Source organism: Protopterus annectens, chromosome 4.part0, assembly GCF_019279795.1.
Source record: "Protopterus annectens isolate FY-2018-M chromosome 4.part0, PAN1.0, whole genome shotgun sequence".
NCBI classification, from domain to species: domain Eukaryota; kingdom Metazoa; phylum Chordata; order Ceratodontiformes; family Protopteridae; genus Protopterus; species Protopterus annectens.
The window spans coordinates 1769492726-1769781083 of NC_056733.1; the positions used below are offsets into that span (position 1 = coordinate 1769492726).

Consider the following 288358-nt stretch of genomic DNA (forward strand, 5'->3'; position numbering starts at 1 on the left):
TATAACATAATCCATATAGAAATTCAAACTCTGTTGGCTTAGGTACTACATCCAGTAGCTTTGGTGCTTAATTTAACACATGATGTCATAACTGGTCAAGAGTTCCCTCGGTTCAATGTAATGTGGAAGTTATGGGGGAAGCACATTTACGTTTTCAGCGGTGTGAATATACCTTAAGCAAAAAAATTGGGGGGGGTTACAACAGCAGCAGGCTGACATACTTAAAAATACAGTCCTGATAAAGAGAAAGGAATGTGTGCAGAAACTTCAAAGGAACTGCAATCTTTTTTTTTGTATGTGTATATGAAAGAGGTAAAAGAACTTATGTGTTATCAGAAGGCTATCCTTCAGTCTTACCAGAAAACTCTTGTTATTAAAATAGTGAAAGAAGTCAGGCAGAAATTGAAAGGAAAGTCCATTTGATAGTCTCCTTTGATAGTCACAGTAGTCAGGAAGTCTTTCTACGTGGCACACCTCATCATAAAAGGATTCTCATCCTGGAAAAAAGAGGTTATTGTTCCCTTCTACTCGACACTCATTAGACCCATTATAGAGTACAACACCCCTTTTAATGTACCTCACAAGACATCTGCAGCAGCTGGAAAGGGCACAGAAGTACCCTACAAAGAAGATTACTGGCCTCAAACAAGTGCCCTACACTGACCGCCTCAAAAAACTCCAGCTTTACTCTGTAGCATATTGCCTACTCCAAGGTGATCTATGCCTAACATATAAAGCTATGTCAAACCCAGAACTGTTGGACATGCTACACCTAAAGAAATCCCACTCCCTCCAAGCTACACGCTCTAGGGACATAAACCTTGTCACCACAATAAACAGGACATGCTGGAGGGATAGATTCCTGTCCCAGAGACTTCCCATACTCTGCAACAGGCTACCCATCTATGTCAAGCAAAGTTCTTCATTAGCACTCAAGAAAAATCTTGATGAGTGGATGGGAAATAGGAAATACACCCTGGGTATCACTTCTGTGTCTCTGCTTGACAGTGGCACAGGAAAATAACTTTCTTGGGTGGCGTAAGCCAGGGAACCTTGTTGGCTAGGCTTACATAGGCCCTTGGGCCAATAGCCTAGTACCTATCTATGAACCTATCAACCTATTAGTGTATGATATGGAACCTTGTCAGAAAATTCCAGCATTAAAGTAATGAAGGATGTTTGTGAGGAGACTAACAGGGAAAGACCCCTACTGATAAACACACTAGGAGATGAGAGGGGAACCTGAACAGAGTCCCAGTGTTTCAGTCTGTAAAATCAAAAGAGAGGGCTAGTCAGAAAGAGCACTCACGCTGTGGAGCCAGTACTTAAAGAGACAAAAGTTACTGAGGTAAAAGCAAAGTAATTGTGAAAAAGCCAAAGACAGTCACAATATGTTACCTTTTTCAAAGGAAGAAATAGGAGAAAAAGAAACACCTATACTTCAATTCACAGGTGAAGAGACTGAACCCTCCATATGTGAATAGCGTTTATGTTTTTGGTGTTTGTACATGCTTTATAAAATAAAACTCATTGGAATATTGCTGCTTCCCGCTCTCTGTGGATTTTAACTTTTTTTGGGTTACTGGTTTTGACTGTGTTCCACCTGTTTTATCGTTTCTTGTTTTTTTTGGTGGCACGGAGAATGGAGAAGCAGACAGTTCCTGTTACAATGAGACAGGAGGACCCTGGACAGACCCGGAAGCTGATTGGTCAATTGACAGAGCTGATAAACTTACTAATGCCTATCAGCCTTTCGCTTGTGGAAATACACGGAAATTATCAAAAACTTTCCTCCTCCAGAACCGAAGGGTTACCCAAAAGGATTCTAGCCATTCTGGTACTAATATGGAGCTTATTGGTGGCAGAGGAGACACCGGCATCCATAAGGATTCCACAAGTGGTACTTTTAATCCAGCCAGCACGCCTATGGTTTTGAGAAGTCCCGCTGACAACAGCGACACTAACGCTCATGGTTTTACGGGTTCTGGACAGGCTAAACCTCAGAGAACCACTGAGGCTCAAGGTACTGTTAGGTCTCATAAAGAGACTAAAGACTGGTTGCATTACAAATATACTTTTAATTGTGGTAATAAGGACAATAATATTCAAGCCAACAATAACACATATCGAGAGAATTTACAGCTTCTCGCTAAACTTATGAGTAAATTTAGAACCCTGGATATAGAGAACACCTATTTAAAAGAATGTATTTCTAGGGAGATTGTACCCAAAGGTTTACGAGTATATAAATTCCCTAATAACATTACTATGGGGTCTGTATTTCATAAAGAACTAATTGAAGTATTCAACAAATGTAGCTTGGATGTGTTAAAACTTATTATATGGGAAAATACCCGCGTACAGGAAGAACTACATAAGGATATTGAACTATTAGACCAGTGTATTAAGAATGACTTAATTTTTTCCATTGAAGATGAAAGAGATAAATATTTTAATATTAGGAAGGACATAGACAAGGATAGTGATAATTTAGTACAAAGGAAAATGAAATTGGATAGGGATATCTATGAATATAGTAATAATTATAGTTATCCCAACCCCCACACAAACGTTACCCTCGGGATAACTTTGAATACCAAGATAGTAAGAAGGGGGCCAATGAGAATGGTGGTAATATTAACCCCACAGATGGGGGATATGAGTATGAGAAAGAATTTCCCCCACTAAGGAGATCTGAAAGACTCATGAACAAACAAGGGAATATAGAGCCAAATTTTCATTGGAGGGGGGGGGGAGGGGGAGATACTAGAAGTTCCCGGCCTCTCTGAAAATCACTCACAAGAAATTACTAACATAGGTAACAGGTGGTTATTTGAGAATTTCACCATATATAATTTTAGTCATTTAGATCTAGAAAAAGAACATTTTAAATTATTATCTAAAGGGTTAAAATTCATCCCTTATATTAAGGGTGACATACCTAAGTCCTTAATGGATATAAAAATATTCCTAAGGAACGTTAATTTAAAAATATTGTTTCCTAACACTAAAACAGAATATAATCATGAATTAAAATGCAAAACTATTTTCAATCCACCTCTACACCCCCAATTAAGGAATTTAGAAAAAATAATGGAAAGAGAAATTAGAAAGGAAGAAGAATGTATTAAGTACCATGCTAACTTAGATAAAAAAGAAAAGCAGCTGTTACATGATATGAAAAATGATCCTAACTTAAGAATTATGAAACCTGACAAGGGGGGAGGTATTGTTATTATGGATAAGATAGAATATGATAGTAGAATGTATGCTATCCTTTGGGATGTTTCTAAATATAACCAAGTCTCTAAAAATGAAATTAACATTGCTTATCGTAAAATAGATTCAAATTTAAGGGACATGGTGAACGATGGGCTCATTGATTATAACACTTTTTTATTTTTGCAAGTAGAAAAAACAAAAGTGCCCTCTATCTTTGGAATCCCAAAAACACATAAAAATGAGATAGATCCCCCGTTAAGACCCATAGTATCAGCGGAAGGTTCCAAAACTCACCCACTAGCAACATATGTGGATGTAAGGATTAAAAAAACTATGGGTAGAAAGGGAACATATATTAAAAGATTCTTGGGATCTTTTAAAAGTCATTTCTGGAATAGGGTATCATAAAGATCTATTATTCATAACTATAGATGTTATAGATTTGTTTTCCTCCATTCCCTATACACAGGGGACTAATATGTTTGAAGAAATAGTGTATGAAAGTGAAACATTATCTGGTAATGAAAAACTAGTAAATGTTTGGCTGATGGAGATGGTATTAAAAAATAATTTTTGATATTTTAATGGAGAATTTTTTAAACAAATTCAGGGGGTGGCCATGGGAGCGGCCTGTGCCCCCACTTATGCCAACCTAGTACTAGCCAAATGGGAGGAAAGATTTGTATTAAAATCCCCCTTTAATACCAATTGGATCCTGTACCGCAGGTTTCTGGATGATATAGTCCTATTTTGGACAGGAGGTCATGAGAAATTTAATGAATTTATGATTTATCTAAATGAAACCACTGATTTCCTGAAATTTACCTACAGAATATCTGATAACACATTACAATATTTAGACCTGGAAATCTATAAAAAGGGAGAAGTTTTAGAGTCTAAGATATACAGAAAACTTACTTATTGTAATACATTTTTACACTATGACAGTGCACATCCAATGCACTGTAAGAAAAACATTATAAAGGGACAATTTGTGAGAGGTAGTCGCATGACTAGTGCTGATGTAGATTTTACTAGAAAATGTGAACTACTGGAAAAAATGTTTTTGGATAGGGGGTACCCAATTAATTTGGTTCAGAAGATAAGGCAAGAAGTAGAGAGAGGTAGGGGGGATAGATATACCCCGATAGTGAGGTCAACAAATCCCAAGATGGAGCAAAGAAATGTAGAAGTAATGAATAAAGGGAATTTTCAATTAGCTCTAACTATGGAATATAATGCTCTCAATAATAATATAAGAAAAATATTTTTAAAGGAATGGGATAGGTTTATTAATATTACAGATATTGATAAATTGGAGGGAATCCCATCTAATATAATTTATAAAAATTCCCAAAGCATTAGGAATATACTGGAGAACAAGAATAAAAGACCCATCTATAGTGCAAACAAGGTGGGTACATATAAATGTGGCCATTGTTCGCAATGTCCCTATATTATGAATTTAGACAAATTTTATTTAGAATGTAGAGATAAATGGATTACCAGTAATAGTTATTACAACTGTGAATCCAAAGGTTTAGTATATATGGCCACCTGCACTGCCTGTAAATCTTTTTATATAGGGAAAACAGAAAGAAAATTAAAAAGAAGGATCTATGAGCACCTTAATGATATTAGGATATGTAAAGATACAAATGCTTTATTTAAACATACTAAGGAATGTATAGGTGCTAAATATAGATTCATGGTTATAGAACAAACCCAGAAAGATATTGGGGGGGACCCTGGGAAGAGAAAATTGAATACAGGGAACTTTGGTGGCAGATGACCCTGGAGGCATATAATCCACCAGGGTTGAATGAAAATATTAGTATTATACCCATACTGAAATTAAGGGCAGCCAAATTGTGAATCTATGAACTTAGCTTTGGGATATATTTATTTATTTATTATAAACAAGTTAGTAGAAAATACATATTCTTTTTTAACATAAATCGAATTTTAAATATTTATTAAGAAACACATATAAACATTTTGGATCTTTCTCTAGTACATACTTTTATATATATTTTAAATAGTTTTAGTAAAAATATATTTTCCTTTTTTGACACAACTGGGATTTTATCTGTTTATTAGAAACAGAATTATAAAATTCTCCTTTCCTTGTTAAAATTTTACAGTCATTATGTCCTATTTATGGAATGAGTTAAGTAGTTTTTAGTAGAGATATATATGCGTGTATTAGCCAACTTGTTTTAGTCTTTCAAATAAATTGTTTTCAATTAATTTTAATTAATGAGTTAATTGGTTAAAGTATAAAAGAATGTTACTAGTGTCACTGGTCATCTGAAGAAGTCTGGATGTTACACAGTCGAAAACGCGGATTTGAATAGCGTTTATGTTTTGGTGTTTGTACGTGCTTTATAAAATAAAACTCATTGGAATATTGCTGCTTCCCGCTCTCTGTGGATTTTAACTTTTTTTTTCAGTCACAATATGAGTTACCTTTTTCAAAGGAAGAAATAGGAGAAAAAGAAACACCTATACTTCAATTCATAGGTGAAGAGACTGAACCCTCCACTTCATGTCAGTGTACTGACAAAAGTGTTTCTGGCCTGGCAGATTTGCAAGTAAGTACTGAAAATTGTAAGGACAGTGAAAGGATGATACATTAAGCAGGGTCAGATAAATATAGTCAAAATATAAGGAGGAAGATTAACAACTTGTCCCCATTCCATATCTTGATGTGAAGAATAGCCTACTGTCCAGCGAAACAAAGGTAATGAAGAAATACTACACAAGATGTTCATTCCACAATATTTTAGAACACCTGTGTTGAAACTAACACATAGACATATGCTGAGAAGACACTTGAGGATGGACAAAAGCAAAGGTAGAATCTAGATAGATTTTAATGGCCTAGCATAATGAAAAACAATGACTGTGTAGCTTGCTGAAAATGCCAAAAGTGTTCATCACATATTGAGTACAGAAGTTTGCTGATATGTATGCCTGTTACTGAAATCCTGTTCAAGTGTGTGTGTGTATATATATATATATATATATCTATATATATATATATATATATATATATATAGATTAATTTAGAAATTTGAAAAGAACCTACAAGAAATAAATCAATGTAAGTGCTTGAGACACAGGTTAATAATAATAGCATTATTAAACTGCCTAGCTAAGTAACATACATGCCCTACCAACCATTCTTAAATGCCTCTTTTGATAAAATTGTGACAGCCCCTGTTTACCCCAGGCCAGTAATCAAGGAGCCCCAGTCCTCATCACTGACACCGGTGAAAGGTGGTCACTAAGAAACAGGAATGGATTTGCACAGTATTTACAAATGCAGCTCTCTGCATCAAACACAATTTCCCCCAACAGCACACAGGGAACATGCTCCACGGGGATTGAACTATTTGCCTCTCCGTATCCCAAACAAGACCCACCTTGGAGCACTGTGTCCCATTTCCAAGTATCTGGCACATGCACTTGAATGTCTTATTTTTCAAACACACGCATACACACCTGGGAAAGTGTGACACATATTCAGCTGTACCCCCTCTCTACAGATTACAGGTTAGTTGCCACCAGCCAAATAATCTAAGGTTCTTACAAGGGGTAACCAATTATACAGCATCAAATTAATACTGATATGAATGGTAGAGTGTAACCAAAGCAGTAAGGCTTTTTGGACTAGCCAGAGTGACACAGGAATAAGCACAAATACTCTCAAGATAGTAAAAGTATTCACTAAAAGACCAGCCACAATGAAAAGGTATACAAATATTTAATAATGGATAATAAAAATAGAAAACAGGAAAATTCATCAGGAGTTTTCAGTCACAAAAAATGTAAAATAACTCAGCTGGATAGAATCTCACATGCAGCAAAAGAAATAATACTAAACTAATCTCACAGTGCTTTTCATAACTAAACCTTAGTTAACTCACTTACTATTGCAAGGCAAGATGTACTGCTGAGATGCTCACTTCCACAAGGCAAGATAAGATACGCCACACACTGAACTGTACAACTAACAGCTACTGAACAACTGTTACTGAACTGTGATAACTGGCATAGATCTTTTATATCAGATTCCAAAGAAAAACAAAAACAAACTGCTGCTACCAGAGTTCCATCCTTCACCTGGTTATAAAATTACATCACATCTAGTCACCTGACTCTGGCACAGTTCACATTCAGAACTCTGTTAACATTCTGTTGCAGCATTTTTTAAATATAAGCAACATTTACAAATACATTTTTAGTACAAGCATCCATACAAATCAATGTAACAGCCAAATGACACAAGACCACCAGAAAACTTCAGCCAGCCATGCTGGCACATGCCACATATGTACTGTCTCACATCTCCTGACACAGCTAGAAACAACCCACAATGTCGCAAGCATAACACTCTTTAGCTAACTAACTTAATGTAAGTAGTGTAGGATATTTCCTACCTACTTACTAAACGATTACCTTGTATATGTGTTTTTACAAAAGAGAAACCTTGAAAAGGTATGATTTGCAATTCTATGCCACTATTAACAAATTGCTAAGAACTCTTTTTCTTTTTTCTTTTACTTCTTTACTTTTTTCTTAATAAGTTATGCAGGTCATTATGAGAAACAAATATGTTGTGTACCAAGAACTACTGCAGGCTTCTCTTATATACTCTGTGATATGGAATGTTATTGCATCACAGAAACAAGCAAGTAATGGATGCTTTTTTAAAATCATTGATAAAATGGTCTATTATTTTTGATATTGTTTTTGACACCATACCTGTTGACCATTGAGCTTTCCTTAAATTAGACACTAACCTATTGGTGGGGGGATATCATCCAGGCAGCCATGAGGCTGCTTTGTGCTCTCACTGGCCTGCATGGAAGTAATGAAAACTTTTCTTTATTTTGGCATAAACCCACCTCTGTGGTGATGTTAGCACCTGCATTAAAGAAAGGGCTACCCATACCCCTTTGATCATATATACATGCTCCCTAACATGTGGTAACAGAACATATCATTACTGGCTCACGAGGCCAAGCCCATGTTTCCCAATACCAGCTCCTCACATCATGACAAGTCTTCAATCTCCAGTCAAGGCCCTGTCATTAGAACAGTGATGTGAGCTGGGTTAGAACCACCATTTAAGTAATATACAAAAATGTATGTTCAAGCTTGCTGATGATCACTTCGAAAAATAACATCAGGTGTCAGTCCTCTTAAAATCTGACTGACTACCTCAGATAGCATGACTACAAGAAAATTTAATTCATTATATAGATGTGATTTTAGATAACAGCATACATAAGAATACCGGTGTAACTTCTGAAGGCAGCGTGCTTAAACATCATTTAATCTGCATCTCTTTCTCTCTCTCTCACTTCACCAAGATAAAGGGTGGTTTACAAATGTTTTCATACACACTTGTGTAAGAGATCAGGTTTAATTTAAATAGACAAAAATATAGTATTTTCTTTGCTTCAATTGGCTAAGTTTCTGGTGTCATTCAAAGGGGATCCACTGTCTGTCCATCTGGGATGACATGCTTGACAACCCACGCTGCTTCGCTAGAGATGGCTTTAACCTGTCACCCTTAGGCTTTTGAATACTGGCCAAGGCTCTTGCCACCCCCATAGTGCCTTTTGTAGGCAAGGCTCAAAAGACAAACCCGCTGCCATGAATAGCACAAGTAACAAAAACAGAGGGTAAAGCTACTCATTGCCAGAAGTCTAAACATCAAAATGCATGCACTCGAGGCACTCCTCAGTATGGAGAAAATTGATATATGTGCAGTAACAGAAACCTGGTTTAAGGCTCCAGAGAGCACCCCAGCACTACCAGGCTACAACTCATAACATACATTTCGGCCACAGAACCCGGATTGAAATACAAAAGGCAGGGGTGTATCCATATCCATCTAGGATACCCACACCTCCAGGTTAGTGCACAATACAATGCTTCAGAGATCATCCACGTGCAACTAACAATGGGCAAAACTGCAATTCAAATTGTAGCTTGCTACAGATCACCCACCATGTCACAGGACCCCCATTCCATGTTTCTGGAAACACTGGGAAACATAAAGGTCCTACCAAACACCCTAATATTGGGTGATTTCAATTACCCAAATATTAAATGGGAGAACTACTCAACTGCTTACTCCCTTGCCCAACATTTCCTAGAATTTATAAACTCTCAAACGCCCTGGATCAACTGGCCAACACTCCCACCAGATGTGACAACATTTTAGACCTGTTCATCACCATCATGGGCGACCGGTGTTCCACACCAGAGGTCATCCCCTTGCTGGTTAGATCTGACCATAAACAAATCACTCTGGATATCCACATTCCGCCCCCAGCCCCGGACAAGGAAACCACCATGAAAAACTTTTCAAAGGCAAACTTCACGTTACTTAAGACCGAGGTGGAAAGTTTCAAAGCCCCCATGCTAAAGGATAACGCTGTCCAAGCTGCAAAATCCTTTACTAATGCATTCTATGGGCACCTGCAAGAATGCAAGGATCATGCTATCCCAAGCAAAACCAAGACTCACTCCTCCAAGAAAAGGAAACCAGTCTGGTAGACCCCTGCCATAAACAAGCTATACAATAGAAAGAGGAAACTAGTACAGAAAAGAGTAAAATCTCAAGAAGGGAAGATATCCCTGATCAGTATCAACAAGAAACTACGATCCCTCATAAAATCATCCAAGGCAAGCTTCGAAAGAAAAATTGCCAAGGACTCCGAAGATAACCACAAGGCATTCTTTACCTATGGCAAGAATCTAAGTGGCGATGCTCAGATCTGCACGGAGTTAGTGCAGAATGGCACAAAATACACTGAACTGACCGATATTGCCAACATCCTGGCAGACAGGTTCAGTGCAAACATCACCCCCCTCCCACCCCCAAAAGGGCCCATAACCATACCAGAAGAATGTAGAGCTCCTGAAATCACAGACAGACACTCAGGTTAAACAGCCCTCTTCAAAGCCAAAAACACAGCATCAATGGGACTGGACGGTGTCCCAGGCTGCATCCTACACGAGCTCAAAGGTGAACTAACCTCTCACCTAAACACACTGTTCAAACTCAGCCTCTCCACAGGGTATGCACCCATAGAGTAGCACAAAGCAATGGTTATGCCACTCCACAAAGGTAGAGCCACAACAGACCCTGGGAACTATTGCCTTATAAGCCTGACTAGCCTGGTCTGCAACGCTATGGAGTGCATCATCATGGAACTCATTAACAGAGACATTGGGAACCTCCAAACACTGGACCCTACCCTGTTCAGCTTTGTTAAGGGCAGATTATGCCTCCTAAACCTGGTGGACTTCTTTGAGACAGTTACCAAGGCTATAGATGAGGGAAAGGTAGTACACATAGCCTACTGAGACCTTGCAAAGGCCTTCAACACCATTCCCCATTCTGGTATTATAGACAAGCTCACCAGTCTGAACATAAACCCCTGTGTCACAAGATGGGTTGCCAACTGGTTCACAGACAGAACCCACATGGTGAGAGTTGCGGGAGCTAGGTCCATCTCTAAACCGGTTACAAGTGGTGTTCCCCAGGGCTCAGTTCTAGGATCCCTCCTGTTTGGCATATACTTCTCAGAGGCACAGGCAAGCACAGGAAGACTATGGCTGACAAAGTTTGCAGATGACTGCAAACTGGGGGCTATAACTGACTCTCCAGCTGACACAGATATCCTCCAAAAAGGTCTCACTGAGATGGATACCTGGTGTCAAAATAATGGCCTTAAGCTAAATGCCAAAAAGTGCATAGTCATCCCCTTTGGAAAAAACAAAGTACCCACAAACTACCACATAGGTGGTATCCCCCTAAATACAGAAGATATAATAAGGGATCTGAGGACCCAAGTAGATAGTAATGTCTCCTTTGATAATCACATTGCCAAAGTGGTTAGAAAATCCTTCAATGTGGCCCACCTAATCACAAAAGGGTTCGCATCCAGATCAAAAGAGGTCATTGTGCTCCTCTACTCATCACTCATCAGACCCATCATAGAGTACAATACCCCATTTGGGATGTACCTTACAAGACACCTGCAACAGCTGGAAAGACCACAGAAGTACCTCACCAAGAGGATCACTGGCCTCAAACAGATGCCCTATGCAGCTCGACTGAAGAAACTCCAGCTGTACTTGGTTGCATGCTGCCTACTCAGAGGTGATCTCTGCCTGACATACAAGGCCATGTCCAACCCAGAACTGATGGACATGCTCCATCTAAAGAAAACCATATCCCCTCGAGCAACTCGCTCTAGGGATCTAAACCTCACCACAACAATAAATATGACATGCTGGAGGGATAGATTCCTGTCCCAGAGACTTCCCATGCTTTGGAACAAGATTCCAATCTACATTAGGCAGAGCTCCTCTCTAACACTCTTCAAGAGAAACCTTGATGAGTGGATGGGAAACAGAAAGTTTATCCCGAGGATCACTTCAGTGGCTCTGCTGGACAGAGGCACAGGGAACTAATCTAAGGGGGTGGCAAAAGCCAACACATTCTGGCTAGACTTATAAATGCCTTTGGGCAGATAGCCTAGTACCTACCTATGAACCTATAAGTCTAGAAATGCAGCCATATTAAAGCAGGACTTCACAGTTTCCATATGTTTTCAGTGAATCCACTTTCAATCATTTACAATAACCTTCGGTCAAGAATACTGATAAAAACAGAATGTGGAGTACATTGGGTACAAACACATTTTGTATGCTACAAGGCTTGGGAGTCATAAAAGGAATGTAGAGATTTGCAGTGTTTTGGTATTATTAGGAGATACTTCATACACAGTTAGTTTGTTAGCTAGTTTGGACTGATATGTAGAAAGCCATTGCAGTACAGACACTCTATTATGAGTGCAGAAGTCAGGCCAAATATCCAACATTACAGAATATTAATTATAATATTCAGGAAGAAAGGCATATGAAGAATATGAGTGCAGAAGCTACAGATTATTTCAGTTTATTATGGGAGACAGTATTTGGATATTGTTGACATTTATCTCCACTGTATATAATAAAGCACTTTTAAATGAATTAAAGTGTTTGCAGACTTTATTCTGAAATGTACAAAGGTATGACACATAAAGGAGACTAGCTCCTGTTCATCACAGTTCTGGGTAATTAACAGATAAAGGCAGTCATTCCAGCCTCATTCCAGTTCCTTCCAGTTATTTCCAGCTCATTCCATTATTCTGCAGTCTTATCAGTTCGTACATTTACAAAGGTCTGTATGCACATTTGTGTTTTTTTCAGGACCTTTCTGTCTGTACCCAATATGCACCTGCTGTCAGACAATTGCTTCTTATGCTAAAAAAACGAAGATGTTAAATTAAGAACAGCCTCAGCATTATTATTGCCATGACAATTACACAGAAGTACTGTGCTGACAAAAAGGCTGTACTATGCCCTGGATAATTTAAGGGCACAATCTCTCCTCACAAGTTACAATTCCTCAACCTCTAAGAGCTTCTGTATCCAGAGTTAAAAAGCCAAATAAAGATATATAAGTATATTTATCCACCAAACTGTCTATAAACCACATTGTCTCTGCCTGTCTTGGTTAATTTTGCATGCAATGAATAAGGTGATTCTACACTTGGTTAAGTTGTGTCTTTGTGGCTGTCTTTTAATCACCCCTAAGATTTAATAAAATCCGTGTACATTCCATGTAGAGCCTACATGGAATGTATCCATGTTTGCAGCCATGGTTCCCCCTCAGCAGCACACCATGCATATTAATGATGGTGTGTTGCCGAGGGAGAGCCAAGGAACATGGTTATTGAATCAGTGAAGGGAGAGGTGTAGTGCTAACCTTGGCTGCAGATGAGTTTGAGACTCCCTGCAATGGTCCCAGCTGCTATAGCAATGTTGTGCAGTGTGTCAAATGTTGAATGTGTAAATATTATGCTGTTCTATCATTTCCTGTGTTTGTTTTTATTTTTTTTTTAAATGCATATTAAATCGGTGCAGTATGGAGTGCAGCAATACCAAGCTTTCCTCACATATAGACAGCTGACACCTGCCAGACATCTAAATATAGAAACTGGATGTAATTAATAAGCATAATGACATGTGTGTGTGTGTGTGTGTATATATATATATATATATATATATATATATATATATATATATATTTTTTTTTTTTAAACATGATGTTTTCACAGCGTTGTGCAGCGTGGAGCTCTGCTGACCCAAGTGGAGCTCATGTATACATAGCCAACACCTACCAAACATCTAAAAATAGAAACTGGATGTAATTATTTAATTAGAGATGTGTTTAAGCATGTTTGCATGGTGCAGCCCAGTGTTCAGCACTGCTAACAGGTAGCTTAGTGGTATATATGAAGGTATACCAGATTTCTTAATATCCACATAGCTAAATGGGTAGAGTTACAGGTTTGTGTGTAGTAGGTCTAGGGTTCAAATACATGGAAGGAAAAACATGTACTTATTTTTGATATACACATTATGCACACAATTTTCAAATATGGCTCTGCTGCACTCTGCTCAGCTGTGCTTAAACTGGCTAAGCACCACATAAACATTTTAATGGCTGCCAATGTTTCCGCACTGCTCAGCTCTGCTTGGCTGGTTTACATGGTGCTAAAATTTGCTAAAACTATGGTTCTGTGAGTTTTCATGCTGCTCAGCTCTGCTGAGCTGGTTTACATGCTAAGTGACACAGTGCTTTTTTGAATGTTGCCCAGTGACGTGTAAGCATGGGAAAACAGTCTGTATTAAGCCAAATAGGCAGGAATTCAGCAGAATCCATTGGAGTTTGATCAACTGAAGGTATGTCTGGTAGTATTGGTGAAGGTGTGAACTTTCAGGCACAGCTTTGGGGCATTCTGGAGTCCAGGGTCATGGTTGGGCTCCTCATGAAAAAACATGACAATAGGCTGCTACAGGGTGGTTTCCAGGCCTTGAAGTGTAGGGCGGAGGCCTGGGACCAGTTGGCCAGAGAACTCACCAGTGTTACTGGTGTTCCCCACACAGGTAAGCATTGTCATCACCACCATGACAACCTGAAAAGAAGAAAGAGGGGGATCTTGGACACCTGGGTCCAAGAAGCAAGGGCAAGGAATGGCCCACATGTATGTAAGTATGTTTTCTGCTGTTTTAACAAAATACAAATTGAATGTCTGCAAAACTGGTATGCATAATGGTGTGCAGCTTTCCCAACAGCTGTAGCTGACAGGGCTCGCAATGCTGAGTCCCACGTCAGGTGCTTGGTCAGGTTGTGCTGTGAGGGTGGTGAGTATGGATGTATTATGCTAACTGTGGTGCAATAATCAAGAAAGAGTAAAGCATTAACTGCAATAAAGTATATTCAATAAAGTCTGTAGTGCAATAAATGGTGGAATTAGAGCTGTACTGCAATAAATGACAATTGTAGTTCAATAAAAACAAGAAACATTACCAATAACAACAAGGAAAATAGTGTACATCAGGATTGTCATGTCATAAATATTGCACTAGAGCTGTATGCATTGAATCTGTAAGGTAAGGTTGCTGAAGTCAAGTATAATACTGTAATAGCTGTAGAATGCAAATCTAAATGCTGCAAACTGTATTGCTGAACGCAGTGTACTGTTCAAGGCGCTCTCTAGATCAACATCAGTCACATAATCTTCTGTCATTCACAGACTTCAGGTAATAAAGGTATATGGTTGAGGTAGCTCACTCCATGAGATGATATTGTTTGCTGACTTCACAGATATTTAAAACCACTAACAATAAAATGTGTACACCAGCACTGTTATACTGCAATAAAGCTTACTTACTGTGTTATACTTGTATTCCATGCATGTGCATTCTACTGTCACTACAATGTAGTATATCACTGTAGTAGTAATACTGAGTTACAGTATGGTTCCCAGTGAGCTCTAGGCAAATATCAGTCATTCAGTAGTCAGCAGTGACTCAGTAGCTCAGTCTGCTAAATGCTCTGTAAATAGTACTTTTTACCACACACAGACCAGGGTTTGAATCCAGTGGTATGTAGCAGTCACGTAATGCTCACAGTTTTCTCTCCACAGGAACTACAGGTAAATGGGTGAGGTAGCCCATAGTATGAGTAGATAATTGTGTGTTTACATGTCACAGACTTAAAATCAATAGCAAGAATGGTACATCAGCAATGTTGGGTCAGAAATAAAGCTGTGTAATCCTGTTATGGCTGTATTCTTAGAATGCCTGTTCAAAGTTGCTGCAGTCAGTTATTACATTCTATGCAGATGTCCACTGCAGTCACAGCTATTGGGCTCTAGTCTCATGCCTGCCAACCAAGGCATGACAGCTGGTTAGTATATGTACTGTACACATACATGTTTCTCGAGTGTCATGATTTCCTGTACTATAATTAATATCGCATAATCCATCTGTCACAGCATGACCACAGAAATGATTACCTGCATTGCAAAACATTGCCAACGCAGCCCACAGAACACCTTGATGGCTATCTAGGTCCACCTGATGTGTAAGTGTTCTGTGTACTTGTGTACCTGCCATTGTTATTGTTTGGCCCATACTATCCCAAGCATATAGCTTGAGAGGTATGTACATGCTACATCAGCTATAGAAAACTGGTAGTCACTGTACACATAAAGGGATATACTGACCTGTAGAGTAGATACTAGTACTGTTGTCAGAGATATAACCTGCAGTGTCACTAATGGACTGTTTTTCCTCTCTCTCCCCACCCCTTATCTTCATTTATTTATTATTGTTATTCATTGCTATGGTTGGTTTACTATCACATGTTCAACAGTATGGTGTTCGAGTGTACAGATGTCCGAACAAAATATTGGGAAATCAGAACACCGAACACTGTAAATGCCAAACTGAGAATTTCAGTGAAGTCGAATGTCAAACATGTCGACTACAATGAAATGCTCAAATCTGCTCAAAATTCTACAACAGTTTTTGCAGGAGGACAGGTCCCCCTGTACCCCCACACCCCCCTACTTATATATACAAACTCTGAGGTTGCACTATACTGAGGAAAGGGTACATTTCCAGATCCCCACTATACTGCGATCTGCACTACATTGTTGAACCTTGTTATAGTGAATGTTCGCTATTGTAAGGTTTGACACTGCTGTAATCGCACTTCCGGTTCTGCTACCTGAGTTTCGCACATTGGTTGATCGCACATAGTATGATCAACAATGTGATAGTAAACCATTATGGTTTACTGTTGACATATTTTGTTACACTACCTGTATTTTGGGAAATGTGTTTTATTATTGGTATATATTATTATGGTTACATATTAACATATACTGCTAAATTACCTGTTTTGTTTGCCTTATGCTGTAACTGTTACTGGCATGCTGTTAACATACTGACTATTCTGTTATTTAATGTTCAGTTACACATAATATGCATCACTATGTAAATTGGTTATTTTTACTGTTTTGACATGCTGTTATTACTAACAATGATTTGTTCATAACTAACCTCTACTTACTGCTACACCTCGATTACCACAGTACATCGAGGTAGGCTGCTTCTGGCTGATCCACCTACCTTGCTTCAGTCAGCCATGGCACAGGGTCCTGGCATGTCTAGGACCCAGACCGGTGGTGACCCCTCTGCTGCCCCTGCACTACCAGTGGTGTTGGGTAGTACCACCTCAGGGGACAGGGCATGGCCCCCCCCTCTGGTTGTGGTGGTGGAGGAGATGTTGTCACCCAGGCTCAGTTGTGGGTCATGGTGCACAGGATTGTTCATCGCAGCTATGAGCAACTCCTGCACTGGATTGAGGACATGCTCACCAACCTGGTGGGACAGCCTTGTCCTGGTGCCCAGCCTCCAGCACAGTCACCCTCAAGGCAGTGAAGGAGCAGAGCTGACAGTCCCATGGGTGGGGACTTGAGTCATGCTGCTGCCATCTGGGGGCACGTGGGATTCCACAACACCCTCCCCATCCAAGGTGTTCACCCCCTCATGTGTCACACATTGTCCCTGTCTGCTGTTTTTTCTGTGTTGTCTGTTTGAGAATGCATCCTCTCCTACCCAACTTACCTATGTCCCTTTCCTAACATTCCACTCTCACTTTAAAAAAATGAGCACCTGTCCCAAAAAAAAAAAAATATATATATATATATATATATATATCCAAATTCATCTACAAATTCTGTCAAAGTGCACAGCTGTTGCTGTACAAGAAATGGGTATGGTTCTTTCCTAAACCTTTCCTGCACATCCCTACCTCCCTTTCACTATGTTTTTCCCCTGCTTGCCTCCATTTCACCACTTTCCTATCACCCCCTTTTTATTTTCTTTATATTTTTTTAGCGTGGAATTGCTCGGAGCTGTGTGGTGCAGTGTGCCATGCTGCTTTGCTTAGTTCAGCTTAAATAGAGCTTTAATGGATAAATGTGTTTATAACACTGTCAGACACATGAAGAAATAAACACATCTGCCATGTTTCAAACCCGAGACCATCATATCTACAGCACACTGCATTAACCTGCCATGCTGATCTTAATTAAAACAGGTGTTTTCATCAAAACATAGTGATTGCCACTTACATTCATTAGGCATGTCTCAGCAGAGCTGCGCACTGTGCAGCACCTCGCAAACTGGAATAAAAACTAATGGGAAAAATGGGAGTGTACCTTGGACTCTGGTGCAATAATACACCACTAGACAGTCAAAGACCTAATAATGGATGTAAATGAGGCCTGTGATAGCTGATAAATGTACCCTTTTATCAGCAACATGTAGAAAGACACCTGTTAAGGCATCAATGGCAAAATATATGTTCAACTGTGACCCTGGTACAGAAATACAGCCATAGAAAACCATGCACATACTGATGGATGCAGACAATGTGCATCACAGCCTGTATGTCTGCACATATACCTTGCAAATGCACCTGTTGTATCAGTGACTCAGTAGCTCAGTCTGTTAAATGCTTTGCATGCAGTACATTTTGCCACACACAGTCCTGGGTTCAAATCCAGTCTTGTGTTGCAGTTCAATTACATTACTCTGAAGACAACAGTTAATGACTGAGTCATGCAATCTTTAACCACACAGGTTACTGCTAATTAATGAACTGCTATCCAGTATTGCAAGTCAAAGGCCTGCAGGTAGGGATACACTGCACATATCCATATAGCCTAACTATATGTCGCCTACTACTCTGTTATTGGCACTGTTGCATAACAGACGTACCTTAATCACATGCCTCAGTTAGACTGTAAAGGGTACCCTTACCCTGGCTCTGCCATAATGACAGGGATGACACAACTGACACAGTTACAAGTACAGCTTGTTGTCCTCCAAAGTGTTCACACTCCCCCCTCTGTGTTCTAGGCTGCAGCAGCAGCTTGAGCCTGTAGCACACACAGCTGTATGTAAAGGTAAATGCTAAAGATCTACCATACCTCCCACCCCCTAGAACAAGGAATCTTGACACAGCCATACTTAATGGGTTGGACAAAGGCCCAGAGATACGGACATGTTTTACAGTTTGCTCTTACAAAGATAGTAAGTTAATAGAATGACAGCTATTGCATTAGCATGCATATCCTGATGGGTATGAAGTCTGACACTCAAATGTGTGTCTTTCATTACTAACCTCAACCCACAATGTTTGGCAGTGAACTGCCAGATGACCCACAATGTCATTAGCCACTGACCACACATATGAGGCGAAACTGTGGACATACTGCATAAATCTGCACAGCTGACAGATATGGCACCTCCCTTCTGCTACGCTGTAGTCTCCATACATCATTAATATCCATCTTAACAACTAAGAAAGAGGCCTAGGTCTACATGAAGGCCTTATATATTGCACCGTGTTGACATGTCATTGGCTAATATGGAATTTAGCTGTTTTGGCTGCAATTAGCATATCAGAGCCACAGACTGGTGCAGAGGTAATTACCTGCTAATGAGCAGTACCTTAAAAAGGCAAACAGCTGGTTATGGGGAACAAGTCTGTATGAGACTTAACTCACACAGAGAGCATATTTTCAAAAGATTACTGGAAGCAAAGTTCAACAAAGGAGTACTACACTTGGCCAAGTATGTAACTGATTTCTCCATATAACGGGATGCAGATAGGAGGATGGAGCTATGGGGAATAGCGATTACAGCAGTAAGCCTGTCTTCAGTCTATGGTGATGACATGTCATTGATACTCTGCTGTCCTATACCTACAGGCATGCCTCTCAACTATCCCTGATTTTCACTCACATCTTAGCTCTGTCCCTCTTAATCCCTCCTACAATGGTTGGCTATTGTAGGAAAGCTAGTGAGTTATACATAATACATAGTAACAATAAGTAAGGGTGTACACTCCTGTACCATCAAACAATGTACAGTAATTCACCTCCTCTTATTCTGTCAATGCTTCACATAAATAGTTCTAACATTTTAAAAGTATCCCTGAATGGCCCTAGTGTACTCTAGCTAAGTCCCTGATTCTGTTGATATTTGTCCCTGTTTGTTTGAGAGCTACACCTAACATACCTGCCAACCTTTTACAGCACGAAATCTGAACAAAGCCATAATTATTGGAGGGACAAAGGTCCAAAATTAGGGACACTGTTTAAATATTGCTCTAACAAAGTAAGAAATTGAATAGAATAACAGTTATTACAGTAGCAGAACTGTGTTCTGAAGGGTATGATGTCTGAAACTCAGTTGTCTGTCTTTATTTTCTGACATCAACCATCAATGATTGACCAACCATTTGTCAGAAATCCACAACTGTGTGTGAAAATGACCAAAACTATGAGGCAAACATTTTGACATTTTGCAAAAATCTATAGAGTTGAGATGTATGATGCCTACAGGGAACATATACTACAGCAGTTTTGCATTCTTTTCTGTCATTGTGGCACATTAGTGTTGCTGGACTGTCCCCATATAGTGGTTGTAATAGCACTCTATTTGTATGGCAGTAGCCATATGACATGTTAATGGAAGGTTGCCCATAGGGAACACACCACAGTAGACTGCAGTGCTGGGTATAGAAACATACAGCAGATTCTGTCATGGCACACAGACATACCCCAGTATTGCTACTGTCTTGGTGGGATCCACACATGTAGTGTGTTGCCAGACTGTGGGGTATGATGTGTGAGGGAGCAGTGAGTAGTGCAGGCCATTATGGGGGTGCTGAATCTGTACATAGTGGCTGTCCATGTATCTGGTCCTGTAATTTGTTCCCCTTTTGTTGTCTTTCAGGAACCATGTATCACAGATGACATGCCCCCTTCTCAGATGCAGAGAATAAAGTAATAGTGGATGCACTAAGGCAACATAATCTGATCTTGTTGTCCAGGGGTTGGCATAATCCTGAACAATGGGCAGCACTGTTGGCAAACATTGTGCAGGATGTCAATCAGATTGGCCAGCAGGACAGGACCTATGAGCAGGTCCGACACAAAGCCACAGATATGGTGAATGCTGCACAATGAATGGCAGCTGATGTTGCCAGGGATCATGCCACTGCTGGTGGAGGGCCTGCAGTGGAACAACCACTCTCAGCCACAGAGAAATTCCTGGCAAACCTAGGAACACAGGACAGCTCCCAGGTATCCATCACACCATACATCATGGAGGTGGGTGCCACAGTGTCCACAGCAGAGGAGCGTATAGGTAAGTTTATTGTGTTCACCAGTTTAATGCTGTACCAGTCATTGTGGCAGGCTGTACATACCTGTACATGGGTGTCAGGTCTATCTGCATGGGGGGGGGGGGTTGGGGTTTAAGCTCAGTTGTGCACACATACTTTAAATTTCAGCAATGCACCCAGTAACAGTGGCTACTGTACAAGTGGATATATGCACTTATTACCTTGTAGTGCTGCAACATATGGTGGTACTGACAATACCTCTCCCTCACCCTTTCTTAGGTCCAGCAGATGCTGCCCAAGCCCATGTTCCTCTATCTGGAAAAAATTATACTGTTGTTTTATGGATCATATATATCATGTGAAAGTTAAGGGCTGCCATATTGGCCTATGGACAAATGTGTTTAGCCAGAGTAGAATATTTGTATGTACCATTCTTGAACAGTTAACTACAGTTCATAGAATGGGTATTCCAATGAATATTAAATACGTTTGCAGTTAGTTATGAGCGACAATGCAGCCTGGTATACATTAGGCAATTAATCTAAGATGTCTGTTCAAACACAAACGGTAGATGTTATATATCTGAGGCAGTGACACTAGTACTGACATATCATTCTCAAGATAGGCGCACTGGGTTTTATGTGTAGTTCTATCATGTAGTGTCTTATTGCATACCTTACAGGTATATTGTACTGGCAACTTTTACTGGATGTAGCTGACGTGCATGTTATAAAGGCTTTGACTTGTAAGTGTATGTTGTTGTGAGGTTGTCTGCTGTGCATGGTAGCAGAGATGAGAAGATGTGAGACTGGTAATGCAGTTGTGAATCCTCATCTGTATGAGTCTGTGTGGATTATCATACATAATAGTGCAGGTAGTAATGTACTGCTTTTGTCTTGGTTTTCACAGGTGATTGGGAGGGTTGGAGTCCGTCCCCCTCACAACCTGATGACAGTGTCTCATCGGACTCTGATGATGATTGTGGCCATAGTGAGGCAAAGGTTGGGTTGTTGGGGGCTGAATCTGTCCCAGAGGTTGACATCCCTCTTCTGCCCCCATTGTCTCTAAACACAGTCAGTATACCCACACATACGCAGTGCCCACAGGCCACAGATATTGGATAGTCAGAGGGTGAAGACATTGAACAGGGAAGTGTGGCAACTATGGCTCCAGTGAGTGTAGACACTGGCCATAGCCAGAGAGCTAGCTTCACACAGGTGGACTGACAGGGGTGTTTGGAGGAGGCCTGCTGTCCATCCACCACCTGTTTCTGTGTCACATTTGAATCACTCGATGTCTGTTTCAGGATGTCATGGGGGCACAGGCATGTTCTGAATGGAACACCAGATGTATGTTTAGGATTATGGATGCAGCACAGTCTGACATCCGTAACTGCCTCCACCACATTAGAGACACCCTGGATCAATTCACTGATGCAGTGGACAGATGGTGGGCTGAGACAGTGTCTGTCTTGAACCGCACATTGTCTATGCTGGAACATCTGGTCAGAGATGGGCAGTGGACCCGTGGACGTAAGTCAGCTACACCAACTGCTGAGAGCCCACATGGCCATGCACAGTCACACTCCCATAATGGCAGTACCTGCAGTGCTACAGAGGGAAGTGTGCTGTCCACATCATGACATGGCAGGCCATGGGCATGTGGTCCTGGGGCAGTCCTGCAGGCAACACATTCCCAGTGGACAGCAGTCATCATCAGGTACTAGCACCACATCTCACCTTGGGCATGGTGGTGCCAGTGCTACACCTGGCAGAGCCAGTTCCCTTGTTCATGGCTGGAGACGGTGAACTGTCCACTCTACAATGTATGGTCCACAGCTGTCCAACATACACATGTGTAGGGCTAGCACTGGGCTGTACATGCACACACTCAGACAACACTGTCACATGTAGGTCACCTACAGACACACATATGCATATGTGTATAACAGTCTAACAAGAACAATGGGGGCAGTCAGCGTAATCATGTATTTATACTTAGTGATAAGGTCTGCTACCCTTGATACATGTCACCCGGGGTTTCTGAACTTACATATCTACAAGGTGGGGTGATGGAGTTGACACATCTACAAATATACTGTGTCTAGTTCAGACAGGTGGTGGACATCAGTTATGATTGTCATGTTCTGCATCCCATTGTGTAAGCTGCACATGATGTGTATGACAGCAGATGTGTGCTTTACATGTGTGGGGGCCTGCATCATGCAGGGTGTACTGTCTGTGTCACATAGCAGTCTCCCCAGTATGTACTGTGTCTACCACGTTGATGTTGTAGGTGTCATGCCTATGCAGGGGGTATACAGTAGGATCTGACATCTTCCTGTATGGGGACATAGGCATCCCCATTAGAGCAGTTATTGGATGGACTACAGTTGTATGGTCATGACACATACACCATAGGACATGTTATCTACTCTGTGTATTGCTGTACCATGGCACCTGTGTGGCTGCTACAGTTGTACATTATGCCTGTGTGATGACATGGCAAGGGTGCCAATGCATACAATGATGGAGTGCTGGCCACCACATTCAGTATAGCAGTAACAGTCTGACATTTACATTCATCCAGAACCTGTCAGTATTGGTGGCACAACAGTGAATACATCCCTACAGCCCCATGAACAGTGACTATCAAAGGGTACAGCACTGTGTGTCCATACCTTCATGTGTAATGGATCCAGTGTGTGCAGTGTGCAGACACTACATTATTGTCCTGGTGTGGATGATATCCCACAAGATAGTAATAGGTTCGTAGGTGTGTACTAGGCTAATGGCCCTGGAGCCTTTACAAGCCTAGCCCATAGGAGTACCCTGGCATCGTGCCACCTAACCTTAGTTCCCAGTGCCTCTGTCGAGTAGAGCCACTGGAGTGATACACAAGGTGAATTTCCCATCCACTTATCAAGATTTCCCTTGAAGAGGGCTAGAGAGGTACTCTGCTTCACATGTATAAGAAGTCTATTCCATAGCATGGGCAGTCTCTGGGTTATGAACCTGTCCCTCCAGCATGTTCCGTTGATTGTGGTAATGAGGTTGAGGTCTCTGGAGCATGTGGTGTGGAGGGATTTCTTTAGATGTAGCATTTCTAACAGAGCTGGGTCAGACATGGCTTTGTAAGTGAAGCAGAGATCGCCTTTAAGTAGGCGATGTGAGACAGAGAATAGTTGGAGTTTTTTGAGTCTGTCCATATAGGACAAGTGTTTAAGGCCTAGGATCCTCTTTGTGAAGTACTTTTGTGACCTCTCATGTTGTTGCAGGTGTCTATTGAGGTACATGACAAATGGGGCATTGTACTCGATGATTGGCCTAATGAGGAAAGTGTAGAGGGAGACAATGACCTCTTTCTTCCTAGATGCAAAACCCTTAGTAAGGAGATGTGCCACTTTCTGACCACAATGGCAATGTGGTGGTCAAAAGAGAGGTTGCTGTCAACCTGTGTTCCCACATCTCTTATCACACCTTCTGTGTTCAGTGGACTACCATCAATGGAGTAATTCAAAGGAACTGGGTTTTTTCCCAAGGGGGATGATGACACATTTTTTGGCATTGAGCTTAAGGCCATGGTTCTGACACCAGTCATTGGTCTCAATGAAGCCTTTCTGTAGGATGTCAACATCACTTGGGGAGTTAATAATAGCTCTCAACTTGCAATCATCTGCGAACTTTGCTCAACTAGAGTTCCTTCGTGTTGGCCTGGACTTCAGAGAAGTAAATACCAAACAGGAGAGGACCCAGGACCGAACCCTGTAGGACTCCACTAGTGACTGGTCTGCAGTCTGACTTGGAGTCAGCTACTTTCACACTCTGGGTTCTATCTGTGAACCAGTTTGCAACCCACCTAGTGATATAGGGGTTGATGCCTAGCTTAGTGAGTTTTTCTTTGATTCCTGAGTGGGGAATGGTATCAAAGGCCTTGGCCAGATGAAGATAAGCTGCATGAACCACCTTGCCTTCATCCACAGCTCTGGTGACTGACTCAAAAAAGTCAACCAAGTTGAGCAGGCATGATCTACCCTTCAGAAAACCAAACTGTGTAGGATCCAGAGTTTAGAGATTACTTATATCCTTGTTTATTAGGTCCATGATGATGCATTCCATAGCTTTGCATATCAGAGTCGTCAGGCTAATGGGGCGATAGTTCCCAGGGTCTGTAGTCACTCCTCCTTTGTGTAGAGGGATGACTGTAGCAGTGCTCCATTTGGTAGGGACAAAGCCTGAGGTGAGGCTGTGATTGAACAGGGCACACAGTTGAGGTGCCAGTTCACTCTATAGTTCATGTAGAACACAGCCAGGGATATTGTCATGTCCCATAGAAGCTGTATTCTTGGCCTTGGACAGTGCTGTTTTAACCTGTGCAGCAGTAATACTGGGTGCCTGGCAATCTACTGGTATTGTGATTGGTCCTTGGGGGGGGGTGAGGGGTAAAGTTGGTACTGAATCTGTTGGCCAGTATATTAGCAATATCTGTTGGCTTGGTAGAGGATGTACCATTGTGCAGTTGCATTGTGGAGATTCTATACATAACTATAGAAGGCATTGTGGTTGTCTTTACCATCTGCTATTTTGTTTTCATAGCTAGCTTTAGAGGATTTGATGAGGGATCTCAACTTTTGGTTGAGGCTGATAAGGGAGTTTTTCCAGTCTTGGGACTTTACCTTATTCCGCATCAGTTTTCTCCTATTGTTGTAGAGTTTGTTTATGGCAGGGGACCACCAGATTGGCTTCCTTTTTTGCAGGAGAGCATCTTGGTTCTATTGGGTATGGTGAGATCCATGCATTTGTGTACGTGTTCGTATAGTGCATTGGTGTATGTTTTGGTGATCATGCAACTAGTCTCCATTTGCATGGGTGCCATGAAGTTAGCCACCTCTATTTTTAGGAGCCCAAAGTTAGCTTTGGAGAAGTTTTTCATGGTGGTTACCTTTGTGAGGTGTGGGGGGGGTGGGAGGGATGTGGATTTCCAAGGTGATTCATTTGTGGTCGGATCTAACCAGGGAGAAGTTAACTATTGGTGTAGGGCAACGGTTGCCCATGTTAGTAATGACCAGGTCAAGGATGTTGCTACCTCTAGTGGGGGTATGAATGAGCTGGTCTAGGGCATTGGAATTAATGAATTCCAGGAAATGTTGGGCAAGTGTATTGGTACATAAGTAGTTTTCCCGGTTAATGGATGGGTAGTTGAAGTCGCCCAGTATGAGAGTGTTAGGTTGGACACTAATGTTCTCCAGGGTGATTAGGAACATTGAGTGTGAGTCTTGGGACATGGTTGGGGACCTATAGCAGGCTACAGCCTAAATTGCTGTCTTACCCATTGTTACCTGCACCTGAAGTATCTCAGATGCGTTATGTTGGGCTACTAGTCTAGAGGTGCGCGCATCCTTTATGAATATGGAAACACCACCGCCTTTGGAGCTTCAGTCCAAGTTCTGGGGCCAAAAGGTCTGGATTGAGTTATAGCCTGGTAGTGCAGGGGTGCTTTCTGCTGCCTTGAACCAGGTCTCTGTTACAGCACAAATGTAGATGTTCTCCATTTTAAGGAGTGCTTCTAGCTAGTGCATTTTGAGATTTAGACGTCTAGCATTGAGCAACATGACTCTCATATTGCATTTGTTTGTAGCTGCTATGGTGGTAATTTGGTCTTTGGAACACCACCTAAAAAAGGCACTATAGGGGTGGCAAGACCCTTGGCCAGTATCCGGAAGCTCAGGGGTGACATGTGCAGGCCATCTCTGGCATAGCATTGAGGTCTGTCAATCATGTCATCCCAGGCAGACAGATACTGGATCCCTTTAGAATGACACCAGAAACTTAGCCATTTGTTGAAATCAATAATTTTCTGCTTGTACTGTGGTATCATTCTGGGTGAAGGTAGGATGCTGCTCAGGGATAGGGTCATACCCACCTGGGCTACATAATCTGAGAACTCCTTCATGTCTCTTTTCATGTAGTCCAGGGAGGTACATCTCAGATCATTCACACCCACATGTACAATGACATAGTCATATTTGTACCTGTTGTTGAAGGACCTGAGTGCATGCATTATGTGTCATATCCTGGCATCTGACAGGCAGCTGACTGTTACTTTCTTCTTATTCAATCTAGTGAGTGGGACATCAGTGTGCCTCACTATCGAGTCACCTATAACTAGTGTATTGGGCATGCTGTTTTGCCTTAGGGGCTTTGGTTGAGTGCCACACAGTTTAGGAGAGTTATGTGTCTTGTGATTAGTGTTGTGTTGTGGTGGTCAAGTGTGTTTCTGCCTTGAAGGTCTCTGCTGTTTGGGTAGATTTTTAAGAGCCTCCACGAAGGTGGGTGTGTGGTTTGTGTTTTTATGTGAAGACAGTGCTGGTGTGTGTTCTGGAGGGCTATGACTTCCATGTGGTGTGGTGCAAGTGCTGATCTTGTCCTCTTGACCAACTATTCTGTTCTTGGCTGGAGAGTGTGTGGCTTCCTATTGGGATATATAAGTGCATCTCTTGCAAGTCTGAGTGTTGTGAGGTAAGAGGAGAGGGTTGTCAGTGTACATGAGGCAGTTGCTACATTGCCTCAGGATGCCCAAGTTCACCAGGTTAATTGGAGAAAGCACAGGGAACTGACCTTTAGACATGCCTGGAGGGGTGGAAATTAATAATAGGTACTGGAGCTGTTTCCTTGTAGAACATTTAGTGCTGGTAGCACTTTTGTGTGCTACAATAATTGCTACAAGATGTCTGGTAAAGTGCTAAACTAATAAGCTAGTAAAAGTGTAGGAGAGGAGAGACCTAGCAGATCTAAGGGAAAAATTGAAGAGTAGACTTTGACACCACTCAGAAGCTTATAAACAGTCCTGGATACAGCAAATCTTTATCTGGACTAGACTAGTTACAGGAAAGGTGGGAAAAGCACAAAGCAAGATTTTAAACCAGAAAGTTGAAAGAGATGGAAAAGCACCCCATCGGCCAATAAACTACAATTTCTGGGCCAGCAACCACCCCTCTTCTGGTAGATAGGTTACCTGGTGCTTACCACTCCCACTGATAAGCTAGAAGGCTTCCTTCCAACACAGAAAGGCTTGGGGCCTCAGAAGCTTACAAATAGTCTTGATACAGCAAATCTGTATCTGGACTAGACTAGTTACAGGAAAGGCGGGAAAAGCACAAATGCAAGCTTTTAAACCAGAAAGTTGAAAGAGATGGAAAAACTGCCTAAACGGCCAATAAACTACAGTTTCTGGGCCAGAAACCACTCCTTTTGTGGTAGATAGGCAACCTAGTGCTTATCACTCCCACTGACAAGCTAAAAGGCTTCCTCCAACACAGAAAGGCTTGGGGGGGCTCAGAAGCTTACAAACAGTCCTGGATACAGCAAATCAGTATCTGGACTAGACTAGTTACAGGAAAGGTGGGAAAGAAGCGCAGATGCACGTTTTTAAAACAGAAAGTTGAAAGATATGGAAAAAATACCCAAACAGCCAATAAGCTACAGTTTCTGGGCCAGGAAACCACTCATCTTGGTGTGCTGATGTGCAGTGGTTGGCATGTTGTCTGTGTCAGTGGCACAGACAACAACTGACTGTGGTTTAGGCCACCCTGGATAACTGTTGGGTCTGTGTCGGTGTCAGTGACATGTAGTAATATGCAACCACCTGATAATGTACCAGTTAGAGGTCACTGACAGTGGCTATGACTGCAGACAGGGAATACCTAGAAGGGGTATGCCATTAATGGTGGATGGCAAACCCCACTGGTGAGTGGCGTCAGTGCAGCATAGGTCTCCTGATGCTATTTTCCCAGGGTATGACTCTCAGACACTTGCATACACAACAGCTGACATACCAGTCTGTATATGGCATAAACATTTATCAGCATGCCCTGCTGCCCTTCTATTGCCATAAACCTCATCATGGCAGTCAGCAGGGACATGGCTGGGTGTACATCAGGGTGGACAACACCCAGGCTGAGGCAATCCATCTCAATGTACCACCCATTCAGACAACATGTACAAAGCACCCACTTAGGCATCCATGATACTGTCAATGTGGGGGTCACTACGTGGCCCACTGATGGCAGACATATACAACATAGGGATATCTGACTCCAATAGCTGTTCTGTAAGCAGCAGTGCTCAAGTCTTTTACTGCTTGGACTGCATGTCTCCACAGTACACACGGGTACTGACAGATTATAGCTAATAATGTTGGCTGCTGCCTGCTACTTGTGGCACTCATACAGTCACTGTGTTATGTCAGTATGTTGCATAAAGGTATTATGAATACTTGCCTGGTGACATAGTAATGGCCATAACCCCCAATATAATATATATATGTACAATCCTTTCCACTGGGGAGCCCTATGTCCACAGTTAGTAGCAGAGCAGTCCCTACATGTGATATACATATGTAGGGTTGACAGGTAACCACCCAGACCCAGACACACAGGTGTACAGCTCATGTGCCACACATCAACTTGTTTGTACAGTGGTATAGCAGGATTTATATGGCATAGCTGTAGTCACAGTCACCAGTAGATGACATACCCATACCCTCCATATACTCCTCACTCAGCATGCCACTATCTGAGTATAACGGCCATGTGTTAATGTACTTTCCAAACTGTTTTGGCACTTACAGACAACAGTATGGCCCCTCACAGGGTCCTATGACATCATCAGTATATGCTCACCACTGTTCATCTGCAATGCATGTCAGTGCTGCCTGTGCCATTTAGCATACTCATAGGTGATCTGTGAAATGCACATAGGACAATGTGTGACCCCACTTGATTGTATTTGCTGCCAATCTCTAGGAAGCATAGTATACATGGATTTGTCACCCTAAGGACATTAGGCCACTATGTGATGTTAGTAGTACATGCTTGTTGGAGACATTTGTGTAGCAGATGTAAGGCACCCTTAACACAGACCCTCCACACTGGTACACTACAGAAAGCACCTCGGTGCACCTCCACACATGCCATCTGTATGATTGGCTGGGCATATGTCATCTCAACACTTGTGGTGTGGCTGCATCTCCCATGGATGTGGGCAATATGTGCTGCTTCTGTGATGAGGGGTAGCAATGTCTCCAATTGTGATGGCTGTATGGGCATCATGCTAGTGATGTGCACATCTCCTATTGCTCCATGATATGATGTACAATGCTGTCACAACCTGACATGTACACATGGGCACATTCAGGCTAGCAGCACTTCCACTCACTGCATACAGGACATGCCATGGTGCACGCATAGTGCACGTTGGCTGCATGTACAGTGGAAAAATTACCTATGTAGTGGTACACAGTACAGAGGATAATACTGGCTGCACACATCATGCTGGACACATAATGCTTGTTGATATCAGCTGGCCATGTTGTGATCATTCATCTAGGAGGCCACATCACCTGCAACCAGTAAAATAATGCAATACCCTACCAATGTGTATGTTACAAAGGTTATCATATGTATGCGGTATAGATATACACACAAACCAAGTTGGCGGCTGTGAGATTAGAAGCCCTACCTATATAATATTACACACTAACAGACTGTCAGCCAGTTTTCTTAAGGTGGAGGACATCAGCAGGCAATTTAGAAGGCAGCAACTAGTTACAGGGCCAAACAGTGCATAACCATTGCACGGGGGTAGCCCATAAGGGCAGGTCTGTTGTGCTGCAAGGGAATATATTTACACACACACACACACACACACACACACACACACACACACACAGAGTTGGCCAATGTGCACACTATAGCTCACAGTACTTATCACATGTGCCACAGATTACACCTGTTGAATATGTGATTGCAGGCACTGTACTTGTGGAGTGCACAAAGTAGCCTTGTGCTGGACAGCATGTCTGGCCTGCAGAGTGATATTGCTTGGTACTGTTATTGTATCTATTGTCCTTGAAGTGGGGTAACTGTTAATATCCCTGCTATGTGTTTACAGTCACCAGTATGGCCATATGTGGCTGGTCGAAGTTATATAGGAAAACATGTGGCCAGGGACACTTTTCCCTGTCGAAGGCATGCATTGAAACCATTATACATTACACCACCTGCTCACCTGTGTCAGTATACATGGGTGACATTCCACAGGCACAGGGGTCTGAGGATGAGTGGAATATGTACTGTTGCAGCTTTGGTTTGGTTCCTCAGAGAAACTGCATTGAAGTGTAAGTGCAGATAACCTCAGCATTCGTAGGGTATGTGGGGAATTCATACATCCCCAAATATATTTATTTGAAGGTGTATAACGGGGATGTCTCTATACACGTTGCTGTGTGTGTACGTTATGTATAAGACTGAATTTTCAAAAGACTGAAAAGTCATTTGACTGAAACCCATAACCTTGAATTTCACCATACTAAATTGTAAACTGGACCATATAAAACCAGTCCAGGTGGGGTGACTCTGCTCCCTACACCTCCTAACTATATATACTAACTCCAGAATTGCACTACAGTGGGGAAAAGGGCATATACCTTTCACTTACCTTACAGTAGTCTACATGCTGCCACTACTATGCCCTTTTCCCCATTATAGTACAATCCTGGAGTTAGTATATATGGTTAGGGGGGCACAGTCCTCTACATTGGAGGTGTGGGGGATGTAGCCCCTCACCTAGTCTGGTTTTATATGGTCCAGTTTTAAACTTTAGTATGTTGAAATTAAGTATTATGGCTTTCAGTCTTATAGGTTTCAGTCAAGTGACTTTTCAGTCTTTTGAAATTTCAGTCTTATGGTCTCAGTCAAATGAGTTTCAGTCAAATGAGGTTTCTATCATGTGATAGGGATCCATATATATATATATATATATATATATATATATATATATATATATATATATATATATATACATATATACACACACACACACACACACACACACACATATATATATATATATATATATATATATATATATATATATATATATATATATGAGTCTACTTCAGAATGTTGGCTGTTCAGAATGCCGACTTTCATATGGCCGACACCATATGATCAACATTCCGAAAGACCGACATCCTGAAATGGCACCATTTACCTACCTGTAAACACAGTAAAACTGTATTATGCAGGGTGGCAAGCCCCCCTGCACCTCCCACCCCACTACTTAAATATTCTCACTCTGAGATCGCACTACAGTGCAGGAAAGGGAAATCTCCCAGTCTCACACTGTAGCAGGATCTCCGCTGTCATTTGTCAGCCTTTCAAACGTTCACTCATATGGTGTCGGCCGTATGAGTTTCGAACATTTGAATGTTCAAACAATATATATATATATATATATATATATCTATGTATATATATATATATATATATATATATATATATATATATATATATATATATATATATATATATATATATATATATATATATAGTATTTGGGGTACATACTAATAGATACACTACTCATGTGAGTGGGGGATAGAGACAGGCAGAATGTATACATAGCTGTCTGTATGTAAGATATATTTCCACATAGCAGGTCTTTGTGATGGAGAGGCAACATAATTGAGCTCAAGTTAGCTAAGTGTAAGAGCATGCCCAGTGGTACTGTTAGTACTTACAAGGTTACTCCAGGTCAGAGCTACCTGTACTTCAGTCTGGGATTTTGTGTGCTAAAGACATTAGCAGCTGCACCTGTTTCCACAGTACAGCACTACCCTGAACCTGTTCATGGCATTCCTCAGCTGTGTGTCCTACTTAATATGCAACTGGGATACATAAAGTAACACCACACACAGGGTGACAGTTTGCATAGCTCTCACTGTACATGTTTTTGCAGAATGTACACCATTTAGCTCCATATGTCTGGTCTGTTCCTCATACATTTGTGGTGTTCTGGTAAATTATTGTATAATGCAGTCACTGAATGCTACTAACTACAGACACATTTGAGTGAAGGACTTTACATCCTGTAGATAGTATGTTGTGATGCAACACACTGTTATACTAGCCACCTTCTAGGTTAATCTGAGCATGTGGAATGTCTGTCTGTAGTTATGGCCCTTTGTCCCCCCCATTCTTTCTGACTTTCCACAGCTGATTCACAGTAACAAATTGAGGGGTATGACAGTCTGTGGTAATACTTTCATATGACTACCTTACATGCAAAAGATGTGGATGCTGCCAGATTCAAACCATCAACACCATCACCCATGGTAACTTCCCTAGCCCGCTGAGACACACAGGCCCCCAGGCAGAGACATATATTATCATCTATGTGTGCCCAGGTTCTATGTCACAGCCCTGGGGTTGGCTGGTCTGCTGATATATCATTGCTAAAATTCTATCTAACTATAATATTACAAAATATAATACTTAATCAATAAATCAGTATTTAAAATACCATACTAAAATATCTTATAGTTATATTGCATGTAATTATAGTGCATGTTATAATGAATATATAAATACACATATAGACATATATAAAACCTTGCAACCACCATCATATACATACATACATATAAATACAACTAATATCTATCTAATTTTCTAATAGTTTTGCCCACGTAGAAGGATGGCCCACGTGAAGATGTGAAGATAGTTAGATATTTAACAGCTTATAATTTAAATACACATGGAGTGAGCACTATAATAGAGAAGAACTGGCCCATTTTATTAGCTATGTCTGAAGTTAGATCTATTGTGGGGGACAAACCTAGTTTTGGATTTAGAAGTGCCGAAACATTAAAACGAAAATTGTGTTACAAAGATTTCCGAGAGAAAACTAAGACCAAAGACAGGATAATGGGCACAAGGAAATGTTACAACTGTTCTTGTTGTAATGACCTATATGAAGGAGAGTTATTAAGTATTATATTTTGTAATATTATAGTTAGATAGAATTTTAGTATGATTTTAAATGATGTGTTGTCTTTTTAAGATATATCATTGCTGACATTCTGTTACAGCAGTTGTATGGGAACACTGATGTGTTGGGTGTGGGGGGTGAGCAGCCCATGATCTGCTGGCATAGACAATTGTGTGACTGTCCTGTGATCCCACTGTTTACCATTTCCCTTGACTAATGTAGTGGATATTCCAGCAATCTGGTCTAGTGAATATTAGGGAGCACATACTATTGGACGGGGTACATGTTGTCCTATGTGGCTGTTAGATCTCTCCAAGTAGCCCAGAGGCCCACTATATTTCCTTGCATACATGCAGGAGGTCCGTACATATGCTATCGTTTTCTAGTACTCCTTACAAGTGGTGTACAAGTGAGTGACTTATCTTGTGAATGCAGTCATTAACAGACCTGTAGTTCAGGGCTGAATTTGATGCATGCAGTACACAGCCAATACATAGTTAGATACAAGTTGTGTTGGCTGGCTGGCATCATTTTTACTATATGTATGTGAGTTGGAGTAAGGTGTCAGTCACCAGGGCCCTAGGTTGTCAGTGCATGTGCTATGTGTTCTCTCTTGGCCAAGGCCAGGGTATACTGGGCACACCTACATCTGCCTACAGGAACATCCTCAGGGGGGTCCTCCAGTGAGTCCTCCTGTGGGTGTGGCTGTGGGGACTGGTGGAGGGCAGAGTGTCCCTTCCTTTTGCTGATCCTGCTCCAGCTGTTTCCGCATGATTATATTGTGTACCATGGCACATACTGTGAACATCTATGCACACGTGGCTGGAGAGTACTCCAGGGCTCCACCAGATTCATCGATGCACTGGAACTGTGACTTCAACAGCCCAAACACATGCTCTATGATGTACCTAGTTTGTACGTGTGCCTCATTATAGCATTCTTTCATGGATGTGTGTGCATTTCTGATGGGTGTCATCATTCATGGTTCCAGTGCATAGGCAGCATCCCCCAGTAAATGGCCATGTGGGATATCACCCCCTAGCAAACATCTGGTACAGCTGCAATGCCTGCCAGATGTGGGAGTTGTGATAACTGCCAGGGCTGCCAGCACACACGTTCATGATAATGCTCTGGGCATTGCACATGACCTGTCAGTTGATGGAGTGATACCCCTTGCAGTTGACCTAGGTTCTACCCTCCTCACCGGGTGGTGCCTTGATACATACATGAGTGCAGTCTATGGTATCCAGTACCTCAGGGTAGTGTGCTACACAGTAGAAGTGTTGCATATTGGTGGTCCTTGCCTCAGGGGCGAGGTGAAAATAAATGTGCTCACTCACTCACTTGGCATGTGGTAGCATGGCATCCAGGAACTGGTGGAGTACCCTGGATGCTGATGCCTGTAAGACCCCCATCATGTCTCCAGATGGTCTTTGGAAAGTACCTGTGGCTAGTATCCTCAGAGTTACACATACCTTTGTTTCCACTGGGATGGGATCCCCTCTGCTGCCTCTGGGTCTGAGTTGAGGGCGGTAGTGCTCAGTGAGTTGCTGTAGTATGTCCATGTCCACCCTTCAGCGCTCCACAATCTCCAGCTCATGCAGCTCCTTGAAGGTAACTCTGGGCCTGAACACTCTTCTCATTCTCAGTCTAGGCCTATTGGCAGCAGGAGCAGCATCATTGACCTCAGCATCTAGCACATACAGATGTAGCAGACCTGCAGCAGCTCCTAGTATTCCTTAGGTTAAAAATCACAAGTCTGTACTCCACTGGTGCAGCGTTTGGGGGAGAAATCAGATTGTAGGGTGTATGCAAGCTTTATTTGGGTCTGCTGTGTAATTGGCTACCTATGATGTATTCCACCTGCCAATTACATCATTAAGAACATTTAATGGCCCCAGTCTAAGTGAAACAGGGATCATTAGTAATGAATGTATCATTGTTTTTTGGATACACTCAGCACTGTGGCATGCCACTCAAACACATGGAAACAAAGGGCCCGAACATAAACAGAGCTCAGGAGTCATTGTACACCCCTCAGAAAGGGCATGCTCAGCATGGTGCCATGCTGCACAAACATCCAGAAACATGTGCCCCAAAAGTAAACAAAGTTTACCAGACATGGACACACACCTTCTGCTCAGTACAGCACTGCGCCACTCAAACAGGTGCAGCTGAGCTCCAGTGAGCTTACAAGTCCTCAGACACCACCCCCTTGTTGTCAGCTACCTGTTCTGTGGACACCAACAAGGTTGTCTGCCTATACTGAAGGGATATGCGGACATGGATACCCATATGTGCTATTCAGTAACCCCACCTCATTTGCATAGAGATCTATGGACACAACCTGGAAACTACATGGTTCCAGGCCCTACCTCATAAGCAACAGCACCACTCCACCATTGTGGATACTCCATGCAGGGTCCTATAATGCATTTTTGTCACATACTATGAAATTTGGTGTTTGCACTATTTTTTAAATTGTTTTTTCATAACTGCATGTTTGTGCACTGTAGCGTGCTGTGCAAACATATCCACATCATTAAAAAAAAATATTTTAAACTATTTCCCTAATGTTTTTGGACACACAGTGAATAGTATTTCTCATATCGGTGTCTGCTATGCTAGTTCTGCCCATCTAACTACACTTTTACAGCCCCTGTTACCTGTTTAAAATCTTGTACACAGAATTTTTCCATGTATACTATGGACACTGACACAGGGTAAGGGGATTGCTCTACTTCCCTCATTTGCATGAAAATCACCTGCTTATGAGATGATTTGCATGCCACAGATACTTTCGTGTTGGCTCATGCATGCGCACTGCCCAGCCCTGTTTACTGGATTGCAAACCTGCTTACTTTTGTGTAAGCAGCATGCCACAATGCCTACATGGAAAAAAAGTCCATGTAGTCTTTATTAAATCACCCCCCCATCTTCTTTTATCAAAACCTGAGAAGGTTTCATTACTCACAGTAGTCTCACCATTTGTTAGTTAGACTTTTCACTGTTGTATGACTATGGAGTTAGTATATTTAAGCAAGGGGTTGCTGGGATGAAAAGTCCATCCAAATAAGGGATGAGTGATGCAATGGGCTTTACACCCATACAGCTGAAAAACTGCTACTCCGTTTTTTAGCTATTTTTCCTGTTTTAAATTGATGTTTTGTGTGATTAATAAAAAATCAACAGATGTGACTTGTTGAACATTCATTCATCTCAGTACAGGAAAGTAAACTAAACAAATCCCTTTATCCCTCTATCAGACAGCTTCATAACATCCTAAGGATTTATAAATAACATGATGATGAAACATGGACCACTACTGTTTCGAAGGAATTCACTCAATGTCTGCTCAACTCTACTCCCTGAAATTAAATAATGCATTCAGAATGGCAATGCATTAGCACTAGAACTCATTCAGGTGGTTCACATGTGACATATCATTTTTTGTCTCTCACCCCCAGCGATGACATAGGTTCATAGGTTTTTACTAGGCTACTGACTACTAGGGTCCTTACAAGCCCAGCCTCTCAGCCCCACCTGTTTGGGTTCCAAGTATCATAGGTGTCTGTATGAGGGGGCATGTTAGCAGGGAGATGACTAAGGGCTTGTGGGGGTGGTGTTAGAATAATGCTTTTCTTATTGATGGCCTCTGTCCGTAAAGGACATGGGGGGGGGGGGGGCAGACCATGAGTAAATTTGTGATTTCCCATTTAATTTTCAAGGTTTCATTTCTACAGAGTCAGAGGTGAACTCTGTCCTACATGGATGGGGAGCCTTTTCTATAGTGCAGAGATCCTTTGGGATTCATATCCTTCTCTCCAACATGTTCTGTTCATGTCACAAGCAAAGTTCAGATCAGGGGTTGTAGTGTGTTTGGTGCTGTTTATTTTGCACATGTGCAACAGATCCATCAGGGCTAGGTCTGAGGAAGCCCTTTAAGCCAGTCAAAGATTCCCTATCTGCAACCTGTAGGAGACTGAATACAGAGATAGAGCCTTTAGGCGATCAGTATTGCATAGGATATTCATATCCTGAATTCTCCTGGTGAGAAACCTTTGTGGTTTTCAACTGTTGCAAGTGTCTGGTTAGATACATGCCAAAGGGGGCATTGTACTCAATGATAGGTTTGATAAGGGCCAAATAGAGTGGTACTATAACTTCCTTGGTCCTAGATGCCATACCTTTGTCTATAAGTTTGGCGATATAGAATGATTTTCTTATTATCGTAGCTATGTCTTGGTCAAAGGCCAGATTGCTGTCTACATATATTCCCAGATCTCTTACTACGAGGTTGAGTCTTAGGGGTATATTATCAATGGTGTAATTAACTTGGGTTAACAGTTTTTCAAAGGGCATTATAATGTGAATTTTAGCACTGAGTTTCAAGCCATGGCTTTGAAAACAGCCATTTGTCTGTGTTAAACCCACCTGCAAGAAGTTTGTGTCTTGCAGGAGTCTATGATAGCTCACAATTTACAGTCATCTGTGAATTTGGTGAGCCAGAGGTCTTGAATGTTAGCCTTGACTTCTGAGAAGTAGATGCCAGACAGGAGTGGGCCCAGCACAGAGCCCCGGAGTACTCTTCTGGTGGCCAGTCTCTTGGTGGAGGTGGTCTCACTGCTCCTAACTTCTTATGTCCTGTGACTCCTGTCTATGAGCCAGTCAGCAACTTAGCAAGTTAGTTAATGATTTACTCCTAGCTCAGACAGCTTGTCAACAATGCCTGAGCAGGGTATTGTATCGAATGCCTTAGCCAGGTCAAGATATTCTGTATGCACTGTTTTACCCTCATCCATTGCCTTGGTGACCCGCTCAAAGAAGTCTGCTAGGTTAAACAGGCATGACCTTCCCTTAACAAAGCCAAATCATTAAAGGTCCAGTGTCTTTAGGTTGCCAGTGTCCTTGTTTATCATTTCCATGATAATTCGTTCCATGGCTTTGCATATTAGAATTGTTAGGCTTGTTCCCTGGGGTGGTTGATGGTCTGCCCTTGTGGAGGGGAATGACTATTGCAGTCCTCCTTTCACTTGGAATGTATCCTGTTTCAAGGCTGTAGATGAAGAATGCCTCAAGTGGTCCTGATAGGTCATGCTTTAGACTGTTCAGGAGGCAATTGGGGATGTTGTTAGAACCCATGGAGACTGTGTTCTTGGATTTAGCAAGTGCTGCCATCATCTCGTCCCTGCTGATAGCTGGGAGAAATATGTTGAAGGAGATTTCACATGGTGAAACTGGGAGCAGTAGGGGTGAAATTTGATCCGAATTTATCAACAAGTAGATTTGCTATGTCACCCTGATCAGTGAAGGTGGTACCATTCACCACCAGTTCAGCACACTGCTGTGCATTACCTCTAAGGTTTTGAACATAGCTGAAGAAGCCCTTGTGGTTGTCTGTAGCCTGCAAAGCTATCCTGACCTCCCAGTTGGCCTTGTTGGATTGAATTATACCTCTATGTTTTTGTTTTGGTTGTATAAGAGCACTTGCCTTTAAGGGAGGTGCTCGTCCTGATTTTGGCCATAAGTTTTTTCTTTTATTATATAGCCTTGTTTACATGAGGATTCCACCAGTGGGGTTTAGCTTTAATGTTTGTTTTGGATCTATTTCTGGTAGGTGAGGCAGCATCTATGCAGCCAATCACGTGTTTATATAGGGACTCTGTGAATAATTCTTCATAGGTGGTCTCAGGGATAGAGGAAGCCCTTAGATTTTGACAAATTGTCACTTAATAGGATGTAGTTTGCCATTGAATTGTTCCTGTTAACTGGTTTAGGTGGATTTTCCAGGTTGATTTTTACTTCAAATGAGACAGCTTTGTGATCCAACCTCACTAGTGAGGATGTGACATAGGGAGGGGTAACGCTCTCCCATGTTAGTGATTACCAGATCCAGTATGTTTGATCCTCTGGTTGGAGTATGCACTATCCGTTCCAGGGTGCATGCGTTAATAAAGTTCGGGAAGCATTATGCCCGTGAGTTTGAGTCAGTGAACATTTCTCAATCTATAGAGGGGAAGTTAAAGTCACCCATGAATATGGTGCTTAGTTGGTTGGATGGAAGCACCTCCAGTACATTTAGGTAAGAGTAGGAGCATAGATGGTGATTGGTGGCTAGCATGATATGACAAAGGACCTTATGTATGGTGACTTGCACATGGATGAGCTCCATGGTATCATCCTGTTTAACCAACATGGAGATATGTTTGTTGTTAATGTAGATCAAAGCACCTTCACCATTGGCCCCAGTCTGTGCTGTTGTTGGTCTAAGTACTTTCTATGGCTTTAAACCAAGTCTTGGTCATGGCACATATGTCTACATTTTCCAGAGTGAGGAGGGCTTGAAGGATGTGGAGTTTTTTATTTAGGCTCATAGCACTTAGCAGTAACACCTTAAAGATGCTTGTAGACTTTTTCACTGCGTTAGTAGTTTTGTCTTTTTGGCAGTGACTAAAAAGGCTCTAAGGGGACTGATAAAGTTTTAGCCAATATCAGAAAGTCTATGGGGGACAGGTGCAGCCCATTCTTGGCAAAGCAGTATGACCTTTTGACCACATCCTCTCATGTTGACAGATATTGCATCCTCATGGAGTCTCGCCAGAAATGAACCCAATTATTGAAATCAATAACTTTATGTTCATACTATGGCATTATCCTTCTTGAAGGTAGAATACTGCTCATTACAAGGCTCATACCTATCTCTGCTGTATATTCTGAGAGATCCATTATATCTCTTTTAATATAGTCCATTGAAGTATGAATCAGGTAATTTACACCCACATGGACTATGACAGAATCATATTGGTACCTGGTGTGAAGTAACTTGAGTGCATGCGTGATATTGCAGATACTGGTTCTAGACAGGCAACTAACTTACCTTCTCTTTGTTTAACCTGGTGAGTGGAGCATCTGTGTGTCACACAATGGAGTCCCCAGTATTAGTTAAAGTATATCCTTGACTTATGAGATTTTCTTTTGGGGATCATTGTGTATAGGTTTGTGTGAGATGTTTGATGTTGCTTTTGGTGAGTGCGTTAGTGAGTGCTGAGGAGCGGTGCTGCCATAAGGTAACTCTGGAGGTTTTTGAGATTTGGGAATCTTTCTTTTAAGTGCCTCAGCATAAGACAATCTGTGTGCGTGTGGTGAGTGGTGTGTTTGAGGAATGTAGTGTAAGTATTCTTGACAACCTCATTTTTATGTGAGATGTTTGCCTCCATTGAAGCTGTGTATTTACATCTTTCACATACTGTGTTATTTTCTTTAATGATTAAGTGGTTGTCTTAGAACATGAGACAATTTCTACATTGCCTTAGGATGGCCAAATCTACCAAGCTGGCCACAGAAACATTTGCAAATTGCAAATCCATGTTGCCTGGTCCTGAAATAGGGAGAGATGTTTAGGATTAAGGACTGTGCTTTAACAGGGATTTCATAGGATAGTTTCTGGAGTTAAAGGCAAGATGTTATATAATGTTAGGATATGGTAATGCTGTACAATGTGCAAGCTAGCTGCTCTAAGCTTATTTCTGCACAGTGCCTAATCCTAACTTTAACGGGAAATTTTACTGTCTATACATTTGCTATTATAGAAGGCACTAACTGCCACTGACTGGTGGGCAGCTCTGTGCAGATTTGCCTATATCTAAAGTTACTTCACAGACTGTATGGAATTGTAGCTTAAGCCATTTCACGAAATATTTCCCCACCCAACAAGCATAGTTCCTCATTGCATTAGTACTTTGTTATGACCTTATTGGAATAAGACAAGATACTTGACTATTTACTAAACTATACTATATCCACCATTTAAATACTCGCTATAACATTACCCTAAATAAATAACTCATTCAATTATATTCTTAAAATGGCTAACTATAGCCAAATTGCATTCAGTACTACTGTTTTACAATATAACGAGTTGAATTCAGAAAGGTTACCGCAAGGTATACACAAGAAAAAACATTTTTGATTCAGAGACAGCCCTACCATGGTGTTGCAACATGACAACATATAGCACCATGGCGGGCTGTCTCTGCAGCTGTGCTACATGCTAATGAGGCAGTCCAGGGGTGAGGCATATGCTAGTCAGCCATGGACTCTCCCCTCTAAACTGCCTGAAGTAAAGCATTTTCACAGCCAAGTAATTCAGAATATTGATAAGCTGTTTAGATTAGCATGGATACTCCTGGTACTGTATCATGGCAGAGGTAAGTGATGGTGAGTTTAGTGGTCAGGTAATGTTAGGGTTGTGTGTGTGTTTCTGTGTGTGAGTGCATATGATGGGCTGCATGTATGTGTGTGTGTGTGCCTGTCTGGAAGGTAGCAATAGGGGGGATTATTGAGGGGGGTAAGTTAGGTAGGGATATGTTTATGGGTGAATGGATGTGTGTGCCTTTGAGTGCAATTGGTTGAGGAGGGGGCTGTTTGTGTGTGTGTGAGTTTGTGGGGAATGACTGTGTGAATGTGTGTGCAGGTGGTGGTGGGTGGGTTGAAGTGGCTGTCATACCTGCACACACACCCAAACTACCAAGCAAAGCCTTCAACATTGCATCAGGGGAACAATAGCCACCAGGGAATACTTTACCTATGTGGGTCAGGGAGAACACTAGCTACCAGGGAACACTTTACCTACTTGGGTCGGGGAGAACACTAGCCACCAGGGAATATTTGAAGTGCATTAATCGGGGGAAACTAGGCACCAGGAATAACCTCTCCAGCAGTAACAGCACTTACATATAATGGGGATGGGGGAAACACTAGACAGCAGGGATGGTGTATATAGTGTGCCATAATGACACTTAATTAAAAGAAAAAATAAATAAAACATGGTGTGGGGATCCACTAAACACCAGGAATACTACTGAGTAGTCAAAAAAAAGAAAGTCAGACCCTGCATCCTTGCCACAGTAAACCTCTGCAACAACACACTGTGCTCGGACATGTTTGTGCAACATTATCTTTTTGCATATATATATGAAGGCTCTTGGGTATTAATCTATGCCTGTAAATGTTTGTGATATATGAGGGGGGAGGGACAGGGAACAGCAGGAATACCTCCCAACCTCATAGTGAAAAACAGACAAAATCAGGGATGCCTGCTGCATTTGTCTATTAAGAACTCAAAAAGCTGCTAGTCTAACAGCTATTGCCCCACCATGGATTATCTGAAACATATGAAGTGTGAAACTAATGTCTGGCATTAGTGGCTGACTAAATTCATCCATGATTTATGAGGGCAGAAAAAGGGTGACATCAGGACCTTCTGATAACACAGACAGGTATGGGACATGTGATGTGTTTATGTGCGTGTTTGAATGTGTGTATTGTGTGTGGAAGGGTGAATGAGGGGTTTGTGCTTGTGCCAACACAATGCAGCTGCTGCCATTGTTAACTGATGCAACAAGTGATGATCTGCACCAGTGGTATTTAATGGAAATTCAGATACATGCAAATTAGCTGATGCTGAAATCTTTCGACATTGTGGTTGTGCTTTCTCTTAATTGTAAATTTCTGTATTGCAGATATAGGGCCTTTTTACCCATTAACATGGACATAATGGTTCTTTATGATTTATGATTTTCCAAGAATGTGTTCGACCCAAACTGTAATAGTGTTACTTCTTGCACAGTTACAATACTGCGACTTTTCCTTCATCTACACTATATTCTATTGCTTTCTTTGTACATAACATACCATTTATTTATCCATTAAATGTGCTGGATTGCTGACTCCAGTCAAGAAATATACTGTCTCTAGTAAAACCTTTTAAGGCATGGCTGTAGTACCTTAAAGTTCTTTTCCATGATTGTTGTCTTTTCAGTAATCCTCAACTTGTCATCTGCAAAGTTTTCTACATCTTATTTTGGTATAATTTCTCCAAATCTATTGGGTTTCTACTACCATGATGGGAATGGACCCTATTCCTAAGTCAAAGTATGATTAAAGTTCATGAAATTGCTATTGTTTCAATCTTTGATGTTAGCCAAAAATGCTCTTCGCAGCACCTGCAATGTGCCTAGAACGGACTCCTCCTGCAATTCATATAGAGTTACATGTACCAGCTGCATATCTATATATGACTGCAAATTGTTTTTTATGAGGCCTATTGCTTCTACTTCTATTGGAACTGTCCAGGTGTACTTATTCCACATTGCCCTCATTTCTGCCTGCAAATCCTGGTATTTTATGGCTTTGTGTCTCTCTGTATGTAAGACACTGTAATCACAGAGTGTAGCAATTTTAATGACCGGTGCTACTTTTGTTTTCTTTTCATGGACTATGGTATCTGTTTTTATTGCATCTATTTTTTGAACTGTTGGTAATAGGTGATCCCATGTGATATAAACTTCATCATTCTCTATAATGCTTAGTGGCTCATGTTTCCAATGCTTCTCAACTACTTCAATATTATACTGTTTACATAATCCTCACTGCAACAGTCTTAGGATCACAGAATCATAAGATCATAGGAAGTTACTAGGCTATTGGCCCTGAGGCCCTTATGAGCCTAGCCAAGAGTTTAGCCCATGTTTAAACAAGTTAGGACCTGAAGCCCCTGTCCAGCAGGGACACAGGATGAATCTCAGGGGTGTATTTTCTGTTCCCCATCCAGTTATCCAGGTTGCGCTTAAAAAGGGATAATGAGGTACTCTGCTTGACATGGAGAGGGAGTCTATTCCATAGATGGAGGAGTCCCTGGGACACAAATCTGTCCTGCAATCAAGTCCTATTGATGTCACAGACCAGGTTGAGGTCGCACGTGCATGTTACTCGAGTGGAGATTTACTTGCAGATATGCAGCAGTCCCATCAAGGCAGGGTCTGAGATTGCTTTGTATGCCAGAAAGATATCACCTCTGAGGAGTCTGCATGAAACTAAATAGAGGGACAGGGCTTTTAGCCTATCTGTGTAGGGTAGATGTTTGAGGCTCTGGATTCTCCTGGTGAGGAACCTCTGTGGTCTCTCCAGCTGCTGCATGTGCTTTGTGAGGTACATCCCAAAGGGGGAGTTGTACTCAATAATTGGCCTTATAAGGGAAGAATACAGGGATGTTATGACCTCCTTATCCCTGGATGCGATACCCTTACATATGAGGTGGGCCATATCGAAAGCTTTCTATACAACGGAAGCAACATGGTGGTCAAAAATCAGGTTGCTATCAACCTGGGTGCCCAAATCTCTCACGACTGATTGTGTGCCAAGGACATTGTTATTAATGTGATAATTTGTGGGGACGTCACTCTCCCCAAAGGGGATAATGATGCATTTTTTGGCATTCAGCTTGAGGCCATATTTCTGGCACCAGTAATTTGTTTGGGTGAAACTCTCTTGGAGGACGTCCACATCACTTGGGGAATTGATGACCACGCCCAGCTTGCAGTCATCTGCAAACCTGGTCAGCCATAGCCCACTGGTTTTGGCCTGCACCTCAGAGAAGTATATCCGAATAATAGAGGCCCCAAGACCGATCTCTGGGGTAACCCACTCATTATGAGTCTACTGCTTGAGGTAGCTTCCCCTATTTTGATCAGGTGGGTTCTATCAGTGAGACATTTGCCACATTATTATGCCTTTCAGTAAACAGGCCGTCTGCTATTAGTGAATCACATGCAGCAACAAGATGTGCGACTGTTTCCAGTTCTGTTTTACAAAACATGCATTCATTGGTTTCTCCCACATGTTCAATGAACTTTGTAACCCAACATGTACTTAGTCCAATATCCTGGGCTAACAATATTAACCTAACATCTTTTGGTTTAAATTCACCTGTCCTTAACCGTTCCCATTTCAGATCCTGATTGACAGGTTTTTCCAGGAGTTTTCTGTTCTTGCAACTATATTTATGCCTTTTCCACATTTCTTGCCTTCTCATCTGATCCATCCCCTTATATTCTTTCTTTTCTTTTGTTTTTTTGGCACATTCAGTTGCTGCCTGATTTATGTCTACTTTTTAGTTTGATTTCCATGATATATTTCTGCTAAACTAAGCAGGGAAGTTATCATCGATTCGTTCTCCACGTTTTATAACTTTCAGTATGTTTGGATCTTGTGAGGTCAGCAAATATGTATGCAATCCTACAATTGCAGATCTATACATTTAATCAATTTTGAGGAGGTCCATACCTCCTTCAGAATGGGCAATATATAAGCTCAGTATACACTGATTTTTATAAATCATTTGATGAGCATGAAGCATTTTTCTTGTTTTCCCATCCAACTGATCCAATACCTTTTGGGGACAGTCACTCACCCCAAAAGTCTAAGTTAAGAAAGGAAGAGCGAAGTGGGATTGGACTTTGTTCCTAGATGTCAGGGTTCTTTCCAGTATTAATTTTAGTTTTTGTTGACATTTATTGATGTTTTACTTTCGATCATACATCAATCCCCACTCTCTCCTACTCAAGTTCCTTTATGTCATATTTCAGTCCCAGGCGGATATTTTCTTGGTGCTGCAGCGTTCCTGCTTTAAAGGTTGCTTTTGCACATTTATGAAAACCAAATGATATTCTTATATCATTTGAGAAAGTTTTGATGACTTGCATTTGTGCTTTCAGTTCCTCATCTGATGAGCTATACAGTTTTAAATCATCCACAAAAGAAGATGAGAAGTTTTTCCAATTTGTTGTTTTCTGGGAGCTAAATTGTAATAATGACTGTATCTGTTAAAGTAGACAGTTTAATGGTTTGAGAGAAAGACTAAAGAGCAACTGTGAAAAAGAGTCATCCTAGAATATCCACCTTTGAATTTTTATCCCTGGAATAATAATTTGTCCTTTATCATGGCTTAGCTGCCAAGTAGTTTTCCACTGCTTCACAGTCATACAATATAATTGATCAATGAAGTGTATGTCTTATACATTTGTAAGCACTCCTTTATTCACAAATGTGTGATGCTGTCAAATGCTTTTTTGTAGTCTAACAATGCCATATATAGATTCTTCCTGTTTTTACAGTTCTCCATTATGACATTATTTAACAACAAATGATCCTTTTTTCATATGACTTTCTTTTATTACCCTTTTGTTCTATTGCCATGATGCAGTTTTCTTCTAAATGATTATAAACTCTGCTGGCATCAATTCCAATATACAGTGTATACATAATTGGAATGCAAGTTACTAGTCTATAGTTTTTAGATAGCTTGCAACTTCACTCTTCAGGATGAGTATCGTTTTTCCTGTTACTAACCAGGTTGGTGTCTGTTTAGAATGGACATATAAATAATTCTTACTCAGGGCTAAATCTTAGTATAAAAATGTTGATATTTTTAGCCAGAAATTAGGTACTGCATCTGCACCTAGGATTTTCCATTTAGGAGCTTTTCTTAATGTTGTTTCAGTTTATCTGCCCATTATTTCATCCCATTGCATATCCTGTACATTTAAACTTACTGTTTCTTTTACTTCTTCTATCCATTCAGCATAGGTTCATAGGTGGGTACTAGGCTATCGGCCCTAGGGCCTATACAAGCCTAGCCATAACAATTCCCTGGCTATTTCTTCCCAGAATATTTACTTCCCTGGTCCCCTGTCTAGCAGTGTGACTGACATGATCCCCAGGATGAATTTCCTATCTCCCATCCAGTTGTCAAGGTTTCTTTTGAAGAGGGCCAAAGAGGCGCTCAGCTTGACATATATGGGCAGTCTAGTCCAGAGTATGGGGTTTCTCTGGGTCAGGAACCTATCTCTCCAGCATGTTTTGTTCATTGTGCTGACCTGGTTTAGATCCCTGGAGCATGTGTCTCTGAGGGATTGGGATTTCTTTAAGTGTAGCATGTCCAACAGCACTGGGTTTGACATGGGCTTGTATGTTAAGCAGTGATCACCTCTGAGTAGGTGATATGCAACAGAGTATAGCTGGAGTTTTTTTTTGACGGTCAGCATAGGGCATCTGCTTTAGGCCTGTGATTCTTTTAGTGAGGTATTTCTGTGGCCTTTCCAGTTGTTGCAGATGTCTTGTGAGGTACATACCAAACGGGGTGTTGTAGTCTATAATGGGTCTAATGAGGGATGAGTACAGTGGGACAATGACCTCCTTTTTTCTAGATGAAAAGCCCTTAGTGATGAGGTGTGCCACATAGAAGGATTTCCTGACTGTTGTGGCTATGTGGTTATCGAAGGTGAGACCACTGTCCACCTGTGTCCCTAAGTCCCTTATCACACTTTTGGTGTTTAGTGTACTGCCACTTATGTGGTAATTCATGTGTACATGGTTTTTACCAAAGGGGATAACTATACATTTCTTGGCATAGAGCTTGAGCCCATGGCTCTGGTAGCAAGCATCTGTTTCTGTAAGGCCCTTTTGTAGAATATCCACATAATTTGGGGATTCAATAATGGCTCCCAGTTTGCAGTCATCTGTGAACTTTGTTAGCCAGAGTCCCTTAGTGCTGGCCTGTACCTCAGAGAGGTAGATGCCAAAAAAGAGCGGTCCCAGAACTGAACCCTGAGGTACTCCACTTGTCTGGAGCTGGATTCTGACTCGGCTACATTTACAGTGTGAGTTCTGTCAGTATGTCAGTTGGCAACCCATCAAGTGACATAGGGATTAATGCCCAGTTTAGTAAGTTTATCTATGATTCCAGAGTGGGGGGTGGTGTCGAAGGCCTTGGCGGGGTCCAGATAGGCTGTGTGGACCACCTTACCCTTGTCCACGGCTCTGGAGACTGATTCGAAGAAGTCAATTAGGTTGAGGAGACAAGATCGTCCCTTTACAAACCAAACTAGGTGGGGTCAAGTGATTGAAGGTTGCCAATGTCTTTGTTTATAAGGTCCATGATAATGCATTCAATGGCTTTGCAGATCAGGCTCATCAGACTGATGTGATGATAGTTCCTGGGATCCAAGGTGGATCCCCCCTTGTGGAGTGGGATAACTGTAGTTGTGAGCCACTCATTGGGCCTGAAGCCTGAGGTGAGGTTATGATTAAACATGACACTTAGGTGAGGTGCCAGTTTATTTTGTAGTTCATGTAGTTCACAGCCCAGGATGTGGTCTGGTCCCATGGATGCTGTATTCTTAGCTTTGGAAAGTGCGTTTTTTACCTGTGTGGCTGTGATTACCGAAATTTGACAATCTTTTGGTTTTGAGATGGGCTCTTTAGGGGGTGAGAGGGGTGTGAATTTGGCACTGAATCGATCTGCCAGGATAGTGGCAATATCCTTGGAATCACTATGTTTAATGCCATTCTGTTGTAGCTCAGAGCAGATCTGAGCATTGCCATTTAGATTCTTGACATAACTATAGAATGCCTTGTGGTTGTCCTTGGAATCATTGGCAATTTTATTTTCGTAACTAGCTTTGGAGGATTTTATGAGGGATCTCAGCTTTTTACTGAGGCTGGTAAGGGGGTTTTTTGCATCCTGGCATTTTTTCTTTTCTGCAGCAGTTTCTTCCTTCTGTTGTATAGTTTGTTTATGGCAGGGGACCACCAGATTGGGTTCCTTTTTTTGGAGGAGACCATCTTGGTTCTATTTGTGATGGCACGATTCATGCATGAGTGGATGTGCTCGTACAGTGACTTAGTGTAGGATTCAGCAGTCAAACTTTTTTTCCGTCTGCATGGGTGTCATGAAGTTTGTAACTTCTGACTCAAGTATCATGAAGTTGGCTTTGGAATCTCTTTGTTATGTTCCACAGGGTCTTTATAGATATGTGTCCAAAATGTGTCTATTTCTTCTTTTTTGGTGGTATTTCTATTTCTTTTGCCTTGTTTCCCAATTCCCATTGCTTATTTTGTACTTTTCCTTTATATTTATCTGCATATTTTCTAAGTTTATCTGCCTGCATTGATGTCTTTAGTTTATCATTTACAATAGTGTACGATAGATCCTGGTCTGTTCTGATACTTAGAAAGATAGATGTCATAAAAGAAATGCACAGTATTTTTGTTGATCTGTTCCCTCTTCTGTAATCTTCTAACAGTGACACATCTTATCTTAATTGCTTTATAGTTTTCTCTGTTCGATACTTCCATTGTGGCATTTGATTTCTTCCCTTTATTGCCCTGAGTTTTTCTGTTAAGTCATTATCTGCTGCACAGGACACAGGGAAGATATACAGAGTGTGCAGAGAAGGCATCCCAGCCAAGAGCTGCACTGGGGAACCAAGCGCCGTGACAAAGCAATGCTAACTGCTGTACTATGTTCCGTTTGCAAGCCTGTCTTTGTGACCCCATCCAGCTCCTTCATTGTAATGAGGAACTATACAGCTGCATGGCCACTTTAAGAAAAAATATTTATTTAAAAATTGCAATTTATATGGAAAAATTAAGAACCTGACGCACACACACACACACGCACACACGCACGCACACACACACACACACACACACACACACACACACACACACACACGCACACGCACACGCACACGCACACATGCACACTCACACACTCACACACACACACACACACACACACACACACACACACACACACACACACACACACACACACACAAGCATTAATGAAATAAAGTCATAGATTCATAGATTAGCACTAGGTTAACTGCCCTTATGGGCAATTTTAAGTCTAGCCAATTACTCAATGTGAGACTTAAACCTTGCACCTTGTGTCTGTAAGGTAAACACCTTAACCATTATACATATTTATTGATTGTGTGGATCATATGTGGACTTCAATAAATTTGTCATTATCCATTTAAAAATGCTCACAGGAAGTGCAGAGTTTGAAGGAAAATATAAATTTAATTGAATAACTAAAAAGATGTGTACGCATCTGTATTTGTTCAGCAACCCTAAAATAAAATTAGGGTAGTGAGAATAAAACACTAGCAATATCTTTCGGCTTTTCCTTGTTAGGGGTCACCGCAGCTGATCACTAGTCCGCAGATTGATTGGCAGTGGTGTTTTTACAGTGTCAAGTTGCCAGCCCAGCACCTAACCTTTTCACAAGGCACACACATACACATACACGCATGCATCTACCTGCATGTCTTTAAAACTCACTTGACCGTAGGGAAGGTGCTCCAGCCAAGAGTTGAACTGGAGAACCTCTTGCTTTGAGGCAAGAATACTAACCACTGCACCACCGCAGCCAGTTAAAATTAAACACTAAACATCATTATTATTTTCACTTTTATGTAACATTATTTAAGCTTTAGATGTTAAAAGAAAAATAAAAACAAGCAGCTTAAACCTTTTAGACCTGACAACTTTGCATGTTTTTCTTTCAGTAATACAGTGACATCATCAGCTCACATTCGTGTAAGAGAAAGCTGTGTAAGGTTCAACCAAAATACATCAGTCAATAGCTGTCATTTTTTTGCTGGGAGTGGCCGAACATGAACAGAGTGAAAATCAGCATGAAGTGCTGCTCACTCGAATTAACAAAACTGCTGTGTTACTTTGAGGTAAGTCACATCTATTAGTTCGTACACCTTTATTCATGCTTCGAGGATGTTTTAGCATAATCTGTTGCGTGCATTATGGACTTAAGTGCAGTGTATTACAGAACAAGTGTCTAGAAGTTAATCATATGATAAGATTTGGCACTGAATGTCATGGAGGGAGCTCTACAGCTCAGAATGTGGTATTAAAGCAGTAGTATCTTTTAAACTATTTCTTCTTTAATGATGTGAAATAATAATAATTTAAAACTTTATGTTTTCTACTGTATGATGCTTTCAGAGAAATCATAAAATATATTTTTTTCATGTATATATTCGGTCAAAGTAAATGCATTGCTAAGAATGCTTTCTTAAAACTGAAAGTAAAAGCAGCTAAACTGTTGTCCTGCTGCAGTGGGGAAGGAAGGAGAAAGAATGTTAGAGTCGTATGTGGTAGTTAACGCAAGCTAAAGTTTTGTGATAGGACTGATGCAACAGTAGTAAATAATAAGTCCTGGACATCCGAGTGAGAATGAGCAGCTGTTAGCATATAAATAGCGTCTCTACAAGTGAATAAAGAACTGTGCTATTCAGTTCATCTACTTCAAATTGCTGTCATCATGTATGATGCAGACTGAACCTATACAGTATATGCGTGGGTGTTTCTTAAAATAACAAAAGTGGTTTAAATAACCTGAACCTCCATTACATGCCACTTACTGAAACAGATACTAATGTCATATGTATGTAATTATGTATCATAAAGCTTCGTAAGTAAAGCAGCAATCAGTAACAGTGAAATAACTAAAACGCAGTCATGTAAAATGTTAGTGAAAATTAGACTGCTGTTTTAGCAGTTTGACACATTTCATTTTTTTCACCTTGAGCCATAATGAGTTGTTAGGATCCTTACACTTTTATACACTGATAACTGATTTTCTCTTCCTTGTCACTGGCTTCCAATTGATCTTTTCTCATAGCACTGTTAAGGATTTTTACTTGGTCCCATTGTTAATAGACCAGTATCATAATCAAATAGGTTCTGCACAGTTATTTTACTCTGAATAAATAATTTATTGTGAATTTTAAGAGGCTGCATGTCGAACTCAGACCCAGTTAAACTTGCTAATCTTAACTTGCGCAAAGTACTGCAGACAATGTGTATTGCTTTTAGTGAGCCTCATACATGGACTCACAAAGTAAGTGCATCATCCATGCCTTAATCTCCTATTCAATGCTGCAGTGGATTTCTGTGCATTGCTTATGCCCTGACTTTTATGTGTGCAGTGGTCTCTCCACTACTGATGGAAAAAGGGATATTAAGATGCATTAAGAAGGAAGGGAGGAATGGAAATTAGTGACTGAAAGAAGGATAATCTTGGAAGAATGGAAAAAAACAGATGTTGTTACAGTACTTTGCTTTGGTGTCCTTGAAAGAACACAAAAGAAGGGTGCTGTGCCAGGGTGAAGTAGACCAGAGTTGGGAGAGAACTGTTCAGACATGACAATAGAGACAGAAGAAGCCAAGGGAACTGTCTGTCTTAAGGAAGGATTACATAGGGATAAATGGGCTATCTCTAGTGTTCCCCAGGACTTAGCTAGGTAACTTTGACAAGAGATGTTCAGCAGACCACTAGCCAGTGTAGAAGTGCCTGAGGACTAGAAGGCAGCAGTGAAGTGAAGTACTGTTGCATGATGGGGATTCAGAAAACTCCAATCAACTACAGGCCTGTTAACCTAAAGGCATTGGTAGGGAAAGTCATGGAGAGACTCCTGAGGGAAGGACTGCTTGCTTTTGTGCAGGACAACAATCTCTAGTCAACTACTTACATAGGTTTATGGCCAGAAGAAGTTATCTGTCATACGTGATTCAGTTTTATGACTGAGTTACACAAGAATTTGTCAGAGCTGTACCAGTAGACCAGACCTGTTCTACCTGGCTTTCATCAAAGGATTTGACTTGGTGACACATTTACATAGTACGGTGGCAAGTCACACATTTTGCAGTACTTCAGACATGTTTCATGTGTAAACATATTCTTTTCTGTCATTAATTCTTTTTCATTGTGTGATTTACACCCTGGCTTAAAATAGTGGGTGTTTTAATTTATTAAGCACTCTGATAAAGTTCCAGAAAGAAAAATGAACAAAGATGCTTCCTGGTTACCACTGTTATGTGTTTTAACTATACTTTATTTTTTTACTTCCAGTAGTTTTACCGCTAATCCTTGGGATAAAGTCATATTTTTAAATTATTTCAGATGGTGACAAGAAGATGAATACCATGTTAATGAAATTATATGTAATCAGGCCATGCTTTATTAGTTAATTCTTGTGAGTTAACATCTCCTGTCCCTCCTTACACAAGTCAGGCCCTAAATGGACAGCTGTGTCCTGCAAAAAAAAACACAGAAAAATGTCAAATAACTTCACATTTTAGGAGATACATTTATTTCTAAGTTTCCTTTAATAGCTGCATTAAACAATTATTTTGTATCTGAAACACCTTAAAATAAGAAGAAGCAACAGAAACATCTCAAATTCTATAAAAGTGAACTGTTATTTTTGTAAAAAAATGAAGTCCAGTCCTTTGCATTGGTTGAGGGTAGATTTTATCCTGCAAAATTATATGCGTGCATAATAATATTGTATTTTGGGCATCTGAAAAGGTGGTAACACTATAATTGTCCCTTGGGCTCTGCCCTACACCCAGGTAACTTTATAAACTTATGGGCAGCCTGCTGGCTTATGTATTAAGGTTTGTGGCTCACAGCTTTCCAGTCCATCATTTAGCAAATTTAAACTACTGCAACATTTAAACTGAAACTGCATTTTTCATAAAGAATGGCTTGTTTAGCCATGTGTTGGATCCATCTTGGAAAATGCAGTAGTTATTCTTGTAAGAGAAGGTTAATGACTGCTGCATTGAGTGTATCTAAATACCACTGGCTCTCCCATAGCTGTCTATTGGTTATTCGTTTCTTTTTGTTTTGCTTAATTGCTGTTAATTGCACAGCCATGCACAGCATTTCCACATTTGTAGCTGAGTAATGGATAGTGAAACATAACAACTTTTATTAATGTTCCCAATAGGTGTGCTTTCTTGTTTGGAACCAGGATTTAATTGTATATCCCCACTCAGTAATACTACACAAGTGAATAGGATTATCACATGCCAGTAGGCTTTGCGGTGTTAGTGGTTTGATAAAAGGAGCCAGTAGCTTTTTGGTAAAGAGTGATCACTGTATTTTGGGAATTATTGTGGTATGCAAGGAATAAAATGGGGGCTGATCATGGGTTAAGAAATAGTTTGCATGCAGGAAGGTAGTACCCTTTCATGTATTATAAGAACATTAACATTTCAGAAATTAAGAATAAAAAGCATTAAAGGTTCAGTTTAATAACAGCAGTCTTACATCACTGAATCATATCTTGAGTTGTTAACATTGTCTAAACAACCTCACAGTAAAACTTATGACTAAATCATATGGTCAAGCTCCACTTTATTAGATTAATGGAAACAGTCTGTCCAACTGGTAATAAACTTTAAGGATATTTCACTCTCCTATACTGCTGTGTACTAGAAGGTTCAGGGTCACTCTATCATGGAGGTTAATGATGTTAGAGGTGGCAATGTTTCACAAGAAGGGGGGCTTGCTGGGTGATGACAAAGTATTCACTACAAGCAGAGTTAGCAATTAGTCATAGTGCTTAAAACAACATGACAGCATTGCAGAACTGCAAGAAACTGCTGTCAGCTAATTCAATAATCTCTTCTTATTCGTTTTTTTTTTTTTTTGCCTTTCAGATGCCTTTATCTTATGAATTTCAGACTGGACATACTACTGATATTATACCAAAAACACGTGGGAATTGGTCTGTTTTAGAGAAAGTTATAATAGTTATTGTAGTTTTGCTGCTTTCCTGTATTAAAACGAATGGGCTACAGGAACTTGGAGATTCTGTCGCACTGTACTTTTTAGCAGAATGTATAAAAGCAACTGTAAATGGAATTTGTGACTTTACTGAAGAATGTCGCCATCTGCAAGCTAGGTAAGAAAGCTGTATGTTTACAAAGTTTCTAGAATGTTTGCAATGTTTATATTTCATTAACTTAGAAGAACAGGACCAACACAAAAGTCTGGTTTTGTACTAGCTTCACTTTATATGTTGGGTTTTCACTCCAAGAATTTTATAGCAGTTTCTTCAAGATGTAAGTGATGATATGCATGCAATGAATGCAACATTAAGAACCAGTATTCTGGCATTCATGGGAACATGCAATCAACTTGGTAACGTACTGATTAATTATGGCAAGAATAGTTGGTTGTGCAGGGACAGACCCCATAAAACTTGTTATGCTTGCAATCATACATTTTTCCACCATGGAGTAGATCATACACCCCTATCAGCTAAGCTGCTCTGAGCTACATTATTGCAGGAATAAACTGCAAGAGAAACCATCTGTGTCTGTCTTAGAGAGCTGTTTATATTCAAGAGGACCATCTCTCTTGCAGGTGGTACTCTGTAAGACAAGTACATTAGTTTCACATTTCCAAGTATCCCTGAATTTCACCATGGACTTTTAATGCCTTTCTTAACCCAGCCTTACATAAAATCCTAATTTTCTCTTTGTGGTTTAACCTGTGTGTGATGGTACTGTAGTTCTGTACACAGTCCAATTACTGAGGATACTAGTTATCTCCTAGAACTTAAACTAATCAGAATAAATATACTATGGATGTTTCAGTGTCACTTTGAGCAGAAGTTCTTTTCAGCAACATATTTTTTTCTTCTTACCCATAAGTGACTAACGGTGGATATCCTGTAAACTTTAATTTGGCTGTCTAATGGCTCTTGGATGCCTACACAGAAAGCTGAACAATAATAATAATAGTAGTACCCATTTGTTAACTAGGTAGGCAGACCGGACAAAAAATCTTTTTCAGGGGTGACCCAGAAACAAGGTATGCTTAAGTGTCTTGCTCAAGGTTTCACAGCAGACAAATAAGAGCTAAGGGAATCAAACCTTGTACCACAGGAACTATAGCTTACAGCCTTAACCTTCCATGCCACCTGCCAATACTGGTTCCAATGCTGGTTAGCTGATATTGTTCCTTCACCAGCCTAAACAGTCATAGCATAACAATAATCAATGTGCAAAGATGTTCTTGGAAGTTGCCAAACAATGGAGGAAGATAAGAAGTGGGATTCAAATGGGAATGTAAAAGTAGTAGAAACTTTTTTTCAGGATTCACAGAGGTACAGACCCACTGGGAAAGTATATAATGACACGTAAAAAGTGTAGTGAATCCACACCACTGTTCATGCAGATATGGAATACAGAAAGAAAAGGCAGCACTCTTCCAATGATCATTGAAGTCATAAGTTAATCCAATGTGAGTGAGGAATTTTGAGTTGAAAATTATACAAGTTCCCAGAAAAGGGACATGCATCTGGAGCGTTTCTCCCCAGGACTCCGCTGAAAACTGGCTTCATTCCAAGTCAGACTTTCCTAGTTAATAAATAATAAATAAATAAAATAAATAAAGGGTACTGCCAGACTTTTGGAAATTGAGACACTGGCAGGAAATGTTTTATTTTTATAGACTTGTTATATGAAAAATTTTCAGACTACAGGACTGAGGTATCATTTTATGATACAGATATTTTGTGGGTCTATTAGTAACAATTGCTCAAACTGACTTTTACTGGAAATATGTATGGACAGAGCTGGATGCTTGGTTGGACCTTTGGAGTAACCTGAATTAATGCAGACATCTAAAAATAGGCATTTTAAAGAGAGTGTGGTCAACTTCCCTGTGCCTTGAGCAATGTAAAATATTTTTCTTTCTGATAAGACTTGCTGCAGTTGTTAGTGAGAAAAGGGAATGGGTTCTGAGTAGTTACATTGGGTTTTTGAGGTAACTATAGATGAGACAAACCCCTTATATTAAGGTGCTCAAAGCAGCCATTAGTCAATGAGATATCCAAGACAAAACACTTACCTCAGAAGAAATCTAATTATGTGTTTGCATAGATTAATTGTTTGATGTCAATGAATATTTTAAGTAGTTTCATTACTTTTTTCTCTTTTATTGTTACCTTTGTGCCTGGACAATGTTTTTAGAGGTGTACTCACCTGTTTTCTCTTCATGACATGGCTTTTTTAAAGAAAAAATATGAATAGCGTGAACTTGTTAGACTACATATATGGATTGGTTGAGTGTATAATTATACAAATAGTGAGACCTTTTTGATGTGGAAGACATATGTGATTTTTAGTGTATTAATACAATTGGGATGCCTTGTTGGGATAGTTGTTGCTGACATGGGAAAAGTGGTTCTGAGAGGGAAAGGGACAATTTCTGCAGGTAAGAAGATTGTTTTAAGGGGACTAGATTTCAAGGTATACGAGAGGAATCTGAGACAGGCACTAAATAAAGACACAGTATGGAGAAGCCCAGAATAATACTAAGTTGGAATGTAAATAGAATAGGAAGCCCAGTTAAGAGGTTAAAGTGAAGAGCTATATCAGGAAATTTTCCCCACATTTGGTCCTATTCCTAGAGACCTCTATTATCAACATGGGAACATAATAATGCAGAGGACAGGAAGAAATGGAAACAGGTGATCCGCTGTGGCGACGCCTAATCAGGAAAAGCCGAAAGAAGACGAAGAAGGTATAAGGAAGAGAAGTGTGACAACCTTAGTAGCCAAAGGCCTATCTTCAAGGTGCAGGATGTTTTGGCTGATGTATCGGGGAAGTAAATTGTGAGGGGAAAACTGCAGGTTAGAATTATAACAATTACTTTTTTGTACATGTCCTCTTTGTTGATTTTGTAGCATTTTAATTAATTGTTTCATTGTCAATGAGGTTTCAGGAAGGTTTATTTCTGAATGCAGGAAATTTTAACATAGTAACATCAGCTAGAGATGTCTGCAGTTTTCCATGTTGCTTGGAAATTCAGAGAATGGATCTTTTTCTTAGTAAAGTTTCTAAAGTAAAGTTTGTTTTTTTTTTTTTTTGTTTGTTTTTTTTCATGTCTTATTTTGTAATGTGAAACTAGTCTTTTTTTAGAATATTTTGAATGTATTAATTTACTCATGTTGGAGCTTTTCTCCTCGGGCCTCTACTGAAAAGGGATATGTATCCAGCTAGACTAGCCCGGTCAACAAATGTAAATAAATAAAATAAAATAAAGTAGTGAAAATGATGGAACTTCAGGATGAAGCAGAAACCTTTTAGCAACATGTAAACTGTATCCTTGACATTCTTTGAGTTTCCACTTCAAACTGAAGCCAGATAATTTTCATTACTTTACTTAGATTCAATGATGAAATTCAGAAGGGCCGAGTAAAAACAGATAATTACTACAAAGAGAATAGGATTTTAAAAAGAATATCTTCCAGAATGTTTTAGGGACTTCCCCCATGCCATGAGTTTGCCTGGTTCCAGCAAGTAAAGTTACATAAATGGTTACCCAATTTAAGTTCCCATGGGGGGGCAAGTATAGGAAAATCCAGAAGAAATACTTTGTATTTAAGACTATTATGTTCAGCTTTACAAGTACAAAGAAGGACCAAAAGAAACTGTATTGCAATATGAAGACTTTGTGGAGGATATTAAGTGACCCTGTTTGCCAGAACAGCATTTGGAAACTTTAATGGTCTAAAATGGTTTGAAAGAACTTGAGCAAGTGATTAGACAGCTTTCCAAAAGGAAGCCCCCTGGCATGGACAGGTTGATGTTAGAACTGTATCAGTCTCAGGAGGGTTAAATCAGGTGGTCTTGGTGTCAGTGTAGGAGAAAGGTTATGATCCACATATGTGGGCTGGGTGGGTATTTACTTATCAGAAGATTTATAAGGAAATAACTGAAGTGTATTGTGGGGGGGGGTAATTGAGCAATTACTGACAGTTATCAATGATAGTGATTATACTTAGTGACTGTCTGCCTCATGAAAGAGGCATTATGATATTGGTGGGGTGGGGTGGGAAGGGAAGGGACAATTAATAATTGCCTTGCTGTTATCAACCAACTAATATAAATTTTGAGTTGAGATTACAAAATTATGATGGCTGTGTTGGCGAACACACTAACACAGGTGATGGCCAGAGTAGTGAATATAGATCACTTTGTTATTTCCTCTGATAGACAGATACTTGACAATGTGTTAAAAACAACAGCACTTATCTGAGAAGCACAATTAACATGACAGCCATTGCTGGTTACCAAGAAAGCCTTTGGCAGGGTGTTCTGGTCTTATTTTTTAATTATTATCTATTTATGTGTTCCTTAATCTGTAATCACCCTGTTAAAGAATATTTATGATGATGCTAATGCCTAGTACACAAAATAAGCCAGCAACAAGTGAGCCGTGTACCAGTAGTTTATTAAACTACTATGACCACATTAAATGCAAAACAGACCGGTTTCGGCCAACAAAAATACTGGCCTTCATCAGTGTATTACAAACAGCACAACAGTGATCAAATCTTTATATAGTAGATGAAAACATATCATTGGTTGAAAATTACATATTAATCAGTGAACTCATGAATATTTATATTTTCCAGTAACAACAATATAAACTTGAAAATATGTAAAGGTACAATCATAAATATTCATTTAGTCCCGGATTAAATAAAGCTTCAAGTTTAGTAATCCATTTTTTCTCCCTAGCATCTAATTTCTTATGCCAACCAGATTTATAGGTACGATCACCAATGAGTTTGTCTATAATAATAAAATGGAATTGAGCAGTTGGATGTGTAAGGGTATGTTTATATAATGCATTGGTGCTTCTTTGACATTTAATATCGCTAAGATGTTCAGACATACGCAATCTAAAAGGTCTTGAAGTCTGACCTATGTAGAATGCATGGCAACTGCAACTAGCCATATAGATTACCCAATCAGTGTTACAGTTGGCAAAAAAGCGAATGTCAAAAACTGTATTGCTATTTCTACTTGTAAATTCCTTGGACTTTAACAGGTGTTTGCAATTAACACAATGTCCACAGGGAAAACATCCAATCAATCTATCGCCCAAAATAGTAGTTTGATACAACCCAGGTAGTCTGGATTCAGAATGATGTTTATAGTGATTAAAATAACCAGCTAGATTTTTTTCCTTTGCGAAAGGAAAAAGAACATGTATTGGGAATAAATGGCTGAATCTTGTTATCAGCTTTAAGTATATTCCAATTGTCTTTGATGATATTTATAAATTTATTGGTATTTCTGCCAAAAGTAGTAGTAAACCTTAGTATATTAGATGATGCACATTTATTTTTATTTTTATAAATCAATAAATTATCTCTGTGCAGACCCATAGCATGATTCTGTGCCATAGTGACATATCCTGAGCTATAACCTCTGTTCATAAATCTATTGTGTAGATCACGAGCATGATGTTTAAAAGTAACATCGTCTGAGCAATTCCGTCTAATTCTTAAAAATTGTGATTTTGGAATGTTTTTGGCTATATGTTTTGGATGAAAGCTGGAGGCATGGAGTAGAGTATTGTATTGTGGGAATTTACGATACACTTCAGTTTTAAGGGTATCATCCTCATTTTTAGTGACCAAAACATCAAGAAACGTAATGGACTTTTGGTCATAAGTGATAGTGAACTGAATTCCCCATTTGTTGTCATTTAGATACTCCAAAAATTCTTTGAGATATCCAATATCTGATCTCCATACCGGTCTGTTTTGCATCTAATGTGGTCATAGTAGTTTAATAAACTACTGGTACACGGCTCACTTGTTGCTGGCTTATTTTGTGTACTTGGTTCTTCTTCTTGCCGTACAACTTCCCGCGTGCAGGGGGACTTGTTTTAGGATACGCATTGTTGAACTTCCTGCTGGGGACCTCATGGTGTGCTGTGTTGGCGTGTCTGCCGTTATCTACATGGTTGATATTGTTTAACATATTTATTTCGCCAAGTATTCCACGATTCCCTCTCATTCTAATGGACGTTTATGTGTTTTGAACAGGTACTGATCACTTTTTACAACATCATTGATTTAATGTTGGTGTTTGTCATCATGGAATTGCGCATACGACGCCAGTATATATGTGTATCGTATTTAAAAGGATGGTAACAGTATTATCTGGGGCGTATTATTATGGAGAGATGCTTTTTCGATCCTGTTTATGATACAAATTGCCATCTATAACTGTTTTTGCTACGGACAGTTCTATCTTCTAATTTTGGACAGTAAAGCATGCCTATACACTTTCAAGGCGTTTATTGTTTGCCTCATTATTATCTGCATTCAGGTGAACTTCATTTGGACATACGCTGTTGAATTTCCTGTGGAGGACTTCATGGCATGTTGCATTAGTGTGTCGGCAGCTTATATACATAGCTGATGGTGTATGTAATTTGCTACGGACTGGTCAAAAAAATTTTCTATTTTTTGGGCGGCGAAGTATGTTTACACAATTTTAAGGCGTTTATTCATCTTTTATTCATCTTTTCGCCTTATATATCTTTTCGTAAGCAGGATAACTCTATTTGGATATATATTGCTGAACTTCCTGTTGGGGACTTTATGGCGTTCTATGCTGGCGTTTCGGCAGCTTATATATAGCTGACATCCAATGACTATACCCATTCCAGTGGATTTGTTTCATCTAAAATATGGTTTGTGTGTCATGGGCAGGTACTGTACAAACTTTTGAGCAATATTTGTGACTAAACATCATCGTTTTTGGACATATGTCGCCAATATACATGCATGTTGGAGCTAAAGGATAGGCAACAACATCACTTTTAGCGAATTGTTATAGCTATACACCATCAAAATTGGGTGTATGTCTGGGACAATCACAATTGCTCTTTGTTGAGGACAGTTGACCTTTCTATTATTTGGCCATTTATGCGTGTTTATATACCTCTTAGGCCTACAATTTAAATGAATACGCTGTACTGGAAAACATGTAGACATGTAGAATTATTTATATGTGATTACCATTTTAATATCACACTTTTTTAAATCTTAAGCAATATCTATTGCTATAGTTGATACTTAGCAAAATAATTTTTCATCTCTTATGTGTTTCTTTTTAGATTCAGTATGGACTGTTTAGACTTGATGTCATTTCTGGAGGGCATATCATATATATGAAACTAGGAGTGTTATTCTGACATATTTCTTATGGTGAATTATTTGGTTGCTGGGTACATTGCTTGTTATAACAGTGTTTACTTTGTATTTATCATTGTTTCTCATGTTTATTACATATCCTAGCTAACATTTTGAGGAAATAACAGGTGTATTTTATTTGTATACCTAATACAATATTAAGTCACTATTTGAAATACTATCTATTTACATTTGTGAATGTTACTTTGTCTATATTCTGTGCATTACATTTAAACAAATATTCAAGTTTATTAGACCAAGTATTGTAGTCCCACTTTTAGTATTTAGTTTTTGTATCTACCCTTTAGATCAGGGGTTAGCTCATTCACTTTACATCATATAACATGAGGATATGAATACTTTAAACAATTTTGAATATTACAAATAACATTGACATTATTGTCCATTGTGATAATAGGTATACATTATTTTTTCCATTTTTTACATTCAGTATTGGATATTATCTGTGACCTGACCACAATTGTCTTTGATTTTTTGTCCTCTGACCCTTCTGAAAAAATCAGTTTTTAGCTTTTTGCTTGTAGTTTGGGTTGCCTTACTTTAGACCTATGTCAGATATACAAGGAGCATATAATTTCATCCATAATATACCATTATTGTCCTGTGTCTAACGTGGCTTTAGAGAGCAAAGGGTTTCTATAAACTGCATTTCAGCCATTATAGTTTGAATATCACCAACTGTTTGTTTTTTGACACAGGGCGTGGTTGCCTTTTACTGTTTTATTACAATATATTTCTGACCATATTCTATGATGGATCTAAGCAAAATATTTTTGGATCTATCTTCAGATAAGGATGATTTGGCACCATTTGGTATTGGTGTGGGTATTGATGGCTCTGCTATTTCTAATCCTTTGAATCCAGAACAGTTATGTCAAAAATCATTTGAGGATCTCAATAAAAATATGAGATCATTGAGATCTGATGTATGGCACCTAAAACTACTGAAAGCCTATTTGGCTAAGGACATTTGTCCCAGAGGTCTGAGGGTTAAGATTCAGCCATTGGTGGCAGATCCAGATGAGATTCTTAATACTGAATGGCTATCCATTCAACAAGAATGTTCTATGAAGTTTGTACATTCATTGTCTAATTATTACACTAGGATTATTGATAAACAAAATTCAAAGGTATTACAACTTATTGAAGATTGCAACCAATACCAACAGGATAGCTTTTTTCCTTCATTATTATCCAAACTCAGTTATGATTTGTTGACTTTTGATACTACACTTAAAGAAAAGAAACTTAAAAAATTTGTACGGGATTTGTCTGATTATCAGAAAGGACAACCATTTAAACATGTTAGACATGTCAGATTTCAAAATGCAGAGAATACTAACACACCTAGTTCCAAAAGGAAACGTCCACATTCGATTCTAAAAGGACTTGGTAATACTATAGATTCGACTGATCATGACAACTCATCAGGAGCTGATACTGATACACAGCACACCATGGGGTCCCCTATGCCCAAACGTAGTAATTATACTATCCCTTTAGGGCAAACAGGGGGGGCAGGAGGAGGGGGGGCAGGAAACATAAAAAGGGTTACAAGTCTCCAGACTTTGATGGAAGTACTAACCAACAAGTAAACAATGTTTGTAATATCTCTAACGCTGTATTAACACCTGAACAAATATCTTTATTAAATAAAGGATTATCTTTTATCCCTGTTTTTTTTGTTCCTGAAGATAATTTTGCACAAGATTTATTTTCTTTTTGCAGACTCATTAACCTTAAATTGTCTTTTCAGGACAAAGGGGAAGAAGGACAACAATACACGCAGGCATTCAGATATCATGCCTCATCATTCACACCTCTTATGCACCCCACTGTTGGTCTTTTTCTACGCAATGTGCTCAGTGATTTACATTTTCAACATAATTCTGTACAACCTATGCCCAATAATATGACTGAAAGTGATATATCCAGCTTAGATGAACTGGTTAGAAACAAGGAATTGGTAATTCTTCATGCTGATAAAGGTGGGGCAGTGGTGGTTATGGATTGGAGTTATTATGACATCGAGGCGCACCGACAATTGGGTGATGCCCGTTATTATAATAAAATGCCTTTTGATCCCACACCAGTATTTTCTCAACAAATTCTAGATTTCTTACATTCTGCGGTTGATAATGGGATCATTACTGATAAAACACTAAAACACCTAACCATCACTGACCCTGCCAGACAATTTATTTACTTTCTGCCTAAGATTCATAAAGATTCTCTACATCCACCAGGCAGATCTATATTGTCAGGCATAGGATCACTTACTGAGCCACTCTCAGAATTTTTGACTGAATATTTAAAACCACTTCTACCTTGGGTTAGATCTAGAATACAGGACACGGCACAATTTTTGAGCATAGCTAATGATATGCAATTAGAACAGAATTGGTGGCTATGTACGTTGGATGTCAGTTGAGTACTGGACATATATGGTCATGTCAAACCCAGATTTGATGAATATGCTTCACCTCAAAAAAATCTAGATCCCAAAGAACCACAAGGGCAGGAGACTTAAACCTTGAATACATAGATATAAATAACGGATTGGAGGGGACACAGATCAGATTCAGAGAGACTCCCTATGGAACAAAAAACATGTAGTACAGAGGAGGAGCAGCACCTCTCCTCCCTGTTCAAGAGGAATCTTGACCAATGGATGGGAGATTGCAGATATATATACCCAGGATTACTTCAGTGTCACTTTTTGACAGAGGCACAGCAAAATGATAGGCATAGTTTTTATTCAAAAGAAAAGGTGGCGAAAGCCACATAACTATGGGCTAGGCTTATAAATGCCCTTGGGCAGATAGCCTAGTATGAACCTATGAACCTATGAACCTATGTTAACTCATTATACACTAACATCCCACATTGGGCCGGTCTTGATGCCATTGAGTATTGGCTTTACAAATCTAACGTGTATCCACCTGGTTTCAATACATTTCTCATAAATCTAACTGAGCATGTATTAACTAAAAACGTCTTCTTCTATGATCAGGAATGTTATTTACAGATCAAGGGTACAGCAATGGGGGCTTCTTTTGCCCCCATATATGCTGATCTGTTTATGGCTTATATCGAGGAAATCATGATTTATGATGATACTCATAATCTGTTTCTGCCTGATATTGACATCTGGCGGAGATATTTGGATGACTGCTGGATGGTATGGAGATCAGATATTGGATATCTCAAAGAATTTTTGGAGTATCTAAATGACAACAAATGGGGAATTCAGTTCACTATCACTTATGACCAAAAATCCATTACGTTTCTTGATGTTTTGGTCACTAAAAATGAGGATGATACCCTTAAAACTGAAGTGTATCGTAAATTCCCACAATACAATACTCTACTCCATGCCTCCAGCTTTCATCCAAAACATATAGCCAAAAACATTCCAAAATCACAATTTTTAAGAATTAGACGGAATTGCTCAGACGATGTTACTTTTAAACATCATGCTCGTGATCTACACAGTAGATTTATGAACAGAGGTTATAGCTCAGGATATGTCACTATGGCACAGAATCATGCTATGGGTCTGCACAGAGATAATGTATTGATTTATAAAAATAAAAATAAATGTGCATCATCTAATATACTAAGGTTTACTACTACTTTTGGCAGAAATACCAATAAATTTATAAATATCATCAAAGACAATTGGAATATACTTAAAGCTGATAACAAGATTCAGCCATTTATTCCCAATACATGTTCTTTTTCCTTTCGCAAAGGAAAAAATCTAGCTGGTTATTTTAATCACTATAAACATCATTCTGAATCCAGACTACCTGGGTTGTATCAAACTACTATTTTGGGCGATAGATTGATTGGATGTTTTCCCTGTGGACATTGTGTTAATTGCAAACACCTGTTAAAGTCCAAGGAATTTACAAGTAGAAATAGCAATACAGTTTTTGACATTCGCTTTTTTGCCAACTGTAACACTGATTGGGTAATCTATATGGCTAGTTGCAGTTGCCATGCATTCTACATAGGTCAGACTTCAAGACCTTTTAGATTGCGTATGTCTGAACATCTTAGCGATATTAAATGTCAAAGAAGCACCAATGCATTATATAAACATACCCTTACACATCCAACTGCTCAATTCCATTTTATTATTATAGACAAACTCATTGGTGATCGTACCTATAAATCTGGTTGGCATAAGAAATTAGATGCTAGGGAGAAAAAATGGATTACTAAACTTGGAGCTTTATTTAATCCGGGACTAAATGAATATTTATGATTGTACCTTTACATATTTTCAAGTTTATATTGTTGTTACTGGAAAATATAAATATTCATGAGTTCACTGATTAATATGTAATTTTCAACCAATGATATGTTTTCATCTACTATATAAAGATTTGATCACTGTTGTGCTGTTTGTAATACACTGATGAAGGCCAGTATTTTTGTTGGCTGAAACCGGTCTGTTTTGCATCTAATGTGGTCATAGTAGTTTAATAAACTACTGGTACACGGCTCACTTGTTGCTGGCTTATTTTTTGTACTTGGTTCTTCTTCTTGCCGTGCAACTTCCCGCGTGCAGGGGGACTTGTTTTAGGATGCTAATGCCTGACAAAAGTTACTGCAAAACATTCATCTCTGTTTTATATGTACTGGGGTGCTCACCAGTGGTATTTGCCGTCCATCCTGCTGTTTGTTCTTTATTTAGAGGCCTTGGCAATAACCCTCAGTCATAGAGTAACAGCTAGATTTAATTTGAATGGGAAAAAGTAAAGCTGGCATTGTAAATGGCTGGTTTGTTAGTCTGTCTCTGAGATCTAGAATTTCATTCAAATAGATTGAGAGGATGAAAAATAAATGTGGAAAAAAGCAGGCAATTTCTATAAAATTTGAGCTCGCCATGATAAAATGCAGTTATCCATTTTCATCAGTAAAGTATCTAGAAGTATAGTTGCCCCCTAGTTGCAGGAAATAATTCAGATAACATATGGGAAACTAGATTAGAATTGTAAAGAGCAGTTAGGAAAATGGAAGTTGTTGGTTTTGAGGGACCAGCCAAACAGGTGTTTATTTTAACATTTGTCCTATGTACATTTGCAGCAATTCATTTGGATCCTTGATTTTGTGGGTTATCTGAAGAATGTGGTTACCATTTTCACAGAGGGAAGGAAAAAGCAAGAATACGAGAGATCAGCTTTTGTTTCCTACAGTTGGGATGAGCTCAGTGTCTCAGACTTATATTCTTATTGGAGGGCTACTCAGACAGTGGAAGAAGGCAGCCTTAGTGTCAATGTGGGAGAAAGACTATGAGACACACAGCTCTTTCCAAGGATTTATAAGGCAATAACTGAAGCCCATACTTCAAGAAACTAAGTGAGGAGCAAAGGAAGTGCTGGCACGTGCCAATAAAGTTAGGATTATCTCTGCAAGAGGGGCAGAGACAAATGAAAATAGGGTTGGATAAACATCTTGTGTTATTTTACTGGTCACAATTAGTTCAGACTTCAGCCTTTATCACTTAACCCTAATTTCAGTAACAAGATTGAGTGAAAGCTATACATTATTTAATTTATAAGGCTTTAACGAAAAGATACACCAGGACATTGAAAATATTTCAAAAGTACACTGATGAGGTACATTTTTATGATAAATATAGCTGCAAAGTAGAGGTCAGTTAAATTGGTAGGTGAACTGTATACGTTATTAAGATACATGCTGGAGCATTTTAAAGTCAAATTTGAGGAAAGCTGGAACAGAGCAGTAAATAGTGGCCTATGCCTTAGACACTGGCATTTGATATATCAGATGCCTAGATACACTATATGTGCCCAAAAGTTCCAGATCTTTGGTTGGAAATGTTTGCATAAGTATTTTTACACACTTATTAAATAAATTCATATGTATATGGGGCTTTTGGGTCATTGTTGAAGGTATTCAAAGGGTGTTCAGTGAACGTGGCTGCATGTATTTTGGGGTTACTTGAAAATGAGTTTTTTAAAGTTCAGTTATGGGAGCTAGTTAATGAGCAATGGTCAGACAGAATTCTCTTAACAGCTTCATTATTTTATTTGGTGCTCCCATTGATGGCGAAAGGGAGAAATATGGGTCAGCATCGTTTGGGATTATAATGTTTCTGGCTTGAAGTCAATAATAACAAGAAAATGGAAGAAAATGGACCCATCAATGGTACAGAAATTATAGGAATCATTAAACAGTCTTTCTGAAGAAGAAGAAAGAAGAAGAATAAAAAATACTGTGGAGAAAGGAAATAACTAGCAATATATTGTATATATATATATATATATATATATATATATATATATATATACATATATACATATATGGGTACATATCACTTCACCTAAAACTCATTTCACCTAAACTCATTTCACCAAGACCAAATCACCTAAAGTTCATTTCACCTAAAATTCATTTCACCTAAAACTCATTTCACTAACAAGTAGTATTCTAAGGCAAGTCAATGGTATAAGTCCTTTTCCCCACTGTAGTGCAATCCTGGTGTTAGTATATATATTAAGGGGGGCGTTTTACAAAATAATGTAAAACAAAACCAGACACCATAAAACCAAAGTAAGTGGGGGGGCTTTGTCCCCCACACACCCCAATGTGGGGGGCTGTGCCCCCCACACACCCTAATTATATATACTAACACCAGGATTGCACTATAGTGGGGAAAAGGACATATACCATTGACTTGCCTTAGAGTACTTCTTGTCAGTGAAATGAGTTTTAGGTGAAATGAATTTTAGGTGAAATGAACTTTAGGTGATTTGGTCTTGGTGAAATGAGTTTAGGTGAAATGAGTTTTAGGTGAAGTGATACGTACCCACAAATATATATATATATATATATATATATATATATATATATATATATATATATATATATATATACATATATATATACACACACACACACACACACACACACACACATATATGTATGTATGCCCTGACTTCAGAGAGTAGATAGACTGGGGAGCTGTGTTTGATGTTGTTGCAGGGGTTTCATATCAGTGGGGATTTGTTGCCATTCCACTTCTATGCTGACACAGTAGAACTATTTAGAAGTATGTGGAACTATAGTAGAGTAGCAGAGGAAACACACCACCTTGTAAAGTTGATATGTTTATGATTCAAAATTTTTTCTTAACTTGTTTGCAATTGAATATTCATTTTGTAGCCTGTAGTTTCATAAAAGAGAACTTGTTTTGCTGTTAAAAGTTGTGCCAGTTGATATGTTTTGTAGTTGATACGTAACTGTGTTATGAATAAATGTTATTTGGGGTAAAAGTTCACTCCCACTACAAACTGACTGACCCTATCATTTTCCTTTCCCACCTTCTTTATGTAGCTGTAGTGGTAAGGGGGTCTGAGAGAAAGACAGCAGTGCAACGTAGGTGACTAGGGGGGTTTATTTACTACACCTCTGGCCTTGGCTGCTATAGGTACTATGTAAGAGCAAGGCCTACAGTCCTGGATCAATAAAACGCACACACACACACACACACACACACACACACACACACACACACACACACACACACACACACACACACACACATCTGAGCCCTGCTATAACAATACCATGCTACCTAACAGGCTGAAGCATCCATCACTCCTTGCTCTCTACTGCTATGCCACCTAGTCTCCTCCAGATGGCAGCTGCCACTGGCGAGTTCCCTCTCTTTGGGATGGGTAACCTGATTTTCGCCTCTTACTCCTATATCCCTCAACCCACGGTGGTGGTGCTGCAGTAGCATTGTCACCTCACAGTAAGACGCTGTCCAGTTCGATTCTCAGCTAGTGCGTCTTCTGCGTGGAGACATGCGTGAATGGGCATACGTTCGTTGAAGGTTGTGCGTCAGGGCTGGTAACCCGGCACGTAAAAATCAACTACCAATCATTAGCGGACCAGAGTTCCGCTGTGGCGACCCCTAACCGGGAAAAGCCGAAAGACACAACAACAACAACAACTCCTATATCTCTCAAATCCCACCCCACCCCCACACACACTTTTCTTTGATGCCTGGATCTGATTGTTAAATTTAGGTTATAGAGGGTGCACTCAGCCCTCCATTCCTCTGTGTCACACAGTCAGCTAATTACTCCAATTTCCTTTTTTTTCAGTAAGGTCTTGCAAGTAAACAATTATTACAAGATTCCTGAACTCAGGGCTGCTATTACCCAAATGATTCACTTTTTTGTACACCTTGCTTCTTGAAGCACTTAATTTATGATAGAAATGCTATGCCTGTAAATTCACAGCATTGACATATTTCCTGAATACTTTCACTTGCATTACTATTAATGACCATGGCTATAACTTTTATATCATTTACATATAATGCCAGATACATCTATATTTACTGAAAATTCTGTAAGGTGCCACTGAAATAAAATAATGTCAACCGATGATGCTGCTCTAACCTACCCTGATTTTAATCTGCTTTCTTCTTACTCATCTCCTTTTGTTTCTTATCACAGGGTCCTCTGCCATTATATTTATAGGTTACATTATAAAGCCTGCAGCCTATTTACCTTCAGGTATATCTATATGTGTCTACTAATACATGCTTCTCATTCCCATAGCTAGCATTTCTGTTTCATTTTTTTATCCTCGGTAACTTATTGATGTCCTTACATTTGCTGCTATATTCTTAACATATGGGATTCCCTGCCATGGAAGCTCAATGTCTGGCCAGTCTACCATAGACTACTGCTGCTTTAAGGTAAGCCGAATGTCACCCAAATGCTCCTTGTGTAGCATAATGCATAAAGATTATGTTCAGGCCTACCATAATCAGAACTTCTTTGCTGCCAATCTGAACGTATCTTTTCACCATCGGTCTGTTTAACTGTGTCCATTTTCCACCAGTTGTGTTCTCCAGTGACTACTGTTTGTTGACTTCTAGCAGTTGCAGACAGGTACCCCATTGCAGTGTTTGTTTTTTCCTGCTTTTTTGTGCTTCTTGGGGTTAATGTCATCAAAGAAGGGTAAATGCCAATGTGGGAGGCAGATTCCCCAAAAAGACTACCATGATAAGCGTTTTTTTGCCTAGGAGCTTCTCATGACCATACATCTTGTTCAATTTGTCAGACATTTGTCCAAAACACCCTTCACAGTAGACTTTCTTCTTTTTTCCTTGTATCTTAAGAACCAGCATCTTAAGATTCTCACTAAAGATACAGTGGAAGGAATCTCCCACCTGGACTGTCAGCCATTAGGGAAGAGGAAGGTAAAAAAGGTATGATCGGAATCTTCCACTGTCCAACCTCTGCCAGGTGTTTCTCCCACAGTCATTACAATCCTGGAGGCTCACCTGGCTGTGTTGTCAGATTTCTCTGCCGTGACTGTGTTGGAGACCAGTGAGGATCCGGATGGCAGCATGCAGCATGTACAAAGAGGCTTTGCAGGCAACTGTCTCAGACATCCATGGAGATCCACGTTTGATTTTTTCCAAGGAGTCTAGGGGAGTTCTTCAGATTTTAGTTGGGAAGAAGTTTCTACTACAGTTCTCGACTGCCGTCCTGGGTCTGAACCTTCCCAGTTTTTTGGAGGGAATGTTTCCTTAAAAAAAAAAAAAAAAAAAAAAAAAAAAAAATTAAACAAGTTTCTTCTGCTCCTAGTGATCCACAAAGCGAGTGGCAGGCCTTCACTCACAGACTCTTTACTACTTTAATGTCCTTAAAGCCTCCTCAAGGGGTTTCAGTTCCTGCTTCTCCTCCTTGGTCCTCTACTCCCCTTAAAAGGATTAGAGACCAGGATTCTTCTGGGGATGAGTCGGAGTCTGCTGATGAATCCCTAACTTATTCTACTCATGTTCCTTCTCCTGTGGACTCTGGGTGAGAAGGAGGAGGAATCTATTAGTCCTGATATTCCTTTTTAGGAAATTTCTTTTGGGGACACACACTCTCTAGGTTGATGTAATTTTTAAGTGGGGTTTTGCTCTGATATCCATAAGAGGTATTATGGGTTGCTGCAGTTGGAATCTCCTAAACCTGCGTCTATTTCTCCAGTTTTGGCTGCTTTGCTGGATGCTTTTTCCAGTGCCTCTCATGTGCCCGATTCTCTGTCCCTGCTCCCAAGAAGCCTGACTGATTTTATAGGCTGCCTGGGGATTGTTATTTTCTATATAAATGTCCTACTGTTGCCCCTCTGTAGTGTTTGTAGCCTCTGATAAAATGTCTCAATTGCTTTCTTCACCCAAGTTATTGCCTTCTGACAAGGATAGCAGAGCTATGGAAAGGCTGGTTAAGAAGGTTTACACTTTGGCTACCCTAGCTTTAGGGCTATTAATTATCAGACCCATATGTCTAGGTATGTGTTGGCACTTCTTTCCCAGGCCTGTCAACTTATTTCTGATTTTCCAGACTCTGAGGATAAAACTTCTGTCCTTTCCTTACTTGAGATTTCCTCTCAAGTTGTTCATCTTTCTATTAAATGTATTTATGATGTGGCACATGCCTATTCTAGGGCTGCTGTTTTTTGTTCAGTAATGATGAGGTATTCTTGGCTTAGGCTTCAACCTCTACCTGATGATATTAAAGCTAAGTTGATGGTTTCTCCTCTGGATTCTAAATTTTTGTTTAGGAAAGCAGCTGATGGTTTGTCTAAGCCTATTCAATATAAGGGTAAGGCCTTACAGGAGCTTAAACATGTGTTTATTTCTCCTGTGTCTAAATTTCAGAGAAACTACCCCACTAAGCCTGCCTTTGTTTGAAGGCAATCTACTTCTTCTGTTAAAGGCAAGAAGGACGACAAATAGGCTCCTCCTGCTAAGACTACTCAGTTTTCAGGGATTCTGAAGCCTTCCATTCCAGACAAACTAGCTGCTGTATGACTATCCATCTCTTCCCAGCCACATTCCTCTTTCTTTTCACCTTCCTCTTTCTGTTCCTGTTTGGCTTCAGATCACTTAGGATTCTTGGGTTCTGTCGATCATTCGTCAGGGGTACTACGTGGTGTGGAAATCCTGTCCTCCTTTTATGGGCATTCCTCAGCCTTCTCAAAAACAACTTTCATTTTTTCCAAAGGTTCTTCAAAATCTCTTGACTCAGGTTACTATTCCAGAAGTGCCTATGTCACAAAGGGGGAAAAGCTTCTACTCAAGACTGTTACTAGTGCCCAGAAAAGAGGGCTCTTGAAGACCTATTCTAGACCACTCTCATCTAAATACCTTTCTAAAAGTGCCTTCCTTTCAGATGTTGTCCCTTCAGATTCTGTTTCCTCTCTTTCTCCCTCAGGCCTATATGGTTTCTCTGGATCTCAAGGATGCTTATCTCATATTCCGATCCATCCTCTTTTAGGAAGTTTTTGCATTTCTCTTTTGCTTCCTGACATTTTCAGCTCTCTGCTTTGCCCTTTGGTCTTTCTACTGCCCCAAGGGTGTTCACCAAATGCCTTGCTTCTGCGATTGTTTTTTGCAGGCTTCAAGGGATCCAAATTTTTCCTTACTTAGATGACCTGCTGATTCAGGCCTCCTCTCCAGAAACCCTTTAGCAAAATCTTCATTTTGCCATTTCCCTTCTTTAGAGCCTGGGGTTCACTGCAAATTTCAAAAAAGTCTTCTCTGCCTCCTTCTAAGGATCATGTTTTTTTGGCGTTGCAGGATTCATACGGTACCTATGCTGCATCCCTGTCCCATCCAAAGGCCTTAACTCTCATTTCTTTCTTTCATACTCTTCTTCCTCTGGCTTCCATTACTGCCAGGGAATTTCTGAGAGCTCTGGGTTTCATGGCATCCACCATTCTGATGGTTCCTCTGTCCAAACTTCACATGAATCCTACAAGCTCCTTGTGGTTCTGCAGAGTGGTCCTAGCAGCAGGGAACTCAGAAAAGCGACTACTTTCTGGATTTAAGTATCTTTGCTTTTTTTTCACTTGGAATAGCTTCTGTAGCTTACCCTGAACTAGCTTGAACTATTTTTTAACTGTTTGCTGCATTATTTTAAATAACAATTTTAAAGTTACATTTTAGTCGAATTTGATCGAAAGTTTGTTTGTTTGTTTGTTTAATTTAACTGTGGAGGCTGCCCACTAAAGTGTGCTAGCATGTGTAACTAATTTATCACTGTTTCTGCATTTTCTGTGTGTTTCTACCAAAAAAACAAAAAAACAAAAAAATAATCCTTGTTTTCCCGCCTCTCCTCAACTAGTTTAGACCAGTTTACAGGCATTGCTGTATTCTGGGCTGTGATGTAGTTCCTGTGTTGTCCATTACCTTACTTGGATAGAAGGAAGTTTCTTTGCTCACCAGTGGGAGTGGGGAGCCTTGAGCAGCCTACCTGTCCCTGTAGGAAGTGACCTCAGCACATGAAGCTGTAGTAATTGGTTGTTTTGGACCATTTCTAGCTCTTTTGTAGTTCACTGTTTAAAATCCGTGTTTGCACAGCTTTGCGCGGTTGTGCGCATAGCACAGCGCCGGTTAAACTTTTTCTGGCTCCGCCAAGTCTGCTCTTCAAATTTTCCCATAAGGAAGCTCTACTCTTAGTATAACCAGACTACTCACTATATTATAAGCCTAGCACTTGTTCTCAATACTTCTCTACTAAGTAAGCACTCTCGTACTAAGTAAAGCACTACATCTACTTACCACCCCTGTGAATATCCACTTCCCTTAAAGGTACAGCACTCCCTTATACTGTTCTAGCATGTCAAGTGGTAGATTACTGGCGTCGTCTCCAATTCAGCTGGTCAATCTGGGTATCTTGAGACAATGCTACAATTGTCTCATGTACACAGACAACCCTCTCCTCCTCCCAACAAACACAAATACATGTGAGAGATGCAACTATATAGCCAAACTGGAGGCTGAACTCTCTCAACTCAGGGCTGGCATGACCAGACAGGAGGAGATGGCAACCACACACACAACAATCACAGTCCCACAAAGACCTACCACAACTGCAAACCAAACACATAAAAACACAAAGACATACTCGGAGGCTTTAATAAAAAACTTACCAAAACAACAGAGGTTCCCAAAGCAGACATCCAAAAATCCACCACCTCAAAACAAAACACATGTAACACATACTTCAATAAATCAGTGCGTCAACCAATCACAGCCCTTAAGGCCAAACACCTTCCCTGATACACTAGTAATAGGTGACTCTATAGTCAGACACACTGATGTCCCACTGACCAGGCTGAACAAGAAGAAGGTGACTGTGAGCTGTCTATCAGGAGCTAGGATCCGCCACATAACACACGCACTCAAGTCACTCCAAAGCAAGTACAAATATGACTCCGTCATTGTCCATGCTGGTGTGAATGACCTGAGACGTACCTCCCTGGACTACATGAAAAGAGACATAGAGGAGCTCTCCGATTATGTAGCCCAGGCTGGTATGACCCTGACCCTGAGCAGCATCTTGCCCTCACCAAGAATGATACCACAATACAAAGACAAGATGATCAGCTTTAACAATTGACTCAAGTACTGGTGTCATTCCAAGGGGATCCAATGTCTGTCTGCCTGGGATGACATGTTGGACAAGCCACACTGCTTCGCAAGGAATGGCTTACACCTGTCACCACTGGGCTTCCGGATATTGGCTAAGGCTCTTGCCACCCCCATAGTGCCTTTTTTAGGCAAGGCTCAAAAGACAAACCCACCTCCTTAGAAAACAAAAATGGAAAAAAACTAAGGGTAATGCTGCTCAACGCCAGAAGTCTAAATCTCAAGATGCAGGCACTTGATGCACTCCTCAGCATGGAGAACATCAACGTCTGTGCAGTAACTGAAACCTGGTTCAAGGCTCCTGAGAGCACCCCAGCACTACCAGGCTATACCTTGTATCATGCTTTTCGGCCCCAAAACCCAGGCCGAACCACAAAGGGAGGGGGAGTGTCCATATTCATCAAGGACATCCACACCTCCAGGTTAGTAGCAACACATGAAGCATCAGAGACCATACAGGTGCAACTAACCATAGGCAAAACTGCTATACAACTGGTAGCATGTTACAGACCACCCTCCCAATCTCAAGAACCCCACTCAGCCTTCCTGAAGACATTGGAGGATATGAATGTATCACAAAATACCATCATACTGGGAGACTTCAACTACCCAAACATAGATTGGGTACATTATTCTAGCCCTAATACCCTAGCCCAAAGGTTCCTGGAATTCATAAATTCAAATGCACTGGAACAACTAGTCACCCCTCCCACTAGGGGAGATAATATACTAGACCTGATCATCACAAACATGGGGACAAAATGCTCCACACCGGAAGTATACCCCTCACTAGTGAGATTTGACCACAAACTAATCACCCTGGATATACATATCCCACCTCCACCCCCAGCACAAAAGACCACAGTGAAAAACTTCTCAAAAGCAGACTTCACTCTTCTTAAGACTGAGATGGTATCCTTTAAGCCCACTGTGCCAGTGGATACCACATCCCACAATGCCGAATCCTTCACAAATGCTTTCTATGGACATCTCCAAGAATGCATGGATCATGCAATCCCAAACAAATCCAAGTCCCTCTCCACCAAAGGTAAGCGTCCTGTCTGGTGGAGCTCAGCCATAAACAAATTGTGTAACAAAAGAAGGAAGCTACTGCACGTCAGAGCAAAATCCCATGAAGGGAAGACATCTCTGATCATCATTAGCAGAAAACTACATTCTCTCATAAAAACATCCAAGGCCAACTTTGAGAGAAAAATCGCTAAGGATACTAAAGATAACCACAAAGCCTTCTTCAGCTATGTTAGAAACCTGGGTGGAAACCCTCAGATATGCTCAGAGTTGGTTCACAACAACAAAAAATACACTGAACCCACAGATATTGCCAACATTCTGGCTGACAGGTTCAGTGCAAATTTCTCCCCTCCTTCACCCCCAAAAGAAGAAATACTTATCCCAGCTGAATGAAATCTCCCTGTCATCTCAGATGTCCAAGTGAGAACCGCCCTAAACAAAGCAAAAAACACAGCATCAATGGGACCTGACGGTATCACGGGTTGCGTGTTACGTGAACTCCAAGAGGAGCTAAACCCACACATAAAAATGCTATTTAACCTTAGCCTTACTTCGGGATATGTACCTGAACACTGGCGACAGCAACAGTGGTCCCACTCCACAAGGGGTGCCTCTACAGACCCTGGAAACTACCGCCCATAAGCTTAACCAGCCTGGTCTGCAAAGCTATGGAAAGAATCATTATGGAACTCATAAACAGAGACATAGGGGACCTACAGACACTTGACCCCACCCAGTTCGGCTTTGTAAAGGGCAGATCCTGCCTTTTAAACCTGGTTGACTTTTTCGAAACAGTCACTAGAGCCATTGATGAGGGCAAAGCAGTCCATACAGCATACCTGGACTTGGCTAAGGCCTTCGACACAATACCCCACTCAGGCTTCATAGATAAGCTCAACAGCTTAAAAGTAAACCCTTATGTCACTAGATGGGTTGCAAACTGGCTAAAGAACAGAACCCATAAAATTAAAATTGCTGGAGCAATGTCAGACTCAAAGCCAGTCACAAGTGGTGTCCCACAGGGATCTGTCCTGGGACCCCTCTTGTTCGGCATTTATTTCTCAGATGTTAAAGCAAACATGGGAGGGCTGTGGCTGACAAAGTTCGCAGATGACTGCAAACTAGGCGCCATAGGCGATACACCAGCAGACACACACATCCTACAAAAAGGCCTCACAGAAACGGACAACTGGTGCCGGAGTCACGACCTTAAACTAAATGCCAAAAAATGTATAGTCATCCCCTTTGGGAAAAACAAAGTACCCACAAATTATCATATAGACAGCAACCCACTGAGTACAGAAAAAGTAATCAGAGACCTAGGGACCCAAGTCGACAGCGACCTCTCATTTGACACCCACGTTGCCAAAGTGGTTAGAAAAACATTCTACCTTGCACACCTCATCATGAAGGGATTCACATCCAGATCCAAGGATGTCATTGTACCCCTATATTCCTCCCTCATCAGACCCATGATTGAGTACAATGCCCCATTTGGTATGTACCTCACCTGGCATTTGCAACAGCTGGAGAGACCACAAAGTACCTCACCAAGAGGATCAAGGGTCTCCAACATATGTCTTATTCTGCCAGACTAAAGAAACTTCAGCTCTATTCAGTAGCATACCGCCTGCTCAGAGGTGATCTCTGCCTGACGTACAAGGCCATGTCCAATCAGGATCTGATGGACATGCTCCACCTCAAAAAATCCAAATCCATCAGGACCACGAGAGCTAAAGACTTAAACCTTGGCACAAGTATGAATAGGACATGCTGGAGGGATAGATTCATAACCCAGAGGCTTCCCATGCTTTGGAACAAGATCCCAGTTTGTATGAGGCAGAGCCCCTCACTGCCTCTCTTCAAGAGAAATCTTGATGAATGGATGGGAGATCATAAGTTTACCCCAGGGGTCACATCTGTGTCACTGCTAGACAGGTGCACAGTAAACTAATTCTATTATATAAGGGGACATTCATTGTGTCACTACTAGACAGAGGCACAGTATTCTAAATTTATTCTGTACATTTTTTGTACCATTTCATGGGGTGGCAAAAGCCACATCACTATGGCTAGGCTTACAAATGCCCCAGGGCAGATAGCCTAGTACTATACTATGAAACTATGAAACTATGAAACTATGAGACAGTTTCAGTGATTTCTGAAGTCAGTGTGGCTTCAACATGCACAGCCTCTAGATTTTGTAGTTCCTCGTCTTCCTTGCCTCAGACAGGAACTTCACTGCTGGATTCAGCAGTTGTCTCTGAATACAGGGATCCCTTTTCAACCCCCTTTTCCCTCTCAAGAATTGTTCACAGACACTTCAAACATGGGATGGGGGCAATATTTGGCTCCCTAAAGGTACAGGTCCCCTCATCAGCAGGAGGAGGCTAACAGTGTCAAAGAGATGAAAGCTCTTCTACTGGCTCTTCAGGTCTTTCATCCTCTTTTCTCTCCAGGGCAACTCAAGGTGTTCGCAGACAACACCACAATTATGTGGTATCTCAACAAACAGGAATGAATGAGATCTTGTCTTCTTTGCCAGTTGGCACTTCTGATATGGGATCCTCCAATCCAAGTATGAAGTCACTCTTCAGGCAGTTTATATCCCTTCCAATCAGACCATTGTGGAAGACACTCTGAGCAGGTCCTAAACTCAGTCTCATGAATGGATGCTTCACAGGGATATGTTTCTGGACATTATCTACCAGTGGGGTACTCCTCAAGTGGATCTTTTTGCCTCCCCTCTGCACAGACAACTTCCTCTATTTTGTGCCAGAGACCCAGGTCCTCTGGTGAGGAAGGTGGACACCCTCTCATTTTCTTGAAAGGGGATGCTTCTTTATGCATTCCCTCCTCTTCCTCTCATTCTGAAAGTCCTGTTCAAAATTCAACTGGAAGCTCCCAGAATCTTGTTGGTGACTCTCTTTTGGCTGTGACAGCACTGGTTTCTTATACTTCCGCATCAAGCCAGTTCAATCATCACAAGTTATCTCACAGGGTGGATCTAATCACACAAGCCAATGGATCTCTCGTCCATTCCCACCTGTCCACATTTCAAATGACATTATGGTTGATAGGATTTTAATTCTTCAGACACCTTTTTTTCTGAGGACATGCTGCAAGTCCTGCAGGAGGCCAGGAAACCTACTACTAGAAAATCCTAGTTATTCAAATGGAAGAGGTTTTCTATTTGGTGTCTCTCTTGTAACCTGGACCCACTTACTGTGAATGTTCCTTTGGTTCTCCCTTATTTGTGTGAGTTACTCGATGCTGGTTTGGCCTATTCTTCTGTTAAGGCCCACTTATCAGCTACCTCAACTTGTCTGCCTTTTTCTGCTCCTTTAGCTTCCAGATTTGAGGTGAAACAATTTCTTAAAGCTGTACTTAATATTAGACTTCCCAGGAAGCCTGTTCCTCCTCCTGGATCTTAATTTTATTTTGGAAAAGTTGACTCTGGATCCTTTTGAGCCTGCTGCTTCAGCTCTCTTGCAACATTCTTCCTGGAAGACTGCTTTTTCGTTAGCCGTAACTTCTGCCAGACAGGTGTCTGAGTTGCAGACCCTTATGGCTTGTCTTCCTTTGTTGATCTTTCATGAGGATAGGGTGTCCTTGCGCAGTAATCTTTCTTTTATGCCTAAGATGGTTAATGAGGTATCACTTAATCAGTCTATTTATCTGCCTACTGCCTGCTTTTTTCCCTCTTCGCAATCTGACAGTGAGAAGGTACTGCATACTTTGGATGTGCATAGACAACTCTGGGTTTATTTGGATAAGACTAAGGCTATCAGAAAATCCGATCATTATTTGTTTCTTTTCATCCTAGATCTTTGGGACTTGCTGTATCCAAGCAAACTGTTTCTTCTTGGATTTCTAAGGTTATTTCCTTTTGTTACTCACTTTTTATGGCAAGATTCTTCCTTCTTCGGTTAAGGCTCATACTACTAGAGCTGTAAGCTTGTTCTGGTGTTTTCTTTCAAGGGCTTAAATACTAATCCTAGTCTTGAAGCAGCTACCTGGACTTCTGTGCATACCTTTACCAAGCACTACAAGTTGAATGGCATCTCTAGAGCTAGGGCTAGTTTTGCTAGTGCCATTCTTGATGGCTTTTTAGGGGTCTCTTCTGCTCCATTCCCTTCCCAATTTCCTCCTGAGCTTTGGCACTCTCCCATATGTTAAGAATACTGCAGCAGTAAACATAAGGACATAGTACAGTTGTGTAAAATATTACCACAATGGTAGATGTCCTTGACTTTACTGCTGCAGTATTTGCTCCCTCTCTCCACCCCCTAGTTCTTTGCCTTCCTGGATTGACAGATTACCTCTTGGGTTCCTTGGACTGGTGCAATCAGTTCTGATTATGGTAGGCCTGAACATCACCTTTATGCCCCACACTATGCAAGGAGCATTTGGGTGACATTCAGCATACCTTAAAGCAACAGCAGTCTTTGGTAGACTGGCTGACATTCAGGCATCCATGACAGAGAATCCCATCTGTTAAGAATACTGCAGCAGTGAAGGCAAGGATATGTACCATTACAGTAAGATTTTAAACAAGTCTACTTTTTTCCCTCTTTTTTAATATAGATACCATGGAAGTTATCTTAAGGCATTAGAAGCATGCTTTGGATCAGTTCAGAAAACTGCAGTACTGATGATTATGTCAGTTTTCTTCTATCTGCTCCGCAAAAGAGAAAATGTACCATTCCTCCAGGTCATCAGATTATGTTTTTGCAGTATGCTGTATTCAGTTCTTGGACTTCATGTAAGTATCATCTTTTCAGCTTCCTGTCTTGTGTGCCTATTTATATGACTATCTGTCTGTCTACCTGTGTGTGTGTGTGTGTGTGTGTGTGTGTGTGTGTGTGTGTGTGTGTGTGTGTGTGTGTGTGTGTGTGTGTGTGTGTGTGTGTGCTGTGTGTGTGTGTGTGTGTGTGTGTGTGTGTGTGTGTGTGTGTGTGTGTGTGTGTGTGTGTGTGTGTGTGTGTGTGTGTGTGTGTGTGTGTGTGTGTGTGTGTGTGTGTGTGTGTGTGTGTGTGTGTGTGTGTGTGTGTGTGTGTGTTGATCAAGACAACAGCTCATTAAAAATCTTGAGGTATCTCCCAATAGCTGAAGGCACAAGTTATGGGCATGTTTTATTTGCCGTGATTTGTGAAGCACGTCCTATTGAAATTTGCCTTTGCTTTATAATGAGAGATCACAGTACAGTGGGCATTTGGGATACGTCCATTCCTTGCTGTTGTACAGTGTCACAGTTGGTGTATATATAGTTGTGGGGGTTGCTGGGGTTGCTCCCCTATGAAAAAGATATATTTAGTGTTAGTGCATTTGTTGTTGTCTGTGGTGTAGGGTATTATTTTGTGTGTCTATGTGATGCGTGAGCATGTACTTTGTGTGACTTAGTGATGGAGTCAGTGTGCAATTATTCTTGTTTCAATAGCTTGTGATGCAATCATTGTTCCAGTATGTGATTCAACATATACTCACAAACACATGCACACACACGCATATTTTTCAATTCACCCTCACAAAATTGCTGAAAGCTCAAATCACTGAAAACTCATTTCACTAAATGTAAATACTGTTGGCCACTTAAAATGTAAATGCCCTCTTCCTTCACTGTAGTGTGATCCTGGAGTTAGTATACACACACATATATATATATATATATATATATATATATATATATATAGAGTTAAGGGGCTGGGGAGGCACAGTCCCCCACATTGGGGGTGGAGGGGGCATAGCCGCCCACTTATTTAGCTTTTATATTTATGAATCTCATTTCACTGAAAGCTAATAATATATTAAATCAAAACTATGTGTGAGGCTATGCCCCCCCCACACCCCCCTAACTATATATACTAACACCAGGATCGTACAGTGGGGAAAAGGGCATATACATTTTATTTGCCCAACAGTACTTACATTCAGTGAAATGAGTTTTCAGCGATTTGGTGCGAGTGTTTTGAAGTTCAGTGAAATGAGTTTTCGGTGAATCAAAGTAGACCCATATATATGTCTGTATGCATCAACTCACACCCACACACACCTAAATTCACACACACACACAGGTACCAACAACTATTCTGTGCCGAGTATTCCTTTCAAGGCTTTGGGCATTGTACTGTACTTGTCAAAATCCACAGAACTGCACATTTTGACAATATGAGGTAAAAATAAATGTGTTGCATTAACTTTCTTTTCAGATGCACATGGTTATTTTACAGTACTGAGACAGGCAGACAGAGAGAGACATAATTCCTTTGTTCATTTTTCACTAAGAAAGTTATCTCTGTAATGGAGATCACTGTGAAAACAAACTATCAAAGGAGTATTAGAAACCTAATGACAGGAAGTATTCCTTGAAAGAAAATTCTACCATTTTTTCATCTAATATGTGGATAGCTAAGATGTCATTGACCATTATATCAACAAAGTGCTCTGAAAGCACTTCTGACATGTTCTACACAGGCACCCACTTATGGTTAGATATACTACTGTACCCCTACCTCAACAGCTGTAGCAGTGGGACGCCAGAAAAATCAAAATAAGCTTCTTACCTCCTGTTAACTGTGAAATGGTCATGTACTTATAATAAAAACAGAAATCTATGTGAAGGTGGCGTAACTTACCTGAAGAAAAATATAACCTTGTTAGGAAGACACAGAGAAAGAAAGCAGATGTTAAGGAAAACCGGAATTGAAGGATTACACCAAGGGTGAAGAATAAAATATGAATTTTTACAGCCCCCACAGTTTCTTCTATTATATACTAACTGTGTCATCCAAAATCCAGCCCACTTCATCATGTGCCTGTATTATCTCCTGCTGCCACTAAATCCCCATCTAAGCCCTGCCATTACAATTCTATACTAGCTTCTCCCCCATACTATATGTCTCATCCTCCTACATTATCTATAAACGTTCGCCCCCTATCAAAACTGTCCTAAATTTCATATAATACTCCAAACATGCACCCCAACATGTTCTTTTGCACTCACTTCTTTCCACTGCTTCGTCACCTTATCCTTCATCCATATACTTAGTCACTAGAATACTCCTCAAAATAACATATCAGCTGTGAACTGTCTACCTCCTTTACATATACCTCTGCACTTACTCTTGACAACTTTGATCTGAAACCTCTGATTTCACTATAATATCAGCACTTAGGTTCATAGGTACTTACTAGGCTATTGATCTGTGAGAATCTTTAACAGCCTACCCATGCACTCTCTCTGAGTTTATACCCTTAGTAGTTTAGCTCTAAGGCCCATGTATTTTGCAGAAGTTTTGTATAACCTTCGGTGAGATAATCCTTTAGTTTTGTGCAAGAACCCTTTGTATAATAAGTATAAATAACCATAACCCTGGAGCAGGTATTTACATGCCCCCCAATCCATTAGGACACAATGGTGCCAAACCAGGGGTGAACATACGATTTCCCATCTATGGATCTGGGTTGCACTTGAATAAAGTAAGAGGTGTACTTAACTTCACATGGAGAAGAAGATGGCTCCAGAGAAGTGGTATTCTCTGTGAGACATATCTATCTCTCCAGCATGTTTTGTTTAAGTTACAGTAGAGATTAAGGTCTCAGGAGTGGGTGTTTCTGCCACCATTGGACCTACTGATTTGTAGAAGATCTGTAAGGATGGGTCAGTAAAAGATCTGTATGTGAGGCAGAGATCACCCTTCAGCAGCTGATAGGACATTGAGAAGAAAGACAGGGTTTGAGCTGGCTAGGGTAGCTTTTGTGATTTAGTCCCTTGATTTTCTTGGCGAGAAAGCTTTGTGGTCATTCAGGTTGTGTCAGGTGCTTGGACAGGCACATGCTAAATAGGTCATTACATTCAATGATTGGCCTAATGAATGCAGTGTAGAGTAGAATGATCACTTCTCTAGATATGGATGCCATACCCTTGCTAATAAATTGTGCTGAAAAGAAGGACTTCCTAACAATAGTCGGCACATGTTGGTGGAATGAGAGCTCATTATCTACATATGTTCCAAGGTCCCTCACTACTGGGTAGTTTTAAGCTGTGTTTTTGAGACCAGCTATTTGTTTGTAAAAGGCCTTCCTGAAGTAACTTGGTGTCTTTTGGAGAGTTTATGATGGTGCCAAGTTTACAGTCATCAGTAAACTTTGTCAGCCATAAGCCCTCAACATTTGCCTTAACTTTTAAGAAGTAGATGCCAAAAAGGACTGGCCTGATGACCAGTTCCTGGGATACTCCACTAGTCATAGGTCTCCTAGTAGAGGTAGATCCATCTTCTCTAATTTCTTGGGTTCTATTGTTACCCCAGTTTGCTATCCAATGAGTTACACAAAAAATTTACATTTAGCTGGATGAGTTTATTAACTATGCATAAATAGGGAATGGTGTTGAATGCCTTTGTGAGGTCCAAATATGCTGAGTGAACATCATCCATTACTTAGGTAACCTTCTCCAAAGACATCAACCAGAATGATTCGGCAGGATCTGCCTTTGATAAAACTGAACTAGCTCAGGTCAATGTTTTGCAAGTTGCCTATGTCTTTGTTTATTAATTCCATACAGATTTTTCCATAGCCTTACAGATGAAGCTGGTTGGGCTTATAGGTCTATAGTTGCTCAGATTGGTTGATGCCCCACCTTTGTGAAGGGGCTGACTTTTGTAGCCCTCTATTCATTTGTTACAAACCCTGTTTGGAGACTAATATTGAAAAGCCACTGTAAGGGGGGTTGGCGTGTCATGCTACAGGCTAACGAACAGCTATTCTCATATGTTTTCTGGCCCCACTGAAGAAGCATTCTTGAACTTGGATAGTGCATTTAGAACTTGTTCCTGGAAGATTTGAGGGGGAGGTATGGATGCTGATAAGAGGTCTAGACGAAGGGGGTGGATGAAATTTGAGCTAAATTTATCTGACAGTTAGAAAGGTTTTCTAACTGTCTTGCCTGGGTTGCTACTTTTACTCCATATCTAACTGTGGTTGATTTAATCAGGATCTGAAGTTCTCCGCTAGCCTTAACAAGAACATTTTTGACATTCACAGAATTAGATTTGTTTTTCTTTGCACTGAGCTTTTTCTTTTTACTGTAGAGACTGTTTATATTTAGATCCCATCATAAGGATTTTTTTTAATTTGGCATTGTTTTTATTTCAGAGGGGTCAGATGCTTCGATGAAGTTATTTGACACTGAAGGAGTCTGCATTTGTAGCAGGGTCCTCAGGGCGGAAAGGAGAGTTCAATTTTACCAAGTCATCACTCAGCATTAATAAATTTTCTTTGGCAAAATCTCAGAATAATAAGGTATTTGAGAATGCTTTCTGCTTCTGTCTTATTGTGAATATGACTGATTTATAATCTAATTTGACATGCAGTGTGTTACAACTGGAGGGGAACAGAGCTATCCCATATAAGTAAGAACCAAGTCCAAGATTTTTTCACCCCTGGATGTGGAACAGACTAACTGGCCAAGTGAATTTATATTTATGAAGTCCAGAAATCTCTGGATATACATATTTGAGGATATATAAGTTTCCCAGTTAATTGAAGGGTCATGCCACACTTAATAACCACAAGCTCTGGACAGCTCACACAGCAGGCCAAAACTGGCTGTTTGTTCTGAGTTTGAAATTTAAGTAAAAGCACATCAATTAAACAGAATTACATTGATTAATGCAAACTGTAAAACCAATTCAATGTATAGCTGTAGTTTTGTATTCAAAGAAGAAATAGTAAAAATGCTAAAAAATTAGAGGACCCACTTAAAATTGGTTCAAACCCTTCTGCCTGTGACTCCAACACTCACACATTTTATGCCTTTTTACCTTTAAGAACTTCATGAAAGTTATACAACAGTTGCATGTACTAATCTTTAGCTGGGTGCACATTCATGAATGTTTGACATACTTACCCTACCCCCACATCATATATATATATATATATATATATATATATATATATATATATATATAATTGTATACGAGGTGTTTTACTTAGTGTGCCATGGAACAGGTATTATAACCAATGGGTATAATGTATCTAATGTATCATGTGACCTTCCCACTCGGTCAGTTCAGTCATAACTGTTGATGAAGGCACATCATGAGTTAGACCACTTTATCAGCTATCTTCGTTATGAATATACTTAGTTGTGTACATTTAGAACATGGTGTCAGAAATAAGGGAATGTAACAATAATTTGTACTAGCTGCTACATTTTTGTTTTGTCCTAAAAACAGGGTCAAGTGACGATCTCTGACCGTTCTTCTATTTTCCTCTTATAGCTAGCTTTGCTGTATCATAGCCACACATAATTAGTAGCCATCTTAGTTTTATTTTTCTTTTCTTTTTTATTTTTTTGCTCTATTTTTTTTATTTTTGATAATAAGATAATAAACAATGCATGGCAATTCGATGAAGGAGATCCACACTCATTTATCACTGTTGACAAAAGAAAGTCTGGTCTCATTGTTTGTTTGTTTTTTTGTTTTCATTTTTCAAAAAACAAGTGGATTGTTTTCATATTTTTGAAGTAAATCTTAATTCCAATTTAGTCATCTTGTCTCCTGATTAAATTACTAGATTTCCAAATGTAATTATGAATCTAGCTTGTAAACTTCTACCTATTTTGCTGGATTTTTAATAAATTGTTTTATTTCTGAGCTTGGATTGTTGCTTTGGCTATAGCAGTTGTATGTGTTTTAAGATAAGTTTCAGTTGAATCCAGAGATAAACTTAAGCAGGAGATGAAGCACATGGAAACAACAAGAATCCCTTTGAAGCAAACATATTCAAATAAATGAATAACATGAGATGCACGATATGGTAATATGTATAGATACACAAAATTTAAATGAATGAAAAGCGAACATTATCGACCTCAAGCACTTTAAATTGCTACTATGCCTAGTCCTAGGTTCTTTAGAAGTACTTCATGATAACCAAAGGTTCTGGCATCATACATGAAACTTGCTTCGAACAATATAACATTAGTACTCCTTTTTGGCAGATATAGATTTCTAAGATTTAGATTTTAAATCTTGTCAGCCTAAAAAGAATTTTATCAAAGAACAGTAACTCTGGCGAATGAAAGTCTGAAAGGTGTCAGAAATTTAGCTCATGGTCTTTTGGTACTGGACACTACCAAAAAAAGACCATGATCATAAAGAACTCCTGCCTACTAAATGTCTTACCCCTTATTATCTCCTATTTCTTCAAGCTCTATACTCTTAGTTATTGGTCCAAAGTTTCCAACTTGTCCCCCACCTCTCCCTCTTCATCCTTCTACCCATCTAAAACATTCTCTCTCACCTCTTAATACTGCCTCCATTTCCTCCTTTTCTCTCCTTCTACCAAATTAATTTTCAAACATGGTCCATAGCTCTGTAGATGATGTTACTGCTATTAGTTAAAGATATTCTGTTTAAATTTTGTATATTTGTTGATTACTTGTATACCTTTGTTTGCTATGTTCTTCATCTAATGTAATCCAGAGAAATATGAAAGGTGCCACTGCAGATTAACTTCACCAACACAACAAAATATAACAGTCCAAAAACAAATATGTGTTGAAGAAGCCAGGCAGGATGCTTCATCAGACCATGAAACCTACAAAACATCACTTCCTTTATACAAACTTAAATCAAATAAGTATACAATTAGTACATCAATTAAATACATCAATTAAATAAAATAAGTCTTAAGAATTCACCCACTTATACACATATACAATAAATACTATCTAATAAACAATAAATTAATACACACTATCTTAAAAATGCTTAAACAAATTCATTTCAAGGGGCGAGCTTTTAAGTAAGGTTTAATAGTAGCTCTATCATTCAGCCCAGGTGGCCGATTGGCTTGTAGCTCTATTATCCATCTTAACTCTCTTTGCTCTGTAAAATTCTTAGTATCCCCTAACCTTGAACCTAAATCAACACATTCGATTACTCTAAAGCTAAATGTATGGGTTTCATCATATTGTGTTGTATGTCTAGCTAAAGCACTCCTTTCTATGTCTTTATTTTTTATTGCTAGTAGACATGTGAACTAAGGGTTTAGAGATTAGGACTACCACAGAGATGAAGGAAGGGTGAAGTAGAGCAACCTTTGAGCAACCATCAGTTGGAAATTTTAGGTCTTTATATGTTCTTCTCTTTTTTTTCCTCTGAAGTGAAATGTTGGCATTACACTGTGAATGGCACTATTATCTGAATAAGGGTACTGTTAGCAGTGTAGGATGGTAGAACTGTCTGACTGTGGGAAATACAATGACCATAATTTACCACTCCTGTGACATCTCCAGATCAGTTTGAGATTATCCAAAAAAGACAGTTTTCTTCTTACATAATTTCCTTTGCTGCCTTCATGGAGATCCTAAAGCCCCCTTCATAGATAGATAATTGTTGTAGTACCTCAGATGTAGAGTTTCTTTGAACTACTACCATGCGATTCTCTGTCCTTGATTTGTGCCCTAGTCTCAGAGGAGATCTAGGAACATTTGTTCCCTCTGACTCTCCTTCTACATGGGAAAGTTTATCCAGCACCTGAGTATCTAGGCTGTAATTAGTATGAATAAGATTCTTAGGGGTCAGGTTCCCTGTAGTCAGTGTTCCAGGATATTCTCCAGATATGTATTGGATAAACACCCTGCACTTTACTGGATGAAATACTGACCTCTGTGCTACTTTGCCAGCTATTTACCTTATTCACAAAATCATCATTATCACAACTGTTTGTGCCTAATTCTATCTCCAGCAGTTTTGAACATAAAATAAAGTAAAGTATTCTGAAACCCACATTCATTAAAGCTATATATTTTCCAGAACTATGGCATCAAGAAACATTTGGTCTAATACATTAGGGAATTATTATGAGACCCTAACAATTACAAGCCTATCAGTCTTTCTTAAATTAGCTACCAACTTATGACATGGCAGCACTGTAGTAACAGAGTAAGGCCAATATGGCTTTGCTAAAGAAATCATCTGCCCTTGTTAATGTGGTAGCATTTTTGCAAGTGGTAACATGGGATTGGATGAAAGACTTACCATATATGCAGTAAACCAAGACCATGCAAAGATATTTGACACAATTCTCATAAAGGCACACAACACTGGGGGAAAAAGCAAATTCACTGTTTACTGAAAGTTGTTTTCTGTGTAACCATTTTACAGCATGTATCTCCTTGTTAACAGTTATGTGGTTTAGTAGGTATATAAGTGGTTCAAAATGAGAATGAAAAATATAATAATACCATGTTATCTGTCTATAACTATAGTTATATACTAAAGTATTTGGAGTCTCCCAAAGATCAGTGTTAGGACCAATCCTACTTGGTTTTATCTTTCCCCAAAAAGTACGGTGAGAAACTCTATTTAGCAAAATATGCTGACTGTTGCAAACTGAGGGGTATGATTCCCCTCATTAAGGAAGCGCATGATGTATTATAACTAAATATGGTGCATTTGCAGTAGTTTGTATGCCACCTTTTAAGATTTCATATGGGCCATTCACAGTGTAATGCCAACCTTTCACTTCAGAGAAAAAAATCATTTCTAGAAGTACAGAAATGCACCAAGATGGTGATCATTTCTAGAAGTACAGGAATGCACCATGATAGTGATAATTTCAAGAAGTACAGAAATGCACCATGATGGTGATCATTTCTAGAAGTACAGAAATGCACCAAGATGGTGATCATTTCTAGAAGTACAGAAATGCACCAAGATGGTGATCATTTCTAGAAGTACAGAAATGCACCATGATGGTGATCATTTCTAGAAGTACAAAAATGCACCAAGATGGTGATCATTTCTACAAGTACAGAAATGCACCATGATGGTGATTTTTTCTAGAAGTACAGAAATGCACCATGATGCTGATCATTTCTAGAAGTACAGAAATGCACCAAAATGGTGATCATTTCTAGAAGTACAGAAATGCACCATGATGGTGATCATTTCTAGAAGTACAGAAATGCACCATGATGGTGATCATTTCCAGAAGTACAGAGGGTAGAATGAGCAATCATATTGTTGGCAGATATCAGGCTGAAATGTTTTTTTAAAAGATGCTTACTTAGATTACGGAATCAATAGAGGTAGTAACCAAAAGTGCAGAATAAAAAAAGCTCTACAAATCATTACAGACAATATAATAAGCTGTAAGTAAATGCATCAAAAGTCAGAAAGCCATACTCTGTTGCACACATCATACTCAAAGATATAACCAGACAATTTTGTCATATACCTCATTTACCTGGCCAAGCTATTAAGTATTTTTATAACATTATGCTCCTTTAACAGATGGATATGCATTCCATGAATTCTGTTAGTTTGTGTGCAACCACAAAAAATTGGGACGTTTTATCAGAGCCACATTGACTACAAATGCCATTAGCTTACTACTGATACAATGAAGTGGTTATTTTGAAAATCACTCTCAGTGAACTGAAAACAAAGTGTTTTTCACAGGGGCAAGCCCGCAGCACCCACCACATATGGGGAACCCCTTAAACTGTACATACGAAGTCCATGGTTACACAACAGTGGTGAAAAAAGCAAATTCACTGTTTACCGAAAGTTGTTTTTTTTGTAACCATTTTACAGCATTTAAATGAATTCCCATTTTAGCATTCATTATAATCTAATAAGAATAACGTCTGACAATGGATCTTGTTTTTATTTTTTCACCAGTGTGGAATATGCAGACTTTACAAAGAGAAATGGAATTGCATTACCCTCCATTACATTTCTCTGAAGGTAGAAGGAGACAATAAGCCTGTCTAGTTTGATCTGGAAGTGCACCACTTAAAACTCTATGCCCTCTCCATCCCTGTTTTCCCTCTTCCCTTATCTTCAGCTATCCCTCTCCATCAGTCTAATCTTGCAGATTATTCTATAGGTCCACAGCGCTCTCCAAAGTTGTTTTGGAGATCTAGGGAGTAGTTAGTGCCTACAATCTGCTATCAGAGTCCCGTTCACCCTGTCAGTCCTTCTTCAATATCACACCTTCTGCTCTCCCTGGCATGATTTTGTTCATCACTGTCATGTTCCCTTTTTCTTATACTACAGAGTGAGAAAAGTACTAGCTTATCACATCTCTGCTCATATCCCCTTCCATCTGTTCTATGCACCTTTCTGCTGCCTTTCTTCTAATCTCTATCCAGCAGTCTGATGTGTGGTCTTGTATGCCTTGTGGAACTGCAAACAGCACTCTTGGTGTGGCGTGATCTGGCTCTAGTATAGTGAAACATGGCTCTATATCATTTCATTGAAAACTCATTTCATCGAAGCTTAATTCATTGACACATACTCACTGAAAGCTGACTTCGCTGAAAACCCATTTCACTGAAACTCATTTCGTTAAAAGGTATATATGGCCTTTTCCCCACTGTTGTGCGATCCTGGAGTTAGTATATAAAGTAAGGGGGGTGTAAATATTTTAAAGCATATAGATGGATACTTACAAGTGTAATGAATAAATTCTTCCAGAAGACAACATATAACCAATTTATGTGGGGGGCTTCACCCCCACACCCCCCTTACTTTATATACTAAATCCAGGATTGCACAACAGTGGGGAATAGACCATATATACCTTTCAAAGAAATGAGTTTCAGTGAAATGGGTTTTCAGTGAAGTGAGCTTTCAGTGAATTGGGTTTTCAGTGAAATGAGCTTTCAGTGAATATGTGTCAATGAATTAAGCTTCGATGAAATGAGTTTTCAATGAAATGATATAGACCCATAAAACATTACTTTTTTTGATTCTGGAGACTATCCTCCCACAGGGTACACCCCAGCATTTGCTGGTTTTACTGTCCCTTCAATCTGGTCTTTTTTTCCAGCCCAGGAGTAACCAACACCCCCAGATCCTTTTCCTGCTCTGTTGCTATCACTTCAGCTTTTCCTAAGTAATACTTCACACCAGGATAATCATGGACAAAGTACGGTACTATGCATTTGTCTGCAATACACTTTAGCTGACACATTTCTACCCAGTTAGTCAACTTTTCCAAATCCTGCCTTAGATTTTCTCCTCATCCTCTACTGCTGTATTTATCTTTGTCATATCAGTAAAGAGTCAGAGTGCTCACTCAGGTACCTGTAAAATGAAGATACTGAAGAGTACTGAAGCCAGACATCACTAAAGCACAATCGCTTTCCTTATTACTGACATTGTCACTCTCACATAACCCTGTTCCCTACCCTTCAGCTATCCACAAATCTAGTTCCTCAGACTTGGGCCTACCCCTAACCTCCCCAGTTTTCTTAGCAGTTGCCTGTGAAGACCCAACTCTATTCCCACACCCCCATAAAGTTATTTTATTATCTAGTCATAAAATTGAATCAAATTTGAATGAAAGCTCCTTCCAGTTGTGAAGTCATATTTGTTATTGTCCCGGCCATTTTTTAGGAAAGTAGCTAGACTTTTTTCTATTACTTTCTCTGACACAGACAGCTCTTACACACCTGAAGTCTACTGGATTTTTTTTATTTTTCCTGCTCCTTCCCACATACAAGGGTAAAACACTTGTAGGCCTCCATTTCTCAGATAATTTGAGCCTAGCCAATGATCTGATCTGTAGAAGACCTGTCAGCACAGGAGCCAGATTCCTGGGAACTCGAGGTGACAGCCCATCAAATCCTTGTGCTTCAGCTTTCCTTAAGGTAGCCATTTCCCAAGGATAAGTCAGAGGATTGACTACACTTTAACCAAGTGCCTATCCACCAGAAAAAATAGCAGAAACAATTTTCACCAACAGTGGAATTTTTTCTGCACTGTTGTGCAGCCATGGAGCAGGTATTTTTAAGTTGGGGAAGTGTAGAGGTGCCCCTTCATATGGGGGTGCAGAGGGCCTTGTCCCCCTGCAAAAATAAATTGGTTTTCAGGTTCACTGAAAGTTGTTTTTACCAATTTTATTTTGGTGGATTGACACTCTGTTACAGTGTTGCTGATCTGTCAATATGAATCCCCATTTCCCACTCACCCCTTTCTATCCAGTATACTAGTTTGGCTAACAGATTAAAGTGTTAGATAACCAAGCTACAGTTCTCTGAGAAACCACAGTTTTTGGTCCTAAACAGGTTCCAACAGTCACTGATAAATGCTCAGGACATGTGTCTTGTACTATGGTCATTGGTGGCTGTTCATCTGTGAGCATTCAAGTTGTACAAATCAAAGCTAGATTCACATAAACTCTTCCAGTCACTTCACATGAAAAAAGAGCATATTTGCTTTTAGGAACACATGAAATACCTATGGAAATTATTGCTGAGAAAACTCTACCTGTATATTTCATGACTAAAGACAATGAAGAACGGTAACCTGTGCCTCTCAGGGCAGATGACAGATATTCTTTAAAATCTTTTGATTTGCATTTTGGCATCCCACATGGTTATCCAATGACCACATTAAATGGTGATGAAATGTTTCTTTCTAGAAAAAGAATGTTAACACTGAAATTGTTATTTCTATAATAAAGAATAGTAGATAGTGGTGAAATCCCTGTTTCTAAAAATTGGATGGATTCCAGTTTCACTGCAGGCTTGCTAGTCTGCCAAAAATATCTTATTTAGAAAGTTGTATGGAAAATATTGTAATGGTAATTGCTGTCTGACTGCTTATAAATGTTGCATCGAGACAGTATATAATGTTTTACACTTTCAGAATCTATGTTATAGAAAGTTATTATTAGAAATGGGAGTAATACCTTAGGTGTTCACTGGTTAAGTTTAAGTGCTGTACAGTGTTATGACTAAATGTTCCACAACAAAGGAAATGTAATCAGTATGTAGCCCAGGCTATTTCTAGCCTCTGACATAATTTCCTGTTTGTGCTATACTGCTCACCTTGACATTTCTAAGCTATTGAACTCCAAAGTGAGTTTGTGTCTACTGCCATTTTTGTGGTGTTTGGATTATTTTCCAAGATTTTGAATATCTTTGCAATATCATGTCCCAAATTGGATTACACAACTATTTTCTTGTGCTCTCTCAACTTGTCTACATAACCCAGTAATCTGCAAATGTTTGCTAACAAAGGTCTAAATAAGACAAAACATTGCACTAAATCTAATTGGTAAGTTAATGATGTTTGTATGTTTATTAATATATCTAAATATGGTGGTTTCCTGTGTCTAGCTAATTTTTGTCCAAGTCAGGTAATGTAGCATTAGTCCCATCCCTAGTGGGAAAGGACCTTTTGGTCTTTAGACCTGCAGATGTTGGAATGTTAGTGTGGGGTAGTTTCAGATATTGCAGGGTTTACTGGAGGAATGGGCCCTTGACTTTAAAGACTAAGAGTAACAACAGTACAGACTGTCAAACTCTTTTATACCAAAGAACATGCAGCGATGTATGAACAGCAGAGCGGTAACATTTAAACAAGATGGCTTCCTGTTTATAGTGTGATAACAGATGTTTTGTGACAACACCTTTATTTACTATTCGTCTTTCAATGGATGTAAAGCCTTTCTTTTCAAATGCACTGGAAAAATATGAAACTGTTTTGTTAGTAATGTGAATACTTTGCAATCTACAGAGATTAACACCTGCAGAAATGTCAGTAATCTGTGAAAAGGAGAAGCTAAATGTAGCACATGGACTGGCCTGGAGTTACTATATAGGATATTTAAAGATTATACTTCCAGGTAAGTAAGAAATGTTAAATAAGTAGCAAGTAAATGCCATATTCTCATATCTGACATGAATTACAGTTCATTCAGTTTGTGCTGCTATCAAGATTTTGTACAGTAGGATCCGTATGTGAGTGTACGAAACACAACTATCAGCCTATGTTGCATCTATGACATCCACTGGTAGTTGTGCAGTGCTATGACATCCACTCTTAGTTGTGCAGTGCTATGCCATCCATTGGTAGTTGTGCAATGTTGTGACATCCACTGATATCTGTGCAGTGCTATGACATCCACTGGTAGTTGTGCAGTGCTGTAACATCCATCGATATTTGTGCAGTGCTATGCCATTCATTGACACCTGTGCACTTCTGTGACATCCATCGGTAGTTGTGCAGTGTTATGATATCCATTGGCACCTGTGAAGTGCTATGACATCCATCGGTAGTTGTGAATTACTATGACATCCATTGGCACCTGTGAAGTGCTGTGACATCTATCAGTTGTTGTGCAGTGTTATGACATCCACTGACACCTGTGCAGTGCTGTGACATCCATTGGTAGTTGTGCAGTGCTGTGACATGCATCGGTAGCTGTGCAGTGCTATGCCATCCATTGGTAGCTGTGCAGTGCTATGACATCCATTGGCAGCTGTGAAGTGCTGTGGCATCCATTGGTATTTGTACAGTGCTATGACATCCATTGGCACCTGTGAAGTGCTGTGACATCCATCAGTTGTTGTGCAGTGCTATGACATCCACTGGTAGTTGTGCAGTGCTATGCCGATGAATCATGAACGTTGTGGTACAGAAATCATAAAGGAAGCTATTGCTGTGCAGTGGGATGCAAACAAAATTATTTCTCCCTGGTAGTGCATCCTCTTCTCAAGGCAGGCACAACTGAAGTGGCCTATGATACAGACAACAGAAAGGTTCTTACACTGTCATAGCCTGTACCAGAATTCTTCTAGTCTTGTCATCACCTTGTGAGCTACTCAGCAAAATGCAAAGAGAAATCAATAAGCTTATATTTCTCAGTTGCATGGAGCTTAGTATATACAATGTATAACATCAAGTGTTCTTGATGTGCATATAAATGGCTTATGTCTGATGCACTCTTCTTTTTGATGTTTTTCTGGGCTAATCCTGCAATTGGTCCAGATGGATCAGTACCCTATACCGGTAAACAAGCAAGTAAACAAATAAATAAATAAATAATCAAGCCTACCCTACATCTAAGCCATACAAATGCCTCTACAAATTGCTTAGCTTTTACAATGCAACCTGTATCAACTAATCATATAAAAGAAATCTGAAAAAACAAAACCTTGCTCTACGTCAGCAGATAATCTTCCCTCAAAATATCTTAAGCTTGCTGCAGAAGCCATATAATATCCAATTAGTATACTAATCAACAGCTGTATCACAGAAGCATACATACCAATACTTTGGAAAAAGCAATTTATCATTCCTCTTCATAAAGAAGGAAGTTCCAGTGAATTATATAACTGCTACTAACTTTCAATCCTCTAACCCATTTCCAGAATATTAGAAAAATGTGTCCATAGGCAAGTCCTCATATATCTACTTCAAAATCAATATCTAACACCAACTCAGCATGGCTTTTGGCCAGCCCATGGTACAACAGCCTTGCTTTCCATCATGGAACAGCAAATAATGCAAGAGTCTCTGGTAAACATGTCTCGACATTAGTTTTTGACCTACCAGAGGTACTTGATAGAGTTTCCCACTCAAAAATACTAAGCCAACTTTCTAACATAGGCCTCACCTCCTCCTCCTCTGTTCAATGTGATTTACTAGCTGCTTATCCACCAGATAGCAAGCAGTAAAATAGCAAGGATGTCTCTCTCCTTTCCTACCCAATATCACAGGTGTTCCCCAAGGCTCTATTCTTGGCTCCCTACTATTTAACATTTTCATTAACAATCTGCATACCTCATCTTGCCAAGGCTCACTAATTTGGTATGCAGTCAGCTGTACTATAATCTGCTCTGCAAATAGTCTCTGATATCGTCAACATTTAACACAAGAATCTTTCACCTCTGCTGAATCTTGGCTTAACAATTCCTAACTTTTACTCAACCCAAAGAAAACAAAACTCCTCCTATTTACCCCTAAATCGCTTTCAAAACAAAAAACAACTTCACAGTCCTTCACAGAATAATAGCAAAATTGTAGTAGCTTCCCATATAAAACTGGTAGGTGTAACAACAGATGACAAAATTTTACTTCCATAAACAGAACATTAAAAAAATCTGAAACTAGGAATGCTCCACAGGCATAAAACTTTCTTGCAAACATCTACCAAAAATACCCAAGCCACCACCTAGCTGTTACCCACACTTTATATGGGGCTCCTATTCTTACAAATCTCAATGACTCACTTAAATCAAAACGTGAATCATGTTTTAATAAAATTTCTAAGTTTGCAAACAATGCAACTTACAAATCCAATCATTGCACTGTCCTTCAACCATTCAACTGTCTTGGACTTCCACACCATCTCAGTTATTAATAACTCATAACAGCACACAAAATTATACATATACCTATGGCCTGCCAAGCCCTCAGTCCTCAAAGCTATATACCTACAAGGTCATTAAAGTCAGATGACCAAGAATTACTTGTAGTCCACAAACCTAACAAGACAGCAGGACAAAGCCTCTACTCCAACTCAGTAGCCAGATTATCGAACAAGTTACCTATTAACATCAGAGCCAACCCCAAATATTTCAGCTTTCAAACATTAAATTATGTTTCACCAAACTATATCTGTGTTCAAAATCTGACTAATAGATTAATGACTATTCCATACTCCCCTTTCCCTAACCCATAAATTCAGATCAAACTCTTATAAACTCACTTCTACTAATTGCTATCTCCTATATTTTTCACTTGTTCCCTTTCCTCATTTAATTTTTTAAAATGTTTCGCCTTCTACTCTAATTTTTTTCTAAATCTCTCCCATCTCTCCTTTTTCCTTATTTATTCCGTACTATTACTTTATCTCATACTTTTTACTGCTCAGTTTGTACTTCTGTAGAATAAAATAAATAATAAAATGTAGCTATGTGCTGGAACCAGTGCCATTACATCTATTATCACATATAGGGACATAGGTTCATAGATTCATAGGTAGGTACTAGGCTATCGGCCCTGGGGCCTATATAAGCCTAGCCAAAAAGGTTCCCTGGCTTTTGCCACCCAAAAAAAAATATTTTCCTGTGCCCCTGTCAAACAGTGCTGCAGAAGTGATCCCCAGGGTGAATTTTTTATTTCCCATCTAGTCGTCAAGGTTTTTCTTAAAGAGGGCCAATGAGGAGCTTTGCTTGACATGAATGGGTAGTTTATTCCAGAGTATGGGAAGTCTCTGGGACAGGAATCTATCCCTCCAGCATGCTCTGTTTATTGTGGTGACAAGGTTTAGGTCCCTGGAGCATGTGGTTTGGAGAGATTGGGATTTATTTAAGTGTAGCATGTCCAACAGATCTGGGTTTGACATGGCTTTGTATGTTAGGCAGAGATCGCCTCTGAGTAGGCGATATGCAACAGAGTAGAGCTGGAGTTGAGACTGTCTGCATATGGCATCTGTTTGAGGCCAGTAATCCTCTTAGTGTCTTGGGTGTCTTGTGAGATATATGCCGAATGGGGCATTGTGCTCTATAATGGGTCTGAGGTATGAGTAGAGAGGAACAATGACCTCCTTTTTTCAAGGAGAACCCTTTTGTGATGAGGTATGTTATGTAGAAGGATTTCCTGACTACTGTAGTGGCCCTAGGGCCTTTACAAGCCTAGCCATGTTAGGCCAGTAATCCCTAACTGAATTATGATCAGCACCAGCTGTCCCTGTCCATGAGGGACATAGGTGCCACTCTTTCAGGGTGAATACAGTCTCCCATCCATTTGTCTAGATTGTGCATGCACTGCTTCATATAAATTGGAAGCTTATTCCAGAGTGGCGATCATATCCATCTCTCCAGCATGTCACAGGCTAGGTTTGAGATCCCTGGAGCAAGCAAATTGTCCCACTGGCTTTGCAGATGTGTAGCATTTCCATTAGGGCAGGGCCAGAGAATTCTGTGTAGGTCAGGCACAAGGATACATAGTACAGTGACAGGGCTTTCAGTCTTTCCATGTAGGAAATATTTTGGAGTTCCTGAATTTTTAATGAGAAAATTTTGTGGCCTCCAGCTTTTGCAGGTGTCTGGTGAGGGAGTGTACTCCAACAGTAGAGGATCAGGCACAGATCCTCGCGGTACACCACTGGTAGCTATTCTATTGGTAGAGGTGAAATCCCCATCTTTGACAGTATGCATTCTGTCAGTGAGCCAGCTGCTACCCATCTAATGTACGGTTTAATCCCCAGATGGGAGAGTTTCAGTGATACCTCAGGAGGGTTGTGTCAAACACCTTGGCCAAGTCCAGATAGGCAGGATGTCTTCTCCATCCAGGTCTTTGGTGACATTCTTGAAGTCCACCAGGTTCAAGCATGATCTACCCTTGAAGCCAAACTGAGCCAGGTCAAAAGATTGACACTTATGTCCTTAAGTGACACTATCCTCTCCAAGGACTTTCAGATAAGGCTAAGTAGGTTTATGGGTCAATAGTTCCCAATTTCAATTGATGCACCCTGTTCATGCAAGGGGATTACTGCTGCTGTTCTGAGAGAAGCCAGTGCTCGGGCCATAGTTAAAGTGCCAAGTGGTTTCCAAGATTCATTTTCAAATTTCATTTTAAATGCTGTAAAACTGGATGCACTAGACAATTACAGTACTAAACTGGTTTCAGCCTAAAAGACTGATTAAAACCAGAGTGCTTTGCACTTTGAGAAAGTTTTAATCATCCCAATCAGGACCAACTTACCAGGTTACTGGCACATTTCATGAAAGCTACTTCTACAAATAGCCTGTCATAATTGTCTGGGACAGAATATAGTGTCAAGTGTTTCCCCATGTCTGTCAAGCATATGGCCTGTGTAAGAACTGGAGAAAGCTTTGGCTGCATGATTAAGCAGAGGGTTCAGGAAGCCAGTGCTCACTAGAATGAAAGTTAGTAACACACCTATCACAAGTAAAGGTATTCATCTTCCAAACATGCAATTTTTGGAGTCCTTGCACACCTTTACTCTGAGGGCAAGAGTAATGCAAGCTATGCACTTGCCTCAAAGGGACACAGTTGAAGCAACAAACTCTAAAGTGAAACTATGCACTTTAGACTTAAGTTTCAAGGACAGCATTGATACTAACCATTTAATAAATATTCATACAATGTAATCTTAAGTTCATTGTTCATTGTTTAGTACTAAGCTAACTGCCCTTGCGAGCCATTTTTTAAGCCTAGCCAATTATCCCTTGTGAGACTCAAACCCTGCACCTTGTGTGTGTAAGGCAAACACCTTAGCCATTAAGCCACCCTCCCAACCTTCATTCCATACTTCACTCCCTAAGTAAATGGTTAGCTCAAAGTTCTGGAATGTTGCACAGAAGTGATGCAAAATGCAGGAAGTGCATTACTCAAAAGTTAAGTAAATACCAGGATTGCAAACAGACTATTCTAGAGTTAATGGCCAGTCAATGTTAACCAAATTGTATCCAAGAGTGAACCAGTTTCACATTTGACAGGACACAAGTCTAAATTCTGAAAAGCCCAATTCTATATTTGGTACAATGGAAGCCCCAAAGTGGTCCAGCTTCCATATGGGTTAACTAAATGCAGTAAGGAACAGTAAGAGCTGCCTTCACATCTGTGAAAACTGCAGTCATACCCCATCAAAAATAGAGACCAATGGAGAATGGCTTCACAATGGAATTAAAACAAAGGCAATTAAACTGCTACAAGGTTTGGTTTGGCAGTATCCAGTATCATTACTTCAAGTAGCCCCTAGGACAGTTAGCAGGCTGAACACATGCATTCTATAGTTGACACTGACATTGAAGCCAATTAGTGCGCCACACTTTTCAAACTTCATTCAGATTTAACCATGCAGAAAACCTGCATTCCTAATATAGCTACATCCTCTACAACCCACTGTGCTGCACAGGGTAACAGAGATTGTTAGGTCATTGGAAACAACTGTCTTTAATTGCCAAGTATGCCCAACTCTGCAGTAAATCAGGAGGGAAGCAGAAAGGTTGACAAAACCCACTTGACAAATTGTAGAGTAGAGTTCACCCATCCACTCCTCATTTTCCCTATACAGTAGCAGCTGCTCCCAAGCAAACCTGGAATACATTCTATAATGCAGTAGTCACATGACTGAACCTCAGCCTGCTTAAACTTTGGTATTATACCTCAACCCAATCACACATACTGTGCAGGTCAACTACAGCCCAGGCAAAAAGAGTCTTGTGCACCAGAAATGAAGTTATGGGCATTGCACAAAGGTTATTCCTCGTTGGAATACTCCTATGATGTAGGATTGTCTGCATAGATGCAAAGACCCATCCAGAATGTTACTTGTGGCACTGTGCACTACTACACAGCCTCATCCTGCTTTCAGGCTCTTAACAGTTGCACAAACTACCAGTTTGTTCTCCAAGTTTCTACACATCACCCACACTTACAGAATTAGTAGTCATCAATAGTTCAGCCTTCCAAGAACAAGGCAGAAATCCCATAATAGAAGAGCCTGCCATTTGCAGCTTAACCCACAACCAAGCCCTTGCTCAGTTCACCCATTTTCACCAGTACCACACTTACCTTGTCTTCTGCAGCTCCCTCCTCAGTGCCCTCTTCATCTTCATTGTCATCTAGAAGGCATGTTAGACAGTAACGCTTGCTGCTATAATATTTATATTGAAAGCTTTCATTTCTTAACAGAGAGATTGGGGAGACGAGAAGAGAGAAGAGAATAAAGGATGAACATCAGGGAAGAACATGAAAGAGGCCAAAAGCACTGAGCAGCTCAGAAGGATGCAGAATAATGCAATGTAAGGAATTTAAATGCATCCTTCTCCCTGCTAGAGGTAGTGAATGCAACCTAGGGCTGATTATCGATCACTGCCTATAACAGCCTAACATTTTATTTATTTATGTATTTACTTATTTATTTCACATTTGTTAACCGGGTTAGTCCAACTGAGTTTGCAAACAAACCCATTTTCAGTGGAGACCCGAGGGGGAAAGCCTCAGCAAACATAAGTAAAGATAAAGTGACAATATACAAATATTAAATAATCACAATACAAAATAATTGTAAAAAAGTAAAGGTTATTAACTATTTGCATTGCATTGGTAGTAAGCAACCCATTTTCAGTGGAGACCCAAGGGGAAACAGCCCCAGCAAACATAAGTAAAGATAAACATACATGCCAAAAACTATTAAAAATAACAATGCAAATATGAAATTAATTATAAAGAGAAAAACAAAAGAAAAAATTATGAACATTAAGGGTTGCACTGATAGCAGTGGTCTAAATTTACTACATATAGGAGTAAAAACAAAAAGATAATCGTTATTCAAAAGAAGGAAAATGTACATACATTGATAGGAAGTGGAGGGGTAAATAGTGTGGAGAATGGGAGGGAAGAAAAAGGAAGGGGCTATAGTAGAGCTGAGGGTTTAGGATGTTAGTTTAAGCAGACGTTACTAACAGAGAAAGAAAGTTAGCAGATGCAACAGCTTATACAGTAGGACAGACTAAGACTAAGTGTGATCAAGGCAATGGCATAATTTCAAGTTTGGGTCTATATTAGATAATCGAACTTTCAAAAGTTCAACTGTCATATGATCAAACGTTTAAAAGTTCAAAAATCTAATAAGAAAAAATAAACTACACAAACAACCTACCTGAACATTTTAAGCAGGGGGCAAGCCCCCCCTGCACCCCCCATGTGGGGCGTGCACCCCCCCCACACCCCCGCTCTCCAACTCCAAGATCACAGTACAGTGCAGAAAAGGGAAATCTTCCCATTCCACGCTGTACGGAGATCTCCATTAAAATGTTCAAACTTTCAAAAATTAGATCATATAGTTTCAACCATATGACAGTCGAACTTTTGAAAGTTCGATCATCCAGTATAGACCTTTCAAGTTTAGTAGGTGGGATTTAAGCTGCTTTTTAAAACAGGGAAAGGAAAGGTTGGATCCAATATGGAGAGGGGGTTTGTTCCAATTTAGTGAGACAGAGTGTTCGTAACGTAGTTTGCCAATATTCCTTTTGGGTTTATAACATATTCCTCCCGTTATCCTTACTACCTGCAAGGAGACAAATAATCTGCATGCCTGGCTTCTAATTCACTATCCTGACTTGTTGACAGTCACTGATACATGACTGATGCCAGCCTCACCCTTTCTTATGCATTTTCTGCTTAGATATTATTGAACTAGCAGTATTATCATAGTTTATATTCAGAGAGGATGTTCCCATGTTGCTTTACATAAGCCATATAAACTAATAATGACTGCTTTCTCTTCCAAGAATAATAAATATGATCCCAAGTACTTCATCTTGCAATTCATCATTAAGAAAACCACTCCTCTAACATCACATATGCCACAGTATTTCTCTATTCTACCTGCATTGCAACCTTATTAACACATAGTTAACCTACTCTCTTTTCAATATTTTCTGCTACCTACATCTCTCTCAACTACTTAACTTAAACAAACAGCAACACTAACATATTATCTTTATTGTACCATGAAGCATATTACATTCCTCCTCCTACATGTCTTGCATATCATTGCTCTCTTCCAAAGTTCATTCTTTATCCACACTTCCATTACATACCAGTCTAACATAGGGTCTATATTACCACATCGAATGGTGATAAGTTAGAATGCCCTTTGTTCGAACCTAAAAGTCCGAAAACCCTAAACAGCGAACTCACGTAATAGCAATTTTTTTCCCAAGGAAAAAATCACTGCTACGTGGAAAAAAAAATCACAACTTTAAAACAAACTGAAGTGGGGGGGCTTTGCCCCCCACACCCCCCTACTTAAATATACCAACTCTGAGATCGCACTACAGTGGAGGAAATTGCAAAGCCCAGAAGACGGCCCACCGATTTTTTTCTCTGGGAAAAAAATCGATGTTCCGTAACCTCACAGTTTAGGGCTTTTGGACTTTTCAGTTCGAACAAAGGGTGTTCGAACTTATCACCATTCGATGTGGTGATACAGACCCGCCTAACATATCATTATCCTTTCACCAAAGACTTACTCTTTTCTGGAACTTTACTCACTGCTGTCAAGCTGCCTCAGTTTTCCGTAATCCACATAACATCCTCCTGCACAGCATTGCTTTTTACAGAATGCTTCCCTATGGATCTCCATGTATCTCTATGCATCCTACATGTATCCTGAGCTGCAGCTTAAAACTACTAAAATTCATCTTTAAGTCCAATCCATTTTTATTTATTTTGCTAGTAAGAGCTAACATTAAACTAAGTCCAGGTCCTCCACCATATTCCAATGCCCATGTTTTCAGTGATAAGAACAACTTAATGTGCACATTACTTATGGTAGTCCTATACAAAATAAACATCACCAGATTAGAATCTTCATCAACAATAACTTCTGACTTTGTAGCAATTACAACACTTCCTCCAAAACTAGAATTACATAATTGATGCCAGACCAGTTAACAAGTAAGGTGGATGTAACACCTGGCTTTCTAAAAGTCATCTAAACATACAAATAATCTCATAAACTTCCTTAAATACTGGCCCTAACTGTCTGTGTGTAAAAATCCCTTCTACCAATTGCCATCCTGTCCATGCAGCCATTGTTTTCCTACCACCACAATCATGTGTAAAAAAATTCCATTTCCTCATTCACAAGATTATATCTGCAAAATCTAAGTCAGTATATAAACAAACATCTAATCATTTCCAGTAGCTTTAAACCTACTGGACCCCTGTGCAAGTACCATAACAAAATTCCCAATTGATATTGATCTATATCAAACCGTTCAAAAGCCAACATGCCCTAACTTTAAATTAGGTCTCCACTTTTGGCTCAACTAATGATTAATAATCCTGATAACAGTTCCTCTATTTTAATTCACCACTAACTCACACATTTACTGATCTGTGTCCTACCTCCTTTGAATTATATAGCACAGTAATAAAACTTCCAGAAAATCTCATTTCTGTTAGACCCAAACTCTCCAGAAACAGTTTGGCTTTCACATCCTACCTCTCCATAATAGATCGGTCTCATGTAATAATCTTAGCCCCATCCTGGCAGCTAAAAACCTAACCAGCACCTTCTTACATTTCAAAACAATTTATTCCTAATAATTTCAGTACAACAGACAAATCAAAAAGCAATGGCTAACCTAAACGTTAAAGATAAGTCTCGTTGTCAGGGATTAAGCTTAGTACAAATGAAAGCAAAATCCAGTCCCTGAATCATGAAAACATTTCACGCAACTCTAGAACTCAGCCAAACAAGCAATTAGAATGTGTAAAGTTAACTTTCTAAAATCTAAACAAAACATCTAAATCATACACTTATACAACTCTGGAATGAAGTAAACTGTTGAACTAGTTGTAAACTCACATCCACTATCACAAATGCCAACTTCATTCAGTGTGCTCTAAAAATCAACTTGCACATTTAGATTTTCTAAAAGAATTCAGCACATATTACATCCACCAATTCCCATTCCCCAGCCCTGCCTGGCTCTCCATTGTCTTAGAATGATCTAATCAACTTCAAAATTGTCAAAGCTACAGACATTATAACACTGTCAAATATGAAACTGTACTAATTGCAAGCATTCCTTGCCCAAAAAGATGCTGACATTTGGGCAGTCACTAAAACCTGGTTCAAAGCTGCGTAGAATTACCCCAGTCTTACCAGGTTACTTGTCCTACCATACTTTCAGACCAAAAACAGAGGACTACAAAGTCAAAGGTGGTGAAGTTTCAATATTTATCAAAGACATACACACCTCCAGGCTGGTCAAACAGTATGACGCACAAGAGACACCTATTCAAATCATAGACCCCAAACCATGACTCTGGAGGCCCACTCCACCAATCTGGATTTACTTGAATCCATCAAGATTCAACCCTCTACCCTGATCCTGGGCCACTTTAACTGCCCGACCATAGAGTGGAAGACCTATTCTAGCTCAAACATGAACCCCCAGAGATTCCTCGTCAATGCCAATGCATTGAATCAGCTGGTCGACACCCCCACAAGAGGTGAAAATATCCTGGACCTGGTATTATCCAATATGAGTAGCTACTATACCACCCCTACAGTGTCATCCCCCTTGGTAAAATCTGACAATAAAGCAATCACTTTCGAAGTCACCATCTCCCCTGACCCCTCCCCCTTGCCACGGTCGAACAAAAAAATTTCCAAACCTGACTACAACCTCCTGAAAGCAGATATAAGCAGCTTCACAGCCACCATCCCTTCAGCTGAATCAAGCACTAATGTCCAATCCTACACCAAAAAACTATATGAGCACCTATATAGCTGCATGGACTCAGCAATACCTGACAGGACCAAATCATATTCCTCAAGAAAGTGTAAACCTGTCTGGTAGACAGCAGCAATAAACAAACTCTATAATAAAAGGAAAAAAATTGCTGTCCAGGGCCAAGAAGGAGCAGGTGCCAAGTTGGAAGCAATCTCTCCTTTCTCTGAACAAGCAAATAAGGTCAGTGGTGAAATCCTCTAAGGCTAACTTTGAGTCCAAATTGGCCACATCCACTAAGGACAATCACAAGGCCTTCTTTGCATACGCCCGCAATCTCAAAGGTAACTCCCAAATCTACTTTAAATTGATGGTCAAGAATGCCATATACACAAACGCCATAGATATAGCCAACCTGCTGGCAGACAAGTTCAGTGAAAACTTCACCCCCTGCCTCCCCCATCATTAAACCAGGACATCCCCAGCACCTGTCTCCCCTTCCCTCATCACCATGGAGCAGGTTATTAATGCCTTCTCAAGGGCAAAAAATACAACCTCCATGGGACCCGACAACATTCTTGACTGTGTTCTACATGAACTCAGGCAAGAGCTCTCAGCACCACTTGGTGCCCTATTCAACCAAAGCCTGTGCACTGGCTTCATCTCAGCAGAATGGAGGACAGCCACTGGTATCCCTCTGCAAAAAGGTGCAGCATCCCCTGACCCAGGCAATTATAGGCCCATCAGCCTAACTAGCCGGATCTGCAAGGCCATGGAATGCATTATCATGGACCTTATAAACAAGGACATTGGCAACCTCCAAACACTTGATCCCACACAGTTTTGTTTTGTCAAAGCAAGATCATGCCTGTTAAACTTGGTCGCCTTCTTCGAAACAGTCACCAAAGCCATGGATGAGGGCAAGACAGTGCACACTGCCTACCTTGACCTAGCCAAAGCCTTCAACACTATTCCCCACTCAGGCATAATAAAAAAAACTCTCCCAGCTAGGCATCAACCCATATGTTACCAGATGGGTAGCTAACTGGCTCACTGATAGAACCTACTCAGTCAAAATAGGGGAAGCCACCTCTAGTAGTAGACCCGTAACAAGTGGTGTTTCCCAGGGATCAGTCTTCGGGCCTCTGTTGTTTGGGATATACTTTTCTGAGGTGCAAGCCAAAACCAGTTATCTGTGGCTGACAAAATTTGCAGATGACTGCAAGCTGAATACTTGTCATAAATTCCCCCAGTGATGTGAATATCCTCCAAGAGGGCCTTAATCAAACTAATAACTGGTGTCAGAAGCATGGCCTCAAACTGAATGCCAAGATATGCATCATTACCCCCTTTGGGGAAAATGGTGTCCCCATTAATTATCACATTAATAACAACATACTAAGCATGCAATCAGTCGTGAGGGACTTTGGCAACCTGACTTTTGACCACCATGTTGCCTCCATCGCACTTTCTGTACTGATACTTACATCGTATCAGGCTTTCTACATGGCCCACCTCATAAATAAGGGTATTTCATCCAGGAACAAGGCGGTCATAACATCCCTGTACACCTCCCTTATCAGACCCATTATTGAGTACAGTGCTCCCTTTGGCATGTAGCTTGCCAATCACATGCAGCACTTGGAGAGACCACAGAGGTTCCTAACCAATACAATCCAGGGTCTCAAACACCTGTCCTATACAGATAGGCTAAAAGCCCTCTCCCTCTCCTCAGTCTCATACAGACAGCTTACAGGTGATCTGTGTTTGGCACACAAGGCCATCTCAGACTCCGTATTGATGGAGTTGCTGCATATCCATAAGTCAAACTCCACTCTCACAGCCCACACTCAAGGTCTCAACCTGGTCTGTGACATTAACAGAACTTGTTGGCAGGACAGATTTGTGTCCCGATGACTTCCCCATCTGTGGAATAGACTTTCTCTCATGTCAGGCAGAGTACCTCACTAGCTTTCTTTAAGAGAAACTTGGATGACTAGATTGGAAACAGAAAATATACCCCTGGGATCCCACCTGTGTCCCTGCTGGATAGGGAAAATAGGTGCTGACTTTGTGGGAACATGGGTGAAATTCTTGGCTAGGCTTATAAGGACCTCAAGGGGCTCCAGGCCAATAGCCTAGTATCATCCTATGAACCTATAAACAAATTCCGCTGGATGCCTGCCTTACATCTGATAATCTAATACCTTAGTTTATATATTAACTATTAAGCTGTCCCTCCTGCAAATCTGCATTTTCTTTGAATATCAATGAAAACAGCACTAGTAAAACCTCAACCAAAAACAATCAAAATCAAGCAATGTCACTCATTTCTGGCCCATATCTATCCTTTCAATGTTCTGTAAAATTGACAAATATTCATTTATAATTAACTCCCACAGCAAATTTAACAAGATAAACTGCTTTCTCCAAACCAGCATGATTTTGAGCTGGTCACAGCGCAATGACAGCACTCCTGACACTAAATTCTACTGGATATGAATAAAAGTGATCTCAAACAAGGACCTTTGACCTTCCAGAACATCCAGTCTTTATTAATCATCTTATTGAAATTGGTGTTAACCAAAAAGCTTACAAATGGTTCCAGGAATACTTGTCCACAGTACAGAGTTGCAAGTAGCACTTCCATATCCTCTGATGACCCCTCCTAAAATGTATTCAACAGGGCTCTAGCCTTAATCCTCTACTATTCTCACCCTTCATCAAAAACTCCCCAGTGACCAATCACATCTTCTGCTTACACTTTATGCAGATGACATGGTACTATTTATTTCTCCCTACAACGAAGTTACACCATAGAAAGTTTATTCGATAAAGCTTTCGGGTCTACACCCTTCATCAGTATAAAGTTACAACAGTAATAACACATTTAAATAGGAGAATCTATTAAACACATGCTTCAGCCCAACCCACTCAATTAACAAACTGAAATTATTTAAAAATATTTAAAGAGCAACACCATAAGACATAAAAAAAGTTATACATTCTATAAGCTTATATATATCACTTAATAATATAATAAAATATTCACATAAAAACTGTACATGAAAAAGTATATTAGTATGACACAATTAATTTAAAACTGATTATATGTACTTATACCTATAAATGTTTGCCTATACTAACACATAATATAATTAATATAAATAATATAAATATTACAATTTGTAGTACCCAAATTAATCTGCCTACAGCTGGACTAGTTGCTATTTCATAGCTTTTCTTTTTGTTTTTTAACTAATAGGGGTTTCAAATTCACAGCATTATTTAAACCTGGGCTTACATCAGCTTGAAGTCTAATAATCCATTCCAGTTCTTTTAACTCTAAGAGATTATTAATGTCTCCTTTCCTTATACTAATATTGACTACTGCCAGTACCCTAAATTTAAATACATGATTTGCTCCTTTCTCCATAATATGTTTACTTAAAGCATTCGTTGGTACTTTTCTCCTAATGTCTGATTTATGTTCTATCATTCTCTCTTTGAGTTTTCTAATAGTTTTGCCTACATAGAATGAAGTGCAAGCTGAACACGTGGCTAAATACACAATTTTCTCTACATTACATGTTATTAATGTATTTATTTTGAAGGTTTCACCATCAACAGGATGTTCAAAATAGTCTCTACCTTCAAATAAATCATTGCAACAAGAGCAATTGTAACATTTCCTTATACCTGTCACTCTCTTGACTATAGACCTTACATAGAAATCCTTATAACATAGCTTTTGTTTTAAAGTATCAGCACTTCTGTACGCCAAACTGGGTTTATCTCCCACTATGGATTTAATTTCAGGCATAGCTAACAATATAGGCCAGTTTTTCCTTAATATAGCATTCACATTATATGTATTAAGATTATAAGTAGTTATATATCTAACTAACTCCATATCTTTACATACTTTGTCTCTTTCTAATGCTATACCTCCTAATAGTACTGGTTTATATTTTCCTTTTCTCTCTTTTTTATTTCACTTAATTCTTGATCAATAAGTTGTTTAGGGTATCCACTTAATTGAAATTCTTGTGCTATGCTTTCAACTTGTTCTATAAAATTATCATCATCAGTGTTTAACTTGCGCAGTCTGATAAACTGCGATTTAAGGACTCCTTTAAAGATATGTGGTGCATGCATACTGCTCCTAGTTATATATCTTAATGAGTCAACATCTTTCCTATGAATTTTCCTATTTCAATTAAGTGGATACCCTAAATAACTTATTGATCAAGAATTAAGTGAAATAAAAAAAGAGAGAAAAGGAAAATATAAACCAGTACTATTAGGAGGTATAGCATTAGAAAGAGACAAAGTATGTAAAGATATGGAGTTAGTTAGATATATAACTACTTATAATCTTAATACATATAATGTGAATGCTATATTAAGGAAAAACTGGCCTATATTGTTAGCTATGCCTGAAATTAAATCCATAGTGGGAGATAAACCCAGTTTGGCGTACAGAAGTGCTGATACTTTAAAACAAAAGCTATGTTATAAGGATTTCTATGTAAGGTCTATAGTCAAGAGAGTGACAGGTATAAGGAAATGTTACAATTGCTCTTGTTGCAATGATTTATTTGAAGGTAGAGACTATTTTGAACATCCTGTTGATGGTGAAACCTTCAAAATAAATACATTAACAACATGTAATGTAGAAAACTGTATTTAGCCACGTGTTCAGCTTGCACTTCATTCTATGTAGGCAAAACTATTAGAAAACTCAAAGAGAGAATAATAGAACATAAATCAGACATTAGGAGAAAAGTACCAACGAATGCTTTAAGTAAACATATTATGGAGAAAGGAGCAAATCATGTATTTAAATTTAGGGTACTGGCAGTAGTCAATATTAGTATAAGGAAAGGAGACATTAATAATCTCTTAGAGTTAAAAGAACTGGAATGGATTATTAGACTTCAAGCTGATGTAAGCCCAGGTTTAAACAATGCTGTGAATTTGAAACCCCTATTAGTTAAAAAACAGAAAGAAAAGCTATGAAATAGCAACTAGTCCAGCTGTAGGTACATTAATTTGGGTACTACAAATTGTAATATTTATATTATTTATATTAATTATATTATGTGTTAGTATAGGCAAACATTTATAGGTATAAGTACATATAATCAGTTTTAAATTAATTGTGTCATACTAATATACTTTTTCATGTACAGTTTTTATGTGAATATTTTATTATATTATTAAGTGATATATATAAGCTTATAGAATTTATAACTTTTTTATGTCTTATGGTGTTGCTCTTTTAAATATTTTTAAATAATTTCAGTTTGTTAATTGAGTGGGTTGGGCTGAAGCATGTGTTTAATAGATTCTCCTATTTAAATGTGTTATTACTGTTGTAACTTTATACTGATGAAGGGTGTAGACCCGAAAGCTTTATCGAATAAACTTTCTATGGTGTAACTTCGTTGTATGGTTTGATACTTGGTACTAGCATCACTGGTTTTCAAGATCACTATTTATTTCTCCCCACAAAGCTGACTTGAAACAATTCTCCATTCTCTCTCTCTCTCTTTTAAATGATAAAATATTACTTCTGAATTCAAACAAGAGTAAAACTATGTTGTTTGGGATACAATAAAATCTTTCTAAAGCCCCTTATACTTCAGATATTAAAGACCTTAGCAACACTTCTATTAAAACATTTTCTTCTTTCAAACATCTAGGCAGTGGTATCACCAAACTCTGAACTTTCAAAACACCTTGAAAAAAAATCTGAAAAATCATCATATACCTTCTCAAACACACCTTGAAAAAAAAACAGGAAAAACATCATATACCTCCTCAGACTCAGTCAGTGTTTGTTAACAGAAATATCCTTTCATTATACATCATTTATTATAGCAATAACCCATGCCTGGGTGTGGGTAATGCTGGATTTACCCACGGTTAGTGTGGTTTGGTCACGAGGCAAGCCGGTGGCCAAACAAAGCCAACCGTGGGTAAATCCAGCATTACCCACCCCCAGGAGTGGGTTATTGCTATTATACAATGACATTATTTAAGAAAAAAAATTGTTACTTTTCTTAAATAATGGCATTGTATAATGCCTCCTTGCTGCCCTTCCGCAGCTGTCTGGTATTCTGCAGCAGTTCTGATGTACTGCGCATGTGTATGCCTATGCAGTACATCAGAGTTGTGGGCAAAAGCAACAGAGAAAGCAAGATCTCTGTTGCTTTTTACAAACTGTTTCACTATGTTAAATGGGTTTAACATAGTGAGACAGCTTTAAAAAAGCAACGGAGAATCTCTGTTGCTTTTTTAAAGCTGTCTCCCTATGTTAAACCCATTTAACATAGCAAGACAGTTTTGAAAAAAGCAACGGAGAAAGCAAGATCTACGTTGCTTTTTACAAACTGTTTTGCTATGTTAAATGGGTTTAACATAGCGAGACAGCTTTAGAAAAGCAACTGAGAATCTCCGTTGCTTTTTTTAAAGCTCTCGCTATGTCAAACTCGTTTAACATAGCGAGACAGTATGAAACAATGGAGATCTTGTGTTCTCTGTTGCTTAAAAAAAGTTACAGTAATGGAAAAAGTCCGGGCGACTGGACCTTTTTTCCATTACTATAACTGATTTACAACGTGCACACTGAGCAATCAGCGTGCACGTTTTTGAATATTAATGGGGGAGTCATTGTATAATTACCTACCTTCTTATAAAACAAAGAAAATGTTCTTCACATATCATAAAACCTTTCCATCAACTATTGGCTCCATAATCAAGACTATGATGTGTTAATTTCTAGCTCTTTCATAATCATTCCATTAATGTACCCCATTGGACCAACTTATTCTTACATATCAGGCTTAGTTTTTAAGAATTAATATGTGATCTCTGGGTATTTTAAGATTTTGATATGCATTTTCTATGGATAAACATTTGGGAATGATGTATACCAGTGTATTGTTATCCGCACAATGCATGAAGAAACTGCACTGTGTGTAATTTTCTGACAATGTTTTGTCTCATTAAAGTTCCTTTTGGTTTAAAAAAATCAACTGCCTTTTCTCTTAGATCCATAAAGCTTCACATTTGTTTCCTTTGCTACAAGATCTACCTTAAAAAAAATGGAACCTTATTTGCTAAGCTTGACTATTGCCTTCACTGCAACCTCAGTCTCTAACACAAAGCCCTGTAAAACACACTTCCAATAAAATACGTAGGCTCATCACCCCTTCCTCTAGACAAAAGCATCACTGCCAATCAGTAAAGCCCAGTGGGAAGTATCTAAGCAAAGGGCAGACCTTTTACTTAGTTCTCACCTATTTAAGCTACTGCATGTTGAAGCGCTGTCCCCCATTAGTGTCTAAACTAACCATGAAAATCCCTTCCTGCAATCATAGAGGACAAACCCATTCATCCCTAGTTTTACTAACCCCCCCCCCCCAAGATGAAGCTACAATGCACAAACCACAGCTTTTCTCTTCTTGGACCCTTACTCTGCTGAGTCCCTCTCCACATAACTCAAAGACTTGACCTTTTATTCCAAGTTGTCAATATAACTAAGAATACTTTTTATTTTTAATTATGCCAGATGCAACTGCTTCCCTTCGGGTCATATCACCTTTCATGAACTATTTTCATCTGCCCTCCCCCTCTTGATCCATTTTGCACTTGAGAGGTGTTACTCCTTCACCCTTTCATAGCATTCTTCCTTCTCCATTCCACCCCTTTTTTGTATGGGTTTGTATCCCAAAAATACCTTTGCAGAATGTTTATCTAGTGTATTGTAAATACTGTGGACATAATCTGTGTAACATATGTTGTATATCCTGTTCTTGTCAATATGTATTGTTTATAGGTTCATAGGTTCATACTAGGCTATCTGCCCGAGGGCATTTACAAGCCTAGCCCATCGTTTTGTGGCTTACGCCACCCCTTTAGTATGGGGAACTATACCCATTATTTTGCTGTGCCTCTGTCGAGCAGTGACACTGAGGTAATCCCTGGGGTATATCTGCGATCTCCCATCCATTGGTCAAGATTTCTCTTGAACAAGGCCAGCGAGGTGCTCTGCCTCACATGTACCGGGATTTTGTTCCACAGCATAGGGAGTCTTTGGGTGATGAATCTATCCCTCCAGCACGTCCTATTAATAGCCGTGTCGAGGTTTAAGTCTCCGCCCTTGTGGCTCTGATGGATCTAGATTTTTGAGGTGAAGCATATTCATCAAATCTGGGTTTGACATGGCCTTGTATGTTAGGCAAAGGTCACCTCTGAGCAAGCGGTGGCGACTGAATAGAGCTGGAGTTCTTTCAGTCGGGCAGCATAGGATAGATTTTTGAGACCCTTTATCCTTTTGGTGAGGAACTTCTGTGGCCTCTCCAGCTGCTGCAAGTGTCGGGTCAGATACATTCCGAATGGGGCATTGTACTCAATCATTGGTCTGATGAGTGATGAGTAAAGGGAGACTATAACCTCCCTTGATCTAGATGAGAATCCCTTCATGATAAGGTGGGCAATGTAGAAGGTCTTCCTAACTACTTTAGCTACATGGGTGTCGAATGACAGACTACTATCAACCTGGGTCCCCAGGTCCTGATAACTTCTTCTGTGCTCAGTGGATTGCCACCTATTTGGTAGCTAGGGGTAACCTTGTTTTTCCCGAAGGGTATGACTATGCATTTTTGGCATTTAACTTTAGGCGTGGCTCTGGCACCAGTTATCCGTTTCTGTGAGACCCTTCTGAAGGATATCTGTGTCAGATGTGTTTTCTACTATGGCGCCCAGTCATCTGCAAACTTTGTCAGCCATAACCCTCCTGTGTTGGCTTGTACTTGGAAAAGTAGATGCCAAACAAGAGTGGGCCCAGGACTGAGCCCTGTGGGACACCACTTGTGACAGGCTTTGAGTCTGACATGGCGCCAGCAACTCTGACCCTGTGGGTTCTGTCACTCAGCCAGTTTGCAACCCATCTTGTGATGTATGGGTTAACATTTAAGCTGATGAGTTTTTCAATGATACCCGAGTGGGGTATTGTATCGAAGGCCTTAGCCAGATCGAGGTAGGCTGTATGGACTGCCTTTCCCTCATCAATGGCTTTGGTGACTGTTTGAAAAAGTCAACCAAGTTTAAAAGGCATGATCTGCCTTTGACAAAGCCAAACTGGGTTGGATCCAAAGTCTGCAAATTCCCTATGTCTTTATTTATGAGGTCCATTATGATCCTCTCCATGGCTTTGCAGATAAGGCTTGTCAAGCTAATGGGCGGTAATTTCCAGGGTCGGTGGAGGCACTGCCTTTGTGAAGTGGGACCACAGTTGCAGTGCGCCACTCCTGGGTGCGTATCCAGAGGTAAGACTTTGATTAAACAGCTGTCCTAGCTGTGGGTTTAATTCCTCATTGAGTTCGTGGAGCACACAGCCGGGGACACCATCAGGTCCCATGGATGCTGTGTTTTTGCTTTGGAGAGAGCAGTTCTCACTTGGGCGCTGGAGATGTTTGGGGGCTGCAATCGTTTGGTATAGATATCTCTCCTTTTGGGGGAGGGAGTTTGCACTGAACCTGTCAGCGGTATGTTGGCAATGTCTGTAGGATCAGTAATCTTCACATCATTTTGAACTAGTTCTGAGCATATCTGGGAGTTTCCTCCTAGGTTTCTAACATAGCTAAAGAAGGCCTTATGATTGTCTTTTGAGTCTTTAGCTATTTTTCTCTCGAAATTTGCTTTGGATGATTTTATGAGAGCTCTTAGTTTTTACTTATAGTGATCAAGGGTGTCTTACCTTTAAGGATTTTGCTCTATCTTGTAGTAGCTTCCTCCTTTTGTTGTAGAGTTTGTTTATGGCTGGGGTCCACCAGACTGGACGCTTGCCTTTGGTACAAAGAGTCTTTGTTTTGCTTGGGATTGCCTTATCCATGCAGTCCTGCAGGTGCTGGTAGAAGGCATTTGTAAGTGATTCAGCGGCTTGAGTACTGTTTTCCGCCCGCTCGGGGGCCTTAAAGGAGACCACACTAGTCTTTAGAAGTGTGAAGTCGGCTTCGAGAAGTTCTTTACTGTGGTCTTTTTATTTCAGGTGGGGTGGGATGAGGACCTCCAGCGAGATTAGTTTGTGATCTGATCTCACCAGTGAGGGGTATACTTCGGTGTTGAACATTGTGCTCCCATGTTCGTGATGATGAGATCAAGTATGTTATCTCCTCTTGTGGGGATGGTGACTAGTTGTTCCATGGCATTTGAGTTTATGAATTCCAGGAACTTTTGGGCTAGGGTGTTTGGGCTTGAGTAGTGTTCCCGGTCTATATTTGGGTAATTGAAGTCACCTAGTATGATGGTGTTTGGTGATACATTTATCCCCTCTAGTGTTTTCAGGAAGGCCATGTGAGGTTCCTGAGTTTGTGAGGGTGGCCTGTAACATGCTACAATTTGCAGAGCAGTCTTGCCTACGGTTAATTGCACCTGGATGGTCTCCGATGCATCATGCGTTGCCACCAGTCTTGAGGTGTGGGTGTCCTTGATGAATATGGATACCCCCCCTCCTTTCTTGGTATTTTCCTGATTTTGGGGCCGGAACGCATGATATGAGGTAAAACCTGATAGCTGGGGTGCTCTCAGGAGCCTTGAACCAGGTTTCTGTCACAGCACAGACATCGATGTTCTCCATACTGAGAAGGGCCTCGAGTGTGCATTTTGAGATTTAGACTTCTGGCATTGAGCAGCATTACCCTTAGTTTTTTCCTTTTTGTGTTCTAGGGTGGTAGGTTTAGAATTTGAGCCTTGCCTAAAAAGGCACTATGGGGGTGGCAAGAGCCTTTGCCAATATCCGGAATCCCAGGGGTGACAGGTGCAAGCCGTCCCTTGCGAAGCAGCGTGGCTTGTCCAGCATGTCATCCCAGGCAGACAGATACTGGATCCCCTTTGAATGACACCAGTGTTTAAGCCAATTGTTAAAGCTGATCATCTTATCTCTGTATTGTGGCATCATTCTTGGTGAAGGTAGGATACTGCTCAAGGTCAGGGTCATACCTGCCTGGGCTACATAATCAATACAGCCCAAGTGCTCTTCTTTCACTATTAGATTGTTTACAAATCTGATTTTCTTATCCTCACTTCCAGACTAAAACTGAAAATGGTCCACTGTGATCAATGTTCTACCCCTTTAACAACTTGAAATAAAATACACAAAAATAATAAACATAATATTTATGGCATTGTTATAGCTTATCTTACAACAGCTATAACATTTGAAGGCCTGACTGATGTCTTTCCCCACTTTTTCAATAAAATGAACAATTACAGTTTGAGGAGTTTAATTTTTATTTATTTGTATTTATTTGCTTTTGTTTACAGGATAGTCCATATGGAAACTGAATGCCCATTTTCAGCCAGGACCCGGGAAGAAAACTCAAAACATGGAATCCATGTATGAAGATCAGTTATCTCATTGCAGATGCTGTGGGCATTGCAAGTATATATTTATAGGCTGGAGGAAGAAAATGGGGTTTGTTATGTTTTAGAGGACTGATGAGGAGGGGAGTTTTCATGCAGAGAGTTGGATGTGTTGTGTGTTGTGTTTGTTTAGGTGGGGTGAATGTTGAACCAGGGTTGGGATGTACATCTCTGTTCTCTCTTAATTTATTGGGATGGCTGGTGGAGTTTTTGAGGTTATGGAGAAATAGTTTGGGTTATTTTTAGGAAATGGGGTATAAGGTTTTTTGTATTGGGTATAGATTAGTAATGTTTGTTTTTAGTAGGATTTTGTCAGTGCTAAAGAGTGATTGCCAGATTAGGGAGTTATATCTGTGGGCAGGGGCTAAGTAGGTTATTGTGCAGGTCTTGGTTTGAGTGAAGGTAGGGCATGATTCATAAAAAGTTAATAGGCTTAGGTTGTATAAACTTTCTATTAGGGGACGTAGATGTTCATACATGTTGGGATGTGTGAAATAGTTGTATAAAAGCATAGAGAGGAAATGGAAGGAAGAAAACTATGAAAAATATTGGGATGCACCTACTGGGAAGGGTAGGGTTGATGAAAAAAGGATAGAGAAAACAGATTGTTATTTTCTTATTTGTAATTAATGTATCAGGTTTTAATTGGTTGGTTACATTGGGTGGTATAGGCAGTCAAGACCTAGTTGATGTGTTTTGAACAATAAATTTAATGATATGAGGGTGGGAGGGAAGCGTAGCGAAGCAGATCATAGTGTATCTGAACGGAGTTGGGCTATAGTCCCCAGAGAAAAGAGTTAGGTCCTGAGCAATGGTGATTTACAAAAAAACTATCTGTTCATTCAGCTGCAGTGTAATCAGAATCTAATGTTAAATATTTTTTAATAAGTGGGTTGTTTTTATCAGACTGGTTCAGGATTGCTGCTTGCTATGTTGCTGTTTAATTTTGGGGAGAAAAAAATGAAATGCAGTGTATGTCTCAAGGGTGACCTGGGAGTATAGTTGTGGGAGACAGATGCTCAAATGAAGACAGGGCAGCCTATTACAAGATACAGCAGAAACGGTGAGTTTAATGTATTATATAGCAATATGGGAAGGCCAGCTGGGTGTGGTAAACACTGGCTCTACTAGCTTACGTAATAGCAGTTGGACTTAAACTAGTATTTTCTTGCTCTATTGATGTCTACTATTGGTTTAAAATTTCCCAAGAGGTGGAATAATTTGCATGGGCAAATCTTGTCTGAGAAGCAGCTGAGAAGAATATTCAGACCTCTAGCAGTAGTGGGAGATGACTAGCTCTCCTGTGTTGAGCAGCTATATTCCTGAGGGGGTGCTCTAGATGAGTGCCCTGTGAGATAGTGAGCAATATAGTTTTAGACAGGTAATACTATTGTGATGTATGGTATGGGTGGGTGAATGTGTAGAAACTGTCCTGATGTGTAGCTGTGTCTTTAAGCAAGTTTGTGATGTCATTAAAAAGTAGAAGGAGAGCAGTGAGATTAAACATGTGGATTAAAGGTGGTTGTGGAATTGGGGGTGCAAGGTGAGCAAAACGGGCCATACCTCCTACATTAGTGGAAGACAATCAGTTTGGGCCTTCCCAAACCCAGTGTTTCTGCACACCCAGCCTAACAAAGGTAAATAAATGAATAAACTACAAGCAACAAAACCAAGGCAGACTTTAATGTGCTCTAGCTCTTTGGCTAAAGACCTTCAAGGAGTAAAAAGCCAAATAAAAAAAAACATTTTATGCAAATTCAGTAAAACAATTATCCAATTATATAATTATATAATTATACAATTAAATAAAATACTTTAATTTACTTCACAATTCAAACCTATAGGTATTAAAGTATTGTATTTCAAAATAAAAACAGATTCTTTAAAAAGAAGATGTTCTGTAAGTGAATACCCATCTTCTATTTTAAGATCCACTTGTTCCAAAATGCTGCCCCATAGCAATGAAGTATCACCATTATGTTTTTTTTCTTTAAAATGTAAAGACACCATTTTATCCTCTTTTTGATTTTTAATGTCCCTAATATGTTCTAATAGTCTAACTTTAAATGTTCTTTTTGTTTCACCAATATAGAACAAATTACATGGGCATTTCAAAGCATATATAACTCCAGTACTATCACAGGAAAAAAGTCCCCTAGGCACAAACCTAATATTATTAATGAACTTAAAAAAAACATTCCACATGATGACAAGCCATACAGTTGTTACAAGGAAAAGTTCCAGAACTAGTTGGTTGTCGAATTAAAGTGGGACTAGGTAATACAAAATTACCTTGAACTAACATATCTTAGATTTTGCCCATGCCTATATGACACCCAAAGAGACTTGTCCAGTATTTTATACAAATTTTTATCCCTGAACAGAAAATTCCAATACTATTTCAACAAAACACAGATTTTTTTCACTTATAACATTATAGGTCTTAATAAAATGCATTTGTTCTTTCTTGCTCAAAACATTACTACCACAAATTTTGATAGTGTTAGTCACCTTCATTGGTTTTTGTAACACTGATAGTTGTAGGACCTTTCAAAAAACTTCATCTACAACCTCTGATCTATACCACCTATTAAAAAACATATTAGCAGATCTGTAACTCATTAAAAAATCTATATGATCACTACAAACTCTGGATAACAGTAGAAATTCCCCATAGAGTAGTGCTGAAAGTAGATGGGGTGGATGACAACTAGTACCATGTTGCTACTGACTCCCATCTAAAAAAATTTCTATGTATCCCACTATGTGTTTCACCATTTTCTAAACCCCAAAGGGTTAGATCTAAATAGGTTACATCACTACCACCACACTGGAGTCCATCAAAGGACAAATTATACCTATTCATCTATAAATCTGAAACAAACTGTACAACATCTTGTTGACCTCCTTCACAAATAAAAATCAAATAATCTATGTATCAATAGTAACACCTAACATATTTTCTCATAAAATGTTCTCTATAATATAGTCACTCTACTTCACAAAGGGCCATAAATAAATTTGCATACATGGGGGCAAAAGGTGCCCTCATTGCTGTGCTGTTTCTGTCTCTTCTGACATATCCTTAGCTGCCATAACAGAATCCATTTTAACCCATACTTCTACATACTTCATTTATCATGTCTCAGTAAATATGGGTATTGCTGAACCACTTTGTGTGTGAATACATAGTTTATAGCTATTGTCTTTGTGTTACCTTCATTAATTTTGTATCCTGAAAAGACTTGAAACTGTCTCAGAATGTTCCACAACCCTGAATTGTCTTTTTCTGTTTTTTTTATCAGGTACAAAATAATATCATCTGCTAATAAAGCCAAGTTTTCTTGATTACCATACCAATGATGTCCTTGAATTTCTGAGTCCCTTATTTTCTTTGCCAATGGTTCCAAACATAATTTAAATAACAAAAAGTAAATAACAAAGGGTAAAAAAGGCACCCCTGCCTGGTTCCTCTGTTCAGAAAGAACGAATCAGACAGAACCCCCCCCCCCCACACACACACACACACACACACACACACACACACACACACACACACACACACACACACACACCCACTTTAGTTTTCACCTCCAATCCTTCATATATCCTCCCAATTAACATTATTTTGTCAGGGAATGCAAATTCTTCCATTGCCCTTCTCATAAAATCCCAGATTACTCTGTCAGATGCTTTCACTACATTAAGACCCACCAACAACAGTGGAATATTCTTACAATCACTGCTCTATTAATGTTATCAAAATGTTTGTCTCTTCTCCAAAAAACCACATTGATCCATATCTATCAATTCTGGCATCAGCTGTGCCATGCATTTAGCCATTATACATAAACATTTTATAATCATGGTTTAAAAATTGAAATGGTCCTATATGAAGCTGGATCTAATGGGTCTTTATCACCTTTAGGTATTACAGCCACCACAGATTTCTTCCAGGATGTTGGTGCTTCACTTTCTTTTTACAAAAGCTATACAAAACCTTCCAGATTTTTATCACTTTCTTCCCTCTTAGCTTCCAATCTTCCATAGGAATACCATCTATTCCTGAAGACTTTTCTACATCACCATCATCTTCTCCTATCCTGTACTAGTAATTGAGCCTCATCTACCTCTAACCTTGGCATATTTAAATCTCCCATAAACATTCTCATTTGTACTTTTTCTTGATTGCCATATTTCTCTGTTTTACATAGATTTTCATAAAATTTCCAAAATATTACTAATACCTCTACAGGCTCTCTTGTTATTTTCCTTGTTACAGACTCCCTAAACTTGGCAACAACCCATTCTACATTCTATTGCTTGAGCCATTGTGCTAAAAGGTTTTGTGGTCTGAAGGTATTATCAAAATCAGTTGCTTAACAGCAATCTTTCTAAACTTATGCATATTACTGACATACTCCATTATTTCCTCTTTAGTACTCTGCCATTGTCTCTTATCTTGTTCTGTGAGATTCTTCGCATTCTGTAATACTTTAACCTTTGTCAGTTCCTCTAAGCAATTCTTTTTACTTCTTAACCATACCTCTCTTTTTTATTTCTACCCTATTTTAAATTCCACTTTCATTTTACCTGATCTCTAGCTATATTTTCTGATGAAATTTCTATCTTGCCTAATAACTCCTGAATAATTTCCAATACCCATTCCACTCTGTTTAATAGATAGGTGGGGAAGCACCAGTGTCATTTTTATTTTAGTTATTATTGGCCCATGATCTGAAATAGTTATTGGATACGTATCAAAACTTTCAATTAAATGCACATGTTCACATGTTCATGTGAAACATAATTTTTGTCTAGCCTAGCCCAGTTTTTGTATATTCGGGAATAATATGCAAATTCTCGTCAAGTTCCTACTACTAAATTCACATTTTCCATACCAATTATTTTCATAATTTTTTTTAGAAAATCTACCCACTTTTGTTATATTTTCTTTTCTAGGCCCCCATATATGTCCTTACTGTTGAATCAAATTCCAGTCCTCATCTATAACTAATATACACTGCTGAAAGATGATTGTTTCTCCCAGAATTGTATTAAGCTCCATTGTAGCAGTTTTAGGTGGAATATAAATACATGCCAACATAATCCTCCTACCTTGCCAGTAGCCCTTTACTACTACAAATCTACCATTATTATCTTTGTTTCCATCTTCTATCACTACTAGAACTCCTCTGGCAATTAATATAAGTACCCCCTTTTCTTTTATTGCAGATAGTCCACTGAATAACCATCCTAAAATCCTTTATTTATCAAGTTCACATGCTCGTTTCTTTCCAGCTGTGTCTCCTGTAGCATAGCTATTTGCACTGTACATTTTTTAATATAGTTCAATACGCTTTCTTTTTTGTATATACCTGTGAGGCCATTCATATTTAAAGATAATACGGAAAGTCTTGCCATTATGATAAGAAGTTGTTATTACCACCTGTTCTGTATAAAAGATTTTTTTAAATTTCTAGTTTTACCTTTTGTGTTACATTCATAACTGTTTGGCAGGTTGATCTTTTATACAACTGTTTCATGTCTTATCCATTTGAACCTATGTCACATCTTACAATACTTTTTGTTTTAATGAAATCCCTGAAATAAACAAAAAAACACAACCTAGAACACCCCTATAACCTATTAACTTAATACAAATACACACTATGTACTGCATATTCTTACAGTCACTGCTCTATTAATGTTATCAAAATGTGTCTCTTCTCCACAAAACCACACTGATCCATATCTATCAATTCTGGCATCAGCTTTGCCATGCATTTAGCCATTATAGACATAAACATTTTATAATCATGGTTTAAAAATCAAAATGGGCCTATATGAAGCTGGATCTAATGGGTCTTTATCACCTTTAGGTATTACAGCCACCACAGATTTCTTCCAGGATGTTGGTGCTTCACTTTCTTTTTACAAAAGCTATACAAAACCTTCCAGATTTTTATCACTTTCTTCCCTCTTAGCTTCCAATCTTCCATAGGAATACCATCTATTCCTGAAGACTTTTCTACATCACCATCATCTCCTCCTATCCTGTTAGTAATTGAGCCTCATCTACCTCTAACCTTGGCATATTTAAATCTCCCATACACATTCTCATTTGTACTTTTTCTTGATTGCCATATTTCTCTGTTTTACATAGATTTTCATAAAATTTCCAAAATATTTTTTTAAATGTCTAGTTTTACCTTTTGTGTTACATTCATAACTAATGTTTGGCAGGTTGATCTTTTATGCAACTGTTTCTTGTCTTATCCATTTGAACATATGGCACATCTTACAATACTTTTTGTTTTAATGAAAGCCCTGAAATAAACAAAAAAACACAACCTAGAACACCCCTATAACCTATTAACTTAATACAAATACACAATGCTATGTACTGCTTCAAAAAATTAAGTTTAATTCTCCTGATGGGAACAATTGTCCCAGACTAACAGCTACACTCAAAGGCTTGAATTGACCTATTGTGACAGCCTCTCTTTACCCCAGGCCAGTAATCAAGGAGCCTCAATCTTCAGCACTAACAATGGTGAGAGATAGTCACTAAAAACAGGAATGAATTTACACAGTATTTTCAAATGCAGCTCTCTGCATGAAACACAATTTCTCCCAAGAGCACACTCCATAAGAAGGCTGAAACATGCATGTCCACAGCTAGGGAGTTTGGCTTTATTGGCCTGAAATTATCCACAAATAGACTTAAAAGCAAAAGTAAAAGAAAAGTCATGGACATTCAGAATTGCCATTTAGCTGAAACACCCGATGTCCGTAAAGGGTAATTTGCATATTTTCCATGTTGCCTCTGATACAAGAGGTTTAAGATATTGCACAGTGGAAAGTCTAGCTTTGCTCGATTTTTCTTTTTGTGTTTTTAACCATTTAATTTTCCTGTGTGACCTTTATACTCATTGTTTTAGTTAGTTGGGATATTTTGTAGACAGCCTAATGTTTATGGATATTAGTTGAGTATGACAACCCTGTGTTTCCCAGAGTTAAACATTCCTCTTATGCTGTGCTGATGATGCCATAAGAAGGCAGAAACATGCATGTCCACAGCTAGAGGGTTTGGGCTTTCAGAATTGCCATTTAGCTGAAACACCTGATGTCCTTAAAGGGTAATTTGCATATATCCCTATTTTGCCTCTGATACAAGAGGTTTAAGGTATCACATAGTGGAAAGTCTAGCTTTGCTAGATTTTTCTTTTTGCAATTTTTAACTATTTGGTTTTTCTGTGTGACCTTTATACTCATTGATTTAGTTTCCCAAGAGCACAAAGGGAACATGCTCTACTGGGACTGTACTTTGTCTCTTCAGATCCCATACAAGACTCACTTTGGAGCACTGTGTCCCAGATCCAAGTTGCTGATGCACCCACACCTGGGTATTTGATTTTTACACACAGACACACTCTTGGGAAAGGCTGGTACAGATTCACTAGCTGTACCCCTGCTGCCCAGACTATAAGGTAACCTTGCTGCCACCAGTCAACCACTGTCCGGCTCTTACCAAGGTATACAATTATGCTAATTAATATCAATACTAACATAAATAATAGAGTATAACCAAAGCAGCCAGGCTTTTCAGAGTGGCCAAGGCATCACTAAAATAAGCACAAGTACTCTCAAGAAGTTAAAAGTGTTCACTAAAAGACCAGCCACAATGAAGGGTATAAAAATGTTTAATAATAAGTAATAAAACAGAAAACATGAGAATACTAAATATCAAAGTAGAGTAAACATCAGTGTTTCAATCATGGGGAAATAAAAATAACACAGTTGGACAGATTCAAACTGATGCAGAAAAACAATACTCAACTAATCTCATTGTATTTCCTGACTGTCTAAAGAATAACTGTCACCCATACAGCAAGGCAAGATTAGATGCTGAGATACTTACTTCCACAAGGCAAGGTGATCAACTTCCCATTACTGAACTGAACTGACTGCACTATGATAACTGTCAGGTTCCAAAGAAAACCAAACAAAATAACCCACTGTGTGAATTCCATCCTCTCAGTACTGGTTATAGAATGACATCACATTTGATCACCTGACTCTAGTACAGTACACTCTTAGAGGTTTTCTACAATCAGTTGCAGTAGTTTGAAAATTATAGAACAATTTCAAAAACTTCTACTCTTCCCTTCCAGAATCCTTTCGTTAAACATAAAGATTTAATCAGTTATAATAACACTGTTGATACATTTTAACACAAGCATCTGTATAGGTCAGTGTGACAGTCAAATGACACAGAATTATTTATAAAAACTCCAGATAACTATTCTGGCATATGTTACACATGCACTGCCAATTCTCCCTGGCATAGATGGCACATTGTCACTTCTGCCCCCCCCCCCCCCTGAAGACTCAAGCTAGTTTTTCAAGTGACCCTGAAAAAACATTGCTTGTGAGAAATGGACCTGTCTGGGAACACATTAACCCATACCCTGTGTTGACAGCCTGTCTGCATTGGAATTGCTGACCTCAGTATTGTGCTGTACTATCATGTCATATGCCTGCAACCCTAGGCTCCACCTGAATAACTTGGCATTTTGGTGGCTGAGTCTTTGTAGCCATGTTAGGAGATTGTGGTCTGTAACTACAGTGAATTTCCTTCCATACAGATAAGGCTTACGTTTCTGCAGTGCTCATACTATGGCTAGACATTATTTTTCTACAGCTGCATAACTTTCCTCTCTGTGTTGAAGACTATGGCTGAAGTACACAAATGGGTGCTCTTCTTCCTCTGGGGAACCTTGGCTGAGTACAGCCCCCACCCCATGGTTTGAAACATCCACCTGCACAACAAATTATTTGCTGTAATCTGTAAGATTAAAGCTGTAAACTGTAAGATCCCTAACTTCAAGCTTAATGAATTTGTTAACTATGCAAGACATTGAATGCATTTATGTGTAACTATTCTACATAATGTTATCTCTAATATTAACTATCAGTTGTATCGAAATTGTATAATGCATCTTGGAGCTTTTCTCCCTGGGCCTCCACTGAAAATGGGTAAATTCAGCCCAGTGGACTTCCCCGGTAATCAAACTGCAAATAAATAAATAAATAATCTGGACTGGCTAACATGAGGGGGGTCTTTCCAAAGCCTCTTTAAGCTTGTGGAATGCCTGATTATAGGCTGGGATCCACACTACCTTATCTGGCCTGTTTTTCCTTATCAAGCTTGTGAGGGGAGCAGCTATTGTACTATAACTGGGGAAGAACTTTCAGCAGTACCCCACTATCCTCAAGAATGTCTTCACCTGCTTTTTAGTAAAGGGCAGGTCACTCCTGAATAGCTTCCACTTTGGCAGGTTCTGGCTTAATCTAATCACTCCCCATTCTATGTCCCAGGTAGGAAATCTCTGCCATACCCACCTGACATTTACTGGGCTTAATGGTCAACCCTGCCCTTTTCAGTCTACCCAGGACCTCCCTGACATGCTGTAGATGCTCTTGCCAGGAATGACTGTAGATGGCAATATCATCCAGGTAAGCAAGGGCACAATCTCCTGCTCCTGCTAGGATACAATCTTCCAGCCTTTGGAAGGTTTTTGGGGCATTTTTCATCTCAAAAGGCATCTTCGTGAACTCATATAATCCAAAAGGAAGGAGTCACAAAGGCCGACCTTTCTCTAGCAATGGGAGTCAAGGGCACCTGCCAGTATCCCTTGGTCAGATCAGTAGTGGTCAGGTACTTAGCCCCATCCAACTACTCTAAGGCTTCATCTGTCCTAGGCAGGGGTGAGCATCTGACTCTGTGTGACTGTTTAGTTTTCTGTAGTCCATGCAGAATCTGATGCAACCATCCTTCTTTGGTACGAGTACCACTGGGGAAAACCCAGGGACTGCTGGCCTCCTGGATTACCCTCAGTTCCAACATTTCCTGTATCTCCTCCCTAACAGTCTGTCTGAATCACTGCTTCTCCTTTTCTTCAGCCTCCAAATGTCACAGGCTCTTTTTGGTCTCCAAATGTCACAGTTCATGCTAACACTGCTTCTCCTTTTCTTCAGCCTCCAATCATCGCAGGCTCTTTTTGGTCTCCAAATGTCACAGTTCATGCTAACACTGCTTCTCCTTTTCTTCAGCCTCCAAACATCACAGGCTCTTTTTTGGTCTCCAAATGTCACAGTTCATGCTGACACTGCTTCCCCTTTTCTTCAGCCTCCAGTTCAAGTCTCTTTAACTCCAAATGGATTTTTAAGTCCTCTGAGGAAAAGGTGAACTGTCCTGTTTCTGAAGACCTCACATCCCCAATACCAGACTGGTTGCCCTCCTGACCACTGGTCTGAACTGCAGCTGTGATTAAAGCTGAAATCATTTCTTCTTTAGTCTGCTTAGTCCTTTGCCTTGGCCAATTGGTGCTTTGCCAGCTTACCATAATCTTCTGCTGACAACTTTCCCCTGATTTCCCTGACTAAACTAAACTAACAAAAATTAATCAAACTGTTGTGACAACTGAAACTCTGAATGTTTACCTTGCGGCTGTCGAGAGTAAACACACCTTCAGTAACAACTGCACATAGGCTACTGAAGTTCAATTAATAACCCACCACTCTGACATCAATATGTGATGGACTCTCTTTACACCAGGCCAGTAATCAAAGAGGCTAGATCCTCACACTGACACTGGTGAGAGATAGTCACTAAAAACAGGTATGGATTGATACAGTGTTTTCAATGCAGCTCTCTGCATCAAACACAATTTCCTACAAGAGCACACAGGGAACATGCTCTACTGGGACTCTCTGTCTCTCCAGATCCCAAACAAGACTCACTTTGGAGCACTGTGTCACAGTTCCAAGTAGCTGATACACCAACACCTGGGTATTTGATTTACACACACAAATATACTCCTGGGAAAGGCTGGTACAAATTTACTAGCTGTACCCCTTCTGTCCAGAATATAGGGTAACCTTGCTGCCACTAGTCAACCACTGTCAGGCTCTTACCAAGGTATGCAATTATACTGAGTAAAATCAATACTAACATAAATGGTAGAGTGCAACCAAAGCAGCTGGGCTTTTCAGAGTGGACAAGGCATCACTAAAATAAGCACAGGTACTCTCAAGATGTTAAAAGTGTTCTCTATAAGACCAGCCACAATGAAAGGTATAAAATATTTAATAATAAAATAGAAAACATGAGAATACTAAATATCAAACTACAATAAACAGAGTTTCAATCACAGCAGAAATAAAAATAACACAGTTGGACAGATTCAAACTGATGCAAAAAAAACAATACTCAACTAATCTCTCTGTATTTCCTGACTGTCTAAAAAATAACTGTTCCCTAGCTAACTTAATTAATACAGCAAGGCAAGATTAGATGCTGAGATACTTACTTCCACAAGGCAAGGTGATCAGCTTCCAACTACTGAACTGAACTTATTTTACTGTCATAACTGTCACAGATTTTTATATCAGGTTCCAAAGAAAACAAAACAAGCTGGTGTGTGAGTTCTATCCTCTCAGTGCTGGTTATAGAATGACACAACACATCTGATCACCTGACTCTAGTACAGAATACAGTCAGAGCTAATCTAAGATCTGTTGCAGTATTTGAAAATTATAGAACAACTTCAAAAACCTCTACTCTTCCCTTCCAGAATTCTTTGTTTAAACATAAACATGTAACAGGTACAATAACACTGTTGATACATGTTTAACACAAGCACCTGTACAAGTCCGTGTGATAGTCAAATGGCACAAAATTATTTACAAAACTCCAGCTAATTATACTGGCATTTGTTAAACATGCACTGCCCTATTCTCCATGGCATAGATGGCAATGTCAAACATTGTCACACCTGTAATGAAGGTTAACCATGCTTAAATGCTTGGTACAGACTGTGCTTCCACTTACACTAGGTGATGTCTGTTTTTGTCTTATTTTTATTCCTCTCCCAGATTTAGAAAACAACTTGAATGCTTTCAGAAAAAACATTATCTTTTAGTCATTGAAATAAAAAGTTGCACATGCAGTCTTCATAGGTTCATAGGTTCATACTAGGCTATCTGCCCTAGGGCATTTATAAGCCTAACCAGAATGTGTTTGGCTTTCGCCACCCATTTTAAATTTATTTTGCTATGCCCTTTTTCGAGGTTAGTATACTGTGCCTCTATCTAACAGTGACACAGAAGTGATACCCGGGGTAAACCTATGATCTCCCATCCACTCATCAAGATTCCTCTTGAAGAGAGTCAATAAGGGACTCTGCCTAACCTGGACTGGGATTTTATTCCAGAGTGAAGGGAGCCTCTGGGTTATGAATCTGTCCCTCCAGCATGTCCTATTTCTTTCAGTGCTGAGGTTCAAGTCTCTCAAGCACGTAGCTTGATGGGATTTGGATTTTCTGAGGTGCAGCATGTCCATTAATTCCGGGTTGGACATGGCTTTATACGTCAGGCACAGATCGCCTCTGAACAGGCGGTATGCCACTGAGTAGAGCTGGAGTTTCTTTAACCGGGCAGCATATGGCATCTGTTTCAGCCCTTTGATCCTCTTGGTGAGGTACTTTTGGGGTCTTTCCAGTTGCTGCAGGTGTCTGGTAAGGTACATCCCAAAAGGGGCATTGTACTCAATTATGGGCCTGATGAGTAAAGAGGCACGATGACATCCCCTGATCTAAATGTGAATCCCTTCATGATTAGGTGGGCTATATAAAATGTTTTTCTAACCACTTTGGCTACGTGGTTGTCAAATGAGAGATTGCTATCAACTTGGGTCCCCAGGTCCCTAATTACTTCTTCTGTACTTAATGGATTACCACCTATGTGGTAATTTGTGAGCACTTTGTTTTTACCAAAGGGGATGACTATACACTTTTTGGCATTTAGCTTGAGGCCATGGCTCTGGCACCAGTTGTCTGTTTCTATGAGGCCCTTTTGGAGGATGCTTGTGTCGGCTGGAGAATCGATTATGGCACCCAGTTTGCAGTCATCTGCGAACTTGGTCAGCCACAGTCCTTCCGTGTTGGCCTGTACCTCTGAGAAATATATACCGAACAAGAGAGGTCCCAGGACTGAGCCTTGTGGGACACCACTTGTAACTGGTTTGGAGTCTGACATGGTTCCAGCAATTCTAACCATGTGGGTTCTGTCCTTGAGCCAGTTTGCAATCCATCTAGTGACATAGGGGTTTATATTTAAGCTGGTGAGCTTATCTATAATGCCCGAGTGGGGTATTGTATCAAAGGCTTTTGCGAGGTCCAGGTAGGCTGTGTGGACCACCTTCCCCTCGTCAATGGCCTTGGTGACTGTTTCAAAGAAATCAACCAGGTTTAAGAGGCAGGATCTGCCCTTAACAAAGCCGAACTGAGTAGGATCCAGTGTCTGTAGGTCCCCAATATCTTTATTTATGAGGTCCATGATGATCCTTTCCATAGCTTTGCAGACCAAGCTAGTCAGGCTTATGGGGCGATAGTTTCCAGGATCTGTTGAGGCACCACCTTTATGGAGAGGGACCACTGTTGCTGTACGCCACTCTTTGGTCACATATCCTGTAGTAAGGCTGAGATTGAACAGTAGTTTTATGTTTGGGTTTAGCTCTTCTTGGAGTTCATGTAGGACGTAGCCCGGGACACCGTCTGGTCCCATTGATGCTGTGTTTTTTGCTTTGGAGAGGGTGGCTCTTACCTGAGCATCTGAGATGTCAGGGGGGCAGCACTCTGCTGGGATAGATATTTTCCCTTTTGGTGGGGTGGGGGGGAGAAGTTTGCGCTGAACCTGTCAGCTAGGATGTTGGCAATGTCTGTGGGTTCAGTGTATTTTTTGTCATTTTGGACTAATTCTGAGCATATCTGGGAATTACCACCCAGGTTCCTAACATAACTAAAGAAAGCCTTGTGATTATCCTTAGTGTCCTGAGCAATTTTTCTCTCGAAGCTGGCCTTAGACAATTTTATGAGGGCCCGTAGTTTTTTGCTAATACTGATCAGTGATGCCTTCCCTTTTTGGGATTTTGCTTAGTAACTTCCTCCTTCTATTGTATAGTTTGTTTATGGCTGGGGTCCACCAGACAGGATGTCTGCCTTTGGAGGATTGGGTCTTGGTTTTATTTGGGATCGCATGATCCATGCATTCCTGAAGGTGTTCATAGAATGCGTTTATAAAGGATTCTGCGGTCTGGGCTGTATTTTCCACAGGCCCGGGGGCTTTGAAGGATTCCACCTCGGTTTTGAGGAGTGTGAAATTTGCTTTAGAGAAGTTTTTCACTGTGGTTTTCTGGGCAGGGGGTGGGGTCGGGATGTGAATATCCAGTGAGATTAGTTTATGGTCTGATCTTACCAGTAAGGGATACACTTCTGGTCTGGAGCATAGAGTCCTCATGTTGGTGATGATCAGGTCCAGTATGTTTTCTCCTCTTGTGGGAGTGGTAACAAGTTGTTCCATAGCATTTGAGTTTATAAATTCTAGGAACCTTTGGGCTAGGGTGTTGGAGCTAGAGTAATGCTCCCAGTCTATGTTTGGGTAGTTGAAGTCGCCCAATATAATGGTGTTTGGAGAGACCTTCACATTTTCCAGTGTTCTCAGGAAGGCCGAGTGGGGTTCCTGGGTTTGGGAGGGTGGTCTGTAGCAGGCTATAAACTGGAAGGCAGTTTTACCCACTGTTAGTTGCACATAGATAGTCTCTGATGCTTCGTGCTTTGCCACCAACCTGGAGGTGTGGGTATCTTTGATGAATATCGATACTCCCCCTCCTTTTGTGGTTCGGTCCAAGTTTTGGGGCCAAAAAGCATGGTATGAGGTATAACCTGGTAGTGCTGGGGTGCTCTTGGGACCCCTGAACCAGGTTTCTGTTACTGCACAGATATCGATGTTCTCCATGCTAAGGAGAGTTTTGAGTGCGTGCATCTTGAGGTTTAGACTTCTGGCGTTGAGTAGCATTACTCTTAGTTTCTTATCCCTTGTGATACCTACGGAGGTGGGTTTGTCTTTTGAGCCTTGCCTAAAAAAGGCACTTTGGGGGTAGCAAGAGCCTTTGCCAATATCCGAAAGCCCAGGGGTGACAGGTGCAAGCCATCCCTAGCGAAGCATCGTGGCTTGTCGAGCATATCATCCCAAGCTGACAGGCATTGATCCCCTTTGAATGACACCAGTACTTAAGCCAATTGTTGAAATTGATCATCTTGTCTTCATATTGTGGCATCATTCTTGGTGAGGGTAAGATGCTACTCAAGGTCAGGGTCATACCGGCCTGGGCTACATGCTCAGAGAGCTCCTTTATGTCTCTTTTCATGTAGTCCAGGGAGGTACATCTCAGGTCATTCACACCAGCATGGACAATGACTGAGTCATATTTGTACTTGCCTTGGAGTGACCTGAGTGCTTGTGTTATATGGCGGATCCTAGCGCCCGATAGGCTGCTCACCGTGACCCTCTCCTTGTTCAGCCTGGTGAGCGGAACGTCAGTGTGCCTGACGATAGAGTCACCTATTACAAGTGTATCAGGTGTGTTGTTTAGTCTTAAGGGCTGTGACTGTTCGGCACACTGGCTTTGTGAGATATGTGTTGCACGTGTTTTGTTTTGGGGTAGCGGTTGCTTGGGTGTCTGCTTTGGAGGCTATGGCAATGTTCTTACTGCTCAAACTGTGTGAAACAGGATACAAAAACAGCTGCTACAATTATTTAAACTTAATAAGCTATGACCACCGTGATGTGGCATTCACATCACAATTAATAGACTGAATATCTTTCTCAAATGACCTCGAGTACCAGATCTAATCATGCCTCTGGTAACCACTCTTTTATGAATCATGTAATTACAAACTAATCTGATATTAATAGACAACTTGCAATTCTCCCTCTAAATATGAATGACCTTCCTTATTTTTTAACTCCAACTATTACTTTCCACAATAGATCCAAATAACACAACTATTTTTGGAATTCTTTCTGACTTGCAACAAACTGACTTTGTCTGGGCTGTAATATGCTTGCATCTTTCTTCTTAGCTGAGGAAGGAAGGCAGACAAGGAAAAAATAAATGGGTAAGGATTCTTATCAATGCTTGACACTTGAAACTGATGCCCAGACTAAATGGAAAAAGCTGTCTGACATTACCTCAGGATGTATCGATGTGTACCTGAGAAATGAAATTCAAACACACACACACACACACACACACACTCTCTCTCTTGTATATATATATATATATATATATATATATATATATATATATATATATATATATATATATATATATAAAATGTGTGTGTGTGTGTGTGTGTGTGTGTGTGTGTGTGTGTGTGTGTGTGTGTGTGTGTGTGTGTGTGTGTGTGTGTGTCTGAATGCATTGCCTTTAATTGGAAACTCACATCAATAAAACTAAAAATGTCATAAAAATATATTGACTGCATATATGGTCAAAAACAAGTAAAGAAAACAAAAGCAATCAGTTTTACAGGGGGCAAGCCCCCTTTATCCCCCAGATAGGAGACCACCTCCGACACTATTAAATATACCAACTCTGAGATCACACAACTGTGGGGGGGTAACAAACTTTCTTACCCCATTATTTAATGATCTTTAACTAAAACATGCTGCCATCAATAACATACTACTCAATGAAAATGAATGTGTTTAAAAATACAACAAACTCCTTTTTAGCCAACTTAATCAATGACTAAAGAAACTGTCTGTCAATCATCATCCACCTCATGGCCATACAGATAATTCATTCCCCATTATTTAGACAAAGAGCTGAATGTAAGGGGCCATAATTTATACTGCCATCAGAGGTGGTTCAAGGATTTTCTTTTTTTTGCCCTAACTCCTATGTGCACCCAGCAAGGAGTCAGGGACTGGCATGCAATGAGCTGATTGGAGAAGATACCCCCTCAGTTTCATGAGAAGCATTCCTCCAAGCAGCACTGCCCCTACTCCTGAAGTATAGTTGATGGCGTCTAAGGTCTCCACCAGCACCAGGGAGATTAGACAACCCAGTGTGGCCCTGACAACCCCTGAGAGAAGTGAGAGGGCCATTTCCCTTCACTCTCTCCCGAGTGGCACCTCCAATGCCAGGGTCACTAACTGAACCCCAGTTGCATGTGTCACAGTCAAGGATTCATATCTCTGCACAATGGAGCCAGACTAAAACAAGTGTGATATTACTGCTTGTTCTCCTGGCTGTTAGACAGAGGTAATTTTATTTTAAATAATTCTTTTTTATTGTTTTAACTACCCTGTTATTCAGCAATATCTCTTTATATGTTATATATTTTGTGTATTTTTAAGATTATAGCTCTTGGAAGTTGATATGCCAGTTAAAAAGGAAAAACATGGTAGTTACATGTTTCTTTTCCTCACCAAGAAGCTGTGTTCTGTCTTGCTGTTGATGAAGTTCTCTGTGAGCTATACAGGTGTACTGACTGTATGATTAGTGTTGTACAAGTCACTAATGCATCAAATGCCATTAAAACTTCTCAGATTTTCTTTGAGGATGAAATGAAGTTAAATTTTGATTTGCATCTGCACACATAACTGTTGATGAAGTAAAGCTTCGGCTCTGTACGGTTGTAATTTGATCTCTCAATTTCAAGTCCATACTCCTAAAACATCAAAACCTTTTAGTTATACATAATGTAGTAGAACCGCTCAAAATAAATGATTAAGCTCCTACACTCCCACCCCCTAAAACTTATACATACCAACCACACAGCTGCACAACACTTAGGAAAGAGTCCTTAAAAAACAGTGTATAGTTAGTTGTCCATGGCAGGGAGATGTTTCATTCTAACATGACAGAGCAAGTGATATCTGAGATCTTAAGCACTGAGAACTCATTGAGTAACCTAAAATAAAGTCAATTTAACATGCAGGGTGAACAAAATATAGATATGTAGCTCATGTTGCATTTAATAAAAGCTGAAGACTATTACCGGAAAGCAACATGTTAAATAAATGACAACTTTATACAAACATCAAGTTTTTTCTCATTACAAGGTGCATCATCTTCCCTTTAATCCAATCCCCAAGACTATCACATTAAAAAAACATAGTTAAAGCACGACTCTCAGTAATTTCTGTCTGAAGCCCATTCTGCAGTTTTTCTACAGAAGTTTTTTGTGTGCATATGCATGTGCGTATATGTGAGCATGTGTGTGTTTGTGTATGTGTGTATGTGTATGAAGTCTACCTTTATTTCCTTCTGGCATTTGTCACATCATGTCATTATGTATGCCTGTAGGGGTAATTATATCTCAAACTTTTATGACTTTAAGAAACAAAGTACTTAGGTAGGTCATTGATTCAAGCAACACAGTCAATTAAAACGTTTTCGACCTTTGTACTGACTGCAGTCAGTTGTTTTACATGTGTGCTATCAGTCACACCTTAGCTTCAAAATGTGGCTTTGAACCATATATTTGGGTCTGAACAAAATCCATGAAAAAGTTACTTTTTTCCAGCCTAACATTCAAATGTTAACTTAAAATGTTGCATAAGATATGGCTAGTAACTAAAAGGATGTCGTTACAAAATAAAAAATTAACACCTTTCTCAGAGACAATATAAAGTATGAACTTAGTTTCACTGTAGTTAATTGGGGAGATATTGCCATAGTAAATGTTTTTCTCAGCAGTGTGTACTGTGTTCCCATAAAAATACATCAGTAATATAGAAAACGTTGACTGTAAGATGAAATTACATCAGTGTAGCAGCTTCCTCCCATCAGACCATATCAACTTAATGCAATGCATAGACATTAATTAGTATTATAGAAAAAAAACATGACATGATGACAAACATTTTTTTTCTGAGTGTGGCTGCCCTTTAAAGACCAAACATTTAACTTTTATAAGCACCTGATGCTGAAAAAAAGATGCTGCCTTAATATGGTAATAGCTACTTATTAATCTGACCTATCAACAATTCCACAGAAAATACTACTTATTTTAAATCTTTAGACCAAAGACTACAGGTTAACCTTTTATATGATATTTAAATAATGCATGTCTAGGCAATTGCTTCACTAAAATATTGTCTCTCTTTTCCAATTTAGGATGGAAAAAAAACATAGCAAAATTTAATGAGAAACACAACAACCTACTGAAGCAAAAGGCATCTCAGAAACTGCATGTATTAATTCCACTCAGTGGAGTGATATATGACAAATTAAATGAGGCAGACAACAACATAATATTCCAGGAGAACACTCCAGAAATTTCACTTGATAGAGGAGGTGTCCAAAGAAGGACTTACAAACAAAGTGTGTACCAGATACTAGATGAAGATAAAAGGGTAAGACTTCTATGATATTTGTTTTTGTATGCATTTCTTTGTTAATGCGTTGTCACTCTTCCATTCCTCATCTGTCCAGTGTGATCCCAATTAATTGCCTACAGGCAGAACAAAAACAAAATACATGTGCTTCCTTTATGGGCACCTCTTTGATGCCCTTTTGCCAACTACAGTGATGTCAGTAGTGAGGTACAGAAAATACTTAGGTATAGGCATGTCAGGTAACCTGGAAGAGGGCAACAGTATCCCATTACAAGTCCCACCATCTACTTCTGTAATTCACATCACATGTGGCTGTATTCAGACAATTGCAATATTACGGATTCCTTAATTTTATTTAATGTGGCAATTCCAGATCCTATTCCTAGAACTCAGGTGCCTCTTTTATGGTCTATCCTGGCTATTGCCAGAAAGATAATCACAATGAACTGTAAAAGTAAAAACATCCCCTTTTTCAGATTTTTTTGTCTAGCGAAAAGTGTATGTAACAAAAAATTACAAATCATATATAATAGAACCAAGAATGTCACTCATAAGAAATTATCTTGGCAAAAACGTAAAGATTTTTTTAGAAAAATGTTAGTGGTATTGTTTAATATTATCATTTGTTATGGACTTTGTATAAGTCTATTTGTTCTATTTGATGATTGAATTTTTTATTTTGTATTTTCTTTCTTTATGTGAACTTAAAATGCAATAAAAAGGTTATAAAGAAAAGAATGCTTTTTAACCAATTTTACAGCACTAGCATAGGTTATGAATATGGATGACTGATAGCACACATGTAAAACGACTGACTGCAGTCAGTACAAAGGCCGAAAACTTTTTAATTAATGTGTGGCTTAAATCAATGAACTACCTAAGTACTTTGTTTCTTAAAGTCATAAAAGTTTGAGATATAATTACCCCTACAAGCATACATAATGACATGATGTGACAAATGCCAGAAGGAAATAAAGGTAGACTTCATACACATACACATACACACGCACACAAACATACACATACATGCATATGCATGCAAAATACTTCTGTAGAAAAACTGCAGAATGGGCTTCAGACAGAAATTACTGAGAGTCCTGCTGTAACTATGTTTTTTTTAATGTGATAGTTTTGGGGTTGGATTAAAGGGAAGATGATGGACCTTTTAATGAGAAAAAACGATGTTTGTACAGAGTTGTCATTTATTTAACATGTTGCGTTCCAGTAATAGTCTGCAGGCTTTTATTGAATACAACATGAGCTACAAAACTATATTTTGTTCACCCTGCATATTAGCATAATGTCTTCATTAACTATATATAGTGCTATTACTGCTCACATTTGCACCTCACATATCTAATGAAGATATATTTGTTTGTGCATATTTACTGGGAAATGTCTGTGATGATATTCTTATTGAAGGTATCCCAGTCAGAGCATCTGTAAGGCAAATCTCATCTTCTAGGGTCTTGGGTGAAACTCCATCTAGCTGATATTCTCACACATAACATTAGCAATACCAGAATCATTAAAATTCATTTTGAAAAGACATTGAAAACCTTGCTAAACTACATTCTGTAACTCCTTTATGTGTATCACATATTCTTTTCTTGATAAGTTCTACATTTGGTTTGCCGCCAGTGCTTTTAGATAATGTACTCAGATAAATTTGGCGGTTAGCAGACAGGAGTAAGGTTGTGAGCTGTTAACAAGTTACTTCCTGTTGAACAGGGTTTGATTCTTCAGCCTTTACAAACTTTCAAAGAAATCCCTACGTAAGTCACTTAACTGAGCAGTGCATTGAGACAACAGGGAATTTGTCTGGGCTCCTCAGTGTTCTCCAGGTCTTCAAAATCCATGCTTCAGATGAGATGTTAAACCAAGGTCCCATAGCAACTACCTTTGAGCCAACACTGCTCATTTTATTGCATTTATGCTTAGTGTGAAAACAGTTTTTGGTGCTCTTCTGCTTTTGATGTAGTAAAAATATTCACATAAAGCAGGAAAATGAAAATGAAAACTCTTTAGTAAAAAGTGCAGTATGTAACATTCCCTGTTACACTCTACAGAAAACTTGCATAAATATTTCATGTGTGCAGAGCCCATGATTTCATGTCATATTATATTGTATGCAATGCCCTTGTATTACTTGAAGAGCACAGATAGCATTATAAAATTGATAAAAATATAGTTTTGCTACAGTAAAGCTCATACATATGAACCTCACTATAACAAGCTTACTGTAGTGAGGTTGTTATGTATGACCCTTGCTGTTATGAGTAAAGCTTGCACTGTTACACAAAAGGAAGCCATGATGAAACTCAACTAGAAACCTGCTGTTTTGAAAGTTGTGACACTCTTGACATTACCAAGCAACTAACTACAAGTAAGCAAAAGAGTTTAACAAAGCAAAGTAGCTTATAATTTTAAAGATGTTGGTTGATTAGAGGTACATTTAGCTTTCAGCTGCTTTCTGTATGGCAGTGTGAAGTGGGTTAAAGCTTTTAAAACTGTTAACACACTTTGAGCATCAATGCTTTTTAAAATTGGTAATACACTGTAGCAGCTAAAATTCGGTATGTATTACAAAGAATTATGACCAGGTCTCCGAGCATAACTTCAGTTTGTTATGCATTATACAAATTAATTTAAATAAAATTCACCTTTTGAGCTTTACACTCCAGTTGACTTCATGGAATCCACTTCTCACACACACAAAACAAAGTGGTTATGATCACAGACCCTATAATCTGCATATTTTATAGATACTGTGATAGTCTAACAGTTTTGAAATTATTAGGCCTTATGTAAGTGTGAGTATCTGACTCTCAAGTGTAGTCATAAGCAAGGTTAGGTGTTACATTTGTGTTCTGATCCAGTTCAAAAGGTTTTAAAAATGAATAGTATCTTGTTGTAGTGTCTGTTATCCGAAATATTTAAAAATGAAAAGTGTTTTGTTACAGTGTGTCAGTTGTATGGAATGGTAATTGTAAGACTTTTTACATCTTTACCCACATAATGTTCAAGGAAAATACTTCCCTTGTCCTGCCTGTTTCCCCTGTCCTAAATGAAATTTGATTTAATAGTTTTTTCTTATGACTGGCATACATTTATAATTTACTTGTCCCCTGATTATCAGTTTCATCAGGAATCACCTTGGTATGTGTTACTGATGAAATGTTCTTATATATGTATTTAAACATCAGACCTGCTGGCTTTATGCCCATCATAAACTGTATAGCATTTCTGCAACCCCTTAGAAATGTGAAAACATGTTTTTTGCACATTTTTTGTGTTAGCAATTCTTAGGTTTTTTCTAACATTTTCATGAACACTTCCACTGCTCCATTTGCCAGACACCTTACCTGCATTACCATTCCATGCCTTATTCCCAATATAATCATCTCTGATCTAACAATTTAATAGCTGGGTGCCTGTTTGAAGACTTGGAGAAGGAAGTTAGAATGTAATACTATGCATTTTTAATATTTAGACATTTAATTATTATTATTTTTATGCATTTATTGACCGTGACATCTCTCTGGATGCAAGTGTCCATTTTCAGAAGCAAGTCGTGAACATTATCTGGTTAAATGACTAGTTCAGAATCACACAATATGTAAAGGGAGGTAAAAAGCCAAACTCTGTACCCTGGATTGCAGGAAGTGGATTGGTAGCAGCTTAAAGCCTTAACCACCAATTGTTTAAGTCTCTATAAAGTTATTTGGTGTGGATATTGTTGATATGTAGCTACCATGCTATGTAAAGGCTGAAAGGATATTTTGGATACTGTATTTGTGCCTGTGAATGATCGGGGGGGGGGGGGGCATAGATATGAAGACTCAATATTAATGTTAATATGTTTTGAAGAAGTCCACTAACATCCAGGTAAATGTAAGGCTATAACCATTCTACAGCTAAGTGAGGATATATACACTAAATGTATTTTGTGTTTTATGAAACATCAGGAATCCCCTCACCTAGATGCTAGAAATGTGTTATTATCATATCTAGCTGTTGGTGTGAGAACCCACCTTAGTAGAAACATGAAATGCACTAATGAAAACGAAACCCAGGAAAACAGTATGTTCAGATGAAGTCACAGCAGAGCTGATTGAGATATTGTGTGTTAGGGCAGGAATGACTCCTGAGGGTACTCATCAGAGTAAGGAAAAAGAGGTGTATCCCATATGACTGAAGGATAATCTTTATAGTTGCAGTGTACAAGAATAAAGGAGGATATTTGCAACTATGGAAGGTAGAGAGGCTCCAGGCTCCTGTCACACTGCATGAAAGTGAGGGAGAGGGTGATTGATAAACAAATATGCAGACTAGTATGAAGTAAGATGGGAGAGGAGCAGTTCAGATTCAGATCAGGATGTAGCCAACTGACCTGATGTATGCAATGAGACAGATAGAGGCGAAGGAGCTAGAGCTGAGGAAATAACCGAACCGAGCGTTCCTAGAGTTGGAGTATTATACAACAAGATCCCAAGAAAGGGATTTCTGCAGTCCTGCAATATTTGAAAGTCACAGACATTTTGACAGAATTAGTGCAGGTTGTGAGGAAGGACCCAATGATACAGATACATACGAACAGTGCTTGGATTCACAGAGGGATTCCCAGTGGGACTGGATGTACATCAAAGTTCAGCTGAGAGCCCACTCATGTTCATACTGGTGGTGACTATATCAGCAAACATGTCAGGGGAGGCAGATCAACAAAGCTGCTGAATGAACAGGAACTTCAGCAAATGACAGGGAATGAGAATACAAAACTGAAGGTACATGGGATGAAACTGAAAACAGGCAAGACAGCGGTTGGTCAAAACAGCAACAGGGATATCAAATGAGGCAAGAAAGAGGTGGCTAGGAACATATTTTTTGGGAGTGTAATAAGCTGGTGGACTTTAGGGACTCCCTGTGAACTGCTTTGTTGTAGATGCTGGGGGAGTGGACTGGATTGACTAGGGAGATTATTTTTTGAGCTATGATACAGAATCATAATTGCCTAGACATAGTAAAGCCTTGCTGAGTCTAATTATGGATGCTGCCAAAAACGCAATTACTAGAAAATGGAAATCAAAGTCTAGAAGAACTTTACTAGAAGTAGTGAGTATAGTAACAGAGATAAAACAACTGGGATTGGGATCTTTAGAAAAGGGACGGAGCAAACTTCATAGAAAAAAATGAGAATTGTGGGAAAAATATATGCAGAGAAGGAACGAGATTTAAGAAGCAGAATTTGAATGAGCCATATAATGCTTAACTGACAATGACTGGATAGATTATAAGTGATGTATAATGTTTGCAACTACAGTTGTTTCAATAGTGTCTGTGATGTAAAATGTTTGCAACTAAAATGGTGTCGATGTTTGTTTTTCATTTATATAGATGTAAGATTGCCTATACCATACGTGATAGTTTAATAAAGAAATTTGCTGGAAAAAACTGAGATAAAAGGAAAAAAACAAAGCAGGTTAACAGCTTCAAGTATCTGGAAGGGGTGGCTGTGGAGATGAGAAATCTGAATGTGGAAGTTAAAGCTAGAATCCTAGGTGCTGCAGTCAAATAACAAAGTGTCAGGGGTGGTGTGTTACATACGAATGCCAAAGAAGCTGAAATATATTATATAAGGTATACAAAACAGTGGTGTAACCCGTGGTTTTATATGGCACAGAAACCAGGACAGTGAAAACAGAGAAAGTGAGGAAGCTTGTGGTGCTAGAGATGAATTACCTGACATGGGTAGTAGGATGTACCCCATGAGACAGACAAAGAAATGAAGACAGAACTGAAGCCAGAGTAGCCTCAGCTGTAAAAATGTCAAAGAGAACAGATTACAATGGCTAAATCACAGGTACATTAAAGCAGAAGATGATTTGGTAAAGCAGATTTGGGAGAAACTGGAAGAATGTGAGAGAAGATTATGATGCCCAGCCAAGAGATGGCTAGATTGCTTGAATAAAAGCGTGCAAATGATGAGTGGGAGCAGGTCTTCAGTATCCAGCCTTCACATGAAACATTAAATTGAGGTCCCATCTACCTAAGTTGGTGGTAGTTCATGTGGATTTAAAAGATCCCGCAGAACTTATCAGAAAAAGAGTAGGGGAAGTTCCTTTGTGCTCTGGCCAAATTTCCCCTAGTCTGTATGAATACCACCTCAGATCTCCCCTGAAAAGAGGACACTGGCCTAGTAGGATTATCCAGTCAAGAATGAGTAAATAAAAAAAATGTATCTATCTGCCCCTGAAAGGTGGCATTATTGTAACCCTGTGTGCAGAAATAGACTCATCAGAGTGTACAAAAGTTGATTTTTCTCTGTCAGAGTCTATCAGAGGGATTGTTATTTGCCAGTATGCCTTCATCAAGACCGGGGTTATCACATATCTGGCCTTTGCTATGTTCTGTATCTGCTCTTCTAGTCATGAGATGGGATAGCTATCAAATCTAGAAAAGCCCCCATGCCTACTTTACTAATACATGCTAAGCCTAACCCTATCCTGTTTGGGCATCCTGCAGACTACAACAGCATCAGAAACGAGAATGAGAGACTTTTTTGCTGATCTAAGTATCTTTTTGGCTTTCTCTTAACTGGTTTAGCTTATCGCACTTTAAAAAGCCATTTTTACTGTGGGTCTGTTGTATTTCTGCTGCATTTTACTGTTAAATCATTTTTCTGTGTGTGCACTTCAATCCCACCTGAATGGTCGACAGCAGGCTGTCTTCTGGCAGAACAAACTCTCTAACCTTCTACCTAACACCCTTGGAGTACCACAAGGCTCTATACTAGGGCCCTTGCTGTTCTCCATCTTCATTAACGACCTTTATACTGTCATCCCAAAAGTCAGCTGTATCCAATATGCTGATGACTCTACTCTGATTTGCTCAGCCACATCTCCAGTAGAGTTATGGTTAGCTACCCAGACCACCTTAAATACAATAGAAAACTGGCTTTCTGAACATCATCTGATCCTAAATCCCAGAAAAACTAAAATGCTGTTGTTTTCACCAACACATAGGTCTACCGCTTTCACCTTTACCATAAAATCAAATGATGGCACAATAATCTCTCCTGACCCCTCTACAAAACTATTAGGTGTCATCATAGACAATAATCTAAAATTTGACCTACATGTTAACCAAACTATCAAAACCATCAATAAAAAACTAGGATCACTTTACAGAATAAAAGCCTTCCTAACCCCTCCAGCTAAAATTGCCATAGCTCGCTCTCACCTTCTTTCAACCCTTCTGTATACATCCCCTCTACTCTTGAATTTAAACAAGACTGTCCTTAACAAACTCTCAAGTTGCTACAACCACATTGCCAGGTTTGCCACTGGGCTGCCTTTTAGGACACATCATTGCATCAATCTAAATCAGCTTGGGTGGCTTGAACTACCCAGCCTAATCCAGTATAACCAACTAATTATGGCCTATAAAATCCTCTATAATCCAGACAATACTTCTGCACTTAAAAATATTATCACCCCCTATAACAATCCTAGATCGCTTCGATCCTCTAACAAACTACTAATTCAGACTAGCAAAATTAATAACACAGCCGGTGATTCTCTCTTTGCAAACTCTGTAAGTAGATCCTGGAACTCACTTCCAGCTAATATTACCTTACTTTCCACCTTAGGTCAATTTAAAACTAGACTCAAACAACATTTGTCACTTAACTGGCTATGTCAATGTATCAAGCCTGGCTAACTCTCTCTATAATGTGTAAAAATCTGTTAACCAGTTTACTGTGTAATTTAGTTTAATCCTGACTTGCACTCAGGATTAACTGTAACCTGTGGAACTTGTTTAACTTGCTTACTTATGTAATCTCTGTAAATAGTCTGTTTGTAATATGTAATGCTGGTATTATGTAATGCTGTATCTGCTTACCCTTGGAGTTTTTCTCCCCGGGCCTCCGCTGAAAATGGGCATGCATCCAGTCGGACTATCCCGGTCAACAAATGTAAAATAAAAATAAATAAATAAAATAAACACTTGATTTATCTGCTTAAAAGTTAAAATTTAAACTGCATTTAGTACTGTAGGCATCACACTCAAGTGCAACGGCCTTTTATGAGCATTTCTACTGTTTAAATTGCTTTTTGCTGATTAATTTCTTAAAACAAAAACACTATCTGTACTGCTCTTTTCCTGCCCTTTCCCATACTAGAATAGTCCGGATCCCAGATCTGCAGGTTTTAGGACTTTAGTCTGTGTTTCTGAGTGGTCTACACCTTGTTGTGTTAGTGGGAGGTTTTCCTGCTTATCAGTGAGACTGGTAGGCATTAGAGCAGCCTATCTGTCGCAAGAGGAGTGGTTTCCAACTCTGAAATTAACCTTATTGGCTGTTTTGGTCTAATTTCTATCCCTTTCTACTTTCTGAGTTAAAAACCCATGTTTGCGTGGGTTTGCACAAGTTTGTGCATCGCACAGCACCACTTAGCTAGGGTTAAACTATTCCCGGTGCCATAAAGTCTGCTCCTCAGTTTTTCCCTTAGAACCAGCCAGATTCTTAATTTTAGCACTTGAATCTGCTTCTTCGTGCTAAGCACTGGTTCAAAACTGTTGTAAGCACTAAATAAACCACAAATTACTACAGCACTCAACCTTCCTCATTACCTGGTGGATAACAATTATTTGTACTTATCTTCCTCAGCTGCTTAGAGGAAAACAGCCTTAGTACTTACCACCCTCACTTGTCTACAAGAAAATAGTGATTCCCCAGGCATGTCCGAGGGATGGCTCCCGGGGTTCTCTCCTGTCTACCTGTTGAATATGGGCATCTTGGGGCAATGTAGCAATTGCCTCATGTACACTGGCAACCCTCTCCTCCTATCACCCAACACTACAACCTGTGAGAGATGCATTTATCTTGCCAAACTGGAGGCAAAGCTCTCTCAACCCAAGACTGAACTTGTCAGTCAAGAGGAGAAGGTAAACACTTGCACCACACCACACTCATCATATAATCCCACTAAACCTACACCACCAAAATCCACACATAGATACACAAAAACATTCACAGAGGCTCTCAATAGTAATCTGCCCAAGCAACAGAGAACTCCAAAACAGAAACACAAGCAACCTCCACCACTCAACACAACCCAAAAGACACATACCCCACAGACTCAGTGTGCCACTCAACCACAGCCTATAAGGCAAAACAACGTACCCAACACATTAGTCATAGGTGACTCAGGCACACTGATGTCCCACTCACCAGACTAGACAAGGAGGAGGTTACTGTCAGCTGGCTGTCAGGTGCCAGAATCCGCCACATAGCCCATGCACTCAGGTGACTCCACAACAACTACAAATATGACTCAGTCATTGTCCATGTTGGTATGAACGACCTGAGATGTACCTCCCTGGACTACATGAAAAGAGACATGGAAGAGCTCTCTGATCTTGTAATCCAGGCAGGTATGACCCTAGCCCTGAGTAGAATCCTACCTTCACCCAGAATGATACCACAGTACAAGGACAAAATGATTGACTTCAACAATTGGCTAAGCTTCTGGTGTCATTCTAAGGGAATCCAGTATCTTTCTGCCTAGGACAACATGTTTGACAGGCCACTATGCTTTGCCAGAGATAGCCTGCACCTGTCGCCCCTGGGATTTCAGATACTGGCGAAGGCTCTTGCCATCCCTATAGTGCCTTTTTTAGGCAAGGTCCAAATGACAAACCCACCACCGTATCAGGTACAGGCAAACAAAAACTGAGGGTAATGCTACTCAATGCTAAAAGTCTAAACCTCAAAATGCACTCACTTGAGGCACTCCCTAAAATGGAGAACATCGACACACCTGTGCTGTGACTGAAACCTGGTTCAAGGCTCCGGACAGCACCCCTGCATTACCAGGCTATAACTCATACCATACCTTTCGACCATCTAACCTGGAGCGAAACAGCAAATGCGGAGGAGTGTCCATATTCATTAAGTATATCCACACCTCCAGGCTAGTTGCCCAACATAATGCATCCAAAATTATCCAAGTGCAACTAAGTCTGGGCAAAACTGCAATCCAAATTGTAGCTTGCTACAGATCCCCCACCATGCCCCAGGACTCCCACTCCTCTCTTCTTGATATACTGGAAAATATTAGGGTCCAACCAAACACCCTAATAATGGGCGATATCAACTACCCCACCATTTACTGTGAAAACTACTCATGTACCAACTCCTTCACTCAAAGCTTTCTAGAATTCATAAATTCCAATGCCCTGGATCAACTTATCTACACACCCACCAAGGGTAACAATATCCTAGACCTAGTCATTACCAACATGAGTGACTGGTGTTCCACACCTGAAATCAACTCCTCGTTGGTCAGATCCAACCATAAGCTAATCATCCTAGATATCCGCATCCCGCCCCCACCCACCATTAAGGAAACCACTTTAAAAAATTTTCCAAAGCCATCTTCATGCTTCTTAAGACAGAAGTGTCAAACTTCACGACATCCATGCAGATGGGCACTGCAGTTATGACTGCAGAATCCTACACAAATGCACTCTATAAGCACTTACACGAGTGCATGGATCATGCTATCCCTAACAGAACCAAGGCACTATCCTCCAAAAGAAGGAAGCCAGTCTGGTGGTTCCCCCACTATAAACAAACTCTGCAACAGAAGGAAGAAACTGTTGTAGAAGAGAGTAAAATCCCATGAGTGGAGGAGGTCCCTGGTCAGACTCAGTAAGAAACTGAGATCCCTCATAAAATCCTCCAAAGCTAGCTTTGAATACAAGATTGCCTCTGATTCTAAGAACAACCACAAAGCATTCTATAGCTATGTCAAGAATCTCAATGGCAACACCCAGGTCTGCTCTGAGTTACAGCACAATGGCATGAAAATTGCAGAAAAACTGATATCGCCAACATCCTGGCTGATAGGTTCAGTGCTAACTTTACCCTCCTCTCACCCCCTAAAGGGCCCATATCTATACTGGAAGAATGCAGATCCCCTGCAATCACAACTGCGCAGGTAAAATTTGCACTTTCCAAGGCCAAGAACACAGCTTCCAAAGGACCGGACAACATCCCATCTGCATGGATGTCATAATGAACTTCAGAACAAACTGGCCCCCCACCTAAGCATGATGTTAAATCATAGCCTCATATCAGGATTTGTATCCACTGAATGGCATATAGCAACAGTTATACCACTCCACAAAGGGGGAGCCACCACGGACCCCGGTAACTATCACCCTATTAGCCTGACAAGCCTGGTCTGCAAGGCCATGGTACACATCATCATGGAACTCATAAACAAAGACATAGGTAACTTCCAAATTCTGGACCCCACCCAGTTCAGGTTTGTGAAAGGCAGATCATGCCTCCTGAACCTGATTGATTTCTTTGAAACAGTCACCAAAGCCGTAGACAAAGGTAAGGCAGTTCACACAGCCTATCTTGACCTCGCCAAGGCTTTTGACACCACCCCCCATTCTGGAATTATAATAAACTCACTAAACTGGGTATAAATCCATATGTCACAAGACAGGTTGCCAACTGGCGCACTGACAGAACCCACACTGAAAAAGTTGCAGACTACAAATCTGACTTCAAACCAGTGACAAGTGGAGCACCACAGGGTTCAGTCCTGGATCCTTTCCTGTTTGGTATCTACTTCTCTGAAGTAAGGGCTAACACAGAGGGCTTCTAGCTGATGAAGTTCACAGATGACTGCAAACTAGGTGCCATAGAGTCCCCAAATGATGTGGACATCCTACAGAAGGGCCTCACTGAGACAGATGCCTGGTGTCAGAGCCATGGCCTCAAGCTAAATGCCAAAAAGTGCATTTTCATCCCCTTTGGTAAAAACTCTGTTCCCATGAACTACTACACAGGCGTCAGTCCTCTTAATGCCAAAGGGGTGATAAGAGACCTTGGGACTCAGGTGGACAGTAGTCTGTCCTTGGATAATCACATTGCCACAGTAGTCAGGAAATCCTTCTAAGTGGCACACCTCATCACAAAAGTGTTCTCATCCAGGAAAAAAGAGGTCATTGTTCACCTCTACTCGGCACTCATTAGACCCATTATTGAGTACAATGCCCCTTTTGGAATGTACCTCATAAGACATCTGCAATAGCTGGAAAGGCCACAGAAGTAGCTCACCAAGAGGATTACGGGCCTCAAACAGGTGATCAATGCTGACCATCTCAAAAAACTCCAGCTTTAATTCATAGCATATTGCCTACTCCAAGGTGATCTCTGCCTAACATACAAAGCTATGTCAAACCCAGAGCTGTTGGACAATCTTGATGAATGGATGGGAATTAGGAAATTCACCCAGGGATCACTTCTGTGGCTCTGCTCAACAGGGGTACAGGAAAATAACTTTTTTGGGTGGCGAAATTTAGGGAACCTTGTTGGCTAGGCTTACATAGGCCCTAGGGCTGATAGCCTAGTACCTACCTACCTATGAACCTGTAGTTTACTTTAGAAAAACCCTTTCCAAAACACTACCAGTATTCAGACAAATTACGTCTGAAGTTAATGGTAGGGTTCTGTTAACTGATCAGAAAAGAAAACTGCTTGTTTCCTTTTTTGATTGTTTATGTTTCATTTATCATTTGTTTTAGGTTTTTGGTTGGTTGAGTGTTCATCATGCTGGCATTGATCAATTGTTTTTCACTTCTTTCAGTATTTCAGTCAACTGACATATGTACATAATGCATACATATTGGATAGTGAGGGAAACATACTCACAAGCAAGGAGAGTGTGTTGAGCAGATGGAAAGAGTACTTTGAGGGGCTGATGAATGAAGAGAATGAGAGAGAGAGAAGGTTAGATGATGTGGGGATAGTGAATCAGGAAGTGAAACAGATTAGCAAAGAGGAAGTACAGACAGCTACGAAGAGGATGAAGAATAGAAAGGCTGTTGGTCCAGATGACATACCAGTGGAAGCATGGAGGAGTTTAGGGGAAATGGCAGTGGAGTTCTTAACCAGATTGTTTAATGAAATCTTGGAAAGTAACAGGATGCCTGAGGAGTGGAGAAAAATTGTTTTGGTACCTATTTTAAAGAATAAGAGTGATGTGCAGAGTTGTAGTAACTACAGAGGGATAAAACTGATCAGTCACAGCTTGAAGTTATGAGAAAAAATAGTGGAGGCTAGGTTAGGAAGGGAGGTGATGATTAGCGATCAGCAGTATGGTTTCATGCCGGGAAAGAGCACCACAGATGTGATGTTTGCTCTGAGAGTGTTGATGGAGAAATATAGAGGTCAGAAGGAGTTGCATTGTGTCTTTGTGGACTTGGTGAAAGCATATGATAGGGTGCCTAGAGAGGAGTTGTGGTATTGTATGAGGAAGTCAGGAGTGGCAGAGAAGTATGTAAGAGTGGTACAGGATATGCACCAGTGTAGTGTGACAGTGGTGAAGTCTGTAGTGGGAGTGACAGATCCATTTATGGTGGAGGTGGGATTACATCAAGGATCAGCTCTGAGCCCTTGCTTATTTGCAATGGTGATGGACAGGTTGACAGACGAGATCAGACAGGAGGCACCATAGACTATGATGTTTGCAGATGACATTGTGATCTGTAGTGAGAGTAGGGACCTGGTTGAGGATACCCTGGAGAGGTGGAGATATGCTCTAGAGTGGAGAGGAATGAAGGTCAGCAGGACTAAGACAGAATATGTGTGTGTGAATGAGAGGGAGGATAGCGGAATGGTGAGGATGCAGGGAGTAGAGTTGGCAAAGGTGGATGAGTTTAAGTACTTGGGATCAATAGGTCTGAGTAATGGTGAGTGTGGAAGAGAGGTGAAGAAGAGAGTACAGGTCTATATTAGATGAATGAAAGTTCATCTTAGCAAATGCTCACATGAGCGAATATCCCGATACTCGAAACTGCTATTGTGGGGGGTGCACCCCCCACTCCCCCCAAATATATATTCCAACTCCGAGATCACACTACAGTGAGGAAAGGGCAAATATTCCCATCCTTACTGTACCACGATCTCACAATTGCGGTTTCGAGTTCCTCAATATTCTCTCATGTGAGCGTTCGCTAAGATGAACTTTCGTTCATCTAATATAGACCCGAGAGTACAGGCAGGGTGGAATGGGTGGAGAAGAGTGTCAGGAGTGATTTGTGACATCCAGGTACCAGTAAGAGCGAAAGGGAAGGTCTACAAGAGGGTAGTGAGACCAGCTATGTTGTATGGGTTGGAGACGGTGGCATTGACAAAAAGGCAGGAGTCAGAGCTGGAAATGGCAGAGTTAAAGATGTTAAGATTTGCATTGGGTGTGACGAGGGAGACAGGATTAGGAATAAGTATATTAGAGGGTCACCCAGGTTGGACGGTTTAGAGACAAAGCCAGAGAGGCGAGATTGCATTGGTTTGGACATGTGCTGAGGAGGGGTGATGGGTATACTGGGAAAAGGATGCGAAGAATGGAGCTGCCAGGTAAGAGGAAAAGAGGAAGGCCTAAGATAAGGTTTATGGACGTGGTGAGAGAGGACATGCAGGTGGTTAGTGTGACAGAGCAAGATGCAGAGGACAGGAAGAAATGCAAACAGATGATCCGCTGTGGCGACCCCTAATCACAATGTCATCTGCAAACATCATAGTCCACAGGGACTCCTGTCTGATCTTGTCTGTCAACCTGTCCATCACCATTGCAAATAAGAAAGGGCTCAGAACTGATCCTTGATGTAATCCCACCTCCACCTTAAATGCATCTGTCACTCCCACCGTAGACCTCACTGCTGTCACACTACCCTCGTACATATCCTGTACCACACTTACATACTTCTCTGCCACTCCCGACTTCCTCATACAATACCACAACTCCTCTCTAGGCACCCTGTCATATGCTTTCTCTAAATCCACAAAGACACAATGCAACCCAGCCACTGGGGATGCACAAGCCAGTGCATTTCTTTGTGCCGGTCCCAAGCCCGGGTAAATGGGGAGGGTTGCGTCAGGAAGGGCATCCGGCATAAAATTGTGCCACATCATATATGCAGAAAACTGTTGTAGGCTTTCATATATTAGCTAAAACATAGCCCTCCTCCATAGAGCCATTTTAGGCTATTCTAAACTGAAAGTACTTCTGACATAGCAAATCAAACCCAAGAAAAGTTAAAGGTGTTACTAAATGCTAGGAGTCTAAACAAAAAAGCTAAAATGCCTTCAACACATTCAGACCAGTTACTGCAGACAAGAACTAAAGCTGGATGAGTCTCATTTTATATCAAAACTAAATATACCTTGAGGCTGATCAAACAGGACAATTGACTTGAGCTTCTCCACATTCAAGTCACCATAAGCAAAATCCCATACCACTTCCTTGCAAGCTCTAGGTCCACCTCTATGACCCAGGAAGCCCATAACATGTATTTAGGCTTATTGGAAACCCACAGTTTCCAACCCAATACCATATTCATGGGTAACGTTAATTACCCCACTATTAAATAGGAATCATATACAACACCAAACTTACAGGCAGAGTTTCTTGGAGTTTATTAACACAAACTCACTGGACTAGATTGCCAATACACCAACCAGAGACACAAGCATACTGGACTTTGTCCTCACTAATATGGGACAGTGCTGCACACCCCCTAGTGTAATGCAAGGTCAGACCACAAAACAGTCTCCTTTGAAGTAAAAATAAAACCTGCAACCCCAGCTAACTCATGAATGTTCAGGAACTACTCTAAGGCTAAATTCTTATTATTAAGTGATAACCTTGCAAAATGTCAAGCCCCCATAAACCCTAAGAACATTACTGCTTAAACAGAACTGTTCACAGAAACCCTATATGGGTTCCCCTCCTATAATTTACTGATTGCACCAGTGTGCTGCCATGCACTGTTATTGTACATGGTGCTGCACCATATGGCTCATTAAGTACAACTTATCCACTGTGCTTCTTTTGTATACCATTTAGAAATATTGCTGTATGCTTCATTGTATATTGCCATTGTGTTTATGAGTGGCCTACCATAACAATGGCCCACCTAGATATATATGCGTCATCACTGTACATGATGGCAGACTGTGTATATGAATCCAAGGGCCCACTCATACAGCTCTATAAACAATATTATATCTTTGCATTTATTCAGTAACAACCATTGTAATGACCCTCCACCTATGGACTAGCAATCAAGGAGCCTAAATCCTCACCACTGGGACCTGTGGGGAATGTTCACTGAGAGGATAACAGATACACAAACGGTTTACTATCAAATGACTGAAAATCAAAAGACTGAATCCCCAAAAGACTGAAAATTCAAAATATTGAATGATGGAATTTGCCCCTTCTCCACTGTTGTGTGATCTTGGAGTTGGTATATATATTTAGCAGGGGATGGGGGGGTGCAGCCCCCACCCCCACATGAGGGGAGCAGGGGGGCTTGCACCTTACATTAGAAATGTATTCAATATTTTGAATTTCCAGTCTTTTGAGGAGTCAGTCTTTTGCTTTTCAGTCATTTGATAGTAAATCTACACACAGTATCTCCAGATGCAGCTCTCTGCATCAAGCACAATTTCCTTAACAGCACACAGAGAACACAGTCAGTCCGGGGATGGTTCCTCTCTCTTTCTCCAGATCCCCAGAAAGACTCCCCACTAGTACAGCTATAGACTAGTGCTTCTTGTCCCTGCCCAAGTAGTTGACACACACACACACTCTTTGAGATTTGATTTGTGCACACACACACACACACACACACACACATATACACACCTGGGAAAGGTTGCCACAAGCTTACTATCTCTGCCCCCTCTTGCCCAGACTATAAGGTAGTTATCACTGCCATCAGAACCCTTCACCAGCTACTTCAAGGCCCTTAACAAAGGGTGTTCAATATACTAAGTGAAATTAATATTAATATAAATGGTAGTTTGACCAAGAGCAAGGCTATTAGGAGTTTCCCACACAGTGTCACCAAATAAATATGCAAATACTCTCAAAACTTAAATATCTCTACAAAGATCAGCCACAAAGAAAGGTTTCAATATAGTTAATAATAAATAATAATAATAAAAGAACAAGAAAATACTAAGTATATATTCACAGTGACCTCAGAGTTCAAATCACGGGAAATATTTAAAATAACATTGAAGGACAGGCTCAGACAAATAAAGAAAAACAATATCTAAACTAAGTTTCACTGTATTCCTGACTGAATCTAAGAATTCCTATTCCATACGTACTTAATAGTGCAAGGCAGATGATGTGGTGAATGTTCCTTCTTGCTGTCAGACCCAAGACAGAATACGGACTGTTCAGTCTCACTGAGAGACCTCTCAAAATAATATCTCAATATTACCTCTGAGATAGCTTGCTGAATGACATCACTTCTGATCACCTGACATCTAGTTCCCAGGCAAACCCCCACTATTGGAAAGTGGCAGGATTTAGCACCCTACCTATTAAAAATACACACAATGGATTTTGCTCAGGTCTGTGGCAGGTGCTGGAAGTCATAAAACAATTCATACCTCCACACTTCAGAGTAATAATTAGTTTACCACAAAGACAATAAAAAAACTTCCTAATAAAGACTTTGTGTATCTGACTGCAGTGAAACCTGTTGAGAAAGCATCTTTATGGCCTAGCCTATAAAGTGATTTAATTTCAGATATATTTTAAAATTTGCTGGACTGAAGTTAACCATCTGTCTTCCAATTTCCTCTGTTAAAACAAATACATTTAAACAGTTACAATAGTATATGTGCATTTCTGTTCTCTCCCCAGTAGGGTACACTGTGGATGCATTTCAAACATAAGCACTTTGCAAATATCTTTTCAACACAAACATCGGCACAAATCAGTTTGATATACACGACATACAGTTTTAATACATTTGTAATGCAAGGATCTTGTATAAATCAGTTTGATATTCACAAATGACATATAATTATTTACAAACTTCCAGCTAGCTGTGCTGGCAGTAACTCCTATCATCACAACCATATGCCATAAACATCTTGTGAAGTGCCATATGTCACCCTTTCCTGCCCACTCCCATATCCTTTTTAGACTTTACCCCCTTTCTTAGTTAAAAATAAATAAGCATAAATAATATATTATTTTGCATCACTTTTTTTAGATTAAATTCTTCCTTTATCATGTTAAATTTTTTAAAACCCTTTAAAATCAAATTTATTAACCACTACGATTTTGAGTCAATAGATATTAAGAGCTGCATGTCAACCCCCCCACCAAACCGCCTTTCATCATATGTCAGTTGTCAGTATTGACCATTGAATCATTATGTAGGCAATAAATCATAATATTCATATTCACTAAATAGCTTCATAGGTAAGTGCTAGGCTAGCTGACATTAAGGGTCATTTTAAGCTTAGTCGGTTTCCCTTTTTGTCCTCAAAATAACCAGTCCCATTTAGTTACAAACTGGCCTTACCCATCCCATAGAAAATGTATTTATTTATTTAACATTTGTTTACTGGGAAAGTCTGACTTGGAACAGAGCCAATTTTCAGCACAGGGAGAAACACTACAGATGCATGTCTTTGTAACGTGGGAGGAAACCAGAGTACCCAGAGAAAACCCACACAAATGCAGGGAGGACATGAAGACTCACACAAAAGGCACTCCAGCCAAGAATCAAACCCGGGAACCTCTTGCTGTGAGGTGACAACACTACCGCTGCACCACTGCGTCATTCGCATTATAAAATACTTATAGATTACCCCAATAAAAATAGCTAGGATCATACCTTAGATAAGTTGAGGGGACCCATGCATAGGATAAAGTATTTAGGAGCTGCCTCTGTCCATTAGTAATACAGGGGGTAGTTCTGGGGTAAATTTTCTGTTTCCAATTCAAAGATCTAAGTTGCTCTTGAAAACGGAGAGAGATGAACTTTGTTTTATGTGGGTTGGGAGTCTGTTCCACAACAGTTGTATCCTCTGTGAGATATACCTGTCCCTTCAAACCATTTTGTTGATGTTGTAGAAGAGGTTTAGATCCACAGACAGAATATCTCTGATGTCATTTGACTTGCTGATGTGCAGTAAGTCCATCAGTAATGGCTCGGAGGCTGCCATACAAGCCAGACACAAGTCACTTCTTAGCAGTCTGTAGAATACTGAGTATAGTGACAGGGCTTTGAGTCAGTCCATGTAGGAAATGTTATTGAGGCCTTGTATCTTTTAGTAAGGTATCTGTATGGGCATTCCATTTGTTGCATGTGTCTAGACAGATACATGTCAAAGGGAGCATTATATTCAATGATTGGCCTAATGAGGGCAGAGCAAAGGGGGACAATGGCATTCCTAGATCTAGACACAATCCCTTTGTTTATAAGCTGTGCGATATAGAAGAACTTTCTTACAACAACAAACACATGTTGGTCAAAAGGTAGGTCACTGTCTACATATGTTCCCAAATCCTGTACAACTGGGTCAACTCTTACAGGCGTATTGTCAATATAACTCCTTGTGGTAGCTGACTTTCTGAAGGATACAGTAATGCATTTTTTGGAATTTAGTTTCAGTCCATGATTTTGGCACCAGTTATTTATTTGAAACAAACCTTCCTGCAGGATGGCTAAGTCATTTGGGGATTCAATGACTGTTCCTAGCTTGCAGTCATCTGCAAACTTAGTCAGCCAGAGCTCTTTGGCATTGACTTTTTCCTCAGAAAAGTAGATGCCAAACAGGAGCAGTCCTAACACAGAACCCTTGGGGACTCCACTGGTAACTGGTTCTTTGTGGAGGTAACTTCCCCTATTTTGATTCTATCTGTGAGACAGTTGGCAATTCAGTTGGTGACATGGGGGTTTATTCCCAGTTTATTTAGTTTTTCTACTATGCCTGAATGGGGAATTGTGTCAAAAGCTTTGGCCAGGTCAATTTATGTGGTGTGTACTGTTTTGCCTTCCTCCATTGCTTTGGTGACCTTTTCAAAAAATTCACCAGGTTGACTAAACATGATCTGCCCATGAGGAATCCAAACTGAGATGGGTCCAGTGTTTGGATGTTTCCTATGTCCTAACTGACTAATTATTCGATAAGTCTTTCCATGACTTTGCATACACGGCTGGTCAGACTTATTGGTCTGTAATCGCCTTGGTCTGTGGAAGATCCTGCCTTATGCAGGGGAATCACTATAGCTGTTCTCAATTTGCTTGGTACAAAACCTGCATGGAGGCTAAGACTGAACAATGTTGTTAGGGGTGTGGCTAAATTGTGCTTTATCCTACTTAAGATGCATCCAAGGGGTATTGTCAAGACCCATCAATGCAGTATTTTTAGCTTTTGATAGCACTTTTAGAACTTGGTCTTGTGTTATAGCTGGAGGTGATACAGTTTCAGCCATATCTTGAGGGACAGAGGAGGGAAGAGAGGGTTAAAGTTAGAGATAAATTTATCAGCCAGTAGGTTTGTTATATCTTCAGCCTCATTGTAAGTAACATTGTTCAGAATCAGATTAGCACATTGCTGAGTTTTGCTTTTCAGATTACAAACAACTAAAAATGTCTTGTGATTGTCTTGGGTAACTGTTTTATCCTCAAACTTAGCTTTGGTGGATTTTATTAAGCTCCTGAGTTTGTTTATTTCAGTGACAATGGTTCTAACATTCTGGGAATTACTCTTCTTACTTTTGGGCAAAATTCCTTTCCTTTTGTTGTAAAGCTTGTTGATATCATGGCTCTACCGTGTAGATTTGCTTCTGGAGTTTGCCCTGCATTTGTTCATATGGGGTACAGTTGCATCTATGCAGCTGTCTACATTCTGGTATGGTGTGGTGATGTATATTTCTGCATATCAGTACAGTTAACTGAGTCTGGTGGGGAGTGGAAGCTTGCCATTGCATCATCTAGGAGTATGTAGTTTGTGTTGAAGAAATTTCTAAAGGTACCTTGGGTGGAAGGGATCTCTGGTTTCAGTTTTACTTTGAAGGAGACTGCTTTATGGCCAGACCAAACAAGTGATGAAGATATGCAAGGGATGTGCAAAGTGCTCCTATATTAGTAAGGACAAGATCCAATATGTTATTTTCCCTAGTGGGTACTCTGACTAAATATTCTTTCCCTTTTGAAAAATGCTTTATCAACAGACTGTACACCAAATTCAGTAACTTCTGTGTAAGCATACTTTCTTGAAAGAGCAAGATTCATTTCTCACGGTTCTCATCCTGACTGTACACATTTTTTAAAAAACTCACTTATAACATTCCGTTGCTGGTTTGTATATTAATAATAATTAATGAAAGGAAGTAGCAAGACTATATATACATTTTGTGAGGTGCAGATGTTACTTCTGTGTCAGCTCGTCCTATAGAAATATTAGGCTCCCCCCACCACCATTCTCAGGCATAGTACCAACAAGCTGAATAATAGCTCATTCTATACATTAGTTGATATTTATTTAAAAAATTTCACTAAGTCCATGGTAATAGCAATTTGCGTGCAATAAAAGTACATAAATGCTGCTTGCTTTATAACAATATGAGCTGCTTTCTGTCTGTGAGATGTGATTTTTAAACATTGTGAAGTGCATATTTTCAGAGTCCTGTGCATTTTAGACTTATTCAGAGTTAAAAGCTTTGATGCCTTGATGTTCTCTGAAGTGACATCTTCCCCTTTTGTAGCCTGCATTTCCTCATCCAATTCACCCCAATCTTTTGAATCATACAAATGCTCTGCAGTCCTTCTTCTACACTGACAAAAGTCTAAAAAGCCACAAGGAAAATAAGCTGAAACGTTGATTGGTAAAACATGCAAAATCTTAGACAACTTAGTGAGCATTTTTTCACCGATTCCAAAAATCATGGTCGTTATTGATGTGTATACAAACTGTAGTCATTTAAAAAACGCATGCATGCGCGCTCACTTCCCTGCAACCTAACAGTTTCCCTGGACTCCCAAACAGTGAGAACATCTGACCTTTAATCCAGCAGGTCTCAAACTGCCCCAGAATATGACAGGGTTGTCTCACCAGCACTACTGTACCAGGTTCAGTATGTGACTCCTCCCAGATTTAATTTCTCCAACAGGTAAACTAGTCCGGAATTTAAGTTATGACTTTGGCATGGGAGAAGCTAGTAAGAAAGGAGACGAGTGAAGACATGATGCCTGCTTGATTCTCTTTTATAGGGTGAGGGGCACGCCACGCCTCATGTTTCTAACCAGCATGCCACGCCTCATGTTTCTAACCAGCATGCCACGCCTCATGTTTCTAACCAGCATGCCACGCCTCATGTTTCTAACCAGCATGCCACGCCTCATGTTTCTAACCAGCACATGTTTCTAACCAGCTTGCCGCACCTCATGTTTCTAACCAGCATGCCACGCCTCATGTTTCTAACCAACACACCTCTAGTGAAGATAGGGGTATATCAGGAGCCAATGCTTAAGAAAGGTGACAGGCATGGCCAGCATGGTGGCATAGAGTGATAAAGCACTAACTACATCCTAGGTGGCCTGGGTTTGATTAGCAGCTCAGATGTCTGAGGTGCTGGCAGGGAGGGATGAGCATGCAAATCCTGGGGGGAGGGCATTTGTCAAAGATGCACCCTGGACAGAGTCATTGACCACATAAGAAAGTAGCCCTCAGATGAAGGTCGATGAACACAGGGGAAGGTTAGGATAACCAGGGAAGAAAGAGTAGGGCATAACATAACCCCCCCCAGCAGCAGAAGTATTTGCAGGCATGGCCCACCACCAGGTTGTCCATAAGATCCACATCATCCCCAGCTCACTCAAAAGCCCAAGGAGAAAACAGTCTCTGGCAAAACAGCGAGGTTTGTCGACCATGACTTCCCAGGCTGACAGGAACTGGATCCCCTTTGAATGACACCAAAAACTGAGTCAATTATTGAAATCAATAATTTCTTGTGTATACTGTGGCATCATTCTAGGTGAGGGTAGTATGCTGCTCAAGGCTAGGGACATACCTGTCTGGGACACATACACAGAGAGCTCAGCCATGCCTCTCTTCATATAGTCCAGTGAGGCACATCTCAGGTCATTCACACCAACATGTACTATGACAGAGTCATAACTGTACTTGTTGCTAAGAGACCTGAGTGCATGCATGATCTGGTGAATCCTGGTACTGGACAGGCAGCTGACCTTGACTTTCTCCTTCTCCAACCTGGTGAGTGGGGCATCCGTGTGTCTCATTATTGTGTCTCCAATGACAGAAAAATGTGTTTTTTGAGTGTTACACCTTATTGGCTTGGTGGGTGAGACATTGGTATTGCAGTATGTCATGGGTGCTGTGGGAACTGTGTTAGTTGTAGCAGTCTTGTGGTTTGGAGGTCTCTGGTGTTTCAGTAAGTTTTTCAAGAGAACCTCCGCGTATGTGAATTTGTGTGTTTCATGCATTCTGTGTGTATGAGTAGTGGTACTATGAGTTTATGTAGTGGTGGGTGAGTTGGCAACCTTCTCTGTGTTAGATTCTTGGGGTAAATACATCTCTTGCAGTCTATACTAGAGTGTGTTGTTAGTAGAGGGTTGTCTGTGTACATGAGACAATTACTACACTACCTCAAGAGACCAAAGTCAACAAGGTTGGCAGGAGAAACAAGGGTAGTCCAACTCTCCATATGGATATGGTAAGGGATTTTATCTATAGTGATATGCACATGGAGGGTCTCCAGCACATCATCCTGTTTGACCACCATAGAGGTATGTTTGTTATTGATGTATATTGTAACACTACCACCTTTAGCTCTTTTCTGTGCAGCTACTACTCTAAAAGCGTGGAAGACACTGAAACTTTGCATTGCCGGGGTACTCTCTGATGCTTTAAATCAAGCCTCAGTAACTGCACAGATGTCTGTATTCTTAAGTGTGAGGAGGACTTGGAGGGAGTACAGTTTTTATTATATTGGCTCCCAGCATTGTGTAGTAACACCTTGAGGCACAGTTGCATTGATTTTGTTATGTTGGGAGGTTTGGCATTTTGGCATTCCCTAAAAAAGGCACTGTGAGGTTAAATAAGTTTTTGGACAGTATTCAAAAGCCAAAAGAGGAAAGGTGCAGACCATCCTTATCAAAGCAAAATGGTCTGTTAACTATGTCCTCCCAAGCTGACAAATATTGTACTCCCTAGAATGACACCAGTAATACAGCCAGTTGTTGAAATCAGTTAACTGTTTGCTCATATTGTGGCATCATCCTCGGTGATGGTATGCTGCTCAATGCTAGGCTCATACCAGCCTGAGACATATAGTCTGAAAGCTCCATAATGTTTCTATTCATATAGTCCAGGGAGTTAGAAAGATAATCAAAGAAAAGCCTAAATCATGCACTCAGTAAAACACAGGTTATAAAAATTGTTGGGAAAGGGGTGGAAATTAAAAATAGCTGTTACAAAGCAGTGGACTCATTACAGGGAGCATATGTAACATGGGTTCCTTGGGTTAAGATTGTATTTCAAAAGCACATATGTGGCAAGCCCTGTGAATTTGTTCCTCCATGACCCAGGTGCCAAGCACAATTACAGTACAGTGAACATTTGAGTTGGGATGGGTTGTAAATATAAGAATATATAACATTATGCAAGCATAGGTTTGGTATATTGTCACTTCCCACATCTCATGCAAACCAACCAAACCATTCATCCTGGACACCAACATATACCTATAAATGATTTACTGCAGAACACCAGAGCAAAATAAATGAAGGAAACAAAAAAGCAATGTAGTCTGCAAAATAAGTATAACTCATTTTATAATGGTAATATAACTTGTTCAGATGTGCATTACAGTAAGATTTATTCATGACTGGCTTCATAGATTTGTTCATGAGTAAATCCCATCATAGCCTACACCTAAATATGATATCCTGCAGTATTAGTCCATGCATCATTGTTTGTATTATGAGTATTCAGAAAGGATTTATGTAAAATGGTCTGAAGTATAAGGCTGAAGATGAACAGGAGACTAAAAACACTGTTATGGGTCTTAAAAATTGAATACACGATCAACTTATGTCTGTCAAAGAAAATGTTCTTGTCATGTTAAGATATTTTATTCTGTTCTAAGTAATAATGTCTTATATTTTCTAATATTACCTTAAAATGTGTTTTCCTTTGATTTTCTGCAGCCTCATTACTGCATCCTTGAGTATCCTGCAATATTACGTACCTTGTATGATATGTCGAATGACACCAGTGCACAATTTAGTAGGGAGCAACGGCTGAATGAAACCAAGCTTTTCTACAGAACTTTACAAGAAATTGTAGACAAGTCTTTGGAGTACAGAGAGCATGTAAGACTGATCATTGTAAATGGTAATTACTTCATTGTTCCTTATTAACACACTATTAATGATATTTGTTAAAAAATAGTATAACTGAAAATTCTATACCACTTATTTAAAATGTGTATGTCTTCCTTAAAACATTTCTCTTTGTTAGACCATTATTATGCTCCCCTTCTCCGCTACAAGATTAGATTTAACAAAGCAGAAAATAATAGTCCAATTGTTGTATTTATTTAACTTTTATTTCATTCCCCCTATCCCCATACAGCCTCAAACTGTTTCCCTCTAGCTTCCCCACTAGCTCATCTCTGCAGCTCCCAATTATTCCTAATGGGTACCCTGAATGTTACCCTTCACTAGGTGAGCCCCCCAACTCTTTGGAGAGTGAACTCATTTGTAACTCACTACTAGATCCAGGGAGCAAGGGATCTGATGAGGAGTAGAGAACATGAAGCCTGGGAGCAGTCATTCATACAGTGACTGGTCAGTTACTGCTGTTGGAGCAGCTAGTGCAGTGAATTCAGGAGGTCATTGCCACCCCTGTTTTACCTAAGATGACCTGACAGATTTATAGACTGACAGAGGTCGCACAGGCATCATGTTTTCCACACATCCTCCCCAAGGATAGGAGAACTCACTGTCATCCATTTCATCCTATCTTTCTAACCCTACCAGTATCCTGAACCCATTCATGAACATGTGTTGCCAGTGGCACAGAAAGATGCCCTGTTTCTACACCATTGGGCTGGCTGGTTTCATCATTTTAGCCCTGCTTCTACACCATTGGGCTGTCTAGTTTCATCATTTTAGCCCTGCTTCTACACCATTAGGCTGGCTAGTTTCATAAGTTTAGCCATTCTTCTACACCATTAGGCTGGCTAGTTTCAGAATTTTAGCCCTGCTTCTACACCATCAGGCTGGCTGGTTTCAGAATTTTAGCCCTGCTTCTACACCATTGGGCTGGCTAGTTTCATCATTTTAGCCCTGCTTCTACACCATTAGGCTGGCTAGTTTCATCATTTTAGCCCTTCTTCTACACCATTAGGCTGGCTAGTTTCAGAATTTTAGCCCTGCTTCTACACCATCAGGCTGGCTGGTTTCAGAATTTTAGCCCTGCTTCTAAGTAACACCAAGTTGGGCTGAAATAAGTTTCATCATTTTAGCCCTGCTTCTACACCACTAGGCTGGCTAGATTCATCATTTTAGCCCTGCTTCTACACCATTAGGCTGGCTAGTTTAATCATTTTAGAGTACTGTATAGATGATGTTATTACTCTTACCTAGCATGATCATGTGATTGTTAATACAAAATACAATTAACATTTGGAATAAGTAACAACAAGTTTTTGAAATAAGTTTATTTACCATACAGGTTTACTTCCTACCTTATCCCCAATGCTGACTGGGATAGCCCTGCTTCTACACCATTAGGCTGGCTAGTTTAATCATTTTAGAGTACTGTATAGATGATGTTATTACTCTTACCTAGCATGATCATGTGATTGTTAATACAAAATACAATTAACATTTGGAATAAGTAACAACAAGTTTTTGAAATAAGTTTATTTACCATACAGGTTTACTTCCTACCTTATCCCCAATGCTGACTGGGATAGCCCACAGTTCCATGCATTCCTAGATTATATACAACAGGTATTATAAAAATACACTTTTCATGCATAAAACTGAGTTATATCATCACAATGAATTTTAATATAACTTTATGCGTGTGTTTAGTTTAGGAGATTGATTTGAGGTACTGCAACCATGTAGTGAGAATAGTAAATTAAAAAGGGTAAGGGGTGCATGAGTGTTTGCCTCCAAGCATAAAAATGTTATTTCTAATTTTGAGGAGATAGCATTTTTAAAAAAAACTACATTAAAGTAGAAAAAAATGTCTGTAGATCTTATGTGTTCTTGAATAGTTTGTTTTGAGCATGACGGTCTCATTGCATCACAGTGGAAACTGTTAAAGCTGATGTTGCTTGACCGGTTGTGCTGGAGAAGAAATCTCTCATCTCTCATCCTACCTTTCTGTATCTTGGTTCATTGAATCCTTAAGATTTTTTTTTAACAAGCAAGTGTGACAGAGTTAGTAACATCAATCATTTTGCTTTGCATTTGCTCTAGAGGTTGTCAGTTTTGTTCAGTTGTAAAAGTAAGCTAGTTATGTCACTATTTTAGCTGTACAGTCTTCATGTGATGAGTACAACGGAGTGTCAGAACAGGGAGTAGTGTGGAGTAAGACTTGAGGAAAAGCAAATAATGGCCTCTTACTTGATAAACAATTTCCCATTTGTAGCAGCCAGATCACCTGTAACTTAAGAGACTCGATACAAAAAGATATAGTACTTGGCTGGAAACCAAGTGGTTTTGCACTAGCCTTTTTCAATGTATACTAGCTGATTAACACCTATGTAATGTGGAACGTCACACTTCTAGGAGCCTACTCACATCCTTGCATTCCACAGCATTTTATGAAAAATCAACTTCAAAAGCATAAGATAAACAGATGTACATATTTTATGAACAATAAAAGCCTTTAAAACTGTACAAATGGCTATATTATAAAAAAGAATCGTTCTTTGTGGTGATAATAGTCAGTGCATTCACAGTCTTTCCATAAATAGTATATTATTAATTAAAACAAACCCAGAATTATATTTTTTCCTAATCTTTCACAAAAAGTTTCATATCTTGAAAAATGTGCAACATGGATATATACTGTTAGAACATTTTGGTTAGCCAAACATAAGCTTTCACATCACAGTAAGTAATTCTTTTCTGAGTGCATGTTTATTTAGATAGTTACAGAAATATGAAAACATATGCTTAATTGTATAATTAACAATAACAATATAAATAACACCGAATATCTCTCAAGCTGTGCAACTTAAAGTGCAAATATGGATGAGAGTTTTCTTCAACAACATCTAAGGTTTCACCTTATGCCATGTAGCAGTTTGTAAGTCACTTGGATTTTGAATTAAAGTACATATGAAAATATTGCTTATTTTCATAATTACTAACAACTAGCAATACCTTAAGCACAGTGTGATATAACTGTACATTGACAATGAATTGAGAATAAATGTTCCTGTCTCTCACCATGGTACTTTATACACACCCTTCAACAGCATGAAGATCTCTCAGTTATGAAAGTATGATTTTTAATATGGAAATATAAATAATAAGTGTCGAACAGTGGTTAATTTCTCCACTGCAGAATAGCATATATTAACAATCTTAGTGTTATTTTGTTAATAAATCCTTGCTCTTTCTAATACTGCCTATTATTAACTGGTAGGTTATTTAGTTGAAGAAGCCAGATCCAAAAAATATCTGGACACCATAAGGAGCTACAACTATTAACTGAAAGTATACAAAACAAATGTGCTAAAGGCATAGGGCTTGAGAAAACTAGAGTGTTCCCCATCACAAGTGCGACACCCAAAATCCTGGGACCTTAATGTCCAAAAAGTAAGGCACTATTTAAAAAAAACAAGTTTTGAAACTTGATATTGCATCATTAATACATTTTTAGAGAGGCAAAACCCAGACAGATTCCACATCCCAATTATTTAAATGAATCTATGTCAGCTGGTTGAGTTTTCAGAAACTTGAAATTCATATCAGCAAGGTGATATGGTAGAATTTACGAAAACTCGAACATTAAAAAAAAAACACAAAAATTAATCTTTTATTATGTTTTTGCAGGGGGCAAGACCCCCTGCACCCCCCCCCCCCATGTGGATGGCTGCACTCTCCAAACCCCTGCACATTGTATATACCAACTCTGAGATTGCGCTACATTGAGGAAAACAATAAATTTCCCAATCCTCACTGTAGCATGATCTCCATTCAAAAGCTTCGAGTTTTCAGAAATTCGATCATATCGTCTTGAATTTCAAGTTTATGAAAACTTGATCAGTTGACAGGGATCCACTTAAATATACTGATTCCAAGATGGCTGTACCTCAGTAGAATGAATATTTGGAAGTGGGGGTCTGTATATACTCCCCACATTCACACTCATAGTTTGACTATTCTGAGGATCAGAATTATCGTCCTTAACATCATATAGTTATATGAGATGTTATCTCACAGACACAAGATTAGTAAGTATTGTTTGTATTATTTTAAGCATCTAGTCTATGACATTTACTCAGTTGTTAGGGTTTACTGAGTTGCTTACATTGTTTAATATGTATGATTAAACGTCATACTGCTTCAAAAGTTTTATACTGTAGATCTAGGGAATTTGTTTGCATCACCAAGGAAAATATGTCAAAATGTAACACTGTTACAGAAGAATTAGTTAAATGTGGTTATTCGGCATTCCACTCATTTTATGAATGAGTTGCAGAAACTAGGGTTTATGCTGTTGTTTTATTAACACCTTCAAGAAGATTTTATGAGAGAGTAAGTGGAAATGGAGGATTTTATTTGCAAAATAGTATAAGAAAACTTCTCTGTGTGGAAGATTTTCAATCCATATATATCTCTAGTTAATCACTCTATATTAATCAGATCAGATAATGGTAGCAGAAGTAGCGAACTTAAACTTGTCCTAAGTAAAAAAAAAATAATAAAAAATATATAATTTGAAATATTATGCAAAATTACTAAGTATTCGGAAGTAATCCAACCAGGGTAGCCAGTCTGTTTCCAGTCAAAAATCCTTTAAGTACACAGACAAGCGATCCAAGAAAAGCAAAGATAACAGAGTAATAGTTTCCTCACAAACTTTCTAACTATATATATATATATATATATATATATATATATATACTTTTTATCAGTGTAAACGCCCTTGCCTGATAAAAGGATAAATGGGCATTATAAAGGGAGTGAGGTGTAAGACCCCCCTTCAGAAACTGCTTAAATGCAAAACTAGAACAAAAGATAGACACACACAAGACAGACAGCAACAAATGATAAATGCAGCTTAACTGATGTTTAAGGTAGACTGCTATGGAACACCTCAGCTAAGTACTCAAAGGTAAGGGGTTGTGTTGCTTCAGTGAGCTAGATGCCCTTAATATCACATAAACTTTCATTGATTGTCAGCTAGGATTTCCTGGTGCTTAGCTTCCTGGTATCTTTCAAGACGTGGTTCTTTCCCAAGGGAGAAGTCCTTAAGGCTTCTATGCTGAGCCTATCTCTGTTGCCATCCTAAAGCATTTTAGGTTGGCGTGGATTAGTGGCCCATGCTGCTGTGTTAGCAGGGTACAGTATATTTGTTCTTGGTACTTATTACCTAATTCATTACCTGTTGTGCATCATGTTACTGCATTAGTTAGGAAACCCTTCTATCTGTCTCACCTAATTTCCGTGGGCATCTCCTCTAGATCCAAATAATTCCTAATTCTCCATTGCTCATATCTCATCAGATAGATTATTGAATATAATGTCCCTTTGGCATGTATTTGTCTACGCATATAACTCAACTTGACAACTTGAGAGATCTCAGAGGGTCTTAACTAAAAAGATCAGGGTCCTCAAAAATCTTAGTTAACAGGACAGACTGGCACCTCTTTCTCTATATACTCAGTTTCTTATAGAATCCTCCCTGTGGATCTCTTTGTCTTGTCTTTTGAGCAATGAAAGATTCATACCCATTTGACTTTCTTTTCCTTCACAGAGCAAATGATTCCACAAAAATTAGATTAAAGAAACTAAATCTTCATCAACAAATAAAAGAAAACACATTTGGCCGATAGATTCACAACCCAATGTATTCTCCACCTCTGGAACAAACTTCCTCTACGTGTCAAGCAGAGTATCACCCTTGCCACCTTCAAAGTAAATGTAGATGACTGGATGGACCGCCTCCAATTCTCCCCAGCCCATCCTGTATTGCCTATTTGAGGCTGGAGGGAACTTTTCAATGTGGGTTATTGCATAACCTTGCAATGGTGTGCAGACTGATTGCCCTGTACTTACCTATGAAACTATTTGAACCAATACATTGGCTGGAGAAGTCTATTAGAATGCACTTTGCTTTTTCCTCTTCTTGCCTTTTGGAGCACTCTGAGGAGGATGGAAGGAAGGAATGCAGAGACAGGTCTGTTAGTTCATGGGAAGGAAAATGTATTAATTTCACAAGTCCTTTGCACACACAGACTCTTTTCAGTTGGTAGTTATTTTGGGATGCAAATGGGACTAAAACAGATAAACTTCTTGGGTCTCCCATATCTGAATTATGTCTTAGAAAATTTCTGTACTGAATCTACAGTTCTGAAGATTGTGGGGAGCTGCCGGACTTTCCTGACAGGGAGTTCTAGTCTGATAGAATATGTGTGGCCAGGAGATACAGACCTTATTGAGAGGTTGTATCCCAGTCCATCATAGCCAGCCTGCACAACAAATTGAAAAGTGTACCCACCAATCATCGGAGGGGGTGTCTGTCACGTGAGCAGTTGCTACAGTCTTTTGAATGCTTCGCAAATATTATAGGCATTACCTTTCATATTTATTTGTTTACCCACAAGTGGTATTCCACCTCCTGTGGACCTGCAGGCATGCAATACATACCCCAAACAAAGTCAAAGTCATTTATTGCCAGGGTCTGAGTACTGTCTGTTGTCGCAAAAAGCATCTCTGGAAGTTATTCCTGACCTGTTGATACTTTCTCCAAGGAGGTTCTGTGTTATTCCCAGTGATTACTGAGGTACCACTGTGATATGATGCACTAAGCAATGATCATCTTTCAAGAACCTGTATGAGACAGCATACAGGATCAGGGATTTTTAACCTGTCAAGGTAGTTTAAGTGGTTTAAAAAAACATTTTTTAGTTAAGAATCTTTGAAGCTTTTCAAGTTGTATGAAGTACTCAGATAGGTGCATTCTAAAGTGGGCATTATATTCAGTTCTGCATGGGTAGGTCTAATAAGGAAGGAATATAGAGGAATAAGGATATTCTTTGACCTAGATGAAATATTTGACATATTCATAGGAGATTACTAGGCTAGCAACCCTAGAGCCCTTGCAAGCCTAGCCATGTTAATCCCAAGTTGCCCTAATTGTTCTTATTATGTGGACATAATTCACACAGTGAGTCTATGGTCAACACTGACTATCCCTGTCCATGAGGGACATGGGTGCCCCCCCCCCAGGTTGAATTTGCAGTCTGCCATACATTTGTCCAGGTTGTACTTGAATAGGGTTAGTGAGGAGCTCTGCTTCACATGAATTGGAAGTTTATTCTTGAGGAGTGGCAGTCTCTGGGAGATATAGCTTTCTCTCCAGCATGTTCTGTTAATGTCACAAGCTAGGTTAAAATCTCTAGAACAATTGGGTTTTGTGCCATTAGATTTGCGGATGTGCAGCTTTTCCATCAGGGTAGGATTGGAGACTGCCCTGTAGGCCAGGCAGAAGTAAGCTCTCAGTAGCCTATACAATACAGATTATAGTGACAGGACTTTCAGTTTATCCATGTATGTCATAGTTTGGAGGCCTTGTATTTTCTTGGTGAGAAACTTCTGTGTTTTCTTCAGCTGCTGCAGGTGTCTAGTGAGTTATGGCTGTTGGAGCCAGGTGGGTGAATTTGTGCCATATCTGTCCGCTAGCAGGTTGGCAGTTTCCTCCATTGCAGTATGAGTGGTACTATCTATTACCAGTTCAGCACATAGATTGGCATTCCCTTTTATATTTCAGATGTAGTGGAGAATGCCTTATGACTATCCATAGCTAGGATGCTATTTTAGATTTGTAATTAGCTTTACAGGATTTTACAAGATTTCTGATTTCTGATTTACTTGTTCAAGCTGTGGAGGGAATTCTTCCTCAGCTGAATCAGTTCCCTCTTGTTCTTATAGATCGGTTTCTTCCTCTTGTTGGAGAACCTTTTTATACTTGAGCTCCACCAGGCTGGATTGTTTTTTGGAGGACCTGGTTTTGATCCGGTCAGGTACAGCAGAGTCTATGCAGTTGCTTAAATGTTTGTACAGGGCATCTGAGTACACCACTGCATAGGTGTTATTGTTGTCTGTGAGTGTGGGGGGTATAAAACTTTTTATACCATCACTTAGTAGTCTGTAGTTTAGTTTGGAAAAGCTTTTTGGTTTTGTAGCTCCTGTGGGGGTGTCAGGTCCAATACTTACTTCGAACAAGACAGATTTATAGTCAGACCTTACCAGGGAAGTCATCACATGGGGGAGTGCAGTTTCTCCTCAAGTTGGTGAGTACTATGTCTAGGACATTTGGGCTCCTTGTAGGAGTGCAGATCTGTTCCAGAGCATTTGAATTAACAAAGTCCAGGAACCTGCGGGCGAGTTTGTTTGCGCTCAAGTATGTCAATCAGTTGATGGAAGTATAGTTGAAATCACCAATGACAAAGGTGTTGGGCTGTTTGGCAAGTGATTCCAGTAAGTCCAGGTGGGTGGTATGCTTTTCTTGGTTCATGGTGGGGGACCTATAGCTGGCAATGATGTGGCAGGGTGTTTTGCCTATAGTTAGTTGGACATGAAGTAGCTCAAGAAAGTCATACTGTTTGACCAGTTTCAATGTGTACTTGGTTTTAATGAAGATGGATACACCTCCACCTTTGGTTCTTTCATGCTCATTTTGAGGTCTGAACATGTGGAAGGCATTGTAGCCTTGCACTGCTGGGGTGCTCTCTGCGGCCTTGAACCACATCTCAGTGACTGCACAGAAGTCAGCATTTTCTAGGGTAAGGCGTGCTTCCAGGGAGTGCAGTTTCATGTTTAGACTCCTAGCATTAAGCAGCAAAACCTTCAGTTTGCCTCAAGTAGATTTTGTTATGTAAGAAATGTTGTTGTTTTGACATTGCCTAAAAAAGGCACTAGAGGGAACCAAGCACCTTTGCTGGTATCTGAAAGCGTAGAAGAGACAGGCGCAGACCATCTCTGGCAAAGCAACGTGGCCTGTTGACCATGTTGTCCCAGACTGACAGATACTGGATTCCCCTGGAATGACACCAGAAGCTAAGCCAATTGTTGATGTCAGTCATTTTTGGTTTATATTGTAGGATCATCCTGGGTAAAGGTAGAATGCTACTTAGGGCTAGGGTCATACCTGCCTAGGACACATAATCTGAGAGTTCAGTTATGTCTCTTTTCGTATAGCCCAGAGAGGTATGTCTCAAGTCATTCACCCCAACATGAACTATGACAGAGTCAAAATAGTACTTGTTGAGTGACTTGAGTGTATGTGTGATTTGGCGGATCCTGGCACCTGACAGGCAGCTGACTGTGAGGTCTATGATTTTTTGTAGACTTCAAATAAGTACCTCCTCCTATGTGGGGTCTTCATGTTATGTCTTTCTTTTGTGTGAGAGGTGAAGAGTGTGTACTGACAACCTGTTTGGTATTTAGTTTGTTGTTACATGAGAGGCGTGATTCCAATTTGATAGTGTACTTACATTGTTCACATAGGATATTTGTTTGTTGTAGGACTAAGTGGTTGTCAGTGTACATCAGGCAATTACTACATTGCCTCAGTATTCCCATGTCAATCAGGCTGGCCAGAGAAATTATGGGAAACTGCCTATCCATTACAGCAGGTATATGCTAATAGAGAAGGGAGTGAGCTAGTTTGGCCAGTTTTTTTGCTAGGGCTAACAAACGTTATTCAATTGAAGGCTGTGGATAATAAGTGCGGCAACGGTGCTCTGTGCACATCTGAGTTGCCTGTAGTGCAGTAGGGAAGCTTGGGATGGGTCTCACTGACAGATGTCTAGGGAAAGTTGAGTTTCAAGGCATTTGTATTTATCCAGAGCACTGCTAACCCCCGTTGTATGATGCACAACAAAGCACAAAAGCAAGGGTTAAATATAGGTGAAATTAAATGCTTTTAAGCAAAACTACCAATAGGAAAGCACACAATGAACCCTCCTCCAGCAATGCCCTGCTCAGACAAGGCTGGCTCCACACTCTTCTGCCACAATGTGCAGGGGAGCCCCTTTAAATGAAAGATGGCTGGTTTAGTGCTCAAGTGCAGTAAAACAGGCTAGATTCAGCAGACCTGAATCTAGACTATGCTATCTAAGCTAATAATACAGTTGAAAACAAGTGCAGAAAATAATGCAGTCACAACAGTAAAAAGGCAGAAATAATACAGTAATCAGACAGAATGCAGTTTAAGGAGTGCAACAGAAACACATCGTATACTTATTTTCTTGATTTTTGTTTTGGATGCCTTGGATTAAAGCAGAATCACTCTGGACCTCTGGCAAAAAGATGCCAAACACCGAGCAGCTCCAGTTAATTGAGCTTTGGTTAATTAAGTTCTGCAAGGTAGAAGGACTTCTTAACCTCAGATAAGACACAGTGATCAAAAGATGGATTATTATCTACATAGAAGTCCATAGCTCTAATAAGAGAGTCTATTTTGAAGGGGGTGTCAGTTATATGATAAGAGGAGGGGGCAGGTGTTTTATCAAAGGTAACCATGCTGAACTTCTTGGCATTTAGGTTAAGTCCATGGCTAATAAATCTGGTGTTGGTCTAATTCAAGCCTACTGGAGAATATGGGTACCATGTGGGGAATTAACAACTGCACTGAATGTGCAGTCATCCACAGACATGATTAGCAAGACACCTGATTTCACATCTGAGAAGTAAATGTTAAGTAAGCAGAGAACCCAAGACATACCTGTGGAACACCACTACTGACAGCTCTGCAGCGGGAAAAGATACCCCCTGCACAATGTCAGTTCTAGCAGGACACAAATTTGCTATCCAGTGGACAATGTAAGGATTAACACTGAGTCTAGACAGTTTGGCTATAAAACCCACACCCTGAGTGGTTTCAAAGCCCATGACAAGGTTAAGATAGGCAGTGTGAACAGTTTGGCCCTTTGTGTAAGTCCTGGCTCCCCATCCCCTAGTTGTCTGGCTTGGTTGGTCTATTCCTCATGTCCAAGCCTGCCTCTTCCCAACTGTCCTTTTAATTTATGCTCCTCCACCCCTGACTACATTTAGTAAATGAGTCACTGTTTAGTTGGGTAATCAGTGTCATTTCCAGGAATGACAGGGTCAAAAACTGCTTCCTTGACTGAATGGTCTCTCCCATTTGTCCACCTTTCTAAATGTTCACTGGGAAGGGAACATTCAATAACTGTCCTCCTGCATATGTACTACTGTGTTTATGTCTGCTTCATTACTGCTGGTATCAGTGGCATTATATCTATCTTTACTTCATATTTCCCATTGTTAAAAGCAGTCTGAATCGGCTTAAATATTCTATTTCTTTAGGTTTCATCAGGGATTTAATTGCAGTCATCTTCTGTTTGTATGATGAAGTCTGGTTGGTAACTAATTTTGCGTGTCTGAGAACTGGCAGCTATAATAGCAAGCATGGAAGTGGCATATATTGTACCTGCACTGACTCAGTCCCACACTCTGATCTTATTGTCTCTAGGAGAGTATTTAGTCCTGGAGTCAGCTTGGAAAACATCCCTGCATATAAAAATGCAATATCTTACTCCACAACAGGGTTTTCGTACAGGAATTTGCAAGACTTGGACTCTGTTGAATCTAGTTTCCTTCCAGCAGAAATGTTTGAGCTGAGTTCAAGGGATGCCCTCTAAAGTGCATCCTCAGATACTTAGAGCACAGGAGATAAAGTCTCTTTTATGGTATCTAAGCTCTCGTTTGTGCCACATTAGAAATGCTCCCTTATTAGATTCAAGGTTCAGCCAAACAAAACATTTTTGTAGCCCAATAACATGGTTTCCCTACTGTCTGTGTCATGCTGAGCTGAAGAGGTTAGATACTCGTAATTCAGTTTTGCATTTGGACTGTCAGGGTGAGACAAATCTTTTTTTTCTTTTGGCTGAGGAGATCACTCCCAAAGTTGCAGGTACATTTGTGAGGTGGTTAACTCTGTGTCATGTGTCCACATATTCTTAGATGAATCTCCTATACTCACGAAAAGAAGAGCGGCTGCTATCTCTCAGGTGGGCATCAAAGCTTGGATATCTGTTCCTGCAATGACAGGAAGGGTAGTCCTTTCTGCTGAGTCTGCACTTACCTATAAAGTAATAAGTTAGTAGGGCCTTCTGTGATCTCATGGACAAAATTATTAAAATATCCCAAGAGGAGAACTCTTCCTGTGACACAGACTGAGAAAACTAAACCAATAATTAGCACAGGTGCTCTGGGAAATGGAATCTGATTAGGGCATTGGAACAACTTCTACTGATCCCAGGCTTAGAGTGAATGAGATAATCCCACTGTCCACCTCTAAAGGGGTAAAACAGGTGGAGACATTGCAAGATGAGTCAATGGGCTTGAGAACAACAAAGCAATATTTCACTGGGCCTGATACCACCAAGCTTCCATGGAACTGGTAAGGTAATTACAGCCGCATGCTCCCTAATTACTAGCGCTTTGATTACTAATTTTTAAGATCCATAATTTTTTGTATGTTTGCATTGTTTATTGAGAGATATTTTAGCCTTAAGGTTACTTGTCATAGCTGTGAGAATCCCACAAGCTTTTCTGTGCTGCAGGTAGGCCACAGTTATACTTACAAGGTAGAGTAAACCATTTTCATTTAGTGCATCATAGCATACCTCACAACTTCTTAGAGCAAGAAATATGGACAAAGACATAAATAACGGGGGGACAAAGGCCCAAATATAGGGACTATTTGTAATTATTACTCTGACAAACTTAGAAAGCTCATAGAATAACAGGTTTTGCTTTAGCATGAATTTTCTTTTTTTTTTTTCAAAAACATTTTTATTTTGTTTTCATTATAAACAAGCATGAATTTTCTGGAGTATGAAGTCTGAAGTCTATCATTATTTTCTGTCATAAGTCCTTAATGACTTGCCATTAATTTACCAGAAAAACACAATTTTATGAAAAAATGTACCAAAAGTACGATGCAAAAATCTGTACAGTTGATATGCAGCACAGTGTCTACAGAAAGAAACATGACTTTATTCTTAGGTATAACAGGCACTGCAAATGGTAGTCCCTGGGCAGAGTTTGTGTTCCCCAGGCCCACTAGAACATCACTGACCTTAGGAAAGAAATCTGTCAAAATTTAGATAATGTAACAAGTGCAATATATTCAAAATATTGAAGACAGTCACTTCCAAGATGGCTGCACACTGATCAGCCGCTTAATTTCAGCTCTCCCAGTGTGAAAGCAAATACTGAGAAATAATAGCCAGAGATAGTGTCATCTTGGATAAAATTCAGTTACTGGATAGTAAGTACACTGCCTGGGACCAGCAAAGAAGAAATTCAGGGAACATGAAAGAAAAACATAAAGAAAATGTGAAGAGAAAACACTGACTGGGAATAATCTTGCTTCTTTTAAGCAAAAAGCAGTTCAAGCTTCCGTTTTGGTCCAAGAAATAACTTCCAGTAATTTAGGGGAAAAATAATTTCAATGTACCCAGAGGTGAATAAAATAAATGAAACATTGAATGAACATATCAATTCAAGTAACAAAAGGCTGGGCAAAATAGAAGAAGTTTTAAACAGCTATTCAGATGAACTGTTAAAACTGCAAAAAATAAAGGTTGAAATAAAGAAAAGGCTGGCTGAATATGAAGCTTCTCAGGAAGAGCTGTTTCAAAAAAATAGTAGGGCTAGAAGAAAGAGCATGTAGAGAAAATCTGAGAATTTTTTGCTATACCAGAAACACTGGAAAGAACAGACTGCATTAATTTTATGAAAACACAAACAAGCAACTAGACTGGTATTCCACAGCAAAATGTGTTAATTGAAAAGGCACGTCAAGTATATGCTGCCAACCTGGCCATGAGAAAGCAGGCAAGACCTGTATTAGCAAAGATGCTGTCATACCAGCAGAAAAGAAAGAGTTGAACCTGACAAAAACTGTGGTACAGTTGAAACATATTAAAAACTGGAGACAGCAGAGTGTTTATGGAAAATGATTATGCACTGTGCTCCAGGCAGATGAGAAGCAAATTTATCCCAGCAATCAGGACATGTCAAGAGGCAGGTGTAAGATTCAAGCTCCTGCATCCAGCTGTCTTCAGAATATTTTTTCTGGAGGATTAAAAACATTATTTGATGCAGAACAGGCTAAGGAGGAAATAAAAAAGTTTATCCACTAAAAAGTGAGCCAGCAAACAGAAAGGAATCTGCTTCTCATTCTTCTGACAATAAAACTCATACAGAGTGTGACGACCAACCCCTGGAGCAGTAATCAAGGAGCCCCAATCCTCACCACTGACACCAGTGGGGGATGTATACTGAGACGATGACAAGTACACACATAGTATTTCCACATGCAGCTCTCTGCATCAAGTGCAATTTCCCATAACAACACACAAAGACCACAGTCAGTCTGGGGCTGGTTTTTCCCTCTTTCTCCAGATCCCAAATAAGACTCCCCACTGACACAGTTACACAGTTGAGATTTCAATTGTGGCCAAGCCAAGACCTCCAGCACCCTCTCTGTCAACCAGTGCATCATGTCCCTGCCCAAGTAGCTGACACACACACACACACACACACACACACACACACACACACACACACACACACACACACACACACACATAGAAAAGACTACCACAGGTTTACTAGCTATGCCCCCTTTTGCCCAGTCTATAAGGTAGTTAGCACTGCCACCAGTCAGCTCCTTATCAGCTACTTTAAGGCCCTTAACAAAGGGTGTCCAATTTTACAGTGTAATATTATTAATACAAATGGTAGTTTGACCAAGAGCAAGGCTATTAGAAGTGGCCCACAGTGCCACCAAATAAATATGCAAGTACTCTCAGACCTTAAATATCTTTAGACAGATCAGCCACAATGAAATGTTTAAATATATATAATAATAAATAATAAAAGAACAAGACAATACTAAATATATATTTACAGTGACATTACACCAGAGTTCAAAATCACAGGAAATATTTAAAACATTGCAGGACAATCTAAAAAAATGAACAAAAATATCTAAACTAAAAGCTTTGCTATATTCCTGACTGTATCCAAAGGAATTACTATACACTAGTTAACTTACTTACAGAGCAAGGCAGATATGTGGTAAATGGATCTTGTCAGGTCCAAGACAGAATACAGAACACTGCCTCTCTCAGAGAGTTCTCAAATTAATATCTCAAATATTACTGCTGGGATAACTTGCAGAATGACATAATTGCTTGTCATCTAACTCCTAGTTCCCAGGCTAACAACCATTGATGGTTGCATTTAGCATTTACTTGTAGAACTACATACACAACAGCTTTTTCTCAGATCTGTGGCAAATGCTGGAAGTCATAAAACAATAAAACACGTCCAAGACAATACAGAAAGCTTCTCAGCACAGACATTGTGTCTGTAGCTGCCAGAAAGTAATTTAATTTCAGGCATTTTTCTGAAGTTTTGCTGGACTGAAGTTAACCTCTTGTATTCCAGTTTCTTCTGTTAAATATATACATTAGAACAGTTACAATAGTGCATGTACATTTTCGTTCTACTCCAGTAGGGCATGCTGTGGTTACATTTTAAACAGCTCTTTGCAAAAACCTTTCCAACACATGTATGTACCAACAGTTTGATATATACATGATATACAATTCTAATACAGTTGTAACACAAGCATCTTACACAAATAATTTCAATATTCACCAATGACATATAATTATTTACAAAATTCCTGCCAGCTGGGCTGGCAGTATCTCCTTTCGACACAGAGAAATTTTGCCAGTGAAACTTTTTTGTAATGTTTCAAATGGGAATGCTTGAAAGACATCAACAAGTGAGTTGACTAGAAGAATCAGAAGTACCTTAGACTAAAACCCAGAGTGTGGTGTTGTGAGATTGGAATGAACAGGAAGAAGACAAGCAACACTGAAATTAGTGAATGAATGGAAGATTATAAAGCATCAATCACCTTTACGAAATATAGCTTTGCAAGAAAAAAAGTTGCTGATAAAGAGTGACATTTGTTGACTTTGTTAAATGTGTGGATGAACTGTAAAGCATATACCCAGCTTTATGTCATTAATCCTAAGAAGGACATTAAATGGGAAAATGTAACTGTAAGTAAATTTTTTTTTATTCTTATTGGTATTTCTATAAAACATTTCATGATACAAAATACATGTTGCACAGTAAAGCAGTTTTATACAGTATGTAGTCAGGGGTATTTTAAATGTCTGGAGAGTTGCTTCAGTGACTGTTATGTGTGTTAAAGATATTAAAGTAAACAAGTACTTTTTTAGTTGTAAGACTGGACAGAAGCAAGTTTAAGATGGGGTGTAAAAGTGCACTGATTGTATTATGTTTTAAAGTAATATAATTTGCTTTATTCACAAGGGTGGATGTCTAGATTAATGCCCTTGTCTTAAGCAAATAAGCTTGAAAAATAAGACAAAATCATGAAAGCCATGAAATATGCTAAGTTTCCTGTATCTCTAAGATATTAGCTTTTTTTCAATTAGCAAATGTTCTTAGTGTGACTCAAGAAGCCTGCAGCTAAAGGTAGTTTTACATTTTGTTCTGAGTGAAATTTACAAAGATTCCTTCATGCATCTCCAGAACTGTTAGCTGTTTTTATTTTCCTCACTGCTGACACATTTGACATGCACGTGAACTATCTGCAGGTGCAAACAATTAATCTGGAGAGTTCTGAGCATTCTTTGCTAAAGTGAATGCAACATTTAAAGGTACAGTGGTAAGCAGTCCAGTGAAATGTAAATTTTGAAATTATGGGGAAGTAGAAAAGAGCAGACTTAATGTGCTAATGCATGTTACAGGATGGTGTACAATTTAATTATATTTAAAGATAGCTACTACATTTTTCTTAGGGTAAAAGTTAATGTTTTCTGGATGCATACAAGCTGTTTTTCACCCTTTTCCTTGGAGGGCAATAGAGATATAAATGAACAGACAGCAATCAGTGTAAGTGGGAACACAGGCTGCAAAATGTGCTTTAGAATGACTAAACTTAATTTTAAGTTAGGTAATGCCTTTGGGTGCAGCTTTTGATTTGGAGAAGTTGTTCCTATCTGGAAGGTTAAACTTCATTTTTTGAAGACAAACATAGTTTTGTGTGTTTGCTCTAAGTTAACAGGGGATGGTGGTGTTCTGAAAATGTCTTTAATTTTTTTTCATTTGTGGGTTTTCCTAAAACAAAAACTATTGAAAATATGACATAGGTTCAAATGAAGATGAAAAAAAGCAACTGTATAAAAATCACCATGTAAAACAGTGTGTGGGTGTAAGACAAAAGTTAGAAATATGCATTCAAAAAACTGTCAATTATAATAGGTGAGAACAATAGCTTTGTATCATAATGGCTACAATATCCATATTATCTTTGAACATACATGGCCTTACAAGTATAGACAAAAATAAAATAATATTGAATTATTTTAAGAAATTCATAATGCAAATGGCAATGCTGCAAGAGACAACAACTGGAAAGAAATGAGCATGTGAATTTGGCAAATAAAAGATTTCAGGATGGATATTTGTCAGAATATTAGGGACAAAGAAGAAGGGGAGTAATAATACTGATTACCAGAAGGGCTTCAATAATGATAGAACAATGGTTCCAAAATATGATTTATCACCCGCCTTGTGCATAGCAACACCAGTGTCAACCTTATCTCAGATTTTCTCAAAGATCCTGTTGTGGCCACTAAGCTAATGCTGCTTGAAATTCCTTGTATTTGTAAATACATTACTAGAAATTTCAGCTTCTTTCCCTGTGGAACAATCTAAGAGCAAATTTCACTTATTGCTTCTTTCTTCAGATGTTTAATGTGAAATTCAAAGAGCTACCTCAGACCAAAAGTTACTGCTATTGTTTCATGATGGATATGTACTGATGTAATGTAGTAAATAATTCAACACTGGTAGCAGTACATCTATATATCCCTTAAAGATATTTCCCCATAACTAAAATCTCATTTATTCCTAAAAGTGAAATGTCAGCTTTTCTCAGGCATTACATAACCAAAGTTTCATCTTGTTGAAGTGATTACTTTCATGATATATATATATATATATATATATATATATATATATATATATATATATATATATATATATATTCATATCAGTATGATAAAATAAACTAACTGTGAACCATAGATATCAACTGCCCCTGATTTCAAACAGCATCACTAACTTTGCCTTATGTTTTGGCCTGCTCTTCATAAGATTTGTGATTTTCTCATAAGTTGTTGAGGATTGCAGTCATTAAATAATAGCAAACATTTCAGAGTTTGTATTCTTTAGAAAATGCACATTAATGCAAAACATGTTATCCTAGCAACGTTTTAAGTTTATAAGATCATTATTATAAATTTGCATTCGATTTGGTCCTCCCCCCTTTTTGGCTTTATCCGTGATTCTTGATCTAAGAGGTTGAGAGGTATGACAGTGGTTATTATATTAATAGTATGCCTTGTTCTTCATTTTCTGCTAACTTGTTTTGTACTGAGTAATTATAATTAATTATAGTTGAATAAAGGGTTTTATGGTTTGCCTTCTTACCTGAAAACAATGCAAATACAAATACAAATGCAGCCTTAAATGAAAGGTATTTTAAAGTGCATATACTCCTATTTATTCACTTGTTAATTGCGTAAGCTCCCAGAACTTGAGTGCCCATTTTAGGGCTGATCCAGGAGCACTGTCTGGTTAACTGAACTGCACACTCATACAGCAGGCAGACAAAGACTTGAGGAATCTAACCCTTGACTACAGGAAGCAAATTGTTATAGCTCATAGCCTTATTCCTCTGCACTAACTGCCTGACAGCAAAGAAGAGGACTGGGAGCGTTATTTGAATGTACTGGTTTATTGCACAAAGTGTGTTCTGTGGTTCTGCTAAATTTTGTATTAACTTATTCCTGATTTTCTTTTGTAGATATTGAAAAAAGTGACATGCAAGAGAAAGATCCACATTTTCTATCCAAAGAAGTATTAAAACACATTAAACAGGGGAAGAAGAAGAATATATAATGTATGAAGGAAATTACAATCAGATGGACTGTGCTGGTGCACTGTCTAGGGAGCCACAAGGAAATTACAGTCAGATGGACTATACTGGTGCACTGTCTAGGGAGCCACAGCTAATGATCAGTGAAACAGAGGAACCTCTGCCTTTACGACGTGACATCTCTTCCAATGAAGATCCCTTTTGTGGCAGAATATAGGGCACACAAGTGACACAATGTCCCTTTCACTAGGAATCCTCCGCCAGAAGCTTGAAATGCAGCAGAAGATGCAGTGATTATAGCCCCTCGATTAAGGGCAGTATTTACACTGCAGACTGAGGTGGTCTTATACATTACATTTTCATTTACTTTCAGTGTTTGTTAATGATGCAAATGTTATGGTCTCCAAACGCTTAAGCAGTAATTTGCAAGAAGCATGGCATTTTTAGAAGATTTAATACCAAGGTGAGATTTCCGTTGGAATAAGAAATAATGAAGTCTATTAGTTTCAGCAATTGCTTTGAACCTGTGAAGAATGTTGTCTGGGCAGGAACTGCAGCATTCAACAGCAAACTTACATCAATAATGAAGCAAAATATTTGTCATTAATGGCTATTCAGTTAAGCTAATCTATCAGTATTAACTTATATTGACTATATTGGTATACTGTTACAGCAGTAATAAGTTATATTGATTTATATATACGATAAGACAGAAAATTTTCCTCTAGTCTGCCATTTCACAGTGGCTTACTGCATGCTACTACCCTCTGCAGCCTCTTTCACCCCTCCATCGTCTGCCTCATGCCTTCCGAAAGTTAACCAGAGGTACATCCACTCTTCCGGTAAACTGCTTAATTTATCCATCACTCATTTTATGCATAAAAGTTTTCCTTACATCAGGATGTGCACTTAGTTTAGTAGTAGTGCCCTGTCCTCTCTCTGTCCTTCTTTAGTTAAAGCCCCCCCACCCACATACTTTCCCACTACTACTTAAAACAGCTATATTATGTACTCCTGCCCTCCAGAGTGAATACATTCAGTTCTATAAACCTCTTTTTGTACTGCATCTTGTGCAGTCCCCTCACCATCCTTGTGATCTTCCTTTCTTCCTTCTCATGCAATTGTATCTCCTTTTACCTTGAAAGGACAGCATAACTATTTACAAGATTCTAATCATGACTGGACCTATGGCATAATAGCATTGTTGCTCTGTTCCTTGAACAGATTCCTGCCTGGATGCATCCCAGCATGTTACTCAGTTTGGGCCTAGTAGTTAATGTCTACAGAGAGTAGAACTGTTACGTCCTTCTCTTGCTTAGTAGTATCTAGTTTATCACTCCTCAGCTGTTGCTTAGTTCTGAAGTTATTGGTCTCTAGTGGTAAGACATAGCACTGAGAGAAACTGAACTTCAGTGACCCCTTGTCAACCCACTGAGGTCCCTCTGTGTCCTCTTCTCTTTATTTGAAATCACTCTTATACAATTTTAGTATTACAGGCTAACTGCATTTCAGTTCCTCTGGCAGTAGCCAACACAAACATCTGAAAGACTAAAGAGTACCAAGCCAAAAAACAACCACTGTAGGACTGTGGTACCCACCACTCACTCTCCTGCCAGTCTCCCTTATCTACATCTCCTGCTTCTCCCATTTCATTTTTTCACAGTCCTACTAGCTATCATCTCCATATCCCCCATGCCTTCTACTTTATTATTTAGTCATTTGTGGGGCAGGGGGGGGGGGGGGCAACACCAAAAACTTCTTGAAGTGGGCACTTATATTCCCCTTTTAAGTTTCAGTGAATCATCCAGCCATAGATGGAAAGGAAGCAGGATGCATGCTGTCCAGGCCTTGCACTTTATTTTCGGTCCCACCACTATCTTCCTGTCTTTCTACCACTGTATAATCCTACCAGCTGTTTGTGACACTCCCTCAACCTGCTCTCTCTCCCATTCTGGTATTCCTTCGCCTTTTATTTTTGAAATACTGATGCAAATAATTTATTTAGAACTAATGCCTTATTTTTCTGATTGTATTCCCAAACACCACTTGAGGACCCTCCAGAGCTCTGTCTTACTTTGGTTTCTTTATCCATTCTACCTCAGGAAGCCAGTCTTTATTTTTTAGATCCTTTCAGTAAGTTCTTTTTCTAATTTTGAGTTCTCATTTCTTTTTAGTTAGAATGCTCTCCTCTTAGGTTCATAGGTTCATAGGAGATTACTAGGCTAGCAGCCCTAAAGCCTTTACAAGTCTAGCCATGTTAATCCCAAGTATCCCCATTTGTTCTTTTTGAGCATTTCACAAAACAAATTTATGAATCGAGTGGGTCTGTGTTCATTACCAGCTACCCCTGTCCATGAGGGACATGGGTGCCTTCCCAGGGAAAAAATATTCTTGTACAATGTTTGTAGGTTCATACTAGGCTAACTGCTCTGAAGGACCATTTTAAGGCTAGCCAATAACTCAAGGTCCGAATCAAACGTTGTGTCTGTGAGGTAAATAACTTAACAATTATGTCAAACCCACCTTAACAGCTTCATCATACTCTATATTTTAGTAATTTTCTTCCTCGCTGGGACTGTAGTAAGCCTTCTCCCTTTCTATCACTGTTTTCTTTCCCTCTATGGCAGGACACATTGGTTTTCTTTTTCTTCTGGCCTTGTCATGATACAGTCTTATAATGAGGGGAGGTGGCTTGAGAATACCTGGTCAGTATTCTTTTCTTGGACTTCAACAAAACATTCAATTTCATGCCACAAAACAGGCTAATGGGCAAACTTAAGGGAGTGGGAGAAGGGGAAAGGATTGTGGAAGGATAAAAAAGGTAAGATGAAAGGTGTCAGTGGAGATGTGAGTGATCTGTATTGTTCCACAGGAGTTAGCCCTGAATCCAGTATTATTCAATGTATATCTAGCAGGCATAACATCGTGCATTGAGAAAGAGATTAGCATCTCTGTTTATGACACCAAAGGTAGGGGTGGTGGTAGAGGAGTGCAATGCACTAAGTTTATAGTTGCAAATCAAGTGGTGTCCCGTCACGGATGAAATCTCCCTTTCAGAGACTGCGGCAAGGCAGAAGTCATAACATTAGTTTACCAATCCTATCACATATAAAAGCTCTTCACCATATTAACAACCTATAGATAAAATTGTTGCATTTACCTCTTTTACCCTAAAAACCCTGTGTTAAGGCATCTGTCTCCATTCTTCATACATATATTGCAAAGTTCAGAAGAAAAACAATTTGGTGGAAACTCTGCTTAAACACACTACAAGAGAAAAAAACTCCTCAGAGTACACTATTATAAAAGCAAATTCAAAATAGTAAACAAGAAACTAAAACAGAAGATCAGAACTAACATTGTTGTATATAAGCTTAATATTGTTGCCACCTCCAAAAGTACCCACAAAGCCTCCCTCTATCATGTCAGAATCTCAGCTACAGTACTTAACATTGCATTGAGTTGCTATCTAATGGCATACCCATTCAGACATGGAAGGTATTGCAGAAATGCTTTTGACTAAATTTAGGTCAAGTTTCTCTCTCTTCCATTCCCTCCATGTTTTCTGTTCCATACGATCAGTGTCCTCCTCTTATCATTATAGAAGAGATATCAGATGCCCTCCCCAAAACAGACAAAACTGACCCCGTAGACTTGTTTAATCTCATCTTATCTATGTTTATATCTCTTAAGCCCAGAGAACAGCTGTAGTTGCCTTCTTCTATAAAGGCAACTCAAGCACTGTCTCTGGGAACTACAGATCACTTAGCTGCACCAGTTTCATATTCATGGTAACGGAATGCATAGTTTCATAGGTGTTTACTAGGCTAATAATCACAAGGGCCTTTTAAAGCCTAGCCATGCACAGGGGTTTGGGAAAGGAAACATTTATAAGCAGGGGCCTGGGAGATGAAACATTTATAGGTTGCCTGTTACCATTAGAGACACAAATGCATCCAAAGTAAGATGTAACAAGTAGAAACTGTAGAAACTGTGTCCTCTTCTGTTTCTACACTACCTATGTCTACAGTTCATGTAAGATTACTCACCATGCAACTGTTTTTTACTGATTACTGTCATTACTTTACACTGACTGGTCACATCTTATCATTGTTAGTTCTCATTTAAATTATTTTACCCATGTATTCTGTACTGCTCCTGCTAATAGCTACTGTTGCAGTCTAGTATATTTTCATCTGATTCACTTTAGAACATTGAAAGCCCATGACAATGTTCAGTGTTATGGGATTCAATGTTTTGAGTTTTCAGTGTTTGAATTTTCAAGATTTTGGTCTCAATGTTTTGAATTTCAGTGTTATGGGCTTTTGATGTTCTAAAGTGAATCCATTTTCCTCCCACAACTCTTGCATACTGCCTGTTATACTACTTGCCCCTCAACCACTGGTGGTTACACAAGACTCTTATACTATTACTGTATACTTAGCTAAATCTAACCATGCTATTGCTGACTCAGGACTTTTACTATTACCCTTTACAGCACTTTGTTGATTTTATTTTTTTGGTATAGATGGTTATACTCTTGCTGCTAGGTCTGATCATGCTTTTGCTGTTGGGCTGTATTTGTACAGTTTATTGTATAGTCAAGTAAGTGACATCTCGCCATCCTTGAATGGTCCATAACTGTCTTTTATGCATTTCCGATTATCACTGCTAAATGTATTACTCCACTGTGCTGCCAATTCAGAGGCATTCATACAATGTAGTGAATTCTTGCTTCACAAATGAGAACATGCATCTAGATAGCGATTACAGAAGTAAGTTATTACTACAGGGAAATGGGTCAAAAGATGTAGAAAAGGGGTGTCTAAAATGTGGTATAATTATATCGGAAAATCAATTTGCTATTGATAATTGTCCTGAATGATATGGTTCATGCACTTGCAATGAAGTTTAATGGTAAACGGCATGTCATAAAACTGTGGCACACCAAGGAAAATCCTCATAACAGCAGCAACATATACAATGTGACATTTGTTTGTCAGAAGTGTCCTTCTCCAAGGTGTACAACATGGCTGCATATGCACAAGAAAGCATTCCTGACAAAGATAGCCTCACACCACCTGACAGAAGTACAGGTCCAGGAATAGCTGTTTGCTAACAGGGACATTACACAGGCAGTGGTAGATGTGTATGGCCCAGAGACAAGAAATAGAAAAATGTGAGGGCTTCCTATAGCTGAGGGCAACATTTACCACACTGGCTACAGGGATTTTTTTCAGCCATAAACTGATGATACCCTGAGTATTTCACAAGGTTAGCCTGTAGAATACTCCATATGTTCATCAACACAATACTACGTGTGGATGAGTTCATAAGCTTTCCTAATACACTGCAGAGAAAATCACAACCATGAGTGCTTCTAACAGAACACCCACCTTCCTGAAGTGCTGGGAGCCATATATGACACCCAAGTGGACAATGCTACAAGGACTACCATTCTTACAACTGCTAGGAAGTATGCAACATTCATCCATGTATCTGCACAGCACCTTAACAGTGCCCATGATTTTCACATATGGTATGCAAGCTAGCTGTTCATAGGTAAATACTACATTAACAGACAGCAGGGCCCTTATAAGCTTAGACATGCAATCCAACCCAACTGAGTCCCTATGTATCATGGGGGTTTATTACTAGGGGGTTTGTTAGTTAGGAAGTCTCTAGAGACTATGCGGGGAAGTATATTAGACAGAGGCAGTCAGTAATGCTCAAACTATCAGAGACATGAGTCCAGACCCAGTGTGAATTTCTGATTTCCCATCCATTGGTCAAGGTTATATTTAAATTGGGTAAGGGATAGACTCTACTTCACAAGGATGGGGAGCCTGTTCCAGAGCATTGGATCCGCTGAGGCATACAGCTCTCTCACCAACATGTCTTATTTATATCACAAACAAAATTTAAATCCTTGGATCTAATGGTTCTGATAATGTTCATTTTGCAGATGTGAAAAAGGTCCATCAGACCTGGATCCAAGTATGCCTTGTATGCCAGACATAGATCGCTTCTCAGTAACCTGTAGGAGACAGTATATATTCATTCCATTGCTTTGCATTTTAGACTAGTCAGACTAATCAGTCTGCAGTTTCCAGGTTCAGTTGATGCTCCACCCTTATAAAGTGGGATAACCATTGCAGTCCTCCACTCTCATGGTACAAAGCCTGTTTTGAGGCTATAATTGAAAAGTGACTCAAGAGGTAGTGATAGGTCATGTTTCAAGCTAGTTAGAAGGCATCCCAGGATATTGTTAAGGCCCAAAGAGTCTGTGTTTTTGGCCTTAATATGTGCCACCAGGACCTTCTCCCTGTTAACAGCTGGGGGGTTTGCTAGTAAGTATTTCATGGGGGGAAGCAGGGGAGTGAGGGGCTGCAGTTTGAACTTAATGCCAGCAAATTTGCTATGTCGCTCTGTACAGTGACGATGGCACCACTGACCACCAGTTCAGCTCACTGATGTGTGCTGCCTTTGAGGCTTCAGACGTAGCAGTAGAAGGCCCTGTGGTTGTCTTTAGCCTGTGAGGCTATCTTAACCTTGTAATTGGCCTTGTTGTTCTTAATTAGTCCTCTTAGTTTCCCAATTTAGTTTAATTAGAAAGCTCCTATCATTATGAGAGTTGTTCTTCCTGATTTTAGCCATGACTTTTTTCCTAGCTTCCTACATGGAGATATCCAACAATGCTAACTTAGAAGGTAAGTCCAGATCATCATGGAATTCATAAACAAGGATATTGTCAGACTAAAGTTCTTTGGCCTTAGCCAATCTGACTTTGTGAAAGGCAGATCTTGCTTAATTAACCTCACTGAGTTCTTTGAAAGAGTCAATATGACACTAGACAAAAGCAATTTCATACATATTGCCCTTTTACACATCACAAAAGCCCACGATACTATCCCACATTCAAAGTCATCAATAAACTGACCCAGCTAAAAAACAACCCTTACATAACTTGCTGAATATTAAAATATTAAAAACAGGAAAGAGCCCATTCTATTAGGGTAGGTGTCACACTTTCCTCCAAAAGACTCATCTCCAGTACCATCCCTGGAGTTCTGTGCTAGGACCATTACTCTTCAGCTTATACTTTACTAATGCCCACTCTGAATTTAAGATTCTCTGGCTGACCACGTTTGCTGATGACTGCAAACTTAGAGATGTTATTAGCATCTGAAGTGACACTGATTTCCTCTATGAGGGCCTAACTCTCATATACGCAGTGTCTGGACCATGAACTAAACCAGAGCAGTAAAAAGCTGTAACATTCTACTCTGTGAAATAAAAACACCAAAAATACATAGAGCTAGCAGTCCCTTCCAGAGCTAAGTATCATGGAAAATTTCAAAAACAAATCACCCTGGTAGTCCAGTACCATAAATAAACTGTACAACAAAAGAAAGGAGCTCTGTAAGTTATGTAGTAAATCCAAAACCCATCTGCATTTATTTATTTATTTATTTATTTATTTAAGTATTTATTTATTTATTTTCTGTTTCTTAACTGGATAGGTAGAATGGTCAATCTGGGCCCAAATGGTCAAAAGACTGCATAACAGAAAAATACAAAGGTAGTTTTATATATATATATATATATATATATATATATATATATATATATATATATATATATATATATAGTGTGTGTGTGTATACACACACATGCACAGTTATGACTTTAAGATTATATACAGCTGTATACAGTGGAAATAGCTAGCATATAGTTATATACAGAAGAGGAGTTTGCACATGTAATTAATGGATGACAGAGAAAGCATATAATACATACAATGATCAATGCCAGCTGTATAGATCACATACTCAAGCTGATAATAAGTCCACTGGGTAACAATGAGGAGTAGATGACAGAACTGCTACGCATTATCTATAAAATATTCACATGCTGAGTCACCATGAAATGAGCTGTATTGAAATGTCAAGTCTTTCTTTGCCACTTAAGTCATAAGAGAGATTGTTCTATACAGCAGGACAATGCTTTGAAAAGGCCCTTTAACCAAATATTTTTAAAAGGTGGTCTATTAAAGGAACAGGCTTGTTGGTCTGTGGGTATGATTCTCACTTATGGTGTGAGCAGTCCTGGGCTCAAATCCCAGAGAAGTCTAGTGTTTTAAGGACAGCTGGCATAATGGCTAAATAGTTTACCTCACAGACACAAGGTATAGGGTTCAATTCTCACATGGGGTAACTGGCTAGGCTTATAATGGCCCACAAGGGCAGTTAGGCTAGTACTAACCTATGGAAATATGATCAAGTTAGGAATTTATAAAGGCCTAGTTTGGTTCTCTCATGGGAAGAAGTCTTTTTCATAGGGGGAGTATCCTTAGTTTAACAAATATATATTAGTAAACTGACTAAGTAGATAAATCTTTCATTTACTAGAAGACAATTTAACTTCTATAAAAGAAGGCAGGGATGAGCACAGACTTTGTTTACATTGGTCTGAAGTTGCTTAATTGTGGGAAGACTGAAAAGATAGTATGGGAAGGCTGCATTTCATTTTGGGGAGAACATTTTAGCTACAGCCAATCTAGTGACAAGTTAAAGGAAGTGTGAGATTTTATAACATAGTTTCAGTTCATAAATTCATACTGGGCTAATGACCACCAAGGTCTTTACAAGCCTAGCCATGCATCCCAACCCAGTTTTGTCCAAGAATTCCTTGAATGCCTATATGGTGAGGTATGTTAGTAATGAGGTAGTTAAGGGGTTTTTGTGTGTGTGTGTGTGTGTGTGTGTGTGTGTGTGTGTGTGTGTGTGTGTGTGTGTGTGTGTGTGTGTGTGTGTGTTTGTTGGGGATTAATTTACTTACTGTTGACCTCTGTCCATCTGAGACATGGGGGCCAGGCTGGTGATTTATTCACAAATTCCCATCCAATGATCAAGGTTTCTTTTGAATGGGGTCAGTGATGAACTCAGCTTCATGTAGATGAGGAGCTTAGTCCATAGCACAGAGATCCTTTGAAGCATATTTCAGTCCCTCCAGCAGGTTTTACTTATTTTGCAGATAAAGTTTCTGGTGTTTGCCTTGCAGATGCACAAGAGATCAGTCAGAGCTGGATCTGAGGACACCTTATATGCTAGGCATAGATCAGCTCTCAGTAGCCTGTAGGAGACTGAGTACAGAGATGAGACCCTAAGGCAATCTGTGTAGGACAGGGTATTCATACCCTGGATTCTCCAGGTAAGGAACCTTTGAGGGTGTTCCAACTGTTGCAAGTGCTTGGCTAGGTACATACCAAGGGGGGGGGGGGTAATGTACTCAATGATGGATCTGATAAGGGCTGAGTAGAATTGTACTATTACTTCTATGGACCTGGATGCCATACCCTTGCTTATGAGGTGGATGACACAGAATGATTTTCTTACTGTCTTGGTTGAATGCCAGATTACTGTCTACATATGTTCCCAGACCCCTTAAGTATCAGATCAACTCTTAGGGGTGTTTTATCAATGAAGTAATTAGCTAGTGTGAATGCTTTCCCAAAAGGAACTATAATGCATTTCTTTGCATTGAGTTTTAATCTGTGGCTTTCACACCAGTCAGACCCTCTTGTAGAATGTTAGTGTCATGGGGAATGGGGGGTAATCTATGATAGCTCCCAGCTTATAGTCATCTGCAAGCTTGGTTAGCCAGCAGCCTTTGACATTAGGCTTGACTTTTTGAGAAGTAGATGACAAATAGAAGTGGGCCTAACACAGAGACCTGGGCTACTCTGCTGAAGACCTGTCTCTTGGTGGAGGTGGCCTCTCCAATCCTGACTTCTTGGGTTCTATCTGTGAGCCAGATGGCAATCCATCATGTTATATACAGGGATTTATGCCTAGTTCTGAGAGACTGTACACAATACCTGAGTGGGGTATTGTATCAAATGCCTTGGCCAGGTCCAGGTGGGCGGGAAAATGGTGACTCTCTCGAAGAAGTCTACCAGATTAAGTAGGCAAGACCTTTGCTTAAACTGGGATAGGTCCAGTGTCTGTAGGTTGCCAATATCCTTGTTGTTCATTTCCATGATAATTCGTTACATGGCTTTGATTAGACTTGTCAGACTGATGGGTCTGTAGTTCCCGGGGTCAGTGGATGGTTCATCCTTATGAAGAGGGATGACCATTGCAGTCCTCCATTCATCTGGCATGTAACCTGTTTTGAGGCCTCAAGTGGTCCTGCTAGGTCATGTTTTAGGCTATTTAGGATGCCACCGGGGATATTGCTGGGGCCCATTGAAGCAGTGTTTCTGGCTCAGCGAGCACCTCCAGGACTTGCTGCCTGTTGATAGTTGAGAGGATATGCTAGAAGGGATTTCACAGGGAGTAGTGGGGGGAATGAAGTTACAGCTAAATTTATCAGTGAGTAGATTCGCTATGTCTCCCTGGTCAGTCATAACATCATTTGCCATATACCACCAGTTCTACACACTGTTGAGTATTACCTTTAAGATTCCTGACATTAGTTGAAGAAGACCTTGAGATTGTCCATAGCCTGTGAGGCTATCCTGACCTCATAACTGGCCTTGCTGGACTTTTTTAGAACTCTTAGATTATTGCTTAGTTGTATCAAGAGTGCTCTTGTTTCTATGAGAGTTGCTGTTTTGGTTTCTGATTTTGGACATGTCTGTTTTTCTTTTGTTATATAGCCTGTGAAGGTAGGGATTCCACCAGTGTGGTTTGTGTTTGGTGTTAGTTCTGGACTTCCTTCTAGTAGGTACAGCAGCCTCAATGCAGCCATTTATATGTTTGTACAAGGTTTCTTTAAATAATTCTGCACTGGTAACTATGTTTTCTAGGTTTAGGGGAGACATGACTTTTGACAAACCATCACTTAAAAGGATGTAGTTTGCTTTCGTATAGTTCCTAACTGTTATGGGTTTAGTTGGGTTTTCTGGGTTGGATTGTATTTCAAGGGAGACAGCTTTGTGGTCCAACTTCACCAATGAGGATGTTACACAGGGAGGTACTAGATCCAGCATGTTTCATCCTCTGGCTGTAGAGTGCACTATCTAGTCCAGGGTGTTTGTGTTGATGAAGTCCAGGAAACTCTGTGCCTGTGAGCCTGTGAATTAGAGGCAGTGCACATTTCCCAGTCTATATAGGAGTAGTTAAAGTCTCTCATGAAGAGGGTATTTAATTTGGATGGTGAGCACCTCTAGTAGGACTGGGTCAGAGTTGTGAGCTTTGTTTTTCATAGAGGATGACCTATAGTTAGCCAGTACAGAACTTCTTATGCTGAGACACTTAAAAGAAGCTTTACAAACCTCAAGACCTCTTAAGCCATCAAACTGCATCACCTATCCTCAGCAATCATTAAAGCACACACCAAAAGCAACAGCTAACTCTGCATATAAGCCTACACTCAATGATCTCCCAAGAACAAAGTCCATAAGGCAAGCAAACACTTTACTTAGTACTATTTTCATAGAAGATTCTATTGTACAATGTACAGATAGTCCACTCGCATAGATGGACAAGGAGAAGATAACTGTTAGTTGCCTATCAGCAGCTAGGATCCTCAATATCACGTACACACTCAGGTCACTGAACCACAGGTACCGATATGATTCTATTATGGTTCATGTGGATGTAAATGAACTCAGGCATGCCTCACTGGACTACATGAAAAGAGATGCTATGGATCTCTCCGAATATGTGTCGCAGACAGGTACATGTTTTGCATTGAGCAGCACTTTACCTTCACCAAGGATGATGCCACAGTATGACCAAAAAATTATTGATTTTAATAGTTGGCTTAGTTCCAGGTGTCACTCAAGGTGAATCCAATATCTATGAGCATGGGAGGACATAGTTAACAGACCACTTTGCTTTGTTAAGGATGATCTGCACCTGCCCCTCCTGGGCTTTCAGGTGTTGGCCAAATTTCTTTCCAACCCCTTACAGCTTTTTAGGCAATGCCAAAATGACAAAACTACCAACATAGCAAAAAAATAAAAAATAAAAATAAAGCAACCTTAAGGTGTTACTGCTCAACACTAGGAGCCTAAACAAGAAACTCCACACCCTACAAGCTCTCCTCACTCTGGAGAATGTAGACATCTGTGCTGTTACTGAGATTTGCTGCAATGTCTTCCACACAGTTAAATCAACAGCAGCACAGGCAGGGGTTAAAGGTGAAGGAGTCTCAATCGGTGTTAGCAAATACAACTTTAGGTTGATTAAACAAGATATTGCCTTGGAGTTTGTCCACATCCAAGTCTCTATAGATGGGTGTACATCTCTCACATACTGTGTTAGTTTCTTTAAGGATTAAAAGGTTGTCCAAGTATATCAGGCAATTGCTGCATTGTCACAGGATGCCCATATGTACCAATCTGGATACAGAGACATTAGGAAATTGCAAATCCATTTTGTCGGGAGCTGTGTTAGGGATGGGCGATTATGCTTTAGGGTCTTGGTTTTCAGGGCTCACCTGGGTGGTGTCTACAGTGAAGTCTAGATGTTAGATAGTGCTATGATCTTAACACATGACATGATCTAGCTGACCTAAGCTTAGCTCCATTAAAAGCCTTTCTGTTTTATGGGTTAAAGTCCTAAGTACTGGCTTTATATGTTTGCTACTATACAGGATACTGCTAAACACCACTGAGCACTGAACAGCTCTGTAAAAATGCTCCAAATTTATAGCAGACACAAAAAACTGAAAAGTAACTCCTGTGCCCTCTGGCCAATAAATGACTACATTTTAAGTTCCCTAGAGTGCATCCCAACTCGGAGAGACCAGGTAAACACCTTCTGATTAAAGATGTATGATCCTAGAACTTCTTAATGTAAAAGCAGAGCAAAAGTGCTTTCAAGTGCAGATTAGCACTTAACTAAGTCCCAATTAGCCTCATCTGCAAAATGATGGAATGTATTTTAACCGACTTCATAAACTGTGATATCAGAAATCTTGTTAGACTTGATCCCCCACAGTTTACTTTTGTAAAGAGTAAATCCTGGCTGTTCAATCTGGTAAATTTCATCAAAGGGATATGGAGGCTGTAGATGGTGGCCATGCACAGGATGTGGTGTATATTGACATGGGCAAGGCTTTTGACACCATTCCCCATGCTGGCAAAATCATTACATCCGAGTAACGCTTCCAGATACATCTGCAGTTAACTCCTACTGACGCCTCTAGGCGTTAAATATTGCTTGTTCATATTTGTATCAATATTTCCAAAACCATGCTATGGACAAGGTTTTAAAATATTTCATTTTAAAATGTACTCGGCAAACTCAACTGCCTTAAGATTTGACCTCTGACTACTGCAGGTAAATAGGTATTAACTGTTGTTTTTATGATATTAATTTATATAGATATAATTTTTCACATTTTTCTACATATCTCAACAACCAAGTAACACAGACAAAACTCCTTAGTCTCATATGAAAGCTCTCAGCTAGATGAATAAAATGGTTGCTGAGAAATTATAAGTTGTTTACAAAATATTACAAACATAATAGTTACTGTGTTTACAGTGATTATAAAATTCAGTTTAAGACCTAGAACTTAAGGAATACTGCCACTATAAAAAATAGTTTATAGGGTTTGCCATTTATACTTCTTTTATAACCCATATGGTTCCAGAGATATGAACATTTGTTTGAAATGTGAGGACATAACTGGGATTCTGTCAGAAGGCTTAGGCTCCACCCATTGGAAGTTATAGTGCAAACTTCTTGAGCTCCATTGGCGTGAATGAGTTAAAAAGTGACGCATATGTGATAAGATGGATAGCAAACTGGCTGAAGCACAGAACCCACACAGTACAAGCTGCTTCATCAGAAAGCATGAAAGTGGCCCTAGTAAACTAAATGTTAATAAGTGCAGTACCATCACTTTTGGTAGACCACCTCTTCTCTTATCATACTGTCCAGACAAAACACCTCTACAAAACAAAAATATAGTTATGGACCCATGTAGTTGGGTTGACAGCTCCATTTCTTTTGACCATCATGTAACAATGGTTGTTAGTAAATCCTTTTATTCAGTCCAGCTAAATGGCAAAGGAATATCTTTAAGGTCTAAAGAGCTAATCATTCCCTTATAATCCACATTGATCGGACCCATTATCAAGTACAACACCACCCTCAGAATGTATCTCACTAAACTATCAAACAATTAGAAATATCTCAAAGGTTCCTAACCAAAATGACCACTGTTATAAAGTTCCTGTACTACTAAGAGAGGCTGGAAGCTGTATCCCTTTATTCAGTGTCTTACAGACTTTTGTGGAGAGATCTCTGTCTTGCTTACCTTGCCATTAGAGACCCAAATGTCTTGTATCTCCTGTACCTCTGCAAGTTAAATATCTTTACCAGCACTAGAACTCTAGACCTAAATCTTTACCAACAGATAAATAAAACATGGTGAAGGAATAGGTTTATTACCCACTATCGTTCAAACCTCCAAAATAAACCTTCTCCATATGTTAAGTGGAGTGACTCACCATCTTCTTTTAAACAAAAACTAGATGAATGGATGAGTAGCCACAAATTTACTCAGGGAATGACTGGTATGGCCCTCATGGAGAAGGGAGGTGCTGTCAGTGGGAGCGGACTGGCAAGGCGAGAATGGTCATGAGGCTAAGTGGTCTTGGAAGCTCTATGAATCTTTTATATAAATGACAGCCCTTTCAAAATTGTTATTGTCATTAGAGACTTGGGCATACTCATAGACAATAAACTATCCTCTGATCAGAAAGTATCAGCTATATTTAGAAAATCATTTTACTCAGCACGGTTTATTACTAAAGGAATAGCTTTCTGGCCAAAGGGTGTTATAGTCCCCCTCTACTTTTAACTTACTAGACACATAATTAAATATAATGCCCACCTTTGGCATGTAACTATCCAAGCTTATGGTTAAATTAGAAAACTGCTACATTTCCTCTCCAGAAAATCCTAGATATGAGCTCCCATAGCTACATAGAATATCTAAAAGCTCTATCACTCAGTTCTGTCTCTTATCAACTTCTCTGTGCTAATCTCTGCCCTGCTTACAGTAAGGAGGCAAATGATACAGAGCTGAATAACCTTAACCTGCAAACACCACAAATAGCTGCTCTAGGGACCTAAATCTATACCACAATATAAACAGGAGCTACTGGAGAAACATATATTGTTTCCAAAGCATCTCCTACTCCTCAAATAAGCTCATCCTCCATATCAAACAGAGCAAATAAATTGCTCTCTTTAAATCTAATTTAAGTAATTGGATGGATTTGTTATTCATCCCAAGTCAAGCCTTTCAGTTGCTTATGGGTAAGGGTAGTAATTAAACTGCAGTGGCTAAGCTCCTAATGAAGTTTGGGATGGATTGCCTAGTATGAACCTATAAACATAGGAACTTATGGGAGTTCAGCAAGCTGGGAGCATGGTCAGAAAGATGGGAGCTAAATCTTAATCTAAAAAAAAAAAAATTAATCTAAAGATCAGGGAACAATGCACAAGTCAGAAGAAGTTCTTCTTTGCAGTACTGTGCAGAATAAAAGGGCTTGGGATAATAGTTACAAAACAGAAGGACACCAGTGGCAGTTTGAGAGAGCAATAGCTAGGGCCAACAAAATGCTACAGTGCATTGCAAAGTAGATGTACTCATGACAAACAGATATGGTTATCTCTGTTTGTAAGGCCCTGATGAGACTTTCCCTAGAGTACTGCTCTGCTCTGCTGGCTCTCCAGACAAAGGGTCATAAAGGTAACTGGAAGGGTGCAGTGGAAAGCTACTGGGAATAAGGGAGTCCTACAAGGGATTTGTTTGAGGAACGAGTTAGAAAACTGGGACTATGCTTTCCTGGAGGAGAGGAAAGTGATAGGAATTGTGCTGTGAGTGCACATAATAATCAAACTTAAATGTAAGGGGACAGAGAGCAACAATGGAAGAATACAGCAGTGAGGAGAGGGCATAGCTCCCAGATTAAATGTATCTGGGTTAAGTATGGACATAATAGCCAAACTAACCTCTAGAAACTTCATAATTAATAAACACCCATGATACAAAGGGACACAACTGGGTTGGTTTATAGGACTGGGTTTATAAAGGCCTTGGTGGTCATTAGCCTGGTATAAACCAATACACCTATGAACCTGTGAACCTATGAACAAAGTTCTTAACCACAGAAAAAGTGGTCCATAAGTGACAAGTGCAATGAGCTTCCACAGTGTATGTGGTACAGACTAAAACAACAGAGGCCTTCAAAAGTACATGGGATAGACAGAGCAGTGGAGAGGAAGACTGGCAGACATACCTGCAGACTGCTAATTCTAACATAACAAACTAGATGGGTTAAAAGATCTGTGCACCTAGCTGGAAATATATGTGTGGGTGCTGCAGTCCCACAGGTGGCAGGTTGAAAGTTTGGTCTCAAAATATCAAGCAGTTATACCTTTTTGAGCATACATCCATCATATTAACTGAAAGCTTGCATTGTTATAATTGTGGTAATCATAATTATTTATTTTATTTCCGCTTTGTTGACTGGGGTAGAGCACTGCTAACAACAAGAAAAGTAGCTGGTTCAGCCCAGGTAACAAACAACAATAACAATACTTTAACAGGAACAGTAAAATGGGAAGACAAGGAATGGCAAAACAAAACAGCAGCAATATAAAAATGTGCTGGATAGTAAATATATAACTACATTGTGTAGATATTTACAGGTAAAAATGAAGTAAAGAGGAAACCTACTAGTGCAACAACAAAAGTCTCTCTGTAATGTAATGTAATGTAATGTAGGAACAGAACTTGTGAATGTTCATTTTAATATCCGCTTATGAGACACAGCATTGTCAGTGTGCAATTGCACACCAAATAGAGATTGTTTCATTGCCTGTGTGTAATCAACTTTTTGAATGGAACAGTAGGGGGTGGAGTCATATAGATCCCTTATTGAACATAAGGGTCCACAAATATAAAGACATTTTTAAGATATGACCATTTGTTAAAGGATATATCTAACCAATATTGTCTATAGCTTTGAAATCAGCAGCTTCCATACACTTCTTCAGTAGTCCGATTCAGCTAAACCAAAGAGCTCAGTGTTCTGCACATAACATCAGTTTTGTCAAAGACCTCATTTTCTTGAAAGTTTTATAGAAAATTTCTCAGCAAATAAGGCACTTATCAAACCTCATGGCCAGTTTCTCATGAGTGAAAACATAATTTCCAGTACAAGAAGGGTGGCAATCCTGGAGCTGCTATAATGTCACAAATGGTGGAAGATGGGCAAGGTGTTGAGTCCATAGTGGTATGGTCCGGTTGGGTAATGAGATTAGACTAGCTGCTTTTCTGCATTAGAGTGAAAAAAAGGTGTTAGGTTGTTGCATTTTATGATTTTGGAATACTTTCAGTATAAGAACTAAAACACCAGTTTATAGGGACTTCAACCCCTCAGGAGTCACTTATTCAGATGGGAAATGAATATGGATTAGGTTCATTATTTTACAATAAAAGCCCATTGTTTTCTTAGCCCCACATAATTATAACAGGTGACATAGTTTCTGTACTATTGCAGATTAGAGCTGTGGGAATACTGTGTTGCATTAAGAGAGGGGAGTTGTAAGTCAGCAAACTGAAGAAACTCTTAGACAGCAACTGGTAAGTAGCTGTAGTAACACGGCATTGTGAGCTGCTGTTCTCACATGTCTAATTAAATGAATCATGACACTTGACAGGAAAATCTGTTAGTTAATCGGTACAGAGAAAGACTTTATAAGGTACTCCTCTGCCACTCTGTTTTAATTATGTGTACAGTATACTGTGATGCTGAAATAATGCAAATGCACTTTCTGTTGTGTTATGCTTATGTAATATTATCAGAAAGTTATATTTATTCAACTGTTGCAATACTACTGTAAAATAAGCAGTTTGTTTAATAAAGTTTTTTAAACCTGACTCATAGCAAGCTCGAAATCAGTAAGATCACTGCATTTTAATGGAAATGCTTTCATATATATAAATTATTTGGGTTACTTTTATGGTTAGGGCTTAAAACTATTGGCAGACAACAACCAAACAGGATTAAAATATAAGCACACTTGTAAATCTTTAAAATGCAGATGCATTTCCATACCTTTCTACTTAATTTATCTTAGTTAATTAAGAATGACTGTATATTTAATTTTCTTCTGTATTAACACAGGATGCACAAACTGCTAGTCACAGGTGTTGAAATGGGTACAGTTATGCTAAACTGTACTTCAGAACACACAACCGTGTGCAAATAAACAAGGAACGGATCACTGGTCACATCTGGGAAGTAGGACAGAGTAAGTGACTGGAGACAACACAGTGCTACCTGAATTAGAAGATACAAATACAAAGATGCATTTCATCTGCCAACAAGGTAAAAATTATAATCAAAACTGTGAGTAATAGCTCTGTGATTATGCTCTGATATTCAGAAAAAGACAAACCAGTTATGCACTAAAGTGACATGAGACCTGACCTTAACAAATGTTAAGCATCTCCTGTTAAAGTTGTTAAGATCAGGTTTCACACTAGGCAGTAAAGTCTGCCTGTACTGACCAGCAAATGACAGCAGCAGAATAAAAGATTTGTTTCTGCCTGCTGTCCACAGAAATAAGGTGCCCCTTCAATAAACTTAGCAATTAGATGGAATAAAAGGATGCGTGTTCATCTACATTTTCTGAAGGACACCAACTCTGAAATTCATATATATGTCACTATTTAGTGACTTCAGTCCTCAGTGGTTTGTCCAAAAAACAAAGATTTTATGTGGAGTTGACCAAACGTATGAAGAAATTACCTGGACATTCTGTGAAAATCCAGACATCTGAGAGGCATGAAAGGTGAGTGTAAATGTGACACTCTGTGTTACAATGCCAATTCTGACAGTGAGCACTAACTGCTTTACGGCACTGAAAGCCAGCAAAACACTTAGGGATTTTTTTTCTATTTTACTGTAATTAGTAGTACATGGAGCAGCTAAAGCTCCAAGCACTGGAAAGAATTACAATCGTGCCACTGATCCTAACCTAATATAATGCATTCTCAACATGGATGTCAAGATTCACCTCTCGAGCTTCACTCTCGAGGTGATTTTTTTGGTATCCATGTCTTGAGCACATAATATGCAGATTATGATCGGTGACCTGATCATAGTCTTGTATGTTTTGAACAATGATGTGCTAGTTACTTACAAAAGTAATAAGTTACTATTACTAGTTACTTTTCAGTGAAAGTAATATATTACTATGACATTACTTTTCTAAAAAAACTAATATATTGCTATTACTAGTTGCTAAAAAAAGTAATATATTAATATTACTAGTTACTAACTAAAGGGCGGCTGGAGTGATGCAGTGGTTAGCATTGCCACCTAACAGCAAGAGGTTCTCTGGTTCAATTCTCAGTTGGAGTACCTTATGTGCGGAGTCTGCATGTTCTCCCTGTGGTCATCTGGGTTGCTTCTGGGTGCTCCAGTTTCCTTCCACATTCCAAAGACATGCTGTAGGTGGATTGGACACTCTATATTGGCCCTAGGTGTGAGTGTGTGCCTTCTGTGGAAGGTTGGGCAGCAGGATGGCAACTCGGTACCATAAAACTCCACTGCCAATTGTTCTGTGGACCGTTGTTCTGCTGTGGCGACCCCTAACCAGGAAAAGTTGGCAGAAGAAGATGACTAGTTACTAACTAAAGTAACACATTACTTTTACGTAAGTATAGTTTATCAATTATAATATTGAGATTTACTCACACAAGTAAGCACATGCATATAAGTGTATTAAAGTTGTATACACAATGTTACAATGATGATGAATAGCATTTAACAGTTGAACAATTCCAGCAGATTAATCTTTATAGCTAGGTGGCACAGTGGTGCAGTGGTTAGCATTGTTGCCTCACAGCAAGAAATTCTCTGGTTCAATTCTCAGCTGGGGTGCCGTCTGTGTGGAGTCTGCATGTCCTCCCTTCCTCCCTGTGGGTTTCCTCCGGGTGCCCCGGTTTCTTCCCACTTTCCAAAATGGATTGGACATTCTAAATTGGTCCTAAGGGTGTGTGTGTGTGTGTGTGTGTGTGTGTGTGTGTGTGTGTGTGTGTGTGTGTGTGTGTGTGTGTGTGTGTGTGTGTGTGTGTGTGTGTGTGTGTGTGCGCACGCGCGCGCACCTCCTGAGGAAAGCTGGGTGCTGGGTGCTGGGCTGGCAACTTGACACATTAAAATTCTACTGCCACTTGTTCTACAGACTGATGATCCACCATGGTGAACCCTAACAGGCACAGCCTGAAGAAGAAGGCTAGTCTTTATAGCTAGAGAGTCACAAATAATAACTAAACCAAACCATACACAGCCAGCAGCACAAGACCTAGAAAAACCTATCACATTTTGCCTATTTTCAACTATTAAAAATCAAAACCTGAAAAGAATTTGAAATAGAACATAACAAAAAAATTGTCAAGACAAAAGTTGGTTGATCATAGATCCACTCAAAGAGTCCTGCTTGGTGCAGTTAGTTGGGGCGTCGTGTGTTAAACCAATGAGTAGTGAGTTTGATTCCAATTGATGCTGGTGTGGTGAACCAATGCCATTTATTATATTGCAAGGTAAAGATATGATCCCTAGCAGGCTAGAATTGCTTGTTTGCTGAGGCACTAGAGTATTGTACATTAAATTTTATTCGTGAGCAACTTTGCAGTTTGTGTTTTTCACTAGCTTTATTGTCATTTGATATATATTCTGCTTCTTTTGGGTTGCTTCTAGAATTGTCCCAGTGTAGGGGGTGTTTTAGTGGGTGAGAGTCCCACAGTACCAGGGCAAGGCTGGAGTTTGGTCATCATTAGCTTTCACCTCCTTGCAGTGCTAAAAAAAAAATGAAGTAAATTTTGCTCCAGACTAATTCTAATGATCTATTATTATTGCCATGTGCTATGAGTTGTGCCAAGAGTATGTTATAATTGTTTTGTCCAAATTGCTCCTTCAAAGTCTGTCTTACCTCCTAACATCCGATTACTATTGATTACTATCCATACTATAGGGCCCCCAGAAGTTTTCCATCACCCTTCAGGGGGCAATATCACCCAAGTTGAAAAAGAATAGTCATGCTATATCTTATCATAACTATAAATGTCCTTCTGTTCTACGTTGCAGTATTCTGTACATACGAGTTGTCTTCCACTCTATGACCTGACATCTGGCCAGTATAAGAAAGCTACGTACCATCCTCAGAATAAAGAGGCTCCATGAGGAACATTAGTCCTAAGGAAACAAACAAGTCATCCATGGAAGGGACAATATGCAGGGGGAAGGAAGGAGGGACAGATTACTGCAACATAGAAAAGAAGGACATCTATGGTGTTGGTAAGATATAACACAACTATTATATGCCCTTCTAATCAATGTTGCAGTATTCTTTACATATGGGAGAATATCAAAGCTTAATAGGAACCTTGGGAGGAGGAAGGAGCAGAGGAAAAATGCTTTGAAGAATTTTCCAAAAAGCCATGGAGAATGGCTTGAGCAAACCATGCTCCAGCCCTAGGAATAGTGTTCAGCGTGTAGTGTTTGGTAAAGGCATGCACAGAAGACCATGCCCCAGCCCTAGGAATAGTGTTCAGCGTGTAGTGTTTGGTAAGGAGAATGGCTTAAGCAAACCATGCCCCAGCCCTAGGAATAGTGTTCAGCGTGTAGTGTTTGGTAAAGGTATGCACAGAAGACCATGCCCCAGCCCTAGGAATAGTGTTCAGCGTGTAGTGTTTGGTAAAGGTATGCACAGAAGACCATGCCCCAGCCCTAGGAATAGTGTTCAGCGTGTAGTGTTTGGTAAAGGTATGCACAGAAGACCATGCCCCAGCCCTAGGAATAGTGTTCAGCGTGTAGTGTTTGGTAAAGGTATGCACAGAAGACCATGCCCCAGCCCTAGGAATAGTGTTCAGCGTGTAGTGTTTGGTAAGGAGAATGGCTTGAGCAAACCCTGCCCCAGCCCTAGGAATAGTGTTCAGCGTGTAGTGTTTGGTAAAGGTATGCACAGAAGACCAAGTAGCAGCCTCCAGAATAGAGTTAGTATGCAGGCCTTTAGAGAAAGCACCGCAAGAAGCAACAGATCTAGTGGAGTTGGCTCTAGCAGGAGCAGCCAGAGACGTACCATGAAAGAAATAACAAAACGCAATAGCCTTAGAAATCCAAGAGGGAATTATTTGTGTAGAAACAGGTAAACTGAGAGCACTGGGATGAATAGACACAAAAAGCTGATCAGATTTCCTGTTAGCTTTAGTCTTGTCTAAATAAAATCTACATTGCCTATAAACGTCCAAAGAATGTAGAATCTTTTCACTTGAGGACTGAGGGGAAGGGAAAAAGGTTGGCAATTGGCTAGGCTGATTAAAAGACCTCTCATTTACCACTTTTTATGCATAAAGGAAGGGTTGGTGTGCAAAGACACTGTCCTTGTGAAAAATCAGGAAAGCGGAGATGCCATCAAAGTCTGAATCTCAGAGACTCTCCAAGCTGAGGTCAATGCTACCAGAAGCACAGTCTTCCAAGTGCCAAACTTTAGAGAAGCAGAAACTGCGGGCTCAAAAGGGGCCACGGTTGGCTTCTCTAGGACATAATTAAGATCCCAAGGTGGTGGTACTGGTTTCCTGAGAGGCTTACTATGTAGGACACCTTTAAGGAAAAGTTTTACCTCTGATCTGGAAGCCAAAGGATGTGATAATAGCAAACAAGCAGAACAGTGGACTTTCACTGAAGAACATTACAAGCCACTGCTAAACAGTTCATACAAATAAGAAAGTACTGTAGGGTTGTCCACAGAAAGCAGGTTTAGACTTCTTGAAAGGCACCAGATAGAAAATCTTTTCCATTTGGAGGTGTAAGATTAAGTATTGGGTTTCCTGGCCTCCTGCAATACCCGGAGCAACACCATGTGAGATTAGATACCTAAAAGGGATCAAAAGGTGATCACCCACAGGGTCATTTGCAATGTTGAGAGATGTGGATGAAACAAGGATCCCTTGTCCTGTGTGAGCAGGTACAATTGGTGAGGCAACCTGTAGTGGTGGCCCCTGGCTAGTTGCAGAAGAAAAGGCAACCAATGCTGTCTTGGCCAAAAGGTCACCAACAAGATTTTTGGTTTGTCCTGCTGAATTTTCAGCAAGACTTTCTAATGGGGGGGGTGCATACAGAAGCATCCCTTTCCATGAAAAGGAAAGGGTGTCCACCTTTCAAGCCAGAAGATGTGGGACTCTGGCATAAAATAGAGGAAGCTGTTTGTTTTGAGGGGAGGCAAATAGGTCCAGCTGTAGAATACTCCACCGGTGAACCAGATCCAGGAACACATCCATGTGAAGCATCCATTCATGGGAGTGTGACATGAATCTGCTTAATGTGTCCACCACAGTGTTTTGGCTGAGGGCAAATAGACAGCATGAAGGGTAACCTTGTACTAAATTGCTAGTTCTCATGCCCTGAGACCTAACCTGCAAAGAAGATAAGATTTGGTGCCCCCCTGTTTGTTTATGTACCAGAGAACTGTGGTGTTGTCTGATAAAATGTTAAGAGGACCTGGCAGAAATAGAGTGGAAAATCTGCAAGGCTAGGATCAGAGCCCTCATTTCTCTGATGTTGATGTGTTCCCTCTATTGAGATGGAGACCAGAGACCCTGAACCTTTTTCGATGCAAAGTTCACCCCCCTCCCCCAAGCCTGTGCTGAAGTGTCTGTAAAAAGCTGGTGAGAAGGTTGGGCAAAAGAATAAGAAGACCAGGATTCAAAGATAGCTGCTGAATCCACCAGAGGAGTTCTGTTTTCAGGCAGGGAAGAAGAGCAATGAGAAACTCTAGAGGGTGTGCATGTTGAAAACAAGCTGTCTTCAGGTACCACTGAAATGTCCTTATGTGAAGCTGTGCAAAGGGCAGCATGGGAATCATAGAAGCCACGAATCTCAGGAATCTTAGGAACTCCCTGTCTGAGATGAAAGGAAGAGACAGCAGGCTTTCCATGAAGGGAGTCAGAGTTTGAACCTTGTCTTTTGAGAGGAAAACCATCATCTGATCTGTTTTGAACCTGCACCCCAGAAAAATGTGATCCTTTGATGGGATCAGAGTGGATTTTTTGAAGTTTATAGTGAATCCCAGGCTTTGAAGAAGATGAATGGCCTGCTGAAGGTTTTGAGACAACTGTTCTGACTTGAGAGCAAGAAAGAGGAGGTCGTTCAGATAGGGAGAAACTTGAATCCTCTGGATCCTCAAGAAGGTAATGACAGGGGCCAAGCCCTTTGTTAATACCCTTGGGGCAGTGGACAGACCAATGGACAAGGCACAGAACTGAAAGTGCAAAGAACCCACCGAAAAATGCAAAAATTTCCTGCAAAGGGGATAAATAGGAATGTGTAGCTAAGCATCTTTGAGGTCCAAGGACGCCATGAATAAATGGGAGAAATCAGGGGAAAGAGCATTTGAAGAGACAGTATACAGACAGATGCCACCTGTAGAAAGGTGTTTCAGTGTGAGAGGTCTAGAATTAGTCTCCAAGGACCATCCTTTCTTGGGACCAGAAACATTCTGGAATAGAAACTTCTGCCTCTCTGATCCAGAGGAGCATTCTGGATGGTGCCTTGTAAAAGAAGTTGTGACAGGAGCTGTAGGAACAGCTCCAGCTGAATGGAGGGAGGCTGTGGAACCCCCATGAAAGCAGAAAGAGTCTTCCAAGTCATGAAATATCCTTTATGAATGACAGCTAGGACCCTGTAGTCCTGAGTGATGTTTTCCCAGACTGGAAAAGAATGGGAGAGGCAAGAGACAAAAGAGTATGACTTGGAAGAAGATGGTGGTTGTCACAGAGAGCTAGGCCTGCCTGAAAAGGTTGCTGTGCTAGAGGAGTTGAGAAAGAAGATTTCGACAATGGAGGTATCCTAACTGACTTTTTATACCTAGAAGCAGGGGTAGATGCAGAAGAGAAACAAGCAGGTCTCCTAACAAAGGAAGTTTTGGCGGGGAAGTCCCTATGAAATTTAGGTACAGGTAAAACAAGCAAGTGTTTCAAATCTTGGCACTCCTTCCCTTTTTCTTGCAGAGTCTTAAGTAAGTCTGCAGCTGCAGAACCAAAAGGTCCAGATTTGTCCAAAGGGGTATTGAGTAATTTTGCCTTAATATCCGTAGGAAGAGATTGTAGTCTGAGCCAAGAATGTCTCCTAAGCACAGAGGCAGAAGCACCAGCCTCAACAGCATCGTAGCTGCACTTAATGAAAGATCTGGCAACATGTGAGGAAGCAGCCAAAAGTGACAGAACCTGAGTTTTAACTTCAGATTCTGGTAACTGAGCCAGAGCTTGACAGGCCTTAGAAAGCAAGGCCAAGGAATACCTAGACATGTGAGTCTGGTAATTGCTATGATGGCTAAACTGGATGAGGTATAGACCTTCCTACCCAATCTGTCAAGAATCTTACTTTCCTTATCAGATGGTAAAGGTTTGGCAGAAGGAAATAAATGTGAATACGTGTCGGAGACTATGGAGACTACCGCAGGGTCCGCCAAAGGACACTTATAAAGAAACTTGCATTCATCTGGCACTTTATAAAATCTATATCACTTTACTTTAAGAACTAGAGTTAGACTAAAATGTCTAATAATTGCAATAATAACAAAGCCTTCATAATTTTTATATACAATTTGCAAAAATAAATAAATTAATTATGAATTATTATAAAAAACATTAATGCAAAAAACAATATAAAACAATACAAAAACATTTCTATTTCACAAAAGAAAATAAAAAGAAATAAAAAGAGTATATATAATTTTTTAATTTTTTTAATATTATTAATATATAATAATATTTATTTCAAAATTCACCCCCTTAGGGCATAAAAGTAAGTTAAGTTAGAATAAATCTACTTTTCTAAATTTAGAAGTTTTGTGAATAGTTAGAGCCTATATATAACACTTGGGCAAGAACACAAAAAAAAGAGAATCCAAAACAACCAGAATGGATATTATTAAAGTCTTACATATAAATAATAAACAAATACACATCAATAAAAACAAATAATAGGCCATAAAAATATGTAATTAATTTATATTTTAAATAAAAAATATTTATAATTGGTTTTATATTTTTACAATTTTTTTTTTTCATATTTTTTTTTATCATTATTCACTTTTAATTATTTTTATTTTATCCTTTACATTATCTAACCTTAATACCCCAAACCCTACATCTATTATAAATCATTTAATTCTTTCTTAAGTTCATTTCTAACATCATTATTTTTAACATCATTAAAGACTTCTTTCAAAGGTATGTTCATATCAAATTTAAATTCAAAAAAAATTAAAAGCAAGTAAAAGCCTCAATTAAATGTGTTCCTTTCAATGTATCTCAACTAAATATTATTATATGTATCCACATACATATAAACTGAATATTATTATATGTATCCCATAGTATGTAAATTTCAAAATTGAATTTCACATAGAACCTATTTGACAAAAGTCCATCTACAAATTCACTGAAATCAGAAATGCCACCCTGAAATGCCATAGTGTTGAAACTGGCAAATGATTAGAGATAAATTTAGAGTTTGTACTGGCATTAAATTTATATAAATCTAGATAGTTTGTACTGTAAATATTGTTTGTTTATATATTGGGTTGTGGACATGAAAAACTAAAAATTATTATGCATAAACGATGTGTTAGAACTAAAGAATTAATAATTAGGATTATGTATTAGGAATTCATCTGAAATATCCATTCTCAGTTATTTCAGAACATTTTTTTGTGTTCTTTTTGTAACCAAAGTGTTTTTTTTTCCTAAGTAACTATTCACAAAAACTAAATTTAGAAAAAAGCCTAAATTTCTTAACTGGTACTTTAATGCTTAACTTTTTTTTTTAAAAATGAAAAATAATTTATAATAATAATATATAAATAAAATAAAAATTAAAATTTTATTTTTACTTTTTATCTTTTCTATTATTTTCTTGTTGTTGTTTTTGTGTTTGTTGTTGTTGTTTTTTTTTGTTTAGTGTTTATTATTATTTAATTATTAATTATTTTTATAATATTATAAATAAAAGAAAAAATTGTATGTCTTTTATTATTATTCCTATTATTGTTGTGTTTAGGTACCAGAAGACATTAAAGTTCCTGCTGTATCCTGGCTCCTGTTTTTGGTGTTCTATATATATTTTTCTTGTGGTTTTTGATATACTTTATAAAATCTGTCTGGTCCTTGGGAGCAGGAGCCTGAGAATCTGGAGTCTTAGAAGAGGAGGCTAAGGCATCAAAGAAAGATGGAAGTACTGGAGGCATTGCAGAAGGAGAAGGGACCACCATTTGCAAAAGATCATAATGTCTCTTCTGTTCCTCCGAAATCCAGGAACAATACCACTTAAAGAATTCTCTCATTTTATTAATACTTTCTCCAAAAGTAACCTCTTCAACTGGAGAGTCCCCCCCCCCCCCATTTGATTCCTCATCAGCTGAGGCATATTCCAGAGGAGAGGTAGTTGGGTGGAATATGCCAAGGAATCATCATCTAAGTCAGAGGGAAGAATCTGGGGTCTAGCAGACTGGAGAACAGTGGAGGAAGTGAAAGCAGGCAGAGGGAGAGAGGTAGATGGCTTCAAGTCCATGAAAGCCTTAACAAGACCCTGGAATAATACATCCCAGTCAGACTGTGGAGAGAAGGAATACTGGAATATTTATTTATTTTTTTCTTTTTGACATGTCTTTCCGATTGAGGAGACAAAGCAGAAGAGACCAATGTAGAGGTAGACAAAGATGGAGCTCTAGCTGGAATGACAGGAATGTTCCTGGAGTCCTCAAGCCCAACAAGCCACAGTTCCCCCCATATCGCCCAAACTGGATGTCTGCAAAGCCTTGAACATGCTGGGAACTGATCCCTTGGTGGCTTCCAAAGAGGTACCCACCACAGAAGCAGACCTGACCTCCGACCATACCATCGGGTCTTTATTGACCTCAAGGAACACATTAGAGGTAAGAGTTGCAGCTGAAGAGGTTTCAGGCCTTTGTTTGCTCACCTTCCTCTTCAAACTATGCTCAGCTGAAGGAACCCTGGAACCCTCCATAACGTCTTTAGCCAGATGTTTTAACTGCTGATTTTCTAAATAAAGATTTAGAGCTGAAAATCAGCTACACAATGTCTTAGGCACAAATACCTGACAAACAGAACAGAAGTGGTAGTTGTGACTAGGCCCTAAACAGAAGAGGCAAAGTTCATGGCTATCTTTATGTGGAATCTTACTTCCACACCTACACTTGTCCTTCTTGGATGACATGAACAATAACAAATGGCAGTAGCAAAAAGGCAAATCCCCAACGGGGCACTTATCTGAAGCTAGCGGCAACACATGGAATCTGTCTGCAGACCATACATAGGAATCAACCTTCTAAATGGTGGAAGAAAATTTCTGAGGATGGCACATGTGGACGTCCCTTTAATGGCTAATGTGGTCAGACCATACATGTGGCATCCCATGTACTGGCAGCGTCTGGAAGCTTTTGTATACTGGTTGGACACTGGGTCGTAGGATGGAAGACAACCCATATGTAAAGAACACTGCAACACTGAATAGAAGGACAGTCATTGATTTAAGCAAAAGTAACTCACATTTAAGTTACTAGTTGCTAAAAAAAGTAATATATTACTACCACTAGTTATTATTTTGAAAAAGTAACTAGTTATATTACTAATTAATAGAAATTGTAATATATTACATATTGTAATATATAACTCCCATCACTGGTTTTGAACTTCAGTTGTGTGTATGTAGGAGAGGCTGATAATTATAGAGAAAATATTTACATTGTTTTTGTGCTATTTGTTTAAGTTTTAAGTTTATTGACTACTTTGTCTTTTTTATTATTATAATTACAGTTGAGAACAAAGCCAGAAGCCATGTTTGTGAAGAATGATCTGCAGTTGCTGCTAGAATATAATTCTGGTTGCAGGACTGATATCTCATTTGTTTAGGACCAAGATGACTGCTCCTTACACAGAATAAAGTATATGGTCACATGATGTATTTTACCCCATTGCATTTTTTTTTTATTTAAGAAGTCTATTTTATATACTTACTTAAAGTGTACATCAATGGCAGACTGAGGGCTCTTTAATACCATTACTTTGGAGAGTTAGGGAAAACACCCAAGGCACGCACACGCACACACACACACACACACACACACACACACACACACACACACACACACACACACACACACACAGACATGTGCACGCACACACACATACACACACACACACACACACACACCATGTTTGTACGGGAGTAGCTGGGTAGTAGTAGCAGAGAGAGGGATGCAAATCCTATTTCAAGAATTTTTTGTTATTTTTCTTTCAAGATATTTAAAAAGTGAATTTAGATCTCCATATCCAGTGGGGAATTTATATCTTTTTTTTTAGCTGAGCAAGCTAGTAGGCAAGCCAATCATTCATCAGAATACTTACTTAACTACATCTTAATTAATTTAATTACATCTGCATATGGGTCATGTTACAGAGTGCTAAAATGGCACTGTACTTACACATCCCATTCAAACCATTTACTGATAGGCACAACTCATTTTCTAAAACACTTATGTTCCTCTGCCAACAATACAAAAATGTCTTCCATTCAAAGTATAGTATAGAGTACTATTCTAAGAACTCTATCAGGTTAACATTAACTTATCTAGTCATGCTAATAGTTCCATTGAGTTTTAATATATATAACAGACGAGCAGACCATCTTGAATACTTATTAATAATTACTTCCTCTTTTAATAGTCTGTTTTTTTATTTTACCCTAGCATAAGCATAAGGATCATTTTGCTAATTTTTTCAGGAGTTAAGCAACTTAGTTACACTTAAAGAGATTGCTGTCTTCATTCTTAATCACATATGTAGCAAATGACTTGTCCGGTATTTCACAGGTAACCTATGGTTGGACAAAGATTGAATTCTCAAACATCGTTTGCTTGGAATTCAACCTGCCGATGATCAGAGCTCCCCCATTGTAAATAGGAAATCACTATTGGTGAGTTCTGCAGACAGTGATGCCTTTTGGGAGGGGGGGTATTTTCCTACTTCTTCAAGTTGGTGTGACCATGGAGTTGGTATATAAAAATTCTTGGGGTGTGGTTTGCACCCACATTGGGAAGTGCAGGGGAGCAAGTATTTTTTTTTTGGCATTGTGGGGGAATGCAGTTCCTAGTATTAAATCCTCAAGAGGCTGAACTTCGTCCACTCACAGTGGACATTTTTTTCACATTATACCTCCTTGGATGGGATTGTTATATTAAATATGCTTAAAGTGCATACCGTTCTGTTTTGTCATTTGTGCTGCATCTTCATTGATTCCCTTAGAACAGTTGCCTTGGCATCTATTTCCTTTATACAAATTATAATCTAAAACCTTAAGTGCTATAGGATTATATAGTGGCTGCTCCTGCATCCAGCATAATTTGTCAGTAGCACCCAGAAGTCTCTGATCTAGAATAATAACTAGGGACTGTGTAAGCGACCTTAATTGCGATGCAAAGAGGTACCTAGTATTATGTAGTAAATATAACTATAACTATGATCAAAATAGTTTATTAATGCCACCCTAAAGTTTCCTGATTTAGTTTCACAGCTGAGTATCCTATAAGACTATTCTATAAAAATACAGCTTTTATTTTCTATAAGCCTACACATTCTGTAGTACAGTAGCCTCCTACTAGTAAAGATACTCGTTGGCAATATCCTGTAGGAAAGGCTGACCATGTCGCTAGAGTTATTGGGACTATGAAGTGTCTAAGGGGTTTAGAAAATGTTATAAAAAGTAGGATTTAGGGAAAAATATATAGGGGACATGACATTTTTTTCCAAGAGTGGATTAGGCTTCTCCTATCAAACTGGTGAAACAGAAGACAAGTGTCTCAACAATAAGTAATGAGTGTGGAACACACACTGCAGAAGGAAAATCTACTCAGAGTATTGCTAACAGTTTCTAACCTTGTGCTGCACACTATATTGCTTTCCTCTCATCTATTTGAAATGGCTTCTTTTTTTTTTGCTTGTTGAGCAGGCAAGATAAACATCTTGCACTCAAAATTGCTGTGACTTAATTGCCTGCAACATATTATTTAGATTCAGGTAAAAGTCTTGGTCATTACTGCTTGAACTTTATAAAGTCAACATCAACACTGCTCCATGCACGTATCCACATACACACACAGTATGTTGCTGTTGCTATGATTTGACATCTACTTTTCATTTGTACCATCTGAAATTCTTAAGGCATGTGTTTTTAATTGCTTTTCATTGAGCCTTTTTTGATTTTTCGGTGATTTCTTGATTAATTTCCGATTTTATTTGTATTTCATTGAATTGATCTGCTCTAATTGATTCACATGTTTGATTAATTTTTGATAGCTATATGGAAATGCATTAGTCTTCTGTAATTGGTTTACGTTTTATGAAGATATGCCCTGAGATTCAGAAACATGCCTAGATCAATCACTGTATGCCTTCTGCTGGAAAGACTCAAAGGCTCACAATAAGGTACATATCAAGGCCACTGATCAATTAACTAGGTGGAAATTCACAGCCCATGGTACTGCTAAAAAAAAAAAAAAAAAAAAACAATTACTTGCAGAAATCACAGAACCCATGGCAAAAGAAGAAATGTCACAGTTGTGGCCAAGACTGCCACAAGGAAAATAGACGAGCATGTAGAATATGCACTATGTTACAACAATACAAGATATCTGACATGCCACATTAAAGGGTCTACAGCAAAGACTAAATCTATTTTGACCATAAAAGTGGTGAAGATGGTATATAGGACTGCAGGAATAAAAGAGGAGGTCATCAAGCAAAGGAACATACGCAAGGTAAACAGGGAAGGTAAGAACAAGAGTGGGGGAAGGGAGGAAAGGTATATATCTTTGCAGGCAAATGTGCCCATTTTCCATTTGTTTTTTTAATAAGGAAATATAGGGAAGGATTAAGACAGAGAAGAGGAGTAGGTAAGATGGTGAGGACTACAACAAGAGCAAACATAAAACAGAGACAAAGAATGATGGGGAGTAGTGTCACACTTTGAGGTGACAGGAACATTGGATTTATATACAGATAAAGGGTGGAGATTAGTAAAGAGGAGAATTTAGACTATAAACAGGAAAGGGGAATGCCAGGGTGGGGGATGGAATGGCTATGTCATTCTGTATCATATTGCCTGTACAATACCCATGGGGAGGCGAGTCAGCACCCTGACTATCTTCTCCACTGGCCCTGCCTGAGGTGATGATGGAAGAGACAAGCAGAGATGCAGTTGTGATAGTCACAAGAGGAACTTTTCTAGGCATCCAGTGCAGGCTTCCAGTCACTGGTCTATCAGCTCCCCCACAACCTCCACCAACAAGCTGCATGTGATGTATGGCACTTCCTAGACAGTGCTACCCCAGGGGGGCAATGGTGCTCCCTTCTGTTGAGGCAGAATCAGAGGTCACCTACCTGCACCCCGTCCACAGCTCCCAATGGTGAGGCAAGCTTGGAAGCAGTTTGAGTTAATGCAGGAGAAGTCTGGGGCTGGTGGAGTGCTAATAACCTGCTTACATGAAGAAGTCTATGGCCCTATGCTACAATATGCTGACAAGACACAGTGACACACATGTCAGTCCCTGTTAACTAGGGACAGATGTAATGTGGGACATATGGGCAAGAATACTGCTGTGCATACAAAGGCATAGTCTCTGTGTGGAGTACTGGGTAGATGTCTATCTATCTATCTATCTATCTATCTATCTATCTATCTATCTGTCTGTCTATCCATCTATCTACCTATCATTCTGTCTATTTACCATCTATCTATCAGTTAGTCCACTTTTGCAGATAGGCCTAGCTCACTCTGCTGCAATCCCAAGCTGTACAGGTTCGGTGTCCTGTGTCCTACTTATAGGTGTGTAAAGATCATTGCTACAAGTACTTCTCTAATAACACATGACTTCGTAGTTATTCATTTCATAATTAGCATGTAGTATGACAAATGTAATTTCAAAGGTCACTCATATGTTCCTGAACTGCATATCTATGTAACATATTCATAATGACAAACATTAGAGAATGTAATACTAAATCCTGAAGCTAGGCAGTTAATACATGTAAGGGAGCACACACTGGCACTCTACAGATATACCAACAGTGACACACTGAATATATTAAAAATAATGTATGAAAAAGCAATACATGCTCCTTTGTCTGGAAAGCCTCTTCATTCTCCTCTGATACAGAAGGACACTCTTCATAATAGCCTCCCAAACTGAAAAAAAGGAACATAAAGAAAATTGCAAGGTACTTACATGCTCCTCCATTAGTAGTTCCCATCTCCTGTTAATCTGTTACTAAATGTTGAACCTTTAAATTGATCATATACTAATTCAGATCATCTGTGCTGGCAATTATTTAAGGTATCATATCTAAGTTTACAAGAGGGGCATTTTATTAATTATTTAAATTATTTAAACACTAATAGACATTAATGTAGTACCATGTTTTGACATTATACACTGTTTCCAGGAAACCTGTATGACATAAGAACAGAGCAACTACTTAGCAAGATTCAGTGACAAGATTTTCAGGCCTTTAATAGTTAAAATCCAAATACATGTTTTGAAATTTTAAGTTGCTTGTGTGAAGTGTTCAGTTTCACCTTTCAGTAGGGGGGTCTGTGGTACCATGTGATTGTGGTGCAGTTTACAAGTCTGTGAACGTTTTATTTAATCTTTATCAGTGAGAGGGGTAAGCACTAGAGCAGCCTATCTGCCACAAGAGGAGTGTCTCCAGCTCTGAAAAGTTACCTTATTGGCCATTTTGGGCTAATTCCTATCCCTTTCAAGTTTCTGAGTTAAAAACCCGTGTTTGCGTGAGTTTGCACTTATTTTAGCTCCACAGATCCTGTTTGGGTGTCCTGCAGACTACCACAGCGTTAGAAACAAGAAGGAGAGACTTTTTACTGATTTAAATACTTTTTTGGCTTTCTCTTAGCTGTTTTTGCTTAATCGCACTTTAAAAAGTCGTTTTACTGCTGTTTATTGCTGCATTCTAGTTTAAAATCATTTTTACTGTGTGTGCACTTGTTTTTGCTTAACGTAGTACATTTTAAACTGCATTTAATTCTGTAGGCGTCCCACTCAAGTGCAACTGCCTTTTCTGTGCATTGCTACTGTTTAAACTGCTGTTTACTGCTTAAACTCCAAACCCCTCCCCCCCAAAAAAACAAAAAAAATATTCTCTGTACTGCTGTTTTCCCGCCCTTTCCTATACTAGAATAGTCTGGATCCCAGATCTGCTGGTTTTCAGGACTTTAGTGTATTTTCTGAGTGTCCAGACCTTGTTGTGCCAGTGGGAAGTCTTTCTGCTTATCTGTGAGAGGGGTAAGCACTAGAGCAGCCTATCTGCCACAAGAGGAGTGTCTCCAGCTCTGAAAAGTTACCTTATTGGCCATTTTGGGCTAATTCCTATCCCTTTCAAGTTTCTGAGTTAAAAAACCCGTGTTTGCACATCGCACAGCGCTGCGGGGCTAGGGTTAAACTATTGCCAGTGCCAGAAAGTCTGCTCTTCAAATTTTCCCTTAGAACTGCTGTTCTTTTCAATAGTAGCACTAAACCTTAATCCCTGTGACTAGCACTTGCTCTAGAACTGCTAAAAAGTAGTACGAATCTGTAAACTAGTACAAGCACTAAAATCCCCCTGTCAATAGGTGACTTAACCGTTGGCGCTAAACTACCTAAAATTGCAAAGTACCTCGCCAAGGTAAGGAAAAACAGCTCTTGCACTTTACTAAAAAGCACCTAACCAGGCATGTCCAAGTGTCAGCTTCCGGTGACTTCTGTTCACCTGGTAAATTTGGACATATTGGGGCAATGCAGCAACTGCCTCATGTACACAGACAACCCTCTCCTCCTACCACCAAATAGTACAACCTGCGAGAGATGCAAATACATTGCCAAACTGGAAGCAAAGCCCTCTCCAACCAAGACTGTGCTAGACAGTCAAGAGGAGAAGGTAAACATCTGCACCACACCTTAAGCAACACATAGCCCTACAAAACCCACACCATCAACACCCACACATAGCAACAGTAAACCCACATATGTGGAGGCTCTTAACATTAACCTACCCAAGCAATGAGGACCTCAGAAGCTGAAATGCAAACAAACACCAATCACAACCCAAGCGACACATAGCTCACAACACCAGTGTGCCACCCAAAAACAGCCCCTAAGGCAAGACAACGCACCAAACATCTTAGTCATAGGTGACTCTATAGTCAGGCACACTGATATCCCACTCACCAGACTGAACAAGGAGAAAATTACAGTCAGCTGCCTGTCAGGTGCCAGGATCTGCCACATAATGCATGCACTCAAGTCACTCCACAGCAAGTACAAATACGACTCTGTCATTGTTCATGTTGGAGTGAATGACGTAACTCCCTGGACTACATGAAAAGAGACATGGAAGAGCTCTAGGACCATGTGACCCAGGCAGGTATGACCCTAGCCTTGAGTAGGATCCTGCTTTTGCCCCGAATGATACCACAGTATAAGGACAAAATGAGTGACTTCAACAATTGGCTAAACTTCTGGTGTCATTCAAAGGGGATCCAGCATCTATCTGCCTGGGACGACATGATCGACAAACCACGATGCTTTGCCAGAGATGGTCTGCACCTGTCGCCCCGAGGATTTAGATTACTGGCTAAGGCCCTTGCCACCCCTATAGTGCCTTTTTTAGGCAAGGTACAAATGATAAAACCACCAACATTCGAAATCTGAGGGTAATGCTACTCAATGCTAGAAGTCTAAACCTCAAAATGCACTCTTTCGAGGCACTCCTAAAAATGGAGAACATTGATATCTGTGCAGTAACTGAGATCTGGTTTAAGGCTTCAGGGAGCACCCCTGCATTACCAGGCTAAAACTCATATCACCCCTTTCAGCCACCTAACCTGGACCGAAACACTAAAGGTGGTGGCGTGTCCATTTTTATTAGGGATACCCACACCTCCAGGCTGGTGGCTCAGCATAATGCATCTGAAATTATCCAAGTGCAACTAACTCTGGGCAAGACCACAATCCAAGTTGTAGCTTGCTACAGATCCCCTACCATGCCCCAGGATTCCCACTCCTAATTCCTTGATACTCTGGAAAATATTAAGGTACAACCCAATACCCTAATAATGGGCGATTTCAACTACCCCACAATTAACTGGGGAAACTACTCATGTACCAACTCTTTTGCTCAACGTTTTCTGGAATTCATAAATTCCAATGCCTTAGATCAACTTATTCACACCTCCACCAGGGGCAGCAATATCCTAGACCTGGTCATTACTAACATGGCCGACCGGTGTTCCACACCAGAAGTTAATCCCTCGCTGGTCAGATCTGACCACAAGCTAATCAGCCTAGACATGCACATCCCACCCCCACCCCCATTAGGGAAACCACCGTAAAAAAATTCTCCAAAGCCGACTTCATGCTTCTTAAGACAGAGGTGGCAAACTTCATGACACCCATGCAGATGGACAATAGAGGTGCAACTGCAGAATCCTACACAAATGCACTTTATAAGCACTTACATGAGTGCATGGATCATGCTACCCGTAACAGATCTAAGATGCTATCTTCAAAAAATAGGAAGCCAATCTGGTGGTCCCCTGCCATAAACAAACTCTACAACAGAAGAAAGAAACTGTTGCAAAGAAGAGTAAAATCCCATGACTGGAAGAACTCCCTGGTCAGCCTCAGTAAGAAGCTGAGATCCCACATAAAATCCTCCAAAGTTAGCTATGAAAACAAAATCACCACTGATTCTAAAAAAACAACAAAGCATTCCACAGCTATGTCAAGAATCTCAATGGCAACACTCAGATCTGCTCTGAGTTACAGCACAATGGCACTAAATATACAGAACCAACATATATTACCAATATCCTGGCAGGTTCAGTGCTAACTTTACCCCCCCTCACCCCCTAAAGGGCCCATCACTATACCAGAAGAATGCAAAGTTCCTGTAATAACAGCTGAACAGGTTAAAACCACATTCTCCAAAGCCAAGAACACAGCATCCATGGGACCCGACAACATCCCAGGCTGCATTCGACATGAACTACAGAATGAACTGGCACCCCACCTAAGTGCCATGTTCAATCATAGCCTCACCTCAGGCTTTGTGCTCACGGAATGGCACACAGTGATGGTTATCCCACTCACAAAGGGGGAGCCACCACAGACCCCGGGAACTACTGCCCCATTAGCCTAATGAGCCTGGTCTGCAAAGCCATGGAACGTATCATCATGGAACTTATAAACAAAGACATAGGAAATCTCCAAACTCTGAACCCCACCCAGTTCGGGTTTGTAAAAGACAGAGCGTGTCTCCTAAACCTGATTGACTTCTTTGAAGCAGTCACCAAAGCCGTAGATGAGGGTAAGGTGGTTCACATAGCCTATCTAGATCTCGCCAAGGCTTTTGACACCATCCCCCACTCTGGAATCATGGATAAGCTCACTAAACTAGGTATAAATCCCTATGGCACAAGATGGGTTGCCAACTGGCTCACTGACAGAACTCACACTGTGAAAGTTGCAGACTCCAAATCTGACTTCAGACCAGTAACAAGAGGAGTACCACAGGGTTCAGTCCTGGATCTTCTCCTGTTTGGGATCTACTTTTCTGAAGTACAGGCCAACACAGAAGGTCTTTGGCTAATGAAGTTCGCAGATGACTGCAAATTGGGAACCATAACTGAAACTCCTAAAGATGTGGACATCCTACAAAAGGGCCTCACTGAGACAGATGTCTGGTGTCAAAGCCATGGCCTTAGGCTCAATGCAAAAAGTGCACTGTCATCCCCTTTGGTAAAAACTCTGTACCCATGAGATACCACATAGGTGGTAGTCTACTTAGCACAGAAAGTGTGATAAGAGACCTTGGGACACAGTTGGACAGTAGCCTCTCCTTTGATAACCACATTGCCACAGTAGTCAAGAAATCCTTCTTCGTGGCACACCATATCACAAAAGGTTTTTCATCCAGGAAAAAAAGAGGTCATTGTTCCCCTCTACTCATCACTCATTAGACCTATTATAGAGTACAATGCCCCTTTTGGTATGTACCTCACAAGATACCTGCAGCAACTGGAAAGGCCACAGAAATACCTCACAAAGAGGATTACTGGCCTCAAACAGATGCCCTACGCAGACTGTCTCCAAAAATTCCAGCTGTACTCTGTCGCATATCGCCTACTTAGAGGTGATCTCTGCCTAACATACAAAGCTATGTCAAACTCAGAACTGTTGGGGCATACTCCACTTAAAGAAAACCAATCCCTCTGAGGTACATGCTCTAGGGACCTAAATCTTGTCAGCACAATAAACAGAACACGCTGGAGGGATAGATTCCTGTCCCAGAGACTTCCTGTACTCTGGAACAAACTACCTATCTACATCAAACAAAGCTCCTCACTAACATTCTTAAAAAAAAACCTTGATGATTGGATGGGAAATAGGAAATTCACCTCGGGGATCACCTCTGTGGCTCTGCTTGACAGGGGCACAGGGAAATCATTTTCTGGGTGGCGCAAGCCAGGGTACCCATGTGGCTAGGCTTGTATAGGCCCCAGGGCCAATAGTTTAGTACCTACCTATGCACCTATGAACCTATGAACCTAAATGTTCCTACTGCAGTTTTAGAATATGCTAAAACAAGGTTTCTCATATCTAATCATCATACTAAGTGCAACAAATTGTATCATATTTGGTTAGATAGCTATAGCGAACAGTCAATTTGACAAAATGAAGTCATCATTCCTCCTTAGCACATGATACTAAATAATACTTGTTCCATCATTAGCTGAGAGAAAGAATATAATTTTCATAATAATATAAAATCTGCAGTCACACAAGCCATCCATCTCTTTGCTGGATGTCTTTGTTTCCTCTTGCCTTCTTGCTGTCTCTCACAGATCATCTAGACCAGATTGTCTTCTGCTTTCCTGCCTGCACATGTTCCTGAGACACTAATCTATTCTGTTTGTCCTTTGCAATTGGAGCTACCTGGGCTTCTGTCCTGGTGTCTTCATTACTTTGTCTGCCCACAGTGTGCATTTTACCACCCATCTCAGGTACTTCATTGCTATCACCTCTAAATTCCTCAACTGCTATAACTTCACTGCCTAGGTTTCTGTACCATGTAGTTGTAATGATCCCACCTCTGTTTTGTACACCTTACTTTTCAGTTTCTTTGGTGTTCTTCTGTAATGCAGTACCCCTGACACTCTGTGCTAGTTGGCTGCAGCTCTTCTGATTCTAGCTTTGACCTTCTCATTCAGACTTCCCTTCTCAACCTCCCCTTTCAGATACTTGAAGCTGTTAACCTGTTTATTTCACTTCTGTCTCAGTTTTCAGCTACTTTTGATTACCCCCATTTGCTGCTATTACAACTGTCTTATCTGTACTCAGTTTCATCCCATGTACTTTCAGTTTTGCATTCCAGTCCCCTATCCTTTGCTGAAGTTCTTGATCAGAGTCTGCCAGTAATGGCATATTGTCTGCATTCAGTAGCTTTGCTGATTTGTTCTCTCTAACCTGTTTTGATAATGCTGTCTATCACCAGTATGAATAGCAGTGGGTTCAGAGAGCTAAACCATGATGAACCCACTCCCACTGGGAACCCCCCTGTGAGTCAGAACACTGCTCATAATTGTAACATTTGGCCCTTGTTCATAGTCTAAATTCTACCCATGTTTCTGGGACTTAGAACTATTGCAGGACTGCTCAGTCAGCTTTATTGGGACTTTATTTTATGCTTTCTCCAAATCTAAGAATACCCAGTTAGACTTTTTCTTCATCTCTAGCATCTTCTCAAGTATCTGTCTCGCTGTAAATATCAGGTCAGTTGTGCTGCATTCTGATCTGAATCCAAACTGCCCATCTTCCATCTTACTTTCTCCTATTCTGCATATTTGTTTGTCAGTAACCATCTCTAGCGCATTCAGGCAGTGTGACAGGAGTTTGATACCTCTATACTGCCACTGCTGTGAATGCCCTCCTCTGTTCTTGTACACTGGCACTAGAATGCTTATTCTCCAGTCATCTGGGATATGTCTTCTCTCCATACTTCTATGAGTACTCTGGAGCCGTTTCTCCTCCAACTCACCCAACGTTTGGATCACATTGGCTTTGAACCCGTCTGAGCCTACTGCCTTCCATGATTTTGCTTTCCTTAGTGTTGGTCTTTCCTCTTCTAGAGTGAGCAGTTCTTCCTTCATCACAGGCTGCTTCTGGGAAATACACCTTCTGTGAGGTTTTCTTCATTCAGTAGCTGCTGGAAGTACTCCTTCCATCTGCGGATGATGTCCTTTGGGTTTGAACAGGTTGATGCTGGCATCCCTTATGAAGGGTTTCTAAGCTTGTTTATCTTTCTGATTTACCTTGCAACCTGATAGAGTTTCTTTGTGCCATCTGCTGAATGACTCTCCAGAAGCTAGTAGAATGCCTCTGATACCTTGTTCTTTGCTATTGCAACTGTTCCCTTAGCTTATCCAACCAGTATCCCTTCTTAGCCAGGTCTGTCATTTCTATCACCCACTTTTTCCTGTACTTCTTTTTTTGACAACTTCCTGGACTTTTGCATTCCACCACTAGCATTCTTTATGTACCTTTTTTCCATACCTGGCTGGGCTGCATATCTGTTCTGTAGTCCATACATGCTGTTTTGAGGCTCTGCCATTCTTCTTCAACTCCACCTAATTCCTCTTCTTCCTGAGATACTACATCCCTGAGCATTTCCTTAAACTCTTCTGCTTTCCTTCCTTTCAACTTCTAGATCTTCCAGCCTGGTCTCTGTTGACCTTAGAGCCTTCTCTGACCAATGCTTTCAGCTGATTCTGGCAATAAGTGGTTTATGCTGTGGACCGAAGTTTTCACCGGGGATGACTTTGCAATCACTGATGCTACTCCAATGGCCTTTCCTTACTAGGAGGAAGTCTACCTGAGTTGCATGTTGACTCCTCTTGTATGTGATCTTCTGATACTGTTTCTTGCTGTACCATGTGTTGGCCACCATCAAGCCATTTGCCAGAAAGAGGTCTAGAATGGCCACTACTTCTTTATTCCTGTTGTTCCACCTATGTGGACCAGACAGTCCTCATATCCTGTTCTGTCTGTCTGTCCTGATATGTGCAGTGAGTTCCCCATTATCAACACCAACTCATGTTGTCCTGCTTTATCTGGCAGATCCTGCAGTTGCAGCCTGAATGCAGTCTTTTCCACACCAGTACAACCCTGTTGTGGGGCATAGGCTGTGATTATGAATACTGCCATATCCTAATACTAGAGTCTGAATGGGGGTGGGAGGATGTCATAATGGTTAAGGTGTTTACCTGGCAAACACAAGGTGCAGGGTTTGATTCTCACATGGGTAATTGGCTAGGCTTAAAATGGCCCACAAGGGCAATTAGCCTAGTACTAACCTATGAACTTCACAACATTTCCTACAAGTCTTTCACTAATTCTGATGACATCCCTCATTGTCTTCAAATGCCTCTTCCACACCACAGTTAACAGTTCATTTCTAGTCTGTCCTCCTTCTGAGTAGTAGTCTCTAGATCCCAGGCTAAGTGGCTATGCTGCTCTGCCCTTCCATCAAGTCTCCAGAATACAAAGGATGTTCAACCTCCTCTTTACCATCATCTCATCCATTTCCAAGCTGCATTCTGTGAGTGAACCTATACTGAGTGTAGAAATACTTAGTTCATTTTTGGTAGGTTGACTGGTTTTATGTCCAGCTTTCACTCAAGAGAGCTATCCTAGGTAACCTAGGTGGGCAAGTGGGCACTGGTCAGCCAGAACTTTATTGAACCAGGGCTGCTGGGCTTCATGGTGGTCATACACTAGCCAAGAGAGGTTTATGGACCCTTTCCACCATTAGCAGGGAACCTGGCATAGGCCAAGTTCTCAACCCACTTATCACTGGCAAATACCCATATCCATTTGTGGCAGTATTAGTCAACAAAACCAAATGGCTTGTAGTTAATTTTTACACCATCAAGTGGCTAGCTCTGACACAGCATGCAGTCTGTGATATGTGTTCTCATATCAAGAGGACACTGTGCTCCACCACAGTTCCATTCTCATGTGTTCTTATTGTTGTGGTGAGGTTTAGCTCACTAGAGCACGTGGCTCACAGTGACTTGGATTTCTTTAGGTGGAGCATGTCCATCAATTCTGAAATGGACATGGCTTTGTAAGTCAGGCAGAGATCACGTCTGAATAAGCGATATGCCACTGAGTACAGCCGGAGTTTTTTCAGTCGGGCTGCATAGGACATATGTTTGAGACCAGTAATCCTCTTGGTGAGGTACTTTTGTGGTCTTTCCAGCTGTTGGAAGTGTCTTGTGAGGTACACCCCAAATGGGGCATTGTACTCTATGACGGGTCTAATGAGTGACGAGTAGAAGGGCATTATAACCTCTTTATTTCTAGATGCGAACCCTTTAGTAATTAGATGGGCTACATAAAAGGATTTCCTAACTACTTTGGCAATATGATTGTCAAAGGAGAGATTACTATCTACCTGGGTCCCCAGATCTCTTATTACCTCTTCTGTTTTAAGGGGCTGACACCTATGTGGTAATTCGTGGGTGTTTTGTTTTTCCCAAACAGGATGACTATGCATTTTTGGCATTTAGCTTGAGGTCATAACTTTGACACCAGGTGTCCATCTCAGTAAGACCCTTTTGGAGGATGTCCGTGTCAGCCGGAGAGTCAGTTATGGCTCCCAGTTTGCAGTCATCGGCGAACTTGGTTAGCCATAGTCCTCATGTGTTTGCCTGTATTTCTGAGAAGTATATGCCAAACAATAGGGGTCCCAGGACTGAGCCTTGCAGGACACCACTTTTGACTGGTTTAGAGTTGGACCTGGAGCCAGCTATTCTTACCGTGTGAGTTCTGTCTGTAAGCCAGTTGGCAACCCATCTCGTGATGTAGGGGTTTATATTCAGGCTGGTGAGTTTTTCTGTAATACCCGAGTGGGGAATAGTCTCGAAAACCTTGGCGAGGTCAAGGTAGGCTGTGTGAACCACCTTTCCCTCATCTATGGCCTTGCTGACTGTCTCGAAGAAGTCAACCAGGTTTAGTAGGCATGATCTGCCCTTAACAAAGCCGTACTGGGTAGGGTCAAGTGTTTGGAGGTTCCCAATGTCTTTGTTAATGAGTTCCATGATGATAATTTCCATAGCCTTGCAGACCAGGCTAGTCAGGCTTATGGGGCGATAGTTACCAGGGTCAGTTGTGGCCCCTCCTTTGTGGAGAGGAATAACTGTTGCTGTGCACCATTCTATGAGCACATAGCCTGTGGAGAGGCTGTGGCTGAACAGCATGTTTAGGTGGGGGGTTAGTTCGTTCTGTAGTTCATGCAAGACGCAGCCTGGGACACCATCTGGTCCCATTGACACTGTGTTTTTGGCTTTTGAAAGGGCTGTTTTCACCTGTACGTCTGTGATTTTTGGGACACTACACTTTTCCGGTATTGTTGTGGGCCCTTTTGGAGGTGAGAGGGTGGGTGAAGTTTGCACTGAATCTATCTGCCAGGATGTAGGCAATATCAGTAGGTTTAGTATATTTTGTGCTATTTTGTACTAGTTCAGTGCATATCTGAGAGTTGCCACTTAGATTCTTAACATAGCTAAAGAAGGCTTTGTGGTTATCTTTTGAATCCTTGGCTATTTTTATTTCGAAGTTAACCTTGGATGATTTCATGAGAGACCTCAGTTTCTTACTGATACTGATCAGGGATGTCTTTCCTTCCTGGGATTTGCTTTTTTTCTGAACTAGTTTCCTCCTTCTATTGTATAGCCTTTTTATTACAGGGGTCCACCAAACTGGTTTCCTTCTCTTAGAGGAGTGAATCTTGGTTTTGGTAGAGATGGCACGATCCATGCATCCTTGTAGGTGTTCATAGAGTGCATTTGTAAAGGTTTCTGCATCTTGGGCAGTGTTATCCTTTAGTGTGGGGGCTGTGAAACTTACCATTTCTGTCTTAAGTAAGGTGAAGTTTGCTTTAGAAAAGTTTTTTACTGTGGTTTCCTTAGTTGGGGGTTTTGGTGGGGTGTGGACATCCAGAGTGATTAGTTTATGGTCTGATCTAACCAGTGACGGGTTGACCTCTGGTTCGGAACACCTGTCACCCATATTGGTGATGACCAGGTCCAATATGTTTTGACCTCTGGTAGGGGAGTTTATCAGCTGATCCAGGGCATTTGAGTTGATGAATTCCAGGAAGCGCTGGACCTGGGAATTTGTACTCAAGTAGTTTTCCCAGTGAATGGTAGGGTTATTGAAATCGCCCAATATCAGGGTGTTTAGTAGGACCTTCATGTTTTCCAGTGTCTCCAGAAAGGAAGAGTGGTGGTCCTGGGTCATGGAGGGTGATCTGTAGCAGGCCACAATTTCCATTGCAGATTTTCCCTATGTTAGTTGCACATGGATGATCTCAGAGGTATCATGCTGTGCCACTAACCTGGAGGTGTAGGTATCCTTGATGAATATGGATACACCCCCTCCTTTTGTGTTTCAGTCCGTGTTCTGTGGCCAAAACGTGTGGTATGAGATTTAGCCCGGTAGTGCTGGGGTGCTCTCTGGAACCTTGAACCAGGTTTCAGTTACTGCAGAGATGTCAACGTTCTCCATACTGAGGAGTGCTTCATGCATGTGCATTTTGCGATTTAAACTCCTGGCGTTGAGTAGAATAACCCTCAGTTTTTTTGTTAATTGTGCTGTTTACGTAGGTGGGTTTGACTTTTGAGCCTTGCCTAAAAAAGGCACTATGGGGGCAGCAAGAGCCTTGGCCAGTATTCAAAAGCCTAGGGGTGACAGGTGCAAGCCATCTCTTGCGAAGCAACGCGGCTTGTCAAGCATGTCGTCCCAGGCTGACAGACACTGGATCCCCTTTGAATGACACAAGAGGCTTAGCCAATTGTTGAAATTGATCATTTTTCTTTATACTGAGTTATCATTCTTGGTGAAGGCAGGATGCTACTCAGAGTCAGGGTCATACCAGCCTGGGCTACATGATCAGAGAGCTCTTCCCTGTCTCTTTTCATGTAGTCCAGGGAGGTACATCTCAAGTCATTCACACCAACATGAACAATGACAAAGTCATATTTTTACTTGTTCTGGAGTGACCTGAGTGCTTGTGTTATGTGACCTGAGTGCTTGTGTTATGTGGCAGATTCTGGCTCCCGACAGGCAGCTAACAGTAACCTTCTGCTTGTCCAGCCTAGTGAGTGGGACGTCAGTGTGCCTGATTATAGAGTCACCTATTACTAGTGTGTTAGATATGTTATTTCGCCTTAAGGGCTGTGATTGTGCGGCACACTGATTTTGTGTTTTATGTGTTATCTGGTTTGTGATGGGAAGTGCAGTTTGTTTGGGTGTCTGCTTTGGAGGTCTCTGATGCTTTTGCAGGTTTTTATTTACAGCCTCTGAGTATGATTTTGTGTATTTATGTGTATTTTTTGCCAGTGCTGTTTTAGTAGGTCTGTATGCAGCTGGAGTTGTGGTGCAAGTGTTAACCTTCTCCTCTTGACTGCCTGTTCCAGTCTTGGGTGGAGACAGCTTTGCTTCCAGTTTGGCTGTATAATTGCTTCTCTCGCATATGTTAGTGTTTTGTGGTAGGAGGAGAGGGCTGTCTGTGTACATGAGGCAGTTGTAACATTGCCTCAGGATACCCAGATTCACCAGCTGGACTGGAGAGTGCACCTGAAGTTGCCCTTTGGTTATACCTGAATAGTAGGGTGAGCTGCTTAGTCACTTGGTTGGTGAGGGGTGATTAAAGAGCTTTGCCTACTGGGCAATCAGTGTCAGGGTATATTAGTGCTTGCTATTAGGTCTGAGCAAGTGCTGGGCTGTAAGATGCCTTTTGAGTGCTTAGGCTGAGAGTTACACTAGTTTCAAGGGAAAAACTGAAGAGGAGACTTAGTGGAGCCGGGAATAATTTAACCGTAGATGACCAGCACTGCCCAGTGCACAAAACTGTGCAAATGCGGTTTTTATAGTAGGGAAATGAAAGAGATAGAAATAAGCCCAAAATGGCCAATAAACTACTAACTTCTGGGCTGGAACCACTTCTCCAGGGACAGATAGGTTACTCAAAGCTCTCCTCTCTCATAGATGAACAGAGAAACTTCCTTCTATCCAAGTAAGGTATGGGCAACTCAGAAACTAGTATCACAGCCCTGAATTCAGCACTAGCCTGAAAACTGGACTATACTAGCTTAGAAAGGTGGGAAGCAGGGAATTTTTTTTTTTTTGAAAAGATAAGGCAAAAACAGTAAAAAATACACTTAAAACAGCTTTAAACAACTACAAACGATCAGAAAAAGCTATCACACTTTAGTGTGTAGCCTACAACAGTTAAATAAATTATTTAAACAAAAAACAACTCTTTAAAAGTGCAGGCAGTCAAATAAGTTCAATATGTGAAAAAAAACAAGCTTTTAAATCACAATAAATGCTGGAAAATCTGTGTTTAGGCAGAAACCAGTTAAGTACAGCAAGAAAGTACAGAAAACTGATACTTAATCACTCCAAAATCTCTCTCCTAAGCTAGAAGGCTTGTATCAGTCTAAGGCTTTCTAGTGCTACCCAGTAGGTTAGTTACAGGAAAGATGGGAAACAAGCGCAGATGTGGTCTTTTAAACCAGAAAGTTGAAAGAGACAGACAAACTGTCCAAATGTTCAATAAACTACAATTTCTGGGCTAAGAACCTCTCCTCTCATGGTAGACAGGCTACCTAGTGCTTACCAATCCCACTGATAAGCTAGAAGGCTTTCCTCCAACACAGAAAGGCTTGTGGAGCTCAGAAGCTTACCAACAGTCCTGGATACAGCAACTCTGCATATGGACTAGGCTATTTACAGGAAAGGTGGGAAACAAGCGCAAGTGCGGCTTTTAAACCAGAACATTGAAAGAGATTGAAAAAACTACCCAAAAGGCCAATAGCTACAATTTCTGGGCCAGGAATCACTCCTCTTGTGGTAGATAGGCTACCTGATGCTTACCACTCCCACTGATAAGCTAGAAGGCTTCCCTCCAACACAGAAAGTCTTGGGGGGCTCAGAAGCTTACAAAGAGTCCTGGTATACACAAAATCTGTACCTGGACTAGACTAGTTACAGGAAAGGCAGGGAACAAGTACAAATGTAGGCTTTTAAGCCAGCAAGTTGAAAGAGATGGAAAACTGCCCAAACAGCCAAATAAACTACAATTTCTGGGCCAAAACTCACTCTTCTCGTGGAGGATAGGCTACCTAGGGCTTACCACTCCCACTGATAAGCTAGAAGTCTTTCCTCCAACACAGAAAGGCTTCGGGCTCAGAAGCTTACTAACAATCCTGGATACAGCAACTCTGTAACTAGACTAGGCTAGTTATAGGAAAGCCGGGAAACAGGCACAAGTGCGGCTTTCAAGACAGAAAGTTGAAAGAGATGGAAAAAAACTGCTCAAATAGCCAATAGCTACAATTTCTGGGCCAGGGACCACTCCTCTTGTGGTAGATAGGCTACCTGATGCTTACCACTCCCACTGATAAGCTAGAAGGCTTCCCTCCAACACAGAATGGCTTGGAGGGGCTCAGAAGCTTACCAACAGTCCTGGATACAGCAAATCTGTACCTGGATTACACTAGTTATAGGAACGGCAGGGACCAAACGCAAAATGGGCTTTTAACCAGAAAGCAGAAAGAGATGGAAAAACTGCCGAAATGGCCAATGAACTACAATTTCAGGGCCAAAGCCCACTCTTCCCATGGTAGATAGGCTATCTAGTGCTTACCACTCCCACTGATAAGCTACAAGGCTTCAATCCAACACAGAAAGGCTTGGGGGGCTCAGAAGCTTACCAACAGTCCTGGATATAGCAAGTCTGTATCTGGACTTGACTAGTTACAGGAAAGGCAGGAAACAAGCTTAGAATTTTTTTTTTTTTAGGTGGTAGCTCATGGGTACAGAGGTTTTACCAAACGGGATGACAATGCACTTTTTTTTTAGGTGGTAGTCTACATAGGTAGACTACCACCTATGTGGTAGCTCATGGGTACAGAGTTTTTACCAGACGGGATGACAATGCACTTTTTAGCATTGAGCTTGAGGCCATGGCTTTGACACCAGGCATCTGTCTCAGTGAGGCCCTTTTGCAGGATGTCCACCTCGTTAGGAGTTTCGATTATGGCTCCTAGTTTGCAGTCATCTGTGAACTTCGTTAGCCAGAGACCTTCTGTGTTACCCTGTACTATAGAAAAGTAGATACCAAACAGGAGAGGACCCCAGGACAGAACCCTGTAGTACTTCACTTATCAATGGTCTGAAGCCGGATTTGGAGTCTGCTACTTTCACAGTGTGGGTTCTGTCAGTGAGCCAGCTGGCAACCCATTTTGTGACACAGGGATTTATACCTAGTTTAGTGAGTTTATCTACAATTCCAGATTGGGAGAATGTGTCAAAAGCCTTGACAATTTCTAGATAGGCTGTGTGAACCACCTTACCCATGTCTACGGCTTTGGTGACTGCTTCAAAGAAGTCTATCAGGTTTAGGAGACATGATCTGCCTTTTACAAACCCTCGAACTGGGTGGGGTCCAGAGTTTGGAGATTACCAATGTCTTTGTTTATAAGTTCCATGATGATACGTTCCATGGCCTTGCAGACCAGGCTCGTTAGGCTAACGGGGTGGTAGTTCCCAGGGTCTGTGGTGGCCCCCCCTTTGTGGAGTGGGATAACTGTCACTGTTCGCCATTCAGTGGGCACAAAGCCTGAGGTGAGGCTATGATTGAATATGGTGCTTAGGTGGGGTGCCAGTTCATTCTGTAGTTCATGTAGAACGCAGCCCGGGATGTTGTCAGGTCCCATGGATGCTGTGTTCTTGGCTTTGAAGAGTGTGGTTTTTACCTGTGCAACCGTGATTACAGGAACTTAGCATTTTTCCAGTATAGAGATGGGCCCTTTAGGGGGTGAGAGGGGGCTAAAGTTAGCGCTGAACCTATCTGCCTATCTATAAATATAAGTTTAAACAGAAATCATGCATGCCGTCCAACTAAACTTAGGTTAAACAGTTTAAGGAATGGGTCAGCATGGGCATATTTAACACTATTAATTAACAATGAAGTATAATGTCAGGCCCCATGGAGGAAGCCTTTTAGTTTTAATTAAAACTTTCAGTAAATAGCATTTAGATAGAATTGAAAAAAAAAATAAGACATTTAGGAATTTCAGGACTTTGGATAGAAGTCTCAGTGTAGAAGATAGCACTAAGTTTATTTACAAGGATTTTGGAAATGTCTGTTGGATCAGAATGGGAGACATCATTATGAATAAATTCAAAGAAATACAGAGTATTATTATTTTTTTTTAGTTTTTGATCATAACTAAAGAAGGAATTATAATTATCTTTGGCTTCTGAGGCCAGCCTAAGTTCATGGGCTTTTTTGTGTGGTCCTGATAGTGTTTTTCAGATTTGTCTGTAATGCTTTTGATATATAATTTAAGGAATTTCTTCTTTTGTTGTAGAGTTTATTTATGGTGGTGGTTGCAGCATTTATTTATGGTGGTTGTTGTAGAGTTTATTTACGGTGGTTGACTGTTGTAGAATTTATTTACGGTGCTGGACCACCAGGATGTTTTTTTGTTTTTTTTTAGTTTTCCATGATACTTAGTTCTGGTAGGGACTGTTAGCTCAATGCATGTTTTTCTAAATGGGTATAAAATTCCTTAGTGAAGCTTGCTGTTTATCAAGGTCAAGAGCGGTGCAGTCATAACTGAATTTTAATAGTCCATCAAGGAGTAGGTTGGGATTGTCACATTCCTGGTCCTTGAATTCAGTGGGATTTGCTGAAGAGGCTTTTGAGAGTTTAAATGAGAAAGTTACAAGTCTATAGTCAGACTTCACTGGGGAAGGAAACACCAGAAGAAAAGTGTAAGAGGCGGCCATATTTGTAAGAATCCAGTCAAGAATGCTGTGTCCTCTAGTAGGATTGTTTACCAACTGTTCAGGGAGTTTTTGTTTATAAAGTCTAGGAATTTTTGGGCATATCCTACATTGGTGGTATAAGTGTCCCAGTTTATTGACGTGTAGTTAAAGTCACCCAACATAATGGAGTTTTTGCTAACAGAGAGATCACTGAAAGCACTGTAGAATCTTACGTGGTCATCAGGAGACAAAGACAGTTTTCTACAACAAGCTATTAATTGATAATTTATCTTGTCCTGATTGATTATAGTTCAGTGAGCTCAGTTTGTGGGTCAATAGGGATTTGCATGAAGGTGACGCCTTCCTTGACAATTATGGAGACCCCCACCACATTTGCCATTGGGCCTGAAGATATGAAAACGCAAAACCCAGGTATAGAGGAATTGCTCTTTATAAATTTATACAAAGTCTCAGTAACTACACAGACATACATGTTTTTCCAATGCAGGAATGCCTCAAGATCAGGCAATTTATTGCTTAAACATCTGGCACTGAGGAGAGACAGTCTGATGTGCCAATATTTTGTCTGTGAGTTCAGAATAATTTTGTATCTTATCAACAAGCAGATCAGCCCTAAGATGATTGCTCTTACCCCTTATTAATACAGCATCAAAGTTAATGATGATTGTACCAACTATACTCTTACTCATCCAGACTATCGAAACTGATAATGGATGTATTTTTTTTTACCCCCTGGCATCTACCATCACTACAATTCCTGTAGCTTCGATTTACTTCCAAATACCAAAGGTGCCACTTTATAAGATTAAAAAACTAGGGCAAACCATTATCTTTATAAAGTACATAGTTTTCTCTTTACGTCTGTTTCATTCCTGATGCAGTTCTTTCCCATGAATGAAAAACAAAATTAAGATAGGGGTCTCTATTTCTTTGTGAGAGCATGCATCCAATTCCATGACCTGTGCAAGAACATGTGATACCTGGCTCAGGTTCCATAACCTGTACAAGAACATGTGATACTTGACCCAGGTTCCATGAAATTTACAAAAAAACATGTGATACTTGACGGGTTCTATGACTAGTACAAAAACTTGTGATACTTGGCCTGGGTTCCATGACCTGTACAAGAACATGTGGTACTAGTCCCAGGTTCCATGACCTGTTCAAGAATATGTGATACTTGTCCCAGGTTCCACAAAATGTGCAAAAACATGTGATAATTGACTCTGGTTCTATGACTAGTACAAAAAAACATGTGATACTTGGCTTGGGTTCCATGATCTGTACAACAACATAGGATCTTCTAAAAGTTATAGTGAACTTTGAAACAATGTCAAATCAAATTTCATAAATAGCAGAAAGAACTGGTTTTGTACACACCAAACTCTGTAAAAATTCCTAGTTCATTTTAAGCCTAGTAATTTCAACCCAATGTAATACCATAGAGGTACTAGTCAATACCTGAGATTGCATTTAGTAATGACTGCCCATGTTGAGGAGGGTTGTAATACTTGTCCTGGGTTTCATGACCTGTTCAAGAACATGTGATACTTGGCCCAGATACCATGACCTGTACAAGAAAGTGTGATACTTGGCCTGGGTGATATGACCTATTCAAGAACATGCAATACTTGATCCAGGTTCTCAGACCTGTACAAGAACATGTAATACTTGTCCCAGGTTCCATGACCTGTACAAGAACATGGGATACTTGGCCCAGGTATTATGACTGTACTATTATGTTATGGAATCTTGATATATGGCAAAGGAAAAAGAGTGCTAGTGGAATTGGGATTGTATATGCCGACAAAATAATGTGATGCCACCTAATACAGACAGAAATACAGTTCTTGTATTTTTTTCAAAAACTAAGAATGCTTTGACATTCTGAATCACCAAAATGCATCACTGATGATCAATTTTTGTGGCTACCTGACAACAACAGAACAAAAGCTGACATTACAAGAACCTCAATATCAACACGAAATGAAAAAGTATACAAACAAGACTATTCCAACAATGGTAAAAAACTAAAAAACGCAAACAATAGCCACTAATAATAGAGCATAGTCAGGAACTAAACCACATAATTGACATTCAGAGTTTTTAATATAAAAAAAAATGGTTTCTGATAAAGCCTTTGTAGATGAAAACGGTACATTAAAAACTCTGAATGCCAATTCTGTGGTTTAGTTCCTGACTACGCTCTTATTACAGTAGTTTTTATCAACAGAAAATGCTCTAAAGATATACACTGCCATCCATTCACCTCATCTGACTTGCACAACTTAATAATACTGCTAAGGTGGAACGTTTACCAAAAGGGAAAGTATCCTAGGCTGGATGCTTGTATCGGTTCCAAAGAAAATTATTGCTGCTAGTGTTATATTAGACTACACCAGTGACCATCAGCCTACGTTTTGGAATCTAACTGTAAGCTAAAATCATAAGGGATGTTGTCATGAAAATCTAAAGACTTCTGTGTAGATATTTTTTCCATACTCACTGTCAACCATATCAGTAGGTCTCCTCTTAAATACCTTGGCTTAGATTCTGCAGTTGAATTTATAAAAATATTTCTAAATATACTTTGTAGTATGGCACCCCATGAGAAGAAAGAAAGCCAAGTCAAAGACTTTGTTTTAGATTATCTCTGATTAATGTCACTAATTATGAAGCAGGATAATGCCTGAAAGAGGTTCAGTCTTTATAAATTTAGATGAAGCTTCACTATACCTTCTAAAAGTTATAGTCAACTTTGAAACAATGTCAAATCAAATTTTATAAACAGCAGAAAGAACTGGTTTTGTACATAGCAAACTCTGTAAAAGAGTAACTTATAATTGGACAGGAACAGTATTACGCATCTAAATAATCCAAGGAAAGTTTTCCATCTTAACCCATTATGAAATGTTACTGTCTATGAAACAGTAAATGCATTTAGCAATTATGTCATAAAAGTGACTTGAGTGGCAATCCCCTCTACCACAGCCAATTATTATCTATACTTACCAAATTGAAACTTGTTTCTCCAACCAATGATAACCTCTTACCTGATTATCTAAAACTTTCTGCAGAGGCAATCACCTACCATGTCTCCATACTCAAAGTAATCATCTAATGAATCTTATGCCCTTAAATCCAGAAACTCCCCTTTGCAGTCCCTATAAATACTGAAGGAGCACCATTGATCTGACAAACGTTCATCTCATAAACTTCCTATCTCCTCTAGCAAAAGTTCTTGAGAAGTCCATCCAGATCTAACTTATGATGCAAATAACATTAAGCAATCTTTATACCAATACTCAACATGGCTTCTACCCCTGCCATGCAACTATAACTACTGTTCCTGAATTTATCAAATAAATCCAACTGAAACTTAACAGAGGCAAAGTTTTTTTTGCTCCTCACTGATGAACATACCATCCCCACCAGATGCCCATCCTTCCTTGCCAATGTCTCAGCTAACAATTTTTGATATCATTACTATCACATCTTACTATTTTGTCTCGATCAACTGCCTTGCACTTACACAGCTGAATGTACCTAGGCTCTGTGTTAAAATGATGCCATTCCTCTTTCTAAATCTATCTTGGATGACATTTTTCAAGGCTATTCACTTAGCTCTCATCTATTTATTATGTTTTTTTAAATAGCATGTCTATCCATTGTGACCCAGTTTGAATAATATAGTCCTCTGATTATCCTTTGTTATTCTATTTTCCCTGATTGTACAGCTCTGGTGGTTTAGAAATATCTGAACTTCTTCAAAATTCCAGTAAAACCAATGTCATGTAATGCGTGGGTAGCTCAACTAATTTCAAATCCTTTAGCCCCTTATCTTCCCAAAGAACAATTGTCCACTTAAGGTGGTCATCACTTTCAAACTTCTGAGCGTCACAATAGACCAAGAAGTAAAACTACATTAAGAAAGTTCTCTGAACGAGTCAGATACTTCCCCTACTCTGCACAATTAAACCCTTGTTGATAGAGCTCACATTTATCACAGCAGCTCAGTCCAGAGTGCTGACTAATACACTGAATTGTCCCCGCATTCTCACCAATCTATAGTAAACTCAACTTATATCTTAAAAGTGCGTCTATATCATATGAGCAAATCGCATAAATTGCGAACGCTCATAATATCGAATATACTGGACCTAGAAGTGCTTTTTCTGAGATAGCGGTACAGTGAAGAATGGGATATTTGCCCCTTCCTCACAGTAGTGCAATCTCAGAGTTGGAATATATATTTAGCAGGGGGTGTGGGGGTGCAGGCCCCCACAATAGGAAGCTCAAGGTCTGGTACGTTCGATATTATGAGCGTTCGCAATTTGTGCGATTCACTCATATGATATAGACCCCTTAAAGTTAGAGCAAGCCTATAAAACAATATCTATTTTTTATCCAATCACCTGACAGTAAAGAACATTCAAGGATTATAGCTATGCTATTACCTTGGTAATATGCAAATCAAAATGTCCTATACTATTCTCTCATCACCCAATAGATGCCCAAATAACCAATCCATAATTCAGTGGTATTGTGTATTCTATCATCTCAGATGAAAGTAATTAATTACACAATCTCCCTAGTTAAAAAATCACTATGCAAATGCACAAATGTTTGCAATTCAGTATCTAATGGTGGTAATAACATGCCTGGAATGATTAGGCTAATTCCTCATAATGGCCTGTAATACTATCCTCTATGCTAAGATTAAACTCTCCTAGCTCAGCATTACATAGTCCACTGGATTGCTGACCAACTATATGACAGAACCCATGCTGTTAACATCGGGAGTATTTGCTCTAGGCAGAAAAGCATCACCAGCAGTACCCTACAGTGGTCTGTCATTGGGCATACTCCTCTTGGTATACTTTGCTGGCAATGAAAGCTGATATCAATGGACTGTGGATAGCTAAGTTTGCTGACTGATTGCAAACTGGATTCAGTTATCAAATCCCATTCTGATACTGAAACTCTCCAGCAATGCTTAAACCAAACAAATGCTTATTGTCTTAGTCATGGGCTTACCTTCAGTGCCAGGAAATACTGTATAACTCCTTTGGTAGCTATAGCATTACTTCTGCTTTGCATACAGATAACATTCTACTTAAATCTGACACAATCAGGGATGTCAGTAATTTTTTGGTTGATAACAGACTCTCATGTGATCATCATGGCTTTTGGTAGTTCGAAAATCCTTCTACTTTGCAAAACTTATCTTTCATAGTTCCTCCTCAAGTGCCAAAAATGTCCTATTTTAACAATCCTTTATTGGGCCTTCAATTAATACAGTGCCCCCTTCAGCATGTATCTTGCCAGGCATCTAAACTAGCTCAACAGATATCAGCATTTCTTCTCTAATAAGATAGGTCTTGCTACCCTTAGCTACTCTGATAGATTAAAAGCCCTGTCCCTCTATTCAGTGTCATACAGACACCTGAGGACTGATCTCTGCTTAGCCTTCTGTGCTGTAATTAACCCAGCATTCTTTGAACTCCTTCACCTAAACAGAACTAGTGGAAAAGCTAACACTTGCTTTAGGGATCTAATTCTATACTATCACATCAACAACACATAATGACATGACAGGTCCCTAAACCAGGATATTCCCAATACTTCCTAGTGTTATGGCAGGTTATTAAATCTCATGTTCATTCTTCAGAAAATGCATATTAACTTGTAGTTTCTTCACAAATGAGTCAAATAAAATGTTTATAATATGCTTATGTTAAAAATAAAATGAAAAATAGATGCATGATTATGCAATATATAGTTTCACTTAAGTAGTAGCTTTATATTTCAAGGGTCTTACAATTGTATCCTCTCTGTACTGATAGATAGTTGAAGGCAAAGTAAGTGCTGAAGGGTTTAAGGAATGTTATGTTTAAAAGTATCAGATATCCATGGAAACCAGATTAATCAACAGTACGCTCTGACCTTCTCAAGCTAGGGGTTGAGTCTTTGAAGGGTGTCTATGAAACAGTGCATACTGGTACAGAATGTTAAAAAGTTGCATGCTAATAAATCTTAAGCACATGTGGTCTATGTTTTAAAAGGCATATTGTCAAGTATTCACATGAAGCTCTAAGCGAGGATCATGAGAACATAAAATATTTAAAAATATTATTATTTGTTAAAAGCTATGTTACATCAAAGTTCTGCATGAAATTGATAAGAAAAATATATTTATAAATGAGATAGTTTCCTCTATTCTTTGAAAATGATCAAAAAATTTAGTAGACAGTCTCCCAGCGCTGTTTATGGAATAAACACGTACTTTGCACATCCTAAAGTGTTATTCTCAACTCAAGACTAAAAGGTAAAACTCTTTTTTATTTATTTCTGAACTTTAACACTAGCAACCTTTAAAACCAGTTTGGATGAGGAATGGGAGATTACACATTTTCACTTGGGATATGTGGGGAAAATCTGTTTAACAGAGGAAACTGTTAGCCTCCCACCAGTACTGAGTGATGTTACTTAGCTTCTAAATGTCATTGTTAACTGTAAGCATAGTAAGTAGCTATGAAACTATATTGCCAGAGAATCTGCCCCAAGTGGGCACAAGCATCATGGAAGGTACTGCATATGGAATTAACTGCTGCCCTCTCAAAATCCACCATAATGAAATTGAGGACTACTGCCTCTCCCAATTCCTCTACACTCCCAGTCAGGAAGATAAAGAGATGATCATAAGCTACCTTTGACTTACAAGACTTTAAGAAATAAAGAAGGGGGCCATATCTTAAATTGTCCCCAGTCCCTAGGTAGTCATATAAACAGTATAACTAATAACAGACTGTAGGTAGGGCAGAAACATTCCCTCCATGAGCCACAGGGAGCTCCTCACAAGTCAGGTGAAAAGATATTTGAAGAGAAATACAGGCAAAGTAATCTGGATATGGAAAACTTTACAATACAAAAAATAAGACTAAGAAGAAAAGTAGAAAAAGAGATTAGTAATGGAGAAGTTAAAGAAATAGAAATTGAGGTTATGGAGCAGCTGCAAAGAGAAGGATTCAGTGTACAAAGTCAAATGCAGAAAGCACCACAACAGGATAGAGCCCTGGATATCCAAAATAAGAGGAAACCAGTGGAATTAGAAGCAATTGGTCAGGTGCCATATCAATATATTTTGGAGCCTTCCACAGGAAACCAGTATAAATCTTCATTTGAAGCTAGACAGCAAAGAAAGGAACAGGAAACTGGAAACCCTGATGCAGTCAATGTTGAGGCGTGATAGGCCAGTGAATTCCCATATGACAGAACAACAGATGACACAGGATGGAATTGAAGAGAATGTGCCACAGGAAGATGTTATAAAACTTTCTATAGAATGCCCACAGGAAACGGAAAACAAGGGACGTTCTCTCAGATTGGAAGAAAATGAGCTAAGAGAAGAGTTGCTTGATTTAATGGACATGGATAGATATATTAAGATCAATGAGAGAAATAGACTGCAGAAGGTCAATAAAACCCCAAAAGTAAGAAGTCTGATAAAACAAATGAATGCAGTAATTAGGACTGTCCATAGAGATCCATGTGATATAACAGAATTAAACAGAATATACTACTGTGCCGCTAAATTAATAACCGATAAAGTTCTACCACAAGATCACAGAGTAGTGAGGGAAAGGAAGGGGAGAAATCGAATACCAACATGGAAGTATCGAACAGAGAAAATTATAAAGCAATTAAGACAAGAAGTGTGACTGTTAGAAGATTATAGAAGAGGGAATAGATCAACAAAAATACTAAGAAAGATAGATGTGATTAAAGTAATGCACAGTATTAGAACAGACCAGGATCTATCATGCACTATTGCAAATAGAAAACTAAAAATTTCAGCACAGGTGGAAAAACTTAGAAAATACACAGATAAATATAAGGGAAAAGTACAAAATAAGCAATTTATTGATTACCCAAAATAGTTTTATAGAGAATTGTAAATAAGGTAAAAGGAATTGAAAGACTGCCAAAAAAGAGGAAGTAGATACCTTTTGGAGAAGTACCTATGAAGATCCTGTGGAACATAACAAAGATGCTAAATGGATAGAAGAAGTAAAAGAAAGTATAAGAAGTTCAAAGGTACAGGATATGAAATGGGATAAAGTAACAACCAGAGAGAATGAAACAAAGTTAAGAAAAGCCTCTAACTGGAAAACACCAGGCCCAGATGCAGTACCTAACTTCTGGTTAGAAGCATTAACATCTTTGCACAAAGATTTAGCCATGAATAAGAACTATTTGTATGCACACCCTGAACAGACACCAACCTGGCTAACAGGAAAAACAATGCTCCTACTTAAGAGTGAACCCGCAAGCAACCCTAAAAATTACAGACCAATAACTTGCCTTCCAACTACGTATAAACTGTACACCAGAATTGATGCCGACAGAGTATATAGTAATTTAGAAGAAAACTCAATTATGGCAGTAGAACAAAATGGCAATAAAAGAAAGTCATATGGAACAAAGGATCATTTGTTGTTAAATAAAGTTGTAGTGGAGAACTGTAAAAGGGGAAAGAATCTAAGTATGGCATGGATTGACTACAAAACACCATTTGATACTATCCCACATTCATGGATAAAAGAGTGCTTAATAATGTATAAGATACACCCTACACTGATTGACTACATTACAGTAACCATGAAACAATGGCAGACCACTTTGCAATTAAGCCATGATAAAGGACAGATTATTATCCCAGGGATAAAAATTCAAAGAGGGATGTCCCACGGTGACCCTTTGTCACCATTGCTATTCTGCCTTGCCATTAATCCATTAAGCTGTTTACTTAACAGCTTTGGCCATGGCTACAATTTGGCACCTAGAAAACAACAAAGTCTAATGACTTCTCATCTTCTCTTTGTCGATGATTTAAAACTGTATAGCTCATCAGATGAAGTACTGAAAGCACAGTTGCAGGTTGTCAAAACTTTTTCAGATGATATTAGAATGTCATTTGATCTTGATAAATGTGCAAAAGCAACCTTTAAAGTAGGAAAACTGCAGCAGTAGGAAAACATCAGTTTGGGACAAGAATTTCATATAAAAGAACTTGAGAAAGAGGGAGTGTATAAATACTTGGGAATTGATGAAGGATCAGCAATAAAACATGAACAAATGCGAATAAAACTTAGTAAGGAATACTTTAGAAGACTTAAATTAATCCTGAGAACAGCATTGACATCTAGGAACAAGATCCAAGCTATAAATCAATTTGCTCTTCCTGTCCTAACATACAGTATTGGAGTAATTGACTGGTCCCAACAAGTGTTGGATAGATTAGATATTAAAACAAGAAGGATGCTTCATGCTCACCAAATGATTTATAAAAATCAGTGTATGCCAAGATTATATATTCCCCATTCCGAAGGAGGGATGGGCCTCCTTGAAATTGATTACATGTATAGATCTGCAATCGTGGGACTCCACACATATCTATTGACTTGACAACACCCAAAAGTAGTGAAAGTTTTGAAACATGAGGAGAATAAAACTAACTTCTCTGCTTAATTTAGCAGAAGCATATCGACGTCAAGCAGGAATGGAAATCAAACCAGAAGTAGATAAAAACCAGGCAGCAACTGAATGTGCCAAAAAACAAAAGAAAGATTATAAGTTGAAGGACCAGATGAGAAGGCAAGAAATGTGGAAAAAAACAAACATAGTTGCAAGTATAGAAACTTCTGGAAGAGCCTCATGTTAATCAAGAACGAACACAGGAATGGTTAAGGAGAGGCAAATTCAAACCAAGAAATTAAAGGTTAATATTGGCAGCCCAATATAGTGGGCTACATACACTCTGGTTTACAAAGTCCATTGAACATGTGGGAGAAACAGACAAATGTGGTTTTGTAAAACTGAACTGGAAACAGTCACACACCTTGTTGCTGGTTGCAACACACTAATGGCAGAAGGACTGCATACTGAAAGGCATAATAATGTGGCGAGACTGTTGCACTGGGGATTGTGCAAACATTATGGTATCGAATTGGCTGAAAAACACTGAAAACATGAGCCACAAAGCATCATAGGAAATGATGAAGTTTATATCACATGCGATCACCCATTACCAACAGTTCAAAAGATAGATGCTAGAAAACCAGATATAGTGGTCCAAGAAAAGAAGACAAAAGTAGCACTGATCATTGAAATCCCCACACCCAGTGACTATAGTATCTTGCGTACAGACAGAGGTGAAGTCATAAAATACCAGGATCTGCAGGCAGAAATGAGAGCAATGTAGATGAAAGATACTCAGAGGGTACCAATAGTAGTAGGAGCAAAGGTCTTATAAAAAAGAATTTACAATCATATTTAGATATGTTACCAATCCATGTAACCCAGTGTGAATTGCAGAAGGAGTCATTACTGGGCACATTGCGGGTTCTGCAAAGAGCACTTTTGGCTGACAGCAAAGAGTGAAACAATACTAATTTCATGCACTTTAATTGTACTTTGACTTAGGAATGGGTTTTATTCCCATCATGGTATTAGAAACCCAAAAGACTTGGAGAAATGAAAAAGTCAGGTGATATTAGCTTTGACATAAGTTCCCAGTGGAACTGGTCATTTTCAAGTGCAAGCATGCCCTTATCCCTGTCGAAATTCATGATCTTATACACCTGGTCAAAAATGCCAGGATGCATGTCTTCCTGCTTGCTTTCTTTACTCACCATTCAAATGGACCCAGCTTGCCAAATTTATGATTGGAAGTTCGCTTAAGGCACACATTCCAATTAGCCAAACAGTAGCTGCCTACAGGTAGCAGTGAGACACTACACCAACAACTTTACTTCTTATGAGAATCTCCACGGTCTGCTGTAGCCTTGGCCTACCTGCAGAATACTTGAGTTACTATCACCACCATTTTACAGTTTGTTCTTTAAGTTTCAACAGTTTCAAATTAAATTTGCCATTTCTACTATCCCCTTACATCTCTGGTTTACATTATGCATTTTTTACTCTCTCAGCAGATATATATTTTTTCAATTACCATCCTATATTTTCCATGCATTATTTCTTTTAACTTACTTTTCTTTTCATAAAACAATATTTTAGTCATTTCATAAAACGTGGCATACATAATACTTCTGGATATGGCGTGTTTAGGCCACCTTTGTGCTCTGTAATATATAATATACATTTTTTTATGGGCTAAAGTCTATTCCCAATATTCACTTAAATACTATTCCCATCAATGTTTTTCATATTTTTACTGGAAATATGTTTATCCCTGCTATATTGCTCACACTTCAAATTAGATATATGTCTTAACCATCAGTGCTTTGTTGCTAAAGTCATTAATTCGCCAATTAAATGGTTAATTTACTGCATGGTGTCACAGAGAAGCTGGAATCTGTCCTGGCACTCAGTGGGCACAAAACATAGAAGTTGTATCCTGAGCAAGACACCAACACTTCACAGAATATACATATGTATTCATTCTCACACAGCATGCTCAACTATAGACAGTTTAAAAGACTGACCACAGCACATCTTTGGAATGTGGGAAGAGACTGCAGCAAGCAGCAAAACCCCCCAAGGACACAAGGATGACATGCAGATTGACTTCTGAAGGTTCCCCGCTGAGAACAAAACTGGAGAACCAAGCATTATGAGGTAGCAATGCTAACCACAGCAGTACTGAGCTGTCCCACTTTCTTACTAAATGACATAGGAGTTTATGTCCCAGTCTGCAACTTTTCAGTTTCTTTTAGCTTCCTTTCCTTTACTGTCTCTTCACTTCAAGACTTCCTTCCTAATTTAATGAATTCCCTCATGTGTACCTTTTATTTCCAGTATCTCACCATTATGTTCATAATTAGGTTCCATAGGTTGGTACTAGGCTATCAGCCCTAGGGCCTATGCAAGCCTAGCCATAACAATTCCCCGGATATTTCTTCCCACAATATTTACTTCTCTGGACCCCTGTCTAGCAGTGCGACTGACATAATCCCCGGGGTGAATTTCCTATCTCCCATCCAATCATCAAGGTTCCTTTTGAAGAGGGCCAATGAGGCACTCTGCTTGACATGCATGGGCAGTCTATTCCAGAGCATGGGGAGTTTCTGGGTCAGGAACCTATCCTTCCAGCATGTTTTGTTCATTGTGATGACAAGGTTTAGATCCCTGGAGCATGTGGCTTTAAGGGATTGGGATTTCTTTAAGTGGAGCATGTCCAATAGCTCAGGGTTTGACATGGCCTTGTATATTAAGCAGAGATCGCCTCTGAGTAGAATATATGCCACAGAGTATAGCTGGAGTTTTTTTAGATGGTCAGCATATGGCATCTGCTTTAGGTCTGTGATTCTTTTAGTGAGGTATTTCTGCGGCCTTTCCAGCTGTTGCAGATGTCTTGTGAGGTACATACCAAACGGGGCATTATACTCTATAATGGGTCTAATGAGGGATGAGTACAGTGTGACAATGACCTCCTTTTTTCTGGATGAAAAGCCCTTAGTGATGAGGTATGCCACATAGAAGGATTTCCAGACTCTTGTGGCGATGTGGTTATCGAAAGTGAGTCCACTGTCCACCTGTGTCCCTAAGTCTTTCATCACACTTTCGATGTTTAGTGTCCTGCCACCTATGTGGTAATTCATGGGTACATATTTTTTTCCAAAGGGGATAACTATACATTTCTTGGCATTAAGCTTGAGCCCATTGATCTGGCACCAGGCATCTGTTTCTATAAGGCCCTTTTGTAAATTATCCACATCATTTGGGGATTCAATAATGGCTCCCAGTTTGCAGTCATCTGCAAACTTTGTTAGCCAGAGTCCCTTAGTGTTGGCCTGTACTTCAGAGAAGTAGATGCCAAACAAGAGTGGTCCCAGAACTGAACCCTGAGGTACTCCACTTGTCATTTGTCTGGAGCTGGATTTGGAGTCGGCTACTTTTACAGTCTGGGTTCTGTCAGTAAGCCAGTTAGCAACCCATCGAGTGACGTAGGGATTTATGCCCAGCTTAGTAAGTTTATCTATGATTGCAGAGTGGGGGATGGTGTCAAAGGCCTTGGTGAGGTCCAGATTGGCTGTGTGGACCCCCTTACCCTCGTCCACAGCTCTGGGGACTGATTTGAAGAAATCAATCAGATTCAGGAGACAAGATCGGCCCTTCACAAACCCAAACTGGGTGGGGTCCAGTGTTTGAAGGTTGCCAATATCTTTGTTTATAAGTTCCATGATAATGCGTTCCATGCCCTTGCAAATCAGGCTTGTCAGACTGATGGGATGGTAGTTCCCGAGATCCAAGGCAGATCCTCCCTTGTGGAGCGGGATAACTGTAGCTGTGCGCCACTCAGTGGGCACGAAGCCTGAGGTGAAGCTATGATTAAACATGACACTTAGGTGATGTGCCAGTTCATTTTGTAGTTCATGTAGTACACAGCCTGGGATGTCATCTGGTCCCATGGATGCTGTATTCTTAGCTTTGGAGAGTGCGGTTTCTACCTGTGTGGCCATGATTATCAGAATTTGGCAATGTTTTGGTATTGAGATGGGCCCTTTAGGGGGTGAGAGGGGGGTTAAGTTGGCACTAAACTGATCTGCCAGGATATTGGCAATATCCTTGGGATCAGTATATTTAATGCCATTCTGTTGTAGCTCAGAGCAGATCTGAGCATTGCCATTTGGATTCTTGACATAACTATAGAATGCCTTGTGGTTGTCTTTGGAATCTTTGGCAATTTTATTTTTGTAACTAGCTTTTGAGGATTTTATGAGGGATCTCAGCTTCTTACTGAGGCTGGTGAGGGAGTTTTTTGCATCCTGGGATTTTCCTCTTTTCTGCAACAGTTTCTTCCTTCTTTTGTACAGTTTGTTTATAGCAGGAGACCACCAGATTGGCTTCCTTTTTTTGGAGAAGAGCATCTCGGTTCTATTTGGGATGGCACAATTCATGCATGAGTGGATATGCTTGTACAGTGCCTTAGTGTAGGATTCTGCAGTCGAACTTCCAGATCCCGTCTGCATGGGTGTTGTGAAGTTTGTCACTTCTGACTTCAGTAGCATGAAGTTGGCTTTGGAGAAGTTTTTTAAGGAGGTTTCCTTAGTGGGGAGTGGGGGTGGGATGTAGATGTCAAAGGTGATTTGCTTATGGTCAGACCTGACCAATGAGGGGGTGACCACTGGTGTGGAGCATCTATCTTCCATGTTGGTAATGACCAGGTCTAGGATATTGGAGCCCCTGGTGGGACAATGGATTAGTTGATCCAGGGCATTGGAATTTATGAATTCTAAGAACCGTTGGGAAAAGGAGTTGGTACCTGAGTAGTTTTCCCAATTAATGGCAGGGTAGTTGAAATCACTCAGTATTAGGGTGTTTGGTTGTATCTTAATATTTTCCAGTATGTTTAGAAAGGTGTAGTGAGAATCTTGGGGCATGGTGGGGGATCTGTAGCAAGCTACAATTTGGATTGCAGTCTTACCTAGTGTTAGTTGCACTTGGAGAATTTCAGATGCATTGGGTTGGGCAACTAGCTTGGAGGTGTAAATATCCTTGGTGAATATGGACACTCCTCCACCTTTAGTGTTTCGGTCTTGGTCTTGTTCAAATTAATTTGGCTCCAGTTTGCCTACTTTGTTTCTAACATTTAATATCTATATCTAATGTCATCTGTATATGTTAAATGTAATGGAAACGTGGTAGCATATTCAAATAAATTATTTGTCTTATTCTTCTCTTTGACCTCATTTATTGTATTATCCATACAAACAGCCAGCTACTCAGGGGACAACCTTATTTTATTCCTCTCTCTATCTTTATCTTTTTCCCTAGGTGGACATTTATTATCAGTTCATAATAAAAGGATTCATATACATCTCTGCACTACCACACAAAGCGGTTTCCTGCCATGCACCATTTTAATATCATGTTCTATGTTTTGATGGCTTTACTTATATCTGTACCAACTGATATATCTTCTTTCTTCCCATGACAGGTGTCTATAGCTTTTTTTATTAGCAACAAGGTGTTGAATATCTCTTTCCCTTTCCTAATTGTGTCTAGGCCTTCTTCTATTCTACATTGTAATGCTTCATTTACTTGGTTAGCCATAGTTGTATTTATATTTTTATAACCACAGTGTAATAATAATATTATTGTCTTCCATGTAGCCAATTTATTTATAGCTCCTTTTCCCTTCTAGCACATCTTTCTAACACATTCACATAAATGTACTCACTTCCTGTCATCATACTCATACAGTACATTTATTGCATCTGCTGTCTGCCACTCTTACACCTCTTTATAAAAACCCTACCAAGCACTTTGTCTTCCTGGTGTAACTTCAACATCCACTTTTTTTTCCAGTACTCTCTGGATTGGAGGATGCCTTATATACCAAGCATAGATTGCTTCTCAGTAACCTGTAGGAGACTGAGTACAGAGCTAGGGTTTTAAGTCAGTTTGTATACAACAATGTGTTAATACCCTGGATATTCTTGGTGAGGAACATCTGTGTGCATTCCAATTGTTGCATATGCTTGGTCATGTACATGCTGAAGGGGCATTATACTCAATGATGGGTCTGATAGGGGTTGAGTAAAGGGAAAATCACCACAATTGTTTTGTGAGTTCATTTAAGGCAACTATGTTAAAATCATGCAATTAAAGTTATGTGGGTGGAATTTTATTCCAAGGCTTTTAAGTTTTAATGATTTTTAAAGTTTGAACATGTGACTTGTTTTATTGTTACTGTGCCTTGTAAGCTGATTTGATAGTTGGTTACCTTGTATTTTTCCTGGGCTTTTGCATTTAAATATGGCAACTTTGTTTGAATCATTACTCTGATGAAGTCCCTTGATTTTTGGGATGAAAGCACTAAAGTTTTATTGTTTTTCACAATAAATGAAGTTTGTATTACTACCTTGGATTCTGCATTGATTCTATACTGCCTTTGAGTCTATTGAAGTGAACTGTGGTGCCATTCTTCCTTTATTTCCCTACACTGGAGTGTGGGTTTGTGCAGCGGTTTAACTTACCAGGCCCTTATTCAGAATGAGCTTCTATGCCTTTCTCTAATTAAGTGTTAGGAAGGGCTCTGGTTCCATAGTGACTCTGTATTAAAATAAGCAGGTAATACGTGAATGAATGAACAGCAGTAAGCAGCAGTATTTTAAAGTTGCTGCTTTGAATTATTTTTGCCTGTTGCTGATTCAAGTTGTTGTTATTTATTAATGCATAACTGGATGGGAAACAGAAACTATACTCCTGGGATTCCACCCATGTCCCTGCTGGACAGGGACATTGGGTGCTGATTTGTCTAAACATGGGCGAAACTCTAGGCTAGGCTTATAAGGTCCTCAAGGCCAATAGCCTAGTAACCTCCTATGATCCTATGAATGCCTGTTGTCAGAGTTTGTGCCAGAGCACTGTATATGTGAGTAGGGACATCATGTTTGCAATAGCTGTATTAGCAACCACAGCTCTAAATGCCTCAGGGTAGTTTTGTAATTGAGAGTGTTTCTTCCTTTTGTGCATTATTTCAAAATATGATCTTTGTGGTCTAAATGTCACTATATTTTTGTCTCAACAAAGTTGCAAAAAAAAATTTTTTTAAAAATATATGTACAGTGGATATAAAAAGTATACACACCCCTATAAAAATGCCATGTTTTTGTGATATAAAAAATGAGACCACAATAAATCATTTCAAAACTTTTCCCACATTTAATGTGACCTATAACCTGTAAAATTCAATTGAAAAGCAAACAAATCTGTTAGGGGAAAAATATAAAAAATAAAAAACATACAGTAAGCTTGTTGCATAATTGCACCCTTAAACGAATACTTTGTTGAAGCACCTTTTTATTTAATTACAGCATTCAGTTTATTATTTTTGGTAATATCCATTGCCATTAAACATAAATTATTTTATTCTTACATTCCAAATTGTCCATATAATGCCAAACATTTTTTATCCAAATTATTGACATATTCCTTACTACATTGCCTATAAAAAATATACCCTATCATATCCATAGGTTCATAGGTTGGTACTAGGCTATTGGCCCTAGGGCCTATACAAGTCTAGCCAAACAATTCCCCGGATATTTCTTCCCACAATATTTACTTCCCTGGACCCCTGTCTAGCAGGGCAACTGACATGATCCCCGGGGTAAATTTCCTATCTCCCATCCAATCGTCAAGGTTCCTTTTGAAAAGGGCCAAGGAGGTGCTCAGCTTGACATGTATGGACAGTCTATTCCAGAATATGGGGAGTTTCTGGGTCAGGAACCTATCCTTCCAGCATGTTTTGTTCATTGTGATGACAAGGTTTAGATCCCTGGTGCATGTGGCTTTAAGGGATTGGGATTTCTTTAAGTGGAGCATGTCCAACAGCTCAGGGTTTGACATGGCCTTGTATGTTAAGCAGAGATCACGTCTGAGTAGATGATATGCCACAGAGTATAGCTGGAGTTTTTTTAGATGGTCAGCATAGGGCATCTGCTTTAGGCCTGTGATTTATTTAGTGAGGTATTTCTGCAGCCTTTCCAGCTGTTACAGATATCTTGTGAGGTACATACCAAACGGGGCATTGTACTCTATAATGGGTCTAATGAGGGATGAGTACAGTGGGACAATGACCTTTTTTCTGGATGAAAACCTCTTAGTGATGAGGTGTGCCACATAGAAGGATTTTCTGACTGTTGTGGCGATGTGGTTATTGGAGGTGAGACCACTGTCCACCTGTGTCCCTAAGTCTCTCATCACACTTTCAGTGTTTAGTGTCTGCCACCTATGTGGTAATTCATGGATACATGTTTTTTCCCAAAGGGGATAACTATACATTTCTTGGCATTAAGCTTGAGCCCATGGCTCTGGCACCAAGCATCTGTTTCTGTAAGGCCCTTTTGTAGAATATCCACACCATTTGGGGGATTCAATAATGGCTCCCAGTTTGCAGTCATCTGCAAACTTTGTTAGCCCTTAGTGTTGGCCTGTACTTCAGAGAAGAAGATGCCAAACAAGAGCGGTCCCAGGACTGAACCCTGAGGTACTCCACTTGTCTCATATTTATTTGTTTATAATCTTGTAATTCTTTAACTATTTTACTTTCTATTATTTTCCCATAAGTTTTTAACTCTTTTACATGTTAGGAAGACCCATTCTGTTGTTTGTAATTCTCTACAATACAGACAAATGACTTCATTAACTGTTTATAGGGCATATTTCCTTCACTGGTAACTTAATTTGTAACCTCCATGAAAAATCTTGATACAATATTTTTCATATACCATCTATTTCTTTGCCTTATAGCTTTTACATTTTCTTATATTAAATGTTCCTTTCTTCTTCTATTCCTTCTATTTTTAGTTTCCACAATTTTAGTGTCTCTTAATACATTCTCATTTCTTCATTTCTCCATTATTTCTCTATTTTATTCATTTTAAAATCTTTTCTTTCTTATATTTTTCTTAAATATTCTTATCCATTTTTCATTTATCCATTCCAAGATTTTATATAAATTTAAAGAGGCTTCATATACTATCAGATTCAACAAACCCAACCCCCTTTCTCCTTTTCCATGTACAAAACTAGTCTTTTGTCTGGATGTAATCTAGAACCCTAAATAAACTGAAAATAATTTAAATTAACTGGTTCTCCAGTTCTCTCGGGATCATATATACACTATCTGTATATGATAATTTTCCCATCCATACTGCATTTATCAAATATACTTTTTTACTAAATGACAATCTAGACCTATTCCACATAATACTAAGTCACTTTAAATCTCTTAAAATTTTCTTCTGTTGTTCCTTTATTATTGCATGCTCTTCAAAATCAATTTCTAAGGTTGACATTTTTTCCCAAACCATATCCCTTCCGATGTTTTTATCACCTTCTAAATCCTTTTTTCTTTATTAATGCTTAGCCCAACTTCTTGTAATCTATTATGTACATTTCTAATTGCCTTTTTCATTTTTTCTTCATTTTAGCAGTTAATATTATATCATCAGCATAGGATATAATAATGGGATATTTCACACCCATTTCCTGTACATATTTAATTTTGTACAATTCTTCATTTAATCCTTTTTTCACACTATTCATAACTATTGCAAACAAAATACTATTCAATGGGCATCCTTGATTTACACCTCTTTTCATCTATGTTTCTTCACTTAACTATTTACTAAAACTCTTATTTTAGTATTTTTATATACTGATTCACATGCTTTCTTGATCTTTACACTACAATTGCATTCTTCCATTATTTGCCATAAGATGTCATGTGCCATTGAATCAAATACTTTATGTTAGCCACTATTCATTTTATTTCTTTTTGTCCTTTCTTAATATCATCCACTATTTCTCTGTCATTAATACTTCTTGACTCCCTTTTCCTTTAACCCCATAAGTATCTTCTTCTATTATATAATTCAACTTATTTTCTAATCTTTATTAATTATTTATGAAAATAATACAGAAATCACTATTATTCAAAATTATGGTCCTCCAATTTTTAATCTTGATCTTTTCTCCCTTCTTCCATAGAAATCTCATCACACCCCCACATATTTCTTCATAATTAATTCCATCATTTAACTACTTATTAAATATCTTTATTAAAAGTTCTTTTTGCCATTGCATTAATTTCATATATATTATGTGCCATATACCATCCTGTCAGGCTGCTGAATTCACATTTATACTCTTTAATATCTTATCTATTTCTTTTAATGTAATTTGTTGTTCCAATCCTTTATTTATTTCTTCTGTGAATTGCTTTACTCTCCACAGACTTTTCCTTTTTATTCCTTTCTTAATCATCTATTTCACATATGTAACTACGATATCCATTATATTTGTCTGCTCTCTTTACAGTTTTCAATTTTTATTTTTATCTTCTCTCATTATACCACTATCTTCTTTATTTCTATTTTCATTGTAAAAAATATTTCTGTTTATATAACTCTTTAATTTTCTCTACATTATTTTGATAAGTCTATTCTTCTTTTTTAAAATAATCCCTTTGATTTATATCAAGACTATTTAAGACAGCTTTTTGAATTTCTCTATATTCCTCTATCATGTTGTCTTTTCTTATTTCCCCATGTTAAATGCATTCTTTTATACTTCTCTTTAAATGTTATCCACCATTCTGACCAATTTTATAGAAAGCTCTCATTGTTAAAAGAAGCTTCCATAACATTGTTATAACTTTATGATCTTTCTCATTCCATTCCTTTTCATTAATTCTTTAAACTCCTTTCCCAATTTTTATATATTCTTTGTTCTCATCTATTTCAATCCATGTTGCTAAATGATCCAAGAACTGTTCCACTGCTTCTTTTATTACAGTTCTCATTGTTTTAGATAACAGAAATTAATTTCTGTTTGGTATTTCTCTTTCTGATATGCACTCTTATTCAAATTTCTTAATTCTGGCTTTCAGCATTTTACTATTACCTTGTTAGCTACATTATTTTTTTCTTTTTATATCATAAGTCACAATTAAAATATCTTGTTATTATCATATCCATATTTACTATGATATAATCTATCTAGAAGTAATGTCTCCCTTTCTGTATATAGCACATATGCATATATTGCTATTAATCTATACACTTTCCATTCCCATCTGAAGTCTACTGCCATTAGTCTTCCTAATCTAACTAAATTATAATCTAAAATGTCTGTTCCCTTTCTATACAATATAGCAATTCCTGAACAATTTTCATAACCCAAATTCCATACTGACCACCTAACCATAATGTCTCTGTTCTCTTCCTTCTTTATTTAAGATCCTAATGTCTCTAACACTATCAAATCTCCATCACAATTATTACACCATTCTATCACTCCAATTCTCCTTACTACATTCTTTATACTATTAACATTAATAGATAAAATTATACGATTATTTGCCAGCCTTCTCTTTAATATATAATAAATTTAGTTATCCATTTCCTTTCTTTTTAATTTTCATTCCTAAATCCTGAAAATGTCTGTTCCTATCTTTAACCCTTTTCCAAACTGAACTTTTCTTTTTAGCTATTTTCCAGTTTATATCCTCTTCATCCTTAATGTCTGTTCCACTTTCCCTCTCCCCTCCTGTTTTTGTGCATTATCCATGTTCTATTCCAGATTTATGTCATTACTTTCCTTCTTCTCTTTTTGATTTTCTTCCTGTTGCAATATTTCTTTTTCATTTACATTTTGTTCTTCTACATCACTTTCTAATCTCCTCTCCTTCCCATGATCCATCCATACATGTCCTGTTTGCTCACATTTATAACATTTTTTCACAATGTTTAGCATCATGGCCAGTTTCCCTACATGAATAACATCATTTTATGTCACAGTTAATTACAAAATGTTGCTCCTTTCCACAGAAAAAATATGCTCTTGGTTGTCCCCAATACTTAACAATAGCTCTGTGACCATCAACATTAATTATACTTGGAATATATATATTTTACCATTTTCCATTTTTAAAATCACATTACAGTCCCAAGCCCCTGTCCAAAGTCTTATATTATCAATAACTTTAGAAATGTGCTTTACTTCAATACAAAGTTCCTTAATAAGTATTTTTACAGACTCTCTTTCAATTTCAGTTCAAAATTGTATAACTTTTTTCGGCATTTCTCAAAAAAATATATAATAAATTTATTCCATACATACATATCTTTTTTCTTTCCATATTCTTTCAAAAATATTTCTAGAGTTTTAACAGTCTCCAAAATGCCCCAATAAGTCTCTTTTTTAATTAAGATAAAAGTTCTGACCTCCTGTGCCTTTATGTCTAAAGACACAACTATCTTGTCCCATATTTCATACCTATCCATCTCCACTTCTTCCTTACTCTGAATTCTCAACACATACTCCTTCCATCTTCTTTCTCTTCCTTCTAGCTTTAGATTGTGTTCTGGCTACCTCTGCAAATGATTTCTTCTTTATTTGCTGTTCTTCTACTGTATTTAAATTTTCCATCATTTCACCCCACAGTACTTCTTTTCCCATCTCCATCTCACTTTCTTCTACCAAGTTCTCTAATATAGCAACCCACTACCCTCCTGACTGAAGAATTGTAATTATAAATTCTTCTTCACCTTTTGACCCTTTAAAAAGCTCACATTGAAAAATCTCCTCTGAATCTTTGAGCCAATCTCATTTTTCCTTTTCTTGGACAACTCTCTCCTCTTTCAACTCAGTAAACATCTCTATGGAGTCAGCAACTGCCTCAGCTCCACTTTCTTTGGATGCCATCTTTTGCATGCCAGTCTCCCAGCCACCATTGCACTATGAATGGAACAGACACTCACACTCAATGGTGTCACGTGCCTCAAGTGTTGCAGTGTCTAGGGAAGTTCCCCAGTGCCCTTGACAAATTGACCTTAGTCAGTATGAATACCACCTCATGTCTCCCCAGAAAGAGGACACTGGACTAATGGGACTTATGCAGCCAACAAAGAGTAAATAAAACAAAATAAACCATTTCCAGTTTAGGAGGGCTGGATCAAACATTTGAGAACAAATTAACAGCATCCTTCCAAAATCTGGACAGTTGAGAGGTAACTTCAGAACTGAAATTTATATCTAATGAGTAATTGGACTGGCACGGGTGTGTGTCCCTCTGCAAAAATGCTTGCATCTGGATACTCATGTAGTTTCTTAATAATCTGTGACTTTAGCCAGCAGCTTCTAATTCTGCTTATTGATAAACAGTTGGTTGAAGATTTACATTACATGCAAACCAAAGGGCTATGCTCAGATTTTGCACTGTAAACCAATTTACATTGCTAATTCCCTGAAATTTTTAAAAATAACTTGGCCAGTGAACAATAGTCAGTGTAGATAGATCAAAGCCTGCCTCATTAAACAATATGACTGATTATGATGATCTCAGTCTTTTTTTATAGTTATGATGCACTACAGTCAGTTCTTTTGGACTGATATTACTGACATGTATAAAATTCTGTCTTCTGTTATTTTATATACAAGAATCCTTTGCTGATTATTACATTAAAGCAATGGGTAGCATGAAGAGCATTTCACACCATGTGCAATGTAACTTAATATAAGTTTCTAAATAAGCTCTTAAAATTTATACACAGCTTGTATCCCTTCCACATAGGACTAAAGAAAAGCAATCCCGGAAAACTTCTGACAGCAATTCATAAAACATATATACTTCTGTACACACTGATGTTTATTGACTCTGAACTATACCAGAAGCACACCCAAGAGATTGTAGGATATGTAGCAAAATGATGTAACCATCTGAAATGAAATAAAATGACCTTCATAATCTGCTGGATATAATAAACATTAAGGTCAACAACAGCAAAATCCATACTCTGTCCAAGACCAGTCTTACAAACCGAGTCATTTTGCAAGTAACTGTTTTAATTTATGTCAGTTTTATAAACCGACTTGTTTTACTATAAAAGCATGTAGAACTTCATAAATTAAAAAAATATTTTGTTAAAATCCTACAGTATGACTTCTTTAGGCAGTTGCAATAAATGGAATTTAATCTGAGGATTAAAGATTTATACTAAGCACAAGCAACAACAAATTCCCCAATACAGAAGCACTCATACTTAGCAGAAGCTGTTATGTTAATCCTTTGGCTAACAGTTCAACAGAAAGGGTTGACATCAACCGTGGTAAGTGTTATGATTTATCAGTGTCTTTCTTTAATAATTTTGAGACGCCTTGAGTATGCTGTGCACTTACCTAGTAGCTGGAACAAAAAAATAACAGGTAAGACTTTATTTTACAATATCTGTGTAGAAATCAAGAGATTCCATTTGTAGATTGTACTGCTCTAAATGAGCAGCATTATATATTTTCAGTTCTGGACTGGAGAATCTGACAGGGCATTCTGATTCTTTTTAGCTGCAAGCTATTCCACTCACTGTCACATATTGGAATGCATATGTTACATGATGTATAGTTGATCTAAGTAACTGGTTATAGTATTTGTCTTTCTAGTAGCAAAATATATATACAGGTAAAAGATGAAACATACATAGTAATAGAAATGCTAGTGTGGACTGTGTGTGTGTGTGTGTGTGTGTGTGTGTGTGTGTGTGTGTGTGTGTGTGTGTGTGTGTGTGTGTGTGTGTGTGTGTGTGTGTGTGTGTGTGTGTGTGTGTGTGTGTGTGTGTCTATATCTATATATACACATATCTATATCTATATTTATCTTTCCCTCTATCTCTGTATATATATATATATATATATATATATATATATATATATATATATATATATATATATATATACAGACACACACACACACAGACACACACACATATACATACACAAACACACACACATATATAGATCCACAGACACACACACACACACACACACACACACACACACATATATATATATATATATATATATATATATATATATATATATATATGTATAAATACATACATACACACAGACATTTAAATGTATATGAGTGTGAATGTTGACTAAAGTTAATAAGTTCAATTATTTATGATGAATTCTATGCTAACCAGGTAAGAGAGAAATCAAGTAAATTGCTCAAGAAATATCAATAACTGCCTTACTGAGGACTGAGGACACAGTTTTAGGCTTATACTACTGCCTTTAAAATGAACTTGATTTGTGTGGAAGAGCTGGAAATTTAGTGAAGAATACAAACCTGTATATGTTACTAGGTCAGTGTACTGCTGTCCTGAAGCTTGACTGGCTAAAACAAAGCTGACAGTGAGAAGCTGCCATTGACAAATGAGAGCAAGTTCATGTTGACCTGTGTGAACACTGTGTAACTGAATGTGGGCATACATCTAATTTAATTTTGTATTCAGGGATTAACTAGCAAGTTATCTACTCTATGTAAGACACTTTCTGGCCACAACCCAAGCCACAAGGGCAAACATAAATATGGGTTGTCTGAAAGACTAGAAGAGGATTACAGCAATTCACTGTTGTAATATATGTCAGTGACTGTTACATATGTGTTCTGTCTTTCATGCACTTTACGCAAACACATGTGGAGACGGGGACTGGAGATCTCAGTGAGGAATACTGGCCAAAGGGGAGCCAGACACAAGGCTCAGAATTGCTTTCTGAGGTTTCCAAATAAGTTAGATAAGTTGCTTATGGCAAACAGTTTATGCTACCTCACAGGCTGTTTATGCTTACCTCATGTAGCCATTTTCACTTGCAGGTAGCCAGAGCAACGCCTGTGACTAAAGCAAATATTCTGTGTATCCCAGGGCTGACAAATATGGGGACCTATGATGTTGTTTCACTGATGTGAGTGGTATAGGTGGGCTAAATCTACTTTAAGTTAAGAGGTTTCAGGAGAGAAGTACAGAGTCCAGCATGATGTGACTGTCCTCAACAGATCTAGTTTAATTTCAACATGTTTGGTATGTTCACTATTTCCTGATTTGGTTTGGGAAACCTATTATTTGGTTTTCAGCTTCATACTATAGTAATTCAGCAAATCATGCTGAGATTGTCTGTACAGTTCATTGACTACATTATTTTTACACCCGCGGTGGTGGTGCTGCAGTAGCGTTGTCACCTCACAGTAAGACGCTGTCCGGTTCGATTCTCAGCTAGAGCGTCTTCTGCGTGGAGACATGCGTGAATGGGCATACCTTTGTTGAAGGTTGTGCGTCAGGCCTGGCAAGCCGGTACGTAAAAATCAACTGCCAATCATTAGCAGACCAGAGTTGAGCTGTGGCGACCCCTAACCGGGAAAAGCCGAAAGACACAAACAAACCTCTGCATGCTGGGCATCAGCCCCTTTAACTTATGAGCCTATTTGTTTCTGACAGGGCGGGCAAGAGTTGTCACCAGCCCATCCATTATTCTATGAGTCAAGGGCCAGTCATGAGGTTGTCATGCAGGCAGGCATCAGGGTCTCTCTCCTGGCCAAAGGAGCTCCTAACACCCCTCTGCAGCTTCTAATGGATTCTTGCATTGCCAATCAATGAGGAAGGAGCACATGATCTTCCCCGTGTGAGTGTCCCTAACCTACATGACTATGTCATGGCAGCGCTTCCTGCTGGCTCAGTCTCTGTGGTTTGCACCACCCAGAGCTCCCAGTATATGTCATCCAAGTGGTGAGCCAAACCACACACACCCCCACCAAGATGGGCAAACCCTAAGTCTCTCACTGCCATCCTACCAGCTCACTCACTCCATCTAGCTCCCATACCAGCTATTTGAACAGGGGCATTGGGGTTACAGTAGGGCTTTATCCCTCAGTGCCATAATGGGGGGGATGCTATTTTATTTATTTTATACATCCTTTCTATCTAGTGCTTGCCTACAGAGGCTCTGATAAAAAACATATATATATATATATATATATATATATATATATATATATATATATATATGTGTGTGTGTGTGTGTGTGTGTTTGAAATAAATGTATCTCCAAATCTAGTGAAACATCTCCTTCTGCCTCTTTCTCTGCACCTGTGTTTGTATTTTTACAGTATTACTGGCACACAGCATTTAGCATGTTCAGTTCCTGACTATTAAGGCCCCTAAATGTTACTCCCACATAAGTGCCATTCACCAGACTAGCTCTACACATACCTCGTGAGGTTCCTTTTACTGATTTCAGATTTAAGCATTACTATTTATTATACTGTTTGAGTTTGTGTTTTTCTTTGAAGTAACTGCATGAAATCTCAGAATGTTGTGATAAATTATTCTCCCTGATTGAGGCATGTTGTCTGAGGTACTAGGGTGCTTCTGGTTCTTAGTTCCGTTTTTCACAACACATTTCCATTTAGGTTATCTGTTCATATTTTGTGTGCGTTTTGGTAGGTCACAGCAGTAAATGAAAGGAAACAATGAGAGAGGGTGTCTGAAGATGACGGAGTATGAACTGAATTAAAGCACTTTTATAAATTCACCACATGGTTAATACAACAGACAGTATGCTGCTAATAATTCAGACAACTCTCCTCTTAAAGCAGAATAATTTGTAAAAAGAGGAAATTCTGCTTTTTCTGATACCCAGAATTGACAGTATTTGAATAATTCACTTTAAAAACACTATGTTGTGCTTCATGTTCCTTATTTATTTTCTTGGTGTTGCAAATTTTCTTGCTGTGTTAGATTTAGATGATAAAGAGCTATTGCTATTCTTTCATTGGTAATTGTCTCCCAAGTAAAGTCTGCCCTTTCTTCAAATGTTTACTGAAAGAATTTTGGTCAATCAATGTAACAAAGGATTAAAACCAGGAAATGACATGGAGAATGGCATTGTTTTGTTACTTTTGATGAATAGCACAAATTCTTTCTAAATCGGGTGAACCATTTATCAGAAAGGTGCAATAAACAACAAAGACCATGTCTGAATTAATACCATTGCACTTTTTGAAGCAGAAAAAAAATAGTTTTTATTCTGACTTGTAGTATCCTGTAAAGACAAAAGTCCTAAAACCTAAAAAAGATCTATGTGATCATAATGCCATAACATAATGCAATATGTGGACATGCAGTAAATACCACAGTTACAACTGATGCCAAAACAGAGCTCCTTCATACTTAAAACCAAACTGTATTCCCCTTCTTGACCATGGCTAGTTCTGTTTAATCTGCACCTTTGCTGCACTCACCTCCATTACTGCCCTTCTGCTTACTTCCTTGTGCTATACCTCCTCTAAGTCCCCAGCCCCACCCTTCCACTTTTTGCATCCCTTTTGTTTTTCATCATCACTGACATCACATTGTTATTCAGTAAATCTGTCCTTTTTTTGTTGATTTTGAAGCTTCCTTAAATTGTGTCTAAAGCTTTGACTTCTCCATTCTTAACACATTCCTATACTTTGCTTGCTTACTCCCTCAAGCTGTCTCTAAATCAAAACTCATATTTGATCCTCTGTGCATAATCTGCTCCCCTAAAACTGCATACCATCATCTCTCTAACGGTACATTTGTAACCTCCCCTCCTACTCTAAACTACACCGCAGACTGATCACTGTTAACTAAAGGGCACTTTCACCAGGATATCCCCGGGTGGCTGCACTATGATTAGGACGACATCAAGAATTCCATCCAGTCTGACATCACCAAGAACCAGTTGAATAAATCATGATGGTTCAACATCTCATTCTCCTCCCACTCCTTTTCTACCCTTTAGCTCTGAATCTCCAGTTTGTACTTAATGGAGCTAAATCCTCCATATTTATTACACTCTTTTGCCTGATTTCTACCGTATTCCCTCTTCTTTATTAACTTTTCTAGAGGGCAATATGCTGTATTACTCTCCCAACACTGCTGCCATCTTAACTGTCAGGGTACTTTTCTTACATTTAGTGTCTGCTGCCTGCTCTGTACCCTTCAGGGTGTGATATTCTGTCTCCTCACTAACCTTGCATTTGATGCACTCCTGGACATAGATTGACACTCCACCACCATTCCTCTGCTTTCTCTCATTTCTTCACAACTATACCTTGGCCCCTCCATGTCACACTCTGTCTGGTTTTTTGGTCTGTGTCTTGGAAATATTAAAGATATCAATTCTTCCCTCCTATGTCACTTTTGTGCAACTGCCCCATCTTCCTACGCAGACTTGTTAAATTACATGGCAATGCTACCCACCCAAGATCGGAGTCCTGCTTATTCAAGTCTCTGTTATATGTGTCTGTGCTCTGCTTCTGTCTCCTACAGAACTGTCTCTTTTTTCATTTCCTGTGACACCCCATTGTCCCATCCTTCATATCTTGAAGGTATAAGCTTAACATATACCTTTCCAACACAGTTTTGAGCAGGATTGCAACTTCTAGTTAATATGGCTGTTTTTCCTGACAAACAGCCGAGATCCATGCCAGATCTCTTAGATTCATCTAGCAGCCTCAAGCTCTTCTCCCTTGTCTACCACAGTTACAAGTCATTATACTCACTAATCTTCTTCTCTCCTGGCACAGTGCCTGCTGGTAAAGGTAACACATACGAAAATGATACCTTCAACACCCCCCATCCTGGAATCTTTCTGCCACTTCACTTGCATTGCTTGCTATCACTTCAAATGCCTTATCCAGTAAGTTTTTGCAGTATGCCAGTGTAGGAAGCAGCCAACTGATAGAGAAGAACATGATGGTCAGCAGGCCATGGGTGGAAGAAACAGATTTTGCCTGACTTCAAAGGTGAAATCTTTGTGTCTGATCCCCTCCCCCATACTGCCTCAATGTTGCTTATACATGATGGATTATAATTTTAAATCATACTATATCCAACACTTTAATAGTGTTCTAGCAAGAGATGCTAATGACAAATTTGGATTAGTTAGTCTTACAACACACATATCTTCTGTTACAGTGAGAGGATGAAGAAAGCATTGGGGAGGGGAATATGAAAATGCTAAAAATATATATCACGTAGGGACCATGAGCACCACAACTTTGTATAAAATGTTTTTCATCTTGCAGTGTTTCAATAACCCATTATTCGTTGTACTATAAATACATCTTGCCCTGCACCTCCCATAACAAGGTTCCAGTCCAAAAGACTACACATGTCAAGGGGATAACAGTATATACTCTAACAGATGGTTACAGTGAAAAAAAAGGGAGAACAGCAATTACATTTGTAACTTTTGTAACGCACATTCCTAAAAAGGGAACACAAACTCAACAGTCATGAACAATAGTGTAGAACATGCTTGCGTATTTCTGCCCATCGAATTCTTGGCAGTTAAACATGAGCCTGCTTTCAAAAGTATGCATACAGAGCAATCTTATATAAGAACCGGTGTAAACAAGAGGCATATCTCCACTTCAGCCTATTTACTTTAAACCTTTTTTATAATTTTTTTAAACCTTGTGGCTTTAAACTGAATGTTTCAGGCTCTTCCTTCCAAACAGTGATTTGCATCCTTCATTCTAGGCTTTATACCAGGTTGTTATAGATTTATGTTCTTATGTAAATTCCCACCTTTGTGTTTTAGTCTACATAATTTAATGTTTGCAAATGGCTATCTGAATAAATCACGTTTGTGTTTTGATAGTTACCTACCTTCTATCTTACTTTCATTTCATCAGTGCATAACTTATCTACCCCAAACAATCATTGCTTAGCAAGAAAGACCATCAGATTTTTTGAAACAGTGAAGTGCATTTGCATTCCAAGCTCTCTGTGAAGCCACAACTAAACTCTGCAGCTTTGTTTAAAGTAAGCAAAGCATTTCTTATTTTTTACCTTATGCTGTCAGTTATCTGTGAGGCCTGTTAGTTATTGCATAAGGAAATTCTTGAATAGTGTTGCCTGAGAGCTAGAAGTGATATCGAGCTAAAAGTGAATGCTTGTAAAATGCGCTTATGCAGGCTGAGGGAACCAAAACATGTCATATTTTTGTGTGTATGTTTTTTTTTTTCCTCTTCTGTTTCTGGCAGGTTTATTATTTCCTAATAATCACTTTTGTTAGTCCAGATCTTAAACGACAGTGAGGGGACTGGATGTCAGGATGGCACCTTCCTCTAAGGTAACGGACAAATATGCAGCACTATTGGAATATGATGGTCATTGGAACTTTTTAAGACCCATATGGGATGCAATTCAAGAAGAAACAGATGTGAAGGTGTTGAGACAAACTCACAGTTGTGATGAGTGTGGGGCTAGCCAGTTTACAACCAGTCTCCATAGTAACACTGAAGACACAAAAGGCCTTTGTCTATATAATTGTGATTTAATGAAATGTTGGAATGTTAAGTATGGACTTGCTGTGAGAAAATCCTATCTGGGGTTAGATTTTCTGTATATATTTTGTGTCTACTACACCTCAATTTTCCTTGTGTGTCAAGCTATTATATTTTATTCTGTATCTGTGCTTTCTTTATTTAAGTAAAATCCATTTTAATTATCTTTAAGCCAGTGTGGCTAGTATTTATTTATTAGAAGGGGGTAATCATTTACTCTGAGGAATAACAAACTGTAAGGGCAATGTCTTCGATACTGCTTCGACTGACTACCTTTGAAAAATATATCAGGTGGTACAATAACAGCAGACAGGTAACTGAAAGTCCCTGGCATTCTTCAGAGTGGTGGCAGTACTACCAGGCCCAGGAAGAGAGCTGTGTGGAACTGGAAGATTCAACATCCTTCCCTGGAAATTGTGTGCATGTGTGCGTATGTGAAAAAATAATACTTTGCATGAAAGGCAGTTAGTGTGGATAGAGGTGCACTGGGAGAAATGGTTCATGAAGAGAGTGGCATGGCTCTGTAAGTGTGCACTCTAATTTGGGTATGGAGGTTGGGGATCCATACGCAGGACAGCAGAACATATTCCCTCTGTGTTCTTAGTGCCAAGGTTATATTTTGTGGATTAGTCATTGAAATAAACTGGGTAACAGCATCATCATCACATCTGGTGGTAAGGTTGTTACCAGTTCTTCACATTTAGTGGCAGTTGTGAACACTAGTATGTCACACTGCCTCTAGCTTTCCTCAGACCAGACTGTAATCATCTCCCCGCCCCTTCTTGCTACACCTACTCAGTGGGCTGCAGTCAGACCAAGAGAGAATCTTACACTCAGCTGTGAAACACAGTCATTCTGACTTGTTAGTGCGTTGTTCTCTATGGTGTGCTTTTCATATCCTCCCCAGTGCCTTTTAGTAATCCCACATTCCTCCTTCCCTTCAGAGAGCTCATAATAATTCTGAATTGCCCCTAGCTTATTTTGTCATGGAGCATCTCTCCATTCTTGTCTTACACTCTATACTTGCCAAACATACCTCTCAATTGTCCAGGTTTTCACAGAATGTCAAGATTTTTACTTCATATTCCTCTGTTCCTCACAAAATGTTGTGGTTTCCTGTCAAATCACTGGAGTGATCTGAGGACTGACGTCCCAAATAATGACATACATTTGAGTTTCAGATTTCAAATCCTTAAGAAAATGTATGTTAACACAAACCCTGTTACCCTAGCAACTTTCAAGTTTATAAGAGTAATACTTAAAATGTGTCCCTATTTTTTGAGCCTTACTCCTCACATTTTGTCAGGATTTGTCTAGATTTCTTGCACTAAGAGACTAACAGGTATGTTGCCACACCATTTGTCTACCATTATTTCAGATGTTTAGCTTCACCAGGAAAGTTTACCTTCAGTGCCACAGAATTTTTTTTTTTTTTTTTTTTGGAATATGGTTACACTTACAAGCGTGGAAGAGCTGCTTTGTTAGCCCTTACTACACTTGGACTCACTTTTCTCCCCTAACCTGCTCCCAATATCTCCCACCCCCCTCTAACACTGTATTTAAATTTGGCTATCTCCACCCATTCATTCAATATGACAATCACTACTAGCCTCGTCAACCCCTTTCTTCTCAGAAATCACCCATAATTACATCATCATAACAAAACATTCCTACAGAATTCACTGTTTATTTTATTTCCTTTCACACCACTCTTCTACTGTTGACATACTTATTATCTTCCATAATCTTTTCTAACATATATATCTATATCTGTCTATCTATCTATCTATCTATCTATCTATCTATCTATCTATCTATCTATCTATCTATCTGTCTATCTATGTCTATCTATCTATCTATCTATATGGGGTCTACTTTTACTCACCAAAATTACACATGTTCAAATTTGAAACAGCCGACTTCAGCAAACTTCCATTCAACCGAAAGCAAGGACTACCAAACTCCTTCCCATGGGAAATGAACCACTTGGCCACCAGGGAAAAAAACTGAATGGAAACAAATTAAACCCATCCAAGTGAGGGGTTTCACCCCTACACCCCCCAACTAAATATACCAACTCCAAAATCGTACTACACTGGGGAAAAGGGCAAAGTTCACACTGGTGGTTAAGTGGTTCGTTTCCCAGGGAATGAAGTATGGTAGTCCATGCTTTTTATAGAAGGGAAGTTTGCTGAAGTGGAGTCGGCTGTTTGAGATTCGAAGAACTGTTATTTCAGTGAGTAGATGTAGACCCATATATATATATATATATATATATATATATATATATATATATATAATATATATATTGCAAGGAAAACCCAGACAAGCTAGAGTTTTTGCTGTGTGATATCTTAAACCTACTGTAGTTGATGCCCATGGGATACATGCAAATAAACCTCTTAGGATATCAAGTGTTTCAGCTACACGACCTCAGAATGTCCATGACTTTTTTTTTACTTATTTAATTCTTTATGGTTACATTTAGGCCAATAAAGCTAAACGCAATACAAAACAAAAGGGAGCCAGCAGACTGTAGCATTCAATGTTTATTCCAAAACTAGCTCTAAAGCATAGTATATAAAACAAAACAGAGACCAAACAGACCGGTTTTGGCTGTAAAATTTACAAAGCCATCATCAGTGCAGTAAAGACATGAAAACTTGTTCTCCTTTTATATAACCACTAGGTGAGGCTCTGATTTAATGAATTAATTAACAGTCCTAATTAAAGATACTCATTAAGACCTGGTGAACCCCCCCCCCCCGTTTGATAATCTATTTCTTTTCCTTACTATTCAAAATCTGATGCCATCCTGCTTTGTTTGTCCTGTTTCCAATAATTCTGTCTATCACAGTAAAATGAAAGGATGCATTCTTCTGTACCTCAGTGTGCTTGTACAGAGCATTGGTAAGCTTCTTGTGCCTGTTGTCATTATGTTGTTGTTGTTGTTGTTGGTGTTGCGTCTTTCGGCTTTTCCCGGTTAGGGGTCGCCACAGCGGAACTCCAGTCCGCTAATGATTGGCAGTTGATTTTTACATGCCGAGTTGCCAGCCCTGACGTGTTCAGAAATTCTAAATTGGTCTGGACGTTTGTCCCACATAAAATTCAGAACAGGTACAGGTAGCCAAATAGATCACCCAGTCCATCTGACAATTTGCAAAAAAGAAAATATCAAATATTTGGCCAGTATTTTTACTACTAAATTGGCTTGTTTTCATTACTTTTCTGCAGTGGGTACAATGATCACAGGGAAAACATCCTTTAAGCTGGTCCCCCATAAGAGTTGTTTGTATGGAGTCACCGTTACGTCTCCATCCATGTTTATAGTGACTGAAATATGACCCCAGGTTCTTACCTCTCCTAAAAGAAAAATGACATCTGTCATCCAAAAAATCAGAAAATTTGGCATCTGCTAAAAGGATGTTCCAGTGTCTGGAACACTGTTAAGTAGGACATCAGTGTTCCTTCCATAGGTAGTGACTAGTCGAATGGTGGACTCCTTGTCCAGGGATTTATCCTTATATCTCAAAAGGTCCTGCCTTTAACGATTAGCCACCCAATGTCTGGGCTTATAAATATTCGCCATTTTGTAGTCCCTGGTCCTGCATCTGGTGGCTAGATCTTCCTAATAAGCCCCATAGGTGGCATCATTTGAACATATTCATTTCATGCATAAGAACTGTGATTTCGGAATGTTTCTGTATATATGTGGAAGATGAAAGCTGGAGGCATGGAGAAGGGAGTTATACCGAGGGTATTTACGATACACTTCGGATGCCAATGTATGGTCAATATTCCTAGTTACTAAGACATCTAAGAAGGTGATCCTGTCAGTGTTATAGTTGACTGTGAATTGTAAACCCCATTTGTTATCATTTAAATAGCCAACAATCTCCATGAGATAGTCAGAAGCCGAACTCCATACTTACCAGCAGTCATCCAGGTATCTTCTCCAAATGTCAATCTCATCTAGCTAGAGACTGAGGAACAGCTCATCTATGATAATGCACACAATGTGGGCCATAAATAGATCAGCATATATGGGAGCAAAAGAAGATCCCATAGCAGGGCCTTGTATTTGCAAATAACATTTGTTCTGATAGTAGAACATGTTCTTAGTTAGAACGTGTTCAGCAAGGCAAATTAAAAAGGTAATGAAGCCGGACTGGTACAATTCCAACTTATATAACCAATACTCTAATGCTTCCAGGCCTGCCCAGTGGGGAATGTTGGTATACAATGCAGCGACATCTAGGGTGCAGAGTAACCACTCCGGCTCAAGCTGTATCTTAGAGATTACTTTATGGAATTCTGTGGTGTCCTGGATATGGGCCCTAACCCATTTCAAAAGTGGTTTCAAATATTGTGTAAGAAACTGGAATAGTGGTTCTGTAACAGAGCCCCTACCTGAGACTGTGGGTCTACCGGGTGGATTTTCAAGATTTTTATGGATTTTGGGTAGAAAGTATATGTATTAATTCGAAGGGTCGGACACCATAAGATGATGTAACGTGGTATCCGTGATGATTCCCTCATTCTTGGCTGATACCAAAAACTGATCAATTTGTTTCTTGAAACCAGGAGTTGGATCCAATGTCATGTGAGTATAATAATGACCATCAGTAAGCTGTCTCTCAGCTTCTGTATTATATTGGGTCCAATCCTGGACAACTACCGCGCCACTCTTATCTGCAGATAATATTGCCAAATCATGATTGTTTTCCAGTTCACAGATAGATTTGGCATGAAACTCCCTAAAGTGAAAATGCAGATCTTTGAGAATACAATTCTGAAACATTAGAACATTGTGATGCACTGGTGGTATAAAATTTGATTTATGGTATATGAAACCATCCTGCGATTCAGTAATAGATGCTGTCTGAAAAAATAATCTTAGGTTAAGTAATCTACAAAATGAGGTAATATCTTGTGCAAATGTATCTTCAGACACATGAAAGACAGGTATAAAATTAAGACCTTTATTCAAAACTTTGACTTGGGTGGGTTACAGAGGGGTGGATGAAATATTCAATACATTGGTGTTGTCAATTTCTGCACCATCAGTTTCAGCAATCCTTCCATACTGTCCACCTTTGCGGTGCTTCCTACCTCCCCTCCTTTGCCTATCCCTGAAGGGATCTGTGTATTACTTTGTTTAGAAGCAGGGGAGTCTGGGGCGTGCTGTGCATCAGGCTCAAAATCTGGTGAGGACTCCTTACCCAAGGTGTCATAGCTGGATGAGGAAGGTTTCTTTAAAATAGACCTTGGTCTTTTCCTTTTGGTAACCTTTCTATTTGTTTGTTCAAACCTGACATGCTTATTACTAGAAAAGGGATGCTCACTCTCATAGTCCACTAAATCCCCATGGAACTTCCTCATTTTCCTATCTTTCAATTGCTGTTCCAAAGTTAGGGGATCCTGGCTAAGTTTCCTAAGGCCAATATTATAGGATTCTTGTCCTTCAAATTTCGGAATATCTGCACACATTTGAGTGATCCCCATTATGTCCGTATCAATAGTTCTCATAGTGAGCAGCTAGACGTTCCACAAAACTCATGGAAGCTCTTTGTTGAGCCAAAGCCAATTGTTCTGTCAATATTGTGTCACTGTTGTTAACTAATGGCTGTATACGTACCTTCTCAGCCCCCTTGGTGAAATACCATTGGTTAGGTATGCCTTAAAGTGCTTTGAGTGCCATACATTGGTCCGTAAGGACATCATGCTCTTATTTAATTTGAGAAATTGTGTCTCACATGTACTTTCCAAAAGCAATTCCTCCGGCCCTTTGTTCTGATTACTTGTATTACCAAGACCAAATATGGACAAATCATCACGATCTGAGGATAAGCCCTGCAACAGGTTGGTAAGATCCATTAGTGATCAATAAATTAATGGAATAGCCATTTATTTTAAACTGTATCTGTCCCTTATCTGAACAACAGATATTGGAACTATGAGTAAGTTGAAATAAAAGTGCCCCAGTTAGAGAAATCAAGACCCTTAGCTTGATCCAAAAACCAATTCAAAGTAGAAATCAAGCAATGTTATGACTAGTCGAATGGTGGAGTCCTTGTCCAGGGATTTATCTTTATATCTCAAAATGTCCTGCCTTTAACGATTAGCCACCCACTGTCTGGCCTTATAAATATTCCCCATTTTGTAGCCCCAGTTCCTGTGGCTAGATCTTCCTGATAAGCCTCATAGGTGTCATCATTTGAACATATTCATTTCATGTGTAAGAACTGTGATTTCGGAATGTTTCTGTATATCTGTGGAGGATGAAAGCTAGAAGCATGGAGAAGGGAGTTATACTGAGGGTATTTACGATACACTTCCAATGCCAATGTATGGTCACTATTCCTAGTTACTAAGACATCTAAGAAGGTGATCCTGTCAATGTTATGGTTGACTGTGAATTGTATACCCCATTTGTTATCATTTAAATAGCCAACAAACTCCATGAGATAGTCAGATTCCTAACTTCATACTAACCAGCAGTCATCCAGGTATCTTCTCCAAATGTCAATCTCATCTAGATAGAGATTGAGGAACAGCTCATCTATGATAATGCACACAATATGGGCCATAAATAGATCAGCATATATGGGAGCAAAAGAAGCTCCCGTAGCAGTGCCTTGTATTTACAAATAACATTTGTTCTGATAGTAGAATATGTTCTTAGTTAGAACATGTTCAGCAAGGCAAATTAAAAAGGTATTGAAGCTGAATGGTACAATTCAGACTTATATAACCAATACTCTAATGCTTCCAGGCCCACCCAGTGGGGAATGTTGGTATACAATGCAGATAAATCAAACAATGTTATTTCCAAAATTGTGAATATATAAATCCCAATTGTCACACTCCCGACCAAGTAGGCAACTCTGTAGCAATGCCATGTTCATATACCTATCCAATTACAATATAAAAGCAATTGGTAAGACATGGACAATATTAGCCCCTGCTCTTCAATCCATTGACTGCAAATATTGATTATTCATAAGTAGTGCTAAGTCCATTTATCCATTTCTCATAACATCCACCATAAACTTTAGAATGAACTATGATAGCCCTTGCTGTTACTAAATATTAGTTGCCACATCAGGGGAGAGAAACTTATGAATCAGGCTATGATAAATTTGATGGTCATGCAAAATTAAGCCAACATTTAGCTGTTCAATAAGACACCATAGGATCAATATTTGTATTCAATATTATTGTGCTCACCAATGTAAATATACCTCCTGTCATGATTGTTAACTACATTAAAGTTATGTCAATAAAATCTCCTTATTCTCAAATAGTCACACTTCCATCGAACGGGTTAATGTCTAAAGTCCCTATAGGCACATAATCATATGGTCAAAAGGTATAACCCAAATTAGTTCCTAGAGGTGTAAGGAATCACTTTGTTCATTAAATATCAGACTCCTAAAGGTTGGATTAATGTTTTGAGAAAGCCCCTGTAAGGAGCATTATCATATTGTCAAAAGGTGTAGCCCAAATCAGTGTATGGGAACTTTAGTTAGTATACATCCCTAAGCACTCTTTTTAATGTGACCCCATATAGAGCTAACACAAAACTATTCCTGTTTGGAATCAGAAAAAGTAATACAAATGCACAAAATAAAGAGAAATAGCTGTCTAAGTAATGTGAAGCATATCAAGCCTCATAAAACAGGTTAAAAAATTTAATGTCTCAAAACACAAAAATGCTAAGGCTTGGATCTAGATTCTGCCAAAACTATTACTATAAATCATAGACATGTTATACAAGGCAACTGTGAATATGTTATAAATCCTGCCCTAAATAATTAGGCACACAATTGTCCAATATGCACGACACTGTCAAAACAGTATAACTCCCTTCTCCATGCTTCCAGCTTTCATGTTCCACATATATGCAGAAACATTCCAAAATCACAATTCTTACACATGAAACTAGTATGTTTACATGATGCTACATATGAGGCTTATCAGGAAGATCTAACCACCAGATTCAGGAACAGGGGCTACAAAATGGGGAATATTTATAAGGCCGGATATTGGGTGGCTAATCGTTAAAGGCAGGACCTTTTGAGATATAAGGATAAATCCCTGGACAAGGACTCCACCATTTGACTAGTCACTACCTATGGAAGGAACACTGATGTCCTACTTAACAGTGTTCGCAGACACTGGGACATCCTTTTAGCAGATGCTAAATTTTCAGATTTTTTGGATGACAGATGTCATTTTTCTTTTAGGAGAGGTAAGAACTTGGGGTCATATTTCAGTAACTATAAACATGGATGGAGATGTAAGGGTGACTCCATACAAACAACTGTTATGGGGGACCAGCATAAAGGATGTTCTCCCTGTGATCATTTACCCAGTTTTATTTAGTAGTAAAAATACTGGCCAAGTATTTGATATTTTCTTTTTTGCAAATTGTCAGATGGACTGGGTGATCTATTTGGCTACCTGTACCTGTTCTACGTTTTATGTGGGACAAACGTCCAGACCACTTAAATTTAGAATTTCTGAACATTATAGTAACATCAGGCACAAGAAGCTTACCAATGCTCTATACAAGCACACTGAGGTACAGAAGAATGCATCCTTTCATTTTACTGTGATAGACAGAATTATTGGAAACAGGACAAACAAAGCAGGATGGCATCAGATTTTGAATAGTAAGGAAAAGAAATGGATTATCAAACGGGGGGGGGGTTCACCAGAACTTAATGAGTATCTTTAATTAGGACTGTTAATTAATTCATTAAATCAGAGCCTCACCTAGTGGTTATATAAAAGGAGAACAAGTTTTCATGTCTTTACTGCACTGATGAAGGCTTTGTAAATTTTACAGCCAAAACTGGTCTATTTGGTCTCTTTTTTATTTTATATACTATGCTTTAGAGCTAGTTTTGGAATAAACATTGAATGCTACAGTCTGCTGGCTCCCTTTTGTTTTGTATTGCTATTAGGTTTTTTTGGAGCTGTGCAGTTGCCGTAGTTGCAGGGGCTGCTTAATTTATAAGAAAGCTAAACCCCACTATATATAATTTATATAAGTATTACGTGTGTGGTGTGTGTGTGTGTGTGTGTGTGTGTGTGTGTGTGTGTGTGTGTGTGTGTGTGTGTGTGTGTGTGTGTGTGTGTGTGTGTGTGTGTGTGTGTGTGTGTGTATATATATATATATATATATATATATATATATATATATTTTATATATATATATATATATATATATATATATATATATAGATATATATATATATATATATATATATATATATATATATATATATATATATATATATATATATAGATAGATAGATATATATATATAGATAGATAGATATATATATATAGATAGATAGATATATATATATAGATATATAGATATAGATATATACAGATATATATATATATATATATTTAGGTATGTATGTATATCGTCATTCGTAACTCTCTGCCATCATTCTTACCAGCTTCACAACCTAAGTGTAATCTTTTGCCCGTTCTTTCTATTAGCCACCATAGTAACTTATTAGACTCTCCTGTGTTCTTCTCAGCCTTTAATCCCTCCCTAGTTTCTCATCCTTTGCTTTTTCAGCAACATTTCCTCCATACTTTGCTTATCTACTCTCCTCACACCCAATCAGATGTTAGATTCATCTTGCATACATTCACTCCCCTCCCACCCCAGTTCCACAACACACACACACTCTTACACTGGAAGATCCCCACACATTTTTATCTAAGCAGTACATATCTCTTAAAAGAATAGGGATTTCCTCCCTCAGACTCCATATTATGTAGGTCTTAAAGCCTCTACTAAAGTTACGAATACATATAACAATGATATACATTTACATTCCCCTGCTTATATCAATTATTTTCCTTCAAGCCTCACAAAATAGCCCATAACAATTACTGAATCCATAAATCAAACAACATAATATCTACACACATACTACCTAACCACACCCTATTAAACAATCACATCACATCACACCCATGCCAACACCCACCTCACATACATCAAACATATGGGGGTCCCAGTACCTCATCATCTCTAATGTTGATAGAAAACCCCAATTATATGCAAAACTACACATTCCAGAAACACTACACAAATTCAGTCCCACTGTCTTTATACTTCTGCCAGGAGGAAATATTGAACCCATTCCAGGACCACTTAATGATAATGCCTCAACTCAGTGAACAGAATCATATTACCTGCTCCCTCTTTAATGCCCACAGTATCAAGAACAATATTGACCAAATAAATGGCTTTTCCATACAATCCTGAAGTTATAGTTATTACAGAAACATGGCTAAAACCTGACAGCCTTACTCTTTGCTACCTCATACCAATAAGATTACAGACCAGGCAAAAAGAATCACTGGGGAGGAGCATTAATTCTCTTCAAAAACAACCTTAACCCCACCATCACTGCACAAGCTAACTGTAACTCAGAACTGGATCCTAAGTGGATCATTTTAAAATTTTCAGCAACTAACCAAAAGCCCCTTGCTATATCCAGTGCATCTCTACCTCCACCAGCCTCATTACCATAATTCAGTACCCTAATCCAGCAAATACACACCATTTTGCTTGGGCTAAAGGAAAGTCTCTCTGTTGATCAGTGGCAGTGAAAAACATTGAGCAGCCTGCCTGCCCCTGTGGGAGTGGTTACTGACTTGAAACTGTAGTGTTATTGGCCATTTTGGGTCAATTCCAAAACTCCTTCATCTTCCTCTCTTAAAACCCTCTTTTGCGCGGTTTTGCGCATTTTTGAGCATAGCGCAACAACGGGCAGCGCCTAATTGGGTTTAAACTATTCCTGGCTCCACAAAGTCTGCTCTTCACTTTTTCCCTTAGAACTGCTCTATCTCTCAATTTAAACACCATATTCTCATTCTAAGGCCCTTCACTGGTCCAATTAAGTAATCCTACAAGTTAGCACTATTAAACCATAAGCACTACTTACTCTTATACTCTATGATTACCCTGTCCTCTATTGGTCCGTCTTAAATTCAGTTTCCCTGTTACTCTAGCATGTCCAAAGGTCAGTCAGTGGTTTCCTCTCCAGTCCAGCTGGTGAATCTGGGAATTTTGAGGCAATGTTACAACTGTCTCATGTACAAGGACAACCCTCTCCTCCTCCAAACAGGTTCAAATATATGTGAGAGATGCAACTATTTAGCCAAACTGGAGGCTGAGCTCTCTCATCTCAAAACTGGTGTAACCAGTCAGGAGGAGAAGGTAACCTCACACAACACAATTCCAGTATCACATAGTCCCACCACATCAGCAAACCAAACACATAAATACACAAAAACATACTCGGAGGCTCTAAATAAAAATCTACCTAAGCAACAGAGACCTCCAAAGCAGACATCCAAGCAAATGCTACCTCAAAACAAAACACACACAACACATAACCCACAAAGTCAGTGTGCCAAGCAGCCACAGCCCTTAAGGCTGAATAACACACCTGATACTCTTGTTATAGGTGACTCTATTGTCAGACACACTGACGCCCCGCTCACCAGGCTGAATAAATAGAAGGTCACGGTGAGCTGCCTGTTCGGTGCTAGGATCCGACACATAACGCAAGCACTCAGGTCACTCCAAAGCAAATACAAATATGACTCAGTCATTGTACATGCTGGTGTGAATGACCTGAGATGTACCTCCCTGGACTACATGAAAAGAGACATAGAGGAGCTCTCTGATCATGTAGCCCAGGCTGGTATGACCCTGACCTTGAGCAGCATCTTACCCTCACCTAGAATGATGCCACAGTACAAAGACAAAATGATCGATTTTAACAATTGGCTAAAATTTTGGTGTCATTCAAAGGGGATCCAGTGTCTGTCAGCCTGGGATGACATGCTCGACAAGCCACGTTGCTTCACTAGGGATGGCTTGCACCTGTCATCACTGGGCTTTCAGATATTGGCAAAGGCTCTTGCCACCCCCATAGTGCCTTTTTTAGCCAAGGCTCAAAAGTCAAACCCACCCCCATAGACAGCACAAGGAACAAGAAACTAAGGGTAATGCTGCTAAACGCCAGAAGTCTTAACCTCAAGATGCATGCACTCAAAGCTCTCCTCAGTATGGAGAACATCGATATCTGTGCAGTGACAGAAACCTGGTTCAAGGCTCCAGAGAGCACCCCAGCACTACCAGGCTATACCTCGTATCATGCTTTTCGGCCCCAAAACCCGGACCGAACCATAAAAGGAGGGGGAGTTTCCATATTTATCAAGGATATCCACACCTCTAGGTTAGTGGCATTGCACGAAGTATCAGAGACCATCCATGTGCAACTAACAGTGGGCAAGACTGCTTTTCAGTTTATAGCGTCCTACAGACCATCCTCTCAAAGTCAGGAATCCCATTCGGCTTTCCTGAAAACATTGGAGAACATGAAGATCTCTCTGAACACCATTATATTGGGTGACTTCTACTACCCAAACATTGACTGGGAGCACTACTCAAGCCCCAGCACCTTAGCCCAAAGATTCCTGGAAATTATAAACTCAAATGCTATGGAACAACTAGTCACCACTCCCACAAGAGGGGACAATATACCAGACCTGATCATTACCAACATGGGGACTCTATACTCCACACCAGAAGTATATCCCTCATTGGTAAGATCAGACCACAAATTAATTTCACTGGATATCCACATCCTGACCCCACCCCCAGCCCAGAAAACCACAGTGAAAAACTTCTCAAAAGCGAACTTCTCACTTCTCAAAACCGAAGTGGAATCCTTCAAGGCCCCAGGGCCAGTGGAAACTACAGCCCAAACTTCAGAATCCTATATAAATGCATTCTACGGACATCTCCAGGAATGCATGGATCATGCTATCCCAAACAAAACCAAGACCCAATCATCCAAAGGCAGGCGTCCAGTCTGGTGGACCCCTGCCATAAATAAACTGTACAACAGAAGGAGGAAGCTACTACATGATAGAACAAAATCCCTAATAGGGAATGCATCTCTGATCAGTACTAGCAAAAAATTACGATCCCTCATAAAATCCTCCAAGGCCAGCTTCGAGAGAAAAATTGCACAGGACACCAAAGACAATCATAAGGCTTTTTTCAGTTATGTTAGAAACCTGGGATGCAACTCCCAGACTTGTTCTGAGTTGATTCTAAATGACAACAAATACACTGAACCCACAGACATCGCCAATATCCTGGCAGACAGGTTCAGTGCAAACTTCTCCACCCCTCCCCCTAAAAGAGCAAGTATCTATCCCGGCAGAGGGCTGCCTCCCAAACATCTCAGATGCTCAGGTGAAGGCTGCCCTCTCCAAAGCAAAAAACACTGCTTCCATGGGACCAGATGGCTTCCCAGGTTGCGTCCTACATGAACTACAAGAGGAACTAATTCCTCAAATAAAACAGCTATACAATCTCAGCCTCACTACAGGATATGTGCCCACAGAATGGCGTACAGCAACAGTGGTCCCACTCCACAAAGGTGGAGCCTCTATGGACCCTGGAAACTATCGCCCCATAAGCCTGACTAGCTTAGTCTGCAAGGCTATGGAGAGGATCATCATGGAGCTCATAAACAAAGACATTGGGGACCTACAGACACTAGATCCTACCCAGTTCGGCTTTGTCAAGGGCAGATCCTGCCTTTGAACCTGGGTGACTTCTTTGAAACAGTCACCAAAGCCATAGATGAAGGGAAGGTAGTCCACACAGCCTATCTGGACCTTGCAAAGGCATTTGACACAATACCCCACTCAGGCATCATAGATAAGCTATCCAGCTTAAATATAAACCCCTATGTCACAAGATGGGTTGCAAACTGGCTCAAAGACAGAACCCACAGAGTGAGAGTTGCTGGAGCCATGCCAGACTCGAAACTGGTCACAAGTGGCATCCCACAGGGTTCTGTCCTGGGACCACTCTTGTTCGGTATATACTTTTCCGAGGTACAGGCAAACGTGGGAGGACTATGGCTCACCAAGTTCGCAGACGACTTCAAACTGGGCGCCATAATCAACTCTCCAGCTGACACAAACATCCTTCAAAAAGGTCTCACAGAGACAGATAACTGGTGCCAGCACCATGGTTTAAAGCTAAATGCCAAAAAATGTATAGTCATACCCTTTGGCAAAAACAATGTGCCCACAAATTACCACATAGGCGGAAACCCATTAAGTACAGAGAAGGTTATTAGGGACCTGGGGACCCAAGTTGATAGCAATCTCTCCTTTGAAAACCACATTGCCAAAGTGGTTAGAAAGACCTTCTACATAACCCACCTCATCACGAAGGGTTTCACATCTAGATCAAGAGAGGTAATCATGCCCCTTTATTCATCCCTCATCAGGCCCATCATAGAATACAATGCCCCTTTTGGGATTTACCTTACCCGACACCTGCAACAATTAGAAAGACCCCAAAAGTATCTCACCAAGAGGATCAAGGGTCTCAAACAGATGCCATATGCTGCTCAGTTAAAAAAACTCCAGCTCTACTCAGTTGCATACCGCCTACTTCGAGGCGATCTATGCCTGACATACAAAGCTATGTCAAATCCAGAATTAATGGACATGCTCCACCTCAGTAAATCTAAATCCCTTAGAGCCACACACTCGAGGGACTTGAACCTCAGCACAGAAATAAATAGAACTTGCTGGAGGGACAGGTTCATAACCCAGAGGCTCCCTTCGCTCTGGAATAGAATTCCAGTTCATGTGAGGCAGAGCACCTCACTGAATCTCTTCAAGAAGAATCTCGATAAGTGGATGGGGATCGAGGGTTTGTCCCAGGGATTACTCCCGTGTCACTATTAGACAGAGGCACAGTAAACTAAACCTTAAAAAGGGCACAGTATACTCAAATCAAGGGGTGGCGTAAGCCATACAGAATCGGGCTAGGCTTATAATTGCCCCAGGGCAGATAGCCTAGTATGAACCTATGAACCTATAAAGGTCCCAAAAAGTGTAACCTAATCATTCTTGGAGACTTTATGTATGGAAATAAGCTTCTGAATTTTTTATATTTTGTTCATATATTGAACAATATTACTGTGTTTGTGAAACATTTACTGTTTGTGGGTATTTAACTTTATTCATATTATTATATTCAGAATTCATTCTATATAATATATTGTAGATTCATTCATTTTATTTTGCATATTGTGTATTACATCTTTAGTTAGGTTATGTTTGTTATCAAGATATTAGGAATTTTTTATATACATTTATTCATTGTTATGTATACATACATAATAATTTTTATTCATTTACATCAATGAATTGATATATATATATATACACTTTTGATAAAAGTTTTTGGTTTTTGTCCAGTTTACCTTTAAGGATGTTTCACCAATTAAGGAACAACAATTGATTAATTGGTGGTGTTTTTTATTGTATATAAGAACATGCTGGGTGTGTTTTAATTGTTTATGACTCTGATGATATCAGGTTTCTGGTGAAAGTGCTCAGTCGTGGAATTGTGGATTAAATTGCTTCCTACAAGTTTTTCTGTGGTCTTAGCCTTATTGTGACTCTTTTCCTGTGGTGGACCTGTTTGTCTTTTCATTTGTTGTGGATTCCTTTCTTGGGGTCCTTTGCACCTTTATTCTTGGAGACTTCAACCTTAATTATTTGGGATCAAAAAATGTTGATATGTCAGAACGGGATCCGTGCAGATGTTCAAAATTTCACTACTTTGAACCCACTTCACCGAGTCCACTTGTTCGAAGTAGTGAAACTTCAAACATTGACTTCGGCAGTCACACTACAGTGCAGAATGGAAATATTCCCTTTTAGCCGCTGTAGTGCGATCTCGGAGTTGGTATATTTAAGTAGGGGGGTGGGGGGTGCAGGGGGGCTTGTCCCCCTGCAAAAACATGTTTTAGTGTTTTGGGGGGGGTTTGGGTCACCCGGGGAACCAGACTTCAGCAAAAGTGCACTTTCGTTGAAGTGAACTTTCACTGAAGTGTGGGTCTCCTGCTCTATTTCGAAGAAGTGTTCTTTCGATGTAGAGCAGTAGACCCATCAGAATACCTGGCCAGCTTAAGTCTTACCCAAATCAACAGAAGCCACTTGACCAAATCCTCAATCCAACAAGCACACCTTAATATATCTTGTAATAACTATTAATCCTACAATGATATCTAACCTCACAGTGCATACACCCTCCTTCAATTATCACTGTCCCATAACTTTTTCAGTACATAATCTAACATTAAAATAAAAACCTAAATGTAGCACCTTTGGACCTAAAACCATTCAGAATATCATTAATGTTAAAAAACACTTTGCCACCTATGATTGGTCTCAGTTGCCATAAGTGATCCCAATGAAGCAGCTAACAAACATACCAATACCCAATTGCAGTTGCAAAATAAATTCTTTCCCTTAGTACAAACATTACTTCAACCTCATAAAAATGACTGGGTGTCTAACAAACTCAAATATCTCCTCAAATTGTGTGAAGTATGGCACAATTGCACATGCAACCCCTCCACATATTCCCAAGCCAAATATGCCTCACTACGCAACCTCGCTAAGCAATCCATTCACAGACACAAAAATAACCATTACCAAAACAAAGAAATCTCACTTTTAGTGAAACCCAAAAGATGTTGGAGAGAAACCAACCAGCTGACTGGTCGAAAAACTGAACACAACTTCACTTCCCAGAGCCCCTCTAACACCACCACAAACAAACTCTCAAGTGCTGCCTTCCTCAATGAATTTAGCAACTTGCCTCACATCAGCAACAACACAAACCTACTACCCCCAGAGCACCCTCTTCCCCTTTTACATTCTACTATTCCACTTCAGAAATATTAGAACAAAAGAGACAGAAACACAAATAGACCAAATACAAAAAGGTAACCCCCCCCCAGGCTCAGATAACTTAGCTTCTCGGTTCATTCATTCACCTTTGTAAGGACTTTATCACCCCGCCCTCTCACTCACATATACAGTCTTTGCTTAACTAACAAGATTAAGCCACATATATGGAAAACAGCAATAGTTACTCCTATTCGAAAACTACCCAAGCCAACTACTACTTCACAATACCATCCTATTTCAATACTTCCTATTTTAGGTAAATATAGAAAAAATATCTACAACCAAACTACTGCTTATTAAGATTAATTTCATCTACTATCTAGGAAGCAACATGGACTCTGGTCTAGATGCAACATCATAACTCTAGTCCATCACAGATGACATCCTAGCCAATACAAACAAAGGCAACCTGATAGGAGCTACCTTTACTGACTTCTAATTGACCATAAATTACTATTTGACAAACTAACTGAAATAGCCATTAGTGATGATGCAAAATATTGATTTGTACATTTCCTCATCAATAGATCCTTCTTGGTGAAAGTAGGTACCACCACCTATGAAACAGCTCCTTTTATGGAAGGGGTATCCCCAGGGTTCTACTTTAGCCCAGCTGCTATTCTCCATATTTATCAACAGACTCTCATCTGCTCATGCTCATCTACCGCTAATTCTTTATTCAGATGACACAGTCATCTACAGGTCAAACAAATCCCACTCAATTATACAAACACAACTCCAAGATGACCTCCACCAATGCCTAATAGGTCAGAAATATACTCAGTCACAAAAGCAGTGCTGTTTGGAATCAACCAAAAATAGCCAAAGTACCCAGCTTCCTTAATATTAAAGATGTTAACAATACCAATATATAAATTACTGCATCCTTCAAATACCTTGGCATTTTACTAGACCAGTCTTTCAACTACGCATTCTAAACACACACAAAAGATCAACAAACTACTGTTCTGGGCAAACCAGCTATCAGCTCTTTTGCCCAAGCTAGCCAAAGCTGCTATAAGCAAAGAAATACTCTTATCTATACTCCTATTTGGACTACCCATAATAGCTGCAGCCTCAAAGAAAAATACTACCACTTGCAAACCATCTAAAATAAAATCTTCTTGTTCATTACTAACCCCCCCCCCCGCCCCCGGTCATTAATGAACACCACTGCCCAGCTCTTGCCGAAGCCAAACAGCTCCCAGTACATATAGATATATGGGTCTACTTTCATTCACTGAAAACTCATTTCACTGAATTTCAATTCACCCTCAAAAAAAAATCACTGAAAGTTCAAATCAGTGAAAACTCATTTCACTGAATCACATTTCACTAAATGCAAGTACCGTTGGGCAAATAAAATGTATATGCCCTTTTCGCCACTGTAGTGTGATCCTGGAGTTACTATATATAGTTAGAGGTGGTGTGGGTAGCTTTTATATTTATGAATCTAATTTCACTGAAAGCTAACAATATAAAACCAAAATTAGGTGGTGGGCTATAGCCCACAGACCCCCCCCAATGTGATGGGGCTGTGCCCCTCACATCCCCCCTAACTATATATACTGACTGCAGGATTGCACTACAGTGGGGAGAAGGTCATATATGTTTCATTTGCCCAACAGTACTTAACATTCAGTGAAATGAGTTTTCAGTGATTTGAGCTTTCAGCGATTTGGTGTGAGTGTTTTGAAATTCAATGAAATGTGTTTTCAGTGAATCAAAGTAGACCCATATAGATATATGCATATATGTATCTATGTAAATGTGTACATATATATGTTGTACAGAGCACATAAGGGAAGATCATCAGTTGATAAAGGTCTGAACCACTGACAGGAATAAAAGAACACTTCACTGAGTTCTCTCATTAACAATGTGGTATGCAAAATGTGCAAAGATATTATGTCACACAATCCATTCTGGTAATTTTCAAAGTGATGTTCAGCATTCAGCTTTGGACAAACTTTCACCTGGCAGGTGTATGCACAGTTCCTGGGTGGCCATGGTGGTGCAGCGATTAGCAATGTCGCCTCACAGCAAGAGGTTCTCCGGTTCGATCCTTGGTTGGGGTGCCTTCTGTGTGGAGTCTGCATGTCCTCCCTGTGGTTGTGTGGGTTTCCTCTGGGTGCTCTGGTTTCCTTCCCCATCTCAAAGACATGCTGTAGGTGGATTAGACACTCTAAATTGGCTCTAGGTATGAGTGTGTGCATGCCTTCCATGGAAGGTTGGGCACCAGGCTGGTAACTCGACACCATAAAAACTCTACTGCCAATCATGAGCGGACAAGTGATCCACTGTGGTGACCCCTAACCGGGAAAAGCCAGAAGAAGAAGAAGAGGTGTATGCACAGTTCTCCCTCTGCACAGAACATGGAAACTCTTGAATCAGAAACAGCTGGCATACCTTTCAACTGTTCAGATTTTGCAGAATGCCCATATTTTTGGCCTGTTCCTCACAAATTAGTTTTTCTGGCAAATCACTGAGGATTGAAGTCACTAAATAATGGCATACATTTGAGTTTCAGACTTCACATCCTTCAAAAAAATGCATGTTGACAAAAATCCCATTAGTCTAGCAACTTTCTAAGTTTATAAGAGCAATGTTTAAAGCCTGTCCCCTATTACATTAGGCTTTGTCCAGATTTCTTGAGCTAAGAGGTTGAGAGCCCTGACAGCTGCACAAGAAAAATGTGTTTATATGTGAATCCAAGCAATGGTCTCAAATTAAATGAACAAAAATGTAACATTGTTGTAAACAAAACTGTTTCACTTACCATATAGATGATGCGCCCCTCCAATCAGACACTAAGTTCCTCTTAATAATGGTATATTTCTCCGAAGTGCTGTCTTTCAAGTCTCTTGCAAAGTTTCACTTGAGTCATCTGTAAAAATAGAGACATTTGTACTCAACAGGGGAAAATGTTAAACTGTTTTTATGATAATTAAATCTAACAAGGTACTGCATTTCTTGTAATTTACACCAATTACCCCTGCTGATGAGTCATCCACCATCACCATAAAGTAATGGTATATTTGTCATATTGCACATAGCTGAATGTTTAGAGGAATGCAATAGGAGTCACTTACAAATTATGCCTTTAACTGCATTTATTAGTGTTATAAATGTACCAGTTCATTCAAGTAACAAATAATGATGATGCATACTGGAAAATATGCATTACCACTGGCAGTACTTGCTACTGATAATTTTCACTATGATAATAATCATATTATTTATAATAAAAGCTAGGAGGTCTCTGAAAATCTGTATTTTGTTGCAGAATATAATATTCTAAGAGCTCAGATTATAACTAATACAAATAAGTTCTCTAAAGCCCTTAAGGTTGCTTTTATTTTACCTTTAGTTATTAAAAATAAGCCTAGAATTTCATTTTCTAGTGGTACAAATTTAGCAAATTATTTAGTTTACAGTCACTAAAAAGCCCACCAGTTAGTTTGCCGACCAGTATTAGTAATACACATGGAGTGGTTTCTTGTGGTTGATGCAAGTTTGTTTTTTCTTTAACTTAAATTAAACTTTAACTAAAATTAATTATTTTATTTTTTTCAGTTAGAGGTGGTGTGACAAAGGGAGATACTGTCAGCACAGCTATCTGGAATTTTGTAAATAATTATATGTCATTTGAGAATATCAACATGATGTATACAAGATGCTTGTGTTATAGATGTATTAGAACTGTATGTTGTGTATATCAAACTGCTTGAAGGTATTTGTAAAGTGATTTTTGAAATGCAACCACAGTGTACCCTACTGGAAAATAACATAAATGTACCTGCTTTATTTTAACTGTTTAAATGCATGCTTTAACAATGGAAACTGGAATACAGGAGGTTAACTTCAGAAAAATAGCTGAAATTAAATTACTTTATGGCAATAAAAGATGATATATTTCAGTTTCAATGCAGCAAGGAGGTACAGTGTCTAAAACTAGGGACATTTCTGTATTGTCTTTAAATGTGGAGGAATGTAAATTATTTTATGACTTCCACTATCTGCCAAAAGATCTGAAGTCTATGTATTTTCACAGGTGGATGCTAAATACTGTTAGCTTTCAGAAGTAGGGGTTTTACCTGGGATAGAGTCAGATGACAAGAAATGATGTCATTCTGCAAGCTATCCCAGCAGTAATATTTGAAATATTAATTTAAAAAGTCTCTGAGAGAGAGAGAGAGAGAGAGAGAGAGAGAGAGACAGCAATTTCAATTCTGTCTTTGACCTGACAACAACAACTAGAGAAGATCAATTCACCACACATTTGCCTTGCTCTGATGAAGTAAGTTATTAGGGAATAGTATTTCTCTAAGATATAGTCAGGAATATAGTGAAGCATAGTTTAGATGTTTTTCTTCATTTACTTGAGACTGTCCTGCAATGTTGTTTTAAATATTTCCTGTGATTTTGAACTCTTATGTAAACATATATTTAGCATTGCCTTGTTCTTTTCTTCTTCTTCTTTCGGCTTTTATTATTAAATATATTTAAACCTTTCATTGTGGCTGATCTTTGTAAAGATATATAAATTCTGAGAGTACTTGCATATTTATTTGGTGACATTGTGCGCCGCTCCTAATAGCCTTGTTCTTGGTCAAACTACCATTTGCATCGATAATAACATTACACGGTAAGATTGACACTTTTTGTTAAAGGCCTTAAAGTAGTTGATAGGGTGTTCTTGTGGCAGTGATAACTACCTTAGAGTCTGGGCAGAAGGGGGCATAGATAGTAAATCTGTGTCAGCCTTTCCCAGGTGTGTGTGTGTGTGTGTGTGTGTGTGTGTGTGTGTGTGTGTGTGTGTGTGTGTGTGTGTGTGTGTGTGTCAGCTACATGGGCAGGGACACAAAGCACTGGTTGGACAGAGAGAGTGTTGGAGGACTTGGCTTGGAACCCTGGCAAAGGACTCAACTCTATAGCTGTGCCAGTGGGGAGTCTTACTGGGGATCTAGAGAAAGAGGGAGAAACCACTCCCAGACTGACTGTGTTCTTTGTGTGCTCTTAAGGGAAATTGCACTTGATGCAGAGAGTGGCATCTGGAAATACTGTGTGTGTACTTGTCATCCTCCCAGAGTACATCCTCCACTGGTGCTAGTGGTGAGGATTGAGGCTCCTTGATTACTGGTCCAGTGGAGGGGCATCACCAGTCGATTTACTTGTTACATGCTATATGATGTCACCATAACATGTATTATATACTTAAAACTATTAGAAGTTTTAAGTTAAGGATGCAGAACCATTTAAGTAAAAATCAAGTCCAGTAACATTTTATTTCTGTGCATGACACTACTTTCTCAAGAATTAAATGTACTGTTTTAGAACAGGTATAGTGTGATGAAAAAAAGGTAATTCTCTTGATGTTTTGTTCAGAGAAAATGATGCAATATACATTTTAATGTTTGCACTTTAATACCAGCGGGCCTTAACTATGAGCTGTAATGCAATGCAAATTTCATCTGAACTGTTATTAAATAATTTCTTGATGATATTAATGGTTTTGTCCTCATTTACAGAGTGTGATTTTAAATGCTTTATACTCCCCTGGGGTTGGTGCTAGTTTGTTTTTTTTTTCAGTACAAAAAGTGTGTCCAGATCTTATTGTTTCCTTATTATTATTATTAAAGTAATGCTGCATCAGAGTAAGCTGTTATGAATTACTGAAGTAATGTAGTGTCTCAAAATAAAAAAGTGTTGTTAATAAAACAATACACTAATTATTTTGTTGCTCACTCCACTTGGTCACAAGAATTAATTTCTGTCAATGCTTAAATGCTAGGTTTATAGAAGTGACTCTTCACTAGTTATAATTTTGTTGTCCTCAACAAGCTTTGCTTTAACAACAAGCTTCAGAGATGCTCCGATCCTGTGGAACTTGGTTAAAACCTTGTATTTAGAATGCAAGTCTGTTTTCTGTTAACCTGCTCAGAGTAAATCAACAAGTAAGAGCTAGCATTAAGTACTTCAACAGACTTCAGGTACTGGGCTTCTGCAGATTCCACTGCAGATTTATAGACAAGATCTGTATGGTACAGAAAGCCTTCAACTATGAAATACTAAGAGCAATATCAGGTCTAAAATTCTACAAACACAAAATTATATATATTTGTGTGGTTTACTATCAAAATGTAGAACAGCACATACAATAAACTGGAATGGTCAAATGCGTCTTTTCAAGTTTTCATAATGCCGAGCCAGAAATGTTCGATTCCTCATTAGCGAATGGGAATGTACATTCACTAATGTGGGGTTGACATTCTGATAACCGATCGCACTATAGTGGGGATCAAGAAATTTACCCTTTTCCTCATTGTAGTGCAATCTTGGAGGTGGACTATATAATATGCAGGGGCCTGCCCCCCTGTAAAACCATTACTGGTAACACGGAATTTCAACATTGGAACTTCCGGTGTTCAAATGCAGATTCTGTGGTTATCATTTCCAATATTTTGGTAATTCTGTATTACCAAATTCGGAAAATGGATTTGATCAAAAGGTGGAAAATTATTTTTATTTTCCACATTTTAATAGTAACCCGACCTACACACACACACACACACACACACACACACACACACACACACACACACTATTATACAAGGTGGGTGACACCACTTACTAACACCTGTAAAAGAGTCTGATATATCATACAAATTGTATGCAGATTATGGAATACATTACAGCAAAAGATTAGGGCTTCTGAGATCTTTGAACACTTCAACACTAAGGCAGAAGAGATGACAAGCAATAGGAAGTTTTAGGATTATCATTATGGAGTCCATGTTCCTAGATAGCCTGTGGTCAAGAACACAGGATTACCTGAATTTCTGTCTTTATGAAATTAGATGTAAAAAGTTATAATTCTAAAAGATTGTTAATCCAGCAATCCATTCATGATTTATTGTTCGTTCTTTCTTTCTTTTTAAGATCTGGACAGTCTAAATATTGTCGGCAACAGTATGAATTCCACTGTTATTGGAAATCTTCATCACCATGAGGAGAAACAGGAGAGTGACATCATCACCGTAAACCCTGCCATCAGTAGCACAGCAGATGAAACTGATGCCTTAACCGCCATATTCACTATCAGTGTGATATTTGTATTCTTTGCAGTTCTTATACTACTAGTAGTTTACTATGCTCCATATGTAAAACACGTAAAACCATGCTGGGCTACAGCGGTGCTACCACAAGACATGGAATGCCCATATGTTCCACAATTAACTTTATGGAAAAGAATAGGCTCTCTGAAGAAAACAAAGGCCATATTAGGTCAGAGCCTTCCCCCAAATGTTCCACATGGGGACTCTGCACAGCAGATCAAACACTGCTCTTGTGAATATCATCTTCCGTGTTTGGAAGCTAAGCCAACAGACATAGAAGTCACATACTTGTAAGGCAGAATTTCTGCACTATGGGTTTAAACCACGACACCATGTCAACTCACCTTGGACAATGAAATACAAAAATCCAAATGCACACACATACATCTGAACTAGATTAAGGAGGTTGTGGGCCTAATTGGTTTATTTTCATTTCTGCAGCCTGAAGAAGTATTATGGTGAGCTGTCCTCATGTCTGAACACTGTTTTGAAACAAATGTCTGTGACGTACAAGAAAATATATCCACTACAGTCATCCATTCACCAGTGACTAACACTGATTTTTTTATTTTTCAGTATATGCACATATGATGTGAGTTCTCTACCTTAGGATTTCACTGCCAAACTACCTATGAAAGTTACAGTTACTGTTTTATTTTTGTGCATGTCTCTTCTGATCACATATATGACTTATAGGCACCATTGTGAATTTGTTAAAGCTTTTTCTGTATGGTGTGGTTTAGGATCCTGCAACTTGCAATACAATATTACCTTTTTTTTTTTTTAGTATTTCCAAGCTACCTTGGGATATGTCCGACAGTATGCAAAGGAATAGCAGTGACTAGAGCCTCAGTCTGTGCCCAGTTAAAACGGAAGAGGGACTGGTATTATTCAACACTGAAGGAAGTGTTCCCCATCGACTCTGTGACAGCAGTTGATTTCACCCATTTCAGACAAATTAAAATAGGGTTTAGTGCATTTCTAATCCTTGCTTACCATAGCTATGAATGATGTGTGTTACCATATAAATCAAAGTGAAAAGGAGGAACTCACATTATTACGAGACTGCAAATGAGCAAGAGATGATGAGTGACTATGGGCATATGACATGAAGAAGTGTGTGAACTTCCTAAATGAAACTCAAAACTCATGCATATTTAAGCAAGACAAAGATTTCTTAATATGTAATGAAACACAGCAGTAAGCGCTTTCATCAAAAGGATGTACTGGTCAAGACGTCATCGACAGTCTGATGAAGTCTTGACCAGTACATCCTTTTGAAAAAAGGGCTTACTGTTTTGTTTTGTTACATATTAAAAAACATTTATTCTGCTTATATAAGCGAGGTTTATGTTTCATTTTAATAGTGCCATATTTACTGCATTTCAGTTTTGCTTGTTTGGTCATTTTTAAAAATGACATTGATGTTCCCTGAGAAATAAGGAGCATCTCACACAGGTCAGAAATATTTCTGTGTAAAGAGATTTGCTTTGCTGGCTTAAGACAAATTGGCTGAAATATGATATCCTGATTTTAGAAGACTGATGGAATAGTTTGCTGTTTTTTTACCCTTAGATGAAGTGTTCCCATACAGCTTTATACTTACTTCTGTATCACAGCATATGTGCCTACCAAGACTTGATGCATTAGTTTCTCTATGCTTCTTATACAGGTATGGATTTTTATTAAGAACCTTTCATAAAACAACAGTTTTACTTTGCTGACATCACTAGAACTTTCAATGAACTTTACTGTCTGTAATTTCAAGATAGGGATAGTGTTGAGATGTTTCTACAGGTGTTAATGGATGCACCACTCTGCATAAAAAGGGTGATACCTATTAAAGTTTATGGAACAATCTCCACCCTATCCCTATGGTGATATCACCAAGAGGTAAACTATATTTGTTCGGGCATTAATAAAAAGTTAATGAATCTTCTAATTTACGACCCACATAAAACAACGATGATAGAAATGCATTGTGATGGATTACTTTATTATATGAGAAAGGGAAGACAGCAGTTTGAATGGTGCTTATGTTACTTTCAGTTTAAATAA

At 39.4% G+C, this 288358-nt stretch overlaps 1 protein-coding gene across 1 annotated transcript; it reads left to right on the forward strand.

The window, feature by feature from the left end:
• Positions 1-50986: 50986 nt before the first annotated feature.
• LOC122800488 (stimulator of interferon genes protein-like) lies at positions 50987-183651 on the forward strand. Its single transcript, XM_044069928.1, has 7 exons — positions 50987-51056; positions 54841-55085; positions 81316-81493; positions 95274-95382; positions 137235-137473; positions 162527-162713; positions 181530-183651. The coding sequence occupies exons 1-7, from the start codon at positions 50988-50990 to the stop codon at positions 181622-181624; spliced, it is 1122 nt and encodes a 373-aa protein (XP_043925863.1). The 5' UTR covers position 50987; the 3' UTR covers positions 181625-183651.
• The last annotated feature ends 104707 nt before the right edge of the window (positions 183652-288358 follow it).

Bases quoted from the DNA above. Each gene is read 5' to 3' on its own strand.
- LOC122800488 (XM_044069928.1), top strand. From the start codon at position 50,988: ATGAACAGAGTGAAAATCAGCATGAAGTGCTGCTCACTCGAATTAACA. The intron at 81,494-95,273 runs GTAAGTATCATC...TGCAATCTACAG, and splicing joins ATTCAGTTCTTGGACTTCAT to AGATTAACACCTGCAGAAAT. The intron at 95,383-137,234 runs GTAAGTAAGAAA...TTTCCAATTTAG, and splicing joins TTTAAAGATTATACTTCCAG to GATGGAAAAAAAACATAGCA.